Here is a 288,358-nt window from a genome sequence, read left to right as displayed (position 1 = left end):
AAAATATCATACCCAGTAACAAAATATCCACCCAAGCAACATTAGACCCCCCCCCCCCCCCCCCCCAGCAGCAAAAACAGATTTCCCAGCAGCCAGCATCAATAGATCCTCCAGTAGCCATTAAAATTAGATTTCTCCTTCAACAGTAGATCCCTTCCAGCAACATAAGACCCCCCCCAGCAACAATAGATTCCCCATCAGCAACAATAGACCATCACACAAAATCAGATCCCAACCAGTGACAATAGATCCCCCAGCAGCCAACATCAATAGACCCTCCAGCACACCCCACACTCCATGCTATTACATACATTCAGTGCTGGAGGCCAAGCGATTGATCGGCTTTGGTTGCAGACATCGCTGGACCCTGGGACAGGTAAGTGTCCATTTATTAAAAGTCATCAGCTGCAGTATTTGTAGCTGCTGGCTTTTAATATTTTCTTTAGGTGGACCTCCTCTTTAACCACTTAAGCCCGGACCATTTTGCTGGCTTAAGACCAGAGCACTTTTTGCGATTCGGCACTGCATCTCTTTAACTGACAATTGCGTTGGTCATGCGATGTGGCTCCCAAACAAAATTTACGTCCTATTTTTCCCACAAATAGAGCTTTTTTCTGGTAGTATTTGGTCACCCCTGTGGTTTTTATTTTTTGCGCTATAAGCAATAAAAAGTGTCAATTTTGAAAAAAACTATTTTTTTTTACTTTTTGCTATAATAAATATCCCCAAAAAATATATATAAAAAACATTTTTTCCTCAGTTTAGGCCGATACGTATTCTTCTACATATTTTTGGTAAAAAAATCGCAATAAGCGATTATTGATTGGTTGTCGCAAAAGTTATAGCGTTTACAAAATAGGGGATAGCTTTATGGCATTTTTATTAATATTTTTTTTTTTTACTAGTAATGGCGGTGATCAGCAATTTTTATTGTGACTGCGACATTATGGCGGACACATCGGACATTTTTGACACATTTTTGGGATCATTGTCATTTATACAGCAATCAGTGCTATACAAATGCACTGGTTCCTATGCCAATGACACTGGCAGTGAAGGGGTTAACCAGGAGGTGGCAGTGTAGGGGTTAAGTGTGTCCTAGGGGCGTGTTTCTAACTGTGGGGGTTTTACAGATCACTGATCTGTGCTCCAATCACAGGGAGCAGAGATCAGTGTCACTTGTTGCTAGGTAAAACGGGGAGATTCTGTTTACATCGGCATCTCCCTTTTCTTCCTCCCCGTGAGACAAGGGTCCCGACCAGCAAGCGCACCAGCCACCGGTGACGTGCTCGCGATGGCATGGTAGCAAATTCAAAGGGACGTAACTTTATGCCCATTTGTCTGTCCATGGCATTCTGACAACCTACATCATCGTGCACCGGTTGGGAAGCAGTTAATAAAACTGTTAGTTTAAGGTATTAAATGTATATTTAATGTGATATTCATGCACACAAGAAAATACATTTTCATTTTTTTCCCCCTAATTTCTAATACCATTTAAGTTCATTTTTACATGAAGGTCTTCAGATAAGTAAAAATATGTAAAATTAAATATATTTTATTAGATTTTATCAAATAAAATTTTAGGCAGATATAACGTGCATGCTTGCAATGTCTTTTTCTTTGCTTTATTTTGGGGTCTGACTAAAGATGGCTGATTTGTATATACATACTATAAAGTTTTGCCTCAAGCCTTGTCCATCTGCTCTGCTTAAAGATGGCTGAAGCAGACATAAGGCTCATCCAGACATAAAAGAAAAGAAAGACTCCAGTGAGGTGTGGGATTAAAGAGAGAGACCATCTTTTCTCTTTCTAGGCCTTGTTTTGAGATCTGGTGAACACTGGGATGAGCACAATATAGACATTGCATAAAACACCACCTACTTATTTATCATAATATAAAGCAATTATACATCACAACAATAATAAACGTTGTGCTTTCTTTAAGTGGAAACGAGTTGCAATTATTTTTCCTCCACTTTGTGTGCCATTTAGCACTTCGTAATTAGGTATTATTCATGGTAAAAAGACACAGCACATACAGGAAAAAAACAACATACAGTCAAGGTGTTCCTTTGTAAATGGTAAATAAATGTATATAAAATATAGTTTAATTGTAAACAATGAAAGTAAAAAATAAACTATAACTAACAGTATTTCAGAACCTTAGAAGCTATAGGCAGACAACAGTCATCCATGGGTTACAAGGCTGAACTATTGTTCCTAATGGACCTCAAATTGTCATTATTACTAAACTCCTTACGAGCTTAGAGAGAGATGCTCCTTTCTCCCCCCTTACATCCATAATTTGTAATCAAGAGCATAATTTTGTCATTTTGCATTACTAATTATCTAATCATGACACACTGTATAACGTACATGTCTACCCAATTAGCTAAGACAATTATTAAAATTTGGAAGCCTAATTATGTCTCAATTTAATGCTGGCAAACTCTTGTCTAGTTGTGTAATTAAAATGCTGTCTTTGCTTCTGCCTTCAGGGCAGTGGATGATTAGGACCTGTCAGGGGGTGTACTCTACCAAACCAACCAAGCGTACCGTGCAACATGACCCTACATTGTAAGTGTGTCAACATATTAACCTGAATTCCAATCAGCGCATGCAATCACATTTGGTAGAGCCGCAGAGGCTAAAACATGCAGTAATTTATTAAAGAGAAAAAATACATGCCTTTTAATTAATGCTATAAAAGAATTGACACATCAAGTGCTCAGAGTCACAAGACTGTTTCATCTAATTAGGAGCCTATGAGTATTTGCTTTTGTCGGCAAGAGAAGCTTTCAGTTTTCTTTCTGACTTCTGGTGACTGTGTATTTTTATTTATGTATTAATTTGCTTCGACAAACCCTTATGTTGCTTAGGAGGATTGTAAATTACTCGAGTCATAAATATAATGTGTCATCAAATAAAGGAAAATTTTTCTTGTAAAAAAAATAATAATCTTTATGTAATTATATAAAGGGTATGTAAATATTATTGTAATGATGACCAAGTGCTGTTGTGCTGGCACTGTACAAACAAATGTTAAAGGACAAGTCCACCCACAACTGATTTCAGTCATTCTTTGAGATATGGCTTTGAAGATCCCTCCCAGTTCTCCATGGCATAACATACCGTATGTTTATGATGCATAAATGCTGTCCCTATACCCCTATACTATACAACTTAATATACTACTACATTGTCTTTAAATTCCAATTGTCACATACCTAAATAGGGTAAGATGACAAAGGTGGCCTCTCTTACTGCTCCAATCCAGCCATCCCTGGATAGAGAGTATAGGGATAACAGAGTGGCACAAGTGTAAGTGAGTGATGTTGGTGTCACAGCAACTTTGAGAGATCGGTTGTTAAAGAGTTCATATTCATAGTCACAAGGAGATGTAGCTCTCCAATTTGAATATGTGAAGGCAAAAAGCCTGTTTGATGCCACTGTGAGAAAAGAGTGTGCATGCTCACATACACACCGACGCACATTTACACCTGCATACCAATGTAATCTAGCAATGGTAGTATGAAATGACTGCCCGACTAAAAGTCTAAGCCCTTGTACACACGGTCGGACATTCCGACAACCAAATCCGTCAGATTTTGTCAGACGGATTTTGGCCGAAACTGTTGCATACACACAGTCGGACAAAATTGTCAGAAAATCCGATCGTACTTAATGTGATGACGTTATTTCGTTAGGATGGGAATACGTTCAGGCTAGTAGCCAATAGCTTTGGTTTAGGAATTTGATCTGAGCATGCATGGCACTTTGTCCGATCGGAATTCTCTGCACATGATCGGACAAAGTCCGATCGGATCATGTTGTCAGAAAATTTTATAGACAAGTTGGAAAACTTGGTCCGACGGAAACAGTCCGATGGAGTCCACACACAGTCGTATTATCCGACAACACAGTCCGATTGGACACCTTCCGTCGGAATGTCCGATCGTGTGTACAAGGGCAAAGTGTTACTAAACCTACAACAGCAAAATCAGTCCGCATATGCAGAAAAGCATGCTTGTTATACTCACTGTGGAACCTTGGGGGTTAATCCTCTGCAATCCTTCCCTCTCTGCACTGTCCCCCTGGACAAGTCTGGATAAGACAGAGTCTTTGGAGTCAGGCTGCACATGCTCAGCTTGGTGTGTATTGCTAGAGAGGTTTTTATTTTTTTATTTTTTTTGGAGAGTGCATGTGATCAGCACAGGGCCAATCAGCACTGTCCAGACTTGTACAGACAGAGGGTCAGGAGCCCTGCAGCCTCATAGGAAAGCTCAGTGCAGTATGAAAACTCCTCCTACGGGCTTCACCAGAAATGGGTAGATATCACAAGACTGCTACAGTGGGTAAAATAATTATTTGAGAAAAGTTTTGATAGACTCCTGTGGCAGGAAATGTAATTGCCATCATCCCTTAAAATATTTAGAAAATATGAAAAAAATAACTATTTTGGGATTTTTTAGGCAATACATTTTCAAGGAATTTTAATAAAATCCATTTATTTTACATATATAGTAGAAAAATATATTATATCAATACATATATAGACATACAAGTATTTAAAATAACATTGCTTCTTGAATTTAGTTTTTTTTAATATAATTGATACAGCCTACTACATTGTTCAGTAACCAGTGATGTACAAACGTGGCGCTGAGTAGCGGTAATCCAACGCGTTTCAATATCTCCTTCAAATAATTTTCATCGGGGATATTGTACAATTATCTGCAAAGTATTTCAAAGTTACAATGTTATATGATACATATAAGTAGATTTAAGAAAATATCCGTATCCACTAAAAACTTATATATAGACATTCAAAGCATAGCAGGTGCATTCCCAGGGTCAAATTAGGAGAGAGTCCAAAGTTCACCATATATCTAAAACTGCCATTCATCCTCTACAAGACGGCTGGATACAATCGAATCCCAGTACAGGCATTCCAAAAGATGGCTTAATAACTGTATAAACATATATTGTAAACATATATTGTAAACAGAGTAAGGACCATCCATTAATCAAAGTACCAGGTTATACCCCAACTTGCAAGGAAACCAGTACTTACATTTTCTTATATATAGAGCAAAAAACTCCTCTAGGTTCTGAATGGACCATACCGAAAAGCCCCCCAGATGGTTATGATCTCCTCCACTAAAGTAGCCGAGGCAGGGAATTGTGCCCTATGCCGTCTCTGACATCCCTTTATGTGACTATTGGTGCGAAAATCCAGGGTGCGCTGTAATCCCGACGTTGACGTCACACGCAAGCCGTCAGATGATGGTCGTCATGTGAAGTGAGCGCGGCCAATACGGACGTTCGTCCACAGCTAGATTTATAATGCCACGTCATATCCTGTGTCACGGATGTAAACATCCTGGATCACAGGACAGTTGCCATATTGGAAAATGGCAAGCGCCCCATCTTACCCGGTCAGAAGCCGCAAAACTTGCTGCATAGCCACCTGCCCATCTAATCCACCGCCTCCCTCCTTGGAGCTGGTGGATGTGGTCAGACGGGACTAAACACCACCAACACAGTCAGAGGCGGCTCTAGGCTTTGTGAGGCCTTAGGCAAAATTTAGACATGTGGCCCTACTCACACCCTTTGCAGGGGTTAAGTAAGAACCCCAGGGTGGATCATCTTATTACTGCTGCTGCTTGTGTGGGTAGGATGTGTACTGTACCAATCCCATGGGATGAATAGGAGAGGAGGGTCAGCAAGGATTGGCACATTACACATCCCACCCACACAGGCAGCAGCAGTAGTAAGATGCTCTGCCTCAGTGTCCTATCTTAGCCTCTGAAGAAGGAGGGGGTAAAAAGGGGTGAGTGGGTAGGAGATGAGTGATGCTTAGAGGAGAACTGGAGTGATACTGGGGGATCTTGGTCTGTATAGGGATAAAAAAGGAGAAGGATTTGTGCTGGCATGAGGGGGGGGGGGTGCTGTTGGTTTGTGAGGAATAGCCATAGTATAATCCAAGCAAATGGGTTGGCAGGGAGGGGGAAAGAAAGGAAGGGAAGAAAGGAAAGAAAAGGTAGTATGGCAGTGGGTAATATGTGCAGGAGAGGGGCACAGATTGTATGACGTAGGGGGTATGTGCAGGAGAGGGGCACAGATTGTATGGCGGTGGGTGGTATGTGCAGGAGAGGGGCACAGATTGTATGGCGGTGGGTTGTACGTGCAGGAGAGGGGCACAGATTGTATGGCGGTGGGTGGTATGTGCAGGAGGTTGGCATGGAGTGAATGGGGGTGGATGGTATGTGCTGGATGGAGGTACAGATGGGTTGAAAGTGTATGGTGTGAACAAGCCCTAATGCATTGCTCCAGCACTGCAGAAAGTGACCACTGGTATGCACTGAAGAAGTGAAGCTAGCTGCACACACACAGCACCAGACTTGGCCTCGCACCTCCCTGCAGACATTGCTCTCACCCCCGGCATCTCAACCACAGTAATAACTCCCGGAAACTTGCAAAGCCCCGCCAACTTACCACCCTCCACACAATATGCAGAATGAACTTGTGCTGGTTGTATCCCTCCCCGTGGGATCTCCGATCTTTGTGCTATGAGCTCTGAGCGCCCCATTCACTCCCATCTCAGCACTTGTCAGCTGCAGCTCCGCCTCCTCCCTTGTTGCAAGATTTTTGCTGAAAGTGCAGGAGTACACTGAGCGGGAGCGCCAAAAAGAGCTGAGAGAGGGCGAGAGGATAATCCATTATCAAATTAGGCAGCTGCAAGCGAGGCCCCTTTGAGCACAAGGCATTAGGCAACTGCCTAATTTGCCTAATTAGCGAGCCACCTCTGGACACAGTATACACCAGTATATAACCTTATATTCTGGGGAAAAAAGGGGCCGCTGCACAACCTAGTGCAGAGGCCCTCCCAGTGTCGGGTAGAGGTAAATAAAGGCAGAAATTGATGAATTCCCTGAAAAAACAAAAACAGGAAAAATAGGAACAAAAAAATGGGGACCATAACCTTTTTACCCCCGGGAATGCTTCCTGCATTACATTAATTCAGAACAAATATACATAATTTACATAATTTTCTCCTATAGGTAATTTTTGGTCCAAAGTCTATACTGTATATGTATTGATATAATATGTTTTTCTACTATATATGTAAAATAAATGGATTTTATTAAAATTCTTTGAAAATGTATGCCTGAAAATTACCCAAAATAGAAATAATTATTTGATTCCCTGTAGATTTTGTACGTTTGCCCACTTACAAAGAAATTAATGGTCTATAATTTTTATCATAAATGTATTGTAAATGATAGAGACAGAATATCAACAAATAATTCAGAAAAAAAAAACATGATATAAATGTTATAAATGGAGTTGCAGTTCAGTGAGTAAAATAAGCATTTGATCCCCAAGCAAAACATGACTCGAAGTTTCAGCTCCCGCCATAAATTTTCTATAGGATTAACCTCCCTGGCGGTATGATTATTTCGGATTTTAGGTGCTAAAAGCGGTACCATTATTTTGCATGAAAATTTGGCGTTTTATATTGTAGTCCTGCAATTCTTAGGAATAACTCTCTTAAATCTGTCCAAACCAGAGTCTAGCAGACATCCCGGGTATAATAAAGTTTGAAAAATTAAATCATGAATTATAATATAATAAATAATTATAAATAATTGTACCAAATAATAATATAACAATAATAAAAATTATTCAATAATGTAATCAAATCAAAAACACTGAAATTTGCTCAGTTGCAGAGTTGTCACTGTCATTACTTTTCAGTATTTGATGACGGATCTCCCCACAAATCGCTATCGCTCAATTCTGCGAGTGATTCCAATTTATTATCGCTGTTTTCTAGCTGGTCTAAAACCATTTTTGATGTAAAAGGACAGTTTTGGTTGCTATGGACAATCTCCAGTTTCCAGGCATAAAGAACAGTTTTTATTACATAAAACTGCATGCAGGACACTGGGCAGACCACTAGGGACAACGGGGATGTGAAATATTTACATACAGCAATGTAATCTGTAAGATTACATTATACTGTATGTTTACTGTTTGTTTCACTTTTTGAATTTGGCGCGATCTCCGTCCCCGTGCGTCGCAATGCTCGCAGGGCACGGAGATCGGCGATGTGATGCATCGAGCGAGACACGGCTCGCTCGTACAGCGGGGAGACAACGCTGGATCCGAGGGAGAAGGTGAGTAAACCTCCTCCTGGATCCAGCGATGCTGTCCCGAGTCTGGCTCAGGGATACCGCTTTTGGTATGAAAATTCCACCCCGAGCCAGACTCGGGAATACCGTCAGGGGGGTTAAGGTCTGGAGACCGGCTAGGCCCCTCCAGGACCTTAATGTGCTTCTTTATGAAACACTCCTTTGTTGCCTTCGTGACATGTTTTGGGTCATTGTCATGCTGAAAGACCCATCCATGACAGAAGAAGGTTCTCATCCAAGACTTTACAATACATGGCCCCATCCATTGGCCCCTCAATGCGGCAAAGTCAGTCTATATCTTTAGCAGAGAAACAGCCCCAAAGCATAACCTCTGTGCTTGACTGTAGGGATGGTGTTCTTAGGGTTATGGTTAGCAGTTTTCTTCTTCCAAACATGGCGGATTTGACTCTTCAAAAAGGCATATGCCCAGTCATGCCAATGAAAATCTAAATGATTCAGAGAAGGATTGGGAGAAAATGCTGTGGTCAAATGAGACCAAAATTTAGCTTTTCTTCCATTAATTCGACTCGCTGTGCTTAGAGATAGAAAAATTCTGACTATGACCCTAAGAACACCATCCCTACAGTCAAGCACGGAGGTGGAAACATAATGCTTTAGGACTGTTTCTCTGCAAAAGGTACAGGCTGACTTTGTCGAATTGAGGAGCAAATGGACGGGCCATGTATTGTAAAGTTCTGGATAAAAACCTTCCAGAACACTGATGGGTTTTCCGGCATGACAATGACCAAAAACATAGGCAAAAAAGTAGTGGCTAAAGAAGAAGCACATTAACCTCCCTGGCGGTATGATTATGTCAGATTTTTGATACTCAAAGCGATACAATGTTTTGCATGGAAATTTGGCGTTTTATATTGTAGGCCTGTAATTCTTAGGTCCTGTACACATGGTCGGAAATTCAGACGGAAAAGGTCCGATCAGATTATATTGTTGGAAAATCCGATCATGTGTAGGCTCTATCGGACTTTTTCAGTCGGAAATTTCCGACTGAAGAAATTTGAGAGCAGGATCTCAAATTTTCCGACAACAAAATCCGATCGGACTTCCTTCTGATCGTTTGTAGAGAATTCCGATCAGACAAAGTGCCACGCATGCTCAGATCAAATTACGAGACCAAAGCTATTGGCTACTAGCCTGAACGTAGTCCCGCCGTAACGAACGAATGTCATCACGTTCCGAACGATCGGATTTTCCGACAACTTTATCTGACCGTGTGTATGCAACACCAGTTTCGGACAAAATCCGCCTGAAAAAATCTGATGGATTTTGTGGTCGGAATGTCCGACCGTGTGTACGGGGGCATAGGAATAACACACTTAAATCTGTCCAAACAAGAGTCTAAACAGCCCAGGTATGATTAAGTCTGAAACACAAAATCATAAATTATAATATAATAAATAACTATAAATAATAACAAATAATAATATAATAATAATAATAAATATTCAATAATGTAATAAAATCAAAAACACTGAAATTTGCTCAGTTGCAGAATTGACGCTGTCATTACTTTCAGTGTTTGATGACAAATTTCTACACAGATCACTATCGCTCAATTCTGCAAGTGATTCTAACTTAATATCTCTGTTTTCTAGCTAGTCTAAAACCGCTTTTGATTTAAAGGGACACTTTTTGGTTGCTATGATCAATCTCCAGTTTCCAGGCAGAAAGAACAGTACATATAATATAAAACTGCATGCAGGGCACTGGACAAACCACTAAGGACAAAAAGGATGTGAAATAATGTGATACATTAATGTAATCTTACTGTGTACTGTATGTGTTATGTGTTTTTAACTTTTTGAATTTGGCGCTGTGTCCATCTCTGTGTGTTGCAACGCTCGCAGGGAACGGCACTTATAGCATTTGTATCACGTGTGTTTTCTGGATTTTTGTTTTATATTCTGTCTCTATAATTTAAAATACACATATGATAAAAATGGTAGACCCTTCATTTCTTTGTATGTGGGCAAACTTACAAAATCTGCAGGGGATTAAATAATTATTTTCCCCACTGTATATACTGCTGATGAGAAAAGTTTTTTAGTAACTTATATTTACTAAAATAGTTGCATTTCCATGTTTTGTGTACTGTGGGAAGCCAGATATATTGAATGCAGGGTACTGAGTTTAGATACCGTTTCAGCAGCAATGTGGAGTCAGTATCTTTAAAAAATAGAATTCACACTAGGGTTCTCAATAGTTCTAGGAACAATTGAGCCTGTCAACTTCTTTACAAAACTGAGACAAAAATGTTAGTTTGCCCTTATCCATTAAAGTTGGTCGCAGGCATTAGATGGCTTAAGTTGGTCAAAGACATAAGAAGGCTGTTCTACCACAATGATATCTTATTGTAAACACATAGGGTTATATTTTTATAGCACTAAATGTGGCATTTACAAAACATTCGCTGTAGGTGAGTCTTCCTGGTACATGATTTTTTTTCCAGAATCCTTTGTCCTCCTTACTGGTTTAGATATTTTTAGTACCTTTTAGCCCTTCACTTCATCACAACTGGTCTGGTTATACTGCCTCATGGTGAAAGCCTATGCTATAGAAGCCATTTTCCATACATTACACTGATGATGGCCAACAAGCTTGAAACCACGGGCTCTGTTAGTTCAAAAGAAAAAGGGAAAGATTTGCATGACTCTACTGTATATCTTATAATGAGGGATGAGCCTATTATTTTCTGGATTTCTAATGGAAGTCAGATGTGTAGAGACCTTCTGTTTTAAGAGGGCTCTATTGTGATACAGTATTTATACTGTAATTTATAGGCTTTCCCTGGTAGGGATTTCCCCACTGAACCAATCACCCACATCTGGTAAATCATTTAGTAAACATAGGGGCTGATTTACTAAAGGCAAATGCCCTGTTCACTTTGCAAGTGATATTGCACTCCATAAAGGAATTTGGAAAAGTGAATTTGGTAAAGCTGCACTTTGCACAAAAACACCCAATCGTGTATGGAAGTCAGCAGGGCTTGACCTCATTCACTAAGCTCCAGGGATAGTTCCCTTGCAGACTCCAACTGCATTTGCAAAGTGGATAGCCTATTTACCTTTAGTAAATCAACTCCATAATGTATATAAAGTTCATACACCTGTAACAGATTGCCATGAAAGTAGTATTTTGTTCTATTAGAGTGTAATGAATCTAGGTCTAGTTTGAGGTTAAAGCGGCCCTATATCAATTTTTGGCTTCAGACCAAATCAGATATAGTTACACTCCTGGCTGCCCAACTATTCTCAGAACCAATTGTACAGAAAGATATATTTAACTTATGTAAGAGTTTTGTTAAGCAAAATGCCTTTTTTAATCACTCACTTTCTGTAGATGTAAAAAATGTTGGGTGGCTTGAATCTTCTTGAGATCAGAGTGTATGGCAAGCATTGGATATAGTGGCATCATCAATTTAAGTGGTCATTTTCTCATAAAATGTAAAGCTCGAGATTGAAATGTAGTTTTATTGTAGGCACAATGGAACAACCAGCTTTTTTGTTTGCAGATGTCTCTGTGGTTACTGGAGAGTGTCGATCACACCCAGTAAATGAAGCAAGGCCTTTGGTACCCTCCTGTTGTGAGCCCCTACTTGTCGCAAATGGCCTTGTTCAGGATCACACGGGGTGGGATGGTGTAAGCTCAGTTCTGTGCTCTGACTTGTTCTCATGCCTGACAGCATGCCTCCCTCTTGTCAGCAGCAATTGACTGGTCAGATTCACCCTTGTACAGCAATTACAACAGCTCATTGACAGAACAGTGACCCAGCTGGACCTGATAATAGAAACCTATTGATTTTTGTAGGCTTGGATGTTCTAAAACAAACCATATGTATTGTTATCAATTGTTTAGATTCCTGACACCCACGACACATCAAAATTTCAATGGTCTCTCAAAGCAAGCAGATCTCTTTCCAAAATTTGGAGTTCATCTGGCTCTAAGAGCTGAGATACCTTTAAAACATAACCTGTAGAAAAATATACATCTGTTTTTTCTCGACTGAATGTGTTAAAGCACATACATGTACATACATGCCAAGACTGTCGTTAGAAATGAAGATGAAACAAATGTACTTCCCTATCCTAAAATAACTGTATAACACTTTCAACTCTGATACAGAATAACCATCTGTATAGCAGATTCCTCTGTGAGACCCATTTACTTGTATGTGTATCTCTGGTAATGACATTTATCAATCTGAAAAAAATTGTTACCATATAGAGATTAACTCCAGGTATTTTTTTTTTATACTTCAAGTTTTCTAAACATTGTCATATACAGTTGACTATAAAGGCCATTGTTTTTTTTTTTCTTTTATATACACTAGATTTAACACAACACAATTGCACGGTCATGCGATGTTGTACTCAAATAAAATGGATGTCCTTTTTTTCCCCAATAAATAGAGCTTTCTTTTGGTGGTATTTGATCACCTCTGCGGTTTTCATGTTTTTTTTTTACTTTTTGCTATAAAAAACATCCAATAAAAAAATGTAAAAAATCAAATTTCTTCATCAGTTTAATCCAATATGTATTCTGCTACATATGTTTGATATGATATAAAAAATCCTAATAAGCATATATTGATTGGTTTGCGCAAAAGTTATCGCGTTTATAAACTATGGGATATTTTTATGCCATTTTTATTTATTTATTTATTTTACTAGTAATGGTGGCGATTTTTAGCATTGCAGTGGACAAATCAGACACCTAACTGACACTTCTGACACTTTTTTGGGGACCAGTGACATTATTACAGTGATCAATGCTAAAAATTTGCACTGTTACTGTACTAATGACACTGGCAGGGAAGGGGTTAACATCTAGGGCAATCAAAGGGTTAACTGTGTGCCTAGCTGGTGCTTGCTAACTTAGTGGGGTTGCTCTGACTGGGTGAAGACAGAGATCCGTGTTCCTGCTTAGCAGAAACACAAGAGCTCTATCTTCTCCCCTGTCAGAAAGACAATCTGCCTTGTTTACATAGGCAGACCGCCGTTCTGCCTCTCTTGGGAATGATTGCGGGTGGCCGGCGGACATTGGGTCACCCACTGACTGGCTCCCCCTCTGTCCAATCAGCGCATGATCACGCCTCTGGCGGCGCGCCCACCCCCCAGTGTCTATTGCACGAAATTATGTACAAGTACATGATTTTATGCAATAGAGCCGACCTGCTGCAGTACAAGTATGTTAGGCGGTCGACAAGTGGTTGATATGTATATCAGTAATCCTCAATGAGTGTCTTAGGAACCACATAAAGCTCTTCGCTCCCATGTTCACCTTTGCAATAAATAATAGAAAGCAGCCAGGTTAACCGTATAATTAATAAAGTTTTTGTAGGGTGCATTTTTCTTGATTTGCTAGCATGGCTGGTTGTTGCTTTATACTGGCATTAGAAGGCACTGGCATTTTTAGAAGCTGTAGGGACCATTGAAAGTGAAAAAGATAACTTCCTGTGCTCTCTGCCTGTGCTGTGTTCCTATAAGTTACATTGCTTTCTGCTATCTCTGAGCACTGCAGAGCATTGCAAGTCTATTCTATTGCTAAAGTATATATCTGGCAGGATCAACAGGTGAAAAAGCCTGAAAAAAACGAATGTGTCCATCACATCTAAGGACTGGCAAGTTGCAATTCATTACATTTTTTCTTTGGTTAGATAGCTTCTATTAACTTTAAAATCCACACAACTGTAAGGCCGCGTACACACGGGCGGACTGTTCGCCCAACCTTGTCCGCTGAACAGTGTTTGGGCGGACAGTCCGCTCGTGTGTGGGCTTTCAGCGGACAGTTTCAGCGGACAGTTGGACGGACAAAGTCTTTCGGAAATTCCGAAAAACTGTCCGCTGAAACTGTGTTTGAGCGAACAGTCCGCCCGTGTGTGGGCTTGTCCGCTGTACTTTCGAAATGAGCGGACTGTTCCCGCTCGGAAAGTCCGCCCATTTCGAGCGCGTGTACAGGTAGGCGGGGCCCGCGAAGGAGACGTCGCGGGCTCCGCCGCCTGGAATGGGCTTAAAGGGGAACCCCAACGCCGAAAAAAATCGGCGTGGGGGTTCCCCCCAAGTCCACACCAGACCCTTGTCCGAGCACGCTACCCGGCCGGCCAGGAAAGGGGGGCGAGCGAGCGCGCCCCCCCTTCTGAGCCGTACCAGGCCGCGTGCCCTCAACATGGGGGGTGCCTTGGGGAAGGGGGGGCCGCGCGGCCCCCCCACCCCAAAGCACCTTGTCCCCATGTTGATGAGGACAAGGGCCTCTTCCCGACAACCCTGGCCGTTGGTTGTCGGGGTCTGCGGGCGGGGGGCTTATCGGAATCCGGGAGCCCCCTTTAAGAAGGGGGCCCCCGGATACCGGCCCCCCACCCTATGTGAATGAGTATGGGGTACAATGTACCCCTACCCATTCACCTGTGAACTAAAGTACAATAAAAAACACAACACAGAGAAAAAATATTTTATTGCACAGCTCCGGGGGTCTTCGGGGGTCTTCTCGCCGGACTCCTCCGCTATGTGTGTGTAGCTCTTTTGCTAGCGGAGGAGTCCGGCTTTCTTCCTCCCCGCCGCCGGCCTCTTCTCCCGACTTCGGGGGTCTTGTCCCCCTCTTCGGTTCTTCTGCCGGGCCACCGCGCCTGGTCCGGTGGCCCGGTCTTCTGTCGCCGTCTTCCGTTCTTCTGTCGCCGCCTTCGGTTCTTCTGCCGGGCCACCGCGCCTTCTTGTAGCTCTTTTACAGGCGGTGGCCCGGTCTTCTGTCGCCGCTGTCGTCGCCACCGCCGCCGCCTTCCGTTCTTGTTCTTCTTCTTGTTCTTCTTCTTCTTCTCCTGGAGATGTTGACTCGACGATCTCTCCGGCCGGAATGCCAGGGACACGCTCCGCTGCCACTTATATAGTGACAATGGGGCGGTGTCACATGGTATATGTCACATGGGTTGGTCACATGGGTTGATGTCACATGGGGACTATGACATCGTAAGGGGGCGGGGTCACCATGTGACCAACCCATGTGACATATACCATGTGACACCGCCCCATTGTCACTATATAAGTGGCAGCGGAGCGTGTCCCTGGCATTCCGGCCGGAGAGATCGTCGAGTCAACATCTCCAGGAGAAGAAGAAGAAGAACAAGAAGAAGAACAAGAACGGAAGGCGGCGGCGACGACAGCGGCGACAGAAGACCGGGCCACCGCCTGTAAAAGAGCTACAAGAAGGCGCGGTGGCCCGGCAGAAGAACCGAAGGCGGCGACAGAAGAACGGAAGACGGCGACAGAAGACCGGGCCACCGGACCAGGCGCGGTGGCCCGGCAGAAGAACCGAAGAGGGGGACAAGACCCCCGAAGTCGGGAGAAGAGGCCGGCGGCGGGGAGGAAGAAAGCCGGACTCCTCCGCTAGCAAAAGAGCTACACACACATAGCGGAGGAGTCCGGCGAGAAGACCCCCGAAGACCCCCGGAGCTGTGCAATAAAATATTTTTTCTCTGTGTTGTGTTTTTATTGTACTTTAGTTCACAGGTGAATGGGTAGGGGTACATTGTACCCCATACTCATTCACATAGGGTGGGGGGCCGGTATCCGGGGGCCCCCTTCTTAAAGGGGGCTCCCGGATTCCGATAAGCCCCCCGCCCGCAGACCCCGACAACCAACGGCCAGGGTTGTCGGGAAGAGGCCCTTGTCCTCATCAACATGGGGACAAGGTGCTTTGGGGTGGGGGGGCCGCGCGGCCCCCCCTTCCCCAAGGCACCCCCCATGTTGAGGGCACGCGGCCTGGTACGGCTCAGGAGGGGGGGCGCGCTCGCTCGCCCCCCTTTCCTGGCCGGCCGGGTAGCGTGCTCGGACAAGGGTCTGGTGTGGACTTGGGGGGAACCCCCACGCCGATTTTTTCGGCGTTGGGGTTCCCCTTTAAGCCCATTCCAGGCGGCGGAGCCCGCGACATCTCCTTTGCGGGCCCCGCCTACCTGTACACGCGCTCGAAATGGGCGGATTTGCCTCCGCCTTACGTGGGCGAGTCCGTTCATTTCAAAAGTTGAGCGAACTGTTTGCCCAACCTTGTTCGTCAAACAGTCCGCTCGTGTGTGGGCAAGTCCGCTCATGCAAATTTTGAGCGGACTGTTTGATGAAACTGTTTGCCGAACAAAGTTGGGCGAACAGTCCGCCCGTGTGTACGCGGCCTTAGGGATTTTAATGATATGATCATTAGTTACCTTTTATATTCTATTGCTTTAATTGATCTATAGCAGAATCATCTAGCATCTAAAATGTTATGTTCGTGTAAGAGAGAACAGAGATTGGTGACCTCTTTTTTGTGTCAAACAAGTTTAAAGACCAGCCCATTTGACAACCATGGTTGTTCCCATAGATAGACAGGAGATAGTTAGAAAAGTGTGTACACAAGAAGCAAGTGTGTAATTCACAGGATTACCAGTAGCAAATAAAGGCCTCAAAAAATTTTTTTTTAAAGTCTGGTACACACCACTAGTTTTGTTTTGTCATTCAACCCACAAACAAACCTGACAGGACAGTATCAGACAACGCACCCATCTCACTGAGCTTGCGATTACAAGACACACCTAAGAAACCTTGCAATTGGCAACTTAACGCGACTTTGCTGACTGATCCATTGACACTGGACCCAATTACGGACACTATAAAGACATACTTTAGGGAAGATACCACCGACGACTCACCCCTTACTATTTGGGAAGCCCACAAGTGTGTGCCAGGGGGCAAATTGATGACCCTAGCCTCACAAAAAAAGAAAGCTTCAGAAAAAGAGCTGTTAGCACTACTAGGTAAAGTACAAAAACTAGAGGCCTAACACAAAAAAAGCGGCGGCTGTTAAATTAGCTGCCGGCTTCTTAATGGCACACAAAGAGCTGTAAGCTAATTTAGACCTGCAAGCGAAACGGACACTATTTTTTCGGCGATTTTTTTCTACGAACATGGCAATAAAAGTGGCACATTTTTGGCCAGAGCTTTAAGGGACATTTGCTCCACCACTACTATTACCCAGATTAAAAACAGAGCAAGTAAGCTGGTACACACTTCTGACCAGATAGCCTCAGAATTCCAAAGGTTTTACACCAAACTTTACAATCGTCCACCTACACACAAACCTGCGTCAACTGAGGGAACCAGACCCCAGATAATAGAACAATATCTAAGGTAAAGCGGATTACCTTGTCTATCGGCCACTGATTCAGAGGAACTAGATAAACCCATCGATAAACCCAAAACGCTGAAACCTGGTAAAAGCCCAGGACCAGATGACTTTTCAGCCATTTATTATAAAACCTTCTTGTCCCTCTTAGCGAAATCCTTGCTTAACGCCTTGAACTCGCTGAGAACATCCAAAGAACTGCTACCCTCCTTTAATTTGACACACATCACGGTGACTCCCAAACCCGACAGGGATCCAAATGTCTGCTCCAGTTACAGGCCAATCTCCCTGCTTAATTTGGACATTAAGCTCTTGTCCAAATTCATAGCAACGAGATTATGCAGACACCTACCAGATATTATTGGCCCCAAACAAGTAGGCTTCATGCCGGGAAAGGAAGCATGTGATAATGTCACCAAAGCAATAAATCTCATACACACGCTTAAGGGACATACAGAAGAGGACCTTCTCCTGTCCATGGATGTGGAGAAGGAATTCAACAGGGTCGCTTGGGACTTCATGTTCGCGGTGTGCAGGCATATAGGATTACAAACCAATATGCTAGCCTGGATATCAGCTTTTTACCGAAGTCCAATGGCCAGATTGAAAATTAATAGAACACTCTCAGAACCAGTAGAGATAAGAAATGGCACCAGGCAGGGTTGCCCCCTGACTCCAATCCTGTCCATACTCACATTGGAGCCATGCCTGCGCACTGTGAACAGGAACCCTTCAATCAAGGGCCTAACACTAGGGACTAGACATTATAAGTTAGGCACTTACGCAGATATTACGCGGCACTTACGCGGACAATCCTGACGCAAATTCTAGATTGGAACTGTCACACTTCTTCCAAAGACTGGGTGGGGATAGAAGGCCTACAGTCCAAAACACCCCTGAGATTTTTACCATAGATCTCTAAAGAAGCACGTCCCACAAATTTGACACTAAACCCTACCATTGGACCAACGTTGAGGGTTTTCCAAACAGTCACACGACAGTATGACATAGCTTCAACACCCGGCCTACTGACACCACTGATTCACAACAAGGATTTTTCACAAGGTCATATCACCATATCATCCCTCATAGAGAGGACATGACACCTGTGACGGTTTTTCACTGTGTGGAAAGGGGTAGACTCAAAACATATGACCAATTGCGGATGGAACTACAAGCCAAACACTTTAAATTCTTCAGTATAGACAGCTCCATGATTACATTCTCTGCTCAGACAACAGACGACACTTCTTATGGGAGACAAGGTTCTTTGAGCAATTATGCATCTCGGGAAGCCCAGTCGGAAAAGCAACCTCTCTCATGTACAGTTGGTTGCAATCCAACAGAAAAGGCTACCCTGTAAAAACAAACAGGAGTGGGAAGTAGCGTTTAAGAAAAACTTTACAGATGAACAATGGCTTAACACTTGTATTTTAGCACACAAATGTTCTATCAGCTCTAGTACTCAGGAAACCTCATATAGGATTGGTATTTCAATCTTATATGAGGAAATTGGTATTTCACCCCAGCCAGGTTGCATGCATGGTACCCAGATGCGTCAGATGTATGCTGGCGTTGTGGTTCTAATAATGGTGCCATGCTGCACATTTGGTGAGATTATCCACTTCTACGCAGTTTCTGGGATGGCATATGCACTCAGATCTATGCTAGCACAGAAATCAAACTGAAGCTTACACCAGAATGTCGCCTGTTCCACATGTCTAACTACTGGCTAAGCAAACACAAGAAATCTGTAGTTCGCCACATATTAAATGCCGCAAAAGCAATTATCCCCAAACACTGGAAAACAACACACACACCCACGGTGGCCGAATGGCTTTCCGCCAAGGAAGCCTTATATAAAATGGAAGAAACAGTGGCCAGTTTCAGAGAATAGTGAAAAATTCCTCAGATTATGGAAACCATGGTTTCTCTTTAAATATTCGGACTCTTTAGCCAAGATGCAAAACGGTTGATGACATGATCACAGATCTTTGTTCTCGATACTTAAAGTGGACCTCCACCCTAAAGTGGAAGTTCCGCTCATCGGAACCCTCCCCCCTCCGGTGCCACAATTCGCACCTTTCAGGGGGGAGGGTGTGCAGATACCTGTATAATCCAGGTATCTGCACCTAGAATACCCGGAATAGCTAGCCGCAGATGCCCCACCCCCCCCATTGTGTTCTGGGAAACACACAGTTCCCAGGACACAACAGGGACCAGTGAAGACGCACAGCTCTCGTGCATGTGCAGTAGGGAATCGGGAAGTGAAGCATTGTGGCTTCACTGCCCGGGCAGTGAAGCCGCAATGCTTCACTTCCCGATTCCCTGACAGAGGATGGTGGCGGGGGCAGCCGAGAGACGAGCAATTTTAATTGAAACATAGTTGTATACTAGCAATTTTCTTCTTCTCACAATCTCCCACTGGAGAAATAATCTGAACACTCTCCACACCCCACCCCTTTTTTTCCTTTTTCCTCCTCTCCTCTCTCCTTCTCCCTCTACTCCCTCCCCCCTTCTCCATCATGATACTATGATACTCATCAGTCTTTCTCTCCCCACCTTTCTTTTCTTAAAATAATGGGAACTTTCATAATACTCCCAAAAAGGAACAGTCCACAATGAACAGTAATAGGTGTTTTAAAATTGAAAAAGATTTATTCACTTACAAGGTTTATTCTGTTTACAGGTGCTGTCTGCACAAATAGTCAATGTATAAGTATGCAAAAGTTACTTTAACATAATGTGTTTGATATAATGCATGACACCCTGGATTATTATCTTTGTATTATTGTTATAAATATGTGTTTACTCAAAAAAAAACTGACAGCTCCGGTCAGAGCCGCTGTATTAATGATCTGATGTTAGTGCAGTGATCTCCCCTGCTATTCTTTTGTGTTCTGACAGGGGGACAGCCCCCCCCCCCCAAGAACACTCCGGTCTTTGTTGTTAGTTGTTGGTTGAGAGTGCTGATTGGGAGAAGGTAGGCTGATGGTTTTCCAGCATGCTTCTGTCAGACCAGCTGCCATACACATGGGCAGAAGTGAACCTGGGCCCCCCTCCCCTCACTACCATCCACCACTTCCACCGAGTGTGCAGATATACCCACCGCACGCCAAGATACTCAAAGTGGCTTAAGAGTTTTGAGTTCCCAGAGTTCCTCCTTACATTAGAGGACAGGGATCACTGCTGGAGAATCAGAGGATAGGGATCACTGCTGGAGAATCAGAGGACAGGGATCACCCCTGGAGAATAAGAGGACAGCAATCACCCCTGGAGAATCAGAGTACAGCAATCACCCCTGGAGAATCGGAGGGCAGGGATCACTCCTGGAGAATCAGAGGACAGGTATCACCCCTGGAGAATCAGAGGACAGGGATCACCCCTGGAGAATCAGAGGACAGGGATCCCCCTGGAGAATCAGAAAACAGCAATCACCCCTGGAGAATCAGAGGACAGGGATCACCCCTGGAGAATCAGAAAACAGCAATCACCCCTGGAGAATCAGAGGACAGGGATCACCCCTGGAGAATCAGAAGAAAGCAATCACCCCTGGAGAATAAAAGGACAGGGATCACCCCTGGAGAATCAGAGGACAGGGATCACCCCTAGAGAATCAGAGGACAGGGATCACCCCTGGAGAATCAGAGAACAGGGATCACCTCTGGACAGGGCCGGACTGACCTACCGGGATACTGGGACACTTCCTAGTAGGCTGCCTGCCCTGGGGCCACTTTGAGCTATGCTGTGGCTGCAGCGTAGCTCAAAGCAGAGTTTCGCTGTGTCACGGAGCTCAGTGTGAAGTCCCACTGTGACAAAAGTCCCGCCCCCCTCCTAGACCAGCTCATATGATAGACACAGCTGGTCTAGGAGGGGGGCGGGACTTTTGTCACAGCGAGACTGAACCTTTCACACTGAGCTCCGTGACACAGCGTGAGATGTGCGCTGTGCCTGTACATAGTCCACTGGCACTAACTGTGAGGCGGCAATGATTAGCATGGTAAGACAGCAATGATGGGCACAGTAAGGCTGTAATGATTGGCACGGTGATGCGCAATGATGGGCATGGTGATGCTACATTGATTGCCATGGTGAGGCGGCAATGTTTGGCACGGTAAGGTGGCAATGATGGGCAAAGTAAGGCTGCAATGATGGGCATGGTAAGGTGGCAGTGATGGGCCTGGTGATGCTACATTGATTGGCAAAGTGAGGCGGCAATGATTGGCACAGTAAGGTGGCAATGATGGGTAAAGTAAGGCTGCAATGATGGGCACAGTGAGGCGGCAATGATGGGCACAGTGAGGCTGCATTGATTGGCACAGTGAGGCGCCAATAATTGGCACGGTGAGGCGGCAACAATGGGCGGGGTGAGGCTACATTGATTGGCATGGTGAGGTGGAAATGAGGGGCACAGTAAGACTGCAATGATGGGCATGGTGAGGTGCCATCGATTGGCATGGTGAGGCACCAATGATCGGCACAGTAAGGCTACAATGATGGCCATGGTGATGCTGCAATTATGGGCACGGTGATGCGGCTATGATGGGCACAGTGATGCTACATCGATTGGCATGGTGAGGCGGCAATAATTGGCATGGGAAGGTGGCAATGATGGGCAAAGTAAGGCTGCAATGATGGGCATAGTGAGGCTACATTGATTGGCATGGTGAGGCAGCAATGATGGGCATGGTAAGGCTACATTGATTGGCATGGTGAGACAGCAATGATTGGCACGGTGAGGCGGCAATGATGGGCACGGTGAGGCTACATTGATTGGCATGGTGAGGCGGCAATGAGGGGCACAGTAAGACTGCAATTATGGGCATGGTGAGGTGCCATTGATTGGCATGGTGAGGTGGCAATGATGGGCACAGTAAGGCTGCAATGGTGGGCATGGTGAGGCACCAATGATGGGCACAGTAAGGCTGCAATGATGGCCCTGGTGATGCGGCAATTATGGGCATGGTTATGCGGCAATGATGGGCATGGTGATGCTGCATTGATTGGCATGGTGAGGTAGCAATGATGGGCAAAGTAAGGCTGCAATGATGGGCATAGTGAGGCTACATTGATTGGCACAGTGAGACAGCAATTATTGGCACGGTGAGGTGGCAATGATGGGCACGGTGAGGCTACATTGATTGACATGGTGAGGCGGCAATGAGGGGCACAGTAAGACTGCAATGATGGGCATGGTGAGGTGCCATTGATTGGCATGATGAGGTGGCAATGATGGGCACAGTAAGGCTGCCATGATGGGCATGGTGAGGCCCAATGATGGGCACAGTAAGGCTGCAATGATGGCCATGGTGATGCTGCAATTATGGGCATGGTGATGCGGCAATGATGGGCATGGTGATGCTACAATGATTGGCATGGTGAGGCAGCAATGATTGGCATGGTAAGGGGCAATGATGGGCAAAGTAAGGCTGCAATGATGGGCATAGTGAGACTACATTGACTGGCATGGTGAGGCGGCAATGATGGGCATGGTGAGGCTACATTGATTGGCACGGTGAGACGGCAATGATGGGCACTGTGAGGCTACATTGATTGGTGCGGTGAGACGACAATGATCGGCACTGTAAGGTGGCATTGATGAGCACAGTGAGGCTGCATTGATGGGCACAGTGAGGCTGCATTGACGGGCACAGTGAGGCTACATGGATGGGCACAGTGAGGCTGCATTGACTGCTGGAGAATCAGAGATAGGTGATTTGGCAGAGCTCCTTTCCCATTCCAGCACTGTAAACAGCCTCCCACAATACACAAGGCTGAAATGACATTCCTTTACACACAGTCTATCAACCTTCACAGGGTGTATCTGGCTTTTATGTTGCCATTCTGACCTGTGAAATCCCCTGGTCGGAACGGCAGTGTAGTTACAGTAGGCAGATACACCCTATGCAGATAAAGGCTGACTGGTTGTGTTGTAAAGGAATGTGATTTCAGCCCTGCAGAGGAGGAGCAGTATAGAGTGCTGTACTAGAAAAGAAGCACAGGCAGTGTCATAACATCCAGTGTGGAGGGGATGGTCAGGGGGCTTTGGGGGGGTGCAGCATAGATCTGGGGGGGCAAAGCAAAATCTGAAGCCTGCAGCCCTCAAGGGCCCCACAGGAGATGATAAGGGATCAACAGAGGGGAGGAGCTTGTCTTTTCCCCAATTGTCAAGGAAGTGGGATAAGCAGACATCCCTGTGTAGGGGGGAGGGTACAGAGAATACTAGCTAGTGACTAGAAGACACTGAGCAGTGTCTTACCTCACCAGTGGCATTGGTCCCATTGTGGATACAGGATGGCACTCTCCTTCTCTTAACTCGCTGAGCTTGGTTACCATTCCATGTTGCCAGCACACAGCTCCTGTCCATTCAGGAAATCGCTCACAGCTTCACCCCAGCCAATGAGAACAGAGGCGTGTGGTCTGTGGAAGGCAAAGTGGAAGCCCAGTACTGGAGCGTGGCTGCGGAGCCCTAGGGCAGATCAGAGCTGGACTTTGTGGAGGATATGATAATGTGACAGAGAGGCTGCAGGGGTCCCCAAAATTAGGGGGGTGATTGTGACCCCTGCAACCCCTTATGCTATGCCCATGCATATGGGTTTTTATTGAAACAGCCGATGTCACACGATATTCGGTCCATGTGTACTAGGCTTCAGGACCATTAAGCTGTAATATATTGCATTTTTATTTTGGCTTAGTTTTTCTTTTAGACAACCACAGGGTGAAGGGGGAAAACAAAACTCATGGTTATAATCAGATATGAGAGTTGTATGTTTGTCAGTCAAATTGTCCCACAGAGGTTAATTTACTAAAAAGGAAGAGTGCTAAATCTGGTGCAGCTGTGCATGGTAGTCAATCAGCTTTTAATTTCAGCTTCAAATAACCTTTGACAAAAAACCTGGAAGCTGATTGGTTTCTATGCAAAGCTGCACCAGATTTTGCACTCTTCAGTTTAACCAATTCAGGCCCAGAAGAATTTACCCCCTTCCTGACCAGAGCACCTTTTGCGATTTGGTACTGCGTCGATTTTACTGACAATTGCGCAGTCATGCGACATGGGTCCCAAACATAATTGACGTCATTTTTTTTCCCATCAATAGAGCTTTCTTTTGGTGGTATTTGATCACCCCTGCGATGAAAAAAACACATTATTTTTTAATTTTGCTATAATAAATATCCCGCAAAAATCTATAAAAAAACTATTTTTTTCCTCAGTTTAGGCCGATACATATTCTTCTACATATTTTTGGTAAAAAAATCGCAATAAGCATTTATTGATTGGTTTGCGCAAAAGTTATAGCGTTTACAACATTGGGGATAGTTCTATGGCATTTTTATTAATATATATTTTTTACTAGTAATGGCTGCGATCAGTGATTTTTATCGTAACCGCGACATTATGGCAGACACATCGGACATTTTTGGGACCATTGTCATTTATACAACAATCAGTGCTATACAAATGCGCTGATTCCTGTGTAAATGACACTGGCAGTGAAAGAGTTAACCACTAGAGGGCAGTGTAGGGGTTAAGTATGTCCTGGGGAGTGTTTCTAACTGTGGGGGGGAGTGGCTACATGTGACACATCACTGATCTCTGCTCCCGATCACAGGGAGCAGAGATCAATGGCACTGTCACTAGGCAGAATGGGGAGATGCTTGTTTACATTAGCATCTCCCCATTCTTCCGCTCCGTGAGACAATTGTGGGTATCCCCATGGCGATAGAGTCTGCGGGACCCGTGACCCGACTCACGGAGCTTGCCGCTGGCGCGCGCACGTGCCCGCAGACCGCCTTTTAAAGGGCAACATACAGGTATGTTAGTTTGCCTGTACGAGCCCTTCTGCCGACGTATATCCGCGTGAAGCGGTCGGCAAGCAGTTAAGTAAATCACCAGCATTCCCTACACCAAAACAGGATGAAAATAATGATTAAACTAGATACAAAATCCTAACTGAATGACATATAAACACTTGTTTTTACATTTTATTACATTTGCTGCATCTCATTGTAGCTGATCCCCTGAATCCACTTTCTGTCTATGCATGCACTCCATAAATGACTTTTCTGTAGGGTGAGTTTCTTGCTGGTGACAACAATGGGCCTAGCCTGTGTGTTGAAGCGACCACTTCTCCCTGGAAGCCTCTGTGACAGCCTAACTGCAGGAGCACAACTGGGAGACAGGAACAGAGTGGTGTCCTTTTATAACAGGAATTGCCTGAACAAAGACATTGATGGAAAGATCACCAGGTATTAATAAGGCTGAAGATGAAAAAATATTATTTTTCACTTTTGAAATTAAAGTGTAACTAAAGACATTTTTTTTTTTTTTTTTTATTGCTATCTGTATCCATGGGAGATTCACCCTCTCTATTTGTCCTGTTTACCATTATCGTCAAAAGTGAAATTAAAAAGAAAATCCTAAATTTTGGTTGGCATCACAACACTAATAGAGGGGAAATCCTCCCATGGAGACACTAGTTCTGGTGGCCTTGGTGGCAAGTCTTTTTGAGTATGATGCTACAAGCTTGGCACACCTATTTTTGGGCAGTTTCTTCCATTCTTCTTTGCAGGACCTCTCAAGCTCTATCAGGTTGAATGGGGAGTGTTGAATCAGATCTCTCCATAGATGTTCAATTGGGTTCAAGTCTGAGATCTGTCTGGGCCACTCAAGAACATTTACAGAGTTGTCCGCAGCCACTCCTTTGTTATCTTGGCTGTGTGCTTAGAGTTGTTGTCCTGCTGGAAAATGAATCTTTGCCAGAGTCTGAGGTCCAGAGCTCTCTGAAATAGGTTTTCATCAAGGATGTCTCTGTCCATTGCATTATTCATCTTTCCCTTGATCCTGACTATTCTCTCTATTCTGACTGTTCCTGCTGCTGAAAAGCATCCCCACAGCATGATGCTTTCACCACCATGCTTCACTGTAGGAATGGTATTGGCCAGCTGATGAGTGGTGCCTGGTTTCCTCCAGACATGACGCTTGCCATTTAGACCAAAGAATTCAATCTTTCTTTCATCAGACCAGAGAATTTTGTTTCTCATGGTCTGAGAGTCCTTCAGGTACCTTTTGGCAAATGCCAGGTGGGCTGTCATGTACCTTTTACTGAGGATAGGTTTCCATCTGGCCACTCTACCATACAGGCCTGATTGATGGAGTGCTGCAGAGATGGTTGTTCTTCTCAAAAGATCTCTTTTCTCCACAGAGAAACACTGGAGCTCTGTCAGAGTGACCATTGAGTTCTTAGTCCTCTTCCTAAGGCCTTTCTCCCCCATCACTCAGTTTGGCTAGACGGTAAGCTCTAGAAAGAGTACTGGTGGTTCCAAATTTCTTCCATTGATGAATGATGGAGACTGCTGTGCTCATTGGGACCTTCAATGCTGCAGACATTTTCTGTACCCTTCCCCAGATCGGTGCCTCAATACAATCCTGTCTTGGAGGTCTACAGACAATTCCTTGGACTTTATGGCTTGGTTTGTGCTCTGACATGCACTGTTAACTGTGGGACCTTAGATGGACAGGAGTGTGCCTTTCCAAATCATGTCCAATTAACTGAATTTACAACAGGTGGTCTCCAATCAAGTTGTAGAAACATCTCAATCTCGATCAGTGGAAACAGGATGCACCTGAGCTAAATTTTGAGTGTCTTTGCAAAGGCTGTGAATACTTATGTACATGTGATTTTTTAAATGTATTTTTATTTTTATTAAATTTGCAAAGGTTTTAATAAACTTCTTTCATGTTGTCATTATGGGGTATTGTTTTTAGAGTTTTAAGGAAAATAATGAATGTAATCAATTTTGGAATAAGGCTGTAAAATTAAATGTGGAAAAAGTGAAACGCTGTGAATACTTTCCGGATGCACTGTAGGTAAGCAAATAACAATTAAGTCTTCTGCACTGTCAGACACTTATGAACTTTCCCAGCATGTGACTAGATAGTAAAGAGAGATACAGCATTCTGATGAGCTCTATGTCATTTATCAGCGTGTTTCTTGTTAACACATTAGCATTACAACAACCTGATTGGTACATTGTGCTACCCTTCCCTTTTTCAGTTTGAGCCCTGCTGCATATGGATTGCAAGAGGCTGATAAAAAAAATTCAGGTACTTACAATACTTTCATTAAAAATAAATTTAAAGCTGAACTTTAGCTTGGCATCTGAAGATAGAGGAGGTACTGCAGAGAGGGGTTTTACCAAAAGCAGCCATCTGCAGGTAATGGGATACACACTATTATGCAACTAATGTGTTATGTGGTGTATCTACCCTCCTCCCAAAAAAAAAATCTCAGCTTGAATAATGTATTAATGAATCCTGAGCTGAACTGATTTGTCTCTTTAGATCTGCCTGGAGTTCAGCTTTTATAGAAATTAGGATAGAGGAAAGAGAAGGTATGGCTTATAGCCCCTGCCAGGTTCTATCTGTCATTGGCAAGCGGCCTTATATGTTGTTGTGAGTAACGCTACTTTTTTTTCCCCCTAAACTCCACTTCTTATGACTGAGCTTCTATATGTTAAGTTGGCGTATAGGATATTCTGCTTGACTGCTTCACTGTTGGGTTATTGAAAGGAAGCAGATTTCTAGTCCAGTTCATGAACAGAAAGACCACTTGCAGTTCCAAATCCAGTTAGCAGATTAATGCCCCTAAAATCCTTTCCACTTTGAAGTATAATAAAGTGGTTCTCCTAGAGTCATATATTCTAAGAAACAACAATAGAGGCAATTGGTAAAAAGCAGAGCTAATCAGTTCAAAGTAATGTAATTATAATGAGATGTAATACTACGGCATTTCTGCATTTGTACATCTTTGTTTAGGAAAAAAAAAAAGCTGTCAAAATCTACAGAGTATTTTCTAACACTTATTTATCATCATTGTTCTAACTGATCCCCAGACAGGAATGTGATATCAGCCACTTTTGCTATTTTAAGAATCCTGACATATTGCACAATTGTTTTTACATGAGAAAAAAAAGATTAAACGGGATCTGAATTGAAAATGTTGGCTCTTAATTTGAACGCATTTTAATGACACCTTTCATTATACGCTATACACTATCTGCAATGGAAGCACTCAAATGTTTATGATTTGGATTGTTTTCATAAAATATGGATATCATTATAAAAAATGATGAGCCAACTGATCAGCTAATCAGGAAAATCCATAAATTACTTTATTCTATTGAATAAATAGATACAGATTTGCCAGTCTGAAGGGAAAAGAACAGCTCACATATCAATTTTTCCTGGCCCTAGGAAGTTGACACTGAATTTTTTTGGTGCAGGGACTCCTGGCACAGGGCAAGGTGACAGTGCAGCAGTATAGGGTTTAACCACTTCAATACAGGGCACTTTCACTCCCTTCCTGCCCAGGCCAATTTTCAGGTTTCATCGCTGTCGCATTTTGAATAACAATTGCGTGGTCACGCTGTACCCAAACAACATTTTTTTATCATTTTGTTGCCACAAATAGAGCTTTCCGTATTTGATCACCACTGGGTTTTTTTTTCCACTACAACTAAAAAAAGACCGAAAATTTTGAAAAAAAACTTAAATTTTTCTTTGTTTCTGTTATAAAACTTTGTAAATAAGTAAGTTTTCTCCTTCGCTGGTGAGCACTGATGAGGCTGCACTGATAGGCACTGAAGAGGCTTCCTTCTGGGATGACAGCCATGCAGAGCAATTTGATGCAGTGTGTGGTGTATGGTTTCTAGCACTGGCAGGCTGACCACCCCTACAACCTCTGCAGCAATGCTGGCAGCACTCATACATCTATTTCCCAAAGACAACCTCCGGATATGATGCTAAGCACGTGCACTCAACTTCTTTGGTCGACTATGGCAAGGCCTGTTCTGTTCTGAGGCCTTAATCATATGGCCATATGGTCATATGGTTATGACTAAGGCCTTATAGGCTGTAACGCGTCAACTGACTTAATCTGCGTTTGTTTTCTCTGTGGCTATTCAATAAATGGAAGAAATTTTAAGAGCAACAACCGGAGTGCAGATAATTTTTTCTACATTACTCCACTCAGCCAGCGACTGTGGATCAAGCATCTGGGAGCTCTGTTGTCTATGTGGTGTATGGGTAGTAGCACTGACTTTTCTGTTTATAACATTGGTACAGCACTTGGCGCCAGTCAATGGCGTCCCCTCCCTCCATCAATGAGCTCAATAGCATCTATAAAAGCTACCTTCACATGCAGAAGATTTGACACAGTTAAGCAACTCTCCTTTTAGGGCATGCCATAGCTCATTGGCTTCTGACTGACATGTAGGCAGTACAGACCAATCAAAACACAACACTAAGCAGTCATATGTCTTGTAGAAAAATCTATGCAAGGACATCAGAGTGAAGTGATGATTAGAACAGAGCATACACACCACATCCAAACCTGCTGTGTACAGTAAGAAAGAGCTTTTGTGGTCAGACATGGATTAAGTCAATGTTTCAGTGACCTTCTGAAAAAAATCTTGTCACCATGGTTACATATTAGCAAACAAAGGCAAAACTGTAAGGGCCAGCCTGCATATATGAGCTTTTGAATGAAGTCTGCATTTGGCAGCTCTTACCTGAATGTGACCTGCAGTGGACCTCCTGGTGACCTACAGTAACATACTTCTAACCATTTTGAAGTAGTTTGATGCAGATTAGATGTAGCTCAACTGCATGTTACATGTATTTGTGGAGAAACTCATATGTGTCTTAAACTAATGTCAAATACAAACTGAATACACCAGAAACTTTGCCTTACTTGCCATCTGTACTTATGCAGGCATTTTACACTTGCCTTTTTGGGACTAGTAAAGGATGAAGAAACCGCGCTAATCAAATCTGGGTATGGGATAGACAAAACCAGGAGGTGGGCTCAAAAAGCTGTATATATATATATGTATATTTATAGGTTGCAGCCCCCCCAAAAAAGAAGAAAATCCCCAATCGGGGTTTCTACAACAATAAATACAGCTTAGCAACTGGGGTATCTGGCGCTACCTTTTATCAGAAGAAATAATAATAATAATAATTCTAAACACTTAAAAAGAAATGTATTTTAGACGAAAAAATCCACAAAATGCCAGCGAGTCCAATAAAACACCAACCTATCTCACAGCTAGTAGTCTAATATGTCCAATTACTATCACATAAAGATATTCGCTCCTTATCAAATGAGAAACACAGTGCAATCCTTTAGAACCCACTAACTATAGTTCAGTGTAAAAAAACAAAAGCACAAGTGACCTCTGCCAAAATCGTATATCAATCGCATGGATTAACCTAATGCGATTCAGACACGATTATGGTGAGTATAATATTAACTGATATACTCTTTAACAGTGTTTAAAAAAACTCCAAAATATACTAGAAAGATTATAAGTAAATTCTGTAAGGAACATCTAAATAACAAAAAAGTGATACTTTATGCGGCCTTAGCCTTAAAATCGCATGAGTATTAACCACTTGGGTACCGCGCTATTGCCGAATGACGGCATTAGCGCGGACCTAGATTTCCAGGACTACGTCTATTGACGTCGTCCTGGTTACGAGCGGCCTGCGCGCCCCCTGAGGGGCGCGCGCGGCGCGCTCTGTGATCGGCGAGTCCGTGAGACTCGCCTGATCACCGATCCGTGTAAGGGGTCGATCCCGACCCCTTATCACGTGATCAGCTGTCAGCCAATGACAGCTGATCATGTGATAGAACGGAGCCGGTAATCGGCTATTATTCCTCCTCGCGCTGACAGCGCGAGGAGAAAAAAAAAAAGCCGATCACCGGCGGCCGTGATCGGGACATCAGTCCCGATCACGGCCAGCATTGAAAGGCACCACATGCCACCTGCCAGTGCCCACCTGCCTCCCGCAGTGCCATCCTGAAATATAACAAAGTAAAAGTAAGTGCCCCCCGTCTGTGCCCATAATGCCCACAGTGCCACCCCACAGTGCCACCCACAGTGCCACCCCACAGTGCCACCCACAGTGCCACCCACAGTGCCACCCACAGTGCCACCCAATCTGCCTCAAAGGTGCTGCACCCCAGTGCCGCCCATCAGTGCCCAGCAGTGCCGCCCATCAGTGCCCAGCAGTGCCACCTATCAGAGCCACCTATCAGTGCCACCTATCAGTGCCCATCAGTCCCATCTATCTGTGGTACCTATCAGTGGCCATCCGTGCCACCCATCCGTGCCACTTATCCGTGCCACCCATCCGTGCCATCTTATCTGTGCCCATCTTTGCCCATCAGTGCCGCCTTATCTGTGCCCATCGGTGCCGCCTTATCTGTGCCTATTAGTGCCGCCTTAACTATGCCTATCAGTGCCCACAAGTGCAGCCTATCAGTGCCCACCAATGCAGCCTATCAGTGCCCACCAATGCAGCCCATCAGTGCCCACCAATGCAGCCTATCAGTGCCGCCTTATCAGCGCACTTCAATGAAGGAGAAAAATGACCCGTTTGCAAAATTTTATAACAAACTATTAAAACATGATTTTTTTTTTTTTTTTTTTTTGCATCTTTTTTTGTTTGTTTAGCAAAAAATAAAACTCCGAGCTGTAACTAAATACCACCAAAAGAAAGCTCTATTTGTGGGAAAAAAATGATAGAAATTTCATTTGGGTACAGTGTTGTATGCCCGCGCAATTGTCATTCAAAGTGCATCAGTGCTGAAAGCTGAAAATTGGTCTGGGACTGAGGGGGGTTTAAGTGCCCAGTAAGCAAGTGGTTAAATGTGATTTCTCCAGCAACTCAGCAGCTAAATTAGTAAATAAATCTGCAGAAAACTCTTAAAAGTATAAAGTGCGTTAAATCCAAGTGAAAGATCAAAATAATAGAGTGCAAAATATATATCACAAAAATCAAGATAATAAAGTGCAAATTTTATATCACAACCAATACCCAAAATAAATTGCAAGACCTAAAACATATATATAATAAAAATATATATATGTAAAAATAAAAATTAAAAATAAAAAATAGAAAAAATATAAATAAAAATAAAAATAAAAATAAAAAATAAATAAAAATAAAAATAAAAATGAAAATAAAAATAAAAATAAAAGTAAAACTGAAAGAAAAAGAAAAAGAAAAAAAGAAGAAAAAGAAAAAACCACAAAAATTTGATAATTAAAAAACCCCCCAACAAAATGATAATTTAGTGTCCACTTTCAATAATGTAAGTCCAACAATAAATGTTCAAGAAGTGACTTTTGTGCTTGTAGTGAAATCTTCAAAGTGACTTCCGTGCTCCCCCACAAGGTGCCCCACTCACCAGAAGAATACACCCCTGCAGGGGTAATTCGCCTTTAATCAAATCTGAAGGAATCCAGCTCCTTGGCCCGTATTATATGATCATTCGTATCCAGAAGGAAATTCCATTTATATCCTCACAAGAAAGAAATCATAATCTCCATAGTGTAATCCGTATAAAAAAAACATTTATTTCCACAAAAAGTAAAAACAAAATTCATATGATAAAAAAGAAGAAGAAGTGGTAGTCAATATGGAAACACAGTCCACCAAAAAATTCTACTTCACATATGCTCCGTGGGTTATTGATCCATTTCATTTTTGGACTCGCTGGCATTTTGTGGATTTTTTCGTCTAAAATACATTTCTTTTTAAGTGTTTAGAATTATTATTATTATTATTTCTTCTGATAAAAGGTAGCGCCAGATACCCCAGTTGCCAAGCCGTATTTATTGTTGTAGAAACCCCGATTGGGGATTTTCTTCTTTTTTGCGGGGGCTGCAACCTATAAATATACATATATATATACAGCTTTTTGAGCCCACCGCCTGGTTTTGTCTATCCCATACCCAGATTTGATTAGCGCGGTTTCTTCATCCTTTACAATATTTTAGTACTCCCCTGCTGTTCGGGTAGTTCTTTTATAACTGCAGCTATGGATATCTTTGGATATATGGGTAGTAGGAATATAGATATAAAAAGTATTTTTAACCAGGAAGGTGTTACGAATACACAAGATTTATGTAGTTTGATGAAACAACTCAAACATACAATGGAAAAACAATTGAGAGTATGGTGGGACATAGCCAGCTTAGAGATGTATATAAATGCCAAGATGACACCGAGAAGCCTAAGATGGGATCTTAATCCAAATGACAATCTTGAGGATCTGGAACTCATGGATGAATGGTACTCCTTTTTTAATAGGACTGAGAATGAACTATTACAAGTCATCGTTAAAAGGAGGCAATATAAACTGAAAGGAATAGAAACGATCATTTCCGAAATTAAACAACAGTTATTACCTTTTAACAAACATAAAGATTATGAAGATAAGGAGAAAGAATTACAGGAATCCATCAAAAAGTATGATTTGGACATACAAGCAAAAAAGCTAAAAAAGTTTAAAAGAGATGTATTGGACTATAATGACTTGAAAGTGTATAAGTGGCAAGCAGGCCTTCAAGATCTTATAGATGAAATAGATATAGCCCATGATAATGAGAGTCCAGATGGGTCAATGGAAATTATGAATTTAGATCTACCAACAAGTACACCACAACCAATTATTAGAACAAATTTGATACAAGGAAATAGGCAGCTGAGTAGACCACTCAATCGCAGAAATGTGCAAATAGATGACCAAAGAAGGAACCAGCAAGAACCATATATATCAGAAGGCCCTACTACACCTAGGTATAATATACCCACAAGGAATCGATTTACCCCTTTGAGGGATTATCCACAATATACATACTCACAGGATCAAGGGGAGTATAGAGAAAATAGAAACTTCCAACCCAGAAGAAACTCTAGGGAATATAGGGATTTTCCCAGGAATGGGCAACGGGACAGGCCCCCAGGGAGATGGACTGCCAGACCACCCTACAGAAATCCAAGATGGAGAGGACCAGTAGGCAACAGAGGGGGATCTCAAGGAACCTTCTACAGGACAATGAACAGAGATGGACATTATCCAGAGCATATGGAGCCATGCCCCCCAGGGCCACCATGGGAGAGCAACCCAGGAAGAGATGCAACATCTATGTGGAGACACAGGGAAGGAGAAAACGGACCAGGGGAAGTAGAGGAGGAAAGAAGAAACAAAAGAAGAAGAATGTAATAGGGAAAGGCATTTACAATTTGAGTGATATACAGTTTGATAAAGAAGAGATAAGGATTCTGGATTTGGGATTAAAATTTGCCCCGGATAAAACAATAGACAAGTTTGAAACATATATTGACTTAAAGAAGTTCATGAGAAAGCTGAATATTAAGAAACATTTTGTTATGAATACAGTAGTGAATAGCAAAAAAGAATCTTTATACGTTCAAACTGATTTAAAGAACAAATCTACGTTCAATCCTAATACACCAGGGAATCAATGTCTGGGGGCATTTAGCAAAATGGTGGAAGGTGACTTAAGACAATTGGAGAAAACGAATTATAAGAAGACTGCGAACATCTGGAAAACCATTAAGGAACTAGGAGAAAAGAAAGATGTGATTATCAGACCGGCCGATAAAGGGGGTGGCCTGGTAATCCTGAAAAAATCTGACTATATAGAGGAGATGGAAAGGCTGTTGAGCGTTGAGGATACATACAAAAAGCTGAAGGGAAACCCCAAGTATGAATATGAGAAAAAACTAGCAAACTTCGTTAAGAAGGGAAAGGAAAATGGAATTCTTAACAATTGTGAAGCAGAGTATTTAATTTCGAATTCGACAAAAACCCCGGTGATGTATTACATGCCAAAAATTCACAAGAGGCTTATTAAGCCCCCCAGGAAGGGCTATAATCAGCGGAATAAATTCTATCTTCTCACGGCTAGGAGAATATCTGGATAAATTCTTGAAACCCTTAGTACAAAAAGGGAGATCCTATTTGAAGGATAGCACACAACTTTTAAAAGAACTCCAAGATATAGGAAACGTTGAGAGATATCTGATGGCTACTATTGATGTAAACTCTTTATACACAAGTATAGTGCAGCGTGATGGCCTAACGGGAGTTGAAAAGGCATTATATGAGAATACGGATATGCGACAAGAACAAGTAGAATACATCATTGAGGGATTAAAGTTGGCAATGGAATGTAACTATTTCTGGTATGACCACAAATACTATGTTCAGACGAAGGGGGTAGCCATGGGGGCTCGTTATGCCCCAAGTGTGGCTAACCTTATGATGAACATGTGGGAGGAGGAATATATCTATGGTAAAAATATACCTCAGTTGAGGTTTTACCGGAGATATATAGATGATCTCATTTTATTATGGGATGGCACCCTGGAAGACTTCAAATCATTCTTGAACAATTTGGACAACAATATCTATGGACTTGCCTTCACTGGGAAATGTAGTGAACATAGTATTGACTATCTGGATCTCCAAATTTCCAAGAAGGATGGATTTTTTAGTACCAAGACCTTTTTTAAAACAACAGACAGAAACAGTTACATCCCGATTACAAGTTGCCACCATCCTAAGTGGAAAAATAATATCCCTAAGGGACAATTGTTAAGATTAAGGAGGAATTGCCATTCAACAGAAGATTACAACCTCCAAGCAGATGAGATACTAGAGAGATTCCAAGAAAAAGGGTATAGGCCGGAACCTTTACTCCAATTAAAGAGAGATATTGGGGGTTTTGAGAGGAAATCGTTATTGGAGAAACAGAAGAAGAAAGATAGAAAGATGGAACTGGCTTTCATCACAGGCTTCAATACCCAATATAGGGATTTTGAAAAAATTATTAAGAAATACTGGCCTATACTTCAAGAAGATAGAATACTATCAAAGGTCCTCCCTAAAAAGCCCTGTTTTTCTCATTTGATAACCCTCCATTCTTTTCTAGTACATAATGCAATAGATCCACGAGGCATGTTAAAATCTTTAATGATATGAAGGGATTTTATAGGTGTCAAAGATGTCTCCCATGTAAAGTTAGTAAAAAACAGCCACATAAAAAAGAAACCTTTAGGGCCAGAACAGATCATAAAGAGTATAAAATAAGAGAATTAATTACCTGCCGGAGCACCCATGTAACTTATGTTATAGAGTGCCCGTGTAACCTGCAATATGTGGGTAGGACCACACGCCCCCTCTTTGTTAGGATTAGGGAACATATTAACAATATTAAAAAAGGTTTCCCGAATCACAATCTTTCCCGTCATTTTGACGAGTTTCACCAGAGAGACCCATCTGGGTTAATCTTTTATGGGATAGATTGTGTGAAGGGAAACTGGAGGGGAGGAAATAAAACCACCCTTGTTTCGCAAAACGAAACTGCATGGATATACAGGTTGGGGTCCCTCGTGCCGCGGGGCCTCAACCTGGATATAGATTTGAATTGCTTTATAGCTAATCCTTAGGTAACTGCTCTTTTCGATGGTCTACTGGTTGTTTTCTGATGTGTTTCTTTGATGGTTTTTTGATGGTTTTTTTGATGTTTTGTTGATGGTTTACTGGTTTGTCCTTTGATAACTGACTTTAGATAAGTATTAACATAGCCCTTTGCGTGGGGTTGGGGTAATGCTGGTTAGCATTAATATGTCAACTTATAGTGTAAACCTCTCTATACACACCATCCTTGTTTGGAGGTTGAAGATGTCGTCTAGCCTTCTTTTGTATGATAAACATATAGATGGGACTCTTCTTACAGACATGATTTTCGGTAATTTTTGTTTTGGTCCCCCCCTCTCTTCTCCTCCTTTTTTGCATACAGATATATATATATTTTTTTTAATTTATTTATTTATTTATTTATTTTTCCTTTTTCCTCTGTTATTAATACCAGTTTGAATATTGTTTTAAAAGGAGTGTATTTCCTTGTCTTTTTTTCGCTTTTTTTCGTTTTGGCCTATGGGTCTGTGGAAAGAAAGAGTATTAAAAGTTTCAGATGTATAATGTTTTACTATATAATATCTGGATTGCAATAAGATAATAGAAAAGTTTTTCGATGATGGTTTAAGATTCTAACTCCTGCTATGATTATTTGCATTCAATCTTCATAGCTTTAGAAATAACTTATCTCCCAGATGGCTATATTTGGATATTTATTTACTTACATCTTGTAAATGTTATTATGATATACTTTGGCATTTTTTATAAATTTACCTGGAATAAGGTTATTATGTAAAAGAGGAATAAAATTATTTCTAAGTTCCCCTCTGGAGAAATCACCCGTGCGGGTTATCATTCGAGGTGAGATACACTAGTATATAATTTTTTTCTGAATGATATATATATTTTTTACAATTTGGCTTGTTTTTTCTAAAAACTCCGGATGTTTACTTCGTATCTCAGTTTGTGACTGGATGTTACGAACGTGAGCAATGAGTAGGCAGTTTTCTCTGTGGTCTCAGATGGCTGCCCCGCCTCTCAGTCTCTGATTGGAGGCTGGGAATGGGGATAACCACTAAGATGTCGAGTATTTTCTCTATCTCTCTATTTAACGTGCAGTGCGTAGAAGCGTGACACCGCCGCTGAAGACGTCAATGACGAAACGCGTTCGAAGGAGTTACGCTTACCACGTCATTTCCGGGTCGCCCCCGGTGGATGGAACGCAGTTGGAGCGCACGCTGCGTATCCACCGAATGGTACTCGCTGTTGGCTTGAGTTTTTTCGCCATAAGGGCTCTATCCTAGGGGAACTTACTAATAATATAGATGGTTACAGAACAGAACTAATCTGGGGATATCGCTCATTAACATCATCTCCATCGGAGCGATTTATATTACTCAAGATTGTTCGTGTTCCCTAAGACAGAGAGTCACTAGCATATATATTTTTTAAGTTTGTTTTTTATATATACATTTTTATTTTTGTTTTTTGGGGCTGACATTTATGAAATGGATCAATAACCCACAAAGCATATGTGAAGTAGAATTTTTTGGTGGACTGTGTTTCCATATTGACTACCACTTCTTCTTCTTTTTTATCATATGAATTTTGTTTTTACTTTTTGTGGAAATAAATGTTTTTTTATACGGATTACACTATGGAGATTATGATTTCTTTCTTGTGAGGATATAAATGGAATTTCCTTCTGGATACGAATGATCATATAATACGGGCCAAGGAGCTGGATTCCTTCAGATTTGATTAAAGGCGAATTACCCCTGCAGGGGTGTATTCTTCTGGTGAGTGGGGCACCTTGTGGGGGAGCACGGAAGTCACTTTGAAGATTTCACTACAAGCACAAAAGTCACTTCTTGAACATTTATTGTTGGACTTACATTATTGAAGACTTTTGGACAAGTGGACACTAAATTATCATTTTGTTGGGGTTTTTTTTAATTATCTAATTTTTGTGTTTTTTTTCTTTTTCTTCTTTCTTTCTTTTTCTTTTTCTTTCAGTTTTACTTTTATTTTTATTTTTATTTTTATTTTCATTTTTATTTTTATTTTTATTTATTTTTTATTTTTATTTTTATCTTTATTTATATTTTTTCTATTTTTTATTTTTATTTTTATTTTTATTTATTTTTTTACATATATATATTTTTATTATATATATGTTTTAGGTCTTGCGATTTATTTTGGGTATTGGTTGTGATATAAAATTTGCACTTTATTATCTTGATTTTTGTGATATATATTTTGCACTCTATTATTTTGATCTTTCACTTGGATTTAACGCACTTTATACTTTTAAGAGTTTTCTGCAGATGTATTTACTAATTTAGCTGATGAGTTGCTGGAGAAATCACATTTAATACTCATGCGATTTTAAGGCTAAGGCCGCATAAAGTATCACTTTTTTGTTATTTAGATGTTCCTTACAGAATTTACTTATAATCTTTCTAGTATATTTTGGAGTTTTTTTAAACACTGTTAAAGAGTATATCAGTTAATATTATACTCACCATAATCGTGTCTGAATCGCATTAGGTTAATCCATGCAATTGATATACGATTTTGGCAGAGGTCACTTGTGCTTTTGTTTTTTTACACTGAACTATAGTTAGTGGGTTCTAAAGGATTGCACTGTCTTTCTCATTTGATAAGGAGCGAATATCTTTATGTGATAGTAATTGGACATATGAGACTACTAGCTGTGAGATAGGTTGGTGTTTTATTGGACTCGCTGGCATTTTGTGGATTTTTTCGTCTAAAATACATTTCTTTTTAAGTGTTTAGAATTATTATTATTATTATTTCTTCTGATAAAAGGTAGCACCAGATACCCCAGTTGCCAAGCCGTATTTTTTGGGACTAGTGATGGACGAACTTCCGATGGGACGTTTCGCGAACGTGAACCGCGAATGCGGCCAAAAGTTTGCAAACCGCAAAGTTCGCGGCGGACCCCATTGACTTTAATGGCAGGCGAACCTTAAAAACCTACAGGTCACATTTTCAGCCACAAAATACTTACTAGCTGTGCACACATAGTCCCACCACATGGACACTGACAGAAACCGTTCTACAGTTAATAAAAGCTAAATTTATTTACATAATTTAACAAAATAATTTCTATTATTAATTAAAGGTGGCCTTCAGTAGAAATAATGTGCCTCCTTAAAAATTGTTTCCACTTAATTTAACCCACTGTTTCATTAGAGATTGACATGCCAGCTGTAAGGGCATATTAAAGGCACGTTAAAACTAAAATGTAAGTTAGATGTGTTGAGTTTAAGTTGGCATAATTGGAAAATGTAGGGCAATGCACCCAAAATGCAACATGCAGGACTTTGTTCCACTGGCAGTGACAGGCACTGTTGAAAAATAACAGCAAAATGCATGGCAAAGTATCTAGTGTTAACAAATGCCAACAGAAACAATGATTATTGTCAGGAGTGTGCAGCCTATTGCATTAGGGCAGGGGTCTCCAAACTATGGTCCTCCAGTTGTTCAGGAACTAAAATTCCCATCACACCTAGTCATGTCGGTGAATGTCAGAGTTTTTATTTTATTTTTTTAAAATATATTGTTTATTGAAAAAAATAATTCTTAACATGGGGCGAGCCCCTAGCAGGTACAGCAACAAAAGAGAAAAAAGGAGGTCGCAGCCTCCCAACTATAATACATAATAAGGAGTAACTTCTTTCCAGTCAATTTCACATTTGTTCTGGAGTTTCGGATATAACATATATCAGAATGTCAGAGTTTTACAATGCCTTATGGGACGTGCAGTACCGCAATAGCTGGAAGGCCATAGTTTGGAGATCCCTGCATTAGAAGGTGGACCCCAAACCTTAAACACACATGCCTTTCTCTGCAGCCTCAGGTGCAAGGGACAGTGAACGAATGGGATGTGTTCTGTGCTGAGCGGCTTCCTGTTCATTCACAAACTGAAGTATAGTAAATGCAGTTTACTATGCTTCAGTTATGAATGAACACAGTGAGTGAGTGTGTTTACTGTGTTCATTTAGAAAAGGTAGAGCCCCTTCCTCCGCTCTCCATCCTGAAACATCCCCCACAGCAGCTGCGAGGAGAGGAGAGAAGAGAAGGGAGCAACACTGTGAGACGGGGGGGGCAACATGGGGAAAAATCAGGCAGTAGGGGGAATCTCCACCACACATAGTGATTAGGGTGTGCCCACACCTGGTACACCCCCCTGCACACTCCTATGGATTATATTTACTTTCCCAAACCTGGTGCAGTGGAACTCTTTCCAACATCTTTCCTCAAATTTGAATAGATTTGGAAGCACGGTGGGGTTTTGATTGCTGTCTGTGCTTCCATTGAGGCCTGTATCAGTGGGCTTTTATTCACTTCATATGGGATTCTCATTGCTATACAAGTCAGTGGGAATGCAAAACCCACCAGAACCATGTAAAATGCAAATCAGAAAGAGGTTAGCATCAGGTCTATTGCACTTGTCAATGAATTCTCAGTGATCTCAGAAGCATTTCAAAACATGTCAAAATGCAATTGACACAAGCCTGAAATATATCGACACAGACCCTTAGAGAGATTACACTTTTTATTTTGGCAGGTGGTCACAGCCATGGAAAGCAAGAATAAATTTCTCAAAGGGGAACATATACAGCAGTAACATTTTTGGTATAAAGAGGAAGAGTTATAGGGGTTGATTTACTAAAACTGGAGAGTTCAAAATCTGGGGCAGCTCTGCATCAAATCCATTCAGCTTCCAGATTTTTGTTGTCAAATCTTAATCAAACAAGCTGAAGTTAAATACTACCATAAACCAGATTTTGCACTTTCCAGTTTTAGTAAATCAACCCCACAATTTCTTTTAGGTTTTTATCCATGTCCCTATTGAAAGATTGTCCCTATGTCCATTTTTTGGTCACCAGGAACGGAAATGAATCTACCCAGCAGGGACATAAACAGTAATAAAGGCTGACAGACGTTTTAAGCCTCTCCAACCTTCTGGGAAACTGAAAGAAAAGATTTTGCCTAGAGTTTGCTGAAACCACATCAAAAGATAATATCCTTTGCATCTAAATATAATTATACAATATTGTTTAAGCAAATGTGAAAAGCCAACGTATTAATAGTTTCCTCCAGAACCACTGCTCGGCTCAGGTCCATTTAGTTGGAAGTTCTATCCTGCTACTGTATATCTTGTCCCCTTGTTCCTTATTTAACCCCATCAATACCAATTCCACAGACACTCCAAGGATTATTCCCCTTGCAATTCATTCTACTGGAAAAGGTTTTAAGTAACAATTGACGAGGATATCAGCGATAGGAGCACAATTTCACAGCTCTTAAGAACACAAATCCCAAAGGCTGGATATGGAGCCCCAGTGTTTAGTAGAATGGCTAAAAATATGAGGCATGTGACAATAAAATCACCTTTAAATGATCTGTTATTACCGCTGACAAAACAACTCACAGAAAACAGCTCAAGAGACAAATCCTATCTTACCCTTAAATGCTCTATACAAGGCAATTCAACAACAGTGCACCAAACAATAGCTGCTGGGATGTATACATAACAAAGGCATTATTCAAGTCTGTTAGATCCTTTATATAGAGAAGTGACAAGAGATCATCTGATTACACACCCTTTTATTTGATGTTTTTCTCTGCAGAATTTTAGTAATCACTAAACAATAGAGATATCAGTGCTTACTACAACAATGGCTACATCATTACATCTTGGTAACAATACTCTCCTCCCTTTGAAGTACTGTATTCTAACACCACAATCATACTGACAAATGCCTTGCTCACAAAACCATTTGTTCCATAGTTGTAGTACATTCAGATAAGGGAATTAATAAATCTATTAACAAACTACATACACTGTTTGTTTAGGCAATTATTTTGCATGTTGTACAATCAGTACGCCTTTGCTTAAAATGGAATAAGCATGTTAAACATGATTGTCCTTACTAAATAGGACCATAGGCTGCAAGTGTTTCTAAAGCAAAAAATTTTTTTTTTCTAGTTTGCAAAAGAGTGTCAAAGAGTTAAGCCTCGTATGATTGTTGGACAACCAAGCATCAGATTTTTGTCAAAAGGGCATATGCCAGGATCTTGTCTTGCATACTAACGTTACGCAAATTGTCTTGCCACAAGCACAAATGTAATGACGTACTACAAGGAATTTCAGCTCTTCAGCTCACCCTTTGGGCCCCTTCTGCTAATTTCATGTTTGGTGAGCATTGATTCCAAGCATGCCTGTTTGTACGTTCGACTTTTGTGTGACTGATTTGTGTACATCCGAAAATCTGACGTGGAGCTGTCGTTTGACAAAAATTTACTAGCCTGTCATCCAACATTTGCTGGCTGAAAATTGGAAAACAATTGTTGAAAGGAGCGTACTAACGGTAAGAACTTTGGACAAAAGCCTGTCAAACAACAATCCCCTTCTGATTTTCGTACCGTGTGGTCCACGGTCAGGTTGATATTACTTTCTGTGTCTCTGATGGAGAGATTTGCTCTCTTTGTTTGCCCTGGTAACAACTGTCACCGAACTGACATTGAAGGAAATCCAAAACTATGAGTTGTCACCTGAACAGGAATATAAATAATTACCAAAATGAGGTTGGTTGAAAGATCAGCACCACATCCCCCTAGTAACCGAAGAAAAACAATGCATAAGTGGGACTTTAGACGTGCCAAAGGACCTCCTTTTTAGCCCCATACACACTATCAGATTATCTGCTGACTTTTTCCTTCAGATTTACCAAAACCATATAATATGAGGACAAACCTTAGGAGTTTCAATGTGTATGCAATCAGGCAGGCCCTTCTACTACATGGTTTTGGTAAATCTGAAGGAAAAACTCAGCAGATAATCTGATAGTGTGTATGGGGCTTTAGAATGAATATCACTACATATGAAGGTAAAAAGTATTTTTAACATTTAACAAGGGGACCCCCAGATCCCGGCCCCCTTAGCATCAGAGGGGGTGGGGTCCCAGCCCCCCGTGGCATCAGAGGGGATTGGGTCAGACCCCAAAGCACCCTCACCATGTTGAGGGCATGTGGCCTGGTATGGTCCAGGAGGGGGTGCTCTCTCGCCCCCCCCCCATTTTCCTGTGGCCTGCCAGATTGTGTGCTCAGATAAGAGTCTGGTATAGATTTTGGGGGGACCCCTTCGCCATTTTTTTTATTTGGCGCAGGGTTCCCCTTAAAATCCATACCAGACCCTTCAGGTCTGGTATGGATTTTGAGGGGGACCCCTACGCCATTTTCTTTTAAATTTGATGGTAATGGACTGGGGGGGGGGCTCATGCCATTTTTTAACCTTCCTGGCGGTATGATTATTTCAGATTTTTGGTGCTGAAAGTGGTACTATTATTTTGCATGGAAATTTGGCATTTTATATTGTAGGCCTGTAATTCTTAGGAATAAAACACTTACATCTAAATATAATAAATAACTATAAATAATTATACCAAATAATAATATAATAATAATAATAAAAATTATTCAATAATGTAATCAAATCAAAAACACTGAAATTTGCTCAGTTTCAGAATTGTCACTGTCAGTGTTTGACGACGGATCTCCCCACAAATCACTATCGCTCAATTCTACAAGTGTTCTAATTTATTATCGCTGTTTTCTAGCTGGTCTAAGAGCACTTTTGATGTAAAGGGACGGTTATTGGCTTTAATTGGCTTACCTATAGGTAAAAATGGTGCATGGGTGTTTACTCCCACTTTAATGCCCTGTCCACACAGTCAGACTTTCTGACGGGAAATGTGCGATCGGATCTTGTTGTCGGAAAATCCGATCGCATGTGGGCTCCATCTGGCTTTTTCCGTCTGAATTTCCGACACATGAAGTTCTAAAATTTTCCGACAATAGGAGGATCTCCAGATCAAGTGGGGTCTGAAGTCCTGGCAATCTGCCCTATCCGTAGCATTTAAAGGAATCTTAAACACCTCCCTAATGGAAGCAAATATAAAAATAATCACCAGGTGGTATCTAAACCCCGCAAGACTAGCTAAGATATTCCCGACGTCTGGTCCTCTGTGTTTCAGAGGCTGCCAACTATTAGGCACAATCGCACACGTATGGTGGGAGTGTCCCAGAATTAGACATTATTGGAAGAAACTATTCAATATCATCAAAAAAGTGACCAGATGCAAGCTTTCTAGGCTCCCAGAAATTGCCTTACTGAATGCACACCTCCCTCACATCCTCAAATATAAACGAAAATTGATCCACTTTATTTTTTTAGGGGCGAAAATGACCCTGGCTAAAGCATGGAAGCAACCTACAGTTTCCATTAGGCTAGCTATAAGGAAAATCTCATGGATTATGACCCAAGAAAAACTAGCGAGTTCCCTCAATGATTCCACATAAAAATTTGAGCTGACCTGGGAACCCTGGGCCCCAATTTGTGGGCATCTCCATCATTCCAGGGATCACCCCGGCCCAAACGCTGAACTAAAATTGATCACTGAGAACCTAACGACTACCCTCACTCTCTCTCTCTTTCCCCTTCTTTCCTTCCTCTCTCCTTCCTGATTCTTTGAGGGTCTATCCCCCCACTCTCTCAGGGTTACTGATCGACCTCTACAGCAATATTTCATAGTTGATCTTGGATAATTGGGGGGGTGACCGGGAGCTTCCGCTCTATATGAGGGGGGCCCTCTCTCTGTGCAGTGTGATCCCTAGAGGGGCGCAGGGATAAGGGCTCCTCCTTTGGTCGGCCTGGGTTGGGCTCAACCTAGGAGTTTGTGACTCTCCAGCTATGACAAAGTGCACTAACGCCTTGTTCCTGGTGGTTTTTCTGGTCACACCCCCACCCATATGATGAAGGGATGCTAGCTTTTATTTCATGAGTTTCTTTACAAGTACCCTTCACACTCCAGCTGATAAGGAGGTCGACATGACTTTTATCATCACATTGTGATTCTTCAAGTTCCACTTGTCAAGCATGTTGTTTCGGTTTCTCTGTATTCTGTTTTCTGAAAATAAAATACTTTGAAAGTAAAATTTTCCGACAACAAAATTCGATCATTTAAATTCCGATCGTTTAAATTCCGATGAACAAAGTGCCATGCATGCTCAGAATAAATTATGAGACAAAAGCTATTGGCTACCGCCCTCTATAGAGTCCCGTCGTACGTGGTTTAAGTCACCTCGTTCTGAATGATCGGATTTTCCGACAGCTTTGTCGACCGTGTGTATGCAAGACAAGTTTGGGTCAAAATCTGTCCAACAGATTGATAACAGTATGCATTAATAACAGGGGTTTAGTTGCACACATTTGCAATTACATGCCTAAGCTACAGAGCCCTTTAAGGCAACCAATTTCTGTGGACCTAAACTCTAATTTCTGTGAGTCTCCAACAATTGAAGCACATGCATTTAGATGAACAGGTGTAGGACAGATAAACCTGAAGGGAGCCCACGCCTTCTCAAAGGTGCAGGGGCACACTGAACACCCAGCCCATAGCACTATGGCAGCAAAGGTGTCAGTACATTGCCTGGCCAATATAATTCATAGTACAAACAAGTGGTTACTGCCCCCACCTGTAACTGGCCACTGCAGCAAGGAGCATTGGTAAGGCAAAGCATATGACCAGTTACAGGCGGGGGCAGTAACCACTTGGTTGTGCTGTTAAGGTGCAGTTACAGAGCATTACCATGGAAATTAATGGAGATGGCTGACAAGCATTGATGCTTAATAAAAGCGACAGGCTGCTTCATTTTTAACACAATGTTACTGCTCCTATATGAACAGCACTGTATGGTGCCATTGTAATATTCATGGCAGGCACTGAAGGGCAGTTATGAGGCTATTAAAATGCTGAATAAATGCCACCTAAAGCATAAACACATGGTATTTATCTATGTGTGAACAAGCCCTTAGGGGGTGCCTAGTCCCTTGGGGTAAACCAATTGTCAGGTCACCTTGAGGCGAGGTGACAGATGCATACCGTAGGAATCAGGAGTGCACCGCAAGGTTGTGGACCCTACGGCTGACTGCTGCGGACGGGAGACAGGTCCCACCGGGGTTAGAGCGTAGGATTCCCTGGGGCGCAGAGTCTAAGAGCTAGCAGGTGTTCACCAGAGCCTCGAGTGGTGAGGATGGACTTGGCTGCAACTGGCTCCAGGTCGCAACCCCCAGGGTCCCCCAGCTCACACCCACAGTAGGCAACAGGAGGATAGGGATGGTGAGGGACAAAGCCAAGGTCGGGGCCACAAGCAGACAAGAATAGTCAGGGACACGCCAAAAGGTCAGGATCACAGGCAAACAGGGATAGACAAAGACACGCCAAAGTCGGTAACGGAAAACAGTAGAAGAGCACACGGCAGGTAACAGGAAGCTAAACACACAAAGGAATACACAATGGTTGATCAGCACTGATGGCCTGCAGTGCACAGGTTAATATAGGGCTTCCTGATAGGGCCTGGGGTGGAGCCATGCTTAGAGGAGAGGTTATGAAAACCACCAGGTGGAAGTGGCTGGCCTCTTAGTCTGAAGACATGAGGGGAGGTAAGCAAACACAGGAAGATCACTGCATAACCATGACAGTACCCTCCCTCTTACGAAGCCTCCCCCTCCCCTGCCTGGGTCCAGGCTTAAAGGGAAACTCCAGATGGAACCCCCTTAACAGACAGGGAGCAAAGACCTCAGATGCAGTGATCCAAGACCTCTCCTCAGGACCCAACCCTTTCCAAAGTACAAGGTACTGAAGAATGCCTTTACGGAGCCGGGAATCCAAAACTTGACTAACCTCGTATTTTAGATTATCCTCAGAGACCGAAACAGAGGTAGGGAGAGGACGAGAGGACTTGAGGACTAAAGGCTTTTTAGGAATGGGTAAGGGCATGAGAAGATCAGGAGTCTGAGCAGGGACCCCCACACCCTTAAAGATGAGCTGGGCATCCATAACAGGACCACCAGACTGGGCAGACTGGGCAGAGGTCAGTGGATCCCTGAGGTCATGTTGGTTAGAAAGTGACATGTCACAAGAGTCAAGCTGGGTAGCTGCAACACCAACAGAATGCAGAGAACCCTGAGAAAAAGATTGAAAACCCATCCTGGCCGAATGAGGTATTCTATCCAAAGGATGGATTGAGCCTCTTAAACGGGTTTGAACGGACATAGTAGCAGTAGGGTGAGGCCAGGTCACCGAAGGTGCTGAACTAGAAGCAGGAAGCTCATTGGGCATGGACTGGACTGGCATAACTGGTTCAGAGGTCGACTGAATAGTATTGTCAGGTGTAACGACCATCTCAATCGCATCACAGCGCATAGCAACTGTGGAACTTGCAGACAAGTTAGTCTGGCTGTGCGTCCAAGGAAAATTAGGGACAGGCAAAGGTAAATGGTTATGCGAACTGGAGTGAATGATCGACTCAGGTTCATAGGTGGGCCCCTCATCCAGAGTACCACATGACCTAGAGAGTGCATCAGTCAGACTATTGCAGGATGCATCCCAGAGATCGCTATATACAGCGGGAAGAGCAGAAGATACTGGGATGGTATTAACAGGAAGTCTCTCCTTTGGGGTACCCTTGAGTAGGCAGGAAGAGGAACAGGTGGAACCCCAAGCCAGGATCTGTCCAGCAGACCAGTCAACGTGCGGAGAATGGAGCCGTAACCAAGGAAGACCTAATATGATAGGAGATGAAGCCTTAGGTAAGACAAGGAAGGATATCCACTCCTGGTGGAGTGTCCCTACTGACATCTTAACAGGAAGAGTCTGAAAGCGGATAGGGCCCCCTGGGAGAACCGTGCAATCAATCGCCAAGACCACCAATGGTGTTGTAAGGGGCAAAAGGGTAAGTCTCATGGAGGATGCAGTTTCCCAATCCATGAAATTGGCAGCGGCTCCGGAATCCAGATGTGCTGAGACCGAACGAGAGGAAGCACTGACATGAAGCAACACAGAAAGGAGAAGACGAGAAGGTGAAAGTGATATTTCAGGGTCTAATACTCCACCTTCCAGATGTATTAGCCCTGAGCGTTTTTCCGGACGAAGAGAACAAGTGTCACGGAAATGACCTTTGGCCCCACAATAGAGGCATAGGCCCAGAGTTCTGCGCCTAGTACGTTCTTCGGGAGATAATTTAGTCCAGCCCAACTGCATAGGTTCCTTGGTAGGCAGGGGGTGTTCCTCGGATCGCAGAGAAGGGACTGGGGGCTTAGGCTGCCTAAAGAACGGGGAGTGCTGGCGCCTTTTTTCCAGTTCCCTCTCCTGAAAGCGAATATCAATCTGGTTACACAAGGTGATAACACTGTCCAGATCAGCAGGAAGGGATCTTCCTCCTAATTCATCCTTCACTCTATCAGAGAGGCCATGTAAAAAGGTTGCAACTAGGGCCTCATTATTCCAGCTCAAGGATGAGGATACGGAACTGAAGAGCATACTGTCCCACAGAAGCGGACTCTTGACGGAGACGTAAAAGAGCGCTAGCCGCTGAGGAGACACAACCCGGTTCCTCGAAGATATTCCAAAAAAGTTTCAAGAAATCAGACAGGCTAGAAACCCCTGGATCATTCAGTTTCCACAGAGGGGCGGCCCAAGCTAACGCCTCGCCGGACAGGAGGGATATGATATATGCTACTTTTGCCCGATCGGACAGGAAGTTTTGGGGCTGAAGTTCAAAATGAATAGTGCACTGGCTAAGGAACCCCCTGCAAGCCTTGGAGTCCCCAGAGAAACGGACCGGAGCTGGTAGTAGTAATGAATGTGTGGCTGCAACTGATGCGATAGGTGCAGAAGCAGATAGCGGTTGCGGTTGTTGAACTGGGGGTCCTAATGAGGCCTGAACCTGTTCAAAACGGGATGCCAAATCCTGAAGGAATCGCATCACCTGGGTCTGATGCGATTCTTGGGTCTCAAGTTGCCGAACTAAGCTCTGCAATGGATCATCTGCAGGAAGCGGCACGTCAGCCGGGTCCATGGCTGATCAAACTGTCAGGTCACCTTGAGGCTAGGTGACAGGAATCAGGAGTGCACCGCAAGGTTGTGGACCCTATGGCTGACTGCTGCGGATGGGAAACAGGTCCCACCGGAGTTGGAGCGTAGGATTCCCTGGGGCGCGGAGTCTAAGAGCCAGCAGGTGTTCACCAGAGCCTCGAGTGGTGAGGATGGACTTGGCTGCAACTGGCTCCAGGTCGCGACCCCCAGAGTCCCCCAGCTCACACCCACAGTAGGCAACAGGAGGATAGGGATGGTGAGGGACAAAGCCAAGGTCGGGGCCAGAAGCAGACAAGAATAGTCGGGGATACGCCAAAAGGTCAGGATCACAGGCAAACAGGGATAGACAAAGACACGCCAAAGTCGGTAACGGAAAACAGTAGAAGAGCACACGGCAGGTAACAGGAAGCTAAACACACAAAGGAATACACAATGGTTGATCAGCACTGATGGCCTGCAGTGCACAGGTTAATATAGGGCTCCCTGATAGGGCCTGGGGTGGAGCCATGCTTAGAGGAGAGGTTATAAAAACCACCAGGTGGAAGTGGCTGGCCTCTTAGTCTGAAGACATGAGGGAAGGTAAGCAAACACAGGAAGATCACTGCATAACCATGACACCAATGTGTAGGTGGTGGTACGCAAAGAGTGTTTATATGTATAATTTATTGATTATTTTATATACACAATCAATCATTTTATTTTGTAGACTATTTTTAGGGAAACCTTTAAAAGCTTCTGTATTTTCTTACACATTTTAATACACATTTTATCTTTTGGTATAAGGCCTTGCTTATATACCATTAGGTGAACATTTTGGTATACATAGAGTTAAATTGTCAACAAGCCCTTGGAGCTCCTGTGTGTGCTGCTATTGCACTCCCAGCCACATAAGGCTATATATTGGCAAGTTCCCCTATTGACTGTATGAGTGGATAACCATAGCCAGTCATGCTGATGAAAAGACAGATACGCCTGTGCACGTCAGCAACAGGAAAAGGAGGAGGTGTCATCGCAGCTGCTTTCCGATCAGACGGATAAGTCCCGACTTCTATACAGCAACTCCCAGCGCCCAACACCATCTCTTTGGCTGTCACCTGTTGGCTTCCCTCATGGTTGGACGCTGAGCCCCGGTGCTGGTAATTTTGTCACTTCGGCCTTTCTCCTATTTGCTCTTGTGAATGCACCTTACTATGCTTTAATAAAATGTTTTCTTTTTAATATTATTCTATGGTTACCCTTGTACCTGTTGTTTCTCTCTACTTTGTGGTATGCAAAGAGGACTGTGCCATTGTTTTAAGTCTTAAATGGTTAAATTAGTAGTATACAGCCAACACATTTCAGGAATTTTGTCTCCCCCTTCTACAAGGCAGTTATTCCACCAGCTGTCACTCTACTGCCCATCCACCACCAGTGCCATGACGTTCACCAAATGTTTACAGTCACCTATGAGATCTGCCCATCTACAGCTGGCCTATAGCATGCACACAGTGGTATACTTCTCTGCTCTGTTCTGCACTTTGCACAACCCTTTATTCTGCATAGAAACTTAGCTATGCATAACAGTCTGTTGTCAAATATATGTCATAAGTGCACAAAAAAAGTTGAATGCATTATGGAATTACACTGAAGTAAGCTGATTTTATGCAGGAAACAATTTATGTTAAAATACTCAAGAAAAGAGTTGTTTCTGGGTCACATGCTGGAAAATATAGATTTTACAGTGTTATAATAAAAAGAAGACATGTATTTTTAAAATAGATGCATTTAAATGAGTCTAAACAAGCACCTGTTTACTAGAGCACTAAGGGTTTACATAGGTGCATGTTTCATGGCAGTTACACTGCTTCCCTCAAGGCTTCATTGAAATATTAGTTCAACGCATGGCCAAGGCCATTGCATGTAAATGCAATGCCACAATATATGTGCTCAAAAAGTAAATAATTACCAATCCTTTAGATCTGTGAAGTATATGCACAGTGCTGAATAATGGATATTTAAGCAGTCTGAGGATGGTTCCAAGGCATTATTGGTCTTTGTGGTCTAGTGTTTGATTTTCACTGTGAGAAGTATGTAAAAGCATTAAAGCAGGTGTGATAGGATCAGTTAATTGACAGAACTGATATGTAGGGACCCACAGGGTTCAACAAGGTTGAAGTCTAGACCTGGTTTTTATCCAACCTCAATATTAATCCACTTACTAACATACTCAGGGGAGTGACAATGCAGTGCTATCTCAATTATTAACAGAAAGGTTGACCTTCTGTTATACACAGATGATTCTGAAATGTTTCTGTTTGCAGTTACGTTCTGGTCTGGTGAGACAGCTGCTTGTGTATTCCTCAGTGAGATGTACCATGTACAGTTGTAATTAACTGTTTATCAATTTATGTACAATTGCTTTTAATCATGTATTTTTCTTAAATAAATTGTTCATTTTATTACAATCCCCTGCTTTATCTATGGGTACCGTCATAGTCCTAATTTCTTTCTAAACCAGGGGCATGCTTAGAGCAGCCCCAGGTGCTTTTCTCCAATAGTTCACTTCAAAGGATGATGGTACACTCCCCTACCTCTAGATCTAACTGATCGAGGCAACCCTCTCTATTCAATGAGATGTTGATTGGAACTCAAAGAGTATTTGGGATGGATAATGGCTTCCCGATTTGGAAAACAGAGGGATTATCCACCTTTTGCAGTAGAGACAGAATAGATATGATGGAGATCTTCTTAGCCTTTCAGATGTTAATCCTTTCCTTCATTTAATAATGTTGTCGATGCAAACAGAATTAGGAGACATTTATGTGCACGAATCACTGTATAAAGAAGGAAAACAAAAAGTGCCTCGTAAGTGTATATAAAATAGAATAATCCTGCATACAGATATGGTTGCAAAAAGATCGAGTTTTCCCAAGTTCGAGTTATTCCAAAACAATAATTATTTGCATACACTGCTAACTATCCACCATTATTAAAAGAAATGAGCAGTAGTTTTGTACATATTTTCTTTCTTTTATTACCTAATTATAGCTAAACTGTTTCTTAATCAGACAAAAGTTAAATATTCTTAATATGTTTTTAGCCAGCAGATGGAGCTTTAGGTTGTTTTGCTTTTGTGCCTTGTAAAAAAAACTTGTGTTTGCAAACTTCACAGTAATTCAACTAATGTTACATTTCCAAGTAAATAAGTCAGAGTAGTAGCTTATTTTGTTGTCTTCCAATGCTTCCCTCTGAGATTACAGAGAGATTGCGCCTGAAAACAGAAACCCAAAACACAAAATACATAATACATATTTATGTTATATAATATATATGTAATATAACATAAGTAGAGGGAGGATAATATAATCAATATAATCAAATTTACCTCAAACATTAGAGTTCCACTTTAAAATGATAAAGTGGTTTTACTTTATAAACTAAACAAAACAAAAAGTAAGGACATGCATACAGTACATTGTCTGATAGACTTTTTGCATGCATTAATATGATTTCACCTTAACACCTATGACATAGCGCTTAGTAGATTCTGTTTGGCTTAATAATCAGAAATTTTAATTATGCATATTCATTGTCATTCAAAATCATTCTTACCCAATCTGCATTAAAACAAATTGTGGGTCTATGAGTCTTACCCAAACCAGTACTGAGACCTTTAGGGCCCATTTATATCTATGCTGTGTATCAAGGCACATTAGTTAACACACCGTGGGGATCATTTACTAAGATTCCTGGGAAGTATTGGGAGCTCTACATGTAATAGCTCCCATTTCAGGCAATTAAGAGTTCAACTAGGCCAGTGATTCTCAACCTGGGGGTCGGGACCCCCTCAGGGGTCAAATGAGGATTTGCCAGGGCTCACCAAATCCTGGGCTGTTCCTGAATCCCGCACCGCTCTCCCAACCTTTTTGCAGCCGCCCAGCAGGGCTGTCCCTGGAGCCTGTGGTAGCCCAGCTGGGCTGTTCCTGGAGCCCACGGCCTCCCATTCAGCCTCTTTGCAGCCGTCCGATCAGTTAACGCCATGGCTGGGGACAGAGACTAGAGGTCTGATGACTGGTGAGGAATGTGAAGTGGGAGGGGCTGGAGGAGACCATATCTCCTGATTTTGGCATAGGTGTCACTGCTATGAGACACCACAAAGCCAGAGACACAGTGAAGCCAGAGACACGGTGAGTAACACTACCTGTGATTATAGTTGCCATTAAAAGTCCCCACTAAGTTGGCTGATCAGAACTCCCCGCCAGCACTGCCACTCATCCCAACTCCCCGCCAGCACTGTCCCTCATCCCATTACCCCCACCAAGGAGTAAGAGAAGGAATAAAAATAGAGAATACAAGGAAGGGAGAGGAAAAGAGAGGGAGGAACAATCAAGGGGTCACAGCACTAGAAAGTTTGAGAACCAACCGAACTAGGCGAACGCGCAAATGAAAAATCGCGCTATTAGAACATGCCTTAGTAAATTAGGAAACAGCGCTAATCAGCGATTCTGCAGAGCTGCAAGTGCCAATTGCTACCATTATTCTATAGCACTGCACTGCAACCATGATCCATGTATGTCAAGAAAACATTTTTACGTGAGATGTGCTCTACCTCGTGTGCATCTATTGATGTATATTGCAATTAGTATTCCTAGTTTATTTTCTTCTTTTGCTAATGAATGCAGTTATGAATGAGTATTGCAGAGTAATGTCTGCTATTCTGTAAAGCTACATGTATTAAACATTTACAGTTACATATATGTTGTACATTATTTTTTTTTCATGTTATTTTTTATATTTAGGTGGCTATAAAGCAGTATTTATGTTCATTCTTTAATCGTACTACACTATTATGCAAGTCTCAGCATAGTTAGCACAAATGCTTGGTGGTCAGCTCACATATCTCCAAAGCGCTCAAGTTATGAGTTCAAATTCCAGCCAACCCACCACTCATCTAAAGCAGCTTGTTTTTCCAGTGCATAAGCAAATTAAAATAAACAAATAAAAAAATGTAAACTGCACATTAACTAGTGTGATGTCTGGAATTCCACACCATAATATTATTGAATACTTACATACCATTGCATGCATTTGAAGAGTTAATATAATAGAATCAGCCAAACTAAAGTGCATTGGCATTTGCCTATTTTCAGCATGTGCTGCTGAGTCCAATGCAATATTTTAGTAGGTGGTACCCTCTGTGGGCTTTGAACCCATGAGTCCTGCAAGGCCTGAGTTTTTCAAGTAACACTTGAGTAACACTAACCACTAGCCTATTGGGCTGCACACTACCATTTGTGGAAAATACATTTACTAGTGTTTGATGTTGTTAATTCTATACAATAATGTTTTGCAAATGAGCCATTAATATTATGGAAACAACCATGCTCATGCTGATGTCCCATTTCCACATGGGAGGGGGCCAGCATCTGGGGCCCCCTTGTTAAAGGGGGCTTCCAGATTCTGATAAGCACCCCAACAACCACTGGCCAGGGTTGTCGGGAAGAGGCCCTTGTTCCCTTCAACATGGGGACAAGGTGCTTTGGGGGGCATATTTGGAGTATATTTACTCCAATTCACACTCATTCCTAAAAACACATAAAAGATTGATAATAGCAACTTCACTCTCTTAACCCCTACTACTGACTGACACACTGCCACAATATCATCCATGTATCCCAGACACTTTACTTGCCTCCCTCTACTTCCTGGCACCAAAAACTCCTCACCAATTTATCCCCCTGTGTGAGTTTTAACAAAGGATTTATAAAATAAATAAACAAAATAGGGGACAAGGGACACCCTTGCCTCACCCCAGATTTCACAGGGAGAAAACTACCTCACCTCCCATTCACTAAAATCTTACTCCCAATGCCACTATATAACCCCTTTAATACTTTAATATCCAGAATCTGCAGCACTTCTCTCCTTGCTCCAGATGCTTCATTTGCGCTTGGAACATAATTTTAACTAAGACATTTTAATCCTTTCCCTAGTATGTTCTATTTCTTCAGACACGTCAAAGCTAGGGATGAGCTTCGTGTTCGAGTCGAACGCATGTTCGACTCGAACATCGGTCGTTCGTGCGTTCGCCGAATTCCGAACGTTTGGGCCGTTCGCGGCAAAATTTGTGTGGCCCACAATGCACTGCGATGGCGCAATGCATTGCTGTCTCACGATTGGCCAAGCATGCACTGTGACCCCGCATGCTTGGCCAATCGCAGCGCCAGCAGCGAGGAGAGCCATGGTTGGCCACAGGCACCCTGCCTGTGGCCAATCATAGCTCAGGCTGTGTAGTGCACGCCCCACACTATATAAGGCCGCCATTAAGGCGGCCTCGTGCAGTGTGTTGGCGTCTGAAGCAGTGGGTGTTCTGTGTACCTTCAACACAGTTACACACCAATCGTTTTTGGCTGATTTACTATCTTGCTCTTGTGTAGTGGTTACTGTCTGTGCCCTGACCGCAGTATACACCACTATATTCACCTCACCTATATAGCTAGTGATCTAGCTTTAATAATAGAGCTTGCAGTCAGTAGTGTTAGTGCGTGCTGTCTGCGTGCTCTGTACCCAGTACATACCACTATATACACCTACATAGCTGTTCTCTATTTGAGCCCGATTGTCATCTGCAGGAGTTATTGGAAGTTGTGTGTGCTTCCAGCACAGCACAGTATACATCTGTATATACCCCTTTAACTCTGCTGTTTTCTGGTTATTGTCTGCGTGCCCTGACCGCAGTATACACCGTGATATTCACCTCACCTATATAGCTAGTGGTCCATCTTTAACAATAGAGCTTGCAGTCAGTAGTGTCACTCAGGAGATAGTGCGTGCTGTGTGCGTGCTCTGTACCCAGTACATACCGCTATAATCCACCTACATAGCTGTTCTCTATTTGGGCCCGATTGTCATCTGCAGGAGTTATTGGAAGTTGTGTGTGCTTCCAGCACAGCACAGTATACATCTGTATATACCCCTTTAACTCTGCTGTTTTCTGGTTATTGTCTGCGTGCCCTGACCGCAGTATACACCGTGATATTCACCTCACCTATATAGCTAGTGGTCCATCTTTAACAATAGAGCTTGCAGTCAGTAGTGTCACTCAGGAGATAGTGCGTGCTGTGTGCGTGCTCTGTACCCAGTACATACCGCTATAATCCACCTACATAGCTGTTCTCTATTTGGGCCCGATTGTCATCTGCAGGAGTTATTGGAAGTTGTGTGTGCTTCCAGCACAGCACAGTATACATCTGTATATACCCCTTTAACTCTGCTGTTTTCTGGTTATTGTCTGCGTGCCCTGACCGCAGTATACACCGTGATATTCACCTCACCTATATAGCTAGTGGTCCATCTTTAACAATAGAGCTTGCAGTCAGTAGTGTCACTCAGGAGATAGTGCGTGCTGTGTGCGTGCTCTGTACCCAGTACATACCGCTATAATCCACCTACATAGCTGTTCTCTATTTGGGCCCGATTGTCATCTGCAGGAGTTATTGGAAGTTGTGTGTGCTTCCAGCACAGCACAGTATACATCTGTATATACCCCTTTAACTCTGCTGTTTTCTGGTTATTGTCTGCGTGCCCTGACCGCAGTATACACCGTGATATTCACCTCACCTATATAGCTAGTGGTCCATCTTTAACAATAGAGCTTGCAGTCAGTAGTGTCACTCAGGAGATAGTGCGTGCTGTGTGCGTGCTCTGTACCCAGTACATACCGCTATAATCCACCTACATAGCTGTTCTCTATTTGGGCCCGATTGTCATCTGCAGGAGTTATTGGAAGTTGTGTGTGCTTCCAGCACAGCACAGTATACATCTGTATATACCCCTTTAACTCTGCTGTTTTCTGGTTATTGTCTGCGTGCCCTGACCGCAGTATACACCGTGATATTCACCTCACCTACAGTGGTGTGAAAAAGTGTTTGCCCCCTTTCTCATTTCCTGTTCCTTTGCATGTTTGTCACACTTAAGTGTTTTCGGAAACATCAAACCAATTTAAACAATAGTCAAGGACAACACAAGTAAACACAAAATGCAATTTGTAAATGAAGGTGTTTATTATTAAAGGTGAAAAAAAATCCAAACCATCATGGCCCTGTGTGAAAAAGTGATTGCCCCCCTTGTTAAAACATACTATAACTGTGGTTGTCCACACCTGAGTTCAATTTCTCTAGCCACACCCAGGCCTGATTATTGCCACACCTGTTCACAATCAAGGCATCACTTAAATAGGAGCTGCTTGACACAGTAAGGTCCACCAGAAGATCCTTAAAAGCTACACATCATGCCCAGACCCAAAGAAATTCAGGAACAATTGAGAAAGAAAGTAATTGAGATCTATCAGTCTGGAAACGGTTATAAAGCCATTTCCAAAGCTTTGGGAATCCAGCGAACCACAGTGAGAGCCATTATCCACAAATGGCGAACACATGGAACAGTGGTGAACCTTCCCAGGAGTGGCCGGCCGCCCAAAATTACCCCAAGAGCGCAGCGACGACTCATCCAAGAGGTCACAAAAGACCCCACAACAACGTCCAAGGAACTGCAGGCCTCACTTGCCTCAGTTAAGGTCAGCGTTCATGCCTCCACCATCAGGAAAAGACTGGGCAAAAATGGCCTGCATGGCAGAGTTCCAAGGAGAAAACCACTGCTGAGCAAAAAGAACATCAAAGCTCGTCTCAATTTCTCCACAACACATCTTGATGATCCCCAAGACTTTTGGGACAACATTCTGTGGACCGATGAGACAAAAGTGGAACTCTTTGGAAGGTGTGTGTCCAAGTATATCTGGCGTAGAAGGAACACTGCATTTCATAAAAAGAACATTATACCAACAGTAAAATATGGTGGTGGTAGTGTGATGGTCTGGGGCTGTTTTGCTGCTTCAGGACCTGGAAGACTTGCCGTGATAAAAGGAACTATGAATTCTGCTGTCTACCAAGAGATCCTGAAGGAGAATGTCCGACCATCTGTTCGTGTACTCAAGCTGAAACGAACTTGGGTTCTGCAGCAGGACAATGATCCTAAACACACCAGCAAGTCCACCACCGAATGGCTGAAGAAAAACAAAATGAAGACTTTGGAGTGGCCTAGCCAAAGTCCTGACCTGAATCCTATTGAGATGTTGTGGTATGACCTTAAAAAGGCGTTCATGCTCGAAAGCCCTCTAATGTAACTGAATTAGGACAATTCTGCAAAGATGAGTGGGCCAAAATTCCTCCAGGACGCTGTAAAAGCCTCATTGCACGTTATCGCAAACGCTTGGTTGCAGTTGTTGCTGCTAAGGGTGGCCCAACCAGTTATTAGGTTTAGGGGGCAATCACTTTTTCACGCAGGGCCATGATGGTTTGGATTTTTTTTCACTTTTAATAATAAACACCTTCATTTACAAATTGCATTTCGTGTTTACTTGTGTTGTCCTCGACTATTGTTTAAATTGGTTTGATGTTCCGAAACACTTAAGTGTGACAAACATGCAAAGGAACAGGAAATGAGGAAGGGGGCAAACACTTTTTCACACCACTGTATATAGCTAGTGGTCCATCTTTAACAATAGAGCTTGCAGTCAGTAGTGTCACTCAGGAGATAGTGCGTGCTGTGTGCGTGCTCTGTACCCAGTACATACCGCTATAATCCAGCTACATAGCTGTTCTCTATTTGGGCCCGATTGTCATCTGCAGGAGTTATTGGAAGTTGTGTGTGCTTCCAGCACAGCACAGTATACATCTGTATATACCCCTTTAACTCTACTGTTTTCTGGTTATTGTCTGCGTGCCCTGACCGCAGTATACACCGTGATATTCACCTCACCTATATAGCTAGTGGTCCATCTTTAACAATAGCGCTTGCAGTCAGTAGTGTCACTCAGGAGATAGTGTGTGCTGTGTGCGTGCTCTGTACCCAGTACATACCGCTATAATCCACCTACATAGCTGTTCTCTATTTGGGCCCGATTGTCATCTGCAGGAGTTATTGGAAGTTGTGTGTGCTTCCAGCACAGCACAGTATACATCTGTATATACCCCTTTAACTCTGCTGTTTTCTGGTTATTGTCTGCGTGCCCTGACCGCAGTATACACCGTGATATTCACCTCACCTATATAGCTAGTGGTCCATCTTTAACAATAGCGCTTGCAGTCAGTAGTGTCACTCAGGAGATAGTGCGTGCTGTGTGCGTGCTCTGTACCCAGTACATACCGCTATAATCCACCTACATAGCTGTTCTCTATTTGGGCCCGATTGTCATCTGCAGGAGTTATTGGAAGTTGTGTGTGCTTTCAGCACAGCACAGTATACATCTGTATATACCCCTTTAACTCTGCTGTTCTATAAAAAAGGCATCTGCAGGAGTTAGTGGGTGTTGTGTGCCTCCAGCACAATATAAACTACCCAACTACTGTTTTACCCAACTCCCTTCAGGCCATTACCATGTCTGAAAGGCCAGCAAGGAGAGGCAGACAGGCGCAAGCCGATAAAAGAGGGCAAGCAGGCTCTGTGTCTAGAGACAACAGTGCTGGTCGTGGACGCGGTGCATTGTCATCAGCACGTGGCCATGGGACATGCTTGTCCTTCTTTTCTGCAGCTGGACATGTTGAACCGCAACATGCCAACGACTTGGTAGAGTGGATGACCAAGCCCTCTTCATCCTCCTCATCCTCTCTCACCCAGTCTCAGGGTAGTAGAAAAGCAGCTGCCAACACATCGTCGTCCCTCCTCTCAATGTCATCATCAGTGACTCCTTCCCTAGACCCACCACGTCCTCCTGAGGAGTCTCCTGAACTCTTTGAGCACAGTGTTGGGTACATGCTCCAGGAGGATGCCCAGTGTTTGGTGGGCTCTGATGATGACACTCAGCTAGAGGAAGGCAGTAGCGTGAGCGCAGAGAGAGAGGATGCTCAAGAAGCACAGCAATCTGGCAGTCATGTTCCACAAGCTGCAGCATACTGCCAGGTTTGCTATAGCGATGAAGAGGGAGGGGATGATGAGGGCACTGACTCCACGTGGGTGCCTGGAAGGAGGGAGGAGGAGGAGGAGGAGGCACATGTCCAACGAGGCAGGATGCCCTCCGGGGGCCAGCTTAGGGGCAGCACACCGACTGAATCACACCGCAGAGCTCCGCCTGCGCAGAGCGCTTCCTCTGCGCGTTATTCTAAAAGTTCTTTGGTGTGGGCCTTTTTTGAGACGAGTGCATCAGATCGCACCGCTGCTATTTGCAACATATGTCTCAAGCGTATCTCACGTGGCCAAAACATCAGCCGCTTGGGCACCACATGCTTGACCAGACATATGTTGACCTGCCATGCAGCTCGTTGGCAAGCATACCTCAAAGACCCACACCAAAGAACAAAGCGGACCTCTCCTTGCTCCTCATCAGCTGGCATCTCCAACCCCACTAGACCTTCAGTCCTCTCTGAAACCTGCTCTGAGAGGAATGAAGGTGTAGAATTAGGTGTGTCACAGCCAAGTGCTTCCGGGAACTCTGCTAGTGGTACATCCACGTCCGATTATAGCAGGCAAATGTCCCTGCCCCAGCTGCTGGACCGGCGGAAGAAATTTACTCCCAGCCATCCACATGCCCAGCGGTTGAATGCTAGCTTGGCTAAATTGCTAGCACTTCAACTGCTGCCTTTTCAGTTGGTAGACTCGGCCCCCTTCCGTGAGTTTGTACAATGTGCGGTTCCTCAGTGGCAGGTCCCCAAACGCCACTTTTTCTCACGGAAGGCGATTCCGGCTCTCTACCGGCATGTGGAAGGCAATGTCCTTGCCTCGCTGGACAGGGCGGTCAGCGGTAAGGTGCATATTACCGCTGACTCATGGTCCAGCAGGCATGGACAGGGACGTTACCTGTCTTTCACGGCCCATTGGGTCACTCTTCTGGCTGCTGGGAAGGATGCAGGACAAGGTGCAGTAGTGTTGGAGGTTGTTCCGCCACCACGCCTCCAAAATGCTACTATTGGTTGTGACACACCTCTCTCCTCCACCCCCTCCTCTTCTTCTTCCTCCATGGCCTCTTCCAGTGCTCTGTCCTCAGAACCAGCGGTGCTCCGTAGGCGTTGCAGGGGCTACGCAAGTACGCAGGCAAAACGATGCCATGCCGTGCTTGCGCTGGTTTGTTTGGGGGACAGGAGCCACACTGGGGCGGATGTTTTGTCAGCTCTGCAGGGGCAGGCCGAGAGGTGGTTGACGCCACGCCAGCTTAAGCCAGGAATGGTGGTTTGCGACAATGGCACCAACCTCCTCTCCGCCCTCCGACAGGGACAACTGACCCATGTGCCCTGTGTAGCTCACGTCCTTAACCTGGTGGTGCAGCGGTTCTTGGGCAGGTACCCCGGCTTACAGGATGTCCTGAAACAGGCCAGGAGAGTCTGTGTGCATTTCCGCCGATCATTTAATGCCTGTGCTCGGCTGGCTGAGCTCCAAAAGCAGTTGAACCTGCCCAAGAACCGCCTTATATGTGACATGCCCACCAGATGGAACTCAACATTGGCCATGCTGCAGCGGCTGCACACGCAACAGAGGGCCATCAATGAGTACCGGTGCGACTACGGCACCAGGACAGGGTCAGGGGAGCTTGGTTTTTTCTCACCACGCCAGTGGGGCATGATCAGGGATGCATGCACTGTCCTGTCACCATTTGAGGAGGCCACAAGGATGGTGAGCAGTGACAGTGCATGCATCAGTGACACTGTACCTCTTGTCCACCTCTTGGAGCATACGCTGCGTGGAATAATGGACAGGGCACTTGAGGCAGAACAGAGGCAGGAAGAGGAGGACTTCCTTGCCTCTCAAGGCCCCCTTTATCCAGACAGTGTTCCTGCTGTGCCACCCATCACACAGGAAGAGGGTGAGGAGGAGGAAGAGGAGGAGGAGGATGATTGTGTCAGCATGGAGGTGGAGGCTGGCACTCAGCATCATCAGCAGCAGTCTTATAGGGTTGATTTACAGTCCCAAGAAACACGTGGACTTGTACGTGGCTGGGAGGAGGTAGCTGCGGATCATGTTGTCCTTAGTGACCCAGAGGACTCCGGACCGAATGCCTCAGCTAACCTACGCTGCATGGCCTCCCTGATCCTGCAAAGCCTGCGGAAGGATCCTCGTATTCTTCGGATCAAGGAGAGGGACCATTACTGGCTGGCCACTCTCCTTGATCCACGGTACAAGGGTAAGGTTGCCGACCTTATCTTGCCATCGCAGAGGGAGCAGAGGATGAGACATCTCCGGGAGGCCTTGCAGAAAGCTCTGTGCAACGCGTTCCCAGAGACTGGGAGGTCACAAACTCCTGGTCCTGGAAAACGTGTTGCTGAGGCATCAGTCAGAAGGAGCGGTGGAGAAGGTGGCCGTCTGACTGATGCTTTCAGACAATTTTTTAGTCCGCAGCCCCAAGGTATGATTGGTTCCAGCACCCATCGCCAGCGTCTAATTTACATGGTGCAGGAATACCTAGGGGCAAGGTCAGACTTGGACACCTTTCCCACTGAAAATCCTCTGGCTTACTGGGTCTTGAGGATGGATCACTGGCCAGAGCTTGCACAGTATGCAGTTGAGCTACTGGCCTGTCCTGCATCCAGCGTTCTTTCGAAACGCACCTTCAGTGCTGCTGGTGGCTTCGTTACCGATCACAGGGTGCGCCTGTCCACCGAATCAGTTGATCGACTGACCTTCATCAAGATGAATCAGTCTTGGATCACCCAGAGCTACCAAGCACCTGAAGCTGATGTAACCGAATAATTTTTTTTGAAATACCACATCCCTTCAAGACTGCCTATGCTGATGCTGAGTGACTGTCCTGTTATGTTGATTGTCTATCCTCTTCCTCCTCCGCTGATATGTTGGAAGAACATTTTTGGTTCTGGGTGATGCCAGCAGCCCAATTTTTCTGCCCCTGTTTAACAGGGGCGTTTAAGTACAATTTTTGATGCAATGCTTTGCAGCAGGGCTAATTCCTGCAATAAAACTACAGTATATGGCAGAGGTTGCAGTGTGATGGCACCAGTGCCTAAGGCCCAATTTTTCTGCCCCTGTTTAACAGGGGCGTTTAAGTACAATTTTTGATGCAATGCTTTGCAGCAGGGCTAATTCCTGCAATAAAACTACAGTATATGGCAGAGGTTGCAGTGTGATGGCACCAGTGCCTAAGGCCCAATTTTTCTGCCCCTGTTTAACAGGGGCGTTTAAGTACAATTTTTGATGCAATGCTTTGCAGCAGGGCTAATTCCTGCAATAAAACTACAGTATATGGCAGAGGTTGCAGTGTGATGGCACCAGTGCCTAAGGCCCAATTTTTCTGCCCCTGTTTAACAGGGACATGTAATTACAATTCTTGATATAATATTTCACAGGAAGGCCCCTTCCTGTGCCCTCCCAGAGTAACGGTGAGGACTTATAGTGTTGTGGCACCAGCACCACAACCACCAAAGGTCAATTTTTCTACCACTGTTCAACAATGGCATGTAATTACAATTCTTGATATAATCGTTCACAGCAGGGCGCTCCAGCGCCCACCAAGAGTCACTTTGAGGGCTTACAATGTTGTGGCAAAACCAACACCTTGTTCCGCCATTTCTGCAGAGCATATAGGGCAGGCCCCTACTTTCAAACATCCAATTTACAAACATCTCCTACTTTCAAATGGAAGGAGACAACAGCAAGTGAGATGAAAAAAGATGGACGACAAAACAAATTATACAGGGGTGATAACCCTTCCCTATGTTTTCCAAAAAGCTTAAAAATAGTTTTTTTGACTGGAGCTACACTTTAAAAATTTACCAGTTGAAAATTACAAACAGATTCAACTTAACACAACAAACCTACACAGTCCCTGTCTTGTTTGCACCACCTGTATACTGCTGTTCTGAGTATATAGGGCCTGGGGGCCACACACATTTCCTTTTTTTAATATGGGTACGGGGTTCCCCTTAATATGCGTACAAGACCCAAATAGGCTGGTAATGGGCAGGGAGGGCTACCCATGCCATTTTTCTGAATGATTTTCAACCATATTGCAGGAACCAGATATAACATTAAAACCGCAAGCAGTTTTAAATGGTGTTATTTCCGTTTAATGTCATTTTGTGCAGGGACTGTTCTAAACACGGGAAACACGTGGCACTTCACAGGCATACTACAGACACCCCCCAGGCACCATATTTAAAGGAATATTTCATTTTTTTTTTTACTTTAATCGTCATTAAAATCAGTGTTCCCGCCAAAACGGCCGCTTTTAAAACTTTTTATTGCATTGACCCATGTCCCCTGAGGCAGGAGTCAGGTCCCCAAACCCTTTTTTAGGACAGTATCTTGCATATCAGCCGTTAAAATTAGCACTTTCCATTTCGAACGTTCGAGTCCCATAGACTTCAATGGGGTTCTAACGTTCGTTACGAACGCGGGGTCCGTTCGAAAGTTCTGGTGCGAACCGAACCGGGGGTGTTCGGCTCATCCCTAGTCAAAGCCCAGATTCCAAAAGGCATACAGTGTAGCCAGTCTAGATTGTATTCCCACATATCTCCTCCTCTCACTATAAACTCTTTAATTACTCTTTTTTTAAGAATTTAGTCTTTTTCTTTACACAATCCCACCACCCCAAAATATCACTAAACTAAATTTTCCTCTAGACCCACCCACCATATAGCCTATAGAAATGGGCCTCGACCTGCTCATCTTAGATAATAAGTTAGATAATAAGTTATTCACTCTCCATACCCCCCTTCCCAAATTTTATATTATTTTGAATACATAAATCCACATGGTCAGAGAAAAACACTGCTCCATGCTTTCCCGCCAAACACTCTACCAACTCTGAAAATAGGCATAGGTCTATTCTGGACTTATTTATATTTATATAGATATGGTTTATATCTAATTTGGTTTCGGCTACCCCCACTCTATCTTTAACAAAATGAATCATGGTAAAATCTCCCATAATCACACTGGGTATCCTCCCAACTGTATGTAGCTTCAACACTTCAAACAAATCTAATCGCTCCTATCTACTCATGAGAGCGTATAAATTAAATAATCTCAACTTCTGATTAAATAATACTAAAGTAACCATCAGCAATCTCCCCCTTACCAAATCAACATGTCACGTGATACGGACATTTCAATTAGCCACCCCCAGCATTCCTATTATCACCACATACTGACCAGACATAATCTACCACCCAGGAGTCTTGGGTGGCTGCTTAAAGTAGCATTCCTGCAGGCAGACGATATCATGCCTCATTTATTTTTAAGTCTTCAAAAATAGCCTCTTGCCTGGCGAAGTCCTGAAACCCCTCACATTGAGGGATACAAGCCTAATGTTCATTCTTCCGCAGAGAATACTACTTCCCTCCAGTTTCATCACTTGCTCCTAAGAATTGCTATATGTTCCTCAGTATCGCACTGCTCTCACCATCCAGATGTTCTATGCCAGGCGATGGACTAGCCGGCCGAAAAATCTCTGGTGTCCCAGGGCTTGCTATTGGGGACTCAATCCCAGCCCCCAATGTTCCCAGTACTTCAAATGAGTTGCGCATTTCCAACACAGGAGCTGCCTTTATCTTCTTTTTGGCTCTCTTGTGTTTGGGACTATCCATCACATCTGCTTTTGTTTTAGCCCCAACTATCTCCATTAGATCTTCCTCCACATCTTCCTGCTCCTCTGGTTCCCACTGCAATATAGCCTTCTCTCACCCACAAGGGGCTCTCCTTCCTTCCCCATCTCAGCTATGACTTCAGAAAGCACTAGCCCACCACTACCACCCGCCGTTACTGCTTCTTCCTCAATATCCAAATGCGCTTCCTCCTCCTCAGCCACCACCTCCTCTTCTGGCTTCTCGGGGGGAGTCAGACAGCACCTGTGTGGATACTGGCCAGCCCTTCTCATAAGTACGCTTAACAGGGTCTGCATACGAGACATGGGCCTTCGCGACCCGCTCTGACAGTTTTTGACTATGTGGTAACGCTTCACTCAAACATCACAGGCGCTCTTCACCAGACAGGTTCCTGCCTCATGTCCCTCCTCACCACAATTCTGGCACTTTTTCTGGACATTACAGTTCTCTTTAGTGTGGCCAAATATGAAGCATTCCCTGCCGTATGCAGGCTGTCCTTGGTAAAACAGGAATCCTCTATTACCTGCCACTGAAAAAATAGCCAGTGGTGACATACTCCACCAATCCCCTGTGGGTCCACTTTTAATTTGACAAAAAATTTCAGTTTACAGTTAAATATTCCGAAACAGAGGAACAGTACCTTCTCAAGAAAGCCACAATATGAACAATGTCTGTGTAAGGGTAAAAGAGATGACCCACCAAAGGCTTCTCCTCCATAGTATATAGCAGATCAATCCTGAAGGACCTAATAAGCTCATTACTTTTTTTCTCCAGTTGCCTGTATTTCTTTCTCCAGTTCCCTGTATTTCTTTCTCCAGTTCCCTGTATTTCTTACTTCATTCTATCAAAAGTTACTATGAATAAATGAGACATCATAGTACCTTGGTTCTGCATGATCTTGAATCTAAAAGATATGGCATATCTCTACTCCAATGGTCTTCAACAGCAGTTCCCCCACAAGGTAATCCAAATTCGCCTTCCAAATATAATCAGGCCAGACCTAAAAACGCAGGGTATTCTAAATACTGTCTCTCTCCATCTTCCTCTCCATGAGCTGATCGTAACTCCACTCCTTTCGGCAGTCTTAAGCCTTATTGCAATCTACATATTGCAAATAAAGATTCAGGCCTGTTCTTAGGCCAAACACCCACCACAAATGTAGGCCTCTAAATAACATAGTTAAGTTTGCTAGCATACCCACCTAGACCCAACCAGTAAAGGACACACCCACCAGTGTAATCGTTTCTGTCTCTTCATGTATGCCTCAAGTGCTCACACCTGTTCATCAGGAATACACACTCTTTACAAATGAAAGAATGCATCAGCATAGATATCTGTGCAGGATAAACTTCAAAATAACAAATGTCCATGGCTCTGGCCATGATCAGTGATCCCAAAAAAACTACAAATTAAACTTGTACGTTGTTAGGCAAGTGGAGGGTACAAAACAGGAAATGGCAACTTTGTGAGGGCTTCATTGCACAAATTGGTGACAAAGTGCATTCATCATTAATCATCAGCATCAATATTAAAATATGTGTGCAGGATCACACCAGACTTATACATCCATATCTGACCCAAAATACCACAGTTCTAGATTTGGTGCAAACCCACACTTGCTTGATTTATAATGTTATTTTTTGGGGTTCCATTATGTAAAACTCATCAAAAATGTAATCACTGGTGAAAAAGAAACTTTAACACTACAACAGAGGAAGAATATGCAAACCTCTAGCCAGGTAGCAGGATTGGGATTTGAACCAAGAACATTAGTGCTACTAGGCCAACCAGTTAGCCACTGTGCTGACACATGTATGTAGGCTTTATTTCTGTGATGGGAAACAGTTCTAAGTCCCAGGGGTGCAAGAAGTTAATCAATACAGATGTACTGTGGAAGGTCAGAGAGCCATTGAACAACCTGTTTCTGGCATATGCCATATGTTTTGAAGGTTGGTTATGGCTGATTACTGTCAGCATGCTGAGAGATAAACAGCTGTCATTTTGTGGGTTTAGGGTTTGTAAGATGCCGTAATTAGTGCTGGTGGGAAAATGTAAAAGGCTGATTATAGTCCTGGCCCATGGAAAACATATGACACGATTTTCAATGATGGTGGAACCCTCCAACACATAAATACTACATTTAGACAAAATTTATGTAAGGACCTGAGTCAGGAGCTATGTTTAACAACATAGGGAGAAGAGACAAGTTCTCTACGTTACGTGGCATGTTTGGGATCCAAAACACTGCTAACCGTCAATGTGCTGCCACATGTGAAATCCTCCTACACATAAATATTGCATTTCCTTGGACATATTGGTGGTGGAATTACATTAGTCAGGAGTTCTTCTTCTTCATTTATTCTGTGATATTTGGCAGTTCTTGGTGTGTGAGTGTAGAGTAATGATGTTACCCTCTGAATTTTGGCAATTACGTTTTTTTTCTGATGTTGGTACATATACCAAATTTTTGGGCTCAAATTATGATCTTGGAAATACTAAACAACACACAGAATTGTGACTCATTTTAAATTTGCATCAGCATAGGTATTGTTTGTGGTTTGTAAAGACACCTCTGTGAGTTTGGATAAAGATTTTTGTTAGAGGGACAGCAACAAGTGAGAAAAATATTTCCTGATGGCTCCATGTCAGCACAGCAGGGTATAGGCTCTGCCCCCCATGCCTCCAGGACTTAACTCATATAAATTATTGAGCCCACCTACAGCCTCAGCATTCTTCTTTTTTCCTCCTATGCACAGGACCTAGGTGTGTTGCTCTACTTTGCTGGTCTAAATGAATGGCTGTCCGTTCATGCGTGGATTAGACTGTACGCAGTCCCTGGTCTCCCTGGTGTCTCGGCTAAATGACCCATAATCCAGGGAGCCCTGCTGCTGGTCTTCGTATGAGTCTTGCTTATATATGATTATATGCTCTGGCAATGACCAGTCTAATAGCCTTCCCAGGCAAATAAGCCTCTTCAGACTCTCCAAAGAGGAAGATGTGTGAATTTTGCTGTGATGAGCAACCAGAGATGAGGATGGTGATACCTAACAGGTTGTGTTATTTATTAAACAAGTGGCCAATACACTCAAAGGAGTTATTCCCACTTGAATTCTCTGAAAAGAAGCAGTCTCACGGCTTTCCCAAGCAAAACATTCCTCTTCAGTCTCTAAGAGGAATATAAGGATGGGCATGACAGTATGTATCCATGACAGCATGTATACCACTGGCTCAAGCAGCCATGGATAATGATGACACCTAATAGGATGTCACATCCAATAAACACATTGTCAATACACTCTAAAGAAGTGGATACTGCTCACCCTTTGAAAGGGTTATCTGCTCTGGTGATGAGAAGCTGCCTAGCCATACCAGGTGAAACAGCTCATTTTCCGAATTTCCGGATGGACATGACAGCATAATTCTGCTTTTTTCAAGCAATCAAGAACAAGGATGATGACACCTAAAAGGTTGTCACATTCATTAAGCCTGTGGTCAATACACTCTAAAGGAATGGTTCCACTCACCCTGTGAAAGGGTTACTGAGCAGTCTCAAGCCTTCTCAGGCAAACAATCTGCTTCAGATTCTTCCAAAGAGAAGACAGACTAGCATGACTGCAAGAATGTTGCCCTGTTCAAGCACCCAAAAATAAAGATGACGATGACACCTAACCGATTGTTCTTCTTCCCAAATAGAGGTGAATGAATGTGATTCCTACTTTGTTCAGGCAGGCTGCGATTAAGATGATGGTGGCCAAGTTGTCAAAATTAAGCATAGGGTCAAGACACTCTAAAGGAATTGCTGAATTCATCTTCTGCAAGGGCCATCTATTCTGGCAATGTCCAGTCTTCTATTCAAGGCCTTCTCAAGCCAATCAATCCTCTTCAGTCTCTTCTGAACAGGAAGGATGACCTTTGTCCAGATTGGTAAGGTTGGTCAAATGCCTTTAAATAGAAATGAAGCTTTGGAAGTATTTGAAGTACCTCCAGAGGATAGTTTGACAATTATCTTATGTTGGATGGATCAAGGTCTACAAGATTGGAGTATGTTATCACAGCAGGATGTGAAAGTTATGCCCTTTTGAACTGAAAGATGTCCAGGGGTTGGGATCTGGTCAGTGTGTGTTGCTTGTGGGATTGGCCAAATACATGTCTTTACCATCAGAAGATGTTGTGGCCTTCAAGGACAAATGCTATTAGTGCATTTTTCTTGATCGTAGAAAGGTCAAGTCTAAATTTAATAGTGGACAGTTTTGCAAGATATATGTCTGCTGAGTTAAAGGAGACCGAAAAACTTGAGTCAGGTTCCATGCTCACTCTCACTCCAGAGAGGTTAGCTTCTGCATTTCTGGCTGGGAGTCCAGGAAAAACTGGGAAACTAACACAGTAAGTCAGTAAACAGTTCCATGTCAGGATGCTTTCTGTTATTTTGGGGTTGTGCCTCCCAAATACATGCCTTAGGGGCACATTGTGTACATAGGTACGGCTTTGGTGATTGACACGTGGTCCATTAAGGCAAGCATTTTAGGCCATATTGGGAGATCTTTCATCCTTCATGTCTCAGATTGAGCCATAAAAATCACCTCACTCCAGCAGCTCAGGTAGGCTCAGTTTAACTCTCGCTCCCATTCAAGTTGGGTTTCTGGACCAGTGGCCTAAACTGGTGGTTGAAGAAACAAAATCGTCTGCAATGTTCTGGGGTAAGCCTGTCCTGGTAAGGTTGGACAGCGCAACGGCTGTGGCCTACATCTGGAAACAAGACTCAGTCTCTCCCTTCTGAAGGAGGTTTCTCTAATTCTAGAATCTGCCAAAGTCAATCTTCTGCAGCTATCTGCGGCCTATGTGCCTGGTCAGAAGAATCTTCAGGCAAACTATTTGTCCAGGACAAGTCTGGACAACAATGAATGGTCCAGACTACTGCAAGTCTTTTGAGAACTAACAGAGCTTGGTATTTTTCTTCCAGAGGTAGACCACTTGCATGGGGGGTGGAGCATATACCCAGCTATGCTGCCATGGAGCTTGTCAGGAAAGCAAAATTGCGGTAAGTATTTGAATTAAATTTTTCGTTATTTTACCAAAACATGAAAACATTACAAATTCTATCAACATTTTTGCAACATGGTTGCAAGGACAATTTATTTGAGAGAAAGATACAATTAATTTCAACATTAAAAGTATTTATTTGGCGAAGTTACAATTGTACCATTATAATCAATGGTTGGAACTTGCAATTGGTTATATATCGCAAATTTTCACTCCCAAAAACACATTTTAGCCCAGCGCTAGTTTTGGTATTTATTATAGTGCCCTGTAAAAAAAGGTATGGGAGTTAAAATAAGAGTAGTTTGCTTGCATGAGCATGCTCAGTTGAGCTGACACATTGTTATAAAGAGTGTGGGAATTTATCTCTTCTCAGACGTTTAAGGATATTTCAGTGTATATGTCACTTTTTAAAGGAGTTTAAAAGCAGATTATCTTTTAACAATATACCTCATATTTAAGTACAATTTAGGCGATCATATATCATATGTAAATTCATTTTTGGGAGTATATTCCCCAGCGCTATAATGAATTCCATTTGGGCGCTAATTAGCATGACTTTGCGAGTATTTATTTGTGCGTGAAAGCATATTTGCACTATAGTAAATGACCCCCTTATGTCACATTTATTTGAATGGTCATCCTTATGCACCAAAACACACTAAGAAAAGGTGCATACATTCATTTTAGGAATGTATGGAAGAGTGTTATGGTGCATTGTAGTGCACACTGCAGAACAGGTGCATTGGCAAAGGTATGTTTGGGTGCTATTCAAAATAAATGGCACCACAGTGCACCAAAATGCATGATGTGTGTTACTGCAGCACAACTGTGTGAATCTGGCCTCAAGCAGACTGTACGGGGTGGGGGGGGGGTTAGACTGTGTGGAAGCTGTATATTAGAGATAACAACCTACAGTATATATATATATATATATATATATATATATATATATATATATATATATATATATATATATATATATATATATATATATATATATATATATGTATATTTATAAATCCAGCTTAAAGCTGTGTGTCAGATCTTGTTGATACTTCATTGGCTGGAACTTGTGAAGCATTTGAGATTTAGGGTCAGTGGCTGCTGGACTGAAAAATATAAATCACCTTCTTTAGCAGGGAGATGATTTTTAAAATTGTTTGGATGGCAATCAAGTGGTTTTAAAGTCAGATTGAGTTGCTGGAGCAAGGAAAAGGAACAGATTATCCTGTGGTGAACAATAGCAAGCTGGTAATTGGTTTCCAACTGGTCTGAACAATCTTTGATTCCAAGACGGAAAGGTTAGGGTTGTCTAATTGTGTCAATCATGAAACTGTCCCCACAGACTTCCACCCTCAGGGCATGGTAAGGTACCTGCTTCTATTAGATTATTGTATGCTTAGGCTTGGGGTTGATTGGGGGCTATTCACAAAAATGTGTAGATGTCATTTAAAAATTAAATAATCTCAGAGCAGCAGCAATCATACAGCTCCTTATTTTAGCAGAAGACCAAACAAAAGAGGTTTTTCATGCACCCAACATTTTTTGAAGATGAGGAAAACATCTCCTTGCCACCATAGCTAAGTCCCAACAACCTCTAGCTTTCATAATCAAGCTGTGTGATACCAGTGGGCAGAAGGTGACATAGCCACTGTTTATTGCTCCTTTTAAAAGACCTATAAAGCAGTAAGGTATTCTATGAGCTTTTTCAGCATAAAGAAAGTTTCTCTGCATACGGGACGGAAAGCCGGCGTGAGGAGGGAAGGAGGACGATCAGAAACCCAAAGGTACTGGCATCTTGAATCGATCAATGACCCCACATAGGGTTATATCTGCAGGCGATATTGGCCTTGCTACTGATAGGAGGTCCACTATATCTGGTAAGGGTTCCCATTATCTTTGGTGTGTACCCCAAAGAGAGGCCTATGCCTTGTTCCCTCGGTGGTGGTGGAATTTATCTTCAATCTTCATCTTCAGTGTGTTTTTTCTTTCTATTTCCACTTTGGAATTGGACTAATTTTTTAACATATGTGGACTTTATACAAGTTGTTTTATTCACGTTTTAGCACTATATGAATTTTTGATGTGGACTTATTGTAATCGAATTCCTATTCACTTACGCTGATCGATTTAGTTGTGTATTAATTATTGCTCACTTAATGTATGTTATTTTGTGGGGTTTTTTTGAGCGTAGATATCAATTTAATATAGCAATATTATTTGGAATACATTTTTCCTTTCACTAGCGCGACTATTTTCTTTTTACACATTTTCTTTTTACACATTTTCTTTTTACACATTTTCTTCTTGCATGGATATCGCATGTTTCTTGTGTCGCAGCTTTTTTTCACAGGAGTAATTATTTTTCACTAATGTGAAAAACAGTGCAGCGCTTAATGTATAACACGTGACTGAATGTAATGAAACAATAAATCAGAAAAACAACTTTCAAAGATGATGTTTCCAAAAAGTAAAACATCAATGATAAACAATACACATGTGCATATTGTGCAATAAACAAAAATGGGTTATTAAACCAAAAAAAAGGGGGTAAAGAAAACACTTATAGAAGGACAAAAAATATAATTATTTAAACTACAGCTTAGTGCTGTGAAGCACAAACTTGTGATTAAGTGAAAAAAACAAACAACAAAATTGAAAAACAAATCAAAACAAATCCCATGCTTTGGATAAATGAAGTGATTTACAACACCCCAAAAATGTGAAAATATAAGTTCATTAGATGGAACGTGAATGGAACTTTCTAGTTGAACGTGAATGAAACTTTAAAACTGGTCCCAGGTGTCACTGGTATAGGTGCTTGACCACGTAAATTCTTTCACTCTACAGTATAAGTAAATACTAAAGGCTTACCAGAACCACCTTTAGTGTGCGCAAATACGAACTCCCCAAGTGTTGGGATCGGACCAGATCGTTCCTCCGACGCTGCTCGTGTGAATGAATGGCTCGAATCACCTTTCCGGATAGGAAGGTAAAGAATGACCCACACCTTCGGGTGTTCCTTGAACGTCGTCCGTTCCGGTCCGTTCGAAAATTGTTGGCGTGCCACCAAATGGATGAAAAAGGAAAAAAGCGCCCAATCGCGTGATAAAGTCTAAAACATGTGTACTTTATTTTCCAACCAAATAGGCGTTGAAAGATACAAATGACTCAATGGAGTCGTATAAAATTGAACGAAAAAATTTGCTAGCAAAAATATAAAATAAAGCGGATAAAATTAGCACGAGGTGTAGACGTATCTACCCGACGATCGTTTCGTCACAGATTGACGTCATCAGGGGTACGCCCACACCCTCGTGCTTAAGGTTTAAATAGCCTATGGGTGAGGTAGGGAGCCCTGCCATAGGTGCAGACCAAAACGTCCGTGCTTAATGGGATTAACCCACAAATGACCAGTCCCTTCGGAATGGTTACCACACATAGAAAAGAGGAAAAAGGGGAAAAACGGTCAACGACCAGTTAATTCAAATAAAGTTTGAGTACCATCATAACTGAATGGTGGGACTCAAATATACAATAAACTAGTGAAAGTGACCACTGAAAAAAGCAAACAATGAGTTCTGTGATAAATCACCTTTGTTTGACAGATGGCCAAATACAATAATGGTGGCTGTCTCACTGTGTGTATGTCCCAAAAAAGGGTAACTTGGTTCAAAAGATATACGAAATGTATATGTATGCAATACATGCGTATAAATTACCATAAAAAAGAGAGAGGAGAATATCCATAATATTGAGGCGGGGGCCTAAACAGCATTAGCTGCCCACCATCACCCTTAGTCCAGTTAAAGAAATACATGAATGAGACATAACCAACAGGTTTAGAAAAAACATTACAATCACTCTATTATCATAAATATAGTTTACATAAAAATCATATAAACTACCTAGCAAGCATTGCTACAGAAATACAAATAATAGTAGTGAAAATGGTGTATGAGACCCAGACTGAATACAAAATCAGTACAAAAAAAGGAAAAAGGGAATATTAAATCAACTGTTGTTAATAAAACAATTAATGTCCCACTCGACATTGAGCCCCCCAGGGATATGTGTCCCTAATTTGTGGATCCAGTTAGTTTCTGCCCTGGAAATGGTGCGCTTAGCGTTACTGCCGCGCCAATGTGGGGTATATTTTTCTAAGGCCAGAAAGGTGGTGCCTCTTGGGTCCCGATTATGTTTAAGATCGTAATGTTTACTAACGTTGTGTTTGTCAAATCCTTTACAAATGTTAGTGATATGTTCCCCCAGGCGTATATGTAACATGCGTACTGTGCGTCCCACATACTCCAAACCACATGGACATCTAAGTAAGTACACAACGCACTTAGTGGTGCATGTGATGAATGTTCGTATGGGGTATGTGAGTCCATTGCTAGACGAGGTGAACTCAGTAAATCTCCTACCTCGTAGAGCATTTAGCCTACAAGCTCTACATTTCCCACAGGGGTAGAAGCCCTTCAAATCACCAAAAAAAGTGGGTCTAGTTGGGGGGTCGGGGACATTTGGAGCAATCATATTTCGCAAGTTAGTTGCACCCCTAAAGATCACATTTCGTCTATCAGGAAGTTCAGGGCCCAAGATTCGGTCATTTTTAATGACCGACCAATGTTTCTGTAAAATTATTTTCACAGCCCAATGCTGGCTGGAAAATGTTGTAAGTAAAGAAACTCCATAGTTGTCCATGTTATCAATCCTGGGTGGTCTCTCAGCTAACAATGTTTGACGTTCCCTACTGTTGACCTCCATTATGATGGAGTCAAGGGACTCACTGTTGTAACCTTTAGCTAGAAATCTCTCTTTTAAGATTAGTGCCTCCTTAAGAAAATCATCATTAAAAGTGCAATTGCGTTTTAAGCGAAGAAACTGGCCCTTGGGGACCGCTGAGAGCCATGACCTATGATGGCAGGAGTCAAGTGGAATATAGTCGTCTAGCAATGGACTCACATACCCCATACGAACATTCATCACATGCACCACTAAGTGCGTTGTGTACTTACTTAGATGTCCATGTGGTTTGGAGTATGTGGGACGCACAGTACGCATGTTACATATACGCCTGGGGGAACATATCACTAACATTTGTAAAGGATTTGACAAACACAACGTTAGTAAACATTACGATCTTAAACATAATCGGGACCCAAGAGGCACCACCTTTCTGGCCTTAGAAAAATATACCCCACATTGGCGCGGCAGTAACGCTAAGCGCACCATTTCCAGGGCAGAAACTAACTGGATCCACAAATTAGGGACACATATCCCTGGGGGGCTCAATGTCGAGTGGGACATTAATTGTTTTATTAACAACAGTTGATTTAATATTCCCTTTTTCCTTTTTTTGTACTGATTTTGTATTCAGTCTGGGTCTCATACACCATTTTCACTACTATTATTTGTATTTCTGTAGCAATGCTTGCTAGGTAGTTTATATGATTTTTATGTAAACTATATTTATGATAATAGAGTGATTGTAATGTTTTTTCTAAACCTGTTGGTTATGTCTCATTCATGTATTTCTTTAACTGGACTAAGGGTGATGGTGGGCAGCTAATGCTGTTTAGGCCCCCGCCTCAATATTATGGATATTCTCCTCTCTCTTTTTTATGGTAATTTATACGCATGTATTGCATACATATACATTTCGTATATCTTTTGAACCAAGTTACCCTTTTTTGGGACATACACACAGTGAGACAGCCACCATTATTGTATTTGGCCATCTGTCAAACAAAGGTGATTTATCACAGAACTCATTGTTTGCTTTTTTCAGTGGTCACTTTCACTAGTTTATTGTATATTTGAGTCCCACCATTCAGTTATGATGGTACTCAAACTTTATTTGAATTAACTGGTCGTTGACCGTTTTTCCCCTTTTTCCTCTTTTCTATGTGTGGTAACCATTCCGAAGGGACTGGTCATTTGTGGGTTAATCCCATTAAGCACGGACGTTTTGGTCTGCACCTATGGCAGGGCTCCCTACCTCACCCATAGGCTATTTAAACCTTAAGCACGAGGGTGTGGGCGTACCCCTGATGACGTCAATCTGTGACGAAACGATCGTCGGGTAGATACGTCTACACCTCGTGCTAATTTTATCCGCTTTATTTTATATTTTTGCTAGCAAATTTTTTCGTTCAATTTTATACGACTCCATTGAGTCATTTGTATCTTTCAACGCCTATTTGGTTGGAAAATAAAGTACACATGTTTTAGACTTTATCACGCGATTGGGCGCTTTTTTTCCTTTTTCATCCATTTGGTGACACGCCAACAATTTTCGAACGGACCGGAACGGACGACGTTCAAGGAACACCCGAAGGTGTGGGTCATTCTTTACCTTCCTATCCGGAAAGGTGATTCGAGCCATTCATTCACACGAGCAGCGTCGGAGGAACGATCTGGTCCGATCCCAACACTTGGGGAGTTCGTATTTGCGCACACTAAAGGTGGTTCTGGTAAGCCTTTAGTATTTACTTATACTGTAGAGTGAAAGAATTTACGTGGTCAAGCACCTATACCAGTGACACCTGGGACCAGTTTTAAAGTTTCATTCACGTTCAACTAGAAAGTTCCATTCACGTTCCATCTAATGAACTTATATTTTCACATTTTTGGGGTGTTGTAAATCACTTCATTTATCCAAAGCATGGGATTTGTTTTGATTTGTTTTTCAATTTTGTTGTTTGTTTTTTTCACTTAATCACAAGTTTGTGCTTCACAGCACTAAGCTGTAGTTTAAATAATTATATATTTTGTCCTTCTATAAGTGTTTTCTTTTCCCCCTTTTTTTTGGTTTAATAACCCATTTTTGTTTATTGCACAATATGCACATGTGTATTGTTTATCATTGATGTTTTACTTTTTGGAAACATCATCTTTGAAAGTTGTTTTTCTGATTTATTGTTTCATTACATTCAGTCACGTGTTATACATTAAGCGCTGCACTGTTTTTCACATTTCTGTTAGTTGGACCTAGTATCTGGTTTTTTGTGCTTAGCTGCTATTTTCTTAATTGATTTTTCCCATATCAACTATTTCTTTACCAAGCGCAAGTTTCACTCCTTTTGTTAATTATTTTTCACTATTCACTAATAGCGTGGTATATGCCCCCCCCTTATTTTTACATTCTATGAGGAAGATTATTTATTATCTTTTTTTAAAATCAGTTAGTCCATCTTCCCTATTGGCTGAAGCCTGTAACGTTAGACTCTCCCATTACTGTTAAACCTGCTAAAAGCATTGTCTGGCACATCTAATAACAAGGCCCCAGGGGATGATGGTTTATCAGGGGAAGTATAAAAAAATCTCTGGGGATATCCTTTTCCCAGAACTCTTGCCTGTAATATTCATATTCCAGAACTCTTGGAATATGAGATTGTCGCTCTTCCTCCATCCATGAATGAAGCGATTATAGATAAAAATCCTCATAAACCTGAATCATATTACCTGATCTCCTTGGTTACTTCTGATGTCAAACTTCTCACAAAGGTAGTTCACAACTGTTTATCTAAAGTTATTGGTAATATTATTCATCCTGATCAAACAGGCTTCATTCCAATTAGGAGGTCATTCCTCAACCTTTAAGTTCCAGCTAATAATATGGCCAAGGCCTTTGATGGTATAAAATGTCATATTCTATAGTAGACCCTTCATAAGTCTGGCTTAGGCTATACTCTGCCCCTATGGCCCGTATTCAGTTAAATGGTATACTACTGGAATCATTTCCCGTCTTTAGTGGCACTAGACAGGGGTGTCCCCATCACCCCTCCTTTTTGCCTTGATTTTAGAGCCACTTGATGCTGAAATTAGGCAATCTCATGATATTGTGGGTTTTTTGTTGGTCCACTAGGGAGGATAAGATTTCACTATGATTTCCTGCTATTTCTAGGTGCATTATCAAAGTCCCAACTATGTCCTTAATCTCCACCATAGATATTCCCCAGATACCTTTTTCCCTGAATCTAGTCAGATAGCCTCAGTCAACTTCTTTAAATATTTAGGAGTCCATGTTACCCCCATACTGCCTGATTATGTCACTTTAAATATTGACCCACTTTTAATCAAAAGAGTTTGGTGTAAATTGCCCTTCTCCATTATAAGTAAAGCTTAACCTCATCAAAGGACACGTTGATGTCTTTTTAATGCATTGTCAAACTATATCAGCTCTCTCACAAGTCATTCTTTTAATACTTATAACTTCACCACACCTTGCATATGTAATCAAGCTCATCCCTGATATTTTACAACCCTTCTGTAGTTCTCAAAATGGTGGTGCACTCAAGTACATTCTCAGAAACCATGAAATCAGGCTGAGACATAAGTACAGTTAAGTCACACTTGTTTAATAATAAAAGTAAAAAGAACAAACTTAGTCAAAACATAGCCAAAGTTCAGTAACCGGAACGGAAAGTCAGCAAAGCAAGTCTTGAACAGGATCACAGGAGAATGAGCATCAACAGCTGAGTAACTGTGGAGAGATAGGAGCTGGCAATTAGCCAACAGCTGAGGGCCAGCTCTGAAAAGGAAGGACTGTGCTCAGCCCTGACATTACCCCCTCCTCAAAGACCCCTCCCCCTCAGAGGACCACCAGGCTTGAGGGAAAATGCCTATTGAAATCACAGAGGAGGACAGGGGCATGTATGTCCGAGGATGAGACCCAAGAGCGTTCCTCCGGACCGTACTCCTTCCAATGCACCAGGTACTGTATGCGCCCACAGAACCTACGGGAGTCAATAATGGACTGTACTTCATACTCCTCATGGTTCTCAACCTGTACAGGGTGAGGGTATGGCACTGAGGTGGTAAAGTGGTTGCAGACCAAAGGTTTTAATAAGGACACATGAAACACATTCAAAATACGCATATTAGAAGGAAGGTCTAATATGTAAGCCACGGGTTAATCCTGCGAAGAATACATAAAGGCCAAATAAACTGAGGTGTGAACTTCATTGAGGAAACACGAAGTCGGAGGTTGTGAGATGACAGCCAGACCCTGCCCCCAACCTGGTAGGAAGGCGCAGGCAGGCAGGCATCTGTGGTCAGTATGGAGTCTGTACCTATCATTAGAATGTCGCAAAGCCTCTTGGATTTTTGCCTAAGTGGAACGAAGACCACAGAGATGCTCCCCTAGTGCAGGAATACTCTGCGGAACAAATAAGTCAGGCATCATAGAAGGTTGGAAACAATAGTTCACCTGTCAGGAACCATGAATTAGACTGAGACAGAAGTACAATTAAATGACACTTGTTTATTAATAAAAAAGGTAAATAGAAAAAGCATAGTCAAGCATAGCCAGAGTCCAGTAACCAGATCGGGTAGTCAGTCAGTCCAAAGTTCAATAACCAGATCGGGAAATCAGCCAGGCCTGAAGTCAGGGATCCAAGTAGAGCAACTGCAAGCAGGATAAGGAACCAGGAGGGATGTCAGCAAGTCAGTCTTGAAACAAACCGCAAGAGATGGTTCCTTGTGATGTGACCAACGCGAAGGCAGAGGTGAAATGAGCTGGAAGGCTTTAAGTAGGAAGGTCAGACGAGCATCATCGGGAACAGCTGGTAACTGTGGAGAGAGAAGAGAGCTGGCAATTAGCCGACAGCTGAGCAGCCAGCCCAGAGAAGGAAGGGCTAAGCCAGCCCTGACATCACCATAAACAGGGACAACCGGGAAGCAGAATTCAAGGCACTATTGTGAGCAAACTCTGCCCACGGTAATAGGTCTGACCAGTTGTTATGATGGTCACAAATATCGCAACGTAGGAATTGCTCCAAGGACTGACTGGACGGGAGACCTTTACAGCCTGCCCATGTGACACATGAGACGGTTCCATTGTCCATGGCCGTAGGGGCTCTTCACCATGAGATAATCCAATTCCAAGTTATTCCCTCACCCAGGTTTCCGCTGGTTATTGGTTATCCTTGGTTACAGAGGCATAACCCCTCTTTTGATTGGCTCCCTGCTGAGGTTCTCTCCTGGTCACCACAATGCAGTGAGACATGCTTCCTGAAGGTATCCAAGGTCCTGTGCACCTCTTCACTCCCCTCCCTGCCGGAGGAGTACCATGATTTTGGCAATGTCTTTGATAAAGGTCAAGCCGGTAGTTTGCTTCCACACCGGTCTTATGATTGTGCAATTGACCTTCAACCTGGTGCCATACCTCCTCGTGGCTGGGTTTACCCTTTGTCGGTCTTGGAGAATAAGGCCATGGAGGAGTATGTTGCTGATGCACTTTGTCGAGGTTTCATCCGCAAATCCTCGTCTCCTGCTGGTGCTGGTTTCTTCTTTGTGAAAAAGAAGAGCGGTGAACTTAAACCTTGTATAGATTATAGGGGTCTCAATCGTGTCACGATTAAGAATTCCTACCCGATTCCATTGATTACAGAGTTATTTGACCGCCTCAAGATAGCAACGGTTTTCACGAAGCTTGACTTCAGAGGGGCATACAATCTAGTGCTCATTAAGGAGGGCGATGAGTGGAAAACTGCGTTTAATACCAGAACAGGCCATTATGAATACCTGGTAATGCCTTTTGGACATCTGTGTGGTGGCTCTCCAGGGACTTGGAAAATATGAGGATATCATCGAGATAAACCACTACACACAACTGCAACAAATCTCAGAGGAGATCGTTAATAAATTCCTGTAAAACTGCTGTGGCGTTACAAGGGCCAAAAGGCATTACGAGGTACTCATAATGGCCTGTTCTGGTACAAAACGCAGTTTTCCACTCTTTGCCCTCCTTAATCCTCATGAGATTGTATACCCCTCTCAAATCAAGCTTTGTGAAAACCATTGCTCCCTTGAGGCGGTCAAAAACTCCATAATCAAAGGAAACGGATAGGTATTCTTAATTGTGAAACGATTGAGACCCCTATAATTAATACAAGATCTCAGTTCACCCTCTTCTTCACAAAGAATTAACCAGCACCAGCAGGAGACAAGGATTTGCGAATGAAACCTCGAGAAAGTGCATATGCAACATACTCCTCCATGGCCTTATCCTCCAAGACCGACAAAGGGTAAACCTGGCCACGAGGGGGTATGGCACCAGGTTGAAGGTCAATTGCGCATTCATACAGTTGGTGTCAAGGCAAACTACTGGCTTGACCTTTGTCAAAGACATTGCTAAAAACGTGGTACTCCTCCAGCAAGGAGGAGAGTGAAGGTGTGCACAGGATCTTGGCTACCTTCTGGAAGCATGTCTCACTGCATTGTGGCGACCAGGAGAGAACCTCAGCACCGAGCAAATCAAAAGAGGGGTTGTGCCTCTGTAACCAAGGATAACCAATGACCAGCAGAAACTTAGGTGAGGAAATAACTTGGAATTTGATTATCTCATGACGAAGAGCCCCTACAGCCATGGACAACAGAACCGTCTCATGAGTCACATGGGCAGGCTGTAGAGGTCTCCCGTCAAGTGGAGTATCATGCAGCTGCAGCGGAATCGAGAACTACGATACGAAGGCAGCGTCAATGAATAGACCTGCAGCCCCAGAGTCGATTAGAGCCTGTATCTATCTCGATGGACAACTCTCAAGAAAGGGGGATTGAAACCAGGGGCTTATCCTTCTGGATAACTGGGGACGAAACAATGCCCCCTAAGGTCTGTCCGTGACAGGACCTCAAGGTTCTGGCGTTTCCTCGACGGATAGGACAAGACTTTAAAAAGTGACCTGCCTGGCCACAATAAAGGCACAATCTCTCCCTCCTCCTAAAGGTTCTCTCATCCGCAGAGAGACACGTGAAACCCAAGTGTATGGGTTTACCTTCACTGACCGACTCGGTACCAGGAAGCATAAGGAGGTGAGGGAGGCACAGGTGGGACTGCAAAGCTGGGAGACAAAAGTACAGGAGGCTTCTGCAAGCGCTCCATAACCACTTACAGACCGGACCATTTTGCTGGTCAAAGACCAGACCACTTTTTGCGATTCGGCACTGCATCGCTTTAACTGACAATTGCGCGGTCGTGCGACGTGGCTCCCAAACAAAATTGACGTCCTTTTTTTCCCACAAATAGAGCTTTCTTTTGGTGGTATTTGATCACCTCTGAGGTTTTTATTTTTTGCGCTATAAACAAAAATAGAGCGACAATTTTGTAAAAAACGCATTATTTCTTACTTTTTGTTATAATAAATATCCCCCAAAAATATATAAAAAAACATTTTTTTCCCTCAGTTTAGGCCGATACGTATTCTTCTACATATTTTTGGTAAAAAAAAACACAATAAGCGATTATTGATTGGTTTGCGCAAAAGTTATAGCGTTTACAAAATAGGGATAGTTTTATGGCATTTTTATTAATAATTTTTATTAAGCGATTTTTATTGTGACTGCGACACTGTGGCAGTGTTGGGGTTAAGTGTTCCTAGGGGTGTGTTACTAACTGTGGGGGGTTGGGCTTTCATTTAGTGAACACTGATCTCTGCTCCAATCACATGGAGCAGAGATCAGTGTCACTAGTTGCTAGGCAGAATGGAGAAATGCTGTTTACAACGGCATTTCTCCATTCAGCCGTCCCGTGAGACGATCGCCGGCGGCGCGCTCACGATAGCAGGGCGGCATTGAAGATTGAACGTACCTGTACGCCAATATGCCTACCCGTGCCATTCTGCAAACGTACATCGGCGTGCGCTGGTCGGGAACCGGTTAAAAGAGAGTCTTTCTTCGTCTGGAGGATGGAAAATGTGATCAACTTCTCCAGCTTAGTGGGTATATCTCGGGCTGCTATCTCATCCTTGATGGTATCCGAGAGACCATGAGAAAAAGCCACGGGGGCCTCATTGTTCCACGTAACCTCTGCTGCCAGAGTATGGGACTCAATGGCGTAGTCTGCAATGGTTCTCTATAAGGGACAGAACTTGCCTTGCTGCATTTTGTTTATCTCTTCTAAATGTTTATTGTTGTGTTCTGTGAACCAAATAAAATGTTATATTAAGTGATTCAAAAATAAATTAAATCATCTCATGCCTATAGCCTTTAGCTTTTTAGTTTTACGAGACTTTAAATGATTAAAAGAAATATGGACCATACTAACATAAATTCCCTACAACTGAAAATAAACTGAAGGCAATCCCCGGTTTTTTAATGCCGGACCGCACATTTTTTTTGCTCCAACTTGTATACATAAACCACAATCATTTATACTGAAAATCACTTCATCATATCTACATTAACCAATTTTAAGCCAGTTCTATACAGATTCAATGAAGAAGGGCGAAGTAATCAAATCCAAGCCAAGTCCAAGCTCATTCCTAACCTTGAGCAAAGAACCACACTGAGACTAATCGTTACTGGGACTTATTTGACAAGTGAGTGATCTTAAGACATATTATGCAGTAGAAGATCAATATTTGTTCATATTTACTAAAGGGCAATTCAAATAGAATGTTTTTTTGTGCTTAGAAAAACAATTGCTTGCAAGCTTGCTGTATTCATCTCAAGGTCAGATAAAGCCAGGAGGCTGAGTCTTACTTGGCATAAGACCCTACAAAATTCCACCTATGATCATATTGTCAGACTTATATGTGCATAAATCAGCCCCAGTGTTTGTAATTCTGAAATAGTAAAATAAAAACACATCATTACATAAAATGACCAGGTTATTGAGAACTGACTTATTGTCATTCACATGCATAGCGAAACTACATACTGAGGGGGAGCAGGGGCAAGTAATGGGTATGTTCAGCAAACATTCACTTGGCAGTTCGCCCAGGAAATAATTAAAAGGTTTGTGCCCAGCTGGCATTTCATGAAATTTGTCTTGCAATCAACAGTCATATTTATCCTATTTACAATATATTGAAGTGCATCATGTGACTACAGCTCCCAACGAACAGCCAGCAAATCTCACATGTACAGAATCTGTGAAGAATCCATTTCCCTACAGGCAAATTTATCAACAATAGCTTTCCATGGTCCTGAAACTGCATTTATTCACAGTTTCAGGAATAGGGTGGCTAAATGTCACTTTTAAAATGTAAAACGTATATAGGCTTAGCTCTGGGGAAGGGATTGTTTTTTAATATATTTAAATATTAAAATATAATTGCCTTTTTTTTTTTTAAATGTAACTTTGAAAGTGCTGGAGCCGTATTAAAAAGACTGGTTCAGCTCTCGCCATAGACAATCACTGCAATGTCAGTAGATTCAAACCACACTAATTTAGAAATGAGAAAAATACATTGAAGGAATGATAGTAGAAAAAGTGACATTCACCCTTTTCTTACACAGGGTGAATGTTACATCAAAGACCTTTTCCTGTAAAGAAAAACAGATTTTACTGAATGTCACTAAATAACATTTTCACTGGATAAATCTCTGAATTTTCACTAATGTGGTTTTATACATAATGAAAATTTAATTAAAGAGGTTTGAGTAAATTTAGGTAAAATTTTGAGAAAATGTGAAGCAAAGAGCCTCTGGAAATGTTCTAAACTTTGCCCTAAACTTAAAGAAAATTTGTCACTAATTGTGACTGGTTTTCTTGTAAAAGGCATCTCCCACCCACTAATACTTACAGGTACCTCGACTGTACTTTCTTTGTGTAAGCTTTATGTCAGAAATTGATGAGCCTTTGGAAATGTTCTAAACTTTTCTCCAGACTTAGAGCAATAGTAAACTCTGTAAGAAAAAAAAAGTTTCCACCTCCACGGCAATATTATAATGTGCACTGCATACTAGCACATTATGAAAGACTTACCTTAAAACAAAGTCCTCCAGCAGCGCGCTGTGACCGCTGCAGAGGCTTCCATCCAGTCTTCTTTCTGGGTTTGGGGACTTCAAGCGTCTGATTGGCTGAGTCGGGATGACAAAACTCCCATCCACATGCGGCTGTGGCGCACAGCTCTGAAGGAACAGCATGAGTATGCTGTTCCTTCAGAAAGCATGCACCCATGATTTCACCAGCTGCTGCTCCCAAGAATATCTCCTAAACATGCACCATGCTTTATTATAAGCTAACCTGTAGGTAAAGGTAAAAATCCAGGGTTTGCTACCACATACCAAAGGAAATTATGTTATTTTGCCAATTATGACAGGTTTTCTTGTTAAAGGTACATCCCACTGATTGATATTTACCTTTCCGCACTTTAATCTTTGTGTACCTGTACACAGATTTAATATACTTCTTCGCTTCAACACAGACCAGTGCCAAGCACTGCAGCCTGGGGGAAAGTGGATATGGTATCATGCCCCTATACTCATAAGCACTGGACCTGCAGACAAATAGAATGGCAGAGGATGAAAGTGAGGGTGAGTGTCAGTAGATGAAGAGTTCCCTATCAAAGTTCTAGTTTCTCTGCTATTTAATACCTACCCCCAGCAACAATATTTATCATGCCAACAATTTTCCTCCCTGCTTGAATATTTTGAACACTTTGCAAAAAATAAATAAAAATGTTGTAGCTGGAGTTAGGCTTTAAGGATATAAATCTATACCTATGTGTGTGAATTGTCAAAAATATGTTGTTAAAGCATTGGGTGACCATTCAAGGTCCTTTGAGGACTGTTCTTTACTAGGAGCTCACATTGCTAAATTGATGGGTTATTATCGTGTCTTCCTTTCTAAAAAAGAAAATTGGTCTTTCCCTTGAGACAACAAGAAGAAAGCAGTTCTGTCTGTAGCAGCTTAAGGGAACATTTTACAACTAGCTCTGGCCTCTAGCTCTTGACCTGACACAATTTCTGAATCTCATATAGTTACAAGAGCTAGCAATAATCTATTTTACTTTTCTAGCTACAGTATACTTGTCAAAAACCAACAGAGAGGAAAAATTAAAGCTACACATTTATACCATAAGCCAATATTTACATTTATAAAATTACCAAAAATAAATATACCACACAATAAACATGATAGAGAGATAGATAGATAGATAGATAGATAGATAGATAGATAGATAGATAGATAGATAGATAGATAGATAGATAGATAGATAGATAGATAGAGAAATAATTATTTGTAAGTGGTTTACCCACTTACCAAATTCCACCAAAACAAACGGTGTACAAAGCCTTACATTTCTTTTTCTTACAAAATCAGCAACCACCTACATAATGAAGGCTATCCAATGCCAACAACTGAAGAGTGCTACCCTTGGTTTCTGTGGTCCAGCAGTGACTTACTTGAAGAGGTCAGAATCAGAACTCTTCAATCAGCAGAGTACAATCTTTAAGACAATAAAGATGAATTCTGCAATAGACCTAACTGATCTTAAAAATGCCCCCTACTTCTTCCTAATACTTATTCTGACTATCTTATGTAAGAAAAATATGCATACTTATTTAATCTCAGGCCACGCTAGTCCAGTCACTTGATCACCCATGAGCCAGCAATTGCCAGGGCAGGGGAGAGGAGAGAATGTTTGACAATGGCTAGCAAAGCCTGGCAGCGGTGACATCACCCATAGGCTTACTATGACACATCCTCTTTTAACGCTCCCCTCTCTCCCCTGTAGCCTCCGCAGGCTGACGCAAGGGAGCCATATTACTTGACCAGACTGCAGTAGCCTGAAAAAAAGGTAAGTATACTGATATTTCTTACGCAGGTTAGAAAGGTGTAAGGAGGAGTAGAGGGAGCATTTTTAAGATTAGTTAAGTATAACCTTTTTATGCACCTGGAATGTATTTAGCTAATATAAATGAAGGGTTCATTTGGGCTTTAAAGTGTTTGTGAATGCAATTTTTAAAATAAGAAACAAGATTATGCTTACCTGCTCTGTTCAAATTTGCACAGATCTGTGTCTATACAGGGCCCCGCCCCCAGCTCCCTCATCACTGGCTTTGATTTCCAAATCCTCTTTTTTTGGGGTCCTCTGCCAGCACTCCTGACTTCTTCTGCCTCCATAGTAAGCCACTTGCTATGGGGGCACTTGTGCAGACTCTATCCCGCAAGCCACACTGTGTGCGTCTATTGACAATCTAATTTTTTTCAACTAGATAATCTTTGGTAAGTAAATATTTAATAAATAACAAAGTATTCCCAGGACACTATAAGTTAGCACAAATTAAAGCTTTGCTGCTCTGTATGTTTTATTGAAATATCAGACTTAGCTGTCTGATAAAGGATGAGTTACTGCTCTAATGACTCATTGGGGTTGATTTACTAAAGGCAAGTGCAGTTACACTCATTTTCAACAGAGTTTAGTAAATACGGTGAGGCTCTGCTGCTTTCCATTATCTAATCATGTACAAGCAAAACTGCTGTTTTTTTTTTTCCCCCTTTACCTGATTGGGTATTCTATATAAAATTAAGCTTTACCACATTCGCTTTGGGTTGGATTTACTAAAGGCAAATAGACTTTGCACTTTCCAAAGTGCAGTTGTTACAGAGCTTAGTACATGAGCAGAAGCTCTGGTGACTTGCATCATCCAAACATGTGCAAGCAAAAAATGCATTTTTTAAAAAAATTTTTCCTTACAGGTAATTGGGTATTCTTTGCAAAGTGAAGCTTTACCTTATTTACAAAGCTCTGGAGCAACTACACTTGCAGAAGTGCGCAGTCTATTTACCTTTAGTAAATCAATCCCATTGAGTTCTGTAAACAACCGGCTAATTATGTGAGAAAGTGAAAAGAGCTCCACATGCTGGCTGAATAAAAAGACTACATAATAATAATAATTAAAATATTTCATATTTGGCTGAGACTGACTGCAACAAAACATTTTTTTTTAAACGTTGGGGGAGAGTGCCCTATTTATTACAGTTTATTGCTGTATGTGTAGTTCTCACTCCACTGATTTCTTGACCTGCTGCAACAGGGCCAAGGAATAAAGGTGAAATATGTCCATCTGTGTGATCATTTTTTTTAAATCTACTTTTTCAGGCTCAGTTCACATTGGAGCGATGCAGGAACCCCGCAAAGCCACTGTGTGTACCCGCATCACACCTGACTTGCAGGCAGTTTACACTGCCTTATGCGAACCGCTGGGTGTGTCAGTACACAGTTAATGACACCCCCAGATCGGTTTGCATATCATAGTGTGAACTGTCAATTGAGTCAGGAACCAAAAAAAGGGTCCTGCACGAGTTTGGTCCGAATGCGTTGCAAATTCAATCTGTATGACTGAGTTCACATCGCACAGACAGTGCATGTGATTTGCACAGCAGTGCAGTGTGAATCACATGCAATGTCTGACATTGCACCAATGTAAACCCACCCTAACTGTCACCATAATAAGTAATATGTACAAAACTGCTATAACTTTGCTTTAATTAAAGTGTAACTAAACCAACAGGAAAATCAGTCGGTATAAACAGTAAAGCATGTTGTTATACTCACTGTGGAACCTATTGGGTTAATCCTTTGCATTGTGTATAAAGGCTGTTTGATCCTGTCTCTCTGATCCTCCTCTTCTTCTACTGTCTCAAAAAAATAACCTAATATTTACAGAGCCTGTGGCAGCGCTGCACATGCTCAGTTTGGTGTGGAGAGTTTTATTTTTTCTTGGGAGGGTTCATGGGATCAGCACAGGGCCAATCAGCACTGTCCAGACATGTCCAGACAGAGGATCCGGAAATAATAAAAACTCCTCCTACAAGGTTTACTAGGAAATGCTAGAAGTCAAAAGGCTGATATATACTGCTGATGAGAAAAGGTATTTATCAGTTTATATTTACTAAAATAATTGCATTTCCATGTTCTGTGTACTGAGAGAGACCGGATATAGTGAATGCAGGTTCTGGGTTTAGTAACACTTTAATAACCATTATATAAAACTGCAAAGTGAGACAGATAGCCAGCGTCCCTAAGTAGAAAAAACGGTTGCCCCTATGTACATGTTATTACAGACTATATATAGAAAAATAGTATTTTCGATTTCAATCTCTTTATTTATTTTCTGTTAGAACAAAGGCAGTTAGTAAAAAAAAATTGCAAAGCTTACGTGCAGCCATAGCAAAAAATCGGCATAAGGGACATCACTTACAATTAGTAGGATGTGTCCCTTGTGCTGAGACTTCTGCTGCTACAGGTAATGTTTCTCCATTTCCCCCAAAACTCCCACCCTCTGGTGTAATCTTCCATTGTAGCAGAGGCAATACAAATAAAGGGCTGTCACAGGCTCTCATCAAGAGAACCTGGCTATGCCTTCCATTTCTACTATTTTGATGAAAGTCTGTGACATCCCTTTAGTTGTATTAACCCCACCACAGTGGAAGATTATGGTGGCAGGATGGGAGGGGTCAAGACAGAGGAAGAGAAACAGCAGGGAATCTGCACAGCTGAACCACACCAGGCCACACAGGTGTCTGTAGATGGGGGGGCTTATTGGAGTCCGGACGCTCCACTTTAATAATAGGGGGGCCCCATGTAACCTCACCAACTGAATGAGTATGGGGTGTGTATGCCTACTCATTCCCCAAAAAATCATGTCCCCTTGAAATAAACACCCAAATGCTTGACAAGACCTTTACTTAAAAAATAAAAATCTCCAAAAAAGTCCCTCATTGTAAATCCATTGTCAGTCACTATGTCCACTGTTGACTCGTAGAAAAAAAAGCCAGATGACTTAGTGCACGCAACCAATCTGCCTGAGCTGTTATCAGCTATATAAAGGAAGGCTGGGGGATAGTGGTGACACCATTGGTTAAATATGGCCATGTTATTGGCCAAATATGGGCATGTGGCCATATTTGGACTATGACATAACCAGCTCTGTTCCGCACCCATTTTCCTATGTGGCCAAGTATTCCCAGACGATTAAGTAAATGGCCTGGGAGGCGTCAGTGATTGTTAAGGACATGGCAGCTGAAAGAAGCCACTGCTCCCCTAGCAACCATTGACAGCTAGAAGCTGCTATGTTCATCCATGCCAATTGCCCTAACCATTCAGCATTCAGATAATCATCCAAACACTGAGCTCATCCCTAATCCTAACTGGCCTATCAGGTTGATATAATGTAAGTTCCAAACAACTAGTAATAAAAGGTATTTTATAATATTAACACGTATTGGTAAGATTATTTACATCAAGCTGATCTATTTACATATATATGTAAAAATAATTGAAGTGTCTATACACTCTCTTTAAGCAACCAGAAGCCATGTAGTTATATTTTTTTAAACACACACAATAATATAACCATTTACCAGGCATACCCATGGCATAGTGTTTTTTTACAGCTGAAATTGCATTTTGCTGTGTAAGTTTTCAGCATTGCTTCCTCTTGGTCTAATGTAAGAGCACATTGAAGTTGTACTTGTGAGAGGAGGTGGTAATATAAAAAAGAAGTATTTCCCACTGGGCGATGTGAATAGCGCTTGGAGCAGAGAAGCCAGATGGCTGATGCAGAATCTTCTGCTGAAATACATCTCTATTCAAGATGATGTTGCACTCTATTTTCTGTCTGGGCTGTCAATATAACTCTGCCATGGTATTTAAATCACATTAAGCTTTCTTTTATTCATATACCCCCATGTGATTTTTTTTTTCTGGATACAATGAATGTGCTTGCTTACAACCAGTGGTAGGATATGCTAGAATTAGTAGGTGAATTTAATCCCTTTGGGGACCATAGCTCCAACTCATGCATATAATGTCCAAAATTCTGTTTTATGTCTTGTGATTGATCACATAAATAATCTTTCTGATTGCTAAATTCAATTTATATTCCTTCACAGTGCTGGAAATAAGGGCATTTTTAAGTCGGGGGGACTGACAACTATTGAATATGTAACTTAACTTAAATGCAAAAAAAAAGAAAAAGAAAAAAAAAAGAAAAACATTTTTTCTTTCTACAAACCACATTATACTAATCAGACACACATGACAAGACAAGAGCCTTGCTATAACAAGCCTGTGCCTGTTACACCGATTCTGACTGCATACAGAAATATACATCTCAAAGACATTGTTTTGATGCTTTATCCTATTATATAATTTATAATAAAATACTATACATTTTAAATGTTAATAATGTATTTAACACTGTTTAACATAAAAGATAACTTGGCTCTGAAATATAAAATGTATTTTTTTAAATGTGTTTATTTATTTGAAAGTCATATTGGAAATAAATATATTGTGGAATCTGATACTCATTTAAAAAGAAAGCTAGGCAAAATCCAAACAGATGTTTTGCATTTTATGGTTCTTAATGAAGTGAGGGGGAAATCACTTCGGTATCCTCAAACACACGGAAATTTGCTGGATTAACAGACTATTTTGTCTACAATCCAACAGGTTAAACAGGAATTAAGATATACAGTATATGTATATTTGTGAACTCCTTGAGCATTGTTTTACCATAATGTTTGGATAATGTTGCAAAAATAATCTCATGTTTGCTTTTTGTTTCAGGTCCTTACTGGATCAATTTGAATTTCACCTAGTGTTCATTCAACTGTGATGCAGTTCCAGTGGTCAGTCTGTTTATAGCAATGGAAGTGCTTATTTAATATCTGTGAACCTGATAAAAGGTGGGGATGCCTGAAACTTGTTCAGCGTACTTATCTTTGCATCTTAAATCTAACAAAATAAATCCATAGTGTGGATTTGGCATTTGGTTGTGCAGCATTCTTTCCTTGAAAATGTGGACAAATTTGTTGATATCCTTACAGTTTATCAAAATACCGCTTCATTCTTCCTGCTGAAATTAAAAGTAATTTTATCGTGTACACCTGCCTGCCTTTGGTATGTCATAGAGTAAAGAAAAGAAAGCACGAGAAGAGATAAATTATTGCTTATTCTATAAAGGTATTCTAAAATAGCTTGGATACATTTGTTGATGCACCTTCAAAAAAAATTAGAAATAACAGGATCATATTCATATTTTAACTACTTTAAAATTTCACCCCCTTCCTGCCCAAGCCAATTTTCAGCTTTCAGTGCTGTCTCACTTTGACAGCTATTCAGTCATGCAACACCGTGCCCAAATAAAAAAATGTAGAGCTTTCGTTTGGTGCTATTTACCGTATTTGCCGGTGTATAAGGCGACTGGGCGTATAAGACGACCCCCTATTTTTCAAGTGAAAACATAGGTTTTGGGCAATACTCGCGATATAAGACTATCCCCCTTCTGAGGCAACACCATTTAAAAAAAACATTAGAACCATTAAAAAACACAAAGCAAGAATGCCAACTACTCATCCGCCATGCTGTGATATGTCATAAAGTAAATCAAACAATAATAACACAAACGGAGATCTATTGAATGCCACAACTCTGGAAAGTAGAATTTTTCACTAACCAAACCTATACCACTTTTGGGTTACATTCTATGGGAATTGTCCACCAAAATGCATTTAATTAATTTTAATTAATACAACGCCTGCTTGGATTGGCAGAGGCTGTAGCATCATCAGCCCTTGCCTCTCTCTCTCTCTCTCAAAGCCAATCCTAGCAGGCTACTCTATGTAGCCTGCTCGGATTGACAGAGGTTGTTACTCCAATCCAAGCACAATCCAAGCAGGCTCTGTATTCATTAATAGAATACATCGCTCGCGGGATTGGCTCAATGGCGTATACTGTTTGTAGCTGAAGCCACATACAGTATTAGCAGACATTTGGGGGCTGACATCCATCGGGCAGCATTGTATACCCGGCGTTTAAGACGACCCCCGATTTTTGGCCATTTTTTTTAAGTGTAAAAGGTAGTCTTATACGCCAGAAAATACAGTAATCACTACTGTGTTTTTATATTATTGCTAATTAAATGAAAAAAGAACAAAAATGTTTTAAAAAAACAATAGTTTTTCTTCTTTTCTGTTATAAAATTTGGCAAATAAAAAGTCTTCATAAGAAGAAGTATTTCTTCATAAATTTATGCCAAAATGTATACTGCTGCATTTTTTTGAGTAAGAAAAAAACAAATCAGTGCATATTATTTAGTCTATAGGAAAATTATAGAGTCCACAAACTATGGTATATATACAGTATATTTGAAAATTGCTATACTGAGGGCCTCATTTCATCATATAATAGGTGTGGTGATGATCAGGGACACTGACAGGTTACTGTATGTTGTTTTGTTTTTTTATATTACAATTTTTTTTTTTTTACAATTTTTTTGTGACCAGAGCACTACAGTGTTACCATAGTGACACTGTACTACTCTGGGGAGGTGATCAGGATTTTTTAATTTTTTTTGCACAATGGGGTTGATATACTAAAACTGGAGAGTGCAAAATCTGGTGCAGCTATGCATGGTACTCAGCTTCTAATTCCCATTGTTAAATTAAACATTGACAAAAATAAACAGGAAGCAGATTGGTTTCAATGCAGAGCTGAACCAAATTTTGCACTCTCCAGTTTTTGTAAATTGGCCCCACTATAATTGTTTATAACAGTGAATATCACTGTTGTCAAAAAATAAGTAAATCAGTGTCCTCAAACACATCTCTGCAGTCATTGTCAGCGATCTCTCCTCATCACTGAAGCCGGCCGCTGGAGAGATCATGTGACCGGACTGGGGCGCCCCCAGGCATCTATTCTTGAACACACATGTAGGACACTCCATTATTGAAATTGTGGATTTTATCACCAAAATGGAAAGCATTCACTGAAGTGGGCTTTGAAAATAAATTCATTATATGGATTCAGCTGCTTAAAAGAGGCCCCATTGCTGCCATGGAATTTTTCTGAGTATATTTCAACTTCACCCAGAGAAGTGACAAGGATGTACACTTTCTCCTAAATTATTTTTCAGATGAAGCACTTGAACCCATTCCATCCATATCTGGATTTCTTAATGGTTGTGCCATTTAGGTCCTCAACAGTTTCTCTGAAGTAACAGGTTTTAGTGAAAAGTAAGGGGAATCTTTGCTGTTTCCTATAGATCCAGCTGCAGAAGCTACTGCAGACCCACCCCAGTGGGTTAAAAAAATCTGGTATTATAGGATTACTGATTTCTTCTTGATCTCTGTCTTAAATTACGTTAAAACATGTGAACAAATGCATGCCCCACATTGTGCCTCTAATTGGATAATGAAATTAAGATATTTCTCAGATTCCCCTATTTATCCCAAACTATTCATTCTGGATTCTCAAATTCTTTTTCTGCCCATGAATTGCCAGCTGGCAAGCTTTCTAATCTATGGGGGTTCAAAATGCAAAGATATAAGCTCTCAACACTATGTTGTGACACCCTTCTTGGGGAGCTGTCCATGCTGAACTTTTTTTTATCTCCTTAATATACCAGATCTCCAGCCATGGGGAATCTGATATCTTAAGGCAAAATATGCTCTGCCCACAATCACTGACATTACTTGCCAAAAACAGAAATGTACATTTCGGTGAACTAGGCAAGCCTGTAATTGTTCCAACTGTTTCCTATTTAACCACTTCAGCCCCAGAAGAATTTACCCCCTTCCTGACCAGGCCATTTTTTGTGATACTGCGCTGCATCGTTTTAACTGACAATTGCGCAGTCATGCAGCACTATATCCATACAAAATGTATGTCCTTTTTTCCCCATAAATAGAGCTTTCCTTTGGTGGTATTTGATCACCTCTGTGGTTTTTATTTTTTGCTCTATAAACAAAAGAAGAGCGACAATTTTGAAAAAAACATATCTTTTACTTTTTGCTATAATAAATATACCAATTTAAAAAAAAAGAAAAAATGTTATTTTCCTGAATTTAGGTCGATGTGTATTCTTCTACATATTTTGGGTAAAAAAAATTCACAATAAGAGTATATTGATTAGTTCGTGCAAAAGTTATAGCGTCTACAAAATAGGGCATAGATTTATGGCATTTTTATTATTATTAATTTTTTTACTAGTAATGGCAGCGATCTGCCATTTTTAACAGTACTGTGATATTGCAGCAGACAAATCGGACACTTTTGACAAATTTTTGGGACCAGAGAAATTTATACAGCGATCAGTGATATAAAAATGCACTGATTACTGTATAAATGTCACTGGTAGGGAAGGGGTTAACACTAGGGAGCGATCAAGGGGTAAACTGTGTTCCCTAGGTGTGTTCTAACTGTAGGGGGATGGGACTGACTAAGGGAGGAGACCCATCGGTGTTCATACTTAGTATGAACACACAATCAGTTTCCTCTCTCCTGACAAAATCGGGATTTGAGTGTTTACACAGATCCCAGTTCTCACTCTGTCCATTGCGTGCATGCCTCCTACAGCGTCATAAAGAGCCGACGTACAGCTACGACGGCTCACCCAGGGGAGCCAACCTGCCACAGTATAACTGCAGCGGCTGGTCCGGAAGCGGTTAAGTACAGCTTGCACATGCACTTAGCTTTCAACTCAATAAGATGCAACAACTCCACGTTAAAGATGACTTATGGAAAATCTACAAAACCCAACTTTAACAGTATTATACTCAAAGTATTCTCAAACGAGTTACTCTTTCTAAAAGTTTAATAGAAATCAAATAGTATATCATATATAAATGAAGAAAACTGTATGGATGTGTCAGGGCTGGCTTAGCCCTTCCTCCTCTGGGCTGGCCACTCAGCCGTCGGCTAACTGCCAGTTCTCTTCTCTTTCCACAGTTACCAGCTGTTCCCGATTATGCTCGTCTGACCTGCCTATTTAAAGCCTTTCTGCTCACTTTTTCATTTGCCTTTGTGTGGTCACATCACTAGGAACCATCTCCTACTGTTTGTTTTAAGAGTGACTTGCTGACATCCCTCCTGGCTTCTTATCCTGCTTGCAGTTGCTCTCCTTGGACCCCTGACTTCTGGACTGGCTGATTACCCGATCTGGTTAATGAACTTTGGACTGGCTGACTACCCAATCTGGCTACTGGACTCTGGCTATGCTTGACTACGCTTTTTGATATTTACCTTTTTATTGTTATTAATAAACAAGTGTGATTTGATTGTACTTCTGTCTCTGGCTGTTTCATGGTTTCTGACAGGATGCTTCAGCCACTCTATATACATGGTCCCAGCCAAAAACAGAATGGAGATATTTAAGTTCACTCTCCACTGTGCTGGAGGTGACTGTCAGGGCTGGGCTCAGCCCTTCCTTCACTGAGCTGGCCACTCAACTGTCAGCTAATTGCCAGCTCCTATCTCTCTCCACAGTTACTCAGCCATTGATGATCCTGCTCGTCAGTCCTGCCTACTTAAGCTGTCCAGTCCAGAGGAGCTCTGCCCTCGCCTTGGTCACATCACAAAGAAACGATCTCCTGCGTTCCTTTTTAAAGATTGGCTTTGCTGACATCTCTTCTGGCTCCAGATCCTGCTTGCTGTTCCACGACTTTGATCCCTGACTTCTGGCTTGGCTGACTATCCGCTCCGATTACTAACTTTGGCTATGTTTTGACTACATTTGTTCTTTTTACTTTTATTATTAAACAAGTGTGATTTAGCTGTACACCTATCATGGTCTGATTTCATGGTTTCTGACAGTGACATAGGAGGAGGGAAATTTGGGCTTTTTTGAGGGGAAGGACATAATCATACAATAGAAATGATTTTGCAATTTTGGGGAAAAAATAGCTAAATACCAACTCACCTTTATATAAGGGGCATATAATAATGGAGGTACCCAGATAAATCTTCTAGGACTATAGAGGCAGTAGTGCCCTAGATCTCGCACAGATATAAACTATGAATCTCTCACAAACTAGAAAGCAGTGGTGACTGGTGCTCCAAATTTTTGTGGGGGCCCAAACAAACTGAAAAATTCAGAAAAAAAACCATCAATTACATCCTCACTGTACCATCAATCACAGCCACTGTGCCCATCAATTGTCGCCACTGTGTCCATCAATTGCTCCCACTGTGCCCATCAATTGCCAACACTGTACCCATAAATTCCCGCCACTGTGCCCATCAACGGCTCCCACTGTGCCCCATCAAACGCAGCCATTGTGCCATATAAATTCTGCCAGTGTGCCCCCTGCCGGCCTGCCGTCTGCACTTACCTGTCTCGGTGGGACAGCTCCTCGATGTCTTCTCCCGTCCTCTCTTCCCGTCCTCTGCTATGATTGGATGCCTGGCTGCTTCAGGTGCTTCAAAACCACCCCCGCCGCTGTAATTCAGGCACCTTGCACTGGAAAAGGGGCTGGGCACCTGAATAGGGGGTGGCATCGGTGGCCATAGATAGATTCATGCAATGCATGAATCTATCCATTGTTGATAGAGGGGGCTGCGCCTGTGCGCCCTTATGGATGCACCACCACTGCCGGAAAGTGTTCTACTATTTTTCAAGAGAAATTCCAGACAAAGGGTACATTTTCAAGGTACTGCTTAGGCACAATTGATACTTCTAAATGTTACCTACCACATGACATAGCAATTCTTCTTTTCTTTTTAGTTCAGGTTTAGTTTAACCACTTCCCATCCAGCCAATGTACATATACGGCCAGGTGGGAGCTCTCTATTTCTGAGAGGAAACGTCCTTCAGAAGGAGGAGGATCGCGCGCGTGCCCGCGCGTGCCCGCACAGCGGCGCGATCCTGATGTGCTCGTGTCACCCGGACACGGCGCATCTCGGATTGGCAGGAGGGCTCTGTGATTGGCCCTCCTGATCACATGATGGCTGTGTCCAATCACGGCCATCATGTGATGTAACAAACAGCCGGTTGCTAGGCAATCGGCTCTCCTCTCCTCACACGGAAGTCGTCGCTGAGGAGAGGAGAGCAGATCGCTGCAGCCGGCTGGTGATCAGTGAGTATGAGCTGATTTACAGCTTTTTACTAACTGATCACCAGTCTAGTGTAAACCTACAGTGTAAACACACGTCACCACAATACACATGTCACCACACATGTCCCCAAATAATAAAAAGACATGTCCCCAAATAAAAAAACACATGTCCCCCCACATATGTCCCACTAAAATCACATGTTCCAATGATTATCTGCACACATATGTACGTGATCACCTGCACACATATGTACATGATCATTTGTGTACATATGTCCGTGATCACACAAACTAATTATTATAACGGAATTTTTTTTACCAAAAACATGTAGCAGAATAAATTTTGGCTTAAATTCATGACAAAATTAGATTTTATTGGATTTCTTTTAAAATAGAAAAAAGAAAATATTGTTTTTTTTCCAAATTTCCGCTTTTTTTGCGCTTATAGCTTATGAGTTATCTACAAACTTAATTTTTCAGTGTTCTGTCTTAAAGAGGAACTGAACTCCAGAAGCTGCGCCTAAAGAAGGCAGGTAAAAAAACAAAGACTAGTCCTCAGTATTGCCTGTGATTTCTCTACAACTGATCTTCCCCTAATACTGACTTACAATGCCTTGCTCCACATTGTGTTTCTGGGTGGAGACAGCCATTTTGTTAAAAGCAGGGTGTTTTTGCTTCCTCAAGATGGAGCCTATAGCAAGAACAACAGTAAGCAGCACAGTAGTGAGAATATCAAATCTCACTACATTTCTCCTGAAACTAGCAGTCAGAGGCAGCAGTGACTTAGATCTCACACTGCAGATATACAGCTATGATGCTGTAGGAACAGGATTGTCTAGGCATACTTACATACCAGGAAGTACACTGCTATTTTCCAGGAGGAATTCCAGACAAATGGTACATTTTCAGGGCACTGGTTAGGCACAATTAATACTACTAGATGTAATCTATGACATAATAAACCTTCACATTTTTGAGTTTAGGTTCACTTCAAAAGGTATTTCATAAACAAAGAGAAATGTGAAGTTGTTTTATCACATATGTACTGGTAATCTGTATGATTTCCAGTAAAAGCAAAATTAGTAAACTTGGAAAGCAAAATTAAAGATAATATTATTTTTTCTGATTTTAAGGTTTACTTTATGGCCATTTTTACTTCATTGCTGAAACAATTTTCAATTCATAAAAGCTAAGCTTTAACAAGTCTTATTGCAAGGACACGGATTCATGATGACAACACTGACATGAGCAGAGGTATAGAAGCCACGGAGGCTGCCAGACGTATTTTATGGTGTTGTACAGTGCCCTCCAGTTTGCAGATTCCCATCCTATTTCCTTCACTATCATCAGAATGACATAAGGTAGCTAAAAAGCTACAATTCTGGACTATTGGCGACATTTGTCCCAAGCCAAGAAATGTAATTTACAGTACATTTTTTCAACTATAAACAAAAATAACCCATCTTGATTTTTTCTTAAGCACCCTGTGCTAAGTGTAACACAGAACATATAGGAGCTTCTTGCACAGAACATTTTTTCATCAATCATCATCTTAAAAATTTTATTTTAAAGTGCCCATACCCTCTGGCACTGCTGATTCAGTCACAGACCCATAGGGTCACAAGCGATGACTTAAAGTATCAGAAATGCAAACTCAGATTTTTTCAAAATGTTTCATAGCAGAGCCAGATCATCTACAAAGCAATCTAGAAAGGAACTTAGGGCCCAGTGAATGTAAAGAGGCCAGAGTGACAACCTTCATGCTCCAGCAGTAAACCAGGAAAAACGGAAATCAGTGAAAGCTGTGAGCCTGTTGGTCAATTAAGCCAAGATGCAGTGTCACAGCTCTATGGATCCACTTACTGCTTGGGAGGCAGGCTCCAGACAAGGAGAACACTTCTGGGGAAAATAGCCCCTGCTGCAATGCTGTATGTGGGGCTACATAGCACCGTATCTTTCACCCCAAAAGATCTACAGAAGGGTTTCCCTGCATTATCAGAGCCTTTAGCACCCCAAGGTTGGGGACTGTGCTAAAGAAGAGGCTGAACCTGCTCCGAAGAGAAGCTTTTTTCTTTCTTAATTTTTTTATGGTATGATGTAAAAACAACTGGAGGAAGAGTAACGAGGAACTGGTCCTGGATGCTTTTTTCCATGAAGGACATAAGCGTTTAATGACTCACTGGCTAATAAAGGGTCATGGAGTTCCAGTGAATTTTTGAATGTAAAGGTGGAGGCACACGGGTGGTGTGAAGTACTGGGAGCAAGTTTATCTAATCTTTGAGGAGAAATTTGCACATGAAGAGGCATAGCACTAAGCACTTTGTCTGGAGCACTGGACACTTTTTTATGCCAGCACTTTCTTTATTGCTGCACTTTATTTGTTTATGTTTACATATATATTAATTTAAACCTTATGGTATTTTTTATATATGGCACCGTTTATATATATATACAGTCTGGCTCATAAGTTTACATATCCTGGCAGAATGTATGATTTCTTGGCCATTTTTCAGAGAATATGAATGATAACACAAAAACTTTTCTTTCAGTCATGGTTTGTGTTTGGCTGAAGCCATTTATTATCAATAAACTGTGTTTACTCTTTTTAAATCATAATGGCAACAGAAACTACCCAAATTACCCTGATCAAAAGTTTACAGTTCTTAATACAATGTATTGCCCCCTTTAACATCAATGACAGCTTGAAGTCTTTTGTGGTATTTGTGGATGAGGCTCTTTATCTTCTCAGATGGTAAAGCTGCCTATTTGAGATCTCCCCAGAGTTGCTTAATGATATTGAGGTCAGGAGACTGAGATGGCCATTCCAGAACCTTCACTTTATTCTGCTGTAGCCAATGACAGGTCGACTTGGCCTTGTGTTTTGGATCATTGTCATGTTGGAATGTCCAAGTACGCCCCATGCACAGCTTCCTGCCTGATGAATGCAAATGTTACTGCAGTATTGTTTGATAAAATACTGCATTCATCTTGTCAACAATTTTGACCAAATTACCTGCACCTTTGTAGCTCACACATCCCCAAAACATCAGCTATCCACCATCGTGCCTTTCATAATAGGCCTTACTGACTCCTCTCCAAATGTAGCATTGTCAGAAACCATGAATTAGATTGAGACAGAAGTGCAGTAAAAATCACACTAGTTCAATAATAATAGTAAAAGGTAAACTGAGCAAACGTAGTCAAAACATGGCCAGAGTTTGGTAACCGGAATGGATAGTCAGACAAGCCAGAATGTAAGGGAGCCAGGGATCAGCGTACTTCAGGACAAGCCAGGAAATCAGGAAACCGGGGAATCAGCGTAGTGGAACAGCAAGCAGGATCGGGAACCAGAAGTTACATCAGCCAAGCAAGTCTTTCACAGGTGCACAGGAAAGAGTCTCAGCAGGACTGACAATCAGGTTATCATCACCAGGGGAGTCACTGTGGAAATATTAGAGCTGTCAATTAACCGACAGCTGAGTGGCCTGCTCTGGGAAGGAAGGGCTGAGCCCAGCCCTGACAGTACCTCCTCCTCAACAACCCCTTCCCCTTGGAGGACCACCAGGTTTGTGGGAAAAACACGGAGAACAGGGACATATACATCCGAGGAAGAGACCCAAGAGCATTCCTCCGGACCATACCCTTTCCAATGAACCAGGTACTGTATGCACCCATGAAACCTATGGGAGTCAACAATGGACTGTATTTCATACTCCTCCTGATTCTCAACCTGCACTGGGTGAGGACATAGCACCAAGGTGGCAAAGCGTTTGCAGACCAAAGGTTTTAATAAGGAGGTATGAAATACATTTTATATATGCATATTCGAAGGAAGGTCTAAAGCGTAAAACACTGGGTTAATCTTGAGGAGATTACAAAAAAGCCCAATAAACTTAGGTGTTAACTTCAGTGAGAGAACAAAGTCGGAGGTTGCAAAATGACAGCCAGACCCCATAACCTGATAGGAAGGTGCAGGCAGGTGTCCGCGGTCAGCATGGAGTCTGTACCTATCATTGACATGCCGCAAGGACTCCTAGAATTGTACCCAAGTGGAATGAAGGCCACAGTGATGCTCCTCTACTGCAGGAATGCTCTGAGAAGCAAATGAGTCAGACAACATGGATGGTTGGAAATCATGGTTCGCCATAAACGGGGACACTCGGGAAGTAGAATTCATGGCACTATTGTGAGCAATTGCCACCCAAGGTAAGAGGTCTGATCAGTTGTTATGATGGTCACAAATATAGCAATGTAGACTGCAGGTGATATGCAGAGAAGAAAGCAAGCTGAATTCCCAACTGTGCACAAAAGGCTCGCCAGAATCAGGACACAAACTGACTACCCCTGTCCGAGACAATGACCTTGGGTAGCCCATGTAAGTGAAAGATCTCCCAAGCAAAAATGGAAGCCAGGTCCTTAGATGTGGGTAACTTCTTAAGTGGAATGCAATGAGATATTTTCATGAACCGAATAACCACCATAAGTATAACTGTGTTGTCCTGAGAGTTGGATAACTCCACAATGAAATCCATGGACAGGTGGGTCCAAGGCCTCTCTCTCCATTGGTTATGGGTTGCAGGAGGCCCACTGGATGATGTTGTGGTGTCTTATTCTGAGCACACACGGAACAAGCAGCTATGAAGGAAGCCACATCAGCACGTAGTCTAGGCTACCAGAATTGTTGAGAAATGGCCCAAAAGAGTTGATTCCTCCCTGAGTGACCAGCAGCCTTGGGAGAATGGTAAGTTTAGAGCACACCAGTACAGAGACTCTCGGGGACAAAGTATCGGTCACAAAGTTTCCCAGGAGGAGCATGGATCTTATATATATAAATATATACAGTATCTCACAAAAGTAAGTACACTCCTCACATTTTTGTAAATATTTTATTATATTATTTGATGTGACAATGTGTGTATAAAAGTGTAAATTTGCTGTCCCCTCAAAATAACAACACACAGCTATTCATGTCTAAACTGCTTGCAACAAAAGTGAGTACAGCCCTAAGTGAAAATGTCCAAATTGGACCCAATAAGCCATTTTGCTTCCCTGATGCCATGTGACTCGTTAGTGTTACAAGGTCTCAGGGGTGAATGGGAAGCAGGTATGTTATCGCTCTCACTCTCTCATACTGGTCACTGGACATTTAATGTGGCACCTCATGGCAAATAACTCTCTGAGGATCTGAAAAAAAGAACTGTTGCTCTACATAAAGATGGCCTAGGCTATAAGAAGATTGCCAAGACCCTGAAACTGAGCTGTAGCATGGTGGCCAAGACCATAGAGCTGTTTAACAGGACAGGTTCCACTCAGAACAAGCCTCACCATGGTCGACCAAAGAAGTTGAGTGCACGTGCTCAGCGTCATATCCAAAGGTTGTCTTTGGGAAATAGAGGTATGAGTGCTGCCAGCATTGCTGCAGAGGTGGAAGGTGATGGGGGGTCAGCCTGTCAGTGCTCAGACCATACACCACACACTGAAACAAATTGCTCTTCTATGGTGTATGAGCACATCCCTAGCTGCACCACAGAAAGAAAGACTGGGCCATTCTGCTTTACATCAGGATGTGGCACAAGTAAATGTCAGCATGATGAAAAATCAAAAAAGTGCAGTGCTAACTTACTAATCAATAACACAATAATTGTGGAAACCTCTAATGTATGGAAATCTCAATAAGCTTCACTATTACCACAATACCAGTCTCTGTGATATGTAACGTCACATATAATACACATCAAACTGAAAATAAGACATAAAAATTACGGCAAGCTTAGCAGGGACGGTGGAAACCCCACCTACAGATATTGGCAGGGGGCGGTGTCAATAAAAGCAGCGTTAACTGCTTATCAGTGCAGCCTCATCAGTGCCAATAAGTGTAGCCTCATCGGTGTAGCACATGAGTGCAGTCTTATTAGTGCCCATAAGTGCAGCCTCAGTGCCCATAAGTGTAGCCTCATCAGTGCAGTCTCATCAGTGCCCATAAGTGCAACCTATCAGTGCCCAACAGCGCAGCTTTTCAGTGCCCATAAGTGCAGCCTCATCAGTGCCGCCTTAGTGCAGCTTATCAGTACCCATAAGTGCAGCCTCATCAATGCCCATCAGTGCGACCTTATCAGTGCCCCATCAGTGCAGCTCTTCAGTGCCCCATCAGTGCCACCTATCTGTGCCCATCAGTGCCGCCTATCTGTGCCCATCAGTGTAGCATATCTATGCCCATCAGTGCGATCTCATCTGTGCCCATCAGTGCGGTATCACCTGTGCCCATCAGTGGGATCTATCTGAGCCCATCAATGCCGCTTTCCTGTGACCATCAGTGCTGCCTATCTGTGCCCACCAGTGCGGTCTCATCTGTGCACATCAGTGCGGTCTCATCTGTGCACATCAGTGCCACCTATCCGTGCCCATCAGTGCGGACTCATCTGTGCCCATCAGTGCCATCTATCTGTGCCCATCAGTGCAGTCTCATATGTGCCCATCAGTGCCACCTATCTGTGCCCATCAGTGCCACCTATCTGTGCCCATCAGTGCGGTCTCATCTGTGCCCATTAATGCTGCCTATCAGTGCCCATTATTGCCACCTATCTGTACCCATCAGTGTGGTGTCATTTGTGCCCACCAGTGGGGTCCCATCTGTGCCCATATGTGCAGCCCCACCAGTATCATTAACAGACATCAGCCAGTTGACAGAGCGGAGATCTCCAGCTGTAACAGATCTTGTATGTGAAACACCTCTTGACGTTACGTCCAGCCTCCTAGACTGGCATGAGGCAGGATGTTATGGTGGGTGTTTCACATACAAGATCTGTCACAGCTGTAGATCTGCGCTCTGTCATCTGACGGATGTCTGTTAACGACCCACGCTCTACACTGAGAGATGGTGGGCGGGAGGCGGGGAGGTGTATTGGGGGTGGGGCAGGGAGCAGAGGAGGAGGGAGGAGGAGAGGAAACCACCTCCATTGGCGCTACAGCTTGGGATCTGTGAGACCCCCTCCACCCACTACAGCAAGCAGGGATAGAAGTACAAGTCCCTGCCTGCTTTAGAGAACTATTAGGGGGAAGTGCCAAGACCACTGGCTGAGAGTACAGGAGGAGCAGCCAGTGGTCTTGCGAACAGGAAATCACTGGAGAGTAAAGGCTTTTCTGCAAAATCATTAGGCTGCTACAGAGTAACTACATTAGGCTGCTACAGAAGAAGATGGATGGCATAGCTGGTAAAAGTAGGAGATCAGCAGCAAGGACATAGAAAACATTTTTTTCCCTGAGTTCTGCTTTAAACTATCCTCTTAAATTCATACTTGGTCCTCACATACTGATACGTTTTGTGTATATTGACAATTATGAACCATAATATGAACAGTAGCCTTTTTTTTATATGCCTTTAGTCTCCTGCTGCTTATATTATTGTAAAGGGTATTTTTTTTTCAAAAATAAACATGTTATACTTACCTGCTCTGTGCAATAGTTTTGCACAGAGCAGCTCCAATCCACTTATTTTTGGGTTCTTAGCTGCCACTCCTCTTATTCTCGGTGTGCCACCATAGGAAGCCGCTTCCTGTGAGCTCAGCCGAACTTCCACTCCCTTATCACACAATTGGGTTGACAGCAGCAGGAGCCAATGGCTTCTTCTGCTGCTATCAATCTGCCCTGTGAAGAGGGAGAGAGCAGAGGGCATGCTTACCAACTGTCCCGAATTTCCCGGGACATTCCCGGGATTTGGACCTTTTCCTGATTTTAGTGTTTCTCGGGAAAAGTCTCGGGAAATTCTTTTTTTTTCCCGATTTTTTGCGGCTCACCACAAAATGCGGTGAGTCGCAATGCCGGCTGGCATTTTACTGAAGACCAAGAACAAGAGGCAGAGCTGGCCTGGTGACTGACAATAAAAATTGAGCTGCGGCACCACCCACCCCCGCCCCACTGCCGGTCTGTTTGTGACCTGTTGTGGAAAGGGGCGAGGGGTGGGCTGCACCACAGCTCAATTTCTGTTGTATGCACTCGGCCGGCTCCACCTCTATCTTGATTACCTAGGCCTGTTACTAATAATGTATCATAATGGCGGCGGAAACTCAGCTGCAGGCACACCGAATGTAAGGGGGGTCTCCGCTGGGGACACCCGATGTAAGGAGGGGCTCCGTTGCCAGGGACACAGATCTGTAAGGAGGGCCTCGGCTTCTGGGGGCACCTGATGTAAGGACGGTCTCTGCTTAAATTGGATCAGGCGATCTCTCAGGGAGACCAGGGAGCTAAATGGGAAATCCCATATTTCATCCCAGTCATCATTGTCGAAATCGGGGATGTCACTGGACCATTTAGATCTTAGCTTTTCCAGAGTCGGGAGGGAGGTGATAATCAGGTGTGAATATAATTGAGAAGTGTTTTTTTTTTTGCACAATCTGACCTAAGAAGGTCCTCTAGTGAAGATTGGACTAGTTGAGGAGGGGAGTTGGAGAATTGGCAGCCGAAGGCATGGGAGAGTTGGAGGAATCAGAAAAAGTAGGACTGTGGTATGCTAAAATCGGGGTTCGGTTTGGAGAGAGGGACTAGGGATTGATTGGAGACAATCTGTATCACCGTTTTGATGTTTAATTTGGTCCAGGCATGGGGCTCGGACAGTTTATAGATGTGCTCTAGGGTTGGGTTTAGCCAAAGGGGAGCATTGGGTGAGATTGCTTGTTGAAGGTATTTTTCTATTTTGAGACCTGCCCCCCATGCACACAGTGTGGTGCGCATGGAGGGTGTCAGTGGATAGGGGGCTCGAGGGCCTTGAAAGAGCAAAAATTTGAGCGCCTCTAGGGATCCCAACACTGCCGTCTCGACCTGGGTAGCCGGGTTGGAGATGTCCGGATTGAGCCATCAAGCCGCCGTTACCAGCTGGGTGGCTAGATAGTAATTGTATAGAGTTGAGTTGAGGATCTGTAGGGCTCCCTCGAGTAATGGACCCATATCATTGAGGAAGAGCAGGAGGTCATCTGCGTACAGAGTGACCCTCTCCTCCAGCCAGCCAACCCATAGCCCCCTAACATGAGGAGAGGTGCAAAGGGCCTCCACAAGTGGCTCCATCACGATGGCAAATAAGGCTGGAGAGAGAGGGCAGCCCTGCCACGTGCCCCTGGACAGATGGAAGGACCGCGACAGGCCCCCTCCCAGCTTAATGGCCGAGGTGGGGTCATCGTAAAGGACCTTCATCCATTCAATAAAGATCAGGGGGAACCCCATCCTGCGGTGGACCTCCCAGAGAAAAGGCCACTCGACCGTGTGGAAGGCCTTCTCAATGTCCAGGAAAGCCACCACCCTAGATCCCTCATTGAGATCTTACGCGTGTATGTTAGTGAACATGCGCCTCAAGTTTACGTCTGTCGCTCTATTGGCCATGAAACCAGTCTGGTTAGTCTCAGTGATAGATGGTAGTAGGGGCTGTAGCCTCGTGGTTAGTAATTTGGTGAGGAAGTATGTTAAGTAGGGTGATTGGCCTGTAGGAGGCGCAGGATGTGGGGTCTTTAGACGCTTTATGGATAAGAATGACATGGGCATGACCCATGGAAGCCAGGAGGGCACCATCAGCCAAACACTGGGAATAAAGCTGAGCCAATTTGGGGGCCAGTAGGTCCCAATGAGTCTTGTAGAACTCATCTGGGCCCGGAGACTTTCCCACGGGGAAGGACCTAATCGACTTCTGTACCTCCTCCAGGGAAATCGGAATCACTAGGGATTCTCTCTCCCCATCAGACAACCAGCCAAGTGCCAAGGGGTCCAGCCAGGGCGCGGGGTCCCATCACTGGAAGTCCGAGGGTAGCACTTGGGTATAGCGAAAGCTGTATTCCTCGTGGAAGGCCTCTAGCATGTCTGGCAGGGAAGAGGTCGATTCTCCCGAAGGGGAAACCACACTAGGGATCACCGTCAGGGATTTGTCATCTTGTGCCAGCATCGCCAGGAGGCAACCGTTGCGGTCTCCTTGTTCAAAGAACAGCTGTTTGTTTCGATAAAGGTCAAGTCTCGTAACCTCGGTGAGGTGGAGGTGTAGCTCATGTTTTTCCGCATTGAGGGAATCAAAGTGTGTGTCAGTGGGGTCAGCTGCATAGATGTCTGATTGGGATTGCGCAGCGGTCTGTAGGGCAGTAGTGGTAGTTGCCTGCTCTCTCCAGATCCCAGCAATAGAAGAGATGCATTGCCCTCTGGTAAAAGCCTTAAAGGCACCCCAGGTCACTGCTGTGGAGGAGGACCCTGTATTAAGATCCCAGTATTCCCCTAAGCGTGGTGGAATGGTATCTGCCAGGTCAGTATGGGAGATCCAATGGGTCCCCAGGTGCCAAAGGGAAGAGGAACAGGAGGACGGGAAGCGAATGGTAAGAAGTAGGGAGCAGTAATCTGAGAGTCCACTGGGCAAGTATGGGGCGTCTAATACATCTGCCAGCATAGTTGGGTTGGCAAAGGTGAGATCGATGCGGGAGGAAGTTTTATGTGTATTGGAGAAACAGGAGTATGCTCTGGTTGTGGGGTGTTTCCATCTCCACACCTCAGATACACCTAGTGCCTCTGCCCATGAGAACAAGTAAGTAGAGAATTGTTTGCGGGGGTAGGTCTGTCCAGGTTTGGGGCCAGAATGGCGTTGAAATTGCCCATGAGTAACAGTCTGGCAGGGGAGTATGGAGTGATTTTCTCTAGAATGGTGTATAAGGTGGAGGAGGAAAAAGGAAGGGGTGTGTATACACCTACCACAATATATCGGACACCCCAGACGTGAACACTATTAGTACATATTTATCCTGGGGGTCAGTGTGAACATGTTCCAACGCACATGGGAAGGATTTGCTGATCAGGATTGTAACCCCTCTGGCATATGTGGAATAGGAGGCGTGGAAGGCTCTCTGGATCCATGTTATTTTCAGTGCCAGTAGTTTGCTGCCCATAAGGTGGGTTTCCTGTAAAATTACCATGTGTGGGGAATGCAATTTGAGGTATTTGAAGAGCACCGCTCTCTTAAATTTAGAATTGAGCCCCCGGACATTCCAGGACAGCAAACTGAAGGTTGAGGCATCATGCCCTGTCATTGTGTGGAGGTCTGATGGGGGAAGAAAGAAGGAGTGAAGCAGGTGCACATGCACATCTCAGGAGCAGCAAGGACCCAGGGAGCCTTTATCAGGTGGAATTATGACCCATGAAAGACCAAATAGACAAACGAACATGAATATATACATAACTAATATACAATATCAGTGATGACACCGAGGTGTCAAACCTGCCCTCATCTGATGACATCCCTAAAAACTGGAGAGGGGTCAGGTCGGTCTATACCCAAAACTCAAAAACAGTAAACACTTAAACTTTAATTAGCAACAGTTCAGTGCTGTATTTCAACACTTGTGGAAGCTCTTAGGTAGGATAAGCAGGTCCCAGACAGTAGCACAGTCAATAAAAAGAAAAAATAGGGAAAAACAAAATCAGTGGTTGCTGCTGGAGCTCCTCAGTCAGGAGGGGACGGTAGTCTATGCAACAAAGGATGTTGAACAACCAGTTGGGGTAATGGTGGATTAGAGCAGAGAGGAAAGACCTAGGGATGGATAGTCGGTAATTCTATGAGTCAATATGGGACGGGGGGTAGTTCTGTTCGGGGGGGTTGTGATACTTAGCTGCTCCCAGCATGTTGCAGTCAACCACGGTTCCTCTGTCGTATGTTGTTAGTGGGTATCCAGCCATGCCGCAGCAGCCTCTGGGGTGTCAAAGAAACGCGTGTTGTCACCATCTGTGATCTGCAACCTTTCACTTGGAGCTGCAGGGCCCTCACCTCCCTGGAATCTGCTCAGAAGGTATCCTCCACTGTGGAGGCTCTGTCCTCCACCTCCGCGATGCGGGACTGGAATTTATACATATCCTGATGGATGAGACCGACATCTATGGTCAGGAAGTCAATCTTGGTTGTCAGAGTTTCCTTGCATGCTGTAATGGCCCCCAGGATCTCCATTCCCATGGGGGCCACCACCGCCCCGGCTCCGTGACCGCCTGGGTATTCGCTGCCATCATGGTGTTGTCACCATCTGTGATCCGCAACCTGCTGGGATATAATAGACCAAAGCGTATTCCCCTTTCCCGGAGAAGGGCGTCTCACATCAGTAAAGGACTTGCGGCGTTGCTGTACTTCCTGAGAGAAATCCGGGAAAAAGAGCAGTTTGGTATTTTCATATTTAATTTCAGGCATGGAGGGTGCCGCTGCAGAGGATGCGATCCCGATCGCTGTAATTTAACTGCTGCAGCAGGAAGGGGTGAGGAGGGGCCCCTGTTCTTGGAAGGAGTGGCGGGACCCTGTAGGCTCTCTCCACCACGAAGGTGGGAGGCATATCGCCCAGGCTGAACAGGGTGGTAGTTGTTCAGTAAACTCAGCTGGTCTGGGGCCCTCAGCTCTCTCAGGTAATCCAAGTATGCGGATGTTATTCCACCTGAGGCGGTTCTCAGTGTCTATAGCACGCTCCTGGAGCGCTTTCACTTGGAGCTGCAGGGCCCTCATCTCCCTGGAATCTGCTCAGAAGGTATCCTCCACTGTGGAGGCTCTGTCCTCCACCTCCGCAATGCGGGATTGGAATTTATACACATCCTGATGGATGAGACCGACATTTATGGTCAGGAAGTCAATCTTGGTTGTCAGAGTTTCCTTGCATGCTGTAATGGCCACCAGGATCTCCACTCCCATGGGGGCCACCACCGCCCCCGGCTCCGTGACCGCATGTGTATTCGCTGCCATCATGGTGGCGGGCCGCCTCGTAGAGGAGACGGTTGCCGCTGAGGGGGTACGAGAAGCCTTCGAACCAGATTTTGAGTAGCGAGTCCTAGGGTGACCCATCCGAGGTTTGCCCCGCAATGAAGGAGGTTCTGAGGGGGTAGGTATCGGGGTCCGCGGAGCAGCAGGGAGGATTGTGAAGGTGCTAATGGGGGCAAAGCTCCAGCGGGACACGTCCACCCCCTTCACAGATCATCCACTCCCTCAGCTGCAGTATGATTCATTCTTTCCCCCTCAGGGATGCTAGCAGGAGGGGAGGAGGAAAGGATGGCCGGATCACAGTGCCCAAGCTGGGAGGATGTCACTGCCTTTGTAGGCCCTGTGGGCTGCAGGTGGGGGGAGTAAGTCTTCAGGGATCCTCAGGTGGCCCCCCAATGGCACCCTCCTGGACTATCCCCAATGAAGGTTCTGCCCCAGGTAGATAAGGATGGGGCTGCCGCTCGTCCCGCGGATCGCGGCACTCGGTCGCGGAGGATGCACGCGGCCTCGTATGCAGCAAGATGGCAGCGGGCCGCGGGTGCAGAGAGCCTGTCTCTGGGGATCCTTGGGTGGCCCTCCGATGGCTCACTCCTGGTCCACCCTCTCTGGAGAAGCTACCCTGGGCAGATGATGACGGTGCCGCTGCTCGTCCCGCAGATCGCGGCACCCGAGCACAGAGGATGTTTTTGGCCTCGTAGGCCGCAAGATGCCGGCGGGTTGCGGTTGTGTGGAGCCGACCGTGGGCTGGGTAACAACACCTCTGGCCGGGATCCACAATTTAGGCTGGGATCAATGCAGGGGGTGCCCAGGGACCTACAGGGCTGATCTGGAGGCTCACCAGGTTGGTTGATTCAGAGGATGGCTGTAGATTGAGTCAGGATGTGTGGCGCTCCACTGCAACATGTCTGTCCTGTCTCACATCCGGACACTCCCCCAAGTTTAATCCATGTTTGAACATCCAGGGATAGTGGGGGTGTTCAGCCCCAGGGAGAACACAGGGATAGAAGATGCCTTCAATGTAGATGAATGATCTAGATAAGTACCCATGGAGCTGGCTAGAGAGGTCTTGAGATACCAGCCTATGTGAACTGCTTTAAGGTGTTATAACCCCATTGTAATTCCTAGCGAGAATTCTGCTGCAATGCTCCCAGATGTCCCTACTTTTTCATTTTGATTTATTTCAGGTACTTATATAGCACCATCAATTTATGCAGCGCTTTACATATACATTGTACATTCACATCAGTTCCTGCCCTCAAGGAGCTTACAATCTAAGGACCCTAAGTCACAATCATATATACTGTATACATACTAGGGCCATTTTAGAGAGGATTTGATTAACCTACCAGCATGTCTTTGGAGTGTGGGAGGAAGCCCATGCAAACTCCAGGCAGGAAGTGTCGTGGTTTAGATTTAAACCAGCAACCCTTTTGCTGCTAGGTGAAACTGCTAACCACTACACCAATGTGCTGCCCAATTTATTTGGAACTTCAATAAGGGGAGCCGCACACAGAACAAATGTGTCATCTGCTATGGACCCCAGGTGCCACCTTGAACAGGTTAGTGATGCAATTGTACTGCTCTTGCAAGATTGTATTGCATCACTTAAAGGGTGTCCTGATGGGAAATCAGAGGGGACAGCCATCATTGGGTCAAGCTGAGAGTTTGGCCCACAGGGCCACCCCTTCCAGGGAGCATGTCTACTTACCAATGAAATATTGTCTTTTTCATGGGAAGATAGTGAAATGGAAAAAAAATTGTGATGGTATATATCACATAAAGCCCTTAAGTCCAATTCACAAACAGACCAGAGAGTAAAAAAACATGCGATAATTACCACCAGGGTTTTTCTGGCGGTATTTATCAAAAAACAGTCAGGCTGTCTTTTGACAAATAACTGGTTGCTAAGCAGTGGTCCAGTAACCGCTCCATCCTTAACAACCGATGACTCATCAGCTGTCAGCAGGCTTCCATGCTTACAGCTGATTGTAAAAAAAAAGTGGACAATTAAAAAGTATTAAACAAAATTTTAAAAAAAAGAGTGGCCCCCCCCCAAACTCCATGCCAGACCCATAACAGGGCATGCAGCCTGAGCAAGCGCACCCCCCTCCTGAACCATACCAGGCCACATGCCCTCAACATGGGGGGGTGGGTGCTTTGGGACAGGGGGAACTCTGCTGCCCCCACCCCAAAGCACCTTGTCCGCATGTTGATGCCCGCTCCTTAGCAACCAGTTCAATGTGGTAAATTACTGCATTATCTAATGCGGTAACTACCGCTAAATCAAATAAATACCGCATTCAGTATTTAACTCCAAATTCTTAGTGAATTGAACACTTGCACAATTGTTACCGCATGTAGTATTTTACCGCGTATTATTAGCAGTTATTTAACTCTTAGTGAATCAACCCCTATGTCCCTAATTTAGCAGAGCCCTCTGTAGGTGCAAATGACAGAGTCTCCACCTTTCTAAGAGTAACTGAGCATCTATGACACTGTAAGAACCTGAGTACTAGTAATTCTGAAGAAAAGGTTGTTCGCAAGCAAGTTTTATTAAAGTAAAGTTGTTAAAGGATACTGGACATTCTGTGTCTGTGATAGCTTAGGATGGAGTGTAGTGCAGAGACAAGATAGTGCTCCTCTACAACATCAGCTTATATAGGTGCAACAGAAGAGTGTTATTGGGCAGAAACAGCTTGAAGCTCCTAGTTAGGGATGCACTCTGAATTTTACCTGTTTGGAAGTTCTGGTTCAGTCTGATCACTTGGGCCATTTGGTGGAATTGCCCAGCCAAACATGCCACAATTCAATGCAAAAAGGTCCAAAGTCCCAACCCACACGCTCTCAAAGCAGTCCTTTGCCGTTTAGCAAGAGTGAGGGGCAGTACTTTTAGAGAAAGGGTTTGCTAATGTAGTGGGCTACTACAGAGTAATACAGTTCTGCTATATAAAGTATATGCAGGACTGTATATTTCCACATGTTGCAGTGAATTGAAGTTTGTGAGAATAAGGAAAGTGTAGCATAAGCCTTTTTTTTATTTCTTTGCATATGTCAGAGACTGTTCTATTGCTGTGTTGCTGTTGCCCCCCCCCCCCCCCCCCCCGTTTTTTTGAAGGGGGTGGTGGGTCATTGCTATTTCTTTATTGATTTAGTTCCTTTATTTTGCTTTTAGTCCAAAATGTCATCCGCTACACATCCCCCCCCCCCCCAGTCATTTAGACAATATACCCATCCTCTAGGTAACAACTAGGGTAAAAAATCCTACACATGAAAAAAAAGTTCTTGTTTTGGGTGCTGGGGAAGGGAAAGAAGGGAAAACATGTTTAAACATTAACATTTATCGCAATTACATATTCAGGGCTGTATGCTTACCACCCAGCTAACTGTCTAAACCCACCCAGATCTCAATGCATCCTGAAAAGAAAACATAATACAAAAGACAACATTGTACACTATACACTCTGGTTTTTGAAGGGCGAAATTCCATCATTGACACAACAGAATTTCCTCCTTCATAAGCACATGAAGTGTCTCTCTAACATGCTCTAATTGCTTGTAAAAGAAAACTCTCTGCCTACTACTACTACTACTTTTCTGCCGACTCACGCCACCTAGTGGTCAGAGCTGCTGTAACTGCAAGTCCTTTAACAAATGAACATGGTGGGCCAAAAGCCTGAAGAACTTGACATGCATCTTCCTGTAGACTACCTGTCTAACTAGAATAAATGTGTACATACGACTATCTGTGACTCAAAACTAGCTGAGTGAACACTTATAGCTGCTCCCTAAAAACAAGAAAAAAACTTGTTGCACTGAAAATATGGTAATGATAGGGGCGCTGAAATATAAACCTTAATTACAAAAAAGTGTAAAACTTATTATTCATAAACGACTAAAGTGATAGACAACCTGAAGCGTTCTTCCTGAGGACGTGAAAATGAAACGTACGTCGAGGCAGTACCTGGTCACGTCCGTATACACACAGTTCCGGACGTTTTGGTTGTCGGATGCATTCGGTGGAATGCATGCCGTACACAACGAGGAACTACGAACCTACCACGAAACGATTTGTTTAAGCGAGCAGCCCCAGTGCCAGGTCGGGCACTGTGAAATGTAAGCAACCATTTGGCTTTATGCTTTTAAATTTTTTTTTATTAAAACGGTGTTACACTATGGATATTGTTTGCTCTCCTTTTTTATGCCCTGTCTGAGTCTATGAGGAGGAAGGTTTTTCCATATTATTCCATGTGAGCAGGGATTTACCTGCACAAGCTCAGCTGACTATCTTTTTAATTAAAGTAGTCAACACCATCTTGTAAGAAGACAACTATATCTTCACGGTTGGGTGCTGTCCGTGTCCAAATCTTGGTGAAGGGACGTTTCACAATTCTTTAGAATATTTCAGTCTTTTTTTGGCAAATGGATATAGACGGAGTTTATCACTAAATGAATCACTGTATGGACTGTGGATATATGTTGTTCTCTAGCATTCAATTGGGACTTTATTATTTATTAGCTTTTTGCAATTGTCATATGATTATTATTGTATGGTGACAGGTTGTCTATCACTTTAGTCATTTATGAATAATAAGTTTTACACTTTTTTGTAATTAAGGTTTATATTTCAGCGCCCCTATCATTACCATATTACCTGTCTAACTACCCCAGAGTCTTTGTGGATTGCAGAAACACTGAAAAAATTTGAAGACACGAGGAAGCTCTCCTCTTCTTTCTGCAAAACTTCTCAAAGACTTAACTCCAGGAACAGCTCACCAATAGAACCTTGGGTCAGGTAGAGTCAGATCTTTCCCTTGAGCATCAACTGTAGTAATGAAGTAAATAGCGCTCTCTTTATCCGGTCGGCATATAACTTTGTCACTGTAGATGTGCCGACCGTAGCTCCAGTGTAACAAGCATCCTTGAAATCTGTCCGGGAAAATATTGCTAGCTATGACTCCGAGATTTTAGGCTAGCCTTGTACACTTTCCTCATGTCGCTTCCTTTACAATGTCCATGACTTCACCCAGTATGAGAGGGGGAAATCAAGTCCATACTCTGTTGCCGCCCGCTTATATAAAGTCTCAGGGGCTTAACAGCTCCGTCATCCTCGGGCAGTGTCTATGCACAGGCAACATTTAGAACCAAGCTAAAAGCTTTTAAAAAATTTCATACTCATGTAATTTGTGTCTTCATTTGCCAATAAATCTTTTTTGAATGAAAAAAAAAGCTTTTAAAAAGTTAAAACCTTTACTCACGGCAGTCTAGGTTCGAAATACAACAACTTCCTTCATACATCAAGGGCTCAGGTCATGTTATTGAAATCATGGGAAATTATAGATGGTTTGATGACTATGTGTGGGCCTCTTTATACCTCCATACCCCACAAGGTTGGGCTTGCCGCAGTGCAATATTTTTTGAGTAAAAATGAGAATATGAATTCAAAACAGTTAGAATTCTTACTATTTGGTATTTCTGTTTGAGACACAATTATTTCACATTTCTGAACCAATTCTATCTTCAGCTTTAAGGCACAGCCATGGGAGCCAGTTTTGCCCCCGTATATGCAAACCTCACCATGGGTTATTGGGAGAATTAAAAGATCTGGACGAACAACCCCTACTCTGAGTTTATTGTTTTTTATGGTCGTTATATAGATGACATCCTGCTCATCTGGAGTGGCGGAGTTGAGTTATTCTCCTCCTTCATTACTTATTGTAATGACAATCTGATGGGTCTATCCTTTACATCTGTGATAGACCATAAACAGTTGTTTTTTTTGGATTTAGTCCTCTCTTATGATGAACAGAATGTCACCACTAGCAATTATAATAAACCTACGTCCAGCAAATACTACCTTCACTACAACAGTTGCCACCACCCAGTATGGTAGAAGAATATCTCCAGCGGTCAATTCAAGAGGTTACATAAAAACTGTACCTCAACTAAGGATTATATGCAACAAGGTCAACATATGACAAAAAAGTTTAGGGAAAAAGGGTATCCCCAGGACTTAATCACACAGGCCTTTATAAAACATAAAACCAAGCATTCTCCCATTAAAAAATCTTCCAAGAACCCCCCAGGCGAGACCACAGTTAGGTTTGTCTCCACTTTCAACACACAATACAAGTGTATATCCAAAATAATTTTCAAACACTATGGTATTTTGAAACTCGATCCAATCTTAGCGCCATCACTTGCGTCTAAACCCCAAATCACCTTTAGGCAATCCTGTACAATAAATAACATCACTGCCCCCAGCAAACTAACGAAATCGAATAGAAACCTCGATAAAATATTTTCTGACATTAGGATGTATTTCGATAACAGACATGGGATTTTCCAATGTCGCAAAAGGGGTTGTTTAACCTGCCAATCTATCCCAAATGGTCAATCTATTATCACCACTCCTAAGGGCAAGAGTTTTGAAATAAAACAATTTATCACGTGCTCTACGGAGTACATGATTTATGTTCTACGCCGCACCTGCGGTCTCCTCTATGTAGGCCGCACAATACGTGCCCTACGAGTCAGAGTGGGGGAGCATCGCCGCTTGACAAAAAAGGGCTGCGTAAAACACAGCATACTGTGTCACTTTCGCCAATCTCATAACAGAGATTTCAAAAAAATTTAGGTTTTTGAGATTGAGGCCATCCCGAAGGGGCCCCTAACGGATAACGAAAGGTTCTCCCTCCTTTGCCAGAGGGAGATTTTTTGGATATAACTGATGGGTTCTCTTTCGCCGGATGGCTTTAACTAAGAAATTGATGTTCTCAGTATAACTAACTGAGATCCGTCAATCATACACAAGGAGATCGATCAGCACTGATTTAATTTTTAAACAAATGTATTAATTTTATTATCACTATCGAGATGGGAGTGTTGTTTAAAGAATTATAATAACCCATCTCGGTATTATTTTTAATATGAATTCTGAGTAATATGTATCCTATTCATTGTGTTTTTTTTTTGTTTTTTTTATATACTTATCCCTATATATATATATATATATATATATATATATATATATATATATATCTTTTATCGTTTGTTAAGGGCATTTTCCAATTATTAGCATTACCTTACATTATGTTTTTTCCTTTCCTTCATCCCTGTTTTTATTCAGTGTACAAGTATCAATTTTTATAGAAGGGGTTAATGCAATCTGGGTTTCCCCCGCCCCGTTTCACAGCCCAATGTCTTTATTTTCTGTGTTGCCACATGCCGCTCCAACTTTGAGAAAGCGCATGCACGCGAAACATGGCAACATTCTCCTGCATGAAGCTCTCCGCCTAAGGATCAGCTGTGGCGGTCGGCGGTGTCACGTGGTGCGCCCGAGTTTGGAGTCCTGAGTCTCCCTTCACGCTGGTTAATGCTACATCGTGTGTTCCGGCCGGATCTAATTTCCCAGCGTGCATTAGATCATTCTCCTGAGAGCCTGAACATCCCGATCGGCACTCATTCACGGACAGGACACCCCCACAGGTCACAGAGCTGCAGCGATCCCCTCCCCTTCATCTGACATTGAGTCACACACAGGAATACCGTTTTACCATTGGTGTTCTGGGAGTTTTTTTTACCAAGCACTATCAACCCTTTCCAGGCAGGGACATTATGTGACCATTAACCCCTTGAGCCTTAGTTGGTTTGGTGGTAGTGCTTTTTGTATATAGACCATATGCGAGGATCATCTGCAAAAGGTCTGTCAATTAGTATTGTGACCCCTTTTTTATAGCGGATTGACATATGTTGCTCAGATCCCAGGAGGGATCGGATGTCTTTGTAAAAGTTTTTTCATATTTTTTAATAAATTACTTTTATGTTTTATCATTTAAGGGTCTCCCTAGTGCACTGTCTTTTGCTGGTTGTTTCACGTTTTGTATCCCACTGAGTCCTGAGTGGTTAAACAGCTGCACATTGACACTGACCTAAAGACATCAACATAAATAAACAGTGGTTCCCAATACAGTAAACCATCTCCAGGAAAAGGAAAGTTCATAAGAGTACCATAAAGACTTTTTTGTTGTACTTAGGTTCGAAATACCAATCGGCTCCCTCCTCCGAGCTGGCCTCAGTTGATGAACCAGGCGAGGAATCTCCGGCGGGCCAATAGTTTCCCGCAACAGCATTCACAGCTCCCCGTGGTCGACATTTAAACACTTTCCCCCAGATATCCGGCCTAGGGTTTCAGGAGGCAGGCCTGCCTCTGCAGTGACGAGGGTTGCTGAGCCGCTCCTTCACTTTAGGGACTAGTGCTGCAGCAGCAGCTTTCTCCTGCAGGATCACATCCACGACTTTTGTACAAGTCTCTGGAACCTCAGAAGGGGCAGGATCCCTTCTGGCAAAACGATTCCGGGGCATATCCGATACTGGAGGGCCGGGGTTGCACAGTGGATTGTTCAACTTTGAATACGTACTCGCCGCACTTCCGGCACCTGGTGAGCGGCCGAGGGTTTGCGACCAACCCATCAGATCTTCCGCACAACATTCCGAGGGCCTAGACATCCCCGATGTTGCACAGAACAAACCGCCCCTGCGGCAGCAACCGGATGCCCATGTTCGTGATTACTGTGCCCGCAACACCCACTCAAGTGGTGCCTCGTGCGGGGAAAAGATCAGCTCAGATTTCTCCCACTGGGCGTTGGCTCCTGTGTACTTTTGCGAACTTTTGATACAGGCTCCTCCCATGCTTACGCACCTCAGTGAAAGTCTCTCCAAAATGGCACTGATCGTTCAAAAAAAATTCTTCTCCCTCTGTTCCAAGGCCCTGCGAGGTAACTGTAAATACCGAACGACGAGCCCCCACATGTAGCGGCCACAACCCTTGCAGGGCAGCCATGACTTATTGGGCTTACCAGTTACCTTCTCTTGGCCTGCTCTTCCACATCTAGGGGTTCCCAGGGTTGATACCCAACGACTTGAATGCTGACATGGATAAAGTCCTTTTTAAAAGGTTTTATTTTGCAGTAGTAACATCCAATAACACAGTCTATCATGGGAACAGAGGGCACGGGTGAAGAACTCAGGCACCTTAAACTGCAAGTCTAGCAAAGTCTCTAATTCCACCCAGAGAGTAGCCACTCGCAACTGGGTACTTCAAGGCTGAACAGATCTCTAGCCAGAGATCATGGCAGTCAGCACGTTGACTCAAAACTTGAAGCAATCCTATCAACGTATACAAGTTGTAACTAAGGGTGAGCAGGAACCTTTTTCCTCAGTACCTGGAATGTGTCCCGTCTCCTCAATGGTACTGTAAAAACGTGAATTCATCAATGTCCTTCCCAACTCGGTAACCAGGCACTTCCCAGGATGCCACTTGCCGGCCCTCCTCTGAAGAGTCCTCCCCCGGTCACTTCCACGAGCTGTGGTGCCTCTCCAAGCTGAGAGCACACCCAGACACCTTGAATCCTCCCTCAGTTACTGCGCCTCGAACCAGCAGGGTCCGAGACTCTGGAACAGACGGATCCCTACCCCAGACCAGACAGGTCTAGCAGGGACCTCTAACCGGAACATGTTGCGGGATGTCGAACACCCCGTGACTGGGACCCCTCACAGGGCTACCCCAGTCCTGGAACCAGAACAGACCACACGGGCCTCACAAACTCCTCTTCCCTCAACACATGACTCACACATCTTAAGTCCCCCTTCCCAGACTCCCCAGCGGGGCCCGGCTCTCCCACTGATTGGTTCCGAGATGTACAACCAGACTGATGTCAAGGTCAGCCTACGTAATTAACCCTCAGAACCCCTACTGTTCTGAGGCAAAAACTAAATTTACATGTGTATGACATTTTGTCCAAAATGCGACACATATATATGATTTTGAATATGGGATCCAGCATGTGCTAGAATGGAAGGAGAAGTGGCGCCCAAATGTGCATAAAAAATACAACAAGAAACAAAATTGATAAAAAGTGGGGTTTACCTGAATAATATAAAAATTTGTATGGGGGACCCAGAGCTGGAGGCCTGTTTAAATCAACACACATGTGTGTGAATTGGGACAAGGGGGAAAATGAATGGAATGCTAGTTGCACTCACTCCAAACTGTAGGAAAGATTACAATGTCCAATGTCTGAACAAAATAAATAAAAATTACAAACTTAGGAAAGGTATTTAAAAATTGTAAGCCAGATCGCAGTCCTCATTAGGGCAATGCGGTCTAAAGAAGATGATGGTACATATATAACTGTTTTTATGTATAATCACTAATATATTATGAGGCCTATTTAACCACCTCAATACAGTGCACTTACCAGACCAATTTTCAGCTTTCAGCACTCTCACAGTTTGAATGACAATTACCGTATATACTCGAGTATAAGCCGAGATTTTCAGCCTCTTTTTTGAGGCTGAAAGTGCCCCCCTCGGCTTATACTCGAGTCATCGCTGTCTGCCCGCTCGAACAGCGTGTCGAGCAGACAGACAGCGGCCATTCTATTCAAAAGCCGCGCCTCCGGCTCCGCCTTCGCCTGTGATAGGCGGAACACTGAATTTCCCAGCAGCCTGTGTTCCGCCTATCACGGACATCGTATCATCCTCGTACTACGGACGAGGATGATACGACGTCTGTGATAGGCGGAACACAGGCTGCTGGGAAATTCAGTGTTCCGCCTATCACAGGCGAAGGCGGCGGCGCAGCTTTTGAATTTTACAATGGCCGCCGACGAAGAGGGCACGGGACGGGACGGGACGGGGGCAAGGCAAGGCAAGGCACGACACGGCACGGGACGGAGGCAAGGAGGCAAGGTAAATCCCCCCTTCCTTGTGTGCTGTGTGTTTTTCAGTCCTTTGCTCACAAAGAAATGATCTTTTCAGAACAAGCCAGAGAGTTTCAGAGGAACATTAATAATTCATATGCCTACAGAATGCGGCTGCTTGCTCTTATCAGCAGATAATTCTGGCCAGAACAATCCCTGATTACATGTGTTTATTGTGCCCTCGAATGCCTTCCATAACCCTGTGTACATAAAGATTCATTATTCTTCACCGGCACTATGGCTCACCCTATAGGGCATCATAACACCATAAAGAAAGTAGGATCATCCCAAATAGGGATCTGTAGTCCCTTTAAAGCCCAACTCCATGAAACAAATTGCTGGTTATTAGGAGGCTCGGGACAAAGGTAGGCTGGACACACACACACACACACACACACATACACACACACACACACATACACACACACACACACACACACACACACACACACACACACACACACGGATGGATGGAGACACACACAGGGATGGATGGATGGATGGAGACACACACACACAGGGATGGATGGATGGATGGATGGAGACACACACACACAGGGATGGATGGATGGATGGATGGAGACACACACACACAGGGATGGATGGATGGATGGACACACACACACACAGGGATGGATGGACGGACACACAGGGATGGACGGACACACAGGGATGGACGGACACACAGGGATGGACGGACACACAGGGATGGACGGACACACACACAGGGATGGACAGGCATGTCTCACCCTCGGCTTATACACGAGTCAATAAGTTTGCCAGTTTTTTTGGGGGTAAATTGGGGGCCTCGGCTTATATTCGGGTCGGCCTATACTCGAGTATATACGGTACTCAGTCATGCAACACTGTACCCATATGAAATTTGCGTCCTTTTTTCCACACAAATAGAGCTTTCTTTTAGTGGTATTTAACCAGTGGGTTTTTTATTTTTTGTGCTATAAAAAAAAAAAACGTCAATTGTGTGAAAAAAATGCATTTTTCTTTGTTTCTGTCATAAAAATTATACTGCTACATGTCTTTGGTAAAAATAACCCAAATTAGTGTATATTATTTGGTCTTTGTGAAAGTTATAGAGTCTACAAACTATGATGCCAATCACTGAAAATTGATTACATCTGATCAGGCCTTCAGTACATCAGGTGTATCTCATTTCTTGAGACACTAACAAGTCAGGAAAGTACAAATACCCCTTTTTAGAAAGTAGACATTCCAAGGTATTAAGAAAGTAGCATGGTGAGTTTTTTTAAGTTGTCATTTTTTCCCACAATTTTTTGCAAAATTAAGATTTTTTTTATTATTTATTTATTTTTATTTTTTTTTACAAAAATTGCCATATTATCAGGTTATTTCTGACATGCATATGCATACAACAAATTACACCCCAAAATACATTCTGCTACTCTTCCTGAGTATGGCGATACCACATGTGTGAGACTTTTACACAGCATGACCACATACAGAGCACCAACATTAAAGTAGTACCTTTAGGCGTTCCACAAGCAAAAATGACACATCTCATTTCACAGCCACCTATTACATTTTTGAAGGCCCTGGAGTACCAGGACAATGGAAATGCCCATAAAATGACCACATTTTGGAATGCTAACACCCCAATGTATAATCTGTGAGGCATAATGAGTCTTTTGAACGGTTCATTTTTTTCCAGAAGTTTTTGGAAAATGTGTAAAAAAAATGAAAACGCATTTTTTTTACACAAAGTTATCAATTTATAAGATATTTCTAACACATAGCATGTATATAGCAAAAATTACACCCCAAAACACATTCTGCTACTACTCCCAAGTATGGCGATACCACATGTGTAGGACTTTTACACAGCCTGGCCACATACAGAGGCTGAACATTGAAGTAGTACCTTCAGGCGTTCTAGGAGCATAAACGACACATCTCATTTCATTCCTACCCATCACACTTTTGAAGGTCCTGGGGCACCAGGACAATGGAATTACCCACAAAATTACCCCATTTTGGAAAGCAAACACCCCAACGTATATTCTATGAGGCATGGGCTGCAAATAGGTACTCAGGTACTCTGATGGGCTGCAGCTAGGTACTCTGGTACTCTGATGGGCTGGTGACAGGTACTTGAGTACTCTGATGGCCTAGTGACAGGTACTCGGGTACTCTGATGGCCTGGTGACAGGTACTGGGGTACTCTGATGGCCTGGTGACAGGTACTCGGGTACTCTGATGGCCTGTTGACAGGTTCTCTGATGGGCTGGTGACAAGTACTTGAGTACTCTGATGGCCTGGTGACAAGTACTCGAGTACTCTGATGGCCTGGTGATAGGTACTCGGGTACTCTGATGGCCTGGTGACACGTACTGGGATACTCTGATGGCCTGGTGACAGGTACTCGGGTACTCTGATGGCCTGGTGACAGGTTCTCTGATGGCCTGGTGACTGGTATTTGGATACTCTGAAGGGCGGTGATAGGTACTCAGGTACTCATATGGACTGTGACAGGTACTCAGATGAACTGTGACAGGAATTCAGGTACTCAGATGAACTGGGACAGGTACTCGGGTACTCTGATGAACTGTGACAGGTACTCGGGGACTCGGATGGACTGGGACAGGTACTCGGGTACTCTAATGGGCTGTGACATGTGCGCACGCACGATCGTGCGCATTCCCTGTTTAAACGGGAGGATGTCATATGACGGCCTCCCGCCACAATAGGTGCGCCGCCTGGCCGTCATTTGACGGCTGGCGGTCAGCATCTAGTTAATCTATTTAACTGTTGTTGAAAAGATGGATGACTAAATTGGTCACTGATTTTTACTTATTTTTTTAAATGTCAGAAATATTTATTTGTAAATTTTGTGTTCTTTTTGTATATTATTCTCACTTTAACAGATGAAAATAAACAAGTGAGATTGAAAACTAAAATGTTTTATTTAGTTGCATAATAAGTGTGCACACTAATAGTTGCCCAATAATTGTGCACATATAGATATTCTCATAAGAAAGCCAAAACCTCACTTTTACTTTCCTGAATATTCAGGTTTGAGGATTAGCTCGGCTTCCGGGGGTTATACCGGGATGATGCCCGCACCTGCAGGCATCATCCCGGTACCGTTTTTCAGAGCGGCGATTGGCTTTCCAGCCATAACAACCAATGTGGCTAAAAGCCGCTCGCCCCCCTCCCGCCGCTTTTACCAGGGTTCCCGTTCAATCGGGAGCACCGATGCACGATCCGCCACTTCTGGCGGCTAGGGAGGGACTGGAATGAAGCCGTAAGCGGCTTTATTCCTGTCTCCTAATTGTAAACACGGAAGCAACGTTATGACGTCACTTCCCGTTTACTCGGCTGCCAATGGCGGAAAACGGCGAAATAAGATTTTTTTTTAAAGCGCCGGCCCCCACAACCCACCCCCCCGTCGCGGCGAGCTCGCGCAGCAAAGAAAACGCATACGGAAGTTGTGCCCGCATATGTAAACGGTGTTCAAATCACACATGTGAGGTATCGCCGCGATCGTCAGAGCGAGAGCAATAATTCTAGTACTACACCTCCTCTGTAACTCTAACCTGGTAACCGAAAAATTTTTTTAAAGCGTCGCCTATTGAGATTTTTAGGTACCGTAGTTAGTCGTCATTCCATGAGTGCATGCAATTATAAAGTGTGACATGTTTGGTATCTATTTATTCAGCGTAACATTATCTTTCACATTATGCAATAAAATTGGGCTAATTTTACTGTTTCATTTTTTAAAAATTCATGAAATTGTCCCTTTTCCCAAAAAGTTGCGTTTAAAACACCTCTGCGCAAATACCGTGTGACATAAATATTGCAACAATCGCCGTTTTATTCTCTGCTAAAAAATATATATGTAATGTTTGGGGGTTCCAAGTAATTTTCTAGCAAAAAATATGTATTTTAACTTGTAAACACCAAATGTCAAAAATAGGCTTAGTCATGAAAGGGTTAACATTTTGGATTGATTGAGAGCACTGTAGTTCAATAATGAAATGAATCCCTTAAAATACAACTTGACTAATAGTTGTGCACACAGTGTAGTAGCGGAGGAAACTAAGGTGGAGGCAAAGGAGCAGCAAGGCAGGATGTCTGCCAGGGCGAGCTTGCAGATGAGTGGAGAGAGTAGCCAACTTATTACACTGGATGGCCACTGTTATCTTCCAGTCCACTCTCAAAGTTTAACTGTGTGGGTCTTTTTCAACACATCTTCTGCAGACCACTCTGTAGTCACTTGCAGTCTCTGTCAGCCATGTTGCAAGCATTGTATTAGCATTGGCCATTTGGGTACCACATGTACGAAGAGATAAATGAGCGCTAATTTGGCACCTGAAGGATGCATGAAGCAAAAGAGCCACACTCTTCTTATTCCTTCCAGCTCTTCCCTTTCTACCTTTCCCCCCACTATACAAGATTCTCTATCAGCAGCATCATATGATAGGGATGAAAGCATTTAAAAGTTTGTCATAAGTTTACCTTACAACACTTACCACTAGGAAGTGGGCAGGGCTTTTTTTTTCAGCTGGAATATGGTGGAACCCAGTTCTGCCATTTTCGGCTTTGGTCCTCTTCTTCCCACTGTCACTTGTAAACCAAGAAGCTTGGCTTCTTGGTTTACAAGTAACAGCTTGCTTTCCAGCAGCTCCCACAGATCTCATTTACAGAGCGGCTTCCAAAGAGTGCAGGGAGATGCAGGTGAGTCGGGTGCAATGCAGTCATGAGCTGGGGAGGAGTGTCCCTCAGTAGGCTGCATGCATCCTTTGGGACCCCTGCCTCATCCAATGCCATCTCTGAATGATCTTGCAGCAGAGAGGCGGAGCCTCCTACACTATTGGAGCGAGGTACTGGAGCCGGCCAGTGGTTCAGCTACAATGGTAGGACCAGGACATGTGGAGGATAGTGGAGCTTTTGGGGGGGTAGGGGGTGAGGGTAGCGGAGGGAAAGGAGGGTAAAAATGTAATATAGATGAGGGATGCCGAGGCATGACTGTGAAAGAGAGCTGAACTCTCTTTCACAGCTGTGTGTAATGTACTCTGCAATCTGTACTGTACCCATGAATTCTGAAATCTGTGCATTTCACACCCCTAATCTCTGCAATATGTACTGTACCCCTGAACTCCACAATCTGTGTGTTTTGCACTCCTGAACTCTGCAATCTGTACTGTACCCCTAATCTGATCTCTGCAATATGTAGTGTACCCCTGAACTCTACAATCTGTGTGTATTGCACCCCCCTGAGCTCTGCAATCTGTGCGTAGTGCACCCCTGAACTCTGAAATCTGTAGCATATCCCTGATCTCTGCAATCAGTAGTGTACCCTGAACTCTGCAATCTGTGTGCAGCGCACCCCTGAACTCTACAATTTGTGCGTATTGCACCCCAGAACTCTGCAATCTGTGCGTAGTGCACCCCTGATCTTTGCAATCTCTAATATACCCCTGAACTCTATAACCTGTGTGTATTGCACCTATGAACTCTGCAATCTGTGTGTAGTGCACCCCTGAACTCTTTAATCTGTGCATATTGTACCCCTGAACTCTACAATCTGTGCACATTGCACCCCTGAACTCTGCAATCTGTGCGCATTGTACGACTGAACTCTGCAATCTGTGCGCATTGTACGACTGAACTCTGCAATATTTAGTGTACCCCTGAATTCTGCAATCTGTGCGTAGTGCACACCTGAACCCTGCAATTTGTGCGTAGTATACCCCTGAACTCTTTAATCTGTGCGCATTGTACCCCTGAACTCTGCAATCTATGCACATTGTACCCCTGAACTCTTCAATCTGTGTGCATTGTACCCCCTGAACTCGGCAATCTGTGGGTATTGTACCCTTAAACTCTGCAATATGTAGTGTGCCCCTGATATCTGCAATCTGTGCTTAGTGTACCCCTGTATGCTGCAATCTATGCTTATTGTACCCCTGAACTCTGCAATCTGTGCTTAGTGCACCCCTGAACGCTGTAATATGTGTATAGTGCATCCCTAAACTCTGCAATCTGTGCATAGTGCACCCCATAAGTGCAATCTGTGTTTAGTGCACCCCATGAACTCTGCATGGTACACCCCTGAACTCTGCAATCTGTCTTTAGTGTACCCCTGAACTCTTTAATCTGTGCATATTGTACCCCTGAACTCTGCAATCTGTGCACATTGCACCCCTGGACACTGCAATCTGTGCTTAGTGCACCCCTAAACTCTGCAATCTGTGCGTGGTGCACCCCTGAACTCTGTAATCTGTGCTTAGTGCACCCCTGAACTCTCCAATCTGTGCATAGTGTACTCCAGCCCTGAACTCTGCAATCTGTGTAGTGCACCCCTGAACTCTGCAATCTGTGTGTAGAGCACCCCTGAACTCTGCAATCTTTACCAAGTAATTATAGACCCGTTAGTTTAACTTCTATAGTTGGGAAGATACTGGAGGGATTAATAAAGGACCACATAGACGAGTTCTTTCAGGAAAAAAATATTTTGAGCAACAGACAGCATGGATTCATGAAAGACAGAAGTTGTCAGACAAACCTGATTTCTTTTTATGAGGTGGTAAGTAAAACCTTGGACAGAGGGGTGGAAGTGGACGTGATATATTTGGATTTTGCAAAAGCGTTCGATACAGTTCCGCACACACGGCTCATGTGTAAGGTAAAGTCTACAGGTTTGGAAATATCAGTTTGTAAATGGATAGAAAACTGGCTAAAAGACAGAATTCAGAGAGTAGTGGTTAATGATTCTTACTCTGAATGGTCTAAGGTTATCAGTGGTGTACCCCAAGGTTCAGTGTTGGGACCCTTACTTTTTAATATCTTTATAAATGATATTGGGTCTGGGATCAAAAGTAACATTTCCGTGTTTGCAGATGACACCAAGCTATGCAGTGGAATAGCGTCCTTACACGATGTCTCCAATTTACAAGCCGACCTCAATGCTCTGTCTACTTGGGCGACTATGTGGCAGATGAGGTTTAATGTTGAGAAATGTAAAGTTATGCACTTGGGGGCTAAGAATATGCATGCATCATACATGCTAGGGGGAGTTGGGGGAATCCGTAGTGGAGAAGGATCTGGGGGTTTTGGTAGATCATAAGCTCAATAATAGCATGCAATGCCAAGCTGCGGTTTCCAAAGCGAGCAAAGTCTTTTCCTGTATTAAGAGAGGTATGTACTCCAGAGAGAGAGATATCATTTTGCCCCTGTTCAAATCATTAGTAAGACCTCATTTGGAATATGCAGTTCAGTTTTGGGCACCAGTTCTCAAAAAGGATATCGGTGAACTGGAGAAAGTGCAGAGAAGGGCAACCAAACTGATAAGAGGCATGGAGGAACTCAGCTATGAGGAAAGATTAGAGGAATTGAATTTATTCACTCTTGATAAGAGGAGATTAAGGGGGGATATGATCAACATGTACAAATATATAAGGGGTCCATATAGGAAACTTGGTTTCGAGTTATTCACTTTACAGTCAACAAAGAGGACAAGGGGGCACTCTTTACGTCTAGAGGAAAAGAGTTCTGGCCAGCTCAGTGGATTGCTTTAAGAAAGGCCTGGATTATTTCCTAAGTGCACATAATATAACTGGGTACTAACATTTATAGGTAAAGTTGATCCGGGGAAAATCCGATTGCCTCTCGGGGGATCAGGAAGGAATTTGTTCCCCTACTTTAGCAAATTGGATCATGCTCTGCTGTTTTTTTTTGCCTTCCTCTGGATCAACTGTGGGTATAGAATTGGGTATATGGGCTGGTATGATATTTATTATATATATATATATATATTTTTTTTTTGTGGTTGAACTGGATGGACTTGTGTCTTTTTTCAACCTGACAAACTATGTAACTAACTATGTAAATATGCGTAGTGCACTCCTGAACTCTGCAATCTGTGCTTAGTATACATAGTGCTTGGCCATATTTCTGGTTTTCCAGCTGGTAGTTTGCTCCCTTCTGTGAATTTGCGTCCTGTGCTGTACCAGAGTGGAAAGTTAATAGTCACTTTTTCCCCCATATGGTCATCCCTGCCCTCCACCATCATGGGGAAGGTAGTTTCCTGGGTGCTGGGAGTCAGGTGCAGGGTTCACATGGTCTAGCACAGCCTTTCTCAATCGGGGTGCCACCTGAGGTCATTAGGGGTGCTGTGGCATCCTAGTTGAGATAGAGTGTGGATTCAACTCTGTGTACTAATGTATAGCATGCCGATTTTAGCCCTGTATACACAGACCAGCAGAGCTCCAAATTCTACATCTGCACTCAAGGGAATGAGCAGGGCGGTGGAAGAGGAGGCATCTTCCTAAGTACTGATCTCTCCATCTCCGCCTACAGGAGATGGAGACTGGCTACATCAATCACCTTGCAGGTTACATAGTTGGCGAGGTTATAAAAAGAAAAAAAAAAAGACACAAATCCAACCTGTTTGTGTGATTTTGTCAGTATTACATTGTATATCCCTATATGTTGTGGTCGTTCAGGTGCTTATCTAATAATTTTTTGAAATTATCAATGTTCCCTGCTGAAACCACTGCCTGTGAAAGGGAATTCTACATCCCAACCACTCTTACAGTAAAGAATCCTCTAGGCAGTTTAAGGTTAAACCACTTTTCTTCTCATTTTTGTGAATGGGCACGTGTCTTATTAAATTCCCTTACGCGGAAAAGCTTTAGTCCTATCATGGGGTCACCAGTACAGTAGTCTCTTCTCCAGAGAGAACAAATTCAGTGCTCATAACCTTTCCTCATAACTAAGGTCCTCCAGACCCTTTATTCGTTTTTCTGCCCTTCTCTGAACTCTTCCCAGTTCTTGCACATCCTTCCCGAGGAAAGGTGCCCAGAACTGGACAGCATATTCCAGGTGTGGCCGGACCAGAGTCTTGTGAGTGGGAGAATTATTGTTTTTTATCTCTGGAGTTAATCCTCTTTTTAATGCATGCAGATATTATGTTTGCTTTGCTTTCAGCTGCTTGGCTTTGCATGCCATTGCTGAGTCTGCCATTTACTAGGACCCCCAGGTCCCTTCCCATCCTAGATTCCCCCAGAGGTTCTGCCCCCAGGTAGTAGGTTGCTTTCATATTTTTGCCACCCAAATGCATTATTTTAAAATTTTCCACATTAAACCTCATTTGCTATGTCATTGCCCACCCCATTAATTTGTTCAGATCTTCTTGCTAGGTTTCCACATCCTGCAGAGAAGTTATTGCCCTGCTTAGCTTAGTATCGTCTGCAAATACAGAGATTGAACTGTTTATCCCAACCTCCAGGTCGTTTATGAATTAACTAAATTCTGCAGAAAATGCAATGTCTGCCTACATAATATGCTGGGTAAGGGCAAAAGTGACTCCTTTACATCTTCATCCACTGCACGTAGATACCTCATGAAACACTTTACCACTTGTGTCACGAGGTACATTGTTTATTTGATCACCTGTCCTTGCAACCAACAATATGTTGGCCGCACTATTCGTAATTTCTCCATTAGAGTCAACGAACATCTTAGCAAAATCAAAAAAGGGTGCGATAAACACCCTGTTCCGAGACATTATCTTGAAAAACACAACAGAGATCCTACGGGCACCCGTTTTCAAATCATTGACAAATTTGTCCCAAACTGGAGGGGAGACTCATGCCTGAGGGGGGTTTCGCGTCTCGAGACATTTTGGATCTATGAATTGAGGTGCTACTCCCCCTTTGGCATGAACACAGACTGGGACATTAACAGCTTTATTAATCAGGCCTAATCTATCTTATTATGGATCACTAGTGCCATATATTATCATTTTTATTATTGATTCGTTTTATACTCCTAACTACTTCTTTAGTCCTCCTTTTCCTCGGTATTATACACCAATATACCCATTATCCATTCATGGGCACTTTACTTTTCATTTTCACTTCCTAAATTCGCGCTCTCTGTGACACAATTCTCAATTCACCGTATACACTTTGCGTCCCCATCATATATTTTTTCTTACATAATTTTTTTCTTTCACATATCTCCCTTTCAGATCTCTGCTTGAATCTGGTTATATGCGTTTATTACGCATTTTTTCTAGATCATGTGGGATCTGGGACTGAGTTCCTTTCACATTCTCACTTTTATGTCCAAACTTCACTTTTGGCATTAGTTGAGAATATGCCATTTTCATTATATTTTAAGGTCCTTCTTTTTGGGTTTCTGGTACCTCAAAATTTAAATTTATATCTTTCAGGTCAATATGTGCGTAATTTGGGCGCTTTACATCTGACCCATGCGATTATTCCCAATTTTCCACTTCACATAACCTTTGGCTATTAGTGGCAAAATTTTCCACAGTAAGAAGTATAATCTGACTGTTTAGTGATATTTGTCTTTTCTTTTTATTTGTGTACTTGCGTTCCTTTATTTGCGGTATCCTTTTGCCTTTAAAAGCGGTGACACTTCCGTGGTTACCACGGTTACGTCGGGCTCTATTATTGGACGTGACGTGACATCGTCACATCTCCCATAGTCCCCGGGATCATCTCGTTGTTTCCACCCTTGATCCATCACTGCGCATGACATGACGTAATTACGTCATTAGTCAGGGCGCATGTGTACATTGATAGACCCTTGGATTGGCCCTTTTGCTGCTGGCCACGCCCAGTGGCGTGTGACGCCTTCCATGTGGGAAGTTGGCGCCAGATTGAAAGGCTCTTCCCTCCTCTACATCTCACACGCCCCCTTCTGTTTATTCAGTCTCTGCACGAATACGCAATATGTGACGTTTGTATGCACACGCCCCACTTTGCCGGCATGCACCTATAGGCGTTCACTAAGTTTGCTGTGATCTGCAGCATGGAACGCATAATAATGAGTAATTTGGCGCCAGGCTTTGAAAGATACCTCCTCCTCACACTTTTGCCCAATGATATGCAAATATACACGCCCTTACTCCACAGACTTGAGCTCTTCTCAACCACTCCCACATCTAACCACATGACACACGCACTCAGTGATTGGTTCAGTTCTTTCTGTGTCATCTCATGTTATGACACTTTAGATTATCTGATCTAAACTTTACTAAACCGATCATCATGTATCAAGTTTCACCATGATCACTTATACACATCCCCAGGTCACACATTGCTGGTATAACAAGTAAGAGACATTTAATGATAGAGCTCTATTAGATATCACCGCTGAGAATTTCATAGCTCTGTTTTTGTTATAATATATACAAATCAGCTTGCTCTTGGGTTGGTATAGTGCAGCTTATGTACAATTGACAGTGCAGATCTGATCGTTTGTACCATGACTGGATGTGTTTTTTGTATGCGCTCTGTATGAGCACTAGGGCTGTTTGCAATTCATAAGTCTGATGAGACTGTGAATTATGCAAATACAAACTGACAGTCTCTGGTAAATGTTTAATGTATTTCACGTATATTAACAATGTAGGTGTTACCTTTATGTATTATTGCTTGATGTGTCCCTTGCATATGCTTCATAAGTGATTTGTATTATGTTGCATCCATATATCTGATTAGGCTATGAATAATGTAATCTATTCAGGGTTATCCATGCGTGAGCATGGTGGCTTATTTTTATATTTTTTATTTATTTTTTAGATTTTATTGTCATCAATACCCAGCTAACATTCTGCATGTGTGATATTTTGAGATGTTATTTGCATTTGCTTATAGTGTCTGAATTGGTATACTTTGGTTTGACTGAATTGTATACTGTAACATTCTGCATGTGTGATATTTTGAGATGTTATTTGCATTTGCTTATAGTGTCTGAATTGGTATACTTTGGTTTGACTGAATTGTATACTGTAGCTTTAAGAGGTTGTCTGAGATTGGATGTCCCGCCTCTTGTTAGGCGGAACCTCTCTCTCATTCTCTATATATTTGTCAGCAATGTGGTGGGTTCCAACATGCCCCAGTTGAAGACACATATGTCGAAACGCGTCGGGCGAGCTGTTGGTACCCCACATTGCTTTTAAGTTCATTTCGTTTTTTTATGTGATCACTAAGTCATTTGTTACCTTTTGACTTCAATAAACCAACGTTTTTATATCGTTTGACCCGCACCATGTGGAGCCTTTTTTTCTTTTCCCTTCTTTCCATGGATTTGGTTTAAAACCTCACAAACACCCCCCTCCCCATTCGGGGGAGGCTGGAGTATTGGTCCAACGGGCTGCGTTTGAGCTTGACCACTTCGACCTTTGATGTTCCATCTGAAAGGACCCATCTTTGAGCCTATAATCGCCTGGAGCTCCATCACCAGCTCAACTGACCTCTCTCTTCACACTCTTTGGTCCTTGACTGTGACCCCAAGCCTTCTAGACTCAGCCGTCATATGATTGCGTGAGTCCAACTGTTCCGGTAAGAAGTATTTATCTACTATTGTTACAATCAAGTCTACCTGCATGAACATATTCGTCTAGCACACCATTCTCCTTCCATGTGACGGTTTGGCCACTCCTATGCCATCAACATAGTGGAATGAGTGCCTTATGTTGGACTTTTACTTTCAGGCATCTAGTTCTGTGCGATTTTTTGTTCTGTTATTTTTTTGATTTGTGTTGATTACACTTATTATTATTGAAGCGCTACACTGTTTTTATTATTCCATCTGTTGAACTTTGTTTGTTTTTAGTGTTGGCGGCTGTTTTGGCTGTTGTGGCCATTTTTTTACAAACTACAGCGCAGTGTTTTCCCCTTTTCTAAATAGGATTGGTCCCAGGACAGAACCCTGGGGGACCCCACTGTCCACCTCTGGTCATTCCAAGTACTCCCTATTTATCACTATCCTCTGAACTCGCTCCTGTAGCCAGATTTCAATCCATGTACTCACCCTATGGGCCAACGGACCTTATTTTGTACAGTAAATGTTTACAGGGAACTGTATCAAATGCTTTTGCAAAATCCAAATACACCACGTCTACAGGCCTTTCGTTATCCAGATGGCAGCTCACCTCCTCATAGGTTAATAGATTGGTTTGACAAGAACGATTCTTTATGAATCCATGCTAATTACTGCTAATGATACAGTTGTCATTGCTACAATCTTCTCTTATTCCCTCCAAGAGCTTGCATACAATTCACAATTGATGTTAGGCTAACTGGTCTGTAATTCACAGGGATGTAGGTTACCCCTTTTTTTTAAATATTGGTGCTACATTGGCTTTTCTCCAATCGGCTGCTACCATTCCAGTCAGTAGACTGTTCATAAAAACTAGGAACAATGGTCTGGCAATTACTTGACCAAGTTCCTTAAGGACCCTCGGGTACAAGCCACCTGGTCCTGGGGACTTATTGTTATGTTTCTCAAGTATTTTTCTGATTCTGTTAGCCATGAGGGTGCTTCCCGTTATGTGTCAGGAGGATACTGAACCCCCCCCCCCCGCGCGCTGATTCCCTCGTGAAGAGAAGAATAAATTCAATACCTTCGTCATCTCTCCATCTTTAGTAACCAGATTCCCTTCATTGTTCGTTATGGGACCAATATGATCTCCCTTTCTTACTATTTATGTACCTAAATAATTTCTATGGATTTTTCTTATTCTTCTCCGCTATGTGCCTTTCGTGTTCTATCTTAGCCGCCCTGATTGCACCCTTACATTTCTTGTTGTATTCTGGTTGGAATGCTGATTATGATCCCTCAGCCTTGTAATTTTTTGAAGGCCTTCACCTTTACTTTTATATGCATTTTCCTTTGGAGTTGAGCCACCCAGGCCTTTTATTAGCTCTTTAAATTGATTTCCCATTAGGATGCACTGGCTAATGCCCTTGTTTAATATGCTCTTAAATCATACCCATTTCTCCTCTGTGTTCTTTGTTCCTAAGATTTTATCCCAATTAGCATCTTCTAGCAAGGCACATAGTTAGGGAAGTTGGCCATTTTGAAATTCAGTGTCTTTGTATTCCCCTTAGGTTTCCTATCAGTTTGATTTATACTGAAACTAATTGACCTGTGATCGCGGTTTCCTAAATTGCCCCATATTTCCAGATCCGTGATCAAGTCTATATTGTTGTTAATCAGTAGGTCTAGTAACGCTTTGTTTATAGTTGGCGCATTTACCATCTGGCCCATGAAATTGTCCTGCAAGACCTTTTGGAACTGGCGAGCCTTAGATGAATGCACGGTTACTTCCACCCAGTCTGGATAATTAAAATCCCCCATTATGACACATCGCATCCTTGCCGCTAATCCAAATTGTGATAGGAGGTACCTCCTCCCAATGGTTAGGGGGCCTATAGCATACTCCCAGTATTACTTTCCCCTTAGTTTCATCCCTCTGCAGCTCTACTCATAAGGATTCCATCTCCTCACTTGCTCCCTTAGTGATATAAAATTTCTCACATTCACTTGTACATCATTTTTGATACAGACATACCCCACCCCCTTTTTTTACCCTCTCTATCCCCTGCAATATAGGGAATACCCTTGAATAGTTGCCAGCCAATCAAAAGAGGTGTTGAGTAGTCTCTAAACTTCCTACAAAAATCTAAATCTAAAAAACAGTGGCTCTAGTTCTCCCGTCTTTTAGGCCAGACTCCTGGCATTAGTGGACATGACATGTAGTTTAGACCAGTGGCATACTGTATCCTCATTGGGTGTTCTGAGGTTCCAAATAGGACTTGTTACTATACTTACCTCGGTTTTACATGCTTTAGTCAACCTACCGCTAATACCCCCAATACTACCCTCTGGAGTATGTTCCGCGCTGACTATCTCTACCTCTTTTTTGGTTCAATATACTTCAATGGAGAAGCTGCAGAAAATACTGTATTTGCTGGCGTATAAGACTACCTTTTACACTTAAAAAAAATGCCCAAAAATCGGGGGTCGTCTTATACGCCAGGTATACAATGCTGCCCGATGGATGTCAGCCCCCAAATGTCTGCTAATACTGTATGTGGCTTCAGCTACAACAGTATACGCCATTGAGCCAATCCCGGCGAGCGATGTATTCTATTAATGAATACAGAGCCTGCTTGGATTGGAGTAACAACCTCGGCCAATCCAAGCAGGCTACATAGAGTAGCCTGCTCGCATTGGCTTTGAGAGAGATAGAGAGGGGCAAGGGCTGATGATGCTACAGCTTCTGCCAATCCAAGCAGGCGTTGTATTCTTTAAAATAATACACCGCTCACCATACTTCCCTGGGTAAATCCATTCACTGATCTCCTACTACTATACATCCTGCTATTTGCCTTTGAGGTCCCAGGCACCCAAGAGGGACAGGCAAATCTGGGACATATGACAGGGGGGTTATTAAATGCATTTTGGTTGAAAATTCCCATAGAATGTAACCCAAAAGTGGTATAGGTTTGGTTAGTGAAAAATTCTACTTTCCAGAGTTGTGGCATTCAATAGATCTCTGTTTGTGTTATTGTTTGATTTACTTTATGACATAACACAGCATGGCGGATGATTAGTTGGCATTCTTGCTTTGTGTTTTTTTTAATGGTTCTAATGTTTTTTTTAAATGGTGTTGCCTCAGAAGGGGGGTAGTCTTATACTGCGAGTATTGCCCAAAACCTATGTTTTCACTTGAAAAATAGGGGGTCGTCTTATACGCCCAGTAGCCTTATACGCCGGCAAATACGGTAATGTAATGCGTTTTTGCAGCAATTTGTGTTTTTTAATCTGCCCAAAAAACACAAATTGCAGTAAAATCACATGCGCAAAAATCAAAAACGCACAGCAAAAAGCACGGCATAAACAGATCAAAAGCTAAAACTGCATAGGTGTGTACCGAGCCTTATGCTGGCCTCCCAGATCAATTTTCAGGTGAGAATATTCAGATGAAAAATCTTTGTACATTTGCTGAATGAAAGAATTTTGTTTGAAATTTTCACTTCGTTTCTGAACAAAAACCACATACACTGTCTGAAAATTCCTTTGACCGAGAAGTTTTCTATTATTTCCAAATTTTCCTATCACTTTGGTTGAGAATGAACGTCAATTTGACCCACTTTTTTTTATCCGATTAATCGAAACAATAATCGGCCAACTAATCGATTGTGAAAATAATCGTTAGTTGCAGCCCTACAATTCTTCATATGTTTGGGCCATGGGGTAGAGTGGCAAGACGGAAACCTTCTCTTATGAAGAAAAACATCCAAGCCTGGTTAAATCAGCAAAAACACATCTGAAGTCTCCCAAAAGCATGTGGGGAAAAATGTGTTATGGTCTGATGAAAATCAAGGTTGAACTTTTTGACCATAATTCCAAAAGATAGGTATGACGCAAAAAAAACACTTCACATCACCAAAAGAACACCATACCCACAGTGAAGCATGGTGGTGGCAGCATCATGCTTTGAGGCCGTTTTTCTTCAGCTGGAACAGGGGCCTTAGCCAAGGTAGAGGGAATTATAAACAGTTCCAAATACCAGTCAATATTGGCACAAAACCTTCAGGCTTCTGCTAAAAAGCTGAACATGAAGAGGAACTTCATCTTTCAGCATGGCAGCTACCCAAAGCATACATCCAAAACAACAAAGTAATGGCTTTACCATGAGATTTAAGTTTTGGAATGACCCAGTCAGAACCCAATTGAAAATCTGTGGGGTGATCTGAAGAGGGCGGTGCACAGGAGAAACCCTAGCAATCTGACAGATTGAGTGTTTTTTGCAAGGAAGAGTGGGCAAATATTGCCAAGTCAAGATATGCCATGCTGATAGACTCATACTCAAAAAGACTGAGTGCTGTAATACAATCAAGAGACGTTTCAACAAAGTATTAGTTTAAGGGTGTGCACACTTATGCAGCCATATTTTATTTTTACTTCCCTCCACCTAAAAGATTTCAGTTAATTGTTTAACTGAGTTGTACAGTTTACAGGTCACATTAAAAAGGTGAAAAGTTATGATTTTATCGTTCTGATTTTTTTGTACATTACAGAAACCTGACATTTTAACAGGGGTGTGTAGACTTTTTATATCCACTGTAAATCCTCCCATTAGCTCCAAACACAGGAGACTTGCTATAAATTTTATTCTAAGTGGTACACGGTACCAGCTTGGATGCTATTAAAGTATCCAACTGTACGTTCATCCGCAATGTCTAAAAGTTAACCCCTTTTGGGAGGCAGGCACTCAAAACCTGCAACTTCACATCCCCAAATGACCCCTACTTCGATTAACTGTACAAAAAGTTGTTAGTGCCACATTTCATAAATGCAGATACTAGGTCTTTGGAAAAATGCAAGGGTGCCTTTGCCAAAAGATTGGATTAAGGTAAATGAGATGATGGGAATGAGCAGTGGACAAAAAAAAAAACCTGAGGAATGAGTAAAATACATTCTATAGCATCTGGCCGATCAGGATACACTTCAGTTTTGCAGATTTTAAGAAGGATCTCAAATAGCCTGGGACCCCCCTAATAAGACCTCCATACACATAATCTTAGCTATGTGTAAAGATCATCAGGATCATTTGAAACGTTGGCATTTGGGATCTTTACTTTTTGTTTGACTTGAAGAAGGGTCCTGACCCTGAATCATGTAATCCTTCTGTCGGCCATCTCATTTCCCTGGTCTCTCAGGCATCAGCGCTTCTCACAGCTCCAGTACTTGGGCCAAGAGACCACGGGTTCCGTGGCACTACTTCTGCCAGGCCGTGACATCACTTCTATGCAACGGGAACAGATCATACGGCCTCCAGGAACTGGGATTTTAGGTTATTGCTGCAGCTCCTTCCTGCATCTCGTATCCCTGGTCAGGATCTTCCGGTCTGTGGCGTTATTTCCTCTCGCCCTGCTGCCCAGCTGTTTTCCATCAGAGCCTTCTGTCATCCAATGTGGCCCCAGCCTCCAGGTACTCAGAGTTCTGGTCTACTCCCATGTTACATAGGCTGCTGTATACCCAGGACCCCATTCCCTCACCTTTATGGAATAACAGATACATTTTTGTTTACCAGAGGCCTGGTCAAATTTCATTATTGGGGTCCAGGGCTGTTTTCCCTTGTTGGACTTTTTGTTTGTTAACTGTTTACCAAAGAGATCTTCACGAAAAAATACATTGGACTGAGACATTTGGAATGGGTTCTCATGCTCAGTTTTGGATGCAATCTGCCAAAGTTTATCAACTATGACTGTAATAACTTTGTCATTGTGAACTAAAAGTTCTATTATAAACTGTACTGTGCAGAATGTATTCCTCATCTTTCCTGTCATTGTAGAAAGATATTTAAAAAATGAAAACACAAATGAATAAGGCTGTCGGTGAAGTATAATGTACAATTTTTACTGCAAAAACTGAAAAATTATGAAAGCTTAAATCCAAGAATGACTTCTTACCCACCAAGGCATTAGAATGACAAAATTCCATCCTCACAACACATTTATTTCAATAGTTCTTTAAGTAGGCCCTTAGCACGAGCATAGTGTTACACAATTGTCATACACAATCACATCCAAAAGAGCTCTAAAATTGCAATTGTAAACATTCTCATATGTTGAAATATTAAACGTTTTTCTAAAATGCTCAAGTGTGGAGCGTAACTGAAAATCTTTAAAAAGTGTGTGGTGAAAAAAAAAATCTACTAGTACAGAAATGGGGTTTAATAAAATACTAAGTAGACAAAATGGCTAAGAACATTCATTAAAAAGAAAAACGAAAAAACATAAGTGAATTTCTTGCCAAGCAAAATAAGCTTGCTCAAAACCTACATAAAAGAAATGTCACGGGTAAATACATCTTTGTTGACAAAGTAGGAGGTAGCATGGATGCACCAGTTAGTGAGAAATGCAACTGAAATAGAGTGTATTTTCTTACAACAAATAAATTCCAGTACTATTTACACTTTTTTTTTTTTCAGAAATAGGTTAAACAATCCACCCTCCACTTTTTAGTACAAAAGCCTTGTGTAATAATAATAATAATAAAAAAAATTCAACACAGGTATCTTCTGTACAGAATAGCACTGATTGCCCTAGTCAAATGAACAGTCTTGGAACTCTGCAGTATAATGGTAATACCTAATGCCCTATACAAACCAATAAAGTTTTAGGAACGGTCTTTAGAAAATATATTGTATAAACACAATTAGATTGTTTTTATTTATTTTTTTATAATTTAAAAGCAGATGGTTTTCCATGGTTGAAGGATATTTAGTATTTGATTCTTGGTTTAAACTGTTTAAAAAGGCTTAAATTCATGGGTGTTTAGCTTAGCACATTATGTAGGAAGAGAAGTGTAGACTGTTAGGTCTGCGATAGTTCAGTTTAAGGTTGCGGCACATCAGTATCTCTTTGTCCTTTGTACTATAAACAATTGTAGAAAAGAAAAAAAAAAGTCCTAATATACATCCATGGTAACTACATTGTCTTGTAGAATTGCTTTTATGTTGCAGCTTCAGCCATTAATAAAGGGACATTTGTTTCAGTGATTGAAGGGAGTTTCTTTAGTAGCGGTTCCACTTCAACCATTCCAGCTCCAGTCCGTGGAAGGTTTGCATTGACAATGTGACGTTGCAAATGTTTTATCCAATCTTCTTGTACAGTCAGAGGTCCACGAAAGACTAGTCCACAAAACCTGTTAAAAGACAATGCTTTTTAATAATGAGCTTCAAATACAAATTGTTCAAAATCAAGTTACACACAATACAATGACATTTCAGACAAAACAACACCATGAAAAATTGCTTAACCACTTGTCTATTGCCATATAGCAGTTTTACTGCTACAGGGCGACTGCGTAGAATCATGTATATGTGATTCTGCACTTCCAAGTATTGGGCGTGAGGTCGACAGCTTGCTCCTGCTGTGTTTCTACACAGCAGGAGCTGATCAGTAGGTCCCGTGGACCCAATGTCTGCCAGCACCCGCTAATCGTTCATTACACAGGCAGAATGGCAATTTGCCTATGTAAACAAGGCAGAACGCCATTGTGTCAGTAAGAAAGGCATGGATCTTGTGTGTCTGTGCCTTGCCCTAGTAAAAGCCCTCCCACAATAAAGTAAAACACCAGCTAGGCACAGTTAACCCTTTGATTACCCCTGATGTTAAACCCTTCCCAGCCAGTGTCATTAGCACAGTGACTGTGCATATTTTTAGCTCTAATCACTGTATTAGATCACTGCAAGCCTTCGCCGGGCCGCTTTCCAGCGCTGCCGTGATTGGAGGTTGTGCTCTGCACATGCGTGCATCCATCTCCCGGCATCGGGGTGCCCTTCGCTCTATTCGGAGGAGTCGGCCGAGTCACGTGTAGTCTGAGACTCCGCCCCACACCACCCCGGCAAACCGAGGAGCCGCTGTCACCATGAAGAGGTGAGAAAACCCGAGACACCGGAGGGGGAGGGGAGCACTGAGAGGAGGTGGGGCAGTGACACCATATGAGAGGGGAGGAATGTGTCATCTATACTGGGGGGACGTGCGTGCGTGTGTGTATTTCTCCCCTTTTTCATTTTTTTTATCCGATTAATCGAAAAAATAATCGGTCGATTAATCGATTATGAAAATAATCGTTAGTTGCAGCCCTACTTCGGATACACTCATAGCAAAGTACTGACATAATCTAGGGCTGCATCAACGCAGGGATAAGCCTGAATAATCTGTTGAATCTAGAAATATTTGCCAAGGAGGACAGTAGACCCTTATAGGAGAACAAATAAATAATCCCTTTTATGAAAGGAGGCCACAGCATCCAGATATGCTAATAGAGAACAGAGAGCACCAAGTTTAAATCCCAGGGCGGCAAAAAAGACCGTACAGGCGGAGCTACAGAAAAGGAGAAAAAAAGCAAAAATTGCTAGAGCCAAAACATCCCAGCAGGGAGCCTAGGTCTTTACTCCTGACTAGACAGAAAAAAACTGATTGCCTATGGCAGAGAGGGGGTTATATACCAGCTGATGATGGCCCATGGGCATAGCCAAGTTTTTTTGTTTTGCCTAGTCCTACAGAAGACGATATAACCCTATAGTCAAGATTAATGAAGCACTGTGTCTGTCGATGAACTAAAGAGAAAAACAAACTTAGTTGGCTGCTGACACTTCTTGTATAGGAGCTGTCAAAATAGGAGTCAAATGACAGTTGACTAGGACATCCTTAAGCTTAAAGGGTCTCTGACAGATTTGATAAGAGCCTAGACAAGTTATTTCTTGGAGGATTGCCAAGGACCCAGCACAAGAAAAAGCAGATTCAGCCTGGGTTCACAATGGCGCAATCTCAACGATCGCATTTGATTCACATCCGTACCACAGGTGCAGATCACATGCGATCTCTGAGCAATGAGAGTTCAGCCATACAACTGTATGGCTGAACTCACATTAGATTCACACAGAGGGACTTGTTTTTCCCTGCACTAGAATCAGATTGCATGGGCAGTCTCATCTATGTGATTGGATTCCTGTGCAAGTTCACAGTTTGTACTGCGATCTGTGAACTAAATCTTGTTAATGACACCCACAGCGGTTCCTAGAAGAGGGAGGGATGTGAGGTGGGAACCAGCGCTGTAAGAAGTGCAATCCTAAGACTGAAATGAGACAGGAAAGGGATTAGGAGGGTTTCCATCAGCAAGGGCTGCCCCAAGCTGTCTTTGTGTGTATTTGTACCTAGCTTCTGCAGGTGGAACTATAAGGCAGTTCCTAAGATATATTTCGCTGTGTTTTTCAAATGAACAGAAAAGTTCATGGTTCTATAAATTTCTGTTTATTGATAAGCCCTTCTCCATAGTAGGCCTGGTTATCATTTACTAAACCTTGTAAACAGAAGTAAACAAAAGCCTGTGGTTAAAGCCTAAATTGTACCTTAAAGTGATTGTAAAGTCTTTTTTCTTTCGTATGAAAATAACAAACCTGTTATACTTGGATGCCCCCATAGTAAGCTACTTGCTGTGGGGGCACATAACAGGAGGGAGAGGCCAGGAACACCAAAGAGGGACATGAAATGATGAGGATATTGGCTGCTCTGTGCAAATCCACATCAATTTCAGGTCCCTCTTCGGTGCTCCTGGCCTCTCCCTCCTGTTATGTGCCCCCACAGCAAGTAGCTTACTATGGGGGCATCCGAGTCGAGGATCTGTGTGTCCAGACACGGAGCTGCAGTTCGACCCCTCTCTCTCATGATTGGCTAACTGACTTTGATTGATGGCACCGTTGCTGTGTCTCAGCCAAACAGGAGGGAGAGTCCCGGAAGGCCGAGACACTCGTGCACATTGCTGGATAGAGATGGGGCCGAGTTAAATATTAGGGGGGTTTGTATCTTAATGCATTAAGATACAAAACCTTCTGTCTTGTCAACCGCTTTAAAAAAGGAGTATGCACCTGAACTGAATAATGAGCAAAGGATATCAAGCAAAACATTTCTCATTTTCTATTGAGTGGGGAAGGATTACAACCCAGATTTTTTTTGCACCTGTGTCCCTTTGGGGAGATTTCCAATCACTTCCCGCCCTGTAGATAAAACAACAAAGTGAGAGGAAATCAACTCAAACAGCGTTCACTGTAACAAGTGTGCCCAATGGAAGATTTACACTGCATTTTCAGTTCCCAGGGCAAACTGGGAAAAAAAATTGGATGCAGTTTAGATTCACTTTAAATGCAAGAATCTTACATTTTTAAGTTGTGCATCTACTCCGCAGTACCAGTCCCAACAAAACACTGCAGGGGGAGGGGGGGACCAATACTATCTGCGAGGAAGAAGCAGCCCTTCGCCAGTGATCTGACATCTGGTACTCAAAGCTACAGTGCCTTGCGAAAGTATTCGGCCCCCTTGAACTTTTCAACCTTTTGTCACATTTCAGGCTTCAAACATAAAGATATAACATTTTAATTTTTTGTGAAGAATCACCAACAAGTGGGACACAATTGTGAAGTGGAACGAAATCTATTGGATAATTTAAACTTTTTTAGCAAATAAAAAACTGAAAAGTGGTGCGTGCAAAATTATTCGGCCCCTTTACTTTCAGTGCAGCAAACTCACTCCAGAAGTTCAGCGAGGATCTCTGAATGATCCAATGTTGTCCTAAATGACTGATGGTGATAAATAAAATCCACCTGTGTGTAATCAAGTCTTTGTATAAATGCACCTGCTCTGTGATAGTCTCAGGGTTCTGTTGAAAGCGCAGAGAGCATCATGAAGACCAAGGAACACACCAGGCAGGTCCGTAATACTGGTGGAGAAGTTTAAATCCGGATTTGGATACAAAAAGATTTCCCAAGCTTTAAACATCCCAAGGAGCACTGTGCAAGCGATCATTTTGAAATGGAAGGAGTATCAGACCACTGCAAATCTACCAAGACCTGGCCGTCCCTCCAAACTTTCAGCTCAGACAAGGAGAAGACTGATCAGAGATGCAGCCAAGAGGCCCATGATCACTCTGGATGAACTGCAGAGAACTACAGCTGAGGTGGGAGAGTCTGTCCATAGGACAACAATCAGTCGTACGCTACACAAATCTGGCCTCTATGGAAGAGTGGCAAGAAGAAAGCCATTTCTTAAAGATATCCATAAAAAGTCTCGTCTAAAGTTTGCCACAAGCCACCTAGGAGACACACCAAACATGTGGAAGAAGGTGCTCTGGTCAGATGAAACCAAAATCGAACTTTTTACCCACAATGCAAAACGATGTGTTTGGTGTAAAAGCAACACAGCTCATCACCCTCAACACACCATCCCCACTGTCAAAGATGGTGGTGGCAGCATCATGGTTTGGGCCTGCTTTTCTTCAGCAGGGACAGGGAAGATGGTCTAAAATTGAGGGGAAGATGGATGCAGGCAAATACAGGACCATTCTGGATGAAAACCTGTTGGAGTCTGCAAAAGACCTGAAACTGGGACGGAGATTTATCTTCCAACAAGACAATGATCCCAAACATACAGCAAAATCTACAAAGGAATGGTTCACAAATAAACGTATCCAGGTGTTAGAATGGCCAAGTCAAAGTCCAGACCTGAATCCAATCGAGAATCTGTGGAAAGAGCTGAAAACTGCTGTTCACAAACGCTCTCCATCCAACCTCACTGAGCTCAAGCTGTTTTGCAAGGAAGAATGGGCAAGAATTTCAGTCTCTCGATGTGCAAAACTGATAGAGACATACCCCAAGCGACTTGCAGCTGTAATCGCAGCAAAAGGTGGCTCTACAAAGTATTAACGCAAGGGGGCCGAATAATTTTGCACGCCCCACTTTTCATTTTTTTATTAGTTAAAGTTTCAAAAATCCAATAGATTTCGTTCCACTTCACAATTGTGTCCCACTTGTTGGCGATTCTTCACAAAAAATAAAAATGTTATATCTTTATGTTTGAAGCCTGAAATGTGGCAAAAGGTTGAAAAGTTCAAGGGGGCCGAATACTTTTGCAAGGCACTGTAGAGCTATTTAATCAGTAGGAAAAAAGAGCTTTGTCGATTGAAGACTCTGGCTTAGTGTCAACAAATAAGCTTTTTTTGTTTGTTTGTTTGTTTGTAGGTATATTCATGTTGTACCAGACTGGTTCATTGTTTCAATATAAAATCAAGCCACTATGCAAAAAAACTGAGGAAAGCACTGAAGTCAGTACTCCTGCATACTTTTACCTGGTCAATGGTTAAGAAGGAAAGCAAAGAAAAAAGCCAGTTATAAAGATTAGTTAAAATATTTCTATAGACCTATGAATACTGTTCGCATCTGTAAATTATACCTGCATCTCAAGACATAAACTTCATCTGCACTGTGCGGTAAAGGTAGCACTTTCTTCTTACTTCCAGACCGTGATCTTGACTTCTTTTGCTTGCAGTCCAAAACTAGAACACAAAAAGTAAAATTTAGAATGGGGACAGATCTGCACAATATTAACACATCTTTGCAAAATGGAAATAAAGTACTGTATGTATGAATATGTATGGCCATTTCAAGTTAAACTTTTCACAGCCATTGAACTTGCCATCTATTTCTATAAATAGCAACAAAAATAAAATGCAATAAACATTGCTGAAGAAGGATTAGAAAAGTACCCATGAAATCTAAATGCAAGTAAGTTTGTGTGAAAATGGCGTTCTGTGTGGTATAATCGCAGGGAAACAGCTAGTAGTGATGGCATTAACAATTAAACACCTGCATGGAATTTATCCATGCCGGTTTATCTTCTCCCAGTCAAATAGGATAATACTCCTTTTAGTGTTAACAATAATGGATTATTAAACTTTGGGCCTTTAACCAGCATTCAAATGGTATCATTGTAAGTCACTCAATGGAAGACAAAAAGTAGTCTGATAATTTAACATATCAAACACCTTTACTACTGCCTGGAGTATGCATGTTCTCCCTGTGCCTGCATGGGTTTCCTCTGGGTACTCTGGTTTACTCCCACACAGCTAAGACATGCTGGGAGGTTAGCAGACGTGCTAAATGTCTAAATTAGCCCTAGTAAGGACTGATGTTGATATGAAAGTACATTATACTTATATATAAAGCGCTGCATAAATTGACGGTGCTTTACAAGTACTTCGTAATAAATTCTAAAACGTTATAAAGCTCTGCTATAACCCTGGAGAGTTATTCAGTCATTGCCCATATTATAGCGCTGCCTCCAGAACTAAACTTCCAAGAAGACCCACTAGTAAAAGAAGAGCATTGGCTGTCATTAGTGGTCTCTGCTTGTCTTTGAGAGTTCCTTCCCTGCGGCTAGCAAACAGGGAAAAACCATCAAAAATCACAACCAGCAGGAACTGAAAGTGAAAGCAGCCCCAAAAAAGTCATTTTTACTGGGGCTAGGGAGGACAATGGACACACAGAGCAGGCTCGGGAGTGAGCATACACGAATGCCCCCATAGCAAGCAGCTTACTATGGGCGATCTCGACGGGGGGAGGGGCAGTAGCACTAGTGGGGGACCCGAGAAAAGGAGGGTCGGTGCTGCTCTGTCAAAATCATTGCACAAAGCAGGTAAGTATAACACGTTAGTGTTTTTTTTTTTTTAAATACAAATTGTGCCTTTAGAACCACTTTGAACAATTCTAGTGCAAAGGTTACAGGTTTCCAAACGACAGTATAATGGGGTAACGCCGTCAGGGCATTTAGATGCATACAATTTAGTAAAATTGTTTCTCATTGCCTACTGGAAAATGTAAGATTTTTTTAATGCAGCCCTAAAGTTTCTTTAAGAGGTTTTTGGTTGCAAATTACTACTTCTGCCAGAAGACTCTTCTTTGCACGGCATACCTGTTCCAGTCAAAAGACCAGCACTCTTCTTTCGGGAATACGCACGCAAATGGTTGGACAGGCTAACTGCACTTGTAAAGGTTGTATTGCAGTTCAAACAAGTCTTAAGCTTTGCCGACATACCTACAAATTAAAAACCATACAAAACAAAAAACATTTAAATACAAATTTATCCCAAAAACATCTATAATATGATAACATTTTATAAAAGAAAAAAATATGCAAATACAACATCCTGAAAACATTTACAATATGATACCCTTACATTCAGGTATAGACCAAGTACATTAGAAAGACAGAATAGACTTAAAAATTCAATTGCAATGCAAGTCTGTAGCTGCAGTGTCACCATAAGTTACATTTTCTGCAGATACAGAAAACATCTGTTCATCTGGTCAGAAATTTTGTGGCCCTGTAACCTCCTGTGAACTCTAGGCACAAAAAACATTTAATCTAAACATATTCCTCAATATCCACAAATGATAGCAATCCACTTTGTGTGCACCCAATGCCTTTGAAAATCCAGCTATTACCTTTTCAAAGTAGCTGCGACATCATCAATATGCAGTACATAGCCTGCAGTGGGAGGGGATTAGTAAACCCTACTCATTACAGGCGGACTACTGAAAACTACAGGAGGAGGAGGAGGAGCAGACAAAAACTGGTCACCCTACACAAGGAGAGAGCAGCGTTGAAAGCTCTTTATTACAGGAACCTTCTGCACAGAGGCAACATTTTGCACTGAATTACTGCTCAGAAGTGGAAGAAATATACAAAGTACACCAAGATTCAAATTTAAAACAAAAAACGCTTGTTATATTAAGATATTTGCTTATCTTGGAGTTCAGCTTTAACTGGAATCTCAAACAATGTTTATCCGCTTTATCAGCTTCTGGAAACTACAAAGCTACATTTAGGCCTCTTTCACACGATTGGCCCCCTCGCATCCGCCTGTCCGTTTTTAGGCGGATCAGAGCGGGCCACCCATTGACTTCTATGGGCAGGCGGATGTCAGCGGAAATGTTTCCGCTGACACCTGCCTGCCATCCAATCCAACAAGATCTGTTTAAAACAGACGGATGGCGATACCGTCGCCATCTGTCCAGCAGATGGGATCGGATGAAAACAGACAGCTGAGCTAGCAGAGTCCGTCCAACAGATATGCTCGGTGTGAACCCAGCTTTATCCATGAGTTGGGATTTAAATCAGTAAGACTGTTATATACAGCTACCTTTTAAGTGATTGGGCATCGGCTAAAAAAAAAAAAAAAAAGCCTGCAGGGACATCCACCGGTATAAGCCCTCCCCACTCTCACCTAGACTCTAAGCTATAGGAAGAACAAAAAAGCAAAAAGGAGAACCTGTGTCCCATAGCGTACTCCAAGAAATTGATTTTACTGCAAGGAGAACATGAGGCAGAGTCTAAGTGTGGTATATTACCTATTTATTGTGGAGAAAGACAAATGGCAACTGACATGTGGCAGATAAAAACAAATGCTCTTTCAATCTCTTGTGATTTACTCATGTATGTGTTTATACCACCTATACACAATTGCTGCACTTATTCTAGGGCCTCCTGGTGTTTCCTTTCGGTTCCAAAGATTCTTACACCGATTTTTACTTACGATCGTGGTACCCTGCAATGCTGATGTACCCATTGGAGGCTCCACGAGGATGATGAAAATTGTTTTTCAATCATCAGAGCACTACAAGGTAAAAATCTCCTAAACTACGCATGTATAGAAGATATTTCCACTTTCTATAGGCAAGCCTTATTCTAGACTTACCTATACGTAAAAGTGACAATCGAGAGTTTACAACCACTAACTCTTCTTGTGTACACTAGCCACTTCTTTGCTCCAAATACACACCTACATTTTTTATGGATTTTACTAGCAAGTCTAAAAAATATTTTTCCAAACAGCACAGACACAGGCTTCTTTAAAGGGTTAGTTCTCCTTAACCAAAAAAACTGCCTACACAGATACAGGACGTCTGTAGATTAATACAAGTTGTGCAGCTTTGACCAAAACGGAATAACACCCCTATTATAGGAGTAGGCCATTTAAGTATCTCAAAGCTGGACTGGAAAACTCCCAGGATGTTGCCAAGAGAGGCCCAATTATACCTGTCACCATCACAGGAGTGAGCTCTTACTCAAATTCGGGTCTCATTGCATACTAGACACCTTAGCACAAGCAGACTCCGCTGCTCCAAACTCAAAACAGGAGCACAGAGTGCAGCCATCTCTGACACCATAGGCCCTGATGATTACAGTAGCAACAATTTCATGTTCTTAAAGGCCACCTCCACGAGAACGCTCACCACAGACCATTGAGGAGAGGCATGAAAGTCTTGATTCTGCTTCAGGAGGATTTATTTGCTTCGAAGACGACTGCTTACTCAGACCCCATCTCCTTCACTCCCTCCTTACCCAGGGTGCGAGTGGACCTCTTACAGCCATCTCTCTACAAATCCATAAGGATATCTGTCATCTATTCCAATACAGTGAAAAGAGACAGCCGAGAATTCCTCCTTGAACACCAAGGTCCCCGAAGATGGAAAACCCGAGAGAGTTTGGAAGAAACCGAATACTGCCCAAGAGCTAGAGCAGATTTGCTGCTCTATAATTTTTATTTATGGAGGCAAGTGTCTCCCGAAAAAAGGAAGCCAAGCATACCAGGGTCCCAATACCCCAGTGCCAAATGAACCATGCTTGAAAGGCCTACAAGGGGGCACAATATAAAATCCTTAGCACCAACACCAAGGGTGGCAACCTTGCAGTGTCCCATTCCCTGGAAGTGATGTGGTCTGTGCATTGTAGGAGATCAGCAAAGTGCGTCCTGCTCACTACTATCCTCAAAGAAAATGGCATATTCCAAAAGGGGCTGGCATAGTAGCACAGGAGTGAAGGGAGCTGGGATCTGTCAATGGATGCTCACAGCATCCCCCCCAGTGGCACAAAACTAAGGACCTGGCCTGGGCACTGTCCCCCTAGGATAGAAGCATCAGTAGGGACTGAAAACTGCCAGTATACTAGAGCACTGAGACTTAGCAGAGAAAGGCAGTTAAAGCACAAATCCATGCATTAACCACTTCAATACCGGGCACTTAAACACCTTCCTGCCCAGACCAATTTTGAGCTTTCAGCGCTGTCGCACTTTGAATGACAATTGCGCGGTCATGCTACACTGTACCCAAATCACTTTTTTCCCCACAAATAGAGCTTTCTTTTGGTGGTATTTGATCACCTCTACGGTTTTTATTTTTTGCTAAACAAATAAAAAAATACAGAAAATGTTGAAAAAAAAAAAATGTTTTTTTGTTTCAGTTTCAAAACTTTGCAAATAAGTAAGTTTTCTCCTTCACTGATGGGCACTGATGGGGTTACACTGATGGGCAATGATAAGGCGGCACTGATGAGGTGGCACCAATGAAGTGGCACTGATGAGGTGGCATTGATGGACACTGATAGGCGGCACTGATGGGTGGCACTGATGGGCGACACGGATGGGCACTGATAGGTGGCACAAATTGGCACGGATGGGCATGGGTTAGGCGGCACAGGTGGGCATGGGTAGGCGGCACAGGTGGGCATGGGTAGGCGGCACAGGTGGGCATGGGTTAGGCACTGATAGGCGGCACAGATGGGAACTGATAGGCGGCATTGTATTATAATATATTGCACTAATGGATGCAAATCAGTGCCAATCAATAATGCATGCCAATCAGTGATGCCCATTGTGGGCACTGATTGGCATCCATTATGGGCACTGATTGGCATCCATTGTGGCACTGACTAGAATCCCTGGTGGTCTAGGGTGGCATACCTTGTCCTTGGCATCCCTGGTGGTCTGGTGGCGTCCCTGGTGGTCCAGTGTGGGCATCCTCGGGGGGGGGCTGTGCTGATAATCGATCAGCACAGACCCCCCCTGTCAGAGGAGCAGCCGATCGGCTCTCCTCTACTCGCGTCTGACAGACGCGAGTGAGGAAAAGCCTATCACCGGCTTTTCCTATTTACACTGTGATCAGCCGTGATTGGACATTGGCTGATCATGTGGTAAAGAGTCTCCGTCGGAGACTCTTTACCGAGATCGTAGTTGCCGGGTGTCAGACTGACACCCCGCAACAACGATCGCCGCGATGCGATGCGCCCCCCTACTAGCAGGAGTAGTAGGGCTTAAGCTTTGCTATTCTGCCAGTGTCCAATCACCTGGAAGTGGAGCATTACCCCATGATCTAAGAATTGCAATTGCTGTGTCCTCTGATGTACGATTAGGAAAGTTTCAATGCTAAAACATTCACGTGATTGAAGGCAGAACAAAAGGAAGATCTCAAGGGAACCTTCCCCACAGGGCTGCAGGACAGCCCCAAGAGGATCTATGCTCAGACAATAGAGTGTCACAACGTCTTGCATGCAGCAAGAACCCAGTGTGTCACTTGCTAACAGTCCTGGGGGAACAGAGTCCTCCAGAAATGGTTTCTGCCCCCCCCCTCCAAGTAGAGTATACAGGGGCACAAATCTCTGCCTTAGGTATGTAGACCTCAGGTGAAGGAGAGATATACTGCAAATCATCATCTTCAGGAGAGACTGCTGTAGAGAATACTTTGTGACATCCAGCGTAAGACCAGGTCACTTGTCCTGTCTAACTCGTGTTCCTTCCCACTGCAGCACCTAAGTGCTGTCAAACAGAGTCCAATATGGAAGTCTCAAAAAAAGACTCAAAACAGGATCCTTGTGTACACTCCAGGGACCAAGCAAAAAAGGTCCACACTAGAAGGAGGCCATCCTGGGAAAGGGTTCCCCAACCACCCTCTCACTCCTATCTTGGGGGAGGGGGTGGACTCCTTGACTGTTGACACAGGATCCAAAAAAAAAAAGTATAATTTAGTGAGTTTATTCCGTTTGTTGCCAGATTCTTTTTTTTTTTTGGCGCACATTAAAGCTAATTTTAGGTTTGAAGTTTAGTTATAACCCCGAAACATTTACTAAAATCAGAGACCCTGGACAATAAAATGGTGGTAGATGCAATTTTCGATGTCATATCAGTGCAATCCTTTATCAAACCCCCATTCGAATAATATATATAAAAAAATAAATGAATAAATAAAAAAAAAAGGAAAGTTTATCTTCGTGCACACACTTTACCCATTTTTTTTTTCAACCTAAAAAGATGAGGCTCCGTCAAGTAAATAGATAATAAAAATAGCCAAGCTGTGTGCAACCATAAAACAAACTACGATAACTAAAAGTTACCCACAAGCTAAGAGTTTAAAGTGAATACATTAAAAAAAACCAATATGTGTAGCACAACTGTAATCTTCATATGTAGGTGCACCTGTGTATCCTTATGTTCATATGTGGGGTATTAAAACAGTTTAATTGATTTGATTAAACTTACTTAAAAGAGAAGTATGGGTTTGTTTTTTCCTTCATCATATTTACCTAGGTGGATGTAGCATCTGTCCCCAGGCATCTCTACACTGAGAATCAGCAGCTCTCCACTTTGCTCCACAACGCTCACTGGCGCACTGAGCTGTGGAGGGGCTGGGAGTACCCATCTCAGGCTCTCAGTGGCTCGCTGAGAGGCTGAAATGGGCATCAGTTCAGACACCTGGTGGATCCGGACTCAAATTGTCGGGATGAGACTGTGCCTGGATTGCATATCTGTGACGTCAGCAGAGAGAATTCAGTCCGCTCTCTGCTGAAAAGGGGCGAAGGAGTGCAAAACAAATTGCACTCCTGTGACCCATAGAAGCCCAGCCAAAGGAGCTTAGGCTGGACTTCTCATTTAATGTTATCACATAAGGGGCTGAAAGTCACTGAAGAGAAGCAAGCGGGTACTCATCTCAGACACCCATGAGGTCCCATTCAATGGATTGCTAATGTTAGGTCATGGATGCAGAGTGCAAACTGTACAAAAATCAAATAAGAGGAAAAGGCGCAGTAGCCATCTCCTAAAGACAATGCTGAGAGGTACCATGTACCACAAGGGCTGTAGAGAATTCAAGCGTAAGTGATTCTTCTAATGAAGGGAGCGAGTGTCATGAGAGAGAACCATTTCCAACACCCAACACTCCATTTGTATAATGGTAATGGGTCCCAGGATATGGAGATTCCAGCAAAATAAGTAGCAATACATTGTTTTGTGCAAAAGCACAAGTAGGATTATTGGAAATGACTGAAAGGTGCCACGCAAAGGGTTGGCCTGTGGGCTTAAGAGCATAACCTATGCACCCAATAGCCTGAAAGGTAAAAATACCCCAATGTATAATCAGCTCCCCATTTATAGCGATGGACAGGCATTTTCATGCAGAGGGCATTCCACATGGATTAACAGAGGTCTGGTTTTGAGGCCTGCAGGATAAGCAGCAGTCAGGTTCTTGGAGCCTGCTAGTAACTACAGCTAAAGCAGATGTGGGAGAAGGGTTGAAACAGGAGTTCATTATGGCTACCCATGGCATTGCTAATCATGTTGTAAAGGTCAGGAACAAACAGGCAAAGTCCCTCAAAGGCTAAGCGAGTCAAACTCCTTAGATGTTGCATCAGAGTCCCATCCACATAACCAGAGCACTCTGCAAATCTGTAGAGACTGTAGAGACATCAGTCCCATGCAAAACACAAGTTTAAACAATTAGCCATCACAACTGAAGCACAATTCTCCAGACATTTATTTAACCTGTGCTATGAAACTTGGGCCTACCCCAGTGGGGTAGGGATCCTTTTTGGTAATCCACCTATTCAGACATTGTTCTACAGATTAATGTCAATACTGGAAAGATGGGCAAGACCAGCTATTTCAAACTAGAATTTAAGGACTTTTTTTAATATATTTTAGTAGTGGCAGTGATCAGCGGTTTTCAGGAGGACTGCGACATAGTGGAGGACAAATCTGACACTAAGTGACACCAATACAGAGATCAATGCTAGGAAAATGCACGGTCACCGTATAAATGACACTGGCAGGGAAGGGGTTATCAGTGGCAAAGGGTTAAATGTGTTTCCTATATGTGCTAACTGTAGAGGTAGTGCTTTGACTAAAGGAAAACAGAGATCCGCGTTTCTGCTTAGAAACACGAGATCTCCATTTTGCTCTCTGGCAGAATGGTGGCCTGCCTCATTTACATAGGCAGACTGTTCTGCCTCTCCTGTTAAAGATGACAGGCGGCCAAAACCCACTAATTTGCTTCCACTGCGTCCAATAACAGCGGGGGCAGGGCTCCGGGACGGAAGAAGATAATCACGTACAGGAACGTGATTTTGCGCTTAAGGGCCACCCTGCCAGAGTACATATATGTGGGCAGTCCTCAAGTGGTTAAAAAAGTAATTACATAAGAGGTTTACATATATGGCTAATGTCATGCATGAGATAAGTAAGAGATTTCTTATTTAGTATACAATATTTAAATGTTCAGAACAGAATAAAAATCTGGTTAACAAAGTGGTAATTAAAGTGTTTTACCCATAAGACTGTAAAAAGGCGCAGCACTAAATTAGTTTGCTGATGAAGGCTGGGAGAAAAGGTGGTAAAAACACACAACCAAACAGCTGTTAGACAAAACATTTTATTCAGTGCCTTATGTTTATTACTCTAGATGCGAAACCAATAATGAAAGTTAATGATTTGAAGTTTCTTGAAAAAAATCTTTGTGCTAAACAAATGATCAACAAACTAGATTCAGTGTGTCACAGATAAAAGCAACACTAAGCTAAAGCACTGAGGTTTTTGCAACCAATTTTAGATCTCACAAAAGCGAAGGTTTTCAGTTAAATCTTAAGCCAGCCACATTTCGCTGGGATAGCCGTTGTACACAAGTAGATCTATTGATCCACTTGTGTACAGCCAGCCTATCAGGTTTTTCCCAAAACTGTCAGTGTCTCTGGATGTAGGCAACACTCTTCATTATACAACACAAGAGCACTGAGGGAGTGATTCCCACATCAGCACAGAGTGCGTTGATGGGGTAACTTATTCATACATTTACTTTTTCTTTCAACCTGCTGGCTGAAAAAATAAACTTACGGCCTGCCTTATGCAACTGAAAAGGAAATTTAACCTCCTCCTGTCTGGCCTATTCTAATAGGAGGGCTGGGGCTAGAAAAATTATATATATATATATATATATATATATATAAAAACGCAATACGCGTATATTGATTGGTTTACGCAAAATTTTGTGTCTACAAAATAGGGGATAGTTTTATGGCATTTTTATTAATATATTTTTTTTCATTAGTGATGGCGGCCATCTACGATTTGTCTCATGACTGCGACATTATGGCAGACACATCGGACACTTTTGACACTATTTTGGGACCATTGTCATTTATACAGCGATCAGAGCTATAAAAATGCACCGATTACTGTGCAAATGACACTGGCAGGGAAGGGGTTAAACACTAGGGGGCAATCAAGGGGTTAATTCTAACTGTGAAGGGATGGGCTTCCACTCCGACTGATGACAGGGAGCAGTGATCTCATGTCACTAGGCAGAACGCGGAAATGCCTTGTTTACACAGGAATCTCCCTGTTCCGAGTCTCCGTGACACAATCGCCGGGACACCGGCGAACATAGAGTCCACGGATCCTGCAATGGCAAAAGTCAAGGGAGCAGAACAGAAAACTTTTTTCACTACTATAAGGGGTTCATCTATTATGTGAAACAGTAATATACAGTATCTCACAAAAGTGAGTACACCCCTAACATTTTTGTAAATATTTTATTATATATTTTCATGTTCAACTTCTAAATGTGGCGATTCCAATACTTCATTACATCTGTAGTTTTCTCAGTAATTCTTACCATTTTGGTAAGTCTTTCTGTAGATCACCTCAAATGAACAGAGGTAAATGCATATAATAACTGAAGTAACTATAACTGTATTTTGGAGAGGTAAACTACACAACATATACAGTTTATAAAAAAAACTTTTTAATGTACTATTTGAAAGCATTCCTTAAAAATTAACATATCTTCTGCAACTGCTACAGAAACCATATTAAAATTTGAATTAAAATGATCTTTTCTTTTTCAAACTCCATAGCTTATTTTCTGTTAAATTCAGTGCAATATGGCAACTAAGATACCTCAGTCAGGTTTTAGGCATCTTCTGCAAAAGAAAGGTCCTTTTTGTGAGAGGTTACCTAAGGGTTAATTACTTTTAAAGGGATGCAGACACTAAAACTTTTCGCACCAGAACCATGAAAGTGCACCAGCCGATTAGAATGAGGTAGTAACTCCCATTCAGAATCAATATGCAAAGACACAAAGTAGAACAAACTGCTTTTTCATCTGAGCAGAAATGGGTAAGAATCTGCAACAAAGTTTGTCAAATTGCTTGCAATGTACGGTATTATTGATCGCCCATGGGAAAATAGTTTTTTTTTCTCCCAACAAAAGCGGAACTACCCTAACCGCTCAAGGACTGCCCCACATACATATACTGCAGCAGGGTGGCCCTTCACGCAAATCCCGCTCCTGCAGTGATTTGACACAGCGGGAGCCAATCAGTGGGTCTGGTGGATGCAATGTCTGCCATAAACCCCACGATCGTTCTGAGAGAGGCAGAACAGCGCTCTGCCTGCCTATGTAAACAAGGCAGATCGCTGTTCTGCTAGTAAAGAAGACAGATTGTGTTTCTGCTAGACAGGAACACGGATCTCCATTTTCCTTCAGATAAACCACCCCCCACACAGTAAAAAAGCACTGCCAGGAAAATGTTAACCCTTTGATCACCTCTGACGTTAACCCCTTCCCTGTCATTAGTGCAGTGAAAGTATGTTTTTTTGTTTTAGCACTGATCACCAAAAAGTGTCAGGTGTCTGATTTGTCTGCCAAAATGTCGCAGTCCCACTAGAAATAGTTTAATCGCTGCCATTACTAATAAAAAATAAATAAAAAAGTCCATAAATCTATCCCATAGTTTGTAGATGCTATAACTTTTTCAATATATGCTTATTGGGATTTTTTTTTTTTACCAAAAACATGAAGCAGAATACATATTGGCCTAAATTGATGAAAAAATTAGATTTTTTACATTCTTTTATTGGATAAGTTTTGCAGCAGAAAGTAAGAAAAAATATTTTTTTGTTTATAGGGAAAAAAATAAAAACCGCAGAGGTGATCAAATACCATCTAAAGAAAGCTCTGTTTGTGGGGGAAAAAGAAAGACATACATTTTATTTGGGTACAGTCTCGCACGACCGCACAATTGTCATTTAAAGCAACGCAGTATCGCCTGGTCAGGAAGCGGGTAAAACCTTCCGAAACTGAACTGGTTAAGGTGGAACTCTGGACACAACCTTTTAGCTTGGAAAGTGAAGGGTTAGAACGTAAAATTTATTTTACTACTATGGCTCCATTGGGGAGATCGCCTTAACTTTATGTCTCAGAGAAGCAGCAGGTGTCAAGGAAATTGGAACTGAGTGAATAACTCTCCACCATGGACACAACTAATAAAAACATTAAGTGCACCAATGTTTACCCATTCTGAAGAAAGATATCTAATGTTGCACTATTAGGACAATAACCTGGTACAGGGAATGTAAGTTTGGGTTTACACAAGTATCAGTTTACTCTCTCAAGGGATTTGATCAACCCCAAACTCCATAAATGCAGTTGCTTGCAGCATTATTTTTTAACACGACAGAAAAACAGCAACAATATATTATACACAAGTGATAAAAAAAGTCAAATGGCTACATATATGTGAATATTTAAAAAGGTCTCCTTACCCGAATGCAGGGCGAGATCAATGTTTTTCTGTGAGTTGCACATCAATGAACAATCTTCGTTTAAAGGATGAAGGCATTTCTGCGTCAACCTTTTTCTTGCAGTTTGATTGACCTTTTGAGAAGAGTCTAAGTTTTTATCTTCACCTGATTTTTTTACTTTAAGAAATTCAGGCAATGAAGCAGATTGATCTTTGTCACCAGGTGGACTTATTCCATCACATTCACTTGGGCACAGCCCTTCCTGTATTATTTGCTCAGATGCAGCGTCCGTTTTTAAACCATTGCAGTGTTCGGTAGGTGCAACACTGGTCTTTGAAAAGCCATTTCGGGAAGGCCTGTGTGCTGAGACGGGTCTGTGTGCTGGTCTTTGAAATGGGCGCCTGTTGTTAAGAATCTTTAGGAGTTGTTCATACTTTTCTTCATTTTGCAACATTTCATTTAGAACACAGATTGGCGATTTGTGTGCATCCCATTTATTCTTCCCAAGCCTTTTCAGGTGACCTCGAACATGGTTTGACAATCCAATTTTTGTATCAAACCAGCCTCCACACAAAGCACATGTGTGCTCAGAAGGGCTCTCCGATTTCTCTATTACTATTGGCATAAAGAGAGTAATGTCAGATTCAGAATGCTTATCAGAACATGTTGCATACAATACGAACACGAAATTAAGTCCATGCATCTCCTGATCAAAATGTGAAACATACAAACCTACTAATCAGACATCTGCTTTTCACCATCTATGTATGCTCCTGGCAGTTCAGTAAAAAGTCCCCCCCGACATTAATTTCCACAGCAATAGACAGAGTAAAGTGGATCTTCCCTTCCCCCTTAAACCACCAGTAACTCAGTAAAAGGGGCATATGGAAGCAAAGCCTCTTCTATTTACAACCCCTTGGACCAATGCACATTTGTTTACCTGAAAAAAGATGTGCATTTATGATCTTTTTTTTTTTTTAAAGGGTGAACTTATTTAAAACCTCAAGGCACACGTTATACACGCCAGTTTGATAGTGTTGCCATTATTTGCATACATGCCGATTGTGCATCAAATACAAATCTAGTTCAGTTTATCTGTTTTCACTTACAAACATAACATACTTAATTAGGAAAGGAAGGGAGAGGCCCAGGCGCTACCTGTCATAGCTAAATAAAATATGTATATAAACCCTATGTGTGTGAGCAAAGTAGTGCTATAGTTATATATATATATATATATATATATATATATATATATATATATAGTTATAGTTTCTATAACATACAGTATAGTTTCTATAACATACTTAATACTCTGTGTGTAGATATATAAATTCTGAGAGGCCTGGTTATTGAATGTTACGTTATTTTTTTCTAATAATGTGCAGAAATTTGTGGGGTTTTTTTTTTTAGAAGAGAATTAGAAACAGGAAGAGAAAAAAAGTACTTGGGGCAATATCATAAGATATATACATACTGTATATAACCGGTTTAAACCCATTAATTCTCTTTGGTCCTCTGTAAGGTCTTCTCAAATTAGCTACTTTAACCACTTTCAGACCGGACCATTTTGCTGGTAAATGACCAGAGGTCTTTTTACACTTTGGCACTGCGCTGCTTTAACTGGTAATTGCGCGGTCATGCAATGTTGTACCCAAACAAAATTTGCGTCCTTTTCTTCCCACAAATAGAGCTTTCTTTTGATGGTATTTGATTGCCTCTGCGATTTTTATTTTTTGCGATATAAACGTAAAAAGACCGCAAATTTTGAAAAAAAATGATATTTTCTACTTTTTGTTATTAGAAAAATCCAATAAACTCAATTTTAGTCATACATTTAGGACAAAATGTATTCAGCCACATGTCTTTGGTAAAAAAAAAGTCAATAATTGTATATTTATTGGTTTGCGCAAAAGTTGTCACATCTACAAACTAAGGTACGTTTTCTGGAATTTACGCAGCTTTTAGTTTACGACTGCCTATCTCATTTCTTGAGGTGCTAAAATGACAGGGCAGTACAAAACCCCCCCAAATGACCCCATTTTGGAAAGTAGACCCCCTAAGGAAATTGATAAGAGGCATGTTGAGCCCATTGAATATTTTATTTTTTTGCCTCAAGCGATTGAATAATGACAAAAAAAAAATTTTTTTTTTTTTTTTACACAAAGTTGTCACTAAATGATATATTGCTCACACATGCTATGGGCGTATGTGAAATGACACCCCAAAATAAATTCTGCTGCTTCTCCTGAGTACGGGGATACCACATATGTGGGACTTTTTGGGAGCCTAGCCGCGTACAGGGCCCCGAAAACCAAGCACCGCCTTCAGGCTTTCTAAGGGCGTCAATTTTTGATTTCACGCCTCACTACCTATTACAGTTTTGAAGGCCATAAAATGCCAAGATGGCACAAAACCCCCACAAATGACCCCATTTTAGAAAGTAGACACCCCAAGCTATTTGCTGAGAGGCATGTTGAGTCCATGGAATATTTTATATTTTGCCACAAGTTGCGGGAAAATTACAAACTTTTTTTTTTTTTTTTTTTTTTCCACAAAGTTGTCACTAAATGATATATTGCTCATGCATGCCATGGGCATATGTGAAATGACACCCCAAAATAAATTCTGCTGCTTCTCCTGAGTACGGGGATACCACATATGTGGGACTTTTTGGGAGCCTAGCCGCGTACGGGGCCCCGAAAACCAAGCACCGCCTTCAGGCTTTCTAAGGGCGTAATTTTTTGAGTTCACTTCTCACTACCTATTACAGTTTTGAAGGCCATAAAATGCCAAGATGGCACAAAACCCCCACAAATGACCCCATTTTAGAAAGTAGACACCCCAAGCTATTTGCTGAGAGGCATGTTGAGTCCATGGAATATTTTATATTTTGCCACAAGTTGCGGGAAAATTACAAACTTTTTTTTTTTTTCACAAAGTTGTCACTAAATGATATATTGCTCACGCATGCCATGGGCATATGTGAAATGACACCCCAAAATAAATTCTGCTGCTTCTCCTGAGTACGGGGATACCACATATGTGGGACTTTTTGGGAGCCTAGCCGCGTACGGGGCCCCAAAAACCAAGCACCGCCTTCAGGCTTTCTAAGGGCGTTACAGTTTTGAAGGCCATAAAATGCCAAGATGGCACAAACCCCCCCCCCCCAAATGACCCCATTTTAGAAAGTAGACACCCCTAAATTTAGGGGTACACTAGTGAGACTAGGTAATAAATGGCGGGTGCCCTGAAACTATAAAAAAATAACTAACCAACCAGCGTCACCTGTAACAGTTATATGGTGATCACTGGTGAAAGGGTTAACTAGGGGGCAATCAGGGGGCTTTATGCGGTAGTATATGGGGGTCCCTGGCGCTATAAAAAGCTGCGGCGAACCTAAATACCTACCTGCCTAACTAGCGTCACCTGTGACACTAATACAGCGATCAGAAAAACGATCGCTTATTAGGCTGGGTTCACACTGGAGCGATGCGGGAACGCCACGAATGCGCGGCGGGTTCCCGCATCGCATGCCTCCCGGCGGCAGTTCACACTGCCCTATGCGAACTGCTGGGAGTGTCAGTGAAATGTTAATGACACCCCCAGATCAGTTCGCATATCGCAGTGCGATCTGCAAACTTGGATCGCATGGTGTGAACACCCATGCGATCCGATTCTGCTGCGGACCAAAAAAAGGGTCCCGTGCGAGTTTGCGGCGGGTGCGACACGAATTCAGCCATACTATCTGTATAGCTGAACTCGAATCGCACAGAGATCGGATGTGATTTGCACTGCAGTGCGGTGCGAATCACATCCGTTCTCATAAACCGCTGCAATGTGAACCCAGCCTTAGTGACACTGGCGACGGGGGGTGATCACGGGGTTAAACCTTTATTGGGGGGGTTAGGGGGGTACCTTAGAACTAAAGGGGGCTAACCCTAACTGCCCTAACAGTTATTAGTCACAAATGACACCTGCCGGGTGATCAGGGGGTTAAACCTTTATTAGGTAATAAATGGCGGGTGCCCTGAAACTATAAAAAAATAACTAACCAACCAGCGTCACCTGTAACAGTTATATGGTGATCACTGGTGAAAGGGTTAACTAGGGGGCAATCAGGGGGCTTTATGCGGTAGTATATGGGGGTCCCTAGCGCTATAAAAAGCTGCGGCGAACCTAAATACCTACCTGCCTAACTAGCGTCACCTGTGACACTAATACGGCGATCAGAAAAATGATCGCTTATTAGGCTGGGTTCACACTGGAGCGATGCGGAAACGCCGCGAATCCGCGGCGGGTTCCCGCATCGCATGCCTCCCGGCGGCAGTTCACACTGCCCTATGCGAACTGCTGGGAGTGTCAGTGAAATGTTACTGACACCCCCAGATCAGTTCGCATATCGCAGTGCGATCTGCAAACTCGGATCGCATGGTGTGAACACCCATGCGATCCGATTCTGCTGCGGGCCAAAAAAAGGGTCCCGTGCGAATTTGCGGCGGGTGCGGCGGGTGTGGCGGGTGCGGCGAATGGCTGAACTCGAATCGCACAGAGATCGGATGTGATTTGCACTGCAGTGCGGTGCGAATCACATTCGTTCTCATAAACCGCTGCAATGTGAACCCAGCCTTAGTGACACTGGCGACGGGGGGTGATCACGGGGTTAAACCTTTATTGGGGGGGTTAGGGGGGTACATTAGAACTAAAGGGGGCTAACCCTAACTGCCCTAACAGTTATTACAGTCACAAATGACACCAATGCAAAAAAAAAAAAAAAAAAAAAAAAAATGACATTGGTGTCACTGTGACTGGGGGGCAGGGGTAATTGGGGGGGTGATCGGGGGGTAAAGGGGGGGTGTGAGTGTGCCTGGCATGTTCTACTGTGTGTGGGATGTGTTGGTGCAACTCACTGATCCGCTCTCCTCCGTGTCGGAACGAAAAATACCGACACGGAGGAGAGAATACATCACTTCCTCTCCTGTGTTTACATTACAGGAGAGGAAGTGATGTCACCGGGGATTTCCATTCGTCGGGAGCGATCGCGAGGGGGTGGCCATGAATGAATGGCCGTCCCCTCGTCCGGGATCGCTCCCGAACGAAAACCGACCGCCGCAGGCACCGGGCGGGGGCCCGATCGGGCCCCCGACCCGCGGGAGGCAAAGGACGTACATATATGTGCTTATGCCTGCCCGTGCCATTCTGATGACGTACATCGGCGTGAGGCGGTCGGCAAGTGGTTAAAGGTACTTTACAAAAAGACTGTAAATTTTACTACTTACTATTTAAGAAAATATACATTTGTATTTCATCACAGAGAAATAAGTAAAGCAAGATTTTTAAAGCAATCCTGAGCTTTACTAAAAGAAATAAAAAGCAGAACCCACCTTTCCTTACACGCTTTGTTGGTGTTCCTGTCCTTCTGAAGTGCTGCATTTTATCACTTGATGCAATTTGCTCTGGAGACACCACGTGGCGAGCTTCGTAAGTTAGTCCAGCTCTGTGCAAATGTCCGCGAACATGATTTGATAAACCAACACCTGTTTCAAATGTTGCAGGACAGTATGGACAAGACTTCTTTTCAAGAGCTAAATCACTCCAGTGGAATATAGAACTGTGGCCTGGCAATGCAGATTCTGCATTTTCCAAATCAACATCAGACATTTCATGCATGTAACCATCTCCCTCACCATCTTCATAGTACTCAAAGTAATAACCATCATTATTATTGTAATGCAAACCCTGGTCTTCATTGAGCTGGTCGTCTATAGTTTGGTCTTTAAAAATTGGGTAAACTGCTTTTTTTGGTGGACTGTTGTATGCATCATCTGCCGATTCTGTGTAACTGCAAAGCTCACTATTGTCCCAAGAATCATAATCGTCCTTTTTATCAGATGGGTCAAGTTTTTTGAGTACAACATAAGTTACCTTTTGAAGGAAATCTGGATAACTATCCATATCTTCTTCTGTCACTGGTCTTTCCAGGTCTGCTCGTCGTACCCTTTTGACTGCTACCCTGTCTTTGAAGCCAACTAGCCTACCTGGGTGACGGTTATGAGGATCCATAATTAAGCATTCTTCCTGAAGATCTGGTGAACTGGAAAGCTGAAGTGAAGAATTACCCTCTTCCTTTTTTAAATTCAGTGGGAAGATGTGAGATTTTTTCAAGGTTTTGTAGCCATCCCACTTCTGATTGTATATGTAGGCATGATTTAACCTTGCATGCTTTTGTTTCATTTTAAAGTACCTATGTTTTTGGTCATTGGTAGTGAAAAGTAGAGATTTATTTGGGGAAATTGAAGGACCACTGACAGACTGAGCAGCGCTTTTTCGAGCTTTTTGTATCTTGTGTTTTCTATACAATTTTGTAAAACTGTTACTTTGACCAATGGATCCATACGGTCTCTTCAAGTCTTGCTTTAGGACAGAATTCTTTGGAAAAGGGGGCTGTTTTGCAAACTCTTTACTCTCAGATTCAAGTTCAAGTTCATTATCTGAAAAATGTTCTTGTTTAATTACAAGGGGACCATTAAACTGGTCTAAGGTAGATGACGGATGTACATATTCAATGTGCTTTTTTAAAATATAGCGGGTTGGTGCAGTAAATGAACACATCTTACAGATAAAAGTTGTAGGCTTTTTAGATGAAAGGAAATATGAATTTTTCAAGGTCTTTTTCTGATACTTCCTTTGGGGTAGATCGGAAGTTAAAACGGAACATTTTACAACGGCCCCATGAGCAATACCTCTATGACACTCCAATTCATTTTCCGTAACAGCCATGAAGTTGCACTCTTCACAGCAGTAATATCGCTTGTCTTTCTCGTGGGTTTTGGCATGCTGCACAAAAGTCTTTGGGCAGTTGGTTCCAAACACACATTGTGGGCACTGCAGACGGGCACTTCTACCTTCATCTTGAAGCTCTTTGAGTTCACGGATCTCAGTCATCAGTTTCTGCCGTCGTTCCTGGTGAATAATCATATGCTTAAGAAGTGAATTCCGGTCTCTAAAAGTTCGCCCACACTCTTTACAAGCGTATGGCCTTGGAACATTAAGGTGTCGAAAGTGATTATTTCCATCCAGGTGATACATCATGTGCCTGTGAAGGTGTTTCTTCTCCCTAAAATTCACATTGCACTTTGTGCAGGGGTAAAATGATGGCTCTTGATCACTAGTGCATGTTGGTGGTGACTGGGACTCACAACTTTGTACATCACTGGAAAAGAATGGGTCTACATGAACAGGTGAGGTGTCTCCAGAATAGTCACAAACAGGGCTATAAATATAATGATTGAATGCCTCTATAGCTTCTTTTGGAAGGTGTTCTTCCGTGTCATCAAGAGAAGACTCAGACTTGATCTTCATTAATGCATACTTGTGCGGAGCTACCACTTGCTCTTCATCACTCTGTTCCATTATATCTACATTTAATAGCTTTGATTTCTTGGAAATATTTACATCATTATAAGCATCTTCGGAATAGCAACGAGTTATTTTACTACCATCCATTTTTCGCTTACGCTTTTTTTGTACCCTTACAACGCAGTTCTTTTCTAACTCCTCTGTTTTTTCATTATTTACAGAGTCCCTCTCGGTACTGAAATTAGCATGATTTGCTCCTACAGAATCAACGGCAGTAGAGCAACTTTCCATCTGATTTTGTATCTCATTCACAGGTAAATTTTTGCTATCATTGCACTCATCTATGGGCCCTACTAAAGTGCTATCCAATCTGGCATTATTCCCATTAGATGTTTCACAACCAACTGAAGAGGAGGTAGGATGTTTAAGGTTGGAATGGGCTTCATTCTTGGCATGTGCTACATCAGGTATCAAGAATATAACTTGCTGACCTGACATCTGTACAGAGTTCTTTGTAGGTTGATGAAGATCATAAACTACCGTTGAAGCTGAACACAAATCTGTTTGCAGAACCACAGGGAGGTCTGTGGATATGGAAATATTGTCTGTATTCAGGATGGAAGTTTTATTTGAGGAGTAAGAAACTGGTCCATTAATATTTTCTTTAGGCAAGAAAGGATTTTCACTAGAAACAGTAGTAGCACCTTCGTGTATTAAAAGAGAACCCTGGATTTTACTTAAGGCTTTCTCAGACCTGTCCCTTAATAGTTCTTCAGGCACAGTCAATGAACAATTTTTCTGGATAGATGATTCACAGGCTTGTACTTGCTTATATATTACATTATCCTCAGAGTTGAAATGGGTGTCCTCTTTGAGGAACTCATTAGCATCAGTACTTTCGGCACTTATTTGGGACTCCTCCATACTGTTTTTCTTCCCATTAAACAATCTCTAAAAACAAAAAGATAAAATGTTAAAGTATACAGAATTGCTTAAAAACAATAGGAACAAAGCATCTTAGAAATGTTGAGAATAAACCTCCAGTACATCTTAGTACTAAATATAACCAAACTGAGAAAACGTGCAATCGCTTATCTGTTATTTTAACTGCTTCAAGACCAGGCCTATTTCTGACACTTGTTTACAAGTTAAAATCAGTATTTTTTGCTAGAAAATTTACTTAGAACCCGCAAACGTTTTTTTCTTTTAGCAGAGACCCTAGAGAATAAAATGGTGGTTGTTGCAATATTTTATGTCACAATGTATTTGCGCAGTAGCCATTTTCCCTCCCCGGTGTCATGTGACTCGTTAGTATTACAAGGTCTCAGGTGTGAATGGGGAGCAGGTGTGAAATTTGGCGTTATCACTCTCATACTCTCTTACTGGTAACAGAAAGTTCCACATGGCACCTCATATGTCAAAGAACTCTGAGGATCTAAAAAAATAAAATAATTGTTGCTCTACATAAAGATGGCCTAGGCTATAAGAAGATAGCCAAGACCCTGTAACTGAGCTGCAGCAGGTGGCCAAGAACATACAGCGGTTTAAAAAGACAGGTTTCACTCATAACAGGCCTTGCCATAACGACCCCAAACACACCTCTAAGACAACCACTGCCTTGCTAAAGAAGCTGACGGTAAAGGTGATAGACTGGCCAAGCATGTCTCCGGACCTAAACCCTATTGAGCATCTGTGGGGCCATCCTCAAACGGAAGGTGGAGGAGCACAAGGTCTCTAACATCCCCCAACTCCATGATGACATCATGGAGGAGTGGAAGAGCACTCCAGTGGCAACCTGTGAACCTCTGGGGAACTCCATTCCCAAGAGGATTAAGGCAGTGCTGGAAAATAATGGTGGCCACACAAAATATTGACACTTTGGGCCCAATTCAGACTTTTTTGCTTAGGGGTGTACTCACTTTTGTTGCCAGCGGTTTAGACATTAATGGCTGTGTATTGAGTTATTTTGAGGGGACAGCAAATGTACACCGTTATAAACACTGTACACTCACTACTTTGCTACAATGTAAAGTGTCATTTCTTCAATGTTGTCACAAGAAAATATATAATAAAATATTTACAATAATGTAAGGGGTGTACTCACTTGTGAGATACTGTACATCTGTTGTTCCAATAGCACAGTGCATTTTTATGAGAAAAGTGTTATTCTTTCATTTCATACATATTTTAAAAAACCTACATGACAATTGACAAGTTGGAAGTAGTCATTGAGCGCACAAGGAACAGGGATCCTACTTTTATCCCCAACAATACCAGGCACAGTCTGGTCTGAATCTTTAGGGGGAACTCCATGCACATGTAAAAATAAAAAACGTCATGGGTTCCCCCTCAAAGGGAAAGGGCTTCTTCCCGAAAACCCTGGGCGTTGGTTGTCAGGGTCTGCAGATCCCAGACCCCCACCCTATGTGAATGAGTATCAGGTATGAATCAAAGGACAGGAAGGGAAATTAGGGATTTTTGCGGTGCTAATTAACAAAATACAATTAATTAAAGTACAAAGTTAGTAGTACAAAAATTTATTAAGTTTGAGCTTAAAATCAGTAGCAATATATGCTTAAAAGATTCAGAATAATGCAATACAGTGGTTGTTCTCGTCAAGCACACATAGTCCCGACATGTTTCGCATTAGATTGCTTCTTCAGGGGATGTGTGAAAGTTTGAACAAGATCTAAACCGAAAATACAAAGTACAAAATAATAATAAAGTATGTCACAACATTCGTAAGTGCAGAAATAAAGGGGAAGGGGAAAGGGGAAGGGGAAAGGGGGAGGGGAAACAACAGACACACACACATCAAACCCACCTTCAACCACTACGTTGGTGGTAAAGTAGTGGGATTGTCCACCTCGGGGGTTAGCCGCAGCAGTGCTGAATCGCAGGGGGCTAAAAAGCCAACCCAAGAAAACTGATAAAAAAAAGGGGGAATATATAGTAAAACCAAATTTGAAATTTTGGGATGATTTAAAGTTCTTTGAATACCTAACTTAATTTCAAGGTTGCTAAAATAAAATAAAACAACCTTTTGGGGGTGAAGGACCCTCTAAAGTATAAAAATTGAGAAAAAATAGTACAAGGATATATTTTAGTTTCAAATGTATTACTTACGTAGGTTGGATAATTGTAAGCAGTGGGGACGCTCGCATTTTGAAAAGAAATCTTTTTGAGCACTCAGGGAGACACACCTGCATAGAAATACCAGCTGGGTGGCCAATCAAAGAGAAAACAAAACGAAGATAAGAAAAGTTAAGGTAAAATAAAAAAGTGTATCTCAAAAGGGTGGTGTGTACATCATAAACTGAGTGTTATAGAGACACAAACCCTCAGGCATATAGATATACCCAAAGAGTTAAACATTCGCATCCCAAGGCATAGAATTCAAAGCCAGGGAGTTAATGCAGGCATATAGAAAGGGACATAGACAGTAGCCTAGGTCCAAAGGGTTGAAACACCGGCAGAGAGATACGTGAACGTTTGCAAATGAAAAAAAGACCGATCGAATAAATGTTGAAGAATATAACAGTAAGCTTACCGAAAAGTACAGAGTCTGAACGATCAAGCGTCACCCTTGGCTGCAACCCGCAACGGAATGACGATATTACGAAGGCTTTTTATATGCCCCGCCATCAAGCCGGCGTCTGACGTAGTCGGCCTGATGCGGACAAAAGGAGCGCTGTTGCGCATGCTCACCAATGGGACGAGACTGAATAAGCCTACAAATCCCATAATGCCTCAGGCATGTGGGCGGAGGAAAGAGGGGAACGATCGATGCCTTCGTAGAAAGCGAAGGCATAAACGAACGTGGCCATCAATCTGACCGCCCGGTCAGGCATAGAGGCAAAAAACGATGGAAAAGAGGGTCGGGACAGAATGGCAGAAGAAATAGCCAATCCTTCCGACCAATGTAGGGGGAGCGTCGCAGCGCTGAAAAGGGGCAATGGCACACAAGGCGCCTGTGCCCCCGGGTGTCCGTGCGAACAGCACTGATGGGGAAGCCGTAGAGGTGGACCATTCGGGTGGGAAATCGTAAAAGGGAAGGACAAAAAATATTTCTCTAAAAGCTGCACATAACAGAACATAGTAATATCGTAAACATATAAATGATGTATTTTTATACTCAAAACAAATCAATACAGACAAATTTCAAATAATACAATAAAACAATGAAAAAATAAAAATAAATATAAATATAAAAAAAGAAAAAAAAAAAAAGGGGGAAAAAAGGGGGGGGGGAGGGAGGGGGAGAAAGGGGAAGGAAGGGAAGGGGAAATGGGAACCCAACCAGGTTCCCTCTCAGAGGAGCGGTCAGCAAGATTGGAAGGCCAGAAAAGGTTTCTATATCATAAAAAAGGTTTGAAGCTTAAGTTTTCATTGAAGCCAGGTGGAATTGTAGCCCTTAGGTTGAAAATCCATTCAGCTTCATGTTGAAGATATTATCCACACTGCCCCCTCTCACATCAAGGGGGATATGTTCAAGTGCGGAAAAGGTGATAAATTTGGGATTGAAGGCATGGAAGAGGCCAACATGTCGACTGATGGCCGTCTCCATTTTCTTCTTGATAATGGGTTTGATATGGTCCTTGATTCGAATACAAAATTGTCGCTTTGTTTTACCCACATAAAACCCGCCACAAAGGCAGCGGGCCAGATATATAACGCCCTGTGTTTGGCATGTGACTCGATGTTTAATGGAGTGCCATTTGCCATTTGGCAGTTTAAGTTTGGTATGTGAATTGACATAACAACAAACGTCACAATGGCCACAAGGAAAAGTGCCACTGGTTACTTTTCTAGTGTCCAACTTTGGTTGTTCAAAGTGACTATGCACTAATTTATCTTTGAGAGAGGGAACTCTTTTAAAGGTAACTTCGGGAAAGTTTTTAATATATTTCTTGGTAGTAGGGTCAGCTAGAAGGAGTGGCCAAAACTTGTGTAAAATTTCTTTGAACTTACGATGCTGATTGGAATAGTGAGTAATAATTCTAACTGAATCATTTGTATTGGGACGTCGGGTTGAGAAAATAAGTGAAGTTCTAGTTTTGGGTTTTACACGGTTATAGGCTCGTTTCAAGCATTTATGACTGTATCCTCTTTTTCTCAATCTTTGGTAAAGGTCATCAGCTGCTATATTAAAATCTGAATTTTTGCTACAATTTCGCTTTAAACGCAAATATTGGCTATAGGGAATACTGTTAATCAAAGAAATTGGGTGAAAGCTAGTAGCGTGTAAAACCGTGTTACCAGCAGATGGTTTCCTAAATAAGAGAGAGTTGAGTCTACCTTCAGGTATGTTGTACCCCTACCCATTCATCTAAAAAATATATTATATATATATATATATATATATATATATATATATATATATATATATATATATATATATATATATATATATATATATATATAAAAATAAAGTGTCAAAAATAAACAAACACAGTACACACGATTTTAAAGTCATTTATTAAGGCAGCTCCGGCGTCGTTTACAATTTCTTCTCCGCTGGCATCTTCTAGCCCTCTCCAGTTCTTCTCCCTCTGTCCACTATCTTCTGCCTATGCTGGGTCTTCTCGCTCTTTTGCCATGTCTTCTCTCTCTGTTCTTCTTCCAATGTTGATTCGACGCTCTCCCCTGTTCTAATGCTGGGCACGCCACTACTTGTAGTGGCAAGGGGCGGGGTCACTGGAGGCCTGCCCTGCACCACTACTTATAGTGGCAAGGGGTGGAGTCACCGGGGGCCTGCCCCTTATGACAAACGCCCATCATGCCCCGGGTGATGATATCATAGGGGGCAAGCCTCCGGATAACATCACCCAGTGACCCCGCCGCCAATACAAGTAGTGGAACACCGCGCTCTCAGCATTAGAGAGGGAGAGAGCGTTGAGTCAACATCTGAAAAAGGAGAGGGAGAAGACCCGGCAGAGGCAGAAGACAGCAGACAGAGGGAGGAGAACCGGAGAGGGCTAGAAGACATCAGCAGAGAGCGGAGAAGACCCAGAGAGTAGAGAAGAAATCGGAAGCAACGGCGGAGCTGCCTTAATAAATTACTTTAAAAACCTGTGTAGTGTTTGATTTTTTACACTTTAAGGTGAATGGATAGGGGTACAACGTACAAGATATTCATTCACAGTGAGGGCCCGGGATCTGGGGGCCCCCTTGTTACTTTTTTAAAACTATTTATTGTATTAGACTTTATTTATACACTGTCCCTTTAAAAAAAAAAAAATTGTATCAATTTTAACCTGAAATGTAAAGAACTGAATCTCTTCCCTCTCTGCATGACTCACGCCTACCAGATTAAGCTGACACCTCGGCCTCCAAGGGGAGATGGTCTGCCCCCTCCAGCACACCGCAGATGACTCACATCCTCAGATCAGTTTCTCAGAGTCTGTGTGGGGGTGTCTTTTAAATTTGAAGCTGAACTTCAGTAATTTTTTCATCTATCCATCTATTAAATCTTCTGCCTATTGTTTTAACTTTGGATAGCAAAACATTTTTTTCTGCCAGTAAATACCTTATACAGCCAACTTCCTGTTTCTTGTCTGGAAAAAAGCCTAGGCTTTTGACATCATGCACAGCTCTCTCGTGAGAATTTGCCAGGAAGGGAAAGGGTTGTCATACGAGGGCCAATGAGAGCTGCAGAGCTGGAGGTGTACACTCTGTAAATCCAATAAATGAACAGGCAGCAGCTGCCCACAGTTACAATGGATGCAGCCAGTATTAGCAGAGGGAGATTTCTGCAGCATATTTGGCAAGTACACGGTATATATAAAAGAATATTCATGGTTGGGAAGAAGCTTCAGAATGGAAAAGATGTTTTTATTATAAATTATGTGAGCAGACTGCAGTTCCTCTTTAATCAGCGTTCAGATTTCACAGAGCTGTGTGCGATGCCCATATCCCCGTCCCCTGCTTTATTTGTGTTTTAGAAGACTGTGAAGGAGAGAGAACTGCAGATAAACAGGTACATTTGTGGAATGAATGATTTGTTTAATCTTTGTGCATCACCTGTTACCTCATTGGGTGAATGTAAGAGTTTGAATAATTCACAGATTAAAAAAAATAAAAAACATACTTGAAAAAGCCGTAAGGCTACAGGCCTTAAAGAGTAAACTGAGCCCCAGTACATCAAAGACACAGGTATCCAGAACAGAGACTTGGGGCTTCACTCAGCAACAGACACAAAACCTGACATGTTTTGAGGGGTATACCCTGTCTCTAGCTCTGAAGAAGAGGGTAAACCCTCCTAAAGGTGTTAGATTTTGCACCTGTTGCTTAGTGGTGTCCAGGTCTCCTTTATGGGATGCTTGTGTCTTGGATTGCCATTGGTACTCTGGTTCTGTTCACGCCAATGCCTATAGCCATACAGCTTTTGTATGCTTTTAGCACCCCTTTTAATCAATACATTTTAAAATGTAATGAATGTGTCTCTTGTGCCTTTTTTTCACCTTTTTGATATTTCAGAGACTTTCCCAATCAGAGGAGGGCTACATAGCCTGAAACATTTCCTACAATTGCAGTGAAGCTCACGTTGTCCATTTCCTTCGTCCGAAAGGAGCTTCCCGCTTTTTCTACATTTTGGCGCAGACTTTTTTCTTCTGTTTACACAAATATTTTAAATCGGGTCTATTTGGCTACCAATTTCTTTTTAATTTTTTTTTTTGCATACTAAGTGATTACTCATACGATTTGTACATTTTTTTTAAGAGGTGTCCAAATCCATCAAAAAATGTGTTGACTAATTTTCTGAATGCCATACGCTGGAACTAAACCACTGGGGTGCACTACTCTTTCCAAGACTTTTCTCACCCAGCCCCACACACTGATGCAGCTACAGGTCAGCAGGAGCTGGTTTAAAACAAATTTACTGCTTAAAGTGGTTATAAATCCTCTATTTCAACTTAGGTCATTGTAATCTGCACTAATAATGCTGCTGATCAGTGCCTGTGAAATCTCACTAACTTGTAAAATCTCCCCACAATCCTTTCTTGAATCGTTTATGACATCACCAACGCATGCGCAGTCTGACGTTTCATTCACGGCATGCTATGTGTGCAGTTTCCATGTCAAGAGTTATTTCACCTGTTAACGGCACAGCACGGGAGCCTCGCGACACTCTGGCTTCCCCCATCTGCTTCCTGGTTCTCTCCTTGTGACTGAGACGTCACACAGGGGTCGTGAACCAGGGCAGCTCAGAGACATCCACACATGCAAGCTCGAGATAGAGGCTTGGATAGCATGCAATTTTTTTTGGCTGGAGACGAAAGGAAGGGCGGAAATTACATCCACGACAGGCAGAAAAAAAAGAGCCAAGGTGGTGCTGCCGATTACAGGAAGTGCATATCATTTACAAATCAAGAAAAAGGTAAATTGCAAAGCACTTTTTAACCCCCTATAAATGTGTGAGGCATTCCAATAATGAATTGCATAATCTTTTTTTAAAAAAGCACAAAGATCTTACTTCCTCTTTAAGAAAAAAAAAAACAGCGTGTCTACAGCCTCAAGCCTTGCTACAGTTATAATTTAAAGTGCATCTAAACATCAATAAAAATTAAATATATTTAAAGCTGACCAATCCTTAGATGTGAGGTCTACATTGCTTTCTTATTCTTGTCACCTTGTGATCCTGTCGGCATTGCATTTCCTTTCCTAGGGTGGAAACACTCACTGTATCTATGAAAGACTCATGTTGTCACCCAAAGTAAGAAAGCATGCAAGGTCTACAGAATACAACCCCCCCCCCCCCCCATAATTTATCGCTGCAATTGAAATGAATTAAAGCTCAAGTATGTTAAGGTGGGCTTAGTAGAGGCAAGCATTTTTTCTGCTCAAACTGTGCTGCTATGGATGCACTAGCAGTGTTTTTCCTGCCTTGAAAATCTGCTAAAATCTTGTGTGCATGTACACATAGGCGAACATGCAGGGGCGAAAAAGAAGGAAAAAAAAAAAAAATGCCAGACGCCCATAGGAGCAGCTGTAAAAACTCCAGTGTGCGAGAGACCATATTACATAAAACATCTTCACAAACTAGGGATGCAAACTGGCCTTTTCGCCAATTGCCGAAAGAAAAAAAATGGCCGATAATGGAGATGAAAATGCCCACCCCCCTGGTCTGGGGAACTTTGACAGACCACCCGTCCCAGGATCGGACGGGTGATCAGTCTATCAAAGTGCCCAGACAAGGAGGAGGGGCTGTATGTGACAACTAGCAGCGGGGAACACAGCTATTAAAATGAAAGCTGTGACGTTCCTGGCGCTATAATCAAACAGGCGGCGGCTCTCCCTTCACAGGCTGCAATGGGGACACTGGCTGGCTGCATCTGACAGGCACTGGTGAGCCTGCATTGATCTCTTGTATCATGTCCCCAGTCTCTGACCATCGCCTGTACAAAAACATAAAAAAAACAAAAAACAAACAGTCACTTTCAGTATCGGTGCTGTTTCGGTATCAGTTTTCGGCCTAGTGCATTTTTCATTTTCGGTATCGGTTTCGGCACCAAAAAACCCATTCAGTGCAACCCTAACAAACCATTGACATAAGGCTGTCAAAGTTTATTATCTTGCTCAAGGCAAGAAATAACTGATCTTCTTTCTCTACTTCAAGCTGGGTACACACAATGAGATTATTGGATGAAGGATTGTTTTTTTTTTTGCATGCTAGTCTCCATATCGAAAATAAATAGGTTACTAAAGTACGAAAATTCTGGTACGACAGAATAAAAATTCGGGTGGTGATGCACTGTATTTTCAGATAAAAACTGTAGTGATTAAACAAAAATCATACAAGAAAAAATGTCATGTTTGTCCCTTTGGAAAATTGCAGACGAAAGCTGTGTACTACTGATCAGATCATACAATCGATTTGAAAGCAAACATTTTTTGTACGATATTCTGATCGTGTGCACCCTACTTAAAGTGGAGTTCCACCCTTAAATAAATTTGGAGAAAATTATTTATTTTTTTACTCGCCTCTAAATGCCTGTTGCTAGGGGTCCCTCGTAGTCTGCCTCCTTCAGCATCTGGGCTCTTGACGTCACTTCCCTCGGTGCAGGAAGGGAGATCCGCTGTGCCCCCTCCCTCTTGTCAATCATCCATGAAACGTCACAGGCCCCAGATGTTTGCGCGGCCAATCAAGGTGCACAGCACCACTCGCACATGCACAGTGGGTGCCCGGCTGCAAAGCCACAGCCGGGTGCCCACAGTTACAATGCTGGCGCAGACGAGCGGAGGGGGAGATGAGTTCGTGCACCAGCATCGTTGGACCCTGGGACAGGTAAGTGTCCGATTATTAAAAGTCGGCAGCTGCAGTATTTTATTTTTTAAGCGGAACACCGCTTTAAGTCCATCTAGATGTCATAGCAGAATCAGAGGAAGCCTGTTATACAGGAAAACACATAGGCTGCTATTGCAACCACCAAGACAAAAATAAGTATACAAAGCACAGGTTCTGAATTTACTGGCAGCATACTTGTTCTTTGTCAAATTGGGATGAAAGTGAGGTGATCAGTATGACAGCCAGGCAATTGCCATTGAAATCCTGCATATTTCCTTACAAAATGTAATAAATAAACAAAAGTCCTTCTTCCAAATATATTATTAAAATGCATACTAAAATAAAACTATAAAATAAATACTAAACTTGCCACTTCACTGGAAGACACAAATGACATGCTGAAACAGGCTTGAAATTTTTCTCTGGTAATCTGTCATTAAAAATACTTAATCACAGTGAAACCCTGGCTAAATATATTTACAATCTAGCTCTAATTAAACATACTAAATGCACATACTAATTTCAAGTGCCCTTGAATGATTCAAGACTTGAATACGTTTACCGGGGGCATAGTTAAACAATTTTAGCACCCCAAAATGGTGCTAAAGAAGCATCAAGCGGGGCCTGCAAAGCTATAAATGGGTCACATTAGAACAAGGTTTAAGATAGAGAAGGTAAAAGGTTTATAGAAAAGTTACTACTTTGGCCAAAAAGATTAAACAAAATTACATTGAAATTTCTGTAAACTGGTAACGATCAAGTCTATGTTGCCACGGATTGCAAGCTAGAGGTAGACAAATGTATGCTTACTCCATTTGAGATTATATATTAGCGTTTCTCAACAGGAAGCAATGTTGCTAACGAAGTGGTAAATTCAGTGTTAATGAGTGGCTTCACTGTTACCACCTCAGAGGTAAAACCTTACATGCTTCATCCATCTGTTCTGGTGTTAGAGGTTTCAAGAAAGAACAGACGCTTCCCATTTAAAACAAGTTTACTGGTGGCCCTGAACAGCAGGGTGACAAACTATAGTAATCCTGAGATCTCTCTGAAAAAAAATCTGAGACCTGCATAACTACGGAATACTATATAAACATTTTTAAAGAAAAACTTGAATTTTAAATACTTTGCAATGGCTGTCAACTTTTTTTCATATCATAAAATGACACCACTTCCACAATTACTGTATTCATTTTGTATATTATTTTTAAGTATATTCACTGTGACTTCTTTTGGCAGCATTTTGTAAAATACATGGATAAAGATTTCAGGATTATGCTCTGTAGTACATGCAGGCTGTGCCGAGTATAATGGAAAGATCCAAACTGACTACACTGGGTTGGAAGTGCTTCCGTGCCGGTCATGGTCAGTTTGAAAAAGGAAATCATAGGGAGAGACAGGATCCCCATTTGTTTCTCATAAAAGGAAGCAAGGCAAAGATAACAGTATACTTTTTAATACAACTACATGGTAACACAGACAGATGAAAAATATGAAATGTTGGGGTATTATGCACTAAGACTCCAAACCCTTTGCTGATGAACAATCATTTATGCCCAAGTTCACATCGGGGCGATTTGACATCTCAATAGCACGTCCGAATTTGTACAACGCCGACTTTGCATTGCCGCACCGATTCCCAAAAGTAGTTCCTGCGATACTTTCGGTGACTTTGGGGTGCGATTTCAATAGACATCTGTACAGGAACCCGCACAGATATCTCCGAAATCGCTCCCAAAGTCAGACTGACATGCGTGTTTGAAATCGTGTGAGTTCAGCTGAACTTGCATGATTTCTAACCTGCAGTCAGTGTAAACCTGAGCTAAATAGCTTTTCCCTCAGCCACGATCTGATCATTGGGTCATCATCTGATTGACACAAGAGAGCTTTCCATAAACATGCATGATCCTTTCCTGTTCTAGTCACAGATGTGTGTTCAGGGAACAATTGTTTATGAGAAACTCTAGGTATTTACAATCTTTATTAAATAGGAGTATATTATAAGTAGAACAATGTTAAACACTTCTGCCTCATAGCAGATTTACTGCTACAGGGCAGCCGTTCTGTGCAGAATCATATCATATCATAATATATATATATATATATATATATACACACATATACATATATATACATATATATATATATATATATATATATATATATATATATATATATATATATATATATATATATATATATACACACACATATATATATATATATATATACATACATACATACATACATACATACACACACACACACACACACACACACACACGTGATTTTGCCCTTCTGTCTAGGAGGTGTGTGCACCACTTCTGCTTTGATTAGGCACAGCAGATGCAGGTCAATGGATGTCCACCAGCAGCCGCTGATCGGCGAGGACTCACAGGACGGAGCTCTCCCTATATCAGATGGGATGTGGTGGATTTTGTTTCCCAGCAAAGCAGCACATCCCTTAGTAAAAAGGACAACACATAGTACACAAACACTGGTTAGGCACACATTTAACCCTTTGATCGCCCTAACACCTTCCCAGCCAGCACCATTATTACAGCAAGGCTGGATATTTTTAGTATTGATTACTGTATAGTTAGTATCACTGGTTCCCACAAAGTGTCAATGTCACACTGTCCATCATACTATCACAGTCCCCCTTATCGCCGCAATAAAAAAAAAAAAAAAAAAATTATATATATATATATATATATATATATATATATATATATATATATATATTTTATACATACACACACAATTTCAAGAGCATACAGTGTGAAAAAGGTCTTAGAGCTACCTTAAGACCCCTTTCACACTGGGGCGTTTTTCAGGTGCTTTTGTGGTAAGAAAAAAAAAAAAAAAGTTGTGCAAGCATCATCTTTCGGGAATAGTGTATACGCCACACCTCCACCGCACCTGCCCATTGAAATCAATGGCACTGCCGCCTAAGTGGCAGCGGCGCGTTGCGGGCACTTTTAACCCTTTATTCGGCTGCTAGAGGGGGTTAAAAGCACCCCTCTAGCGGCCAAAAAGTGCTGCTACAAAAGCGGTAAAGTGCCACTAAAATTAGCGGCACTTTACCGAAAGCCCGAGTGCTTTCACACTGGAGCGGTGTGCTTGCAGAATGGTAAAAAAAATCCTGCAAGCAGCATCTTTGCCGTGCTGTAGGAGCGGTGTATACTAACTATGGGAAACTGAGGGTCACCAGCATAAAAGTTACAAGTACAGTGCACAGCATTAAACTGCCCTTAGGTTTCTGCGACTTTGTTGTGCTTTTAAAGTGATTACAAAAGTAAGTTTTTTTTTTTAACCTTAAAGCACTCTATGCATTAAGAAAAAAAACCTTCTGCAAGCAGCTAATCCCCCCCCCCCCCCCCCCAGCAACCCCTTATATATTACACCCTATCTTGAATCCAGCAATGTGCATGAGGGCAGCGGCTCTGCAGGCTCTCTCTCATTGCAGCCATTGGCTCCCGCTGCGGGCCATCACAACCAAAAAGATGGAGCAGAGGACGAGATGCAAGCTGTGTGCCAATAGACACACAGAACCAGTTAGGGAGCATTACCTTTAGAATCACTTTTAAGCCTCATGCACACAGGCATAAAGGGGAGAAAAAAAAAAATTGCTTTTACAACAGTATAGTTTTTTTATGCATCTAAATGCAAAAAATAAAAAATAAAATACACCCAAGTGTGGCATGTTGTGGCACAAAAAAATACAGCATATTTGGAGCAAAAATTCATACGCCAGTGTCTATGAGGCCTAAAAAATGTATACCTACAATAGTGAATGAAAGCTTGTTTTAATAGGTAAAGAGGACACAAGAAGGTGCTTCTAAGTGGAGATTAAATCCTTTACTAGTAAAAATTGTCCGAAGTAGATTGGAGCAATACTGCCAGTGTTGGATGCATAAGCTCAAAACCAGAGAATACTTCCACTCAGGAGCCAGTCACATGACCTCCTGGCTGACAGAGGTGCATCTCAGCCCCCAGATTGGGGAGACAGTGGTGGCAGTCACGTGACCGCACACTGGCGATGTGAAAGAAGGTATTTAGCAACAGGATTAAAAAAAAAAAAAAAAAAAAAAAAAAAGGCGCTGCACAGTATATCTTGTTATTACAGAGGGGCTGGCAGTATCTGTAATCACCAACTTTACAGACACATGTAATAGCGGCCTGAGGGAAGGGGCAGGGAGGAGATGGCTCACACATTAGGAACTGGCATGAAGGGAAGGGGAGAGGGCAGAGACTATGAACAGCGGGGCGACCACGGTATCACGGATCAGCAGCAATTGTTACTGTCAGCACACACAGGAACAGGCAGGATTAACCAAGTATTTTACAACATAGAAAGGGAGAAATAACACTGCAATGTGATACAAAATAGGGAATGCACTGAACATAGTTTCACAGACTGGACTGAGCCCAACACCAAGCTAAAGTGCTGCTGTCCTATACAATGCCAACCAAGAGCCCTAAGGAAAGGGATCCCCGAGCCTGCGCTTTGTCTAGATGTGCTGAGGAAGCCAAGCTTGTGCCTCATTTAAATAAAACTCTACTGCTGTGTGTTCACACTTCAACCCCCATAAGTGCCACTCGAATATATATATATATATATATATATATATATATATATATATATATATACACACACATACACACACACATATACCCCCACTTAAAATGTTACCTGCTTATATAACGGAGACCAGCTGCTACTAGACATTATTAGACCAGTTAATTTGCATTCCAAACTGAAAAACGAGGTATTTAGAAAAAAGCAACAAAAGGTCAAACACTTCCTAAAATGTGACAATCACTAAACGCCCCAAGCTAGTCTTATGCACAGGATTTTTTAAATTTGTATTTTTGCAAACTATCAGCACTTGATATAACACCCACGTACTCTACATCTTGAGGTTACTACAAAAGAGATGAGGTGATAATTGCATATTAACATAATTATTCTATAATTCTTCCAAGCAAGCTTGTTAGACCACTTAGTGGTTATGAAGGTAGAAGGTGGTTTACCCTAATGCATTCTGTGTGCAGCCCCCCTACCCCCCGCCAGCCTCTCAAACTTAAACTATAGGCAAAAAGTTTGTTTCGTTCCCTCCGCTATTTTGGATAGAGCAAGGGAGGGTTATAAACCCTGTAAGATTTTTCATCTGTTTCGCATTGCGGAGATTTCCCTTCACTTCCTGTCCCATAGCAAAACAGGAAGTAAGTGGAAATCCATGCAAATTAAGGGAATTTCTTGGGGATCCACAGATCACCAGAATTAGTGTACCCACTGGAAGATTTCCTCTCTATTGCTTTTCTGGGGACAACCCAACATTTGGATTTTTCTTTTACTGTCAGTGATAATGGTAAATCTGACAAAGAGGATGAATCTCCCTAATGGAGGCACAGAAAGCAATAAAAACTGACGTATTCTAATCCCTCTCTACTGTATCCAAAACGAAAAAAAAAAAGTTTTGCCTTTAGTTATAGTTTAACTTACCTCGATCTTAATCCAGCGCTGTGCCCTAGAGCAAGAGCCCTCTCTGTTTTCCCCCTCCTCACAGGGCAGATTGATAGCAGTGGGAGGCATTGGGGCCTGCTGCTGTCAATCAAATCCTTTAATGAGGGAGTGGGGCCAAGTAGCCATTTGTCTTATTACAAGCAGCGGGAGGGGACACCATTCAAAACAACATCCTTTAACCACTTATCTGCTGCGCAATAAGGAACAGAAGAAAATGGCTTAAAAAGGCGCTGGTTCTACGCAGCCTGTAGAGTCTCCTATAACAGCATGCAACTCTTCCACACAAAACAACAGTAGTGAGTACTCCTTTCAGCTCACAAAAGCAGATTTAGAGGCCAGCTTAACTAAGATTTATGAAAAACTCACAGATAAAATACAATATGAGCGCCAAAAAACAAGCACAATCACACAAGAAATAGCAACCTTGGGGGGATGCACAGACATTCTGGAAACCAAGCATGATGAGCTATTAACTTGCATATAAAGATCTTAGAAAAGACTCTGTAAATATGAGTAGTTTTCTGGTAGTTCAATCACAGGTGGAAGATTTAGATAATCAAAATCACAGGAACAACCTAAGGATTCATGGCATCCCAGAATCAATCTCTGACCTGATGCCTGCAGCATCTAAACTGTTCCACAATCTCCTTCCTGAGTCGCCTCCATCATCATTTGCCTGCGACAGAATTCATAGAGCCCTGCACCCTAAACCACCTCCAGACAAACCTCCACGTGACAATTCTGTGCATGAAGTATTTCATCACAAAAAGCAAGCATTAAGAGCATCCAGAAACATGCACAACATTGAATTGGGCGGAACAAAAATCCAATGTTTTCCTGACATCTCCCAAGCTACCCTGGAAAGGAGATGCAAATTGAAGGAAACAACTTCTGTATTACAATCAGCTCACATTAGATACCTGTGGGAATTTCCATTTAAATTAACAGTACCGCACAATGGCACCATTTATACCAGGGGTGTCCAAACTTTTTTCAAAGAGGGCCAGATTTGATGAAGTGAACATGCACGAGGGCCGACCATTTTGCCTGACATTCTTTGAAGCACTAAAATTTGGTCAAAGTTTGTTTGTTCGAGCACTAATACACTGCCCAACAAGAATTCTCTTGTCTTTGTGGGCTGTGTGAGTAAAGAGATGAGCGCAGGCGTATTATTTGGATATACCGTATTTACTGGCGTATAACACGCACCTTCACTTTAAGAGGGAAGTTTCAGGAAAAAAAAAAATTACATAAAAAGAACTGTGAAGCAAAATAAGGGTCAGTGCCCATCTGCAGACATCCAATTGCCATGAATGCAGCACCTACCATCGCCAGGAATGCAGCAACAACCATTGCCAGGAATGCCCTCATCATTAGGCAGGCATGCACTCACGATTGCAAGAAATGCAGCCCCACCATTGCCAGAAATGCACTCACCATTTGCTATCAGTGCAGCCATGGAGGGGGCAGGACGAGCACCAAAGATATCCTACAGGAGATTCTCCTGTTTACACAGTGGCCTCTTTAAGTGAAAGTCCCGCCTCCTTTGATGGACAGAACAGTCGTCCAATGGCAGCAATGGAGACAGGACTTCCTCTTGCAGAGGCTGCCATGTAAACGGAAAATACTCCTCCTGTGTGCACGGCGCTTGTCCCACTTCCTCCCTCCGAGGCAGCCAGACTATAGATCTTTTGTCACCCCGGCACTGGGAGATCATTGAAGGCCACAAAAGATATATATGTTTAGATAACCAGGCTGGCCATTCAAAACCAGGCCGCAGGCCACGATTGGCTTGCAGGCCGGACTTTGGACATGCCTGATCTATACAGTCTACAATGTCTTGCATGGTGAAGTTGGGACTTTTAGATCCGGTTGCAGATGCAAGACACTGTACTACTCCCCATACTTCACCTATCTGGGCTACCCCCGCCACACGTTGCTATCAAAGAAGATGGCGACAATTCTTCAGAAATATGGACGCCTGAAGAAAATGGCTCGTTCCTTCGGCTAAAATGTTTTATTCCCCTTCAAAAATACAACATTAAGGAAAAGATGGGAATTAAAAGGACACGTTAAGCGAAGATTTCTACTTTTCCCATCAAGCTCAAAGAAAAGTTATTATAGTTTTGAAAAGCTGCAAGTTTAAATGACAGCTCAAACTAATCCGTTTTCTACTGCTTTTAAAGGACTCTAGTTGGTATATCATATTAACTTTTATAAGAATTTTACATACTTTTTATAAAATCTTCGCTGAGGTTGATCTGCTCTGCCTCTGCCTGTTTGTCCACCTACTCACAATGGGACCCCAAAATATGGTTCAGTTCACAGTGATTCTTATATGCTGATATTTTCGCTAAGGTTTTCAATTATTGTTGTACTGAATAGATATGCTAAATTTCCATCTTTTGCGAGTTTAAGGAAAATATAAGTTGGCACTTTGGTTATACAATTCAAGTTTTAGCAGTCCCTACTATAGTAAATAGCACTTACTATCATATCAGCTCAATCTCTACCTATAAGTTCTACAATAGGACTTAAAGTATTATCACATAATGTTTAAGGTTTTAATTCACCTTGTAAATGTAAAAAAGCATCCCGAAACTATAAAAGATTAGGCGTGGATACTATTTTATTGCAGGAAACCCACTTCACCAATGACCACCCGGAATATTTTGACAAATCTTATAGCCAGCATTATTGTACAGACTATATTTCCAAGACTCTTCGTACTGGCATCTTCATAAGGAGATCACTAGTCATGGAAATACTCAAAATATACAAGGACCCAGAGGGTAGATTCGTGATCTTGAAAGGCACTCTCAAAAGTTTGACAAATCGCTATTGCCTCAATTTATGACCCAAATGAGACACAAGCTACATTTTTTTTTTTTTATTGATATCCTTGACCGATATCTTCCCCCTACCTAAAAGTAGGAGGAGACTTTAATTTGGCAGCAAATTCCATATACTTGATAGAAGTAGAAGTGTCCCATTGTCAAAGGCATTCCCTAAATCTCTTTCCCATTCCCTACACAACCTTCAATAGATACCTGAGGAGCTCATAATGTTGGCATAAGGGCTTATGCTTTTTATTTTCATCCACATGGATGCTATGCAAGATTAGACTATATTTTTGGAACCCAAATCCTTTTAGCTAACTCATCTAAAGTTGACATCCATATATGCCCTTGGTCTGACCATCACATTGTTTCTTTCACTACATCTCACTTAGGCATGGCCCCTGCTCCATATAAATGGTGTATTAATGACTCTCTATTAACAGACCCCACTATTACTCAACAACTTTCAACACAATTAGCAAATTACTTTACTGATAATATAACTGCTGACATACCTACTTACCACTTTATGGACAGCACAAAAGGCAGTTATCAGAGGTCACCTAGTTAACTCCACCTCAGGCAAAAAAAATAAAAATCATATAATAACCCAAATAAAGAATTAGACAAAATATATTACAAACATTTACAATCCCAGATTTTTTGACACATTGTTGTCGAAAAGGCCTCGAGATGATCCAAAGCAAAATTCCTATTATAGAGCAACTCTGCCTCTACCACGTTTGCTAGAAAGCTAAAACAATCTACAAACTAGGGCTGAAACAACTAGTCAATTAATCGACAACTAATCGATTATGAAAATGGTAATCGATTCATTTCATAATCTATTATTCGGCCAGTAACATAATGGGGTTAAAAAAAAAAAAAAAAAAGAGCCCTTTATAGTACAAGGAGCAAATAATCGCTACTGTAAATATTTTCACAGTTCTACAGTAAAAAAAAAAAAAGAACCCCTTACAGTAGCGATTATCTGCTTTTTTGTACTATAAAGGGCCAAATTTCGTTTTTTTTTTAAACCCCATTATGTTACTAAACGTCTTAGACCTGGTTCACATCTATGTGTTTTTTGGTGCTTTTTGCATAAACGCATTACAGTTCATTTATCGTAAATTGTTTCCTATGGGACACGTTCACGTCTGCTTTTTTTTTTTCAGCCGCTGCGCATTTGGAAAGGGCCAGGGACTTTTTTTAACGCAAAACATGCTTTTTTTGTTTAATATGCTTCAATAGAGAAGCTGCAGAAAAGCAAGTAATGTGTTTTTGCAGCAATTTGTGTTTTTTTTAATCTGCCTAACAAATTGGGCAAAAAAAATTATGCATAAACGCAAATCACAGCAAAATCAAGTGCGAAAAAAATCAAAAACGCACAGCACAAAGCACTGCAGAAACAGATCAAAAGCAACTGCATAGGGTGTGTACTGCGCTTTATGCTGGCCACACGGATCGATTTTCAGACGAGAATATTCAGACAAAGAATCTTTGTACATTCACTGAAAGAATGTCGTTTGAAATTTTCACTTGTTTTTAAAATGAATGTCATTTCTGACCGAAAACCACATACACTGTCTGAAAATTCCTTTGACCAAGAAGTTTTCTATTTCCCAATTTTCCCGTCACTGGGGTTGAAAATGAACATTGATTTGAACCCACTAACGATCCGAAAATCAAACAAACGTTCTTAAAATAAAATTGTTTTTGAAGGAAGACATTTTTTTTTTAAATTAAAAAACAAAGATCTGAGTCTGATATTTACCAGATTCACCCTTTAATGGTATATACCTCCTCTAATAGTATATATGTTCTGTGTTATTCTCAGAGTGGATTCGATATTTTTCTCCCTAGCCATATAGTTGGTTATTTATATTTACCACTGCATAGAGATATTTAAGAATAAATTGCCTTTTTTTTAAAACTTTACATAATAACCTTAAAAAAAAGTGTGGTGTACAATTTAATTACTAACAGATTAATCAAAACAATAATCAGCCAATTAATCGATTAGGAAAATAATTGTTAGTTGCAGCCCTACTACAAACCCCCCACATGTCTATAAATTACGCAATTCCAACGGAAATGGAGTCTCAACCTAAAGAAGTTATGGAGATTCTCTGACTTCTACAAGAGTTTACCATCAGACCCTCAATCTTCACTAAGGCAGTTTTCTCTGGATTGGCTTGGGGACGTTTTGCTTTCCACTCTGTCCAGCAAATTGAGAAACTAAAAACGCACCATGCATGTGAATGCTATTGAAATAACAGATTATTAAGTCCCTAAAAACCTCCACAGCACCTGGTCCAGATGGGTATTCTAAGTTATATTATAAAAATGTTTCCCATATTCTGGCCCCTCATTTATCCAAATTATACAATTACATTTTACAAGGCAATTCCCAGAAGAAATGCTTCTAGCCAATATGTGTTTATTACCCAAGCCTCATAAAGATCACACCTCACTACAGACCTTTCGCCCAATATCAGTTATAAATATGATCTAAACATTTTTGGCCGTTTGCAGGCAGACAGAATAGTGGTGGTCATAACCTCATTAATACACCCAGATCAAACAGGTTTTATTCCAGGCAGACAGATTACTGACAATTTAAGGCTTGTCACAAATACAGGATGCTAATTTACATGCAAACCCAGTACTTATTCTCAGCCTCGATATCCACAAGGCTTTTGATAGCGTCAGTTGGTCGTACCTGTGGAACTACTGCTCCCCAAATATGGTCTTTTCAATGAATTCATGCATGGTTTCAGAGCTTTATATCAAAATCATCAAACTAGAATTAGACTTCCAGGAGAAAGCTCAGAGTTCTTTGCATTGGGTAGAGGAACTAGACAGGGATGCCCCCTTTCCCTCTCCTTTGTGCCATTCGAAATAATGTTAAAATTAAAGGCTATTCCAAAGGCCTTAAAGACTTCAAACAGTCTATACGCTGATGAGGTTTTGCTGTTCCTTTCAGACCCCTAAATATCCCTTCCAAACCTTATCAAAGAGTTGGAAACATTTCAAGAGCTCACCGGCCTAGGGGGTAATTTATCCAAATGTACTGCAATGCCTATAAATATTCCACTACTGTTAGCAGCATCTCAATCTTAAATATTTGGGCATCCTCCTTACCCAGTCTTATAAAACTCTTTTTCAAAACAATTACCCACCACTATTCACAAATATCAAAACACTACTAAAATTATGGTCTAATTATCACATCTCATTTTTGGGGAGAATAACAGCTACCAAAATGGTGATGTTACCTAAACTACTATTTTAGAGCTTTACCCATACTGGTCCCTAAAAGCACTTTAGACTCCCTTTAAAGAAAATTAACAAATATATATGGCTCAACAAAGTAACAAGGTTTGGTTATTCTCTTATGCACAGATCTCATTCAAATGGTGGTTTAAGCCCTCCTAACTTATGGCGGTGTTATCTAGCTGCAAGATTTACACAGTTAGCTCAATGGCTTGCTCCTTCAAATCAAGTATCTTGGTTACATTTTGAAGAACAGTCAATTATACCATTCCATCTTCAAGGTATTTTATGGTTCAAGTCAATTCAACCCAGAGAGAGCTTTCCCTTAAATAAAGTGGTGGCTCATTCATCAGTTGTGGCACAGATATAAAGATACATTTGACTTGATTTCTTCCAACATAGGTATCTTTTCTTCTACTCATGTTTTGGTTACACATTTGTACTAATCTATGACCTTTTACAATAATAAAAAACGTTTGTAAACAAAAATAGAGTTGCAGTTCAGTAACTAAAATAAGTATTTGATGCCCAAGGAAAACATGACTTGGTGGAGAAACCCTTGTTGGCAAGCACAGAGGTAAGACGTTTCCTATAGTAGTAGATCCACTACCACCAAGCATCTGTGAAGGTCTACAATCTTGTCCCTGACAACCTTTGACAGAGTTTTCATATTCTTTACTAAACAATATACACTGGAATGTTAGAGAGTAAAGAGTAAAACACAGAATATTACAAGTATATATAACACATTTAGAAATACATATGTTATTTTTGCATACATAAAAGTAAAAAAAACAAAAAAAAAAAACAAACATATGCGTTGGCGTTAAATATGCATTTTTTCCATCACAACTCTCTTACCAAATGGATATATTTTTGCAGTTGCAAATAACTAGCAGTTTCCTCTAGCTGCGATTCAACACTCATTAAACCCGCTAACAGGTTTTTGCTTATTACTGCTCAAATTTAAATTTACATCTACCAGCAAAGATAGATTTGTCTAGTAAACATCTCAATAATTGAAAAATCACACATTTATACTATATTATATTACCTAATCTAGTAACATTAACCAAAGCCTCAAGTTTTAAAGCAGAGATCACAAAAAAAAAAAAAATGCTGATCTATCCAGCCAAAAACAGACATCCTATGTTTTACTAGCACATGCATGTTTAGCCGTTCCTTCATCTACATCTAAAAAATAATTTATTTTATTTTTGGCTAGAAAACTGCTTACATCCCACAAACATTTTATATTTTTGAAGCGGTCTAATTTTGAAGGGGACTTGTGCAGTCATGTAGCACTGTACCCAAATGACATTTTTATATATTTTTTCACACAAATAGAGCTTTCTTTTGGTGGTATGTAATCACCACTGGGTTTTTTTTTTATGCTACAAATAAAGACCGAAATTTTCTTTAAAAAAAATGAATTTTCCTTAGTTTGTTATAAAATTTTGCAAATAAGTAATTTCTCTTGATAAATGTTGACCAAAAATACTGCTGCTACATTTCTTTGGTAAAAATGAACCCAAGTCAGGACAGACAGATGTTTTATGGGGACACTGACATTCGTATGGGGACAGGGGTATCAGTGGTGCTTGGTGTACTGTTTGTGGGGTTATCTGTAACAGCTTTCTGTGTAAAATCATCCTCACACAGAGAGCTGTCACAGATCTGCAGATTCCAACCCCCCGCGTACTGAGCTCTCACTGAGTTCAGTGGGAAGAACTGTCACACTGTTTACATTGTGATAGCTGTGGTTGGACACACCCGTCACGTGATCGGTAGGGCCAATCCCAGCGCCCATATCCCGATCTCTGCTCAGCTGCATTTTGTGATCATAATGATCACAGGATCGAGCCGCGGCGCTGTGAGCACTCGTTCTGAGGGACATTCCTGAACATCCACTCAGAACGAGGAAAGGACCACCCGGCCGCTTATGTGCAGTGGCTGGGTGGAAGGTGGTTAACGATAAACTTTAATAAACTTTAAAAACACTCCAGCACTAGATCCAGGGGTTTACGGTTTCAGAGTACTTCAATGCACAATGCCTCTTTGGGGTGCAGCCCTCCGCAGACTGGGGAATTTTCAATAAACTGCAAAAAACACAGGAGAGCGCAAACACCTTGTGCATTACCATAGACACATTTATTAAATCTACCAAGACAAATGGATACTCACAGGTGGATAAAATCAATAGGCATAAATCACAAATGCTTCAGCCAAATGGGATGTGCCCAATCAGGACCAAACCCGATTGGATGGCCGACGCATTTTGAGGGACAAAACCCCCTTCCTCAGAGCCAACACTTTAAAAACCTCTACAGGCACCAGTTTAGAGTTAGACCCCTTTCACACTGAGGCGCTTTACAGGCTCTATAGCGCCAAAAATAGTGCCTGCATAACGCCTCTCCTTTCACTCCAACGTGAAAGCCAGAGGGCTTTCACACAGGAGCGGTATGCTGGCAGGACGCTCCAAAAAATCCTGCAAGCAGCATCTTTGAGGCATTGTAGGAGATCAAATTTGAGATCAAAAGTGTATATTATATACACACTTATACTGCATTTGTTTGCTTTTATATCCCTTATTTTCAACTCCAACAAGGTCTTTTTTCTTTTCAACTTTCTTTTATAAACCAAGCCGTTAGTGTCAAGAGTGTTGAGACAAATCATCTAAGCCCTGGTTCACATTGGAGCAATTTGTCATGCGATTTGACAGGTCAAATTGCATGCCAAAACAGCAACAGCAGCAAATGGCACTGTCCGAATTGGTGCAACGCCTCACTGAGTGCCAAAAGTAGCTTCTGTACCATTGGTGGCTGAGGGGTGCGATTTTTATTGACATCTGTTCAGCAACCTGCACAGGTGTCTCTGAAATCGCCCCTGAAGTCGGGCCTGACGTGGTAATGAAATCATGCGAGTTCAGCTGAACTCGCACGATTTCATCCCCGCTGTCAGTTTGAACCTGGGCTTAAGCGGATCTAAGACCCCTTTCACACTGGGGCGCTTTGCAGGTGCTACATTACTAAAAAAAGTGCCCGCAAAGCTCCCTGAAACAGCCACTGCTGTCTCTCCAATGTGAAAGCCCCGAGGGCTTTCACACTGGAGTGGTGAACTGGCAGGATGCTCAAAAAAGTCCTGCTAGCAGCATCTTTGGAGCGGTGAAGGAGCAGTGTATACACCGCCCCTGCCTATTGAAATCAATGGGGCAGCGCAGCTATACTGCTGGCATAGCGCTGCAGTAGCAGCATTTGCGGTGGTTTTTAACCCTTTCTCAGCTGCTAGCGGAGGTTAAAACCACCGCGATATCGGCCGAATATCGCCACTAAAATGACAGTAAGACGGTGCTAAAAATGGCGCCACTTTACCGCTGACACCCAGGCGCTGGCAGCGTGAAAGGGGTCTTAAGCCTCAAATAAACTGTGAGCAGAAAGACGCTTTACTGCAGAAGAGACACGCAATAATAAAAAAAAAAAAAAAAAAGATACCTACCTGTTTGAGGTAATCTATACAAAGTACACTGATCTGCACATGTGTAGCTCAGTTTACATTCTGGCATGGTGCCTGTGTACTAAGATGACTGAACTCCTGCACTTGACTGATGTTGCCCCATGCCAGCTAATAATGACAGCTGAAGACTGCTATACAGAAGAAGATGCTGGTGCCCGACCTCTTGGACATCAGACTATTGAAGCAAAAGGACTGCGGACTAGTTCTCCATCAACACTGGCAGGGGTGCTTATGATGGTCAGCTTTTATTCATTAATGTAAAATCTTTAAAAAGAGACGTATGCTTTTTTTACCCATTAGACCCCCTTTTACACTGGAGGCGTTTTTCAAGTGCTTTAGCGCTAAAAATAGCACCTGAAAAATGCCTCCCCTGCAGCGCCATTGTGAAAGCCCGAGTGCTTTCACACGGGGACCCTGCGCTGGCAGGAATAAAAAAAAAAATAAAAAAAAAAAGAGAGTCCTGCAAGCAGCATCTTTGGTGCGTTTTTAGCAGCCATGTATACAGCACTCCTAACGCGCCCCTGCCCATTGAAATCAATGGGCAGCACACCAAAGCTTATAACCCTTTATTCGACCGGTAACGGGGGTTAAAAGCAAGTTCAACTGTATGGTTGAATTCGCATTGTACAGACATTGTATGTGATCGGCACCTGTGATGCGGGTGCGAATCACATGAGATGTCCGAGATCGATATAGTGTTAACCTGGGCTGACAATTCTGCATGACAAAATTCATGACGTGCCACCAAAGCAAGAGTTGGCAGCAGGGGGCTTATGTGTGTCAAAGATTTATAACATTACTTTGTAAAATCTAAGCCGATAGCTTAGCTCAGAAAAAAAACACGCATTCTGGATAGGGCCTGAGCAAAAGTTGTTCTGTGCATCTGGACACTTTCTCTATATTCTTCTATCCTTCGACTCCCCACCCCAATCTCTCCAGCTATCTCCTACTCTCTGATAGTGAACTTATCCTTTTAATGAGTTTTCAGATATTGGTAATATGTCACACCCATATTTATATGCAACATGATACTGTGCAGCACCAACACAATTTCCAGGCGGGGGTTCTCCCGGAACCCGCTGTCGCATTTAAACAAAAGAAAAAAAAAAAGAAAAAAGTACTCCGCTACATATTTTTGGTTTAAAAAAAAAACAAACAAAAAAAAAAACGCAATAAGCGTATATTGATTGGTTTGCGCAAAAGTTATAGTGTCTACAAAATAGAGGAAAGATTAATGGCATTTTTATTATTATTTTTTTACCAGCAATGGCGGTGATAATTGATTTTTAGCAGGATTGCCACGACATTGAGACAGATTGCACACATAGCTCACTTTTTTTTTTTTTTTACACTTTTTTGGGGAACCAGTGACAAATGGAAAAAAAGATCACCAACAACTTGAAAACTGCCTCAAATCAATAGAGAACTGGATGACCACTAACTCCCTCCAGCTGAACGAATCAAAGACAGAGCTTCTTATCTTACACCCAAATCATAAGCCCGCAACCAAAACCTCCTGGTCTCCACCAACCGTCTTTGGGCAGACATAGTAGTCCATTATGCTTTACCTTTGCAGGGAATGAAAGAGGAAGTAAACTCAACAGGGTTTACTTCCTCTTTAAGTATGCCCATGCGAACAAGGCCTTAAGTGTGGAAGAATGAAAACATCTAAGCTTTTTACTGTTGTCTGCTTCTGTTTCAGAGACATCATTTCCCCTCATTTGTTTTTGTGGGGAACAATAAGCAAGGCAAAAATCTTCCCAATGTGCCCCACAGACAGTAAAAAAAAAAAAAAAAATAGATTACAAAAAGTTCTAACCTTTTACCACTATCTAACCTTAAAATTAGGTTCCAAAGGGACATAAATAAAGCAGTCAGATGTATCAAGTGTTTGAGCCTATCAGGCAATCAGCTTGGGCACTGGTGATGCCAGCACTAACGGATCTCATGAATCATACGCGAGTGTGAATAAGTAAAAATATTTATATGTACACAGAAATGCACACTGTGTATACAATCAGTAAATACACACAAATACAGCCATGAAGACCGTAAGGCCCCTTTCACACATGCGGACGATATGTCCGTATTTCATCCATCCGTTTGCGGATGAAATACGGGCATACATTCATCCCTATGGGATAGCGGGGGTCTGCGGATGAACATCCGCAGACACCCGATTTCCTCCGCCTCCGCAACAGTCCGATTCTGCAGACGGAGGAAAATCCTATTTTTCTATCCGTCTGCAGAGCGGATGAACACGGACAGACGGTCCGTGCTCATCCGATCCCCATAGAGGAGAGCGGAGAGCTGACAGGGCGGTCCCCGCACAGTGTGCGGAGACCGCCCTGTCCGCAGCCGGCTCAGCGGGGACAACAGAGCGATCCCCGCTGAGCGAGCTGATCATCACGGGGCGGATCATTACTGATCCGCCCCGTGTGAAAGAGGCCTAAGGCTGCAGAAACTTCTCAAATTATAGACCCACAACCAGTCAGTGAAATTCTGGTTGACAGCTTTAACAAGTTTTCCTAAACAGAAAATTGCTTGACGGTTAAAAGAATTACATCTGTAAAAGTTTTTCTTGGTTAAAACTAGGGTTACTAGTATTGGTGCTGATACTGAGTATTTGCACAAGTATTGGTACTCATGCAAATGCACAGATACCTGAAACCGATACTTTCATGCTCGGTTCTTTGAGCTGCCAATGGGTCTCCCCTGTTGACAGCTAAAGTGTTGAAGTCCAGTAATTGGAACGGTCAAAAAAAAAAAAAAAAAAAACAGCTGGCAATGAAACACTAAAATAAAAAAACATTTTTTCTTGTATCTTTCCGTTTCTTCATCTGCAGATCAAAGGGATGAACAAATGTTCATCTGTTAACCCCTTATTAACCCTTAATTTACTCTAATCAGCCTTAATTATCTCCCTATTATTCTCCATTATTTTCCTGCTTTTTTGTTCACGTATATTTTATAAACGATAAACAATGCTAACTTTTTTTTTTATTTGCTTCGTTAGTGAATATTTTTGCACATATAAATTAACATATTTACACATTTCACATTGAAAAAGTGCAAAATTAAAAACAAAAAAATCTATTTAATTTGTAAATAACTTTTCAATGCTTTGTACCATTGCCGACAGCTGAAGTGAAAACAAAATAGTTGCAGTAGGTATCGGCGAGTACTAAAAAAAAAAAAAAAAAAAAAAAAGGAAGGATTGTTACTCGTACTGTTTTTTTTTTTTACAACAACACACCACACAGTATTGGTGCATCCCTAGTTAAAACCCATCATTTTACAATGTCCATTCAGTTACAACATTCTAAAAAAATTTAAGCACGTACGTTTCATCACATCACTTTACCCAGTTATCCTGCTATTGCAGTCTGTGTTTCACTTTGCTAGCATACACAAGTGCAACATGTATGTACACCACTAGAGGTCACTACAGATCAGTTTTGCTTGCTTCTGATAACAGAAGTTGTATAGTTCTGCACGAATGTCAAGTTACAGCTTAGTAAAATCCCAGAAAGAAAGCATCCAGTCTTAAACAGTCTTCATTTTGGGGGATGATGATTAGAATAGACTTTGCATAAAAATGTCAACTTGTAATTTGACATGTGCAAGTAAAATTGACAAAAAGAATACCCTAAACGCATAGGGGTTGAGCTAGAGATACAAAATGTTATGTCATTATAACAGCCTGGAAACTAGACATTGTCAAAAAGGTGGCCAGAAATAGCAGCGCCCGTATTTCTCTCAGGACAGATTTACTATAAGTAGACCACTCGGTATTTGAATGGCACAATAACTTCGGCGGGTGCCCCCCTGTAGAAAGCCGGTTTCTTATGGGGGGGGGCATTTGTCTGGGTGGGCTTCCGAGCCGCCCTGGATGCTTCCATAAACACAGTTCGAGCAGCTCTACCCCAGCCCCTCGTCACATAATTTGATTGAGCAAATGGCTCCCGCTGCCATCACTCTGCCCATTTGGGGGGGGGGGCGAAAGCTGCTTCATTTGTACACATAGCTGAAACGGTAAGTATAAGGGGCGAGCTGGGGGGGGGGGGGGGGGATCATGTAGCTCAGAAGGTTTTTTTTGTTTTGTTTTTAAAACCCTTAAGGTTTTAGAACCAGTTTAAAATAAATAATAAATTCAATAAACACATTTGCAAACCAAAAATTGCAGGCCTGAAATGCTGCTGTGATTGGACTCCTGCCCCAAAAAGTTAACAATGATACCAACAAAACAAAGAAATCAGCACAATATTAGGGCTGCAACTAACGATTATTTTCATAATCGATTAATCGGCCGATTATTTTTTCGATTAATCGGATAAAAAAAAAAACTGAAAAAGGGGATATATATATATATATATATATACATACATACACACACACACACACACACACACACACACGTGTCCCCCCCAGTATAGATGACACATTCCTCCCCTCTCACATGGTGTCACTGCCCCACCTCCTCCGGTGTCTCGGGTTTTCTCACCCCTTCATGGTGACAGCAGCTCCTCCTCGGTGTGCCGGTGTGGGGCGGAGTCTCAGTCCGGACCCGCCACACGCGACTCGGCTGACTCCTCCAAATGGAGCGAAGGGCACCCCGAAGCCAGGAGATGGATGCACGCATGTGCAGAGCACAAACCTCCAATCACGGCAGCGCTGGAAAGCGGCCCGGCGAGGGCTTGCCGCGCCTGCAGCGAGTCTATCGGAAGGCTGCTGTGTAGAGGGGGGAGGAGGAGCCGAAAGCAGCGCAGGCGCGTTGCTGGCGGGACATCAGCTGGGTGGAGAATGCAAGCAGGCGTAGCTGCGTGGTCATGGACGTGGTGCATGCGTAGGACATGGGAGGATACACAGGATTCTAATGGACCGGCAGGGGGGAAGGTGCGGACTAGAGGTGCAACGGATCAAATAACTCACGGATTGGATCGTTCCTCGGATTAGAGTCACGGATCAGATCAATTTTCGGATCAGCAAAAAAAAAAAAAAAAAAAAAAAAAAAAAAAAAAAAAAAAAACACTATCCCCGCCCCCCACAGCCACATTTTATTTAAATAAAAGGTATAACACTATCTCTCCCCCCCCCCCCCCCAATAAAATGCAGCTTATTACAAGCATAAAAACATAGTCAGCTTATCACTGATGATTTGCGCCAAGCTCACCACCGATCAAAGTTACTCCTAACAGACCGCCGTGATGAGTCCCGGGATGCCTATTGGCGCAAATCATCAGTGATATGCTATGTTTTTATGCTTGTAATAAGCTGCATTTTATTGGGGGGGGGGGGGAGGTAGTGTTGTACCTTTTATTTAAATCAACGATGTGGCTGTGCCGAGCAAGTGGAAAGGCTTAGATAGTAGTTAGTTATTATCTAATCCTATCTAATAGATAGTAGTTAGTTATTAGGTTAGATTAGGTAATAAATGTAGTGGTACCTGCATAAAAAGTTTTGAATGAGGGCAGGCAAGGCATCCAGCGTGACTCCTCCAGAATTCCTTCACTTGGGCTGACACAGGCTGAACAACATGCTAGGGGTGACGTCAGCGCGCAGCTCGCCGCCGCCGGGTGTACCAAGATGGCCGCCAGCTCCGGAGCTAGGCCGAAGCCGCGGCCTTTCCTAAGGCCGCGACCCGCTCCACGGATCGCATGGTGCGGACCAACTAATCGATAATGAAAATCGTTGACAGCGATTTTCATTATTGATTATTATCGATAATATCGATTAATCGTTTCAGCCCTACCAATATACACAAAAAGTGTGTCTCCATAAAAACTTAAATAGTCTACAACACAAGTGACAAACAGGTGTTAACTGTCCATTAACCGGCTATTTATTATTCATTAAAGGTACTTGTATAGCGCTGTCAATTTACACAGCACTTTACATATTTTTTTATACATTCACATCAGTCTCTGTCCTCAAAGAGCTTACAAACTAAAAAAGGGCCCCAACTCACATTAATACATACTAGGGCCAACAAACCTATCAACATGTCTTTGGAGTGTGGGAGGAAATAGGAGATAGTGTAATACCATAAATTAGCAATAATTTATTCAGACCAAGTTAAATCTATTTACAAGCAACATATAAAATACAGTTCACCTAACTGCCAAATTGCATAAAACTACATATTGTCATCAGATGCACAGCCACCAGCTTGTGGGCCGGGCTGTTAGCATTTTACCCAGTTCCCTTTTTGCATCACTTCCGGTTTCCATGCAGTCACGCTCGAACACGTTTTGTCCTAATGCACTGTGGTAGAAATACCCACAAAAAAAACATGATAGATATTCTAAAAGAGAAATACACTCTGGATCTCAAGTCAAAGTGTCTGCTTTGGTAATCCCATGTGCAGCTTCATGATCAATGAGGCATTCTTTTTTGCCACACTACAGTAGTAGCAAAGTGGGGTTAATTTTTAGAACAGAAAAAGACTTTAAAGGGTACGGTAAAAAAAAAAAAAAAAAATTTTATAGCAGCATAGAATAGACAGACAATATGCAAATTGTGCAGAAGCACACTTTTCACAACAGAAACTAGATTGGCTTAAGATGCTTTACTTACAAGTTTGTTTTCTTAAAGTCAAGGAAAATCAGGATAAAACTTTACAGAACCTGAAAGAAGTCAAAACAAGAACAAAAATTAGTTAACTTTAGCACTTTTTTTTTTTTAAACACATTCAAGAGATTTAAGCATGCAGCACTGTGCATCATCTATCCTTCCCATTGACGGAAATGGGCACTTTAAGACCTTAAACTGCCAGAGGTGTTAGGCTGGTTTCTCAATCATGTGACTGCCGATTGGCTGCCTTAGTTAGCATGTGATCAAGAGTCTGTCCTACCAGCTCCAGGTCCTGTGTAACTGGGATCGGTCGAGGACAGTGCTGGGGGCTCACTGTTATATGAGCTGCAAGCACAAAACTGTCATGCTGGTCATATGAATAGGAGCATAAGGGCCACTGTTATGACGCCACCTATGAGCTGGATGGTGTTAAGTTGATGTTGTTGCATCTATTCATGTTTTTTGTCTTGTTTTTCTGGTAGCACCTGGATAGTGTTGGCCAAATGGTTCAGGCCGAATAAAAGTCCTCCGAAACACAGTGTCAATTTGCTATTAAGGAGCAAGGCCAGGAAGCCGGCTAACCGCTTCCTTAACAACAGATGAGTCATCAGCTGTCAGTAGGCTTCCCTGCCAACAGCTGAAAGAAGAAAAAAAAAAAAAAAAAAGCATGAAAAAAAGGCGGGGGGGGGGGGGGGCGCGGTTGGGGGTGGAGCACGGAATGGGCGCGAGATGAGTAAGCTCTCCTCTCTACCTAAACAAACTTGACTTCCTTTTTTTCCCCATAAAAAGAGCTTTCTTTTGGTGGGATTTGATCACCTCTGCATTTTTTTTTCACTATAAACAAATTTGAAAAAAAAAAAAAAAAAAAAAGATTACAAATATATAAAATAAATTATATATAAAGCACCATATACACTATCAGTTTTTCTGCTGAGTTTTTCCTTCGGATTTACCAAAACCATATAATATTAGGTCAAACCTTAGGAGTTTCAATGTGTATGCAATCAGGCAGGCCCTTGCACTACATGGTTTTGGTAAACCCGAAGGAAAAACTCAGCAGAAAAACTGTGTGTATGGGGCTTTAATACAAATGTATTCATCAGTTTAGGCCAATAAATTCTTCTACATATTTTTGGTAAAAAAATAAATATATCACAATAGGCGTAAATTGATTGGCTTGCACAAAAGTTATCGCATTTACAAACTATGTAGGGACTTTTTTTTATTGTTATTACTAGTAATGGTGGCGACCTGCAATTTTTGGCGGGTCTGCGAAATTGCAGTTTGTCAAATTGACACTTTTTGGGGACCAGTGATATTATTACATTGATCAGTGCTATAAAAATGCACTGGTCAATTTAAAAATTACAATGGCAGGGAAGGGGTTAACACGAGGGGGTGATCAAGGGGTTACGTGTGTTTCCTAGGTGTGTTTTAACTGTAGTTGGTATGGGCTCACTGGGACATGACAGAGATCACTGTTCCCGATCACTGGGAACAGTAAATCTCTGACATGCTCACCTGTCAGAATGGGGATCTGCCTTGTTTACACTGGCAGATCCCCGTTCTGCCTCTCTACTAGTCGATCATTGGTCGCCGGACACAGAGTCTGCCCTACCAGCGGGCACACTCCAGCAGCCTGCACCTGCGCGAGTCGCCGTACAGGCACCGCGATTCGCACAGGAGAGCCAACCAGCCAGTCGACTAGTGGTTAAATAATAAAAAAATAATTTTCACTTAAAGCACCATTAAAATGACTGCACCTTTAAAAACAATCATCTTTCACATTTCTGGCCTTAAAGTTAACCCACTTAAGTCTAGAGCTCTCAATATTTCTATTCTATTTGGCTCAACTGAAAACCTCCCTACAGTTCACTTGGTCCACCCACTCTCTTTCATATCTAGGAATTCAGCTGTCCACTAACCTATCTGACCTCTTTTCAGCCAACTATCTCCCTATGCTCTCCCAGCTAACTTGATGACTAAATAGTCCCCGCTACCATTAGCCTGGATGGGTAGAACAACAGTGGTTAAGGTGTCGATCCTCCCAAAAATATTACATCTTTTTCGGGTGCTACCTAACCCGGTCCCTGATTGCTACCTCCACTTGCTACAGAGACAAGTATCCTTCCACATGTGGCACACCATTAAACCTCAAATCCCACATTCAACCCTTTATTTACAGTGTCTTGTAAAAGCATTCACTGCCCCTTGGCAAGTGAAAAAAGTTTAACCACTTAAAAATTAAATGACATTTGTTCGTTTCAAGTTAAAATCTTTAAAGTAAAGTTAGCCCATTTTGTATAATGTGAAAGATTTTGCGTTGCGGGAATAGTGCTCTTTTTATTCTAAGCAAAAAAATAGTGATTCTCATTTTGGCCAGAATCGTGCAGCTCTACTTTGTAGAGCCACCTTTTGCGGCTATCACAGCTGCAAGTCACTTTGTATAAGTCTCTATGAGCTTGCCACACCTTACCACTGGGATTTTTGCCCATTCCTCCTTGCAAAACTGCTCCAGCTCCTTCAAGTTGGATGGTTTGTGCTTGTGAACAGAAATCTAAGTCTGACCACAGATTTTCTACTGGATTGAGGACTGGGCTATGACTAGGCAATTCCAGCACATTCACGTTTGCCCTTAAACCACTCAAGTGTTAATTTAGCAGTGTGTTTGGGATCATTGTCCTGCTGGAAGGTGAGCCTCTGTCTTAGCCTCAAATCACACAGAGTGGTATAAGTTTTGCTCAAGACTATCCCTGTATTTAGCATCATCCATCTTTCCCTCAACTCTGACCAGTTTCCCAGTCTCAACTACTGAAAAGCATCCCCACAGCATGATGCTGCCACCACCACTGCGGGGATAGCATTCTTCGGGTGATGTGATGTGTTGGGTTTACACCAGACATAGCATTTTCTTTGATGGGCAAAAAGTTAAACTTTAGCCTCATCAGACAAGAGCACCTTCCTCCATACATTTTGGGAGTCTCCCACATGCCTTTTCGCAAACTCAAAATGTGCCATTTTGTTTTTTGCTGAAAGTAATGGCTTTCTTCTGGCCACTCTGCCATAAAGCCCACCTCCGTACAGATACTCCAATCTCTGCTGTGGAACTCTGCAGCTCTTCCAAGGTTACCTTAGGTCTCTGTGCTGCCTCTCTGATTAATGCCCTCCTTGCCCGATCTGTGAGTTTTGGTGTGCGGCAATCTCTTGGCAGGTTTACTGTTGTGCCATGTTCTTTCCATTTGGTTATGATAGATTTGATGATGCTCCTAGGGATCAAAGATTTGGAACGCCTCACTCCTCTCCCCATTGTCATAGCAACGGTGGGTACCCAGCCGTGAAAGCTTACGGCTTTACGGCCGGGCGCACACGCGTGTGTCACGCTGCGTTTTGCAATTGGCCATGACAAGTCATGATCCAATGTGAAAATTGACGCAGTTGTTACAGAGTCACCAAATACAAAACCCTATGGTCCCCATGGGTAACGCACTCCCACCCACATTCGATGAATCTCTTCTGCTTCCATGGGTAGTTCCCTTAATGGAAATTTCTCTGATGTGCTCCAGTTATTCCCTGTATGAAGAGAAATAGAGGGGAGAAGATCAATGCTGTGCACAGCATTGATCTCTATTCCTTCCCTTACTTCCCCTTCACACAGCATTTGAGCAGCAGCAGGAGCCATTGGCCCCTTCTGCTGTTAATCTAATGTAGTGAAGAGAAAGTGGGGGGGGGGGCGTGCCTAAGTCCCACTGTGTAAGTCTATGGAGCGCAGCTCCTTAGACACACAGGTTGGGAGCGAGCACGCACAGCATGTCCCCAGAGCAAACCGCTTGCTACGAGGATGGAGAAAGAAGATGAGGAGCAAAGATCGCCACCGGGGACCCAAGAACAGGAGGATCGAGGCCACTCTGTGCAATACCACTGTACAGAGCAGGCGAATATAACATGTTTGTTATTTTAATAAAAAATAAAATAAAAAAGGTTTCCTTTTAGAACCAAAATTAAAGCAAAGAGTGATTTCTCCAAAGAGGAGATCCATCACCTTAGGACACTAGCAAAAAACAGAACACTCCCAGAGTTGGGCAGGGTTATAGGGGAGGTGCTGTCCTGCACTGTACAACCAAGATATCTAACGTTTTAAAAAATTACAGCCCATCGAATTTGCCAGCCCTAATAAAAAAACTCAAAATATGTAAACCACTTGCCTGTGCAAAAAAGTAAACCTGACCATAGATCAGGCTGTGCTTGCACATAGAAGGCTTCTAGTAAGGCTGCTCTAATTCCAACTCTGAGATGACATTACCCGTCCTATGTAATAACTCATCTTCCAGAGAGCATCTCAACTAAAAAAAAAAAAAAAAAAAAAAAAAAAAAAAAAAAAAAACAGAATGGATTAGAGGTGGCCTGGACAATAACAAGCCAAGCCACCTTCAAAGCATACATCTGACATTTAGGGCCCCTGTCATTTGCTAGATGCTTCAATGTATGCATATTATGCACACACAAAACTGGGAAACGTGGGGGGGATAATAGTATCCAAGACAAACTTTATCTCAATTGGAGCGCAGCCAATCAGCTTTAATTTTCTACGCTGTGGGGGGGGAGAGGGGGGGAAGACAAAAAAAATAAAAAAAACAACACACATTAAATGTGTTATCGTGCACCTTACACTGCATACATTGAAAAGTGACTGCACACTGTAATGTCTGAATAGAAAGTTGTTGATACAAAGAATCCCATCCCAACCATATTAGGTAGTGGGACAGGAGAGCAGCAAGTCAAGAAAAAGCCAAGATTTACAGCTGAACGTCAGAAATATATGCACATAAAATACTCACTGTGGGCCAGATTGATTTAATCCAATGCATCACATGCTATAATGGTCTGGCTACTGGCTACATACAGTAAGACGTGTGATCTTACTAGGAGAGAGAGGCAGGATAGACTTCCCTCTGCTGCTGGGAGCAAAAGGGAATCAGCGCTCTAATCACTCAGCAACTCAAGAACTGCCTTGTATTTTTGTCAATGAATAACAGTCGGGCTTTGATTTTCTACTGCGGAATTATGTCCCAACTTTGAGCTAAGAGTTTGGTTTTCGGTTGTGGTGTGGTGTGGTTTTATTTACCGGGAGAGATTAACAGGCAGTGCCACCTGTCAGTCACAACACGTAATAACCAGTTCCCAACCGGCACACGCCAATGTATGTTGGCAGAATGGCACGAGCAGGCATATTGGCATACAGGTATGTCCATTTTTATATGCCGCCCTGTCATCGCGTGCGCGCTTCCGCGCTCACGTACTGGTCAGGACCCCCGTGAGTCCGGTCACGGGTCCTGCAGACCCGATCGCCGTGGGGATGCCCCCGATCATCTCAGGGGGCGGCTGAATGGGGAGATGCTGTTGTAAACTGCATCTCCCCATTCTGCCTAGCAATATTTATTATAACAAAAAGTAAAAAAAATGTTTTTTTCAAAATTGTCACTTTTTTTTTTTTTAAACAAAAATAGAAAGGGACGTCAATTTTGTTTGGGAGCCACGTCGCACGGCCGCGCAATTGGCAGTTAAAGCGGCGCAGTGCCAAATCGCAAAAAAAGTGGTCTGGTCTTAAGGCAGCAAAATGGTGAACAAATTAAGTATTTGTATAGCACACAACGCGAACTGAATCGCCTCAAGGCGCTGGGAAGAGCTTGGTTGTCCAACATCTAGAAGAGGAAGGTCTTGAGTTTTTTCCTAAAGGCCAGGTGGTTTCCTTCCAGGTGGATGTTGGTTGGTAGAGCAATTCCATAGCCGAGGTCCTTGAACAGCGAATCTCCAATCCCCTTTGATTTGTACCAGGATTTGGGCACGAGGAGGAGGTTTTTTGTTAGCTGATCGAAGACTGCGACTTGGTAACGATTTATTTTCTAAATTAGGTATTGAGGAGCGTCTCTATGCACGCATTTGTGGGTGAGGCAGAGGGTCTTGAAAGCGATCAGATTCTTTATGGTTAGCCAATGTAGGCTCCTCAGGGAAGGAGAGATTGATTCCCAGGGTTTTTTCCCTGTTATCAGCCTTGCCGCCGTGTTTTGGATAAGTTGTATATTGTGGTAATCCTATGTAAAGAGGGTTGCGTAGTCCAGTCGTGAATTAACGACTGTTCCAACTACCACTGCTGTGTCCTTCTTTGGGATAAAAGGGATGAGTCTGCGTAGTAGATGGTGAGAACCAATGACTACTGCTCCTATTTGTGCATCCATGGACGTTTGCGAGTCCAAAATTACCCCGAGACTCTTGGCCTTGGTCTTTGGGGATATGGTCTGCCCAAAGATGGCGGGTGGTGTCCAGGAGGTTTTGGTTAAGGAATTATGGTTAGGGTGTAGGATAAGAAGCTCTCTTTGATTCGTTGAGTTTGAGGGAGTTGGTGGTCATCCAGTCTTCTATTAGATTAAGGCAATTTTCTAGTTGTTGGTGGTGAACTCTTTGTCCAGTGATACGAAAATAAAGTTGTGTGTCGTCAGCGTACGAGTGGAAGCAGAGGTCTGAACATCTGATAATTTGGAGGAGTGGGCGGATGTAAATGTTGAAGAGGACTGGTGACAAGGGTGATCCTTGAGGGACTCCGCAAGCGACTGCCCGTGGTTCAGAGAAGAATTCTCCCAGTTTCACTGTGAACAATTTCCTAGGAAGGACGTGAACCATTGGAGATCTGAGCCTGCTACTTCTGAAAGGCGGACGAGTAGAGTAGTGTGGTCTACTGTATCAAATGCTGTGCTGAGGTCTAATAGTACCAGGAGACATGACTATCCGTCATCCGCTGCTTCGAGGGCGTCGTCCCATATCTTGAGGAGGGCTGTTTCTGTTCCATGGCCCGGGCGGAAGCCTGATAGCAGCGGGTCCAGGAGTTTGTGTGTATCCACGTGGAGTTGTAACTGTTGTACTACAGCTTTCTCCACAATCTTGGAAATGGTGTTAAGACTTGTAATTGGCCTATGGTTGTTTGGGTCCTGAGGGTCGAGGTTAGGTTTCTTTAGCAGGGGTTTGACGATGCCTTGTTTGAAGTTGCCAGGAACGATCCCTTCTTGGAATGATTGGTTTATGAGGTGTGTTATAGCGGGAGCCACGATGTTGGAACATTCTTTCAGCAGTTTTGTGGGGATGATGTCAATTGGCGATGTACTATCGCAAAGTTTATTGATGAGGTTTTTAGTGGTGTCCGCGGTAATTGGGTTTAGTAAAAACTTCGGCGGTTGTGGGATGTTGAAGTAGACGTCATTTTTTTGTTTTTGATAGCTGAGGTTTGCTGTTCTCTTCTGAAAAATTGTTTTCCTGATGGTTTCGACTTTAGCGAAAAAAAAATCAGACAGTTTGTTGCAGTAATCCTGTGTTTCGTTTGCTGGGGGCTCTAAGCATACCGGGTTCATTGATTGAGCGACTATTTTAAACAGTACCTGCGGGCGGGTTTAAGGCCCGGGAACTGAAAGTGGTTAAAGTTTATGCACCATAGTAAGTAGTACTCAAACGAGCAGTACCATTTCTGCTTGCAGGTGTCGCGTTGGGGTTGGCTGGCATTTAAAACGCAGTTCAAACGCCTGTTTTTACCATTCTTCTACTCACTCGTGTGTAAGGTGCCTTACATAGTATACATGGGGGGGGGGGGGGGGGATTTACTAAAACTGGAGCATGCAAATCTGATCCAGCTCTGCATAGAAACCAATCCGCTTCAAGGTTTTATAATCAAAACTTAATTGAACAAGCTGAGTTTAGAAGCCGATTGGCTACCCCGCACAGCTGCACCAGAATGTGAGTGCTCCAGTTTTAGTAAATCTCCCCCAAAGCCTTGTAGCTGGCATCAATTATATTATAATATTCTGCTTAACGACAAGTTATAATTAACACGATACATGCAAAATGCCATTCTTTAGAAAGGTATCCACTCTGCATGGAGCCGCTGACGTCACGGGTGCATGCGCTCTGAAGGTCCGGCATACGGCCCCAGAGCTTCTTGCTGAAACTGAGTGATTTCATCATGGCTGCGGCCACCCTCAGGACCCCCTAAACCTGGAAGAAAGGTGGGGGGATGGTGTCAGCACTCTCAGCGGTGACCAGGCACAGCTGGAAGGACTTTCATTCTAAGGTATTTAATGTGCTAGTATGCCATGCATACTAGCACATTATGCCATTGTCTTACAGTTTATTTTTTACTACTGCTTTAAAACTGATCTCCAGCTTTAAGTGAAGTTTAGATTGTTTGGACCAAGCTGGTCCAAACGAACCATTACCTTTAGGCTACTTTCATACGGAGGTAGTTTTCAGGCACTTTAATGCTAGAACTAGCCTCTGAAAAGCGCCTGAAAACTAGCAGGGCGCACACACAGTGACAAACTTAATTGGGGACCACTGCTACAAAAGTGTTTCATACAGCTGCAAAACCTCCATGTGTACGATTCCAAAAGGTGAGTATATCACCATACATGACCTGATCTCCATGAGCAAAGCTTGCAGGCATCCTTAACCGGTTCCCAACTGGTTCACATACTTTAACTGCGGCACAATGGCAAAGCTGCGCGAAACCCCTGTATGGGGTTCCCTTTAAGAGCCACCAGAGGGCACACGGTCGCTGCAGGCCACACGCTATCTTGTACACGAGAAATTATGTGTAAATACACAAATCCCTGTTCTGTCAGGGGAGAGGAGACATATCGTTTGTTCCTACTAAGTAGGAACAACGATATATCTCCTCCCCCAGTCAGTCCTATCCCCATACAGTTAGAACACACAGAGGTAACACACATTTAACCCCCTTGATCGACCCCTGGTGTTAACCCCTTCCCTACCAGTGACATTTACACAGTAATCAGTGCATATTTATAGCACTGATCGCTGTATACATGTCAATGGTCTCAAAAATGTGTCCAAAGCGTCCCATTTGTCTCTCGCAATACTGCAAAAAATTGCAGATCACCACCATTACTAGTAAAAAAAAAATATGCCATAAATCTTTCCCATAGTTTGTAGACACTAACTTTTGCGCAAACCAATCAATACACGCTTTTTGTTTTGACCAAAAATATGTAGAATATCCATTGGCCTAAACTGATGAATTTCTTTTTGGGGGGGGGGGGGGGCATTATAGCAAGAAATATTGTTTTTTCCCTAAAAATTGTCGCTTTTTTTGTTTATAGCGCAAAAAAATAAAAACCACAGAGGTTATCAAATACCACCTAAAGTAAGCGCTAATTTGTGTGGGGGGAAGACACACATTTCGTTTGGGTACAGCATTTCATGACCACGCAATTGTCAGTTAACAGTGCCAAACTGTAAAAAGTATTCTGGTCAGGAAGGGGGTAAAATCTTCTGAGGCTGAAGTGGTTTAAGAGAAACTGCACCCTTATGTTCAAAGTTGCAGCAAAGGCAATTTTAAAAATATTCAGGGAAAACGTAGAACAAATCTCCAGATACATATACGGTAGATAATTGCAGGCCTTTTCTGTTCATATTGTTTTTGTCCCGATTCTTCTCTCCATGGCTATTTTCAGTAAGCGCAAATTAATCCAGCTCTCTTTACTTCCAGGAACTCTGGGCCTGTCTCCTGAAACACGTGAGAACGTTAGTGATGTAGCGTTCCCAGGATGCAATTGTGACATCAGGGCTACATCACTACTAAAAGCAATCAAGTGGGAAAACCATAATTTAAGAGAGGAAAATAAAGGGGGGGGGGGTTTGTCTACCTAATGACACTTATACGGTTTTCATATTAACTGACGATTACAGCATGTGAATCTGAAACCATCAAGACCAGCAGTCCCCTTTTTTTTTTGCCACCAAGGACCGGTTTCATGGAAGCCAATTTTCCTAGGGGGTGGGATATTAACAAAATCTGTCCTTAGCCACATTCATACCAGAAACCCTTTTACAGCACAGTCTCTTTTATAATAATATCCACAGTACCACTGTGTCCTCAGTTCCCCTTCACATCACAGCCCCTGTTTTATATTAATGGAAGGAGGACTGCACTGTAAAGGGGGGCTGTGATGCAAAGGGGGGTGGGGTACTGTAACAGTGTCCCTTTACAGTGCAGTGCCCATTATATCACAGTGCCCCTGCAGTCTGCCCCCTTCACCTCCTTTCCTCTCTAACATCAACCTCTGCCCCCGCCCACCAGCCCGGGCCGACAATGTCATCCTATCAGCAGGGAGGGCCCTGCTGAGAAGACATTGTCAGCTGGGCGGGTGGAGGAGCTGGGAGAGGACACACAAGTATGGCAGCACAGCAAGTTTTTTTTTTTTTTTTTTAAGCCTGTAAGGCTTGCTTTAATGTACGTTAGAGCCGCACGATTATGGATAAAAGAAGAATCACGTTTTGCTTAGAATAAAGATCAAATTCTCAGAAGGGGCGTGGCTTGGCAGAGCTCGATGGCGGACGTGTAATCTGTGAGCTCCGGCGCCTCAGGACACGAAACTTCAAATTGGCCGGTGATATCGCATACTTACCGAACCCGGAGATGGGCACAGCCTCCCGTACGTCCTCGGCATCTCGCTCCCGTTCCCCGAGGGGACATTCCACAGGACAATCACAAGGAAACATACCGGAGATGTTTCGCTCTCAGCGGGGGAACATGGCGCCTTCCCGCCATACCACATCACAGGCCGCAGACCGCAGAACCTCGCCTCATGCAGAAATCCTACTGACGGAAACCCTCCCGCTCAGTAACCCGGCAAATAGTGGTGACGGACACCGCATACAGCACACACTGCCTCCCCAGCAAAACATCAGCATGCTGGATCTTCGCACAATCGCCACTGACATAAAAGACACCCTGTCAGCGGCCATTGCTGAGCTACGAGTGGACATCAGGGCCCTGACTGACCGAGTCCACACAGTTGAGAAAACCACTGCCCAACATGATCTTTCCATCCGCAAGGCTACGAGGAAGCTAGATGGACATACATTACAACTCAGGGATATGCAGAGGCACATGGAGGATTTGGACAACAGGGGCAGACGGCGCAACCTAAGAATCAGAGGTCTCCCGGAATCTGTTGATGGTGAACACATCCCCTCAGCCATCTCCTCCATTTTCAACGATGTCTTAGATAGGCCCTTACAAACTGCTGTGGAGTTTGAAAGGATCCACCGCGCGCTGCGCCCTAAAGGCAGAGATGCGGACCCGCCGAGGGATATTATCTGCTGCCTTGTTAATTATCGTCTTAAGGAGGATATTTTGAAAGCAGCCCGGTCCAAACCCCAGATTTCCTATGAGTCTGCTCCTATACAGATTTTTCAGGACCTTTCGGGCATCACGCTCCAGCATCGCAGGGATCTGCGCCCCCTGCTCGAAACACTGAAAACCCATGGTATTCTGTATAAATGGAAATTTCCTTTTTGCCTAACTGCCTCTCATCAAGGACGCACGGCCTACCTTAAGGTTCCCGAAGATCTCCCTAACTTTTGTGCCACATTAAACGTACCCCTAATAGAGGTTCCGAACTGGTACGCTAACTTCCGCCCCATGGCCTACAAACCGATCGCATATCACATGGAACCCATGGATACTCAGGATGCTCCTCATCGCAGACGGAGATCCCCGTCCGGATACAGGGGACAACGCCCTCCGGACACCATCCGAAGGGATTACAGCCCGTCGTCCTCACCACATTCAAGGAGGGCCCGGAGGGACTATTAGACCCCAAGCATTCAAGTACTCTATACGGTTAGTTTAACTGCTGGAAACACACTGTTCCACTTGAGTTTAAATCCTTTTTCATACGTCCACGTACTCCACAAAAGTTTTTTTTTTACTTATTTTACTGTGGCCTACATTATTGTTGTTTTTGACTTTCCGCTCGGTTTGTGGTTAATTTGGTCGCCCATACCTAACACACGCCCAAGTTCTCTTTCCGGTCGTGTCTTCACATCGTTCAGGCGGACGGAGAGGCACTAGACTTCCGAATCGGACTTACTCTCCCCTATCTTAAGGAGTCACGTTTGGCTTCCACCGTGGTTGACATCTATCTCTTACGGATTACCTCCGAGATCGTATTTCTCTGACACCATCCCGCCAGTTCTACTGCTACCAGTCGAAAGTACACTCGGGCTACGACATTTCATAACCTCTATATTAGCTTCATCCTATCATCCGGACGGACCATACCCACGAACGAATAATACTTCTTGCATCCGGACGTCACCACACATCTCAACAATGCGCAGCTTTTACAGCTTGGTTTTCAGCATCTCTTGACTACATCCGACCCTGACGCCCTCCACATGGTATCTGCTAGGATTTCCTTCAGACCATACATCCTACAACAGCCGCTCGCACTTGCCACTACATAGTAATTGGTCTTGTCTCACTCATGTATAAAGATAAAGCTTTACTCTACACTACATATGGCGCATTCTTCCGTTCGTAAGATCTCTGTGTTCCTGAACTCTCCACGAAAAACAAACTTTTAAGAGGGAGATACCGAACCGATTACTGGCTCCCAAATGTTTGTCCTTCATCCCAACGGATAAGTATGCCTCACACTACGATCGCTGTCTATCCCTCCTCTGCTGTAGTTGTTACCGTGCTCTAGAACATTACTTGTTATTTAGTATTACTCACTACTTGATCTTATAACCTATATATGTCTCTGTGCATATACGCAGGCACTGACATGACAATGTTAGATAGTGGATAATAGCTGGTTCTACTTTGCTATATTTGTAACTCTTTTACCTAATCCGGGAGTCAAGCTACTTGAGGCTTCTTCTCTCTATACTAAACGTATTTATTACTTATGTTTAATTGTTCTGTTTATCGTTATATCTGATACTGTTTTGTTAACCATTCACCTTTCAGATACAAGCACGTTTACATTGTCCTGAATAGCCGCACACTCACCTTCAACTAGGTACTCTTCTTCACTACTTCTCACGCCCTCATCGGGCTTCGCCCTTGTCGACCCCGAAGAGGGGTGGTACATACCCACTCCACATCTCACGAATTTCCACACCACTAGAGAACGTGGTAAATACCCTTTCCCCCATTTCCCTATTAGCCCTGTTTCTTGAAAACCTTTTCTTGTTTTGGTAATATTACAACCCACCCTCCTCCCTATCCCCTGTTTCCCCCCGGGTCACCTCCACCTCACCGAATACCAGACATGGCTTCTTACGCCCCTACTACACCCCATCCTCACCATACAGATGTTTTGACTAACGCTACTAAATTCTACTCAATCAATGCTCGTGGCTTAAATACTCCCGAAAAGAGATCCCAATTGCTACACACCTTACACAAATCGAGAGCCCATATTGCCCTGATACAGGAAACCCACTTCCGATCAGATACCATTCCGAAACTACATAACTATCATTACCCTATAGTCTACCACGCGACAAATGATGAGGCTAAATCTAAAGGAGTCTCGATCCTCATTTCGCGGCATTGCCCCATTAATATCTCTGAGGTTCAACGAGATCCGAAAGGCCGTTTTCTTTTTCTTAAGGGTCATATTCATAATCGATCGATCACGATTGCCAACCTATATGCACCAAACACCCACCAGGTACCATTCTTCCGAGAAACAGTGTCCCAACTGATAGCTTTCCACCAGGGAATTTTGGTCCTTGGAGGAGATTTTAATGTTCCTCTATCCCCATCAATTGATACATCTAATGGTTCCTCTAGCCTTGCGTACAGGGCACTTAAAGACATCAGATCCCAATTGCGATTGCTAGCTCTACATGACACATGGCGCACCCTGCACCCATCTACAAGGGATTATACGTATTACTCCTGTCCCCATCAAAAGTATTCCCGCCTAGACCATTTCTTTCTCTCACAGGATGATTTTCCCAACCTGCAAAAGGCCACGATTGAACCTGCGTTAATATCCGATCACAATCCGATTACGATGGTCCTCCATTTGTCACAACCATCCTCCCGATCTCATGTTTGGCGGTTGGATGAATCTTATTAACCGATATCGCCAATAAGGCTTCTATCACGGAATGTCTTCAAAATTATTTTACAGACAACAAGTCGGCAGACATCTCTAAGGGATCCATATGGGCAGCACATAAATGTGTTGTCCGAGGGTTGTTTATCTCCCTCAAAGCGAACCACACAAAATTGCGTAAAGCTCATATGGACTCCTTATATAAAACGTATTCATTTTCTGGAGCAAGCTCACAAACGTACACTCGCAGATGAGCACTTACCTGAACTCATTCAAACTAGGAAAACGTTGCTGGAAGAATTACAGAAAAACATTAAGCACAAATTTATTCTGACACAAAAGCTTTTTTATGAATACGGCAATAAAGCCGGTAAAATGCTTGCACGAGCTCTCCAGAAAAAGAAAATGCAACACACTATTCATAAAATCACTACACCAAACGGAGACTCAATTATTGATTCAGATACAATAGCACAACATTTTGCAGATTATTTCAAAACACTATACAATTTGCCCCCACATTCCCCATTACCCGCCGATCCTAACAGACAGTCACTCATCCAGAATTTCCTTGACACCTACGCCCCACCCCCCTTAGACCCCGAAGCTCTTTCCTCACTAGATACCCCACTTACGGCCACTGAAACTTTGTTAGCCCTTAAACAACTCAAAGCAGGTAAAAGCCCTGGCCCTGATGGCTTGTCCGCTGCATATTACAAGACCTTTTCTGACGTCCTTCTGCCTCATTTCTTGGAAACTTTTAACGATCTCCCAACATCCGACAGGTCTAATATAGATATTTTGGAAGCTCACGTCACTCTTATACCAAAGCCCGGCAAAGACACCTCTTTAATTCCCAATTATCGCCCCATTTCATTATTAAATGTGGACCTCAAATTGTACGCCAAAATTATAGCGAATCGCATTTCTCCCTTACTCACGACTTTAATTGCAACCGACCAAGTGGGCTTTGTACCTGGTCGTGAAGCCAGAGATAACACCACCAAGGCTTTAAACATCCATCATTGGCTAACTTCTACGAAAGCAGAAGGGTTTTTTCTCTCATTGGACGCGGAGAAGGCGTTCGACAGGGTGGCCTGGGACTATATGACTGCTGTCTTAACCCACTTGGGCCTCCCACCACGCTTGCTTCAAATGATCTTGCTCTTGTATTCCACCCCTACGGCCAAAATAAAAGTGAACGGTCACCTGTCGAGCGCCTTCTCCATCGCTAATGGTACCCGTCAAGGTTGCCCCCTTTCTCCACTTATCTTTATTTTGACATTAGAACCCCTCCTCCGAATGCTACGAAGTAACACAAACATTAAAGGAATTGAGATCAATCACAACACTTACAAATTGGCTGCTTACGCAGACGACATATTACTTTTTTTATCAGACCCCGTCACATCCATTCCCAACTTACTTAGTGACCTGACTATATTTCACAATATTTCCAATCTGAAAATTAACTTTGATAAATCCAGGGCCTTAAACGTAACCACGCCCGAGCCAATAATACTACAATGCAAACTCAACTTTCCCTTTCAATGGGAGCGCAATGCTTTGTCATACCTAGGTATTCACATCCCCACTAATCTACTGACTTTATACGACCACAATTTTAGCCCAACACTTCTGAAAATAAAGGAGGACTTACTAACTTGGCATAAAAATTCTTTCTCTTGGTTTGGAAGGATAGCCATTGTTAAAATGACTGTACTTCCTAAACTGCTATATTTATTCCAAGCCATTCCCATCACTCTCCCGAAAATCTTCTTCCAGACTTACAAAAAAATCTGTAGAGACTTTATATGGTCCCACAGGTCCCCCAGAATAAGCTGGGCCAAACTTGTCCTTCCCAAATCCAGAGGAGGCCTAGGTGTGCCCGACCTCCATACTTATAGCAATGCCTCATTACTTACCAGAATTGTGGACTGGCACATCCATCATAGAGAAAAGGCATGGATCCAATTAGAACAGGATATGACCCACTTACCTCTGGTGAACCTCCCGTGGCTGTCCACACATGCTATTCCTAACTCCTGCAAGACTCATCCCCTGATTAATTCATCCCTATTAGCGCTACGTCAAACACAACGTTCCCTTAACCTCACGCCTTCATGCGATCCCATGACGCCCATTTCCAACAATCCAGATTTTCCCCCTGACATTACCAGAAATGATCTACAAAAACCACTAATTCAATACCGTGCTCACCAATTCTTCGACCACGGCGACCTACTATCACACTCAGCCCTAACTAGGAAATTTCCTGAACTCCGAATTCCCTTTTTTAAGTTTTTACAATTACGGCACTTTTTCAATTCGCACAACCCACTCTCCCAATGGTCTAAACAACTCACCCCATTTGAAACACTATGCAACAGTGATACGCCGCAAAAACATCTGATATCCAACATAGTACCTCTTTTGCAGCCTGAAGTAACTGCCCACTCTCCATCTCAATTGAGATGGGAGGCCGACCTCCCCATCTGCCTGTCTGACGAAGACTGGTCTAGGATTTACACACACACTCATAAAGGCACCGTTAATGTCTCGGTGCAAGAAAACAGATATAAACTTTGTTCACGGTGGTACCGCACCCCAGATAAAATACACAAAATATTCCCTGAGGTCCAACCCACATGTTGGAGATGTGGGGCCGATGTTGGATCTTTTCTACACATCTGGTGGGAATGTCCCCTACTTCAAACGTTTTGGACAGAGATTCATGACAAAATAGTACAAATAACGACACATCCTCTGACCTTTTCTCCAGCGCAATATTTACTACATCACACACTCCTAGCACAACGCACTTATAAATCGTTATCCTTACACCTGATCAACTCTGCCACTTTATGCATTCCTAGACATTGGAAATCTTCTACACCTCCCACTCTCGACGAATGGTACCATCAAGTCGATAGGACTGCGGAAATGGAAAGGCTTATCCACCAAGCCCAAGATAGACACTCTAAATTTTCAGCTACCTGGGCATGTTGGCTTCATTTCCGCTCTTCCACCCAATCTACTACTGCTGTGCCCCATCCCCTCTCATAGACTATGGTACCCTTACATCTTTACGATTAAGAATACACATTGTATCTCCATATTTAAGACTTAGATCTATTCTTACCCTTCAGTTCCGCATATCTACTAATTACTCCTTTCATTCCCATACCTTCCTAGGAGGTGACCTACTCCTAAAACTTCTTTATCCTTGTCATAATAGTAACTACCACCACTCTTTTGTTCCACCCATACTTTATACCCTTTGCTGTATATCCATCTGATGTTTTCTCTCTGTTTTGATTGATTATTAATCCAAAGCATTGAAGATGTATATTGCTTTACCTCCTGCTTGAATTTTCTTCTGTATTTTGTTATATGCATACTCATTATCTCAATAAAAAATATTTGAAACAAAAGATCAAATTCTCAGAACATCTTTCACATTATACAAAAGAATTGGGCTAAGTTTTTTTTATTATTATTATTATTATTATTATTATTATTCATTGAAGTGTATTTTTTTTCCCCCAAAAAATGCTTTTGAAAGACCACTCAAACTACAACAATTTTTTTCTCTAGGGTCTCTGTAAGAAAATATATATATATTATATATATATATATATATATATATATATAAACACACACATACAATATTGAGGGTTCTAGTTAATTTTCTAGCACAAAATACTGATTTTAACTTATAAGAAGCAAGTAACAGAAAAAGGCCTGGTGTTTGTGGTTAAACTGCTCTCATTTGCAGACTGAAATTCATCCCTTTGATCTAAAAGAACCAAAAATTATACAAGGTTTCTTTTTAGCTCGGCGCTGAGCAAGGTTACCGGCTGCCTTTTTTTTTTTTTTTTTTTTACAGCTCCGAGCAGAGCATGGCTTTGCACTTGTTACATGAATCGTGGAAATGCCGGATTAAGATTATGAGGGGGATTGAATCGAGACTGATTTTTTTTTTATCTATTATTTTAATGATGAATCGTGCAGCTCTAATTTACACACACCACTTGCAGTATCTCACGAAAAGGAGTACACCCCTCACATTTTTGTAAATATTTTATTATATCTTTTCATGTGACAACACTGAAGAAATGACACTTTGCTACAATGTAAAGTAGTGAGTGTACAGCTTGTATAAGTGTAAATTTGCTGTCCCCTCAAAATAACACAGCCATTAATGTCTAAACCACTGACAACAAAAGCGAGTACACCCGTAAGTGAAAAACATCCAAATTGGGTCCAAAGTGTCAATATTTAGTTTTTTGTCACCATTATGTTCCAGCATTGCCTTAACCCTCCTGGGCATGGAGTTCACCAGAGCTTCACAGGCTACCACTGGAGTCCTCTTCCACTCCTCTATGATAATCACAGAGTGGTGGATGTTAGAGACCTTGCGCTCCTCCACCTTCCATTTGAGGATGCCTCACAGATGCACAATAGGATTTAGGTCTGGAGACACACTTGGCCAGTCCATCACCTTTACCCTCAGCTTGGTGTGTTTGGGGTCGTTATGTTGGAATACTGCCCTGTGGACCAGTCTCTGAAGGGAGGGGGATCATGCTCTGCTTCAGTATGTCACAGTACATGTTGGCATTCATGGTTCCCTCAATGAACTGTAGCTCCCCAGTGCCGGCAGCACTCATGCAGTCCCAGACCATGACACTCCCACCACCATGCTTGACTGTAGGCAAGACTCCCTTGTCTTTGTACTCCTCCCCTGGTTTCCGCCACACACGATTGACACCATCTGAACCAAATAAGTTTATCTTGGTCTCATCAGACCACAGGAAATGGTTCCAGTAATCCATGTCCTTAGTCTGCTTGTCTTCAGCAAACTGTTTGCGGGCTTTCCTGTGCATCATCTTTAGAAGAGGCATCCTTCTGGGATGACAGCCATGCAGACCAATTTGATGCAGTGTGCGACAATCTCTGGATAGGACGTGGAGCATGTGCACTCAACTTCTTTGGTCAACCATGGCGAGGCCTGTTCTGAGTGGAACCTGTCCTGTTAAACCACTGTATGGTCTCGGCCACCATGCCGCAGCTCATTTTGAAGGTCTTGGCAATCATCTTATAGCCTAGGCTGTCTCTATGTAGAGCAACAATTCTTTTTTTCAGATCCTCGGAGTTCTTTGCCATGAGGTGCCATGTTGAACTTCCAGCGACCAGCATGAGAGAGTGACAGAGATAAGAAATTTAACACACCTGCTCCCCATTCACACCTTAGACCTTGTAACACTGAGTCACATAAAATATTTACAAAAGTGTGAGGGGTATACTCACTTTTGCGATACTGTATATTGGAGAACATGATTATACCACTACACATTTCCACACTCTTGAATCACCCATGCTCTCCATATTAGCCAAGTTTGTGTATAAGGGCCTCTGGAAGAAGTCTCCGAGTCCCTGCAACACTTGTAAAGGCCATATGTAAAAAAATAGAAAGTTTACATTCATGTGAGCACCAGTAAATTTGAGTACAGCTACACACACCTATTCATGTCTATGGGCAGCTGTACACTTCACCTGGGCTTTCCAGGCAGTAGAAATACTTAGCAATTTACATTGCACAGGCTCAGTGGCCCATGTGCAAGAAGCCTTCTACTGTGAGCTGCCACCCACTGTGCTGCATAAAAATAACCTGGTAAAAGCTGTGTTTTGCACACATTTATACGCATTTGCGCTTTAACATTACCCATGACCCTTTATTTATTCTGGCTATTAGAATGCATTAACATGCAAGCGCGCCTAAACACTTCTAGCACGTATGAGAGTTCCGTTGTTCTTTTTATAATACTAGTAATGGAAGCAATCTTTGACTTACAGCAGGACAGACATTGCAGCGGATAAGTATCATTTAAGGCAAAATACTTGTTTTGTTATTTTGGATAGAAGAGAGAACGATGCCATTTGTTTTGGGGGGTTTTTCATAGTGAACTGGATTGAGCCCAGGAGGTGGGCTGTTCATAGGAATGCATGGAATATCCAATCCCTCCTACAAAAAAAATAAAAATAAAAAAAATGACTAGCAGAACTTATCAGGCCCCAGTATGCTGCAGTGGATTCAAACAAGGGCTGACCACAAACAGGTTCTACCTCATGTATTACAAGATCACTGCACAATGGCTTTAGACAAATTGTTGTGGAGGGGCAGGCTGATGACATCACACCCTACGCCAATTAGAGAAAGCTAGGAGATGCTGGGAAGGACTCACCTTCGCTCTCCACTATGAAACCATGCCCTGTTTGACTGTTCACATGTTTTATCTATGCCACTGTTATTGTCTGTGATACCAACTTGTACTTTTCTTATTTTGTACATCAAGTCTTGCTTGTTAAACCTTTTTCTTTGAAAATAAATAAATATTTTATGGAAAAAAAAAAAAAAACAATTAGAGAAAGCTTTGTATTAATTTACAGAACACAAAACTGCCTATAAATGGTTGTGCGCTGCTCAGACCAACTCTGCATTGTTGGGGGTGTTTTTTTTTTTTTTTTTAAACATGTTGTCACCATAGTAACACTATCACACAAGGGGGTGATCAGGGATTTTTAATTTTTTTACACCAATTGCTTATTACAGTGATCACTGTAATATGCAAGCTGTAACAATGTTCAAAGGTTTCATTCATTAAATCTTGTTTACTACAGTGATTGGTCAAAGCTATTACATAGTACAGGGCATCTTTGATTGGCCCTGGTAACGTGATCGCTGTGACTAATCACATATCACCCAGTAGTAAGGATTTATGAATAACAGGGGCGCTCATTCTTAGGGGTTATCTTGTTCCAGGGCTGTGCAATAATGAAAATGACATTACCCTCGCTAGTATTCAAATTACACAAGATGTGTGTTTCTAGGGATACAGCTATATGTTAACAATAAATTTGGTAATTGGGTGGAATAAAAGTGTTAGGACGGTTTTTCAACCAGGGTTCCTCCAAGAGGTTGCTAGGGGTTCCTTCAGCAAAGAAAAATCCCTGCCTTTCATGAGTTCCCACTGATGAGTTTACTTCCTCTTTCATTCCCTGCAAAGGTAAAGCATAATGGACTACTATGCATCGCATAGTAGTTCATTATGTGTCACTTACCTGATACAGGAGCCAGCGATGTCACCGCTGTCCCCTGTAGTCCGGCGCATCCATCTTCTTGGTGGGTCTCGCCGCTGTCATTCGCCAAAACCGCGATGACGCCACTCCCGCGCATGCGCACGGGAGCCGCCACGCGTGGCATATTCGCCGTTGACTGTGCCGCGCTCAGTGCGCCTGCGCGCCGTAGACAGCGGTGCCTGTCTTTCGGCAAATATCTCCTAAACCGTGTAGGTTTATGAGATATTTCTTGGACTTACAGGTAAGCCTTAATCTAGGCTTACCTGTAGGTCAAAGTGTGTTGTAAGGATTTACAACCACTTTTAGTTATCTGTAAGAGGAGAATTCTTCCTAATGAACACAAGTGTAAGGAGATTTCTTTCCAGTTACCATCACACTAACATATGATGAGCTGTAGATACAGTCATTGAAAGCTAGGGTTCCCTGAAATTGGAGTGTTATTTCAAGGGTTCCACTCTGTGTTGAAAAGGTAGAGAACGGCTGTGTTAGGATATACTTGCTCATTAATAAGAACTGATAGGTTATTGATATAGCGTGGTTTGATGGTAAGGGAAAAAGTCATTTTTTTTGTTAAATGGGGAGAAAGAGTAAACCAGGATCTATGCGTTTGTTTCTAGCCAAGAATGGGCATATGATCCAGGGTTACCATATCCTTATGGAATTTGTTGTGGGTAGCACTAGAAAAACTCGCAATTTTTCATTATATTCCATATAATCTGGTCATGAAAAGGGACTGTTTTTCCCAGGCTTTTGCTGTTGCTTCTTTTAGGGCAATTAGAATGGCTGAGGATTTGATGTCTTGTCAGGCTGTCTGAAGGGAGATGCAGTAGAGCAGTCCATTGGTCCTCACTTATTAGAACACTGAACAGATCTTGAAAAAAAGCTGTATCAACTGGACCAAAAATGAGGTAAGCCTAGCCTAGTACACTCGATCAGAAAATCAGATGAAAAACAACACTTTTGAAGTGATCGTACCATAATCTGATGGTTAGTACACAGCTTTAGACAGCTGATCATAACTGTTCACCCTAAAATTACCCAAAGGAACCAACATCAACATTTTTCTGGCATGATACCAGATCATAGGTTTTTTGTTTAATCAGTAGCTTTCACCTGAAAACAAAAAATAAAAAAATAAAATCGGAAGAGCACAATTATGTATGCTCTGAGCGGAAAGAATACATTACTTACAAAGTTGTATTCTATCATACAAATACAATTTTCGTAAGTTGAATAACCTCTTCATTTTCAAAATGAGGCTAGCATGCAAAAAAAAAAAAAAAAATGGACGCTCATTAGTCCGATATTCTCACCGCGTGTGCAAGGCTATAGTTGCAGACAGGAACACTAAAATATCAATTCTAGTGGGCGCCAAGTACCCGCACAAAAGTACCTAGTAAGCCATTTCAAAAGTGAATATGTTAATAGAACATTTGACTACTGTCAACCATGTGATCTTGCAGTCCAGGTTTTGTAGCGGTGAAACCAGATGCACTTTTGACTTATGGGGGCCCATGGACGCTGACGTGATGATCACTCAATATAAATGCAGATACAGTGCCCCAGGTGCAGGGGCAAAGATATCAAGAGAGATGAAAACGAATTGGAAATAGTGATGTAGGTGGACATATATGTAATGCTACGTGATCAGAATGTGAAAATGCTCTTTAACCACTAACCGAACCAGCCGCTGCAGTTATACTGCGGAAGGTTGGCACGGCTGTGCAAACTGCTGTAGCTGTACGTCACTCCTTTAAGACATCACAGCAAGCGCGATGACTGCCAGGCATCGTGACAGAGACCAGAGTGAGAACCGTGGATCTGTGTGTGCCAGTTTTCTAAGTGGAGAGGAGATCAGTGTTCATACTAGGTATGAACACGATCCCTCTCCTCCCCTAGTCAGTCCCATCCCCCCTACAGTTAGAACACACCCACACAATTAACTCCTTGATCGCCCCCTAGTGTAAACCCCTTCCCTGCAAGCAACATTTATAAAGCAATCAATGTTTTTTTTAGCTCTGATAGCTGTATAAATGTCAATGGTTCTAAAATAGTGCCAAAAGTGTTCCGATCTGTCTGCCGCAATGTCACAGTCCTGATCACAGATCGCCGCCATTACAAGTTAAAAAAAATAAAAAACAAAAAAACGGAAATGACAAATCTATCCCCTATTCTGTAGATGCTATAGCTTTTGCGCAAACCAGAAATATGTAGAATACATATCGGCCTAAACTGAGGGAAAAAAAAAAAAAAAAATACAAAATTGTGGATATTAAAAACTATAAAATATTGTTTTCAAAATTGACGCTTTTTTGTTTATAGAGCAAAAAATAAAAACCCAGAGGTGATCAAATACCACCAAAAGAAAGTTCTATTTGTTGGGGAAAAAAAAAGACATACATTGTTTGGGCACAACGTCGCATGACCGCGCAATTGTCAGTTAAAGCGATGCAATGCCGTAGCGCAAAAAAAATTGCCTGGTCAGGAAGGGGGCAAATCCTTCCGGGGATGAAGTGGTTAAAGCAATTAGTGGTGCAACTTCAGACCAAGGTGTAGGGCCCCGCTGGCACTCAGGCTAGCAGGGATGCCAGCATAAGAAAAACTCATCCAGTAAACAGTTTAACCACTTAATGACCTGTCGATTTGCCCCCTTAATGACCAGGTCATTTTTTGCGATACGGCACTGCGTCACTTTAACTGACAATTGCGCGGCCGTGCGACGTTGTACTCAAACAAAATTTACTTCCTTTTCCCCCACAGAGCTTTTTGCTGGTATTTGGTCACCACCTCTGCAGTTTTTATTTTTTGCGCTATAAACAAAAAAAAAAGTGTAAATTTTGAAAAAAAAATTACTTTTTTTTACTTTTTGCTATAATAGTCCAAAAAAAAAAAAAAAATAACTCAGTTTAGGCCAATATGTATTCTTCTACATATTTTTGGTAAAAAAAAAAAAAAAAAAAAAAAAAAAATAAATCGCAATAGGTGTATATTGATTTGAGCAAAAGTTATTGCGTCTACAAAATAGGCAATAGATTTATAGCATTTTTATTAACTTTTTTTTTTTTTTACTAGTAATGGCGGAAAGCTGCAATTTCTAGTGGGACTATGACATTGCGGCAGACAGATCGGACACTTTATTGGGACTATTGACAAATATTTATTCAGTGCTAAAAATCGGCACTGATTACTGTATAAATGTTATTGGCAGGGAAGGAGTTAACACCAGGGGGCGATCAAGGGGTTAAATGTGTGTCCTAGGGAGGTTCTAACTGTTGGGGGGGGGGGGGCGGCCTTAGGGAAGAGACCGATCATTGTTCCTAATCAGCAGATCAGTCTCCTCACTCCAGACGGAAGGGAGAGCTGACTTTTTACATTAACAGATCTCCGTTCTTTCTGTCAGGAGTCATCATGCGCGCCCCCTAGTGCTCTTAGAGCAGGCAATGTACAGCTACAATGGCTCGCCCAGAGGAGCCAGAGCCAACCTGTCGCAGTATAACTGCGGCGGTTGGTCTCTAACTGGTTAAGCATAAAACTGCCACTTACCATATCTGATCCTGGTGTGGATGTATAGATTACGAAAGACTCTATACAATCCGCTATACACAAGCTCCACAATCATAGGGAGTAATTTTTTTACCCACAAATAGAGCCTTCGTTTGGTGGTATTTAATCACCATTGTTTTTATTTTTTTTTGTTTTTTTTGCAAAAATGTAAAATAAAAAAAAAAGTTTTTCCAGAAAATTTTGTAAATAAGTAATTTTTCTCTTTCACCGATTGTGCACTGATATGCAGCACTTCTAGGCACTGTTGGGGCCTCATTGATAGTCAGGGCACTGATTATTTGTACAGGTCTCCCATGTGAGGAGTTGCTAGTGATCGGCTCTTCTCTCCTAATAGTCAGTGTGTTGGGAGAGCCGATTACTGGCACTTGTGTGTTTACATGTCCTATGACGTCGGCCCAGAACCAGAGGGGATCCCATCTGATATCATTGGGCTAGATGGCGGACAGGAGGCGAGTAAATTGATTATAAAGCCTGAACATTTTTAACTTAATGCATTCTATGGGTTAAGGTAAAAAACCTTCAGTGTGTTCAGTATTACATGGTGTTTAGGATTCAAACATCGATGTAAAAGAACGAATCAGTAGATACCGTATATACTCGAGTATAAGCCGAGATTTTCAGCCTCTTTTTTGAGGCTGAAAGTGCCCCCCTCGGCTTATACTTGAGTCACCGCTGTCTGACTGCCCGAACAGCGTGTCGAGCAGACAGACAGCGGCCATTCTACCTTCCAAAAGCCGCGCCTCCGCCTCCGCCTGTGATAGGCGGAACACTCAATTTCCCAGCAGTCAGTGTTCCGCCTATCACGGACATCGGCTCATCCTCGGATGAGCCGATGTCCGTGATAGGCGGAACACTGACTGCTGGGAAATTGAGTGTTCCGCCTATCACAGGCGGAGGCGCGGCTTTTGAACAGGGGAATGGCCGCCAGGGCGCCGACGAAGAGCGGCGATCCTGGCATGGGACGACACGGAGGCTCGGGACGGGACGACACGGAGGCTCGGGACGGGACGACACGGAGGCTCGGGACGGGACGACACGGAGGCTCGGGACGGGACGACACGGAGGCTCGGGACGGGACGACACGGAGGCTCAGGACACAGGTAGGCTGGACACACAAGGCTGCACGGACACACACACACACACACACACACACAGGGATGGATGGATGGACACACACACACACACAGGGATGGATGGATGGATGGACACACACAGGGATGGATGGATGGATGGACACACACACACACACAGGGATGGATGGATGGACGCACACACACACAGGGATGGATGGATGGATGGACGCACACACACACAGGGATGGATGGATGGACACACACACACACAGGGATGGATGGATGGACACACACACACACAGGGATGGATGGATGGACACACACACACACACACACAGGGATGGATGGATGGATGGACGCACACACACACAGGGATGGATGGATGGACACACACACAGGGATGGATGGATGGACACACACACAGGGATAGATGGATGGACACACACACAGGGATAGATGGATGGACACACACACAGGGATGGACGGACACACAGGGATGGACGGACACACACAGGGATGGACGGACACACACAGGGATGGACGGACACACACAGGGATGGACGGACACACACAGGGATGGACAGGCATATCTCACCCTCGGCTTATACACGAGTCAATAGGTTTCCCAGTTTTTTGGGGGTAAATTGGGGGCCTCGGCTTATACTCGGGTCGGCCTATACTCGAGTATATACGGTAATAGTTTGCCACATGGGGGCTAATTTACTAATACTGGAGAGTGCAAAATCTAGAGCAGCTCTGCAAAGAAATCAATCAGCTTCAGTTTTATTTTTTTTGTCAAAACTTAATTGAACAAGCTGAAATTAGAATCTGATTGGCTACCATCAACAGCTACACCAGATTTTGCACTGTCCAGTTTCAGTAAATCAAGTGTACGGTGTGAGATATAAGGTGGAGTGGAGGCCCATGTATCCTCTAGAATAGTAGTTAAATTGAACCCTGGTTCACACTGATGCAATGTGGGAAATGCACAAGATTTGCTGCATTTTCCCGCATCGCACTGCATAGCAATCGCAAGGCGGCCATGTGATATGCTGTGAGGGTCAATATTAGATTAACGCCTTCCGCACAACAGATCACAAAACACAGTGCAAAGCAACTGCCAAAATTGCATTGGATGGACGTGAACACCATTTGTGTGGATGCAATTTGAGCCATACAAAACGTATGGCTGAAAGCTCACCACACAGACATTGCATGTGATGTGCACAGGAATTTGGTGCGAATGTACGAAACACATGTGGTGTACCGCACGCACCAGTGCAAACCTAGGCTGAATAGCAAAATTCTTGTTTTATAGGTGGTCAAAAGTTGGTCTGAGTGGGCTGTGTTTAAAACTGAACTCCTGAATAAGCAAATGCCATACTCTCTAAATATAAGAGTCGTGTATTCTTTAGTATTGGTGTGCTTTGTGCATTTCTTCTGTTTAGTAATCCAGTGTGAAACTTAACCTCTGCGTAGTAGCTTACTGTAATAAAGACTAATCATTGCTCTTGTTGCGCAGAGGGTCCGGTCTCTGCCTCCCTCCTGTAGTTTTCTGCAGACCGCCTGTAGAGGGTGGGGTCTCCACAGCTCTCCTCTCTGTGCAGCACAGTGATGTCACTGCTACATTCATATGGCAATATCTGGGTTTGCAAAAGGTATTTGGTCCATACAAAGTAGATCTTTATTCCTTGTGGCTATTAGGAAATGTATATTTATAGTTCAGATTTATTCCACCAATTTTTCTTCATTTACCGAAAAAAAAAAAAAAAACATTTGAGAATTTGTGTAAGTCACTGCCATTATTTACATAGCTGCCTTGGGCGTGGCTTGGACCAAGGTAAACTATGCATGTATGTACCACACCAGTGTGTCTCCCCTGGAAACTAGAAATCATGGTAGTAGACATTGCTACTCCAGTGATCTACACTAACTTTCATGGCTACCCTGCTGCTTTCTGAACACAAGGGGTCGACTGCTCAGCAAGGATGCCATTCAGAGAATGATTTGCATTTTCTCAATGATTGCAAAGTACGGTAAATCTGATTGGATGAGGTAGAGAGCATGATGTCACCATCCCCCTTGTCCAATCTATAAAGGCCTTGCGTTTATAAGGAAAATGCAAAGCGTTTCTAAATGGTGCCCATGCCGAGTCGAAAAGCAGCATGGCAGTAGCTCAACACTGGACCCAAAAACTAGCGGAGATCCCTGGAGTAGCAGTGTCTACTAAACTGGGAAGAATTGTAAAGAGTTAGCAAAGTATTGCCTGCAAAGAAATCGTTTATGTTGAATCACTGTATATTAGCATTGCCAGAAGTTCCAGGCAAAGAAAGAGAAAGAGGGCTGGGGGAAAAGCCTTCTCTGGTAACCCTGAGGCTTTGGGATAGCGGCGAATAGTAGCCTAGAGAAAAAAACAGTGGAAGCGGGAGAGGCATATAGTGCTGTGATGGAGGGGAAATATGGTATTGAAATCATTTTACTTCATATAAAATGCAAACAATCCTACAACAGGGAGTAAAACGCTTTCTGTAGGTCCAATTTTAATATACAGTTGGGGATCAGTCTAGATTGCACAAAGTAGTTGAATTACACTTCAAATATTAGCATTCATTTGGTTTTATGGGATGAGTCAGACTTGCTCGCCCAGGTAATTGTTGCTTTTGTTTGTCAAAATGTAAGCCAATAATAAGTATGAAATGTTTAAAGTAAAACTTTAGGTGAGATATATATATATATAAAAAATAATAAAAAAAACAAACACACACCACGGGTGAACAGGCAGGATTTTTAACGCGGAAGAGATATGCTTTTTCTCTTCTATATTAAACTTACCTACCTTCCTCCCTGCTCCTGTACAGTGAGGATGGAGGCCTTAGGCCCCAAGAAATGCCACCTTACGAGTAAAAGGTAAGGTCAGACAAGGGAATACTCCTAATAGGTTCAAAAGCACCTTCTGCACAGCAGAGAGCCAGACTAAAGCCTGGTACAATAGTACTATTTTTTTTTTTCCACTCAACCCAGCAGGGCTAGAAGAAAAAAAAATAAAACTGACAGCTCAGGAGGACCCACCATCTGATGTTAGTAGAGCAATCTCCCCTGCTGTGGAAAAGAAGAAAAGGTAACAGTGCTCTCTGCAAGGACAACTCAATCCATACACCAGGTCACTCACATGACGAGGCTCGATGTGTCCCAACACACGCCAATGCAACAGTAGTAAGAAGAGCCAGCAAAACTGTGATCCTTGAAGTGTCGTTTATTGGTACGTCAGAGTGACAATAAATCTCACGCGTTTTGGCAATAGCCTTAGTCGTAGCTGCTCCCTTGCTGTGCTATTGTGTTCGGACGGGGGGAACGTACACCCCCCCCCCCCACCAGAACACACCATTGGCTTAGAGTGCTAATCGGGAGTCGATCGGCAGACCTTTTTCGGTCATGCCCGTTTGACAGAAGCCGGCTGAACGGACCGGCTACAGTACACACCAGCCAAATGTCAAGTTGTTTCTAATGAACTGGCCGGCAGCATGACGTTCGGCCCATGTGTACTAGGTTTAAGTTCCTAGGAGAAACAGGAAAGCTCCCAGTGGGAGAAATGTGCTTTGAACAAAAGGTCTTAAAGAGGAAGTAAACTCTCCCACTCTGATGCTTCTTTTCATTTAGTCCATTATAATAATCAGACTAGCCACTGTAATGCAGCCCGAATCGCATATTACTTATTGTTTAAAGAAATTAAAAAAAAAAAAAAAAAAAAACTTGTTTCCAGGTGTTAGGCAGCGCCATCTTAAGTATTGTTTTCTGAGTCCACAGTGGAGTGTGTTTCTGCCCTTACGTTGAGCACTTCCTGTACTGTTAACCAAGCCTCCTTCTCAATCCAACGTTTCTATGGCAACCCTGCTTCCCTGTTCATAGCAGACTTGTTTTATTTCATAGTATTTACTTGTACCGCCTACTTAGTATTTGCCTTTGTCAGTCTTATCAGCTTCAGCTGATAAGACTGCAGTAAGTCCCATGCCCTGCTTTACACTGCATGTGATGTCACATGGCGTGTACGAGGAAGCGCTCAGTCTCCTGGGATTTTAGTGTTGTGTGCCGTAGGAAGTCCTGATAACAGATAGACAAGCACATAGAGAGTGTGCCGTAAATCAAGAGATCTGGGCATGCTCAGTGTCATTCTAAAGAACAAAAAGGATTACAACAATACTAAGCAAGTAAGGAGATATCTAAAAGCAGTGTTAATTAGGGTTTTTTTTATGCTGATTTACATGGGACAAAGTTGTAGGGGAGAGTTTACAACCACTTTAACTTGGAGTAATGCCCCGTACACACGATCCGAATATCGTACGAAAACGGTCGTCCGAGGAAGGATCGTGTGTACACTACTTTCGACAGCCGATCACGACCGTTCATCCGATATTATTTGATCGGACATGCACGGAAATTTTCCTAGTACGATTTTCGTTTAGTCAGTATAGTTGTCGTCCGAAAATACAATACAAATACATTACAACACATGACATCACTTACGATTTTTTTTTTTCTTTCTATCGTACGGGAATTTTCGTGACTTTATTTAGCTATTCAATTTCTACTTGCGATTATTAACCGAAAACAGTCGCGCGATCGGTCGTACGATATTCGGATCGTGTGTACGGGGCATAAGGAGACAGCATCTCAAACAGAGTGGTCAAGGCTGAGATTGCTCTAGATCGTGTCTGCAACAGGGAGCCTGGAGATGTCATTGCTCCAAAGTCTCACCTAAAATTAGGAAAGATGAAAAACGTGCAGTCGCAATAACCAATGAAACCGAGATGGCATACTATGTGCTCATGCCATGCCACTTGGAGGGGCACGCACAGATGTAGCCTCACCCACTACAGGCAGACTAGTGCACACAGTTGGTACCAATTTAAATTAACCCTCTTATTCCCGGCTCACTGTCGCAATCACCAGGAAGGGTGCAGCTCAACACACTCCAAAAGGGGTCTAGAGAATGAGGGGCACCCTATGCTAAATGTTTAAAAGGCTTCTATCCTGTACTTACCATTGGATCTAGAGTAAGGGTATTCAAACTATGGCCCTCCAGTTGTTCAGGAACTACAACTCCCATCATGCCTAGTCATGTCTGAATGTCAGTGTTTTACAATGCCTCATGGGATCAGTATTTCTGCAACAGCTGGAGGGCCATACTTTGGTGATCCCTGACTAGAGGAAGGAACAAAAACAAATACATCCCATCCTGGCTTTATCCTCTGCATTAGAGGCATACCCACACAGAGCTCCACATGCAGCAGACAACAGCCCTAACCTACATTTGCTACATGCCAGGCAGGACCCAGTAAATGGTAGCAACTTTAGAGGCCAGCTAATTTTTGCCATGGCATATTTATAACCCTGTGTTAAGATGGGCAGTCGCAGGGGTGGAGAGGTTTAGGTTGCAGTAAAACCATGGCTCAACTACATGCTTTCACTGCCGCCTATGTGTAGGAGACCCTGGGTCAGGGGTAGTGAATTAAAATTCACAGGGGTCTGGTAAGAAAAATTTTCATCTAGCGGAGGTCTGAGTGTCATTATTATTGCTATTACTCCACATGATATCCTCCACATTGCAGCCTCCTGTGCATGTCACAAGCCCCTCATCTCAGACCCATCACAGACTGATTCCCCTCTCCAATCACAGAATGGTCCCCCCCCCCCATCACAAACCCACCCCCCTCGATCTCGATAGTAGACTCCTGTCCTCATAACAGTACAGCACCCCCCTCCCCACAAAGCTCTACCTTAATCACATAAGATGAGAAGCACGGCAGCCCTGGACAATGGGAAGGAATTTTCACGTTAAAGGTGAGTGATTGGTTGTGGGGCGGTTACAGCAATCAATCACCCGCTTCATAAGTGCAGAGCAGCCGCACTTCTCATCTTGTGTGAATAAGACAGGTGGGGGTCGGGGGCAGTGCAGAGATCTTACCGAAGGGACAGAACCGAGCATGGCGTTCCTGCTATGCTTTGAACATAGCAGCAGGCAGACGAGCCAGCGGCAGGGAGGACACACAGGCAACTATTTGGCGAGGCTGCTGTCCGGGTAGTATGGCTACTGGGGCCGTAAGTAGACTGTGGTCCGCCATTTAGTGATGCCTGCCCTAGGTGGATTAAAGTGATTGTAAACCCGATTCATCAAATTTGAGCTGGGCACAAATATCTGCAGTGTTTTGTTATCTCTCTTCAAAGCACTATGTCCCGTAGCTGTCTCTTGCTCTGTTCTTCTGTTATCAGCATGATAACTCCTATGAAGTTCTCTGTCACATATGATAATAGCAGCCTGAGTTTTGTGTTGGAGAGGATGCTATAGATTAGCAGAGCCCTGAGCGATTCAACGATCAGCTCTGAAAGTCTCTGCCTATGAGGAGAGGGGTGTGTGCCTTTCCACCAATCAGCTGTCTTGACTGTATGCCCAGGCTTTACTGCATTGCTAACCAGGATGAGAAACACTCTTAACAGGATCTACACTTTTTCCAAACAGTATAAAAAGCTGAAGACAGCAGATATATATGTAAAACTTATGGAGATTTGTTTCATCGCTGAAGTGCATGCTAGTGCAAAAAATGCCGAAAAACTCTCTGCAGCTTTCTACAGCTAATGTTACTGGCTTTTTTACAACGTCCAGTGTGCATGAGGCCTCACAAGGATTTCTAAGTTGCTTACCACCATCTCCAGATTTCTTTCCAGTATACCTTCTGATTTTGCAAAGAAAACAAGATTGTTCAGGTATGGTACTATTTCTATTCCCTGTTTTAGCTTTCCTAAAATCCATAAAGCAGATGAGGGGCCAAAGAGCAGGGGACTGAATTGACCAAAAGCAATGTTTCCCTTGGACCCTCCCCTACCAAACTCAGGAATTTTCTCGACATAACTCTGATGGGGATGTGCAAATATGCCTCTGAGGACCATAAGGACCTTAAAAGGAACAGTAAGGGGGTAAGCATGTCCCTTAGTGAAAATATAGATTCCTTCCTGAATTGCTTGTATTTTAATACTTTGTTTAATGGCTTGAGATTCTGCATCATACAAAAGAATACATGAGGATACAGCGTTTTCCTCTCCTCTGCAAGGGAAATTAAACCGATTACTTTTTGATCCAGCATTGCTTGCGTAAGAGACCACTGCTGTGTGCTGATCCCATGGTGCGACCATAAATCTTGAGGGGGTTTGCCATCTATTTGATAACCCATCTGTGTGATGTCTAAAATATATGGTTTCTTTGTTGCTTCATGACATTGTAGGAGAAAGTCCCCTCAGTCTTTCTCCTTTTACTAAGCTGCAGGTAACCGAGTAAAGGGTTGTTATTGGGCTGAATAGGATTGAGTAGGAATCCCTTTTTCACTTCAAGGTCCAATTCTTTTTGGGTTCCCGCTTTAAAGTTAACTCTGGTTTTCCCCTAGAAACCACAAACCTTTTTTGTTTGCCATTTCTTGCTGTCTGAAAGCCTTTTTGTCTGTGGACCCACCCACAAAAAAGGACCCCATTAAAATGGTAAACTGCATGGCTTGGATGCCCTGATCCCCACTTAGGTCTTTGACCAGATGGCACTTCTCGTAGACTGGAAGGGACTCCAGTGAAGTAAATGATGGGAACCTAGGGTACATGCTATGCAGGTAGTACCAAAGCCTGTTTAAAATCAATGGCTCCTCCTTCCCAAGCTCTTTTTAGGAGACCTTCTTTTCTGGTCATCGCCTGTATTCTCGGATAAGTCTGTTTTCCCAGAAAACTTAGAAAGTGTTCCATATTTTGGCATCTTCCTTGAAAGACTCTTTAAGATTGGACAGGAAAAAAAAAAAATGAATAAATTTTTCAGGGTCTCCGCATTATGTAGTACTAGTTACCATCAAGGCCTTATGTACTTGAAATCTACATGCTTGCTTTTTTTAATAAACCCATACATAAAACATATCACGGAACAATACTCCCTCTCTTTAAACCACAAGTTATCATGGATGACCTTAGACCCCTTTCACACTGGGGCGTTTTTCAAGTGTTTTTCATGCGCTTTAGCGTTAAAAAAAGCGCCTGAAAGAAGCCGCAACTGCAATCCCAATGTAAAAGCCCGAGTGCTTTCACACCGAGATTCCTTTCACACTGGGGCGTTTTTCAGGCGCTTTAGCGTTAAAAAAAGCACCTGAAAGAAGCTGCAACTGCAATCCCAATGTAAAAGCTCGAGTGCTTTCACACTGAGGCGCTGCGCTGGCAGGGCGTCAAAAAAAGTCCTGCAAGCAGCTTCTTTGCAGCGCTTTTGGAGAGGTGAATACAACGCTCCTAAAGTGCCCCTTCCCTTTGAAATCAATGGGAAGCGCCTGTAAGACGCCTGAAAAACGCTACTGGCAGCAGCGTTTTGTGGGCGCTTTTAACCCTTTATTTGGCCACTAGTAGGGGTTAAAAGCGCCCCAATAACGCTCGAAAAACGCTGGTAAAGCGCTGCTAGTTTAAGCGGCATTTATGAGCGTTTTTCGGGCGCTGACATTGTGAAAGGGCTCTTAAAGCACTTGGGCTTTCACATTGGGACTGCAGATGAGGCTTCTTTCAAGCGCTTTAAAGGCGCTTTTTTTTAACGCTAAAGCACATGAAAAACGCCTGAAAAACGCCCCAGTGTGAAAGGGGTCTTAGAAGTTCACCCATCTCCTCTGTAATTAGCAACATTTTATTGTGTCTTGACATCAGACATACAGTATGTTCTCTGAGCTCTCTTCACACTAATGAGAACTGCAAACTTCCTGTAAGCTCCTCTACTGTGCCCTGTTCCTCACTGCTGATCACAAGAGTAATTGTCCATGTAGGTATGGTTAAAGAAGCTCCCTGAATAGGAGGCTGAGAGGCAAAGTCCTTTAAGTGACCTGAAGAATTAACACATAATTTGACATTTACTTCCTCATACTATCCATAAAGCCTTTAAAGTGATATTAAATCCAGGTCCCCACATTCACTATATCTGGTCTCCCACAGTAAATAGAACATGGAAATGCAATTATTTTAGTAAATATAAACTGCTAAATACCCTTTATCATCACCAGTAAATAGCAGTCTTGTGACTTCTATTAGTGCCTGGTTAAAGCTCATAGGAGTTTTCATCCTCCTCGAACTGTCCTATGAGGATGCAGGACCGTAGGCCCCGACCCTCTATGTGGACAGTGCTGATGGGCCCTGTGCTGATCACATGCACACTCTCAAAGGAAAAAAAAAACCCTCTCTAGCAATGCACACTACACTGAGCATGTGCAGAATAACTCCAGTAACTGTCTTATCCGGACCAGTTTTGGAGTAGGTGGAAGAAGGGGGAGGATCTGTGCATACAGGATCAAACAGCCTTTTTACACAATGCAGAGGATTAACACTATAGGTTCCACAGTGAGTATAACAAGCATGCTTTGCTGCAAATACAGATCGATTTTACTGTTGTGGGCTTAGTAACACTTTGAGAGACCAGAAGATTCTCATTCTTTCCATGCTTATCAAAACGGCACTCACAAAGATGCTTTGACCAGGAAACCGATCATTTAATAATATACCAAGTACATGTCTTCCTATGGGTGGTTTCCTGTGAGTTCTTAGCTTCTGGGGCTTAGGCCTGAAATATACAAAGTAAAGTGTAGTGCCCCATTACACACTACCCTGGGAGGACAACATCCAATAAATGAACCCCACACAATACCTTGCCCCGTGCTCTCTCTACAGACCAAAAGTGAGAGGAAAGCAACTAGCAAAAATGACAACCTCTAACCTACCTTAGAGCCATTCTTGAAAGGATCAGCCAGATCTGCAGGAGCTTTTGAAGCAGCCGCCGACATTTTTGCAGCCTGCAACAGAGAAAGTCGGAATCACAAGCTGGCTGAAATGGGCGGAACCATTCCGCCTCACCTTGGCTCTGTCCCCACACATATAAGTTCCTGTAGTCTGTAGATATGGTGCAAGCCTCCTGCTTCCTTCTGTGCCCGTTGGAATCTGTCTGTCCCAGGGGACAGAAACTTGCCACAATACTTCCAGACACAAAGAGGAAGCGCATCATTGGATAGATTCGCTTACCACAAAAGCGAACCCACCAGACTGGTAACCACACTGGGACCCGTGCATGCACTGCAGCATCCACCTACATCCCTATACAGTATTGGACCTGACAGGAATGTAACCAGAGGCTTCCTCAGTGCCCCCACGGTATCCAGGGGGTACCCATGGATGCTTCAAAAGGCACTCCACAGGGAGAAAGCAGCAGCCACCCACACTGCCCCTGGTCTCAGGTAAGTGCCCAGGACAATCTCTGAGCAAGACCATTCAAAAGGCGCAGCATGACTCACGCATGCGCAGTAGAAACAGGTGACACCTGCACCCAAAGACAATTGAAGAATCAGCTCTTGGGAGGACATCACAGGATCATTTGACAGTTAAGCGTCCTTATATTGAAAGGCAGGAACTACAGTACTTGCCTGGAACTCCTCTATAACAAAAGGCCTTATATGGCTTTAAATAAAAAAAAAAATAAAAAAAAAAAACACTCAGAAATCTGTACACTATATTAGAACAGACAGGCAGGGAAATTGCAGGGTTCAAATGTTAATGCTGTTCTCTGTAGCAGATAAATAGCAGAAAGTTTTTATAACCACCCCAAGCATTGTCCCTACAGAGGCTAGTGAGTGGGTTGGAGAATGGTTGACGTCTCTGTTTGGAGTAGAGAGTGGACATGTTGGTACACAGTTCATCAGCATGTCCTTATACTTTTCCTCGGAAAAATACCAACAAGGGTGACAGCAACAAAATTCACGAGTAAAGGCAGCTTTTATCACCCAATAAAGAGTGTGGTGGCAGACTTTCATAAAAAGTGCATTTTACACAGGAATAATGCCACCATTGGAAAATGAGTTATTACATATTACTTTTCCTAGCTCACAGTTTAGTCACATTTAAACTGTACTACCTACCTAAACTAGTGTTTTATCCCCAAACAAAAATGCCTGAAAGCGGTCCAGCACAGATAACTGCAGAGTACGTAAAGCCATCCTTTTTAGCATTTAGCATGATTTTACCGAAAGAGGACATAACTGATAGCTGCAGGTCAGGGGTGCTCAACCTGTGGCCCTCAGAGCCCTCTGATGTGGCCATTGACCTCAAACCAGGGAAGCGCATGCCTGGGGTTGGCAACCCAGTGATCACAATCTGGGCTTGCCAACCGGCCATCAGACAGCATGGAACCGGGGTCAACAGTAGGGGGAAGCAGGCAGTTGCAGAGAGAGCAGGAGCAGCATAAGCCAATGCTTCATCTACAGCGCAGGCTCCTTTCTCAGGCAGAGCGATACCAAGTGTAATTCACCTGGGACCTTCCTAGCAGCCTTGAGAGCAATGCCAACAGAAGCTGGAAGATTAGAAAAGAAAAACACCCTAGAGAATAAAATGGCAGTTGTTGCAATACTTTGTCACACCGTATTTGCTCAGCGGTCTTACAAGCGCACTTTTTTTTGGGGGGAAAAAAAATACACGGTTTTTAATTAAAAAGTACGACAACATTAAAGTTAGCCCAATATTTTTTTTAATATTGCGAAAGATGATGTTATACCGAGTAAATTGATACTCAACATGTCATGCTTCTAAATTGCACCCACTCGTGGGTTGGCAACAAGCTTTTACCCTTAAAAATCTCCCTAGGCATTTTTATTTTTTATTCTACGACCCATTTCACACTGGGGCAGGAGCGGCGTCGGCGGTTAAATTGCGCTATTTTTAGTGCTGCTTTACCGTCATTTTAGCAGTGGTAGTCGGCCGCGATCGGGGGCGGTTTTACCCCCTGCTAGCGGCCGCTAAAGGCTTAAAACCACCGCAAAGTGATGCTGCAGCAGCGCATTTCCGGCGGTATAGCTGGGCTGCCCCATTGATTTCAAAGGGAAGGAGCAGTGAAGGAACGGTGTATAGATGCTGCCAGCAGGACTTTTTTTACCGTCCTGCTAGCACACCAGTCCAGTACTGGTCTACTTTAATTACACTGTTCTTTTAAATATCTCCATGGAGCCACCAACACATCCACCCAGGGATCCTTTGACCTGGCCACAAAACTCTGTAGCTTCCGATTGAGTCGAGAAGCCAGGAGATCCACATCCAGAGTACCCACCACAGGCAAAGGAGCCGAAATACATCCAGATGTAGCGACCATTCCCCTTGGCCCAGCATCTGACAACTTGGGTAGTCCGCTTGTCAGTTTTCTAAGCCCGGAATGTACACGGCCTACAGAGCCCCGCTCTGCCCACCGCAGGATGAGAGTGACCTCCAGTGCTGTAGCCGAGCGCCTTGTTCCTCCTTGATGGTTGACATAAGCCACCGCCGTGGCATTGTCCGACTGGATCCTGACTGGGCGCCCCTGCAGCCTCTGACCATGTGGAGTGGCACCGCCTGATTGTCCGAAGTTCCAGCACGTTGATCAGCAGGCGGGGTTCTTCCTGGGTCCACAGACCCTGGGCTGACTGTACACCCCAAACTCTCCCCCAACCGGTCAGGCTGGCGGACGTTGTGTTCACTGTCCAATGAAGAAAACAGAAAACTTTCCCAGGACCAATGGTTCCAACGGGAGCCAGGTCCTTCTACACTAGGCAGAAAAAAACGGAGCTGCTGGATGCAGTGTGAGGGGTTATAGCCAGTAGGACCGTCCCCTGGGCGGTATTGTGCAAGTGTTTCTGTTTTTAATACTTTCTGCCTAGTCCTCTCCTAAAGGGGCGATATAAACCTAAGGGCAAGAAGAGCTGCTGTGTCCGTCAATGAACGATTAGAGAAAGCCAATTTTCAGCTGATATGTTTCGGGGGGGGGGGGGGGGGGGCAGGGCGAAATTTTGGTGCATCCCTATTTACAGGCGCTATTTTTAGCACCGTATCGCCTCAGTTTGAAAGCAGCCTAATGTGCGGGTGCAGTGCAGTGCACTTGTGGCTTTCCTGCAGGTTCGCTGTACTAAGCCACAGACTTCTATTATATCCTGCGGGTTTGGTGAGCTTTTAGAAAGTGTACTGCAACCACAGCATAAAAGATAAGCCTATGGCAAAGCACAGCTAACATGCAGGTGCACTTCACTCACTGAACCCGCAACGTGGGTAAACTGCAGCACATCAGTGTGAAAGCAGCCTTATAGGGGTGTCAGGACAGTAAGGGCTTTACATTTCTGCTTGGGGGGGGGGGGGGGGGGTGATAAAACCCCACAGATGAGACGTGTTTTTATTTTATTACATCCCAACCACTGGTGTAGCACCAGGAATCGCATGCTCCAGAGGGCCCGTGCAGCCTCCCTGTCACAGTCCGTTTTACATTTGGACAAGAGGGGAACCATATACAGGGGCTGATCTTCTCCATTTTCCTACTGCGACTGCTGAAGGCTGGATTCTCTTAGCCCTTGTACACACGGTCGGAGATTCCGACAACCAAATCCGTCGGATCTTGTCCGAAACTGTTGCATACACACGGTCGGACAAAGTTGTCGGAAAATCCGATCGTTCGGAACGCGATGACTTAATTTTCGTTGCGATGGGACTACGTTCAGGCTAGTAGCCAATAGCTTTGATGTAGGAATTTGATCTGAGCATGCGTGGCACTTTGTCCGATCGGAATTCTCTACACATGATCAGAGTATGTCCGATCGGAGCAGTTTGTCGGAAAATATTTCCGGCAAGTTGGAAAATTTGCTCCGACGGAAACAGTCTGATGCAGACCACACACAGTCGGAATATCCGACAAAACGCTCCGATCGGACACATTCCGTCGGAATCTCCGATCATGTGTACAAGAGATTACTCTCCCTCCTGCCGCCATTCAGCAGCCGCAGGAGGAAAATGTTCGTTATGCTATTCAAAATAAAATATTCTGAAAAATGTTGTTCCATTCAGGCTCGTGACCGCATACCAAATCACTGGTAGTGGCCCTCACTTTTCAAAAATTTGAGTACCCCTGCTATAGGTAAATTGTGCTGGACATCTCAGGGCATCATGATCTCTCCAACAAACACCCCAGGTCTGCACACAGGATATATGGCAGAGCCTCACAGAAAACCATATCACATTACATACCTTAAGGGGAAAAAAAAAAAAAAAAAGTGTAGCAGATGTTGACACTATGCATACTATTTGGCAAGCTTCAAGCAGCTTTCTCAAATCCTTTAAAGCACCCTTTAGCTCCAGTTTTGGAATGGCAAGCATAGATCATAAGAAGACTGCTATCACTTTAGACAAGCTGCTAGCAGGGTTTCAAAAGACTTAAGTTGTGCTGAAGCCTGCTAGCAGGATGTTTAAAGTGACAGTCTGCACACAGATTAAAGTGGTTGTAAACCCTTACAGACCACGTTGACCTACAGGTAAACCTAGATTAAGGCTTACCTTTAGGTCCAAGAAATATCTCCTTAACCTACACGGTTAAGGAGATATTTTACAAAAAAGGGCACCACTGTCTACAGCGCATGTGAGCTATAAACAGCGCAGGTGCACTTAGCACGCCGCAAGCGAAGGCAAACATATCGTCAATGACTGCTCCCACTTGCATGAACTGGACTGACATCTCTGGGACACATGGCAGAGTAGAAAAACGAGGACCGCTTCGATCTCAGGCAAGTTATTCATAATGAGCTAGTATGCTATGCATACTAGCTCATTATGCCTTTGCCTTGCAGGGTTTAATTTTATTTTTTTTTTTCAGTTAACATCAATGTTGATAAACTTGGAGCTGAATAGTAAGTTTCACCAAAGCTTACCAAGAGCTCTACATATACTATGCAAAAGCTTCACACTGCTCTTATACAAGCTGAAGCCCACAATGCCTAATCAACCAAAAATAGATTGAAAATTTCACCCAAACATCAATTTGGGGTCCATCCTTACCCGCTGCTATATTACAACATAGTGGCTGGTGTGCTGTGTGGTCTGGAGGATCACTACAGTGCCAATGCACTGATCTGCACACATCACCTTTTTTTTTTTTCAATAAAAACTTCATTGAAACGACACAGATATTTCATAAAGTTAAACGGGTTGAAAACCCTCATGGTTTGTCACCTTAATGCATTCTATGCATTAAGGTGAAAACCCTTCTGTGGTGCTGCAGCCCGCCCCAAGCCTTACCTAAGCCCAATCTTTCTTAGGACAGGAACGAGCACACAAGCTCTAGCTGGTGTCATGTCCTGACTGGATAGATTGATAGCAGTGCAGCCATTGGCTCCCACTGCCGTCAATCAAATCCAATGACGCGCGCGCGTCCCGGCCCAGTCCTGCATTCTGTGTGAATGGCCACAGAAGCAGGATGAGGTGGGCATTTGATGCAGGCAGGAGCCACCAGCGCCACTGGGGGACCCCAAAAGAGGCAGATTGGGGCCACTGTGTGCAAAACAAACTGCACAGTGGAGGTAAGTATGACATGTTATTTATAAAAAAAAAAAAAAAAAAAAAAAAAAGAGGGTTTAAAGCCCCCTTTAAATTGCCTGCTGCGCCATGAGAGGTGGAGGATTGCCTAGTGCTGAATGCGGTAGTATGAACTGGGCACATCGGAGATAAGGCAATTTGCATTGTCATACAGTGGAACTGCTCTGTAATAGCTCGCCAACGCAATCCCACTGCAACTGGTGTTAACCTACCTTTAATGCACATGCAACGGTCAATGGAAATCTTTTTGTAAAGCTATAAATTGCACATTTCCTGCACAGTAAAATCACCTGCATTGGTGAAATTGGTTAGTTCTCGGCAAGTCTGTCACCTGCATCATCTTTCAATTTTTTGTTTGTTATGATCATGCACTGCATGAGGTTTCTTGCACAGGAACATCAACAACACTGGTGTGAAAAGCTAGCAGTTCGGCAGGTTTGCACACTCCTATAAAAAGTCCAAATATAAACTGCACTCCTCACAGCACTTAAATGCTGCACTCAACTACGTAAGTAAATGCACTTATCCTGCATTAACACCTGGGCAGTGTTTTCTTGAAGCTTTTTGACTCTGAAGCCTTTTCTGCACATGTATCAAAATTGAGGATTGTATTGTAGGCTGGGCAAGGGGAGGAGAGGGATTCTTCCGGTAAAACTGTGCGAAAATGCATGCATCATGCATTTACAGGAGCTCCCATTGAAGTTTAGGGCATCATAAATGCCTAAATACAGAAAAAAAAAAAGGAGCATGTAATTTTTTGAACATAAGGCCTGAGCATACAAGTGTAAACATGGAACAGGTAAAAGAATGGGATTCTGCAGTCAGGTGTAGTAAAACAAGCAGAAAAACTCCTCAAGTGTAAATGGAGCTTAAAGTAGAGGTTCAGCGTAATGCAGGCCATACATGGGTTGAATGCCAAACAAATTTATTTTCAAAAATCTGAAATTTCTTGCGTTTTTCAATGCAATGTTGTCACCATTGATTTTGAAATTTGACCAAGCCTTCAAATTTTACCTCCTGTTGCTACAGAAAATTTGTGGCCAGGAAACTTTCTTTGCTAATGCGCATTTCTTTTTCCATTATATTTCTTACATGATTCTCCCATCATTAATTAGAAAGTAGTTCATTTTTACAAAAATTTCTAACATGCCCGATCACTCAAATTTGATCGCCACACGAAAATCGGCCAATGCTGCAGCCCACTAATGGTGCAAAATGCGATCTAAAAATCTTAAATAAGGTTTTCAAAGACAATTCTTTTGGAATTCAATCCATGTATGTCTGGTCTAAAACTAAAATCTTTAAATCTATTTGCAGCCTTAATCTAAGACTAACCTATCTAACCCTGTAAAGCAAAATCGCTATACATACCTTTTCTCAAACTGCTCTGATCTGGTCCCATGATCAGCAGCGGCTTCTCTGTGTAAGCATGTGCAAGTCTATGAGTGACGTTACTTCCCTGACATTGTCGGCTGTCTCCTGCACAGAGCTTCCGCTGCTGGAGACCAAACCAGGGCGGCTTCAGAAAAGGTATGTATAGTGATTTTTGCTTTAAGGGGCTAGATAGGTTAGCCTTAGATTGTGGCTGCCAGTAGAATTAGAGATTTTAGTTTTAGGCTGAATTTGTAAACCCTTACAACCAACTTTGACCTACAGATAAGCTTAGATTAAGGCTTACCTGTAGGTCCAAGAAATATCTCCTAAACCTATACGGTTTAGGAGATATTTGCCCGTAGACAGCGGAGCGAAGGCGCACTGGGGCAGACCGCAGATCATGGCAATATGCCGCGAGCGTCGGCTCCAGTGCGCATGCGCAGGAGTGACATCGCGGCTCCAGCGAATCACAGCGCCGGAGTCGCGAGACCTGGAAGTTGCTCCGGGATCCATGGCAGCGGCGAAGAGGAAGGCGGAGGACCGCTTCGGGGGCTTCATTCTCAGGTAAGTTATTCATAATGAGCTAGTATGCTATGCATACTAGCTCATTATGTCTGTCTTGCAGGATTTTTTTTTTTTGTCAAGATTTTTTAAAAAGGGTTTACAACCACTTTAAAGCGGTGTTTCTCAACTCCAGTCCTCAAGGCGTCCCAACAGGTCATGTTTTCAGGATTTCCCTCATATGAAACAGCTGTGGTAACTACTAAGGCAGTGAAACTGATCAAATCACCTGTGCAAAATAATGGGAAGCCTGAAAACATGATCTGTTGGGGCGCCTTGAGGACTGGAGTTGAAAAACACTGCTTTAAAGGATATGTAAAGGTTTGATTAAAAATAAAATAAAAAATCATGTCACACTTACCTTCTCTGTGCAGGTGGTTTTGCACAGAGTGGCCCAGATCCTCCTCCTCTGGGATCCCTCAGGTGAGCTCCTGGCTTCTCAAGGGCCCCATTGGAGAGCCGATCTCCCTCAGGGCAAGCTACCGTGTCCTGCTGCTGCGTCCAATGAAACAGACAGCAGGACTCAGCCCTGTGTCATTAGATTTGATTGACAGCAGCGGGAGCCAATGGCTGCGCTGCTATCTATCCAATCAGGACCCGAGACACCAGCTGGAGCTGGTGTGCTCGTCCCCGTCGCTGGAAAGCCCAGGTTCAGGTAACTAAAAGTGGAGCTGCTGCATCACAAGAGGTTTTTCACCTTAATGCATAGAATGCATTAAGGTGAAAAACATTGGAGGGTTTACAACCCCTATAATGATGGGTTCCCAAAGCAAATGCCAAGGATGGTGCCATGCCAGAAAGACATGCATGTCAAAAGGAATACATTTCACATGTTTAGGGTGAAGCCTTTGTTCATTTTGCTTTGAGAAAGGGCCCCAAACATCAGTTTCTTACCATTTGGAGTACTGGTGACTTTCCATCATATCTAGGGCTGCACACCTGACACCCACATCATTTAAATGTTGAATGGTTATGCATTATATTAAATGTTATAAAAGGGCATACACAATGTCATCGGTTTGCAAAAAAAAAAAGCGGAGCAATGCAGTCACAACACATGATGTCAAGTTGGTCAGGACTGCCCAGCTTGTGTGAGCATTCCAACTGCACTGGTGTGAGATCATTGCACTTCCTAACTGCTCTGCCCACCTGTCACTGACTCCTGTGTTTTTCTCCCATAGGGCACAGTTTTGCATGATATGATGCTTCTGCACGGTAAACCCACTGGCGTGCCCTGGGGCATTATTTATTGTGAACAGGTGTGCCAACCCACCACCATTCCTGAGGGTCCCTCATGTCCACGATTGGGAGTGAGCAGAGAAGTGACAGCCTTCCAGTTGTATGAGATCTCTAGGCAAAAGTGGCCTTGTATGGCAGATCTTGCCATTGGGATGCCAATGTCCACTCCTAGGTGGCCTACAACTAGTAACCTCACATTGTACAAGGTAGCCAACACTATGGAAGTACAGAGACAAGCACCTCCCCTCCCCCCCGACCTGTCTGCTGGGATGGCCACTGGAGGCCCAACTAGGCCGCACTGAGGAGCTGACAGAGAGCCCCCTGGCAGGGCCCCCGCCTGGCATCCAGCCCAGAAGACCACCAGCGATGGTCATCCCAGGAGAGCAGCCCCATTCCCCACTCACTCCCCATACCCAGACCTTCCCCAAATACCTAGCAATGGCGGCCGCCTGGTTCCCCGTCCGCCTGGTATTTCTACCCTTCTCTCCCTGCGCGGCCCGGGATTGGCTGCGCCGCCTCACGTGACTAAACAAAACCGTCACAGCTAAACCTAAAATGAACCCTTTGTCCGCGGATAATTGCTGGCGCTGCCTTTTGTGGTGTGTGAGGCGGCGGGGTATCCCGGGGACCTCCGACAAACACACGGGGGACGACACCGCTACTGCACCCCTTTTCCTCACACAACATACAACCGCCATGTCCCCCCCCCCCCCCGAAATGAAATGCGCCAGCCGCACCGAGCCTCACATCAACGTCCATTAACCCCTTGTACACCCGCCCGCCACACACCAGGCAATGAGGAACCGTGCACGGCAGAGACCCCGGGCTCACTCACCTGCTCGCCCGCAGACAGGCCCGACCGCCGGCTGCACTTTTTTTTTTTTTTTTTTTTTAATTTCCTTCAGTTCAAACCTGAGGACTAGACGTGGAGACAGACGCTCCGTCACGTGACCGGCTCTTCCTCCTCCCTCCCCCCGTGCTACCCGTGGCGCCAGAGGTACGGGAGCGCGCCGGCCTACTGTGGGCTACAGGCTACGGGAGCGCGCACGGGTTACACCAATCAGGAAGCCAGGATGGGAGGTGGGGGCGTGGATGCTGTGAAAGTGGACTTTGCCTTCAAATAAATTACACTCCAACCCTGAGCTTCACCACAGAAGGTACCCTGGCAGTGTGCTATAGCCCAGTGCTTTTAACATTAGGCCCTGGGCGCATTTAGCACTGGCAGAGCATCATAGGTTTAGCGCATTATTTGACATGTGTTTGGAGCAGCGCCATTCATTATTTGGGTTTAAGAGTCAGTCATTTAATCCAGGGGCCAATTTCCTCCCAAAACAGTTTGATCCTGGGACAAGACCACCATATGTGGAGGAACATCCAGCGGTGGTGGTCCACCATCGGGTACATTTGCACTAGGCAGGAGGGGGTCCGATACCATCTGCTAAGGAATTTGTAGGATAGTTCCTGTACAAGGGAGCTTATGGAGGTGGAATATGTCAGTTTAAATAGTCTGAACCTGTGAAAGGGAAAAAGTTTTACCTTTCCCATTCTCTAATATAGTATGGGACCGAGGAGGATTGGGCACTGAGGACAAGTCTATACATTTGCCATAGTAGTAGTAGGTCAACACATAAGAATTCAAAAGTGGCCCGGGAACTAAGGAGTCACATTTGGGGTTGTAATTTGTTAAAGAAATCCGCCAGTTGGCGATATCTCTAAGACACTAAGGGTATTTTCCCAAAATAACCCACCATCTCTGAGAGAGGGGACCTTGTGGGGCAAACCTGTGTTCTCATCAACACACCAGGAGCTAAAACCCAATAAAGGTGCAGTGGTCTGGGGCATGGCATGAACAGACACGCTGGCTGAGCATGCTGCTCAGTGATCCCCAGGCTCCAGGAAGATAGGCTGTGGTGTTCAGCAGGCTCCAGACTGGCTAAAGCATGTCCACACCCCGCCATACAGCTGCACTTCCGCCTGGTGGTGGTGGAAAGAGCCAGGCTAACGAGCTTAGAGCTTACCTCTTGACACAGAGTATGGATCCTGGGAACGCAATTAAAGTGGTTGTAAACCCTTACAAACCACTTTGACCTACAGGTAAGCCTAGATTAACCACTTGCAGACCGGACCAATTTGCTGGTCAAAGACCAGACCCCTTTTTGCGATTCGGCACTGCGTCACTTTAACTGACAATTGCGCGGTCATGCGACGTGGCTCCCAAACAAAATTGACGTCCTTTTTTTCCCACAAATAGAGCTTTCTTTTGGTGGTATTTTATCACCCCTGCGGTTTTTATTTTTTGCGCTATAACCAAAAATAGAGCGACAATTTTGAAAAAAAACGCATTATTTTTTACTTTTTGTTATTATAAATATCCCCCAAAAATATATAAAAAAACATTTTTTTCCCTCAGTTTAGGCCGATACGTATTCTTCTACATATTTTTGGTAAAAAAAATCGCAATAAGCGATTGATTGGTTTGCGCAAAAGTTATAGCGTTTACAAAATAGGGATAGTTTTATAGCATTTTTATTAATAATTTTTTATTATTTTTTTTTTTACTAGTAATGGCAGCGATCAGCGATTTTTATTGTGACTGCGACATTGTGGGGGACCCATCGGATATTTTTGACACATTTTTTGGACCATTGTCATTTATACAGTAATCACTGCTATATAAATGCAGTGATTCCTGTGTAAATGACACTGGCAGTGAAAGGGTTAACCAGTGGGTGGCAGTGTAGGGGTTAAGTGTTCCTAGGGGTGTGTTACTAACTGTGGGGGGGGTTGGGCTTTCATTTAGTGAACACTGATCTCTGCTCCAATCACATGGAGCAGAGATCAGCGTCACTAGTTGCTAGGCAGAATGGAAAAATTTTGTTTACACAGCATTTCCTCCATTCGGCCGCTCCGTGAGACGATCGCGGGGATGCCCGCGGCGATCGAGTCCGCGGGTCCCGCGACCGGACTCACGGAGGTCCCGACCAGCGCGGGAGCGTGCCGCTGGCGGCGCGCTCCCGATGGCAGGGCGGCATTGAATATTGGACTTACCTGTACGCCAATATGCCTGCCCGTGCCATTCTGTCGACGTACATCGTCGTGCGCTGGTCGGGAAGTGGTTAAGGCTTACCTGTAGGTCCAAGAAATATCTCCTAAACCTACACGGTTTAGGAGATGTTTACCAAAAGACAGTCAACTTCCAAAGCCTGTCACTCCTTAGCCCTGTATGGAGGGATCACATCCGACTCTCCCCGGTCCCCCCCCCCCCCTCATATCAGGGGAGCCGAACTTCCTTCCCTCCTGGACCGGGGATCTTTTAAAGAGGAAGTAAACCCTGATGGGTTTACTTCCCCTTCATCTCCCTGTAAAGGTAAAGCATAATGGGCTACTATGCATCGCATAGTAGCTCATTATGTGTCACTTACCCGACACAGGAGCCAGCGATGTCGCCGCTGTCCCCTGTAGCTTGGAGTGTCCATTTTCTTCCGGGTAGACAGCGGCGCGCAGGTGCACTGAGTGTGCCGCTGCTAACGGTGATATGCCTTTAGTGACGGCTCCCGTGTGCATGCGTGGGAGTGACATCATCGCTGCTCCAGCGCTGTGAGTGGCTGGAGCAGCGATACCCGGAAGAAGATGGACACTCCAAGCTACAGGGGACAGCGGCAACATCGCTGGCTCCTGTGTCGGGTAAGTGACACATAATGGGCTACTATGCAATGCATAATAGCCCATTATGCTTTACCTTTACAGGGAGATGAAGGGGATGTAAACCCATCAGGGTTTACTTCCTCTTTAAAAGATCCTCGGTCCAGGAGGGAAGGAAGTTCGGCTCCCCTGATATGAGGGGGGGACCGGGGAGAGTCGGATGTGATCCCTCCATACAGGGCCAAGGAGTGACAGGCTTTGGAAGGGGTGTTGCAGCACATGGCAATGGCCAAATACCTCTGAACCTAAAGCAGAGCTATACAACCCTGGAAAGGGATCTCCCAGGAGAAGAGAGACATACCTCGGTTTATGCTGGGGGAATGGAGGGTCCGGAGGGGGGAGTGTATTGGAGGGGACCCGAGTCTTCAGGAGGTGGAAGGAATCCCGTGAGGGATGGTTGAATCCCTGGAAGTTGAAAGTCGTGGTACTACAAAACCCAGCAGTGAATCAGCAAAGGGCTTGTGATGAATCCAGAGACAGCCTCTACAGGGCAGGTGCAGTATGTTAACCCTTTGTATGGTGCTCTTAATAATGAAATAAGTGCATCTCAATCAGAGTTAATAGTGGATTGGGACCTAACATTTGAGAGCACTTCTTACAAAGAAAGGCATTCAATTACTTATAACCACTGTTGAATCATCCTGCAAACAGGCTGTGGAGGGGTTAAGGTAGGATATAGGGGCACTGGGGCACAGAGTAGAGGAAATGGAGATGGGCCAGGATGATATTAGATTGGGAGTGGCTGATATCCAAGATATGACAAAACATCATGAGGAAGTGTTGAATTCTCTGTTAAATCAAATGGATAATCAAGAAAATAGAGATCGTAGGCAAAATATACATATAAGGGGCCTGCCTGAAATAAAACAACATTTTGAATTGCTTCCAAAGGTGATCAGTCTGTTCCAGTTGATTCTGGGGCCATCTGCACGGGATAAGATTGAAAGAGACAGAGTCCATCGTGCCCTCGCCCCTACCCCCCCCCAAAATGCAGAAAAACCAAGAGATGTCATTTGTAAACCACATAGATATGCAGTGAAAGAAGCCATCATGAAAGCAGCCCGTATTATTTCCAGATCTATTATATAGAACTCTTATGCAACGCAGAATGATTAAACCCTTGTTGGAAGTTCTACAAGCAGCTGATGTTAAATATAGCTAGGGAGATCACTTTAGATCACTTTAGACCCCTTTCACATTGAGCCGCTCCGAGCATCAGCAGTAAAGCGGCGCTATTTTTAGCTCCACTTTACAGTCGTTTTAGCGACGCTATTCGGCTGCTAGTGGGATGGTTTTAACCCCCGCTAACGGCCGAAAAGGGGTTAAATCCACCCACAAAACACCGCAGCGCTGCCCCATTGTTTTCAATGGGCAGGGGCACTTTACGAGTGGTGAGTTCACCGCTCCTAATATGCTCCAAAGAAGCTGCTGGCAGGACTTTTTTTGACGCCCTGCCAGCGCACCGCTGAGGGCTTTCACCCTGGAGTGAATGGAGCCGCTGTTTCAGGGTGCTTTGCAGGTGCTATTTTTAACGCTATAACACCTGCAAAGCACCTCAGTGTGAAAGGGGTCTTAAGGTTGTTGCAAACCGGAATGGGAAAACAGCAACACTTAAAACGAAAAATGACTTGCAACACTTCATAGATTTGCTGGAGCTCCCCCTGGTGGATTTCCGAATTGGAGCTTGAATAAATCATCACTACAACAACCAGAATGATGGCAACAAGTGCCAGTTAATGGTCAACGGAAAATTGATGTGGATAAGGCAGGACTATAATCCGGTCATAGAAAGATATGCCTGAGTAGTGGTGTAAAGTGAAAAAGGCAGAGGAAAGGAGCAGATTGCTTAAAGTTGACTTGGGGGGGGGGGGGGGGGGGGTGAGGTTGTTTTTTTCCCTCTGTTCTCTCTTAATCCCCCACCACCCTCCCCCTTTTCTATCCCTTTTATTAACCCCCCATTTTTGGGAGGGGGAAGATGTTGTTTTTCCCTCTGTCCTCTCTTAGTCCCCCACCACCCTCCCCCTTTTTTATTTTTTTACCCCCCTTTTTTATTTATTTCTTTTTTCCCTCCCTCCCCCCCCAAATATATTTTTGTTTTCTCCCCTTTGGTGGGAATTTCTGAGGCAATACACTGAAATACTGGGAAAAAAATATATATGTAAAAATATAAACGGAAACCTGGGGTTCACGAGGTATCCTGTACATGTTTTTATTTATCTTTTTCCCAATATGTCAGTCCTGAGACAAGGGACTTTGTTTTCTGCCAAAAAGCAGGGGGAGGGGGGACTCTGGGCACAGGTGGTGCACCTGTGCCCAGATTCAGCCTTCCTTTAGGAGCATGTGCCACATACAGTGGCATAGTAGGTTATGGTTTTTAGATGGTTTTGTGTGTGTGTGTGTTTTTTTTTTCCCTCCTCTTTCTTCTCATCAGATGCATCTAAAGCAAGAGAGCTCAGAAGGCCGGGCGCAGACACTGATTAGGCACAGCAGTATAATAAGAGATTCATGGGAGTAATGAGAGAATGGCCTGTAGAATGAAGATTGTATCATATAATGTGAGAGGGCTTTGTTCGATTGGTAATAGTCACATGAAGGCAGAGATAGTTTTTTTGCAAGAGACGCACTTCGTGGCAGGGTCGACCCCTCGTATGCCTCTTTTTCCATATAATCAATGGTTTCATGCACCTTCATCCATTCCTAGGGCTAGAGGAGTTACACTAGCTATACACAAACAATGTCCCCTAGTACCTACAGAAGTACTAGTAGATCCTGAGTAGGGATGAGCTGAACACCCCCCGGTTCGGTTTGCACCAGAACCTTCAAACGGACCGAACATTTTTACAAACTTTAGAACCACATTAAAGTCTATGGGACTCGAACGTTCAAAATCAAAAGTGCTAATTTTAAAGGCTAATATGAAAGTTATTGTCCTAAAAAAGGTTTGGGGACCCGGCTCCTGCCCCAGGGGACATGTATCAATGCAAAAATACGTTTTAAAAACCTGACGTTTTTTCGGGAGCACTGATTTTAATGACGCTTAAAGTGAAAAAAAAGTGAAATATTCCTTTATATATCGTGCCTGGGGGTGTCTATAGTATGCCTGTGAAGTGGCAGGTGTTTCCCGTGTTTAGAACAGTCCCTGCACAAAATGTCATTTAACGGGAAAAAAGTCATTTAAAACTGCTTGCGGTTTTAATGTAATGTCTGGTTCCGGCAATATGGATGAAAATCATTAAGAAAAATGGCACGGGTAGCCCCCCTGCCCATTACCAGCCCCTTTGGGTATTGTACGGATATTAAGGAGAACCCCGTATCAAAATTAAAAAAAGGAAAGGTGTGGGGCCCCCAGGCCCTATATACCCAGAACAGCAGTATACAGGCGGTGCAAACAAGACGGGGACCGTGTAGGTTTGCTGTGTTAAGTAGAATCTGTTTGTAATTTTGAAGTGGTCATTTTTTTAAGTGTAGCTCCAGTCAAAAAATCCGTTTTTAAGCTTTTTGGAAAACATAGGGAAGGGTTTTCACCCCTGTATCATTTTTTTTGCCGCCCGTCTTTTTTCATCTCCCTTCCTGTTGTCTCCTTCCGTTTGCAAGTAGAAGACGTTTGTAAGTTGGATGTTTGAAAGTAGGGGCCTGCCCTATATGCTCTGCATAAATTTGGGCCTAAGGTGTTGGTGTTGCCACAACACTGTAAGCCCTCAAAGTGACTCTTGGTGGGCGCTGGAACACCCTGCTGTGAACTATTATATCAAGAATTGTAATTACATGCCATTGTTGAACAGTGGTAGAAAAAGTGGGCCTTTGGTGGTTGTGGTGGTGCTGGTGCCACAACACTAAGTCCTCACAGTTACTCTCGGTGGGCGCTGGAAAGGGCCCTGCTATGAAATATTATATCAAGAATTGTAATTACATGCACTTGTTAAACAGGGGCTGAAAAATTGGGCTTTAGGCATTGGTGCCACAACACTGCAACACCTCATAGAAACTCTAGTTGGAGAGCAGGAATGAGCCCTGCTGCACAGTATTGCATCAAAAATTGTAATTACAATTTGAAAAATTGGGCCTTAGGCACTGGTGCTGGTGCCACAACACTGCAAGCACTCCTGCAAAATATAGCATCAAAAATTGTAATTACACGCCCCTGTTGAACAAGGGCTAAAAAATTGGGCCTTAGGTGCTGGTGCCACGACACTGCAACCTCTCCCAGATACTCTAGTTGGAGTGCAGGAATGAGCCCTGCTGCAAAGCATTGCATCAAACATTGTAATTACACGCACCTGTAAAACAGGGGCTGAGAAATTAGGCCTTAGCCACTGGTGGCGTCACCCAGAACCAAAAATGTTCTTCCAAGCTATCAGCAGGGTCATTGAGGAGGAAGAGAATAGTCAGTCAACATAACAGGACAGTCACTCAGCATCAGCATAGGCAGTCTTGAAGGGATGTGATATTTAAAAAAAAAAAATATTTTGGTTACATCAGCTTCAGGTGCTTGGTAGCTGGTGGTGATCCAAGACTGATTCATCTTTATGAAGGTCACTCAATCAACCGAGTCGGTGGACAGGCGCACCCTGTGAACGGTTACAAAGCCTCGCACTGACGGTGCGTTCCGAAAGAACGCTGGATGCAGGCAGGCCAGTAGCTCAATTGCATACTGTGCAAGCTCTGGCCAGTGATCCATCCTCAAGACCCAGTAAGCCAGAGGATTTTCGGTGGGAAAGGTGTCCAAGTCTGACCTTGCCCCTAGGTATTCCTGCACCATGTAAATCAAACGCTGGCGATAGTTGCTGAAACCGATCATACCTTGCTGCGGACTAAAAAATTGCCTGAACGCATTGGTCAGACGGCCAACTTCTCCACCACTCCTTCTGTGACTGACCGAAGCCTCAGCAACACGTTGTCCAGGACCAGGAGTTTGGAACCTCCCAGTCTCTGGGAATGCGTTGCGCCGACCTTTCTGCAAGGCCTCCCGGAGATGTCTCATCCTCTGCGATGGCAAGATAACGTCCGCAACCTTACCCTTGTACCGTGGATCAAGAAGAGTGGCCAGCCAGTAATGGTCCCTCTCCTTGATCCGAAGAATACAAGGATCCTTCCGCAGGCTTTGCAGGATCAGGGAGGCCATGCAGCGTAGGTTAGCTGAGGCATTCGGTCCAGAGGAGGTCACTAAGGACAACATGATTCGCAGCCACCTCTTCCCAGCCATGTACAAGTCCACGTGTTTCTTGGGACTGTAAATCATCCCTAAAGGGCTGCTGATGCTGAGTGCCAGGCTCCACCTCCACGCTGACACAAGCCTCCTCCTCCTCTTCTTCCTGTGTGATGAGTGGGACAGCAGGAACACTGTCTGGATAAAGGGGGCCTTGAGAGGCAAGGAAGTCCTCCTCTTCTTGCCTCTGTTCTGCCTCAAGTTCCCTGTCCATTATTCCACACAGCGTATGCTCCAACAGGTGGACAAGAGGTACAGTGTCACTGATGCATGCACTGCCACTGCTCATCATCCTCGTGGCCTCCTCAAATGGTGACAGGACAGTGCATGCATCCCTGATCATGCCCCACTGGCGTGGTGAAAAAAAAACGAGCTCCCCTGACCCTGTCCTGGTGCCGTAGTCACACAGGTACTCATTGATGGCCCTTTGCTACGTGTGCAGCCGCTGCAGCATGGCCAACGTTGAGTTCCACCTGGTGGGAATGTCACATATAAGGCGGTTCTTGGGCAGGTTCAACTCCTTTTGGAGCTCAGCCAGCCGAGTACTGGCATTATATGGTCGGCAGAAATGCACTCAGACTTTCCTAGCCTGCCTCAGGACATCCTATAAGCCTGGGTACCTGCCCAAGAACTGCTGCACCACCAGGTTAAGGGCGTGAGCCACACAGGGCACATGGGTCAGTTGTCCCTGCCGGAGGGCAGAGAGGAGGTTGGTGCCATTGTCGCAAATCACCATTCCTGGCTTAAGCTGGCGTGGCTTCAACCACCTCTTGGCCTGCCCCTGCAGAGCTGACAAAATATCTGTCCCAGTGTGGCTCCTGTCCCCCAAACAAACCAGCGCAAGCACGGCATGGCATCTTTTTGCCTTCGTACTTGCGTAGCCCCTTGAACGCCTATGGAGCACCGCTGGTGCCAAGGACAAAGCACTGGAAGAGGCCATGGAGGAAGAAGAAGAGGGGTGGAGGAGAGAGGTGTGTCACAACCAGTAGTAGCATTTTGGAGGCGTGGTGGCGGAACAACCTCCAACACTACTGCACCTTGTCCTGCATCCTTCCCAGCTGCCAGAAGAGTGACCCAATGGGCCGTGAAAGATAGGTAACGTCCCTGTCCATGCCTGCTGGACCATGAGTCAGCGGGAATATGCACCTTACCGCTGACCACCCTGTCCAGCCAGGCATGGACATTGCCTTCCACATGCTGGTAGATAGCCGGAATCGCCTTCCGTGAGAAAAAGTGGCGTTTGGGAACCTGTCACTGAGGAACCGCACATTGCACAAACTCACGGTGGGGGGCCAAATCTACCAACTGAAAAGGCAGCAGTTGAAGTGCTAGCAATTTAGCCAAGCTAGCATTCAACCGCTGGGCATGTGGATGGCTGGGAGTGAACTTCTTTTGACGGTCCAGCAGCTGGGGCAGGGAAATTTGCCTGCTACAATCGGACATCGGTGTACTGCTAGCAGAGTGCCCACAAGTACTTGGCTGTGATACACCTAATTCTACACCTTCATTCCTCTCAGAGCAGGTTTCAGAGAGGACTGAAGGTTTAGTGGGGTTGGAGATCCCAGCTGATGAGGAGCAAGGAGAGGTCCGCTTTGTTCTTTGGTGTGGGTCTTTAAGGTACGCTTGCCAATGAGCTGCATGGCAGGTCAACTTATGTCTGGTCAAGCAATTGGTGCCCATGCGGCTGATGTTTTGGCCACGCGAGATACGCTTGAGACATATGTTGCAAATAGCAGCGGTGTGATCTGATGCACTCGTCTCAAAAAAGGCCCATACCAAAGAATTTTTGAAATAACACGCAGAGGCAGCACCCTGCACAGGTGGAGCACTGCGGTGTGATTCAGTCTGTGTGCTGCCCCTAAGCTGGCTCCCGGAGGGCATCCTGCCTTGGAGATGTGCCTCCTCCTCCTCTCTCATATCAGGCACCCACGTGGAGTCAGTGACCTCATCATCCCCTCCCTCTTCATCACTGGAGCAAACCTGGCAGTATGCTGCAGCTGATGGAACATGACTGCCAGATTGCAGTCCTTCATGAGCATCCCCTCTCTCTGCGCTCACGCTACTGGCTTTCTCTAGCTGGGTATCATAACCAGAGCCTTCAGAACGCTGGGCATCCTCCTGGAGCATGCACCTAACACTGTGCTCAAACAGTTCGGGGGACTCCTCAGGAGGACATGGTGGGTCTAGGGAGGGAGTGACTGATGACATTGAGACGAGGGAAGAGGACGCGTTGGTAGCTGCTTTGCTAGTACCCTGAGCCTGGGTACCAAGACTCTACCAAGTCTTCGGCATGATGTGGCTCATCATGTCCAGCTGCCGAAAATAAGGACAAGCGTGTCCCATGGCCACGTACTGATGATGATGCACCGCGTCCACAACCAGCACTGTTGTCCCTAGACACAGAGCCTGCTTGCCCTCTTTTATTGGCTCGTGACTGTCTGCCTCTCCTTGTTGGCCTTCCAGACATAGTAATGGCCTGCAGGGAGATGGGAAAACCAGCAATTGGGTAGCTTTAGGTGCACACTGAGCAGATGACACAGTAATTACTACAGCTGCCTGCCTGTGTTACAGAAACAGAACAACACCAGCAATAAGGGGTAGCTGTCAGGGCTGGCTTAGCCCTTCCTCCTCTGGGCTGGTCACTCAGCTGTCGGCTAATTGCCAGCTCTCTTCTCTCTCCACAGTTACCAGCTGTTCCTGATGATGCTCGTCTGACCTGCCTATTTAAAGCCTTCCAGCTCATTTCTTCATTGCCTTCACGTTGGTCACATCACAAGGAACCATCTCCTGCTGTGTGTTTCAAGACTGGCTTGCTGACATCCCTCCTGGCTTCTTATCCTGCTTGCAGTTGCTCTCCTTGGATCCCTGACTTCTTGACTGGCTGATTACCCGATCTGGTTTATGAACTTTGGACTGGCTGACTACCCGATCTGGCTACTGGACTCTGGCTATGCTTGACTACGCTTTTTTCTATTTACCTTTTTATTTTTATTATTAATAAACAAGTGTGATTTGATTGTACTTCTGTCTCAGTCTATTTCATGGTTCCTGACAGCAGCTTCAGGTCTATACTGTGCAGGAGGCACACAACACCCACTGTAAATTCTGCAGATGCCTATTTTACAGAAACAGAACACCAGCAATAAGGGGTATCTTCAGGTGTATACTGTGCTGGAGGCACATAACACCCACGGTAACTGCTGCAGATGCCTGTATTACAGAAACGGAACACCAGCAATAAAGGTTAGCTTCAGGTGTGTCCCTACTGTGTCTTTTAGATGGCCCGGCATGGTCGCGCCCCAAGTGGCTCTAGGTGGTATTGAACTAATGACTGTTTGTTCTTGCTCCTGTTTCTTTACCTCTGAGCCACACCTCAGTTCTATTCTGCCTGCTTTCCAGCCATGCCTAGTTTTGCATAAAGTACTGTGGACAATTCTGTTTGTACCTGTCACTCTTGGATCAGCTGTGGCAGGTTACCTAATTAGCTGGGTATAAAACCCTGTCTCACTCTGAGGTCTGGGTCAGTTCATTGTCTCTTGTCACCAAAGGTACCTGTGTTCAAAGTTACAGTGTTCCAAGACTGACCCCGGCTTCTGACCCTAACTTCTGACCCTGGCTTGTATTTAATTTATTCTGACTTCTGGAATCCCAGACAACGGCTTTCTTCGACGATCCCTTGGCTTTTCCTGTCAAGCCCCCGTGCACAGATTCACAGCCCAGGTAGCATATCTTTTTGTTACTGTGGGCTGTGTCTATTTGCAAGGGTGAGCATACATCTTTGCACCATGGGCTCCAACCTAGGTAAGCCCTCACAATGTGTATACTGTGCTGGAAGCACATGACACCCACTTTAACTGCTGCAGATGCCTGTATTACAGAAACAGAACACCAGCAATAAAGGGTAGCTTTAGGTGTATACTGTGCTGGAGGCACACAACACCCACTTTATCTGCTGCAGATGCCTGTATTACAGAAACAGAACACCAGCAATAAAGGGTAGCTTCAGGTGTTACTGTGCTGGAGGCACACAACACCCACTTTAACAGTGCTAGGTTTTCAAGCCACAAAGACACTGTCCCTGCCTATCCTGCTCTTTCCCTGACCACCACAACACACTACACAAGGCAGCCGTGCTGGCCTTATATAGTGTGGGTCGTGTACTTAACCCCCCTGAGCTATAATTGGCCACAGACATCCTGCCTGTGGCCAATTATGGCTCTTCTCGCTGCTGGCGCTGTGATTGGCCAAGCATGCGGGGTCACAGTGCATGCTTGGCCAATCATGAACCAGCAATGCACTGTGATGGCGCAGTGCATTGTGGGCCATGAGCGCCACACGAATATGGTGCGAACGGCACACAGAGTTCTGGCTTCACCGAACGGGCGAACAGCCGGTGTTTGAGTCGACTAGAAACACCTAGCTCATTCCTAGTCACGGGTTTCTTTCAATTTGGTTTTCTTCACCGAATATTTGTGTAGCTTACAAATAACGTCTCATGGCCTGTCCTTGTTCTGAAGGACAGGGATTAGAGCTCAGTGTACTCTCTCTACCTCAGTCGAGACCGGTGTCCCCAAGATTTTGCAAAATGTACTTCAAATATTTTGAACACATGAATTTTTGAAGCATGCACGTAACTAATGAATAATATTTTCTTGCACTAAGCACTTTTTGTTCACTGTGTCGGCACACAGTTTTTTCTTTTGCACTTTGTTTGTTTCATAGAAACAAACTATTTTTGTACGATAGATTAATTATTTTATACAACGACACAGAATTTATCATTATAGATGATTGTTGGATTGAATTTGTTAGGTTAATAGCAGTGGGTTCACTATCACCAGGGTGTGGGATTATAGATTTGCGATGCTTTCTTTTTTTTTTCTTGCCAATTAACTGGTGATCATAAGCATGTGCAGGGGTGTGCCTGGGCACACCCTTATCACCCCAAGCACATTAGCATTATTGCTCTGTGTGCAGCCAGGGAGATGGGAAATATCTCCCTCTGACCAGTTCTGTCATTCATTAAGTGCTACGGTAGGTACTTTTTTTTTACTGTACCGGCTCTACCATAAGCATGTGTGTGACTGTATGTGTATAACACGCACACATACTAACACACACACACACACACACGTGTTTGATCTTTGGCATGCGCACCCTAATGCAATAGGCTACACACACCTATGCTGGTGATTCACTGGTACTTAGGTGACAGCAATCTTATTTAATCCCTCGATCTTCCATTAATATCTTTGGCACTAGTTTTTCTTGTCGTTTGTCCAAGTGTCCGTTTTTATCTGGTCTATTCGCTTATAAGTGAAGAGAGGTGAATTGTCAGAAAAATTGCAAAATCTAAGCCAAAGTGGTAGAAAAATAAATAAATAAATAAATAAAGGCTCTCATTGAAATATATTTAGTTCAGCTTTTTTGGCCTATATTTTACCATTTCCCTAAAAAATTTACCTCAGTTCACTGAACAGTGCATTAAGACAAAACTGATCTTTATAAAAAAATTTTTTTTTTTAAATATTAGAATAAAATCAATACATAACACTGGATTACATCTTAGTTTTTTTTTTTTTTTAATTAGGGTGAACATTTATTAAAACATAAAAAAAGAACATTCTCAAAAACAATAAAAATCATACAATAAAAAAAAACAAAAAACAAAAACATGCAAAACAAAAATTGCAATAAGTCCCAAATAATAAAGTGCATATGCATCTAAAAAGTTTTGAGATGTCAAAATCACATGCTCAAAAAATAGTTCTTGATTGTCATGAACACAATTGTTTCCACCAGCTAGGCATCCACCAGGAGTGTGCCCTAGCAGCTCACCTTAAACAAAGACCACAACAGGTCTAGTGGCACTTTGTTATACAAATCCTTAATGGCAGTTCACGTTCCACTCTCCTCTCCTGCATCAAAATCCACAGCTGGTCTAACAAGGCTTTAATATATGGATCCTTTATGGAAAATCACATTTCATTCTACTCTACTCTACTCTACTCTCCTAAAAGTGCCACTAGACCTGTTGTGGTCTTTAATGTGAGCTGCTAGCATATAAACAAGGAAAAATAAAACAATCCAAATTGTGCTCCACCAATGGGATATTAGGTTTAGTCACTCCTTGATTTCTCTCATCTCTCTGCACACCCCGCCCAAAGTGATTCTATGGCTGCCCCACCACCAATTAAAGAAAAACCTTACACACAGCAGGGAGCAATGATGAAAATTCAGCCACAGTGACCGTGAAAGTAGTGGGGTGACCATTGCACAACATAACTAAACCAGAACTTGCAGGAGAATTGCAAAATGTTTGCAAAGAAAGTTGATCTGGAGTCATGCAATGCGGACTTGCTGAAATTGTGCAACAAATTGGCAAGTCTAGCAAGAGCTTAGCAAGTCATTTTCAAACTTGCAGCACAGCTACTTGCTATATGGTCAGCCTGGAGGACTGCTGCCCTCTCAGGCAGCCCAGTTGACATTTACCAGGGGCTCATCGAAGTCCAATCGATGCTAAAGCTGGGGGGGGGGGGGGCTATTTTCTAAGAACTTCTGAAGTTAACCACTTGACTACTGGCCACTTAAGCCCCCTTAATAACCAGACCAATTTTCAGCTTTCAGTGCTCTCACATTTTGAATGGCATTATTCAGTCATGCAACACTGTACCTTTTTAAAATTTCTGTCCTTTTTTCACACAAATAGAGCTTTCTTTTGGTGGTATTTCATCACCAATGGGTTTTTTATTTTTGGCGCTATAAAAGAAAAAAGACCAAAAATTCTATTAAAAAAATGCATTTTTTTTACACAACGTTGTCCATTTACACAATATTTCTAACACATAACATGTACATGCCAAAAATTATACCTCAAAATAGATTCTCCTACTCCTCCTGAGTATGGCGATACCACATGTGTGAGACTTTTCCAGAGCATGGCCACATACAGAGGATCAACATTCAGGAGCACCGTCAGGTGTTCTAGGGACATACGTTTCGAATCTAAATTGACTACCTATTACACCTGAATGGGGATGGATGAGCCATGGATGGGGATGGCTGAGCATGAATGAGTATGGCTGGGTACGGCTGAGTATGGCTGGGTACGGCTGAGTATGGCTGGGTATGACTGAGTATGGCTGGGTACAGCTGGGTATGGATGGGTATGGCTAATTATGGATGGGGGTGGATGGGATGGCTGAGCATGGATGAGTATTTCTGAGGATGGATGGATGAGTATGCCGAGTATGGATGGGTATGCTGAGGATGGATGGTGAGCATGAATGGATAGATGGATGGGCATGCAGAGTATGGATGGCTATGCAGGGTATGGATGGGTATGCAGAGTATGGATGGCTGAGAATGGATGGATGGATCTGTCACCGAGCAGTGCTGTGGGCACTACTCATCCAGCCCACAGCGCTGCTGCCACGGCCATGTACCGGGATTCGTGATTCGCCGGCTCTGGACCCGACGGTCACGGAAGTTCTTGGGTGCGTGCCCCAGGGGGCGCGCAAGAGCAGGATTCTGGGGGGACATCACTGTATGCCCTCCCGGAGTGAAGAAACTGCCCTGTAGTCGTCATTTGGCTAAGGGCCGGTTGGTAAGTGGTTAAAGGAGGAGGATTTCACCTAGGATCCAGTCTGAAGAGTCCACTAAGGAAATGTCTGCCTGACACTAGAGGGAGTCATCCGAAAAGGGCTTGAGGGTATAGATTTGGGTCAGGACCTGGGTGACTGTTGCTGCTGTTAACCCCCTGGTGCACTAATATTAATATGTAGTACACACTAACTGAATGTCAGTAGACATCGGCCGGTTCAATAAAAACCAGGCGACATTTGGCTCGTGTGTATGTCAGCCGTCTTCTGTTGGACAAGCATGTTGGTAAACCCAGCATCTGACCGCCTCCCAATCAGTACTCTCAACCAATGGCTGAGAGTGCTGATCGGAGTGTTCTGGTGAGGTAACGTCCCCCTATCAGAACACAACAGCTTAGCGAGGGAGATCACTGTATTAACATCGGACTGTTAGCAGGTTAGTCCACTTGGAGCTGTCAGGTTTTTTCAATCAACTCGCTGGGTTGAACGAAAAAAAAACTGTTAGCCCTTGTACACACGGTCGGAGATTCCATCGGAATGTGTGCAATCGGAGCCTTTTGTCAGATATTCCGACTGTGTGTGGTATGCATCGGACTGTTTCCGTCGGCATATCTGTCGGAGCAAATTTTCCAACTTGCCGGAAATATTTTCCGACAAACTGTTCCGATCGGACATACTCCGATCATGTGTAGCCTACTCCGACGGACAAGGTGCCACACATGCTCACATTCAAATTCCGACACGGAAGCGCTCGTTCAGGTAAAACTACTGCTCATAATCGATATAGCACATTTGTCACGCTGCAATGTTAAAAATTATTTCATGAAGCGCATTCTCTTGTTCTTTACAATGCTGCAAGAAGGAACTTCTTTTGATGCTCATAGTCACACACACACTTCTCCCAAACGTATTTCCTGACTTTTTTTCAACCATTTCGGCAATACAATTTTGGATTTCGTCACATCTACACAATTTTAGATTGTGTTTATTATTTTTTGGATGCATTTTTTTTTTCCTAAACATCTCCTTTTTTGACAGTTTGCTAATTTCTCCATTTTTTAGGGTGTTTTTTGTGTGTAAACTTACCACAACAACATTATTGTATTTTTGATATTTTGTTTTTCTTTTTTAATCTACAGGAGGTTGTTTAGTGTTGGTAACCCTTGTTATTCATGTCACTTTGTTTTTTTGAAATGTACCTGCCTGCTCACAAATAAACTGTCCTTTTTGAAGTAAAACACATACGCAAGTATTTCTTCAAACAAAAAATACCTTTATTTCGGTGTCAGTAACAGATAAAGAGGGAGGCAGCGATGTCGAAACTGGGGAGATTAGCAAAGCCTTTGGCCCCAGGGGCACACATCAACTATTTAAACGCAAAACTTGGTGGCCTGAGGAGTACATATCTGAGGGAGAGAAGTCTGGTCCTGAAGTCCATGAAAGATGACATCTATGTTCCCAGGCTGTGGTACTACAACAGGCTGCATCTTCTGTCAGACCAGACTGAACCCAGGTCATCACTCTCTGGTCTTCCTTCCACGCTTCCTTCCAGGCTGTGGCTGTGGTGCTGGAGGTGTGGCAGAAGGAGGAGGAGGAGCAGGGGCATGGGCCAAACCATACAAGTGTGTTTCTTGTGTCATTTGGCCCAACAGACCCTTGTTGAGGGTGTGTATAATAACCTCCTCACACAAGAGCTGTTGCCCCTGCTCCATTTTATCAAGCTTGCATGCAACCAAGGCGGCAAAGGCCTCTTGGTAGGTGGGTTTTGCTTGGAGGGCCGCAGAAGCCTCACCAATCAGCCTCAGGGCCGACTCCTCAACATTCCCCCCCTTTCTCGCCCTTTTGCGTGGAAGGCGGAGGGGAGGGACCTGGCATTCAGTGAGGCTCCTTTGCCCGCCCACCGCCTGGCTGCCGCTTACCCCCGCCTCCTCCTGGCTGCCACTTTCCACAGCCACTTCCTGGCTGCTGCATTCCACACCCTCCTGTTCCTGGCTGAGTTCTTCCTGTGTATGAAAAAGGGACATAGTTTTAGTTTTTGGTTCATCAAACACACACAATTTTCACATCAACACTGTTGCAAATTGTTAACTAATAGAAAAGACTATCATTCTGTGCCCAGCATTATTCTTTCTTGTTCCAAAGGTTTTGGCCACTACTGTCTATTGATATGTGAAACACTTTCTAAACTCAGCAATTAGTGAGCAAAAATCAAGTTAACATCATTCATTTATACTCCAAAAATATGTACAACAATACTATACCTGGCTCAAACTGGGCTCCCCCAGTTCTTCCTGAGTGGAAGGCCCAGGTTGGGCGTCAGAAGACTCATCGGGTGTGGAATGTAGCATAGGACGCGTGGAAGGAAGAGTAGAGAGGGATTCTCTGACCTCAGCCTGGTCTGCCAGAAAATGCATCCTGTCATAATACCACAGGGTGGGGACATAAACATCATCTGCTGAAGCTCCAGATTGCATGGACTTCAGCACCTTGGTCCTCTCCCTCATATATGTACTCCTGAGGCCACCAATTTTCTTTTTTAAATAAGTGACGTCTGCCCTGGGGACCACCGGCTTCACAAACTCAACCAGTTTCAACATTGCTGCCTGCCTCTTTTGTCTGTTACTATATTGTGGGTGTGTTGGTTGCCACAGGCAGGGCATGTCTCTGTATTTATCGATGAACAGAGGGAGGAAGCTATGATCGTTGAACCCGTTCTTAATGTCTGCAAGACATAACACAAGACAAACCTTAATGTCAGGCTAAACTCCACTAATGCAGGCCTCAATCTAGAAGCAGTATAGCCTAGTGATGTACCAAGTTCAAAATGTTACCTTCGTTTGCACGTTCGTCGCGTCAGCTTCTCCCTCTGGTCACCGATCGTACGGACGACACACGCGTGTTGCGTTTTATAACCACTTGCCGACCACCGCACGACGATGTACGTCGACAGAATGGCACGGGCAGGCATATGGGCGTACCTGTACGTCCCTGCCTTCCTGCGGGTGGGGGGCCCGATCGGTGCCAGCGGCGGTCGGTATCCGTTCAGGAGCGATCCGGGATGAGGGGGCGGCCATTCGTTCATGGCCACTCCCTCGCGATCGCTCCTGACGAATGGAAGTGAGGCGTGACATCACTTCCTCTCCTGTAATGTAAACACAGGCAGAGGAAGTGATGTAATCTCTCCTCCGTGTCGGTATTTTTCGTTCCGGCACCGAGGAGAGAGGATCGGTGAGTTGCACCAACACGACACTACACAGTAGAACATGCCAGGCACACTCTCACCCCCCCTTCACCCTCCTAATCACCCCTGCCCCCCCAGTCACAGTGACACCAATTGCATTTTTTTTTTTTTGCATTGGTGTCATTTGTGACTGTAATAACTGTTAGGGCAGTTAGGGTTAGCCTCCTTTAGTTCTAAGGTACCCCCCTAACCCCCCCAATAAAGGTTTAACCCCGTGATCACCCCCCGTCGCCAGTGTCACTAAGGTTGGGTTCACATTGCAGCGGTTTATGAGAACGGATGTGATTCGCACCGCACTGCAGTGCAAATCACATCCGATCTCTGTGCGATTCGAGTTCAGCCATACAGATAGTATGGCTGAATTTGCGTCGCACCCGCCGCACCCGCCGCAAATTCGCACGGGACCCTTTTTTTGGTCCGCAGCAGAATCGGATCGCATGGGTGTTCACACCATGCGATCCGAGTTTGCAGATCGCACTGCGATATGCAAACTGATCTGGGGGTGTCATTAACATTTCACTGACACTCCCAGCAGTTCGCATAGGGCAGTGTGAACTGCCACCGGGAGGCATGCGATGCGGGAACCCGCCGCGGATTCGTAGCGTTCCTGCATCGCTCCAGTGTGAACCCAGCCTAATAAGCGATCATTTTTCTGATCGCTGTATTAGTGTCACAGGTGACGCTAGTTAGGCAGGTAGGTATTTAGGTTCGCCGCAGCTTTTTATAGCGCCAGGGACCCCCATATACTACCGCATAAAGTCCCCTGATTGCCCCCTAGTTAACCCTTTCACCAGTGATCACCATATAACTGTTACAGGTGACGCTGGTTGGTTAGTTATTTTTTTATAGTTTCAGGGTGATATAAGTTTGAGGGTCAGATAAGGTCTGCGTCGCCCCAGGCAGCGTCAGGTTAGTGCCAGTACCGCTAACACCCACGCACAAAGCATACACCTCCCTTAGTAATATAGTATCTGATCAGATCTATATTAGCGTCGCCAGCAGTTTAGGTTTCCCAAAACGCATTGTTAGCGGGATCAGCCCAGATACCTGCTAGCACCTGCGTTTAGCCCCTCCGCCAAGCCCAGACCAGCCCACCCAAGTGCAGTATCGATCGATCACTGTCACTTACAAAACACAACACACATAACTGCAGCGTTTGCAGAGTCAGGCCTGATCCCTGCGATCGCTAACAGTTTTTCTTGTAGCGTTTTGATACAGTCGCTGACAGCCTAGGTGCTTTTTTACCTGTGAGTCTCACTAGTGTACCCCTAAATTTAGGGGTGTCTACTTTCCAAAATGGGGTCATTTGGGGGGGGTTTGTGCCATCTTGGCATTTTATGGCCTTCAAAACTGTAATAGGTAGTGAGGAGTAAAGTCAAAAATGTACGCCCTTAGAAAGCCTGAAGGCGGTGCTTGGTTTTCGGGGCCCCGTACGCGGCTAGGCTCCCAAAAAGTCCCACATATGTGGTATCCCCGTACTCAGGAGAAGCAGCAGAACTCATTTTGGGGTGTCATTTCACATATGCCCATGGCATGCGTGAGCAATATATCATTTAGTGACAACTTTGTGAAAAAAAAAAAAAGTTTGTAATTTTCCCGCAACTTGTGGCAAAATATAAAATATTCCATGGACTCAACATGCCTCTCAGCAAATAGTTTGTGGTGCCTACTTTCTAAAATGGGGTCATTTGTTGGGGTTTTGTGCCATCTTGGCATTTTATGGCCTTCAAAACTGTAATAGGTAGTGAGGAGTGAAGTCAAAAATTTACGCCCTTAGAAAGCCTGAAGGCGGTGCTTGGTTTTCGGGGCCCCGTACGCGGCTAGGCTCCCAAAAAGTCCCACATATGTGGTATCCTCGTACTCAGGAGAAGCAGCAGAACTTATTTTGGGGTGTCATTTCACATATGCCCATAGCATGTGTGAGCAATATATCATTTAGTGACAACTTTGTGAAAAAAAAATAAAAATAAATAAAAGTTTGTAATTTTCCCGCAACTTGTGCCAAATATAAAATATTCCATGGACTCAACATGCCTCTCAGCAAATAGCTTGGGGTGTCTACTTTCTAAAATGGGGTAATTTGTGGGGGTTTTGTGCCATCTTGGCATTTTATGGCCTTCAAAACTGTGATAGGTAGTGAGGAGTGAAATTACAAATGTATGCCCTTAGAAATCCTGAAGGCGGTGCTTGGCTTTCGGGGCCCCGTACGCAGCTAGGCTTCCAAAAAGTCGACCACATGTGGTATCCCCGTACTCAGGAGAAGCAGCAGAATGTATTTTGGGGTACAATTCCACATATAACCATGGCATGTGTGAGCAATATATCATTTAGTGACAACTTTGTGTAAAAAAAAAAAAAAATTTTTTTTTTTTGTCATTATTCAATCGCTTGAGGCAAAAAAATAAAATATTCAATGGGCTCAACATGCCTCTTATCAATTTCCTTAGAGTATCTACTTTCCAAAATGGGGTCATTTGGGGGGGTTTTGTACTGCCCTGCCATTTTAGCACCTCAAGAAATGAGACAGGCAGTCATAAACTAAAAGCTGCGTAAATTCCAGAAAACGTACCTTAGTTTGTAGATGTGACAACTTTTGTGCAAACCAATAAATATACAGTTATTGACTTTTTTTTTACCAAAGACATGTGGCTGAATACATTTTGGCCTAAATGTATGACTAAAATTGAGTTTATTGGATTTTTCTAATAACAAAAAGTAGAAAATATCATTTTTTTAAAAAATTTGCGGTCTTTTTACGTTTATATCGCAAAAAATAAAAATCGCAGAGTCAGTCAAATACCTTTAAAAGAAAGCTCTATTTGTGGGAAAAAAAGGACGCAAATTTTGTTTGGGTACAACATTGCATGACCGCGCAATTACCAGTTAAAGCAGCGCAGTGCCAAATTGTAAAAAGACCTCTGGTCATTGACCAGCAAAATGGTCCGGTCTGAAAGTGGATATACAGTGCGCATGCGTGAAACTCCGCCCGCCCCTGACGTTCTTTCTAGACTATTCCCCGCCCCTTCGCTTTCGGCGCAGTGGGGAGAGAACACAGGTGCGCACTAATAATAGTTCCACTAACGAGGAGGAGGGTGAGGAAAGCCCGGTGCCTGAAACGTCACAATACAGGAAGAGAAGATTTAAGGCCTCAAATATGTCTTTTGGAGAGATGTTGGAGATGGTGGACATATTGAACAGGACCGACTATGATGGGAAGTATGGACCTTACCCAAACTCAAATATCAGAAAGGCCAAGATCATGACTAAAGTTGTGAAGAGTCTTCATCAGAATTTTGGGGTACGCCGATCCATGGATCAACTGAGAAAACGCTGGTCAGACCTGAAACTGAGGGAGCACGAGCAGTACATGGAGGAGGCAATGCATGGGGGGTGGGATGTGTAAAAGGAAGGAGGTAAATGTGGGCAAGAGGGGGTATTGTGTATAGGGAGGGTGGACTACATACAGTGAGGGGGTTAATATGTACGTGGGGTAATTGTCAGGAACCATGAATCAGACTTAGACAAAATTGTTTAATAATAATAAAAAAAGGTACACAGAGTAAGCATAGTCAAAACATAGCCAGAGTTCAGGAACGAATAGTCAGACAAGCCAAAATGTCAGGGAGCCAGAGATGAGCGTGCTAGAACAGCAAGCTGGATCTGGAGCCAGAAGGTATGTCAGCCAAGCAAGTCTTTAACAGGAACATAGGAGAGCGTCTCTAGAGATGTGACCAAGATGAAGGCAGAGATCATATGGACTGGATGGCTTAAGTAGGCAGGACTGACAAGCAGGATATCATCAACAGGTGAGTCACTGTGGAGAGATAGGAGCTGGCAATTAGCCGACAGCTGAGCAGCCAGCTTTGAGAAGGAAGGGCTGAGCCCAGCCCTGACAGTACCCCCTCCTCAATGACCCCTCCCCCTTGGAGGATCAGAAGGCTTGAGGGGAAAAAGTATATGGAAATCACAGAGGAGGACAGGGGCATGTACATCCAAGGATGAGACCCAAGAGCGTTCCTTCGGACCATATCCTTTCCAATGCACAAGGTACTGTATGCGCCTACAGAACCTACGGGAGTCAACAATGGACTGTACATCATACTCCTCATGGTTCTCAACCTGTACAGGGTGAGGAAGAGGCACAGAGGCGGTAAAGCGGTTGATGACCAAAGGTTTTAATAAGGAGACATGAATTAAAAAGGCAAAATACTAATATTAGAAGGAAGGTCTAATGCGTAAGCCACTGTGTTAATCCTGCGAAGAATACAGAAAGGCTCAATAAACCGAGGTGCGAACTTCAGAGAGGGAACACGAAGTCGGAGGTTGTGAAATGACAGCCAAACCCTGTCACCCAACCTGGTAGGAAGGCACAGGCAGGCGTCTGCGGTCAGCATGGAGTCTGTACCTATCATTAGCATGTCGCAAAGCCTCCTGGACTTGTGCCCAAGTGGAACGAAGACCACAGAGATGCTCCTCTAATGCAGGAATACTCTGCGGAACAAATGAGTCAGGCAACATGGAAGGTTGGAAACCATAGTTCTCCATAAATTGGGGACAATCGTGAAGCAGAATTGAAGGCACTATTGTGAGCAAACTCCACCCACGATAAAAGCTCTGACCAGTTGTTATGATGGTCAGAAATATGGCAACGTAGGAATTGCTCCAAGGACTGATTGGCTCGTTCTGCGGCCCCATTAGACTGCGGGTGATACGCAGAGGTGAAAGTAAGATGAATTCCCAACTGTGCACAAAAGGCTCGCTAGAACCGGGACACAAACTGACTACCCCTGTCCGAGACAATCACCTTGGGTAGCCCATGCAACCAAAAGATCTCCTGAGCAAAAATGGAAGCCAGTTCTTTAGAAGTGGGCAAATTCTTAAATGGAATATAATGGGACATTTTCGAGAATTGGTCAACCACCATAAGGATAACTGTGTTGCCCTAGGAGTTGGGTAACTCCACAATGAAATCCATAGACAGGTGGGTCCAGGGCCTCTCTCCATTGGGTATGGCTTGTAGGAGGCCTACTAGAAGGTGTCATAAAGTCTTACTCTGAGCACACACGGGACAGGCAGCTATGAAGGTGGCTACATCAGCATGAAGACTAGGCCACCAGAATTGTTGCAAAACGGCCCAAAAGAGTTGATTCTTCCCAGGGTGGCCAGCAGCCTTGGGAGAATGGTAAGTCTGGAGCACGGCAGTACCGACACTCTCTGGGACAATGCAGCAGTCACAAGGTTTCTCAAGAGGAGCATGGACCTGAGCAGCAAGAATTTTGTCACCCAAAGGAGAAGTGAGACTGGTGCGCACCGTAGCCGTAATGTGATCAGGAGGAATCACAGGAACCGGAACCAACTCCATCTTGGAAGTGGAGGAAAATTGTTGTGACAAGCCCTTACATTCTTAGTACCGGGTAAGATTGAGACAATGTAATTGAAATTAGACAAGAAAAGAGCCCATCGCGCCCTTCTGGGAGAGAGGCGTTTAGCCTCAGACAACAATATGAGATTCATATGGTCAGTAAGAATGAGAACCGACACAGTGGTACCTTTGAGGAGATGTCTCCATTATTTCAGAGCTAAAATGAGCACTAACGGTTATCTGTCACTAATCTCGTAATTGCACTCCGCAGGTGACAATTTCTTGTAAAAGTAGCCACAAGGATGCAAAGCTCTCAGAGGCAGAACGTTGAGACAGGAGGGCGCCAACTCCAGTCTCAGAAGCATCAACCTTAAGGATAAAAGGTAACATAGGATCAGGATGTGCCAACACAGGAGCAGAAACAAAGGCAGCCTTGAGACTCTCAAAGGCCTTATTGGACTCCAGAGACTAACTCTGTAGGTTACCGTCCTTTCTGGTCATATCAGTCAGGGGCTTGACCAGAGACGAGATGTTACAAACAAACTTCCAATAATAGTTGGCAAAGCCAAGAAAAGAGGACGTAAACCCACAGGTCGGGGCCACTGTAGGACTGCTGAAAGTTTCTCTGGGTCCATCGAAAACCAGCAGTGGAAATGACATAACCCAGGAATTTAACCTGTTCACGATGGAATTTGCACTTCTGCAATTTACAATAGAAATTGTTCTCTCTTAGTCTCTGAAGCACACAACAGACATTTGTGTGGTGGCTCTCCAGGGACTTGGAAAATATGAGGATATTGTTAAGATAAACAACCACACATAACTGAAACAAATCTCGGAGGACATCGTTAATAAATTCCTGGAAAGCTGCCAGGGCGTTACAAAGGCCAAAAGGCATTACGGGGTATTAATAATGGCCTGTTCTGGTATTAAACGCAGTTTTCCACTCGTCATCCTCCTTAATCCTCACGAGATTGTATGCCCCTCTCTCAAATCTAGCTTTGTGAAAACCGTTGCTCCCTTGAGGTTGTCAAATATCTCCGTAATCAATGGAATCGGATAGGCATTCTTAATCATAAAACGATTGAGAACCCTATAATCAATACAAGGTCTCAGTTCACCACACTTCTTCATAAAGAGGAAACCAACACCAGCAGGAGATGAGGATTTGTGGATAAAACCTTGAAAAAGTGCTTCTGCAAGATACTCCTCCATGGCCTTATCCTCCAAGACTGACAAAGGGTAAACCCGGCCACGAGGGGGTATTGCACCAGTTTGAAGGTTAATTGCACAATCACGATGGTGTGGAGGCAAACTACCAGCTTGACCTTTGTCAAAGACATCGCTAAAATTACGGTACTCCTCCGGCAGGGAGGAGAGCGAAGAGGTGCACAGGACCTTGGCTACCTTCTGGAAGCAGGTCTTACTGCATTGTGGCGACCAGGAGAGAACCTCACCATGGAGCCAATCAAAAGAGGGGTTGTGCCTCTGTAACCAAGGATAACCAATAACCAGCGGAAACTTAGGTGAGGAAATAACTTGGAATTAGATTATCTCATGGTGAAGAGCCTTATGGCCATGGACAACTGAACAGTCTCATGAGTCACATGGGCAGGGTGTAGAGGTCTTCCGTCAAAACAGCCTCAATGGCAAGTGGAGTGTCATGGAGCTGAAGCGGAATCTAGTGCTTCGATACAAAGGCAGCATCAATGAATGGGCCTGCAGCCCCAGAGTCGATTAAAGCCTGTATCTCGATGGACGACTCAGCCCCAGAAAGAGTAACCAAAATCAGGGCCTTATCCTTCTGGATAACTGGGGACGAAACAACGCCACCTAAGGTCTGTCTGCGACAGGACCTCAAGGTTCGGGCGTTCCCTGGACGGGTAGGACAAGACTTCAAAAAGTGACCTGCCTGGCCACAATAGAGGCACAATCTCTCCCTCCTCCTAAGGGTTCTCTCATTCGCAGAGAGACGCATGAAGCCCGAGTGCATGGGTTCATCTTCACAGACCGACTCAGTACTAGGAGGCATGGCATGGGAGGTGAGGGAGGCAAGGGTGGGACTGCAAAATTGTTCCAAGCAACCTCTGCTGCCAGAGTACGGAATTCAATGGCGTAATCGGCAACAGTTCTCGTACTCTGTTTGATGGACATGAGGCACTTGGCAGCAGAAGTGCAGCATGCGGTAATGTCAAATACCCTTTTTTTAAAGAAATCACAAACTCAGGGTAACTCAAGACAACAGGTTTTTGTGTCTCCCATAGAGGCTTTGCCCAGGCCAAGGCTCTCTCAGAAAGCAAAGATATCATGAAACCTACTTTGCTTCTGTCCATGAGAAATGCCTGGGGCAGCATCACAAAATATTTCTCAATCTGGTTGAGAAACCCTCTACATTGCACTGGATCGTCCCAAATCACTGGGGAAGCAGAGCGGAACCAGACATACCTCTTATAGAGGTAATACTCGAGGCTGGTGCCTGCATAGAGACTGGAGCAGCAGCAGGGATGGCCTGCAACATAGGTTGTACCAGAGCAGCCACAGTGGGAGATTTCAGGTCAGCCGCACGTCTCAGGAGTGTTTGCAACTCTATGGCAAATTGATCCATGCGGTGATCCTGCTCATCCAATCTGGAAAAAAATATTACAAACAAGTGGATTCACTGCATCTTCTGAATTCATGGCCTTCACCTACTGTCAGAAACCATGAATCAAACTGAGACAGAAGTACAGTTAAATCACACTTGTTTAAAAATAACAAAAAAAGGTAACAGAGTAAAAACATAGCCAGAGTTCAGGAACTGGAATGGATAGTCAGACAAACCAAAACATCAGGGAGCCATAGATGAGCGTAGTAGAACAGCAAGCAGGATCTGGAGCCAGAAGGAATGTCAGCCAGGCAAGTCTTTAACAAGAACACAGGAGAGCTTCTCTATAGAGATGTGACCAAGACAAAGGCAGAGATCATTTGGACTGGACAGCTTAAGTAGGCAGGACTGACGAGCAGGATATCATCAACATGTGAGTCACTGTGGAGAGATAGGAGCTAGCAAATAGCCGACAGCAGAGTGGCCAGCTTTGAGAAGGAAGGACTGAGCCCAGCCCTGACAGTAATATGTACAGGAGGGGGTAATATGTACAGAAGAGGGTAATCTGTACAGGGGGTAAAATGTACAGGAGGCGGTAATATGTACAGGGAAGGGGTAATATGTACGGGGGGTGTCAGGGTTGGGCTCAGCCCCTCCTTCTCTGAGCTGGCCACTCAGCTGTCAGCTAATTGCCAGCTCCCATCTCTCTCCAGTTACCCAGCTATTGATCCTGCTCGTCAGTCCTGCCTACTTAAGCTGTCCAGTCCAGAGGAGCTCTAACGTCGCCTTGGTCACATCACAAGAAACTATCTCCTGTATTCCTGATTAAAGACTGGCTTTGCTGACATCCCTTCAGGCTTCGGATCCTGATTGCTGTTCCACTACTTTGATCCCTGACTCCTGGCTTGGCTGATGATCCGTTCCGGATACTGAACTTTGGTTTTGACTGTGTTTGTTCTTTTTACTTTTATAATTAAACAAGTGTGATTTAACTGTACTTCTGTCTGGGTCTGATTTCATGGTTTCTGACGGGGGTAATATGTACAGGGAGGGGGTGTAATATGTACAGGAGGGGGGTAATATGTGCAGGGAGGGGTGTAATATGTACAGGAGGGGGTGTAATATGTACGGGGGAGTAATAGGTACAAGAGGGGTAATATGTACAGGGGGTAATATATACAGGAGGGGGTAATATGTACTGGAGGGTGTAATATGTACAAGAGGGTGTAATATGTATGAGGGTAGTATGTACAGGAGGGTGTAATATATTCGGGGGGTAATATGTACAGGAGGGGGTAATGTGTACAGGAGGGGCTAATATGTACAGGGGGTGATATGTACAGGAGGGGCTAATGTGTACAGGGGGTAAAAAATTTAGGAGGGTGTAATATATCTGTGACTGAGGTGTCACTATATACCCTGATTTGTGACTGAGGCTACACTATATACCCTATCTGTAATGCTGAGCTATATACCCTGATCTGTGAGGCTGAGCTGTACACACTGTCCTGTGATGCTGAGCTGTATACTCTGTCCTGTGATGCTAAGCTATATACTCTGTCCTGTGATGCTGGGGCTGTATACTCTGTCCTGTGATGCTGAGGCTGTATACTCTGTGCTGTGATTCCGGGGCTGTATACTCTGTCCTGTGATGCTGTGGCTGTATACTCTGTGCTGTAATCCTGGGGCTGTATGCTCTGTCCTGTGACCCTGGGGTTGTATACTCTGTGCTGTGATGCTGGGGCTGTATACTCTATGCAGTGATGCTGGGGCTGTATACTCTGTGCTGTGATTCTGGGGGGTGTATACTCTGTCCTGTGATGCTGGAGCTGTATACTCTGTGCTGTGATGTTGGGGCTGTATACTCTGTGCTGTGATATTGGGGCTGTATACTCCTGACTCCTATGGGTGGAAGCAAGAGGAATACAGGGGACAGAGTGAATGGATTCTATAAAGGGTGGGGCTTACTAGAAGTGGGAGGGATCAAAAAGGAAAGGTGAGGTCTGATGCCTACCCATCCTAAAGCTTCACCAGCTGCCACTGCTGTTCACCTTCCCTACCCAAGTTGTTCAGTAATAAATACAGATGAAGGCAACCCCTTAGACTGTTTACTGAGCCAGAGGAGTGAAAGTTGTGGTGTGTTTTGCACCAATCTGGGAAAAGAACCTGAGACAAATCAGCTGTCCTTTTGGGGATGAGTGCTATAAAACGATATATCTAGCTGTAATTTACTTTTTTGTTTTATCCTCTAGTTGAAATCTTCAACTAGATCAAGAAATTGTTGGATGTTTCATATAGAGAGGTTTCACAACTTGCATCTTTGAGTTTAAGGGCTTTTCTTCATGCTTTTACTCAACAGAAGTGTATTTACAGCAGGTTTACTACAAAGAGGTTTTATTGTTTCAAATCTTCTTTTTATTATTATTTTAGAAAAATTCAATCATAATACATACTAGTTCATTTACACCAATATACATAAACCATACTCAATATATTCCATATTTATTAACATACCCCCAAACACACCCACAAAAAAAAAAAACAACCCCACCTTAACCTTCTCTCTCCTCTTCCCTCTCCCCCCTCTCCACATTATAAATATTCCCTCAGTCCTTTTGAGAACCTAAACTCTTCCCACTGCTTCCATACAGCTGATTATTTATATATCCTTCTTCTCTTATTTGTTTTTCCATGAAACATATTTCGTTCAGTTCACATACCCATTCCCAAATTGTTGGACTCGTTGTTTCTTTCCATTTACGTGCTATTATTGTTCTAGCTGCTGTTGTCATATGTTGTATTATCCCATTTTTCATACTATCCACTGTATCTGATGTAAGAGAGAATAATGCTACCTTCACATCTGGAACCAGTTTTTTTTCAGTCACTTTTTGATATATCTCGAAAACACTTAACCAAAAGTTTTTTACTTTCTTACAACTGAACCAAATATGTTCCATTGTCCCTTTTTCTATCCCACACCTCCAACATTTCTCTGTATTTCCTTTATTAATTTTTTTTATTGCCACTGGACTCCAATACCACCTCATTGTCACCTTATAATTACGTTCTTGATGTTTTAGTGCCGTTGAAGTTTTATGTATTATTCCTAAAAAAAAATTCCATTCTTCTTCTGTAATTATCTCTCCTAGTTCTTCTTCCCACTTTCTTATTCCTATTAAATCTCTAATATCTCCTGTGGGTAACAACGATACATATATTTTAGATAGTTTATTCTTATGGTTCTGCTCTTTTAATATTATCTGCTCAAATTTAGTTAATGGTCTATTTATTAAACTTTTGTTTATTTCAACAAATGTTTCTAATTGATGATATTGTAACCAATGTTTTTTTAGTTCTAATCCGAGATCAGTTAAACTAGGCATATTTCCATCCACCAATATCTGGACCATTCTTATATTCTCCATCTTGTTCCATTTCAAATAACTAACGCTTTCCAATGCTGGCTTAAATTCCGGGTTGGACATCAGTGGAGACAAGGGTCCAGTCCTGGAGGATAGCTTGCCTATTTTCAACATTGCATCCCATATTTTTAAACTGGCTCTTGCAAAGATTGGCAATTCCCTTTTTTTTCCCCTTAATTCAGGTTTTATCCATGGCAAAAATTTTAGCTGTGTCCCCGCAACATCTTCTTCTAAAACTACCCATTATTTATTTTTACTATCATGTTGCCAGTTTATAATTCTAACCAGTGATGCCGCTTGCATATATTTTAAAAAATCAGGTATTGCTAAACCTCCATTTTCTTTTGTTCTAATTAGTGTTTCTCTTTTTATTCTGGAGTTTTTTTTTGCCCATATAAAACTACTTATGGCCTTCCTTAAATCTATCATTATCCTCTTAAGTGGAGCAATGGGTAATGTTTGAAAAACATATAAAATCTTTGGCAGTAGATCCATTTTTATTATATTTATTCTCCCTAACAATGAATATGTTATATTTTCGTATTTTTGCAGTTGTTTTATTACTTTACGTATAACCACATTATGATTTAATTCCTGTATCTGTTTCAAATCTCTCGGAATCATAGTGCCCAAGTATTTAATCGCCTCTTTCTGCCATTTAAATGGGAAATCTTTTTGTAAAAGTATTTGCATTTCTTCTTTTAGAGTAATATTCATCATTTCTGATTTATCATAGTTTACCCTGAAGTTACTTAGTTCCCCAAATCTATCAAGTTCTTTTATTAGATTAGGGATTGTTATAATAGGGTTTGTTATATATAGTAACAAATCATCAGCATAAACTGCCAGCTTGTATTCTTTATCCTTAATTTTAATTCCTTGTATATCTTTATTTTTCCTTATTGCATTGATTAGATGTTCCATTACTATTATATATAATAAACGGGATAGGGGACACCCTTGACGGGTCCCGTTTGACACTTTTATATATTCTGAGAACATCCCATTTATTCTTACTTTGGCCCTAGAATTTGCATATAATGCCATGATCCTGCCTAACATTCTAGGACCCATTCCTGTCTGTAGTAATGCCTCCTCTAAGAACCGCCATCCCACCCTATCGAAAGCTTTCTCAGCATCTATAGTTAGTAAACAGGCTGGGATGGCGGCCCTCTGAACATGCTCAATCAACATGCATGTTTTTATTATATTATCCCTGGTTTCTCGCCCCTTTATAAACCCCGTTTGATCTAACTTTATATATTCCGGCATTCTTGGAGTTAATCTATTGGAGATAATTTTTGAATATAATCTAATATCAATATTTGTCAATGAAATAGGACGAAAGTTTTTACTTAATGTATGATCTTTTTCTGGTTTTGGGATAAGTATAATATGATCTTCCGTGCTCTGTGGTACAAAAGTTTGCGTTTTAGTTATGGAATTATATGTTTTTTTGAGTAAAGGTATAATTAAGTCTTGAAATTGTTTAAAAAATCTTGCTGTGTAGCCGTCTGGTCCTGGGCTCTTTCCCAGGGCCATTTCGGCTATTGCCTGTTGTATCTCCTCCCCTGAAATTTCTTCTTCCATTTCCTCAATTGCTTCTCTAGGGAATCTAGGCAAAGCTGTTTCGTTAATATATTTTCCAATCTATTCCGCCCTTTCCTCTTTTTTATTTTCCTGTTGTATTTCTATATTATATAATTTATCATAGTAATTTTGAAATGTTTTTATAATTTCAGTTGGATCGTATGTTATATCCCCATTTGTTTTTAGAATCTTTACTATAGATGTTGTGGGCTGTTGTCCCCTTAATGTTTTTGCTAATATTTTCCCCGTTTTATTTCCATGTTGGTACCATTGTGTTCTGTTCCTGTCCCTTATACGAAGAGACTCTTCATCAAGCATGGTTTGCAACTCAATTCCTTTGTCTTTTAGGAGTATATTATCCTCTGACTTCATATTCTGTTTGTGTTTGCTTTCCAATCTCCCAATTTCCAGCAATAATTGAGTTTTCCTTTGTTCTTTTTCCCTTTTTAACCTACATCCATGCTTGATGAACAGCCCCCTTAGCACACATTTTAAAGTTTCCCACTGCATGGGGAGTGAGGTATCATCTTTATCATGAATTAACTGAAATTCCTTTATCGCTCGCTGAATATCCTCCACGCATGTTTTTTCTTTCAGCAGATTATCATTCAGACTCCACCTTCCTCTTGTTTTTTTATATTCCGTTATCTCTAATTCTAGATATATCGGTGCAAGGTCGGACCACAAAAATCCTCCTATATTTGTTGTTGGATTTATCGATAGCCCATTTTGATAAAAAAAAAAAATAGTCTATCCTATGATAGGAGTCGTGAATATTAGAGTAGTATGTATAGTTTTTTTCCTTTTGGTGTTGTACCCTCCATATGTCAATCATTTGATATTTATCTAATAGTTCTTTAAATTCTTTTAGTTGTTTGTTATTTCTTTGAGAGTTGACATTAGTGGTGTCCCTTTTCATATCCATTATAAAATTCAGATCTCCCCCAATTATTATTGTTCCTTCTGCACTGTCCAATGCGTCCCTCATGATTTCTATCCCTGTCTTAATTTGTTCATAATTTGGTAAATAGAGATTAATAATTGTAACCATCCTCTCAAATAGTTTAACCTTTACAACTACAGACCTTCCATCTTTCCCCTTATATTTCTGAACTATTTGATGTGGCATATCTCTGTGAAACGCAATTGATACCCCTCTGGATTTAGAGTATGGGAATGTATCATGAATCCAGTTAACATAGTTCTTATTAGTTAATTTCGGAATGTGATCAGAACGAAAATGCGTTTCCTGTAGTAGGACTATTTTTACCTTTTGTTTATGGAAGAAGTTTAGGATTTGATTTCTTTTTTTTTTTTACCTTAAACATGGGTTGTTTATTGAACAGTATTGCAGAGATTACAATCACAATGGCAAACACTGAACAATCAAAAGGTGCTGCGTCATAACCATAACAGTAAATAAAGAAACATTTGTCACGTACCTGGTGGTTGAGCCCACGGATGCTGGGAGCGGCTACTCGTATTCCTCCGGCTCAGGAACTCCTGGTAGAGGATACAGAGGTTCTAGAGCACGGAAGGGGCACAAGTGCCAAGCAGGACACAGGTGTAAAGCTCCGGGTGCAGGAGAGGAGCAGATGCAGCAGGAACAGCGACCAGCAAGCGATGAGATCAGCAGAAGACGCACACGCTGGAGCAGCGGGGAAGGTGTTCTGTAGTACGGCTCCTCACGACAGACCCGTAAGCAGGTAAGGCAGGATACCGGAAGACTGGCATCGTGGAGGGACAGCAGACTGGATAACGTGGTGAACAAGCCGGGTCAGGAACAGGCAGGCAGGTAGGTACCGAATCAGCAGGCAGAAGAATCGTCAGACAAGCCGGGGTCAGAGGCAGGCAGCAAACAAGGGGTCGTCAGGATAAGCCGGGTCACAGGAACGAGCAGGAAGTAAGCAGGAGCAGAGGGGTCACGACAGAAACGCTGTAGACCGGACAGCAAGGAGGCAAGGCAACAGGTCCCCTTAAGTAACCCCTTTGGCGCCAAGGGCCGTCACGGCGCGCTCCCGCGTGCACGCGCACGCACGCGCGCACTCCCGCGGATCCGCGGACCCGCGAGCGCCCAGCAACACCAGCGCGCACCCGCGTGCGCCCAATAGCATTAACGCGCACCCGCGTGCGCCCATCAGGACATCTGCGCACCCGCGTGCGCCCACCAGGACATCTGCGCACCCGCGTGCGCCCACCTATGTTGGCGCGCACCCGCGTGCGCCCACCTGCGTTGGCGCGCACCCGCGTGCGCCCACCTGCGTTAATGCGCACCCGCGTGCGCCGACAGACATTCATGACAGGGGCTTTGCAGCCCGAACCTTCAGTAGCGGACAGGTGGCTGGGCTGACCTTCTTGACATTGCCCCCCCCCCAAGGGGCAGCCCCCGGATGCCCAACTGGGCCAGCTTAGCTGGGTGCGCTCTCTTGAAGGCCCGGATGAGCTTTTCAGCATGAATATTACTTTCCGGCTCCCAAGAATTATCTTCAGGACCGTATCCTTTCCATTTCACGAGGTACTGGACCTGTCCCCGTCTCTTCCTGCAGTCCAGAATCGACTCTACTTCGAATTCGACTTCTCCGTCGATCAGGACAGGTTCAGGTGGACCAACGTCTCTGCCAACGAAGGGATCTGGGACAGCGGGTTTAAGAAGAGCCACATGGAAAACCGGATGGACCCGGAAAGACTCTGGTAGTTGCAACTCGTATGCTACACTGTTGATCTTCCTTTTAACCGGAAAAGGACCAATGAACTTTGGACCCAGTTTCCTGGAGGGGCATGCCAGCTTTAGGTTCAGGGTTGACAGCCAAACTTGATCCCCAGGCTCCAGGCTAAGTTCCCCTCTCCTCTTTTTATCAAAGATCCGTTTGTAATATTCCTGAGTTCTGGACATTGTTTCCCGAAGAAGCTTGTTGTTGTTGCTGAAGAAGGTCAAAGTTTCCTGAACGGCAGGTACCGAACATTCCGGGAGATTATTTGTTAGAAACAGGGGGTGAAATCCGTAATTTGCAAAGAAAGGGGTTTGCTTGGTGGTGGAGTGGACAGAATTATTGTAGGCAAACTCAGCGAGAGGTAAGAGGGAGACCCAATCATCTTGAGAAAAAGATGAGAAGCAACGTAAGTACTGTTCCAAAGTTTGATTTGTTCTTTCCGTCTGGCCATTAGTCTGCGGATGATAAGCAGAGGAAAAGGAAAGGTTGATCTCCAGGGAACCACATAACGCCCTCCAGAATCTTGAAGTAAACTGTACCCCCCGATCAGAGACAATGTCCACAGGGATCCCATGAAGCCTCACAATTTCTCTAACAAAAATCTTAGCAGTCTCAGCAGCGGAGGGGGTACCTTTCATGGGAAGGAAGTGCGCCATCTTTGAGAGCCTGTCCACAACTACGAAGATGGTAGAATGGTCTTCAGAAAGAGGCAGTTCAACAATAAAATCCATGGAGATCATCCTCCATGGTCTTTCAGGGACAGGCAGAGGTTTCAGCAGACCCCAGACCTTGGATCTGCTGCCCTTGTTTCTTGAGCAGACCGTGCAGGATTCCACATAATTCTTGCAGTCCTTTGCCAGTTGTGGCCACCAAAAGGTCCGCTGCAGGAGTTCAAGTGATTTGATTACCCCGAAATGACCGGCCAACTTATGGTCATGGCAGGCGCTGAGAACAGCTACCCGTACCCCCTGGGGTACAAAGATCTTGTCCAGATGCCACAAAAGATTGTCTCTTGCCTGCAGAGTGACACCAGAAGGAGGAGAGGCATGGAGAGAGGCCCGTTTAATCTGGTCCAACAGGTCTTCCTGAAGTAAAAGGAAATTCCCGGAAGATAGGATAGTATCCGGGGGAGAAGAGGCTTCAGGTCCGCAAAACATCCTCGAGAGGGCATCTGGCTTGGTATTTTTCGACCCAGGTCTGTAGGTTATATGAAAAGAAAATCGAGTAAAAAAGAGTGCCCACCTGGCCTGACGTGGTTTTAGCCTCTTCGCGACCTTCAGGTACTCGAGATTCTTGTGATCTGTAAAAATGAGGATGGGGTGTGCTGCTCCTTCCAGAAGGTACCTCCATTCCTCGAGTGCCGATTTGATAGCCAACAGCTCCCGATCTCCCACATCATAATTCCTTTCGGCTTCCGAAAGCTTGCGGGAGAAAAATGCCACCGGATGCAGGAGGGCCTTGGAACCTTGCCTCTGTGAAAGAACAGCCCCAACCGCAATTTCAGAAGCGTCGACCTCTAAGGCCGCGTACACACGGGCGGACTGTTCGCCCAACCTTGTCCGCTGAACAGTGTTTGGGCGGACAGTCCGCTCGTGTGTGGGCTTTCAGCGGACAGTTTCAGCGGACAGTTGGACGGACAAAGTCTTTCGGAAATTCCGAAAAACTGTCCGCTGAAACTGTGTTTGAGCGAACAGTCCGCCCGTGTGTGGGCTTGTCCGCTGTACTTTCGAAATGAGCGGACTGTTCCCGCTCGGAAAGTCCGCCCATTTCGAGCGCGTGTACAGGTAGGCGGGGCCCGCGAAGGAGACGTCGCGGGCTCCGCCGCCTGGAATGGGCTTAAAGGGGAACCCCAACGCCGAAAAAAATCGGCGTGGGGGTTCCCCCAAAGTCCACACCAGACCCTTGTCCGAGCACGCTACCCGGCCGGCCAGGAAAGGGGGGCGAGCGAGCGCGCCCCCCCTCCTGAGCCGTACCAGGCCGCGTGCCCTCAACATGGGGGGGTGCCTTGGGGAAGGGGGGGGCCGCGCGGCCCCCCCACCCCAAAGCACCTTGTCCCCATGTTGATGAGGACAAGGGCCTCTTCCCGACAACCCTGGCCGTTGGTTGTCGGGGTCTGCGGGCGGGGGGCTTATCGGAATCCGGGAGCCCCCTTTAAGAAGGGGGCCCCCGGATACCGGCCCCCCACCCTATGTGAATGAGTATGGGGTACAATGTACCCCTACCCATTCACCTGTGAAATAAAGTACAAAAAAAAACACAACACAGGGGAAAAAATATTTTATTGCACAGCTCCGGGGGTCTTCCGTCTTCGGGGGTCTTCTCGCCGGACTCCTCCGCTATCTGTGTGTAGCTCTTTTACTAGCGGAGGAGTCCGGCTTTCTTCCTCCCCGCCGCCGGCCTCTTCTCCCGACTTCGGGGGTCTTGTCCCCCTCTTCGGTTCTTCTGCCGGGCCACCGCGCCTTCTTGTAGCTCTTTTACAGGCGGTGGCCCGGTCTTCTGTCGCCGCTGTCGTCGTCGCCGCCGCCGCCGCCTTCCGTTCTTGTTCTTCTTCTTGTTCTTCTTCTTCTTCTCCTGGAGATGTTGACTCGACGATCTCTCCGGCCGGAATGCCAGGGACACGCTCCGCTGCCACTTATATAGTGACAATGGGGCGGTGTCACATGGTATATGTCACATGGGTTGGTCACATGGGTTGATGTCACATGGGGACTATGACATCGTAAGGGGGCGGGGTCACCATGTGACCAACCCATGTGACATATACCATGTGACACCGCCCCATTGTCACTATATAAGTGACCGCACAGCGCGGCTCTGGCATTCCGGCCGGAGAGATCGTCGAGTCAACATCTCCAGGAGAAGAAGAAGAAGAACAAGAAGAAGAACAAGAACGGAAGGCGGCGGCGGCGGCGGCGACGACGACAGCGGCGACAGAAGACCGGGCCACCGCCTGTAAAAGAGCTACAAGAAGGCGCGGTGGCCCGGCAGAAGAACCGAAGAGGGGGACAAGACCCCCGAAGTCGGGAGAAGAGGCCGGCGGCGGGGAGGAAGAAAGCCGGACTCCTCCGCTAGTAAAAGAGCTACACACAGATAGCGGAGGAGTCCGGCGAGAAGACCCCCGAAGACGGAAGACCCCCGGAGCTGTGCAATAAAATATTTTTTCCCCTGTGTTGTGTTTTTTTTTGTACTTTATTTCACAGGTGAATGGGTAGGGGTACATTGTACCCCATACTCATTCACATAGGGTGGGGGGCCGGTATCCGGGGGCCCCCTTCTTAAAGGGGGCTCCCGGATTCCGATAAGCCCCCCGCCCGCAGACCCCGACAACCAACGGCCAGGGTTGTCGGGAAGAGGCCCTTGTCCTCATCAACATGGGGACAAGGTGCTTTGGCACCCCCCCATGTTGAGGGCACGCGGCCTGGTACGGCTCAGGAGGGGGGGCGCGCTCGCTCGCCCCCCTTTCCTGGCCGGCCGGGTAGCGTGCTCGGACAAGGGTCTGGTGTGGACTTTGGGGGAACCCCCACGCCGATTTTTTTCGGCGTTGGGGTTCCCCTTTAAGCCCATTCCAGGCGGCGGAGCTCGCGACGTCTCCTTCGCGGGCCCCGCCTACCTGTACACGCGCTCGAAATGGGCGGATTTGCCTCCTTACGTGGGCGAGTCCGTTCATTTCAAAAGTTGAGCGAACTGTTTGCCCAACCTTGTTCGTCAAACAGTCCGCTCGTGTGTGGGCAAGTCCGCTCATGCAAATTTTGAGCGGACTGTTTGCCGAAACTGTTTGACGAACAAGGTTGGGCAAACAGTCCGCGCGTGTGTACGCGGCCTAAGATGTAGGGTAGAGCTGGATCAGGGTGCTTCAGGATTGATGCCGAGGTGAACAGCTTCTTGAGGGCCACAAAAGCCTCCTGAGCTTCGGGTGTCCAGTGGAACCGATAGCCCTGCTTCGTGAGCTTCGTGATGGGGGAGATGATGGTAGAGAACCCCCTGATGAATTTCCGGTAAAAGTTGGCGAAGCCCACGAAACGTTGAACGCCCTTCTTATCAGAGGGAGCAGGCCAATCCAGAATGGCGGAAACCTTTTGTGGGTCCATTTGAATGCCTTCCACAGAGATAATCAAGCCCAGAAACTGAATACTCTGCTGTTCAAACACACATTTTTCTGGTTTTGCGTACAGGCTATGACAACGTAATCTGATTAACACCTTCTTGACGTGCTCACGGTGCTCGGACAGAGAAGAGGAAAAGATCAAGATGTCGTCAAGGTAAATTATAACAAACAAGTCAAGATAGTCCCTGAAAATGTCATTCACGAAGTGCTGGAATGTAGCAGGTGCATTGCATAGCCCAAAGGGCATGACCAGGTACTCAAAGTGCCCGAACCGGGTGCGAAAGGCAGTCTTCCACTCATCGCCACTTCGGATACGAATCAAGTTATAGGCCCCGCGGAGATCCAGCTTAGTAAATACCGCCGCCATCCCTAGTCTCTGGAATAGTTCAGGTACCAGAGGTAGAGGGTACCGATTCTTGATAGTTATTTTATTCAGTTCCCGATAATCAACACAGGGGCGCAGAGAGTGGTCTTTCTTCTCTACAAAGAAGATTCCGGCTCCCGCGGGGGAGGTAGAAGGTCGGATGAATCCCCTTTCCAAGTTCTCGTCAATATACGTCTTCAAGGTGCCCAACTCCAGCTCAGTTAGAGGAAAAATCCTTCCGAAAGGGATTTCGGCCCCCGGAAGGAGCTCAATCGGACAATCGTAAGGTCTATGTGGCGGGAGAGTTTCGGCATCTTTCTTGTTGAAAACGTCCAAAAACTCGTGGTAGGTCTCAGGAACAGATTGGAGAATCTCCTTGTCAGCTTCCAGGCACAACAAAGAAGGGGGAGTATCGGTAGGCTTAATCAAGCAATGCTGGTTGCAATAGGGAGAGGAGAAGTTAATCTTCCCGGTGCACCAGTCCACTTGAGGGTTATGGGCCTTCAGCCAGGGCAAGCCAAGGATGATTGGGAATAAGGGAGAATCAATAATGTCCAGGCATAAAAGTTCTTGATGGTTCTCCAAGATGGTAGTCAACAGGGGTCTTGTTTCCTGTGTAACTGGCCCGGACTTAAGAACAGATCCGTCGGCCAAGTGTACTGAAAGTCCTTTCGCCCGTGGACGCAGGGGAACGTGGTTCTTGATGGCAAAAGTCAAGTCCATGAAGCCACTGCAGGCTCCAGAATCAATAATTGCGGTGGCCCGAATACTCCTTCCTGGAAGCTGTAAGAGAGCGGAAACAGCCAGATGAGAAGCATAATCAGGTAAGGTGGGTACAGGTACAGGGGTAGTGGCTTGGCACTTACGGAGCTTGGCTGGGCAGGTCCTTACATAGTGTCCTGGTTCCCCGCAGTACAGGCATAGATTATTAGTCCTCCTACGCAGACGTTCTTCCGGCGTGAGAGAGGGCCGTAGGAGACCAAGTTGCATAGGTTCGGAGGAATCGGAGGAAGAAGACACCGGAGCAGAGGAAGCTGGCTGAGGGTAACTGGGGACTCGTGGAAGCATCCAAACTGGACAGGAAGGACCGGCAGAGCGTTCTGATCTCCGTTCTCTTAATCTCCTGTCGATCTGTATGGAGAGGTTAATGAGAGCTTCTAAAGTCTCTGGGATGCCCACACGGGCCAGCTCGTCCTTTAAGTTTTCAGAGAGACCTGCACGAAATTGGAAGCGCAGGGCGGCGTCATTCCAGTTGGTGTCGGCACTCCACCGCCTGAACTCAGTTACATAGTCCTCTACAGGTCTTCGGCCCTGCTGTAAGGAGTGCAAGGCCGCTTCTGCGGTAGCTGTCAACTGAGGGTCCTCATAAAGTTGGGACATTGCCAGGAAGAAGGAGTCCAAGTTATCAAGAGAGGCATGCTTCTGCTCGAGAAGACGGTGGGCCCAGGACTGAGGTTCCCCTAGTAACAAGGAAATGACGAACCCCACCTTGGTGGCTTCAAGAGAGAAAGTCCGGGGTTGCAAGGCGAAGAATAAACCGCAGCATTACGGAATGCCCTGAATTTGCTTCGATCCCCTGAGAACCTCTCGGGCGTGGGGACCCTTGGTTCGGGTGGCATCATTACCACGGACGGAGGGGGAGCTGAACCTGATGAAGGTGGTGAAGATGCCGACAAAGCCTGAACTTGACCCTCCAGACGGTTGTACCCTTCTTGTAAGTTCTTCACAGAGTGAGACCGGCAAGGTGGCGGCAAAGTTCATCCATCGGGGAGGCTCCCGACGTGGGCTCGGACATGGCTGTCCGGTACTGTCACGTACCTGGTGGTTGAGCCCACGGATGCTGGGAGCGGCTACTCGTATTCCTCCGGCTCAGGAACTCCTGGTAGAGGATACAGAGGTTCTAGAGCACGGAAGGGGCACAAGTGCCAAGCAGGACACAGGTGTAAAGCTCCGGGTGCAGGAGAGGAGCAGATGCAGCAGGAACAGCGACCAGCAAGCGATGAGATCAGCAGAAGACGCACACGCTGGAGCAGCGGGGAAGGTGTTCTGTAGTACGGCTCCTCACGACAGACCCGTAAGCAGGTAAGGCAGGATACCGGAAGACTGGCACCGTGGAGGGACAGCAGACTGGATAACGTGGTGAACAAGCCGGGTCAGGAACAGGCAGGCAGGTAGGTACCGAATCAGCAGGCAGAAGAATCGTCAGACAAGCCGGGGTCAGAGGCAGGCAGCAAACAAGGGGTCGTCAGGATAAGCCGGGTCACAGGAACGAGCAGGAAGTAAGCAGGAGCAGAGGGGTCATGACAGGAACGCTGTAGACCGGACAGCAAGGAGGCAAGGCAACAGGTCCCCTTAAGTAACCCCTTTGGCGCCAAGGGCCGTCACGGCGCGCTCCCGCGCACTCCCGCGTGCACGCGCACGCCCGCGCGTGCACGCGCGCCCGCGCGCGCTCCCGCGGATCCCGCGTGCGCTCAATAGCATTAACGCGCAGGACATCTGCGCACCCGCGTGCGCCCACCAGGACATCTGCGCACCCGCATGCGCCCACCTATGTTGGCGCGCACCCGCGTGCGCCCACCTGCGTTGGCGCGCACCCGCGTGCGCCCACCTGCGTTGGCGCGCACCCGCGTGCGCCCACCTGCGTTAACGCGCACCCGCGTGCGCCGACAGACATTCATGACAGGGGCTTTGCAGCCCGAACCTTCAGTAGCGGACAGGTGGCTGGGCTGACCTTCTTGACAACATTTCTCCGGTGCAGTAGACAGTAGTTATCATATCCAAGCAAAGTTATAGCACAGACATGTCATTTACTTCAACAGTACAGCAAAGTTCCTAATTACACGTGGCAGCCTCTTGTAACCATTTATCCCAAATTTTATTGTATTTAGCTGGACATCCCCTATTTTTATATATGAATTTTTTATATGGGAGCGTGAAATTAACTTCCCGTTTCCAGTCCTCCACCCTGGGCGGAAGGGGTCTCATCCACTGCCTAGCAATCGCTTTTCTAGCACAAAACAAAGTTTCCTGCAGGAAAGTTTTGGTAAATTTATCCAATACTTCGGGAAATATTCCTAGGAGACAGGGTTTGGGGTCGAGAGCCAAGGGTGAGCCCATAACGTCATGTAGAAATGACACTACTTGTTTCCAAAGTTCCTGCAGTTTAGGGCAAGACCATATAAGGTGGAAGAATGTCCCAGTCTCAAGAGTACACATCGGGCAGAGCACAGATTGATTTGTATTATATTTGGCGGTTTTAAGGGGGGTGAGGTATGCTCTATGTACTATATAAATTTGAGAAAGCCTGTCTTGGAGCCTGGGGGACACCAGCTTGCACGTCTCCAGAGCCTCCTCCCATTCCTCGTCTGTCAGCTCACCTACATCACCTTCCCAGCGGGACTTTAGAGCATACGCCAGTCTCGCCGAGATTGGGGCCGCGAGCATACCATAGAAGCACGAGATAAGCTTTTTGGAATCAGTATCCTTCACTATGGCAAAAATAGGGTTGGGAGCAGGCTGAGGCAATGACGGCGGAAATTGAGCTCTAATTGCATGCTGAACCTGAAGGTACTGAAATAGCATAGTGTTTGGAATACCAAATTCCTCCTGCAGCGTCTGGAACGTTTTAATAGTGCCATGGTGAATCAGGTGATGCATATAGTATATTCCTCTCGATACCCATAACTGAACACCCTGGATCTTTTGAAGTTCTGGCAAGTGTTTGTTATGCCAAAGTGGGGTATAGTCATTAGGTGACATAACATTCAATTTAGTGGACGCCAGATCCCATATCCTTCTGTAGTGAAACAGCATGGAGTGTTTACCTGGCTCTAGTGTAGAGCTCCCAACCCCCGTCGAAATAGCAGCTATCGGATCATCTGCAATTTGTGCCCAGGTGGGGCAGAGAAGGGCAAGGAAACGTTGTTTATCAGTCTTGTCCACATGAAAAAGTTGAGACAGTTGTGAGGCAACATAGTAGTGATTTAGATCTGGAAGGGCCATACCCCCCATATCAGTCGGGTTTTTCAAAGCCTGCCAAGCAAGCTTGTGCCTATTATTTCCCCATACAAAGGGTCTAATAAGACTTTCAAGGGATTTAAAATATTTTAGCGGTGAGTATACCGGGGCGTGCCACAACACATACAGTATTTTAGGTAATAAGACCATTTTAATTCGATTAACACGCCCCCAAACCCCAAGGGGGAGACGAGACCAGGCTTGAGTCTTGGTACGCACTAGGGAGAATAGAGGCTCTACATTCAGCGCATTATAATCCGCCGGAGTCCTAGAGACACATACACCCAGATACTTAATAGTTCCAACTCGCTGAAGAGGCAGACTGGCCTGAGATTCTGACTGTGGAAAACTGTCAATAGGTAGGATTTGGGATTTATCCCAGTTTATACGAAGACCGGAAAAGCTACCAAACCACTCTATCATGTGCAGGGCCTTTGCGAGGGAGGGGCCAGAGTCTGCCAAGTATAGCAGCGTGTCATCAGCGTATTGAGTGATTTTTTCCGTTAGTTGACCCACCGTCAGTCCCCTGATCTCAGGGTCTGCACGGATCGACACCGCTAAAGGTTCTGCAGCCAGGGCATAAAGTAATGGGGACAGTGGGCACCCCTGCCTGGTACCCCTACTGAGGCCAAACGCCCGGGAGGACCACCAATTTGCCACCACCTTGGCCGTTGGGTGATGATACAATAGCTTCACCCACCGAATAAAGTTAGGGCCAAATCCGTATCCTTCGAGGCATCTCCACAAATAACCCCATTCCGATTTGATTTCTTTTTGAGGGAGAGTTAAGGCCTCTTGCATTGAAGGAACACATTTTTAACCCCTCCATTTTAAACTTCAAGGAGGAGATGTATTATTCTCCGAGGGGATCCTATCTAGTATCGAAAAAGTAGAGAGAAGGATGGAGGGAAGAGAAGAGAGAGAGAGAGAAAAAAAAATTGTTAAAATTTTTCCTTATTTCTCACCCGCACTTAAACCTACCCCCCCTTATCCCTATTCCCCCCCCCCCTAAATCTCTTCTCCACTCACTCCCCACCCCACTCACTCCTTCACATTCACTACCCTATAACTAATGACTTCAATAAGTCTAACTTACTTAATAAGTAAGGTCCCTATTCGGGGGGGAAATATCGGAACCACTGGTTTAGATTAGCCGTCCGTCAGTTTTTCCCATACCACTTATGCCGCCTATCTATTCATCTCTAGTTCCGTATATATTGCTAGTATTACTAATCAACTTATCCCTTATTTTATATCCCTAGGCCTCACCCCTTTTCTCTCCTCCTGCCCGTAATCCCCATTTATGATCTGGGGTCTGATGGCACAAGGATGGGGCGAGGGGGAGAGAAAGAAGAGGGGGAGAAGAAAAAAAAAAAAACCCTACTTCTCTCTTTTTTTTTTTTTAAGTTCTATATCTATGTGTACACCCGTATATATATATATTATTACTTTTATTAAACATGTTTTATATCAATTTCATTTACTCTTTAAATTACACCCGTCTCCCTTTATTTATTTAGTCTTTTACCTGTGAAAAAAATAAATAAAAATTTTCCTTTTTCTTTCCCCTTTTTCTTCTCTCTTCCTTCCCTTTATAAGTTCTATATCTG

The 288,358-nt window shown here is 43.4% G+C and overlaps 1 protein-coding gene and 1 long non-coding RNA gene across 5 annotated transcripts; one reads left to right on the top strand and one right to left on the bottom strand.

The window, feature by feature from the left end:
- Nucleotides 1-140,550: 140,550 nt before the first annotated feature.
- ZNF644 (zinc finger protein 644) lies at nucleotides 140,551-243,805 on the bottom strand. Of its 4 annotated transcripts, none has more exons than XM_077452938.1 (8): nucleotides 243,676-243,790; nucleotides 234,023-234,094; nucleotides 198,560-198,609; nucleotides 164,562-167,487; nucleotides 159,199-159,792; nucleotides 148,464-148,586; nucleotides 146,946-147,048; nucleotides 140,551-141,861 (listed from the first exon to the last, which is right to left on the bottom strand). In XM_077452938.1, the coding sequence occupies exons 4-8, from the start codon at nucleotides 167,458-167,460 to the stop codon at nucleotides 141,669-141,671; spliced, it is 3,912 nt and encodes a 1,303-aa protein (XP_077309064.1). In that variant the 5' UTR covers nucleotides 167,461-167,487; nucleotides 198,560-198,609; nucleotides 234,023-234,094; nucleotides 243,676-243,790; the 3' UTR covers nucleotides 140,551-141,668. The 4 variants fall into 4 exon arrangements, with proteins under 4 accessions (XP_077309064.1, XP_077309065.1, XP_077309062.1 ...); XM_077452939.1 differs by lacking the exon at nucleotides 243,676-243,790 and adding an exon at nucleotides 243,273-243,344; XM_077452936.1 differs by lacking the exon at nucleotides 234,023-234,094 and having other exon boundaries at nucleotides 243,676-243,805.
- On the top strand, nucleotides 243,752-254,769 carry LOC143928201 (uncharacterized). The gene is made up of 2 exons (XR_013262378.1): nucleotides 243,752-243,997; nucleotides 254,433-254,769. It is a non-coding gene; the product is annotated as an uncharacterized LOC143928201 (long non-coding RNA).
- Nucleotides 254,770-288,358: the final 33,589 nt, after the last annotated feature.

This window comes from Lithobates pipiens, unplaced genomic scaffold, assembly GCF_037356315.1.
Source record: "Lithobates pipiens isolate NorthernLeopardFrog02 unplaced genomic scaffold, aLitPip1_a1.2 Scaffold_23, whole genome shotgun sequence".
NCBI classification, from domain to species: domain Eukaryota; kingdom Metazoa; phylum Chordata; class Amphibia; order Anura; family Ranidae; genus Lithobates; species Lithobates pipiens.
This window is presented reverse-complemented; position numbering and strand designations above follow the sequence as displayed.

Bases quoted from the DNA above. Each gene is read 5' to 3' on its own strand.
- ZNF644 (XM_077452936.1), bottom strand. From the start codon at position 167,460: ATGGAGGAGTCCCAAATAAGTGCCGAAAGTACTGATGCTAATGAGTTC. The intron at 148,587-159,198 runs GTAAGGAGACCT...TTTAATTTGTAG, and splicing joins TGATCTCGCCCTGCATTCGG to GTATGTCGGCAAAGCTTAAG. The intron at 147,049-148,463 runs GTATGCCGTGCA...TTTGTGTTCTAG, and splicing joins TGGTCTTTTGACTGGAACAG to TTTTGGACTGCAAGCAAAAG.